The sequence below is a fragment of the Vigna unguiculata genome, chromosome 11, assembly GCF_037176805.1.
Source record: "Vigna unguiculata cultivar grain cowpea cultivar isolate G323 ecotype 2 chromosome 11, ASM3717680v1, whole genome shotgun sequence".
Classification (NCBI taxonomy): Eukaryota; Viridiplantae; Streptophyta; class Magnoliopsida; order Fabales; family Fabaceae; genus Vigna; species Vigna unguiculata.
The window spans coordinates 45510695-45758763 of record NC_140802.1 but is presented as its reverse complement, the minus strand read 5'-3'; the positions used below and the strand labels follow the sequence as shown (position 1 = coordinate 45758763).

The window sequence follows — 248069 nt, the reverse complement described above, 5'->3', positions numbered from 1 at the left end:
AACTCAACCCCCACAAAATCAACTTGTGAGGTGAAACTTGCACCATGTAGATTGATTTTATCTCTAATAGATGTGAAACTTCTAATATAATCACAATTATCTACTTATTTATCTATTTAAATATATTCATATCGTATTCCATAATGTCATTTCAATTTAATTGTGTGAAATAATATTACCAATTCAAACATTAATTTATAGTGTTAAAAAGTTTATTATTATTGTTTAAGATATACTATATTTATTTATTTTTAAAGTCTACAATTAAATTATATATTTATCTATTAATTTCAATATTTTTATTATTTCAATATCCAATTGTGAATAGAATATACTTCTAATTAAACTTTATTACATCATTAGATTTTAATTTTTTTTATAACTTTTGATGTGTTACGTAATTTTTAAGATATTTTGAAACTTTTATTTTTATAAAATGTCTTATATGATTTATATGTTAATTATTGTTTTATTTAAGTACCGATATGAATATGTAATTTTAAGAGAAAAATATTTTTATTTTTACTATTATTATTTAAAATCTTATATCTTATGTCATGTGACCATAATAATCGAAGATTCAGGTTTTAAATTCACGAGTTTACCCTCAAATGAAAATGCCCTCAAACACTAGTTCCAAAAATAGTGTCTATGACAAGTCTTTCCCTTTGAAATAAATTCATATTCTTGTCATTTATTCTCCACCACACAAATGCACATTTTCTTAACTTAATGATTTTCATGGTGTCGTGACTGAAGTGACTGAACAATAGAAGTTTCTCAACACTCAATAATTGAATAAGAGAGATTCTTCGATGCCTTCTTTTTCTTACCAATCAATCTCTTGTTCTTGTTTTCCTTTGCACTTGAAAAAAATCAACGAGATTATAATTTTAATTGATTCAAAGTTTCACAAGTTTAATACTTTTTAAATAACATTTTATATTCCTGTCTTATATATAGAGATATTTATCAGAAAAGACTCGTTAACTATGGTCTGGCTTGTCATAATTTGTATTTTAATAAATTTTAATTAATAATAAAAGATATTTTAACAATATATTAGTAACATTCTTTTCATTCTACTGTTAAACTTATTATGTTTAACATAGTAAGTATTGGATACATTTAACATGTTCAATATATTCATTTTTCGGTCTACACTTTAGTTTGTAAGATAGTACGAATGTTTGTAGAGTATGCAAGTTATTATTTATTAGTTGGTGTAAGTTTCATGTTCGTTAGAGATAAGGTCAATTCACAATATATAAATGGATGCAATCCTCACCTTACAAAATGATTTTGTGGGGTTTAGTTAGGCTTAAAACTCACTTCTAACATTGTATCATATCTAAATTAGAGCTTATCCTAGCAAACTTTATTGAACATTCTGTTCCATCCGATATCGGATCGCTGATGGACCATCCACTGATTTTTTGTTCCATGCACGAGATGAATATACCTTGACATGAGAAAGTGTGTTGGAAGTCCCACATTGACTAGAGATTATTCAAAATATTGAGAGTTCTTATATTAAAACAGATTGGAAAAATGTTGATCGAAGCAAATCGAGGAGGAGAATAAAACAATAAACACTATGGAAACTTAATGAGTGTTAATCACTCAAGGTGCATGGACTCCAAAACCACTATGAGTAGATTTTAAGATAGTTATAAATTGATTATAGATGTAACTTGTTTAAATTTCAATTTTAAAATCTTATAAATGTTCAAAAAATATAAATAAGTTTATTTTATGTTTTACAACAATAACAAATTAGAATAATAATGATATTTTGAAAAACGTGACAAACATGACAAATGACTAATGTAGTGTTGATTGTTGAAATTTAGATCAATATTCTCATTAATTTATGTTACAATTTTCTTTTAGTTGTTCTGATTATTTATTTATTTATTGCATTAATTTATGTTACAATTTTCTTTTAGTTTTTTATTATTTATTTATTTATTGCATTTTAATTTTGTGTTCTTTTCCTTTCACTATCATCTCTCTAATCATTGTATCTGCGTGTGTAGTATTTTGGATTTCACAACTTTTACATCGTACTTCATCCATTATTAATGTATTTTCTCCTTCGTTACAAAAAAAAAAAACAAAAATTCAAATCTTGTTATGCATTAAAGTCTAAGTAAAAAGAAGATTAAATTCATCGAGTGTGTGGATAAGATTAGTTGATGATATCATTAACTTTTACATCAAATTGATTTTACTCGTGGATACTTAAATATATTTGATTATATTGAAAAACAAGTGTTTGATAGTCTTGTATAAAAAAATATCACATCAAATCAATTTAGTTTCAACAAGATATCATTTGAAATTGAAAACTAAATTCTTAAGAAAACATGGTATATAACATTATTTGTACTTATTGATATTTTCGAAATATTAATGTATTTTAAAAATAAAGATATTCGCCAGTAAAGTGAAAGAGATAAAAAAATACAGTATACTATGCTTTAGAGATAACAAAAGAGTTTCGTATTTGAAAGAAATAAAAGGTTAAAAATGTTTATTATGAATATCGGAAAAAAACCTAAATAATAAATAGGTATAATTACTGATTTGGTACACAAATATTTTGGAATTGTTTAATTTAGTATCCAAACTTTAGAAATATTCAATTTGATATCCAAATATTTTAAACGGGTTCATTTTAATACCTTCCGTTAAACACTATTTAACGACGTTTGACTTATGTTGAGGTGGCACTATGCAGCAGAAACGTGACAAAAATGTGGTTCAGTTAAAATGACTTGGATTTCTCTTTATTTTTTTTTTGTGATGAAAAATAAAAAATAAAGTGCCTTGGTACTTGGATTATCTCTCCACAAAATAGGACACTATATTTTTCATCACAAAAAAAGAGAAATTCAAATTATTTTAACCGAATCACATTTCTGTCACGTTTTTACTGCACAATGTCATCTCAATAAAAACTAAACGATGTTAAGTTGTATTTAACGAAACCTATTTAAAGAAGTTGGATACCAAATTAAATACTTTTAAAATTCGAGTACTAAATTGATCGGTGTAAAAATTGAGATAGCAAATGAGTAATTATCCATGATAAATAACCTGAAGAATTTATTCGCTTGTCACGAGTGATCTACCTCAGAAAATGAAAGTTTTTCTTAGGATGGAACAACTTGAAACTTTACTCATTTAATAATTATTATCACAGTAACAGTAGAATGAAATTGAATAAAAAAAGTGAAAAGTGATTTTCGTTTTTTTTATTCTAAGAATGTTTACTTATACGTAGGGTCATGCTACTAACTTTAGGGGTTGGATACCCCAGGTAAAAAATTTAGACACTAGGTTGTAATCAGCTTCATGCTTTGTTCCTGGAAAAAAACAAAAAGAGAAGATAAACTCTAGGCTGTTTTTGTTGGAAGTTAAAAAAAACAATACAAACATCACATTGTGATACAAATAAAAATGTTAACAATCCTTTTTTAATATTTGTTAACATTTTTTATTATTCGGAGGTCAACGAAGATAAAATATAATTTAATAATGATTAATAAAAAGATTGTAAATTAAGTGACGGAAAAAATAAAGATAGAATGCAAGTAGAAGAATAAAAAAGGTGTTGTTGATGAACAGTGAATAAAAGGAGAGATTTCATTTTCGAGTGTCCTATTCGTAGGACACGAGACAATATGAGTAAATAAAATAAATAAAATAAAAAGTTTTTTTTTTGGGAGATCCAAAGCCATGACGCCATTACGAAACTAATCTTCCTTAATTAATCCCTAAGCTCCATGATTAGCGAGACGCAATAATTAATGAGCAGGATTAAGGATATAAAACGGAGGTAAAGACAGATTGAAAACAAAACGGAACACCCGAAGAGGATAACATTACATAATACCCAACCCAAACTAACTTTTGTGCCTGCAAAGTTATCACCCTTTCTGTCTCCTTTTATCACTTTCTCTCTCTAAGATCATGGGTTTCTCTCTCTAGAATTCTGGCACTCATTTTCTGACACACCCTCTACCTATCTGCTAAAACTTTCCTTGTCTTTCCCTCTCAGTTTTGTCACTTTTCCCCCAAAAGTTTCCTCCAAAGCTTTCGATTCTCTCTCGCTCTCCACCGATCATGCTTCAAAGCTTGGTCCCGCGATCCCCCCGCACTTCCAACCCTAACGACATGAAAACCAAGCGACCCGTTGACACCGCAGATTCTGCCGCCGATCAGCCTTCTTTCAAGCGGACCAACTTCTCCGCCGATACAGCCACCGAGGAAGACCAGGCGTTCGATCCGCAGTCTCACGCCGGCGAGTCCACCGGCCTCAAACTCCTTGGCCTCCTCCTCCAATGCGCCGAGTGTGTTGCCATGGATAAACTCGACTTCGCCAACGACCTCCTCCCGGAGATCGCTGAGCTCTCGTCGCCGTTCGGAACCTCGCCGGAGCGCGTCGGGGCGTACTTCGCGCAGGCGCTGCAGGCGCGTGTGGTCAGCTCCTGCCTCGGCTCGTACTCTCCGCTCACTGCGAAATCTGTAACCCTAACGCAGTCGCAGCGAATCTTCAACGCCTTCCAGTCCTACAACTCGGTCTCGCCGCTGGTGAAGTTCTCTCACTTCACCGCGAACCAGGCTATCTTCCAGGCCCTGGAAGGGGAGGATCGCGTCCATATCATCGACCTCGATATCATGCAAGGTCTTCAGTGGCCAGGATTGTTCCACATCCTCGCCTCTCGCTCGAAGAAGATCCGCTCCATGAGAATCACCGGATTCGGATCTTCGTCCGAGCTCCTCGACTCCACCGGCCGGAGACTCGCGGATTTCGCGAGCTCGCTCGGGCTACCGTTTGAGTTTCACCCGGTGGAGGGGAAAATCGGAAGCGTGACGGAACTGAGTCAACTCGGCGTTCGAGCTAGCGAGGCGATCGTGGTGCACTGGATGCATCATTGTTTGTATGACATAACCGGGAGCGATTTAGGGACGTTGAGATTGCTGACTCAGCTTAGACCTAAACTGATCACGACCGTCGAGCAGGACCTAAGCCACGCCGGAAGCTTCCTCGCGCGGTTCGTGGAAGCCTTGCATTATTACAGCGCGTTGTTCGACGCGCTCGGGGATGGTTTGGGTGCGGACAGCCTTGAGAGGCACACGGTGGAGCAGCAGCTTTTGGGCTGCGAGATCAGGAACATCGTGGCCGTGGGCGGGCCCAAGAGGACCGGAGAGGTTAAGGTGGAGCGGTGGGCGGAAGAGCTTAAACGGGCCGGGTTTCGGCCCGTTTCACTCCGGGGAAACCCTGCCGCACAAGCCAGTTTGTTGCTGGGAATGTTCCCTTGGAGAGGTTATACGCTGGTTGAAGAGAATGGTTCCTTGAAGCTTGGTTGGAAGGACCTCTCTCTGTTGATTGCCTCTGCTTGGCAACCCTCTGATTTGATTACTTACCCTGATTGATTCCAATTCAACACCTCTATTGTTCTTCTGAGGAAGCAACCACCGTTGATTGGTTCCTTCCATGATTCTTCTTTTATCTCTTCTGCTCCAACACTCCCATCCAACGACGGACATGGCTGGCCAGCAGAGAGGATAATCTCTTCCTAAGTTACTGAATTCAAAGTGATCAATCATTGCAAGCATCAAGTATGGTTTTGGAATTCGTTCCTTATATTAAATATTTATTAATTTATTTCTATCAATTGTTTAATTGATTCGGACTCCAATGAGGAGAAGCCAGGGATGCAATTGTTAGGGTTGGGTGCTTCTCCTATTAGATGGGAATGGAAGAGGGTATGTAATATTTTGTAATGTATATTATGGTATGGGGTGGGAAGTGATGGAGCGTTGTGTATAATAAGAATAATAATCATAATGGTGAGGTTGGCAATACCAATACCAAAGATGGGTCCTTTTTGTTTGTGACGTTTGAGAAGATGGAGGGTATGGTTTTAGGTTGAATTAGTAATGATAGCAGCAGTTGAATTAAGAGGGAATGACGTTTGATCCACGTCTAATGGTTCCGTGGAGAATTTGGATCCAACAATTGAATGCATAGCAGAGGGATGGGGATGTGGCTAGGGAAACAGAACAGACCCTACTCTAAGCAAAAGAATATTTCTGCTTCTCTTCATCCACCACTCAATTTCCTCGTCACTCTCCTCAACTCACTCACATTTCATCTCTCCACGTTCTTCCTGGATCCTACTTTTTTTCTTATTTCCCCTCCTACTTTAATGAATTCTTACTTCTTTTAGTAAAACTTGATTTCGAGGTTGCACACATAATATTGCAATATTGGATTTCATTTATGAAAACCTCCTTCTAACTTAAAACAGTCTTAAAAGTGACAATACATAACTTGTCTGAGATGGGTTTAACCCTTTTTAGAAATAAATGTAGCAGATAATTTAATTAGGTCTGGGTGAAATCAATCTTAATTTCACGTGACTGGATTTAATTCTAGTACTAAAGCATCACAATTATTATAAAAAGTTGCTCCAAACATATGTTATGATTATGTGTCATATCCATCACATCCTTAAATCCACCTTTACATCTTATATTTCTCCGAAAGTTGGTCCTTTTTTTCTTTACTATTCATAATTACTTTGTCAATTTTCGAAGAAAATCAACATCACACATTTTAAGCCACACCTCAGATAAAGTCCAATTGCACGTCCAGCCATAGCCATACTTCACTTACAAACTGTATCAATGACCATTTATTCAGCACTATCAGTGCGAAACAAAGTACACTCTGTGATGTGCAAGATATCCCTGTGAAGTCCTCTTTAATCTTCGATCCTCTTGATGTTAATGGCTCAATGTCGTTTTTGTGAAATCTCAAGGAAGGTTATTCTTTAGTGTGAATTTGTGTTCTTAATAGATATGAAGTGTGTATGAGTATCTTGTTTATGTGAAGTAGTTATTGATTTAAATATACAAGAATATAGTTCTTTATTAATGGTGGGACACCGACAAGTGTAGGAGTATCATTTTATAAGATCAAAGCCTGATTTGTAGTTCAAAAGAAGAAGAGTTCGATTTGAATTGTTTGAGGAAAATGACAATTAAAGTTAATATTAAACAAAAGGATTGTATCTAAATTTGTGAAAACAAAAAATAGAAAGGAATTTGATTTGACACAAATGAAAAAAAAAAACATTAAACTTAAGCTTTGTTTGTGCTCAGAGGTTTGGATATACTCTTTCAATGTGATATTTTTTTTTAGGGATTTTCTTCCTCTTGGTAATAAAAAATAGAGATATATGAGAAAACACTTTGACTTTCTATTGAGATATGGTAGAAGGTTCATGACCCTTTTATATTATTTTAAGTATTTTCTTATTTAAGGTCTGAATAATAGATTACAGATTATGTGAATAGCTAGCTTCCGTTATTGCTTTAACTCAATATTTTCTAAAAAAAATATAGATAACTACCCTTTTTGTTCCATAAAATTATCTCTCTGTGCTGTTATTCATTCTGTATATACCACTGTTTTATTTTTATTTTTTATTTTTCCTGTGAAATAAATAACCTAATTATAGATTTCGTTTTTTTTTTTCTCTTCTTATCTCACTCTTTTAACCCCAGTTAGATCCAGTCCAAAGAGTAAGACAACCCTATTCTAGGCCCAACAAATAATGCTAACTTATAAAATGGCCCATAACTAGCCCACCTGAACAAGAAAATGACTCTCTCAACTACAAGTCAAAATCAAAATAAAAAACTCCAAACATAAAAACAATGTCACAAACATAATAAACGATTGGGCTTCTTCTGCAGGAACTCTAGAGAATGACAATGCCCCAGATTTTACCTTATTACAGACCCATTTTACCTTTGTGGATGATGCACGAGTTAATTTTTTAACACATGTTTTTTAATTTATATATATAAACCTCAAGATTAAGCCTACGATGAAATATTTAAAGAACATTATTATCTTGATTAAGGGTATTTGAATTGTTCCACAGATGGGTGAGGATAATTTTATGAGTTGTGGTTCTGCATTTTCTTCTTTACTAAAACTTATGTTTGAATTCAATGAGTCAAATTGCAGTATTATTTACGTAGTCTTGGTCCCTTTTACTCTGATTCATTGATCTGTTGTTAAAGTGAATAATTATGGAGGAACATGTCCAAGCATCGCTCTCAATTCCAACACATTCACAGAACATCCTAAGGAGTCGAAAACATCAATTTCTGACAACACATTGCAGCCACACATTTTGTCTATTTCTGCTAACAATTCTCATAAAAAGGACAAACCTGCGTTTCCTATCAACTTTTTCTTAATTTGCACCTTCGTTTTGGCTTTTTTCAAATTAGCTCCATCCTATGTTCTAATGCTAAGTTGATTTTTTTAAATAACTTTGTAGTCTTGCAATTTTTTTTTGTTTTGTTTTGTTTTCATCTTCCTTTGTGTTAATATAACATATTATATATACAACATTTTGTTTTTATCCCTATATGAATGTGACTTTTTTTAGTCTCTATATGTTTTTTTTAATCTATATATGCAAATATATTATCATATTTTATTTTAATTTTCCATTAACATCTACCTTTAATGATTAATGATGACATCTAATTTTTTATAACGTCATATATAAAAACATTCTCGTAACATCACAATGATTCATGTGATCGTGAGGTTGTGACATTTTAAGATATATTAACATGGTTATATTAACCAAATAATTGAAAAAAAAAAAGAGCAAGGGGAGAGTAAAAAGTTGTTTTTTTTAGCTTTTCTATTTTCAAATTATGATGAACGGTTAACTAAAAGCAATAATAAGATGAACCATATATGTTATACGTTATGTCTATGTTGATACAAAAAATTGATGAACTTATTTATAGTTAAAAAAAATCATGGTGGATAATGTATTAGACTATATTATTAAACTAGCTATATTTAAATTGTCTAATGCATGTTTATATGTTTTTTTAATAAAGTTTGTACTGGTATTTTTTTTTAGTTTTTATTTAATTTTAAGTTTTAGTTATCTTTGTCTAAGCATAAAATGTTTATTTTAAAAATACTGCAGTGTAGCATTTATATGACTTTAATAATATTTTTGGTAGTTTTAATTTTACTTCTTTAGTCAATTTAATACTCTTTGTTATTTTTATCTAAGCACAACATATTTAATTAAAATGATTAGTGTGATGAATAATGTGAATGAATATATACGTAAGTGTCAAATGCTTCTCAAATTAAAACATTATAAGTTAGTTAGATAAACTTCTATCCCGAAATCTCTATTTTTCTAAACAAATTTATAAACTAGTTAAATAAATTACGTTAGTTGAATTAAGATGCATTCTAAGTTGCGTTTGTTTAAGTTTTGAAAACATGGTTGTGTAAATTATTACCATAATCATTAGTGAGGTCATTAAAAGTTTGGAATTCTATATTTTTTAAGGCTAATTCTTACTAAAAAAAATATATATATAACGCTGATATAAATGTCAATTAAAAAAAATCAAATGTTGCATGTGATCATATTGATTAAAAAAGGTGTTTTAAGAAAAGAAAAAGGAAAGAAGAGTTTTCCAAGTCCTAAATCATAAAGTGAGGGGGAAGAAAATAAAATGAACATGTTATTCAATTTACATGGTTTAAAGTGTATAGTCACTTTTTCTCCTCCAAAATTCTCTGTAATGGGACAAAATAGAAACAATAGAGAATAAATCATGTTAATTGTAATTTTTCTTTTGTTTTTTTGTTTTTCATTTTTATATATTTTCAATCAAATACAAACTGAAAATAGAAATTCCACGTTTGAACAATTCAATATCTTCAATCAAGAGACCAAGTCGTGCTCCCTTTTGTGCATGACGCATGTGACACCAATCTTCGAATCAACGTTCTGCGTACGGAACTTTGAAATTATTGAGTTCACAAAAAATCATACCAAATTACGATTAATCACAATATATTTTTCTTTAAGGATCACTTATAATGATATAAGTTATATAAAATTTGTAAATCCGTAAAACTTAATTAAGGATCTTTAAGAGTTATGATTCTCACTCGATAAAACATAATATAACACTAACCTTGATCCATGGGAGATCCTATGAATATGCGTTCTTCAATTTTGTAATCCTGTGTGCTCTTCAATCACCGTTTCCCAATCTATCTCTTTGCCTTTCTTTCTCTTCTCACAAGTTCTTGATGGGTTACTGTGAGAAGAACCTTATGACCAGAGACAGAACCCCAGTTCCTTTTTTATAAACCAACGTCCATCAAGTTGGTTTTTATTTTATCTTTATCTTTATTTTATTTTATTATCACTTCCCATAATAATAACCAATAAGTCTTTATATTCTTATTAAATCACAATTGGGCCCATCATAATATTTCAAATAAGTCATTAATAGAATTAATTCATCAATTAATTCTAACATTCTCCCACTTGACTCATATGATGTCATAACATAACATTATGTGATTTAATACATAAACATAATGCGCAATAAAAGACCTTGCATAAATTTTGGTTCCATCATTATTCATAATTAAAAATACATAAATATTAAGAGTCATGGCGGTCACACATCATTTGATCGACATGATCCCTTCCATGTACTACTATATCATCCCTTTCTCCTTAATATGACCTTAAAAACGAGAAGTCCATAATAGGTTCAAATATAATGTCATTTTACAAAGCAATAACATAACATAATTTGTTTTCTTCATCATAATTTGCATGCATCAACATAAAGAAGAAAACACAGATTTCAGAAATTTATACATTAGGGAGCTCAGAGTGTCACATAAACATTCAACATTCACTAGTAGACATAATGCCCATATTCTTTACATGACCAGCATACAATTTGGGTGGTAACCCTTTTGTTAAAAGGTCAACAATCATAAGGTCTGTGCTAATATGTTCTATTAACACTTTACGTTTCTGAACTTCTTCTTTAACGGCAAAGTATTTCAACTCCATATGTTTAGCACCTTTAGAGTACTTGTCGTTTTTAGAAAAGAAGACTGTTGTGGAATTATCACAATAAATTTTCAGCGGCTTGGAAATACTGTCGACTACTCCAAGTCCTGAAATAAAGTTCCGCAACCAATTAGCCTGAACTGTGGCCTCAAAGCATGCCACAAATTCAGCTTCCATGGTGGATGCAGCAATGACAGACTGCTTCACACTTTTCCATGAAATCGCTCATTCGGCTAAAAGATACACATAACCAAATGTAGACTTTCTTGTATTCACACAACCGGCAAAGTTTGAATATGTATAACCTATCACCTCAAGATGATCAAATTTTCTATAAGTAAGCATGTGATTCTTTGTTCCTTGTAGGTATCTTAAAACTTTCTTTGCAGCTTTCCAATGCTACAGACCTGGATTACTTTGGTATCTACCAAGCATACCAACTGCAAAGCTAATATCTGGCCTTGTACAGGTTTGAGCATACATCAAACTCCCAACAACAGATGCATAAGGGATATTTTCCATCTGTTTCTGTTCCAAATCATTCTTTGGGCATTGCATGAGACTAAACTTGTCTCCTTTCTGTATTGGAACAGAGATGCTGAACATTTATCCATTCTGAATCTCTCTAAAACTTTATTAATATATGCATTCTGAGACAAACCTAACAATCCTTGTGATCTGTCACGAAATATTTCTATTCCTATCACATAGTATGCCTCACCCATATCTTTCATTTCAAAGTTATTAGAGAGAAACCTCTTAGTCTCACTTAATAGACCAAGATCATTAGTCGCAAGCAAGATATCATCAACATACAGAATCAGAAATATAAACTTACTCCCACTGACCTTCAGATATATACACTGATCTTGGCCTCGTACAGGTTTGAGCATACATCAAACTCCCAACAACAGATGCATAAGGGATATTTTCCATCTGTTTCTGTTCCAAATCATTCTTTGGGCATTGCATGAGACTAAACTTGTCTCCTTTCTGTATTGGAACAGAGATGCTGAACATTTATCCATTCTGAATCTCTCTAAAACTTTATTAATATATGCATTCTGAGACAAACCTAACAATCCTTGTGATCTGTCACGGAATATTTCTATTCCTATCACATAGTATGCCTCACCCATATCTTTCATTTCAAAGTTATTAGAGAGAAACCTCTTAGTCTCACTTAATAGACCAAGATCATTAGTCGCAAGCAAGATATCATCAACATACAGAATCAGAAATATAAACTTACTCCCACTGACCTTCAGATATATACACTGATCAACGGTGTTTTCTTTAAATCCAAAGGACACAATAGTATCATTGAACTTAAGATACCATTGCCGAGAAGCTTGTTTAAGTCCATATATCGATCTCTTAAGTTTACACACCATGTGCTCCTTTCCTTCTTCAGCGAACCCCACCGGTTGGTCCATATAGACATCCTCTTCTAAATCTCCATTCAGAAAAGCAGTTTTAACATCCATTTGATGCAACTCAAGATCATAATGAGCTACTAATGCCATGATAATTCTAAAAGAATCTTTCTTAGAAATAGGCGAAAATGTTTCCTTATAGTCAATGCCATCTTTCTAAGTAAAACCTTTGGCAACAAGACGGGCCTTGTAACGTTCAATATTGCCTTGAGAGTCACGCTTAGTCTTAAAAACCCATTTACACCTAACTCTTTTGCATCCTACTGGCAATTCCACAAGGTCCCATACGTCATTATGTGCCATTGATTTAAGCTCATCTTTCATGGCATCTAACCACTTATCAGAATTATCACCATTAATGGCTTCTGAAAAAGAAATTGGATCATTATCAATACTTAAGTCATTTTCTGACTCTTGTAGATAAACCACATAGTCATTCGAAATAGCATACTTTCTATCTCTGTGAGATCTTCTTAATACTATTTCTTGTGGTTGTTCTACTATCGGTTCATTATTAATCTCGGGATCATTAATTTGTTGTTCTTCTTGATTGTTGTGAGTTTCTACAACATGTGGAACAACAACTCTTGATAAAGAAGTACTAGTTATAGGAACTTGTACTCTAACTTCCTTAATCTCCACATTTCATGAAGCTTCACTCCCACTGGTTTCACCATTTTCAATGAACCGAGCATTTCCAGTTTCAACGATTCTTGTACTATGGGTAGGACAGTAAAACATATACCCTTTTGATTTTTCTGGATAACCAATGAAAAATCCACTGATTGTTCTTTCATCCAGTTTCTTTTCTTGCGGATTGTATATTCTTACTTCTGCCTGACAACCCCAAACATGTAGGTGTCTCAAACTGGGTTTCCTATTCGCCCATAACTCAAAAGGAGTCTTTTGAACAGCTTTACTAGGAACCCTGTTCAACAAATACATGACAGTCTTTAAAGCATACATCCACAATGATACAGGTAAACATGAATTACTTAACATACTCCTAACCATATCCATTAAGGTTCGATTATGCCTTTCTGATACACCATTTTGTTGTGGTGTGCCTGACATTGTGTATTGAGCACAAATACCACGTTTCTCAAGGAACTTAGCGAACGGACCAGGGTGTTGTCCATTTTCATCATATCTTCCATAATACTCACCACCTCTATCAGACCTTACGATTTTCACCTTTCTGTCTAATTGTCTTTCCACTTCATTTATATAAACTTCCAAGGCATTTACTGACTGAGATTTCTCATGCAGTAGATAGACATGTCCATAACGCGAAAAATCATCAATAAAGGTGATGAAGTACTTCTCTTTATTGAAAGAATTTACATCAAACGGACCATATATATCAGTGTGTATGATTTCAAGAAGCTGAGTGCTTCTCGTGGCTCCTTTCTTTGTGTGTTTAGTTTGTTTGCCTTTAATACAATCCACACACACATTCAGATCAGCAAAATCTAAATCCGGAAGGATTTCATTCTTTACTAATCTTTGCATTCTTTCTTTGAAAATATGTCCCAAACGTTTATGCCACAAGTAAGCAGATCGTTCATCCACTAAACTACGTTTAGTGCCAACATTGTGATGCAAAGTCATAAGAGTTTCAGCATATAAATTATCCAAATTCAATTTATATAAACCATCATAAAGTGTACCAGATCCAATCATAAAAGTACACTTAAATAAACTGAAACAACCATTCCCAAACTTAAAAGAATATCCAGCAATATCAAGCTTAGACAAAGAAATTAAATTCCTAGTGATACTAGGTACATAAAAAGTATCCATAAGGTCTAAGTGATATCCAGTGTCGAGGATTAGACGATAAGTCCCGACCGCTTCCACTGGAACTTTCTCTTTATTGCCCATGAAGACAAACTTCTCATTTGGGTTTATGGTTCGGGTTGTAAGAAATCCTTGCATCACATTAGAAACATGAGTCGTACATCCAAAATCAATTCACCACGTATTATGGGGAACTTCAGTTAAGTTTGATTCAAAACATACGTAAGCATTATGCTCACCTTTCTTTTCGAACCAAGCCTTACGCTTTATGCAGTCCTTCTGGAAATGTCCAGACTTCCCGCAGAAATGACATTTGTCATTTTTCTTCTGGATTTTGGTTGAGGACTCATCAATCTTTAGTGGTCTTTTACCCTTTCCATGTTTTTTAGCAACTTTCTTTCCAACAGCTCCTTGATTCTTCACATACTGAATAAAGTGGCTTCCTAAGTTCTTCAGTCGGGTCTCCTCTTGAACTAGCATACTGTGCAACTCATGCACATTCCACTTGTCTTTCATGGTGTTATAGTTCATCTGGAACGGACCATACTCAGACGGTAATGAGTTCAGAATGAACTGCACGAGAAAATCTTCATCTACTGTCATTCCTAAAGACTTAAGTCTTGTTGCGATATTTGTCATCTCGATCACATGCTCATGCATAGTATGCGAACCGTCAAACTTCATAGTGGTCAACGTACTCATCAGTGTCCCAGCGAGAGACTTATCAGGAGTTTGGGAGCGCTCTTCCACAAATTTCATAAATTCTTTTGCGTCATCAGTTTTGGGAAGAGTTGACTTTATATTGCTTGCTATGCTCATTCTCGTAAACATTAAGCTAAGTCTGTTTGATCTTGCCCAAGCTTTGTAATGGGCTTTCTCTTCATTGCTACTAGCATCCGTGATAGCAGCCGACTTTTCAACTAAAAGAGCTAGATCAAGATCCAACACACCTAAGTGAAATTGGACTTGCTCACTCTAGTCAGGGAAATTCAACCCATTAAAGACTGGAACAGACGAAGCATGCGAGTGTAAAGATACCGGAACAGAGACTGCAATTAACACATGCCTAAGGTTAATGCTTTGAGTCATAAAACTAAACGTAAAAACAGATTCAGATATAAACAATCATTCTATGCATATTAATGTTCTCCTTTGGGAGATCCAATAATATACAAACCATAAACATAATGATGTTAATCATATTATAACGTTGTTGATAATTAAAATATGCATCAACTAGAATCACCTACTATCTTTGGGTATATAAATAAAACTAGTGACGCATACAAAATTATCTACAATCATGTTCATTAATTATGAGAACAATTAATCAACCTTTGGGCGATCCTTAAATGTCTTATAATTAATGAATTTCAATTAACCCATAAATTTAATTATTCATAATTTAGCATCTATACTATGGGTAATTAAAATAAAAACATTAATAATTTGAAATCATATAAACTTTAAAATTTTGGCCACTTTGGTGACTAACAAAATTTATCATAATTGATTTCAAATAAATAAATACACATTTAATTGCTATAAACTTTATATAGCATCCTCTTTAATTTTAATTTAACAATAACAAATTCATGCTCCATAATTTCGAAAACCATAATTTCAATTCACGCGATTAAAGCTCGTAAAGTGAAATATTTTTCAACTCCAAACCTTTTGATATATAATGACAAAATAAAATTGAAACATTAATTATAATTGACATAATGCACGAACTTAATCCAATAGCATTATTGTTATTGAATACAACTAAAAGACCTGTTATTGGTAGAAATATAACCGCACACGAAATCAAATACCAATCAAATCTAATAAAAAGCTTGCAACCATGCACTTGCGGTTTAAGATCCACATCAAAACCAATTCATAAGAAAACACTTTCGAATTACGCACATATTATTCAGAAGCTTTTCTATTTGCAGTTAAATTATGCGGTAACAGTTTCCACCAAAAACCAATTCATGCTCGTTTAGTCTTTGTAACACGCAACTTTCAATTCAATCATGAGGTGCATATTCACTTTTACGTACGCAGCAGCGAAAAAAGGTAAAATCCCTAAATTATATAATTAGGGTTCATCAAAATAAGGAGAATCATAAATCTTACAATCTTGCTCTGATACCACATGTAAAACTTAATTAAGGATCTTTAAGAGTTATGATTCTCACTCGATAAAACATAATAGAGCACTAACCTTGATCCATGGGAGATCCTATAAATATGCGTTCTTCAATTTTGTAATCTTGTGTGCTCTTCAATCACCGTTTCTCAATCTATCTTTTTGCCTTTCTTTCTATTCTCACACGTTCTTGATGGGTTACTGTGAAAAGAACCTTATGACCAGAGACAGAACCCCAATTCCTTTTTATAAACCAGCGTCCATCAAGTTGATTTTTATTTTATCTTTATCTTTATTTTATTTTATTATCACTTCCCATAATAATAACCAATAAGTCTTTATATTTTTATTAAATCACAATTGGACTCATCATAGTATTTCAAATGAGTCACTAATACAATTAATTCGTCAATTAATTCTAACATTCTAATATATATATATATATATATATATATATATGCATCTCTTTCACGTGTTTATAATGGTATTAAAACAAAAACCATTGTCTATAATTAATGTTTGAACATAACTGTTGATTACGTGTTTATTAAATTTTTATATTGAATAATATATGAAAAATAGAAATTGAATTGAGAGTCATCATCAAAACTCAATAGTTTTTCTGGATATATAGAAAATTTGGAAATTGTGTGTTATTGGAAGTTTACAATTCTATTTAAAAAATTATCCGACTTAGAACTTTGGTAAAAAGATTGTATGAAAAGGTTTACATTTTTTTTGTAGGAAAATTGTAGTTTATAATTTTTGCAAAGAAAAAAAAAATAAATCTCATGAGTTGTTTGCAATTTTTGCTAGAAAAGAGATATATGAAAGTTTGCAGTTTTTGCAAACAAAAATATATATGAAAGTTGGTAGTTTTTGTCGCAAAAATTGCAAGTTGAGTAATAAACTTTGTTGAATATTTTTAGATATTAAACATTCAGTATTAAATCACTTTAAATTTTTTGTATATTTTTATTTAAGCTTTTGTACTTATTTGTGGATATGTTTTCATTTGAAAAGATTAAATTTCTATTTCGTGACTCTCAATTATGATATCAAATTATTAGAAACAATGATGTGAAAGTTGTTCACAATGAGTTTGATGTGTAAGGTGGTAAGGATTGGTGATAAAAAAAAATTATCGTCGTTAATGAATCCATACAGTTCAATAGTGGCAAGAGTGGTTCGAGCATATCGATCGACAATGTGTGTGATGTTTATTTAAAAAATTTGAGGTTTTTTATGAAAAGAGATGTGTTGGTTCTCGAATGGGTGGGTGTTCACAAAAGTCTCCTATTGAGTATAAGGGAATAGAAAAAATGTATTATAAAAATGAATATTTGATTTGGAAGTAGTTACCCTAACTTTATAGGTCTTTTAAACGTATGATTTGACTTAAATAGTTATGTGTCATTGAGTGTCTACAATTTTATTGAGAAAAATTATATTAGAAGGTTTACAATTTTATCAAAAAAGTTCTATGACAATGTTTTCAATTTTTACTAGAAAAATATTAGTTTTTGCCAAAAAGAATTTATGAAGGTTTGTAGTTTTTTGTCAAGAAACTTAAATTGAAAGTAATATCAATTAAATATGCAGATTGAATTCCTATTTAATTGTATTTTATTATAAATTCCCGCAAAATATCCATCAAACTTCCAGATTAAGAAAAAAAATATCAATTTTATTAATATTAGTTTTATCTTTGAATTGATATAAATGTTTAATTCAACAACAGGTAAACAAAATAGTCGTATTCAACTCTTTTCTTTTAAAAATGTTTTTTTTTTTCTTTTGCCATTGAAACTTCGAGAATGATTGTAAAAAATGTCATAAGCATGGGATTTATGTTAAGTGATGATAAAAAAAAAAAAAACTTATTTCTATTGATATTTGTGGGTTATAAATAATTTAATAGGTACTCTGTCAATAGAGTAGTTCACATTCTTGATATACATTCATTCCAGGATCAAATTACATTTTTTTACATTTATAGTTTTTATCAAACTTTCATATATATATATATATATATATATATATATATATATATATATATATATATATATATATATTTGTATACATTTATAAAATTCTGAAAACACACCTACTTAAGAAATGTTTTAGTACTACTCTTGGACAAATTTTCAATCAATGAATGCAACGGGTGAGGAGGGTAACTACCCTAGTCCATTTTTCACATATTAAATATAATAATATATAACAAGAGAAGAAAAATAAAATAATATTATGAAAAAAATAAAATATGACCAAACTTAACTTGGCATCTAAATGAATGCATCAGGCATATCCACGTCTAATTCCAATTTTCCTTTTTTATGCCACTCTTCTCGAAAGTAATTTGAAATACTCCAACAAAATTTACACCACATCCTCAACTTGTATTTTTGAGTTTAGTTTAGTTGTAGATCAATGCTTCAATTCCAAAATTATATTGTTCCAAAATGACTTTCGGAAACAAGGTCCGAAAAACACATAATAAAAAAAAATGATCCACAATTATTATTATATCAAATGTTCTTGAGCCAAAACAGAGTAGAATGATCAAACATCAAAACAAATCTCCAAAAGGGTGAACACTGAAAATCGACTTGAACATTCAACGATGAAAGAAGGGGTTAAGGTTTGACAAACTGCAGAAGTGGAGGAAAGACGTATATGCAGGAAAAAGCTGTGGAGTTAATTGAGCTAAATACGATCTTAATTGATTAATTAATTAACTAACTGCATATACATTCCAAAATAAATAATAATAATAATAAGTAATTGACTTGAAGTTGCAGTTGCAGTTGATAGATTCTGTGTGGAGTCAGTAGAAGTTTAAGATGTTGGAAGGAGTTAAGTTTTGGAGCCATGGACTGTTCAACTGAGCCCAGAAGGTATCTTGGGTCCAATCTGTTAACATCGGAAGTTGCAGGTCCGGAAGATTGTCCTTCCCGAAGGGCATTTGTAGGGAAGATGTCCCACAACTGCTACCCTTGCTGTTGTTGTTGGTGTCCTTCAAACCCAATTGGGTGCTTGTTTTTTCTTGTTTAGGCACTACACACCCCATTATTTCTTCAGATTCAGACTCTTTCTTAAGAACATGCTGCAACAAGGGCAGAGGCAAGGACACGTTCGCCTCTTCCTGTGGACTGCCGAAGGACATGGTGTCCGTCGAAGAAGGAGGAGAAGCAGGGGAACCCACCATTTGCTTCATCTCTCTCTCTGCCCTTTCCTCCAACACTTTCAACGATGTTGCCTTTCGATATATCTTGCACAACACTATTTCCTGTACCCAATTCAAAAATATTCATATGGGTCACGTCAAAATCAAAACTTTTCCATGGTGGATCAAAGGGATGAACAAAAATGAAGTACCTTGGGTAGTTTGCAGTTGTCGGGTAAACGGTACTCATTCATCACCCAATCGGTTTTGCGTCCGCTGGGAGCTCTTCCCATGTAGAAAACCAGGGTCTTCCTTAACCCGATGATGCGTTTCGGATCAGACAGAGTCACTATTTTCCGGTCCGAACCGGTCGCTTTCCAGAACCCTTTCTCGGTGGTCCGGTTCGGCCGTCCTCCGCTTCCGTGCTTCTTGTCCCTCGGCACGAAGAAGTACCATTCTCTCTCCCCAACCTTAGCCAAATCTACACGTATGTCATGTAACAATTGAACGTTGTCAAGATTCTCTGTCACGTGTTAATGGCATGTGATTTTAATGAAGTAATTAAAAGGATGATTACCAGGTAAGTCCCAGGGATCATGGTGATAGATGTTGAGGAAACCGATAACGTCGTACCGGAGTTTCTTTCCGACAACCATGTTCTTAAGATAGAAATCGAGAAGCTCTTCCTCTGTGGGGTGGAATCGGAAGCCAGGAAGTGCAGTTTCCACACTCATGCTCATGTCTTCCATGGTGGCCATATCATCAATTTGCTTCCTTTGTGACTACGTTAGTGTTAAGCTAGTGCAGTGGAACTTCACCCACTTTTTTTGTTTAAAGCAGAGGTTATATTTTGGTTGATACACTTAAATGAATGTGATGGAGGGTATTTATAAGCAATGGTTGATTTCACAACTGTTGCTTTAACTATGCTTTTGCATTTTGTTTTCAAGTTTAGTTTATTTATTTATTATTATGTGATAAATATTACTAATAAGGTTTTGGGGTATGACTTGGTCGTGGAGGCATTTAGGGCACAAAAGTCTGTGTAAGAAATCTTGAAGGAATATGGACTTGTAATTGCGACTCTGCAGATTATTATGAGATTTATGTGGTGGGACCCACGCGGCTTGACAAAAAGTCTGCAGAGACTAAACTGTGATGTGGGGACAGATGTTACATGTTAATATGTTATGGCTTGACCTGTTTTTTTCTTTCGCTTCTGAAATTTTACCCGGAAATTCCTCATGCTAATTCACCATTTTTTTTTTAATTTTGTTTAATTGCAAGTTTATGTGTGAGAGGTTAAAAGAGTATTCAAGTTATACCAAATACGTACTAACATGCAACGACTTCGAAATAGAACATAACAAAATTTGCTAACTCAACTCCAATCTCTGGAAAGTTCCTCGTATCTACATACGTACATAATCTTATTTTGTTTATCAGTGTAATTCCAAAGCTAGATATAATGCTAATTAACTGGTTTATATTGTGAGATTCACATTTATGTAAATTTATCTGATTATTTTAATTGATGTGAGATATTTAATATATGTATTGCAGTAAAAATAGTTAGTTTTTTTTTTTTTTAATTTATGTGGTAGTTTATTACTTGACTCAATTCATTAATAGTGATTACGTATTTTGACTTGTTAAACGTCTTGGTCTCAAATACCAATAGGAGCTTGAATAGTTGTGAGTGATCTCAAAATTTTGATTCTTTGGTGTGACTTCAAAGTTGAAGGTATAATGAACCCATAGCATGTTTTTGAAAGTTGAAAGGAAATTAAAGGGTGGAATCGAAATTGTGAAAGAAGAATAATGAGTCTCTTACATAGATTTTGCCTGGGAAGTTGGAAACATAATACCAGACTAATTGCCAATGGAAATCGTCCAAACTTATCAATGACATTAACCATTCGGTCCTTTCATCTGCATACAATATACGTATATACGACATGTATTGAAGCGTTCTTATCTTTCTCCACCTTCCTTCCAAGGCGCTGTGCAGTTTAAATACTATCATGGAAACGCACAATGATTATCGGACAAATTTGAATCAGATCAAAACATTGACACTCTTAAAGGAGAAAAAAATATTTAAACGGTAGTTGATTTTAACTTTTAAGCGATATAAAATTCATTATATATTAAGTTTAGAAGGAAAAAATTAAGAATTTGGTAAGTGATAATTTTAAAAAATATATATTAATTAACCTCTAATATTATTGTAGAATACGATTTTGGATCCAATTCAACTTTATAATAACATTTTTTTGTCTCTCACTTTATACTGCATTGTGATGGTAATTTTTTAGTAATATAAAACTTGCATTTTTTTTCAATGTAGTATTCAACATTTGTACAAAAACAATAATAAGTTATATAATAAAAATAATAAAATTATTTAATATAAATGACACGTATTAATATTATTATTTTTAGTTTAATTACATATTTTACAGTCTAATTACTTGATTTTGTAACTTCATCGCTTAAAATTTTATATATATTATCATAATATTTTTTTTTTTTACTTTCTAGATGCTCTTTGTAATTGTTAAATGTGTAATCGCATATTAATACGTCAAATGTATTTTTTTTAAAGGAGATAAAACCAAATTTTGGTACCAGTAAAAGTTTATTTCACGAGGCGGTCCGCAATTGTTACATATTTAAAGAATTGGTGATAAAGTGTACAAAAATTATAATAACAAATACATAAAGAATAAGAATGATAGATCGAATAATAAAATACATTATTAAACATTTCCCTTCCATTTAAACGTGTGAACCCACGTAGGTTATAATGATAATCAATTATACTTTCACACACACATCTCTCATTTGTTGATGAAGAAAAAATTAGAGCGAAAGTCATGAAATGTGGGATCTAACAGATAAAGATTAATTTTAGTGTACGATATTAGTAATATCGTTTGGTTTGTAAATGAGTTTTTTAAGAGAAATTATGACTTCTCTAACTTTATTTTGTTTTTAGTGCAATAGTCTCAAAGAACATACTATTATGAGATAAAGGGAAATTAATTAAAGTTCATGACTATAATTAATGTTAAATTGAAAACTCTAAGTTATATACCTATACATTATATGAGGTGATATTGGATGTATTTTTATAATTTTGATCTTTGATGGATAAATACCCTTGAGAATTGTGTTGGTATTAAATTGTGAAGAATTGGATTTATTATTATTTTTACTAATGATGTTATTTTATGTTTCGGTAAGTCTTACATCGTTTAGGAGTTGAGGTCAAGCAAAGTTTAAATAATCTTACTTCTATCCACATTCTGAGTTACCTTTTAAGAACAAAATCATACGGAATTTGAATCGGAATCGGAACATTAATGGGTGAGCTTGTTCCGGTACATCTAATAAGTCCTACCTCGTTTAGGAATCGAGGTCAAGCGACCACTCCAATAATTTATGATTTATATTTGTTTTTTAAATTAAACGTAACTTTTTCAAAGTTTGTTTTATGTTATATGTGCTAGTGCTTCTCCGACTGATATATAATTGATGGAATTAACTTAATATGAATTTAACTATATATTAAATTTTTTGAATGAACAATGAGTTAATGAATTTATATATTTAATTATGGTTTAAACTAAATTGGTAATTATTTTTATTAATGTAAAATTCTGGATTAAATTATTGGTTAGATTTCTCTTAAGTCGCATGGAAAAAAAATGATTTTATATCACAATTACATATAAATTTAAACCCCATTTGACTTGGTATTCAGCACATGTGGGAGCACCTACCTAGTGTTTTTTTTTCAGCTATGAGACAAATAAGTTTTAATCGTAATATGCATGTGATCGCATTTACCGGATGCAATTTTATCTTCATGAAAGATCTACTACAAAAAACCTTGTTTCATAAACTTTTTGGACATACAATAGATTCCACAAATTTTGGGAGCATCGAGTTTATATTTCAAATCATCTTAACCTCGTATAAAATTTAATGGTTTTTAACAAATTATAATTTCCAAACAATTATATATTTATACAAAAAATTTAGCTTAAATAATGCTTTTCCATTCATATTATTTATCTAAATATATATTATTTTTAATGAAAGTACAATATTAAAATAAAATTATTGGGCGAACAAAATAAAATAAAAATATAACTATCTCATTTATGTTATCTTAATCTAAAAATTTTTATTTCCTTAATTATACTCATTAATATTTTTCACTCTGAACCATATGATTAGAAAATATATGGAATTTAAAAGTAACAAATATTATTTATTTTAGAAAATAAAAATTATTCTAACATACCAATAATTTTAGAGGTTTACGTTAAAGAAAATATAAATATACTATCTTTAAATTTATATCTCTTTGAGAAAAAAATCATGAGAGAAGTTTCATGCGACAAAGTGAATAATATTTTAAATGTGATGATTAACTATGACTATATTATCTCAATATGAATTTAAAATTAAATTATTGACACCGTATATGGGAATAAAAGTTTTTTTAACCCTTGATTTAGAACTTATTTCTGTTCATTAATCATATTCAAATGTGTTGATTAATCTTAATTATACGCAATCATTGTACATTTTCTCTCTAACCTGTATGTTGTCCATAATTATTAAAAAAAGAGAGTATGTTTTTATTACTTATATTTTTTATTAACTCTCATGATTTAGAAACGACAACAACACAAATTTATTACTTTAAAATTTTTGTTAATAAAAAATGTCTAACCAAAAGCATTCGAGAAAGTTTTGTTGACGGTTTCATTTGGTTCAGTTAAAAAGGAAATCAATTATCAAACTAAATTATTGTTTTGAGTTAACTAAAAATTAATGAATACGTCAATATGTTCGTTGAAAAAATATTTTATAGTTTCATTTCATTTGATTATGTTTATATTTATTAAAACACAATAATGAATTTGCATATTTTTTTTTTGGTTTTAAGCTATAGAGTTAAGTAATTTATGTATGAATATAATAAGCTAAACTTATGAAGATGATAATAGTTATAAAATAAATTATTATAGTTCTTTTATTTAACAATTTTAATATTTAAAGAAACAATTAATAATTTTATAGTGAAACACATAAAAATCTATTAAAGTAAATCATAAAACATTAAACTAATATAATGTAAAAATCACGACAAATTAAAACAATTTGCACTCAATCCTATATTTAATTTAGTAAACTCTGAACCAAATGGAATAACTAACACTTACATTACCCATAGGATAAACATTAAGTACATAATTTCTTTTCACCATTGGGATTATTGATGATAAAGTAGTAGGTAACTTAAAGAAGATACATTAAATAAAAAAATTAAATATATTTTTAGTTTATAAATTTTGAAGTAAAATTAACTGTTTTTTCTTATCTAGACTTTAATACAGTTTAGTTATAAAATTTTAAAAATAAATAAATATATTTTTTACGATCCAACCACATTGAAAAAATTTTATATAAAAAATATGTTTCAGAATAACGTTTTAGTTTTAAACTTATTTAACCCATTATAACTCAAATATCAACTTAAAATATTGTTTAACATTTAAAAAAATTATCATTATTAAATTAGAATAATTATATCTTTTAATTTTTAAAATTTGAAGGCAAAAATATATTAAAATTTTAAATAAAAACAAATTTTAATTTTACATAAGATAAAATCTATTTAATGTTTTAATAGTGTAATAAAGTAATGGACAAATTGCAATTTGTTTATTGCAGAGTTAATGATTAATTTGTTTTGAGGCCAATTTGTCTATATTGCAGAAGTCTTTGAGAGGGATTAGATAGAAATAATGGAAAGTAGTTGATTAATTTTATTTTCCAAGGATTTGATTGTCAATTCAAAAGCATCTCCGCGTCCTCAACATTACTTTCATTACTTCCTTTCAAGTCACACACACTTTCTCTTTACACAAACATTAAAATAATAACAATATAAACAAAAATAGAAAAATAGTTTTTAATGGATATGATTTTGGGTTTGACTTGGAAGTCTTGTGCGAAGACCCAATAGCATAAATAGGTCTCTCCACCACAAGTAAATGATGATGATCAGATGAAATACGGATTAAGAATCTAAATATGAGTTTAAATTTATATTGATTAAAAATAAGAAAATAGAATATTATATAAAATTAAAAATTAAAAATTTATTATTTTATGAATTTTGGTTAAAAATAATATTAATGTTTTATATAATTAAACTCAGATCTCTGAACTCGCTCAAAGACTGTTCATTCCTTCTTGAATCGTTTATGCTAATACCTTTACCAAATCAAAGTCTTACAAATTTGTTGTGTCATCAAAAAGCAACTTCCCATGCTCTTTCCTCGAATTTTCTCCAATATCTGTCTCTTTTTCTCGTTTTCCCAAAAAGATAAATTTTCAGTTTGTCGCATGCAGGGCCCAGAAAATGATTGAATCGTGATTAATAAATAAATAAATAAATAAACATCGACAGACAGTGCTTACGTGACTTTACTATGTTGTTATTATGTTTGAGAGAAATTACAAGTGGAAGCCAAAAACATGTGCTTTCGATCTGCTGCTGCTTCTTTTTAATATATACCACAAACATACGAATACGAGTTCCATTTCTTAATGGGAAAGGAAATTTCGTGTGCTCATCAATTCCAAAAACCTACATCAAATTCACTGCCATTAGTGTGCTTTCCCACATCAAATTATAACTTATAATTCAATTCATTATTTTCTTTTTTCTATTTTAAGTTTTTTATGGTTAATTAAATTCGTATATTTTTAACAAAACAAGTACATTTAACAGTATTCCTATCTCAAATCCAATTGAGTAATATTGTTAGAATCAATTAGTATTAAATACTATTTATTTTAGAGTATGAAATTTTGTCATAATTAGGGTTCATTCCTAATGAAGAAGAATAAGGGAGATCATTTTAATTTTTCACATACAAAATCAATGTTCCGATTCGAAATTTGTCAAATAACATTGTTATAGTTGATCATCATATTTGAGATATTAACCACTTTTTGAAGTTTGAAATTTCATCACAATTTTATTCTTAAGATGTGTTTTGAAGAATTGGAAAAGGAACGAAATAATCTTGACTCTTAAAATAAAATGAAGACACCGAATACATGAAAATAAATAGTTCAGTTTATTTTAGTTAACATTTTTTAGTATTTTTGTTTAATGAATATAGGGTACAACATAATTTTAAAATTTATAATTTTATTAAAAGATAATGATATTATAATAACTAAATTTTGACATTTTTTTTTATCTGAGTTTTTAAAATATAAAAAAAAAGTCTAAAAATATAACTCAAGTTATAAGAAAAAAATGTTAAAATTTAGTTGTTAGAGTCTAATTTTTCTTTATTAAAGCGGTTTTTTATTTCCGAAATACTGGTAGATATAAGTGAGTATTTCCATGATTTTCTTTATTATAGTGGATACCCACGAGTTGCAACAAACATAAATAAAAAGCTATACATACCAAGGGCAGATAGCTACTACCCGTTATAATCCTTGCACGGGATAATTGTTTAAAAGGGGACCTTTTTTATTTTTTATTTTTTTACATTGCGATAATGACGTAAACTTCTTTTAAACATTTTTAGGAAATAAAACACAATAAATTTTAGAATTTGATTTGTAGAAATTCCCTTTTAAAGCCTATGTAAATTCTTATTTTAACTTTTTGCATAAGTCAAGTTTAATTTATAGAACAGTCTCCTTTTTTTTTTCACTTTTCTTCTTGAAATTATTTGTGGATAAGTTCACTTTTCAATATTTAGTGGTGAGTTTCAGTGACACAACAAACGTAATTACCTTTGCAAAAGACAGAAGTTAAACTCTTTATTGAGCTTTTATTTATAAAGAAAAAGTTGTTCCACGTTAAATTGTTCCCGGGATTGTATGATATACAAACATCAAAACCAATGAAATAAAAGGTTATATACTCATAATAAACTCATCAAATAATGTAAACATGGTATCAATCAATTTTACAATAATATAAAATTTTGTACATATAATTTTTAATCTGAAAAATGAGTTTGAAAAAAAACATTCTTCAACAGGAAGATATTGAATTATATAATATTTAATGAAGATTATATAACGAAATTTGATCTTCCATATAAAACTACTAATGAATTTATAATTTGAATAAGTGAAAAATATTATCCTATAAAGACGGGAATTTTTTTTATTTGTGTATTAATTATTTTGTGAGTAGTATGTATAAAGTACTGAAAATTAGCACGATGCAGCTTCTGAGAATAGAAATTGATAAATTAGTAAATGATTGATAAAAGTTATTTGGCATTGAAATTTCCATTAATGGAATATAATCGTACCGACATGGGTCAAGATGAAGTGTAAGATCTTGTGAGGAGAAAATGAAGTTAATTAATAAAAGAAAACAAAAATAAAAATATACGATCTTGTGAGGAGAAAATCATTTTCCTAAATATAGATGATAAAATAAATAGGATAAATATCTATAACTATAAATAAATAAATATGACAAATATACAACTAAAGATAGATATAAATGAATAACATCATTGTGTAATTATAAATAAATATAAATAATTTATTTATTTATTAAAATGATGTTAGAATGTAAAATAAACGATACACACAGTTTTGTTTGATTGTGGCCATAATTGAGACAATATATCCAAAGCTATGAATCAGGCGCAAATTGAGCTAGCCAGCTATGTGCATAATAAAGATAAATTTAGTAGCAGAAGAAAATTATGATAATCTTAACAAATTAATAGAATGTCAACTACAAATTATTGTTAACTTATAAGAAGCTGTTAATTTTTTTTACTCTTATAGTATAAAACATGTAAAATCGACAAACTTGATTTGGTTGAATGTTGTGCACAAGCTAAAATTCTAATTCTTTATATGTTGTTGAATGATGCTTACATATTCATTTGGAGGTTCAAAAAAGAAAATTGTTTTATGTTGAATGTGTTTTTTTTTTTAATATAATGTTGAATTTTTCTCTTATTTGTTCTTTCATTATTCTATTTCTTTGTGATTGTGAGGATGGTTGTGTGAAATTTGTTAAGATTTGTAGTTTTTCTTTGGATTTAAAAGCTTCTGAAATCTCTTTGTAATTTTTTTCTTAAAGTGGTTAACATTATTGTGATTATTTACATGTTTTTGAGGATATGAAGTCATAGTAAATTTCAAGATCTAATTGTTTTTATTTTTGATGTTTTCCAAATTAAGGAATTGGTGTGTATGACTTAGAATAAATCTAATAAGTAAATGAATAATATTGTATTTTTTTTTTTGTGCTAAAATTTTTCATTATTAAAACTAGGAAGAATATATGGTGGTTTCTTTTAAGAATGTAACATGACAAGTTCTATAAGATAATTTATTTAAGATGAATGTTGATGGTGTAACTAAGAGTAATCCTGATTTAACTTGAGGGTGAATTTGGGGTAGCTTTTTTTATAGAAAAACTTCTATTTATGTAGAGTTATGAGGATTATTTATACTTTTGAGCATGTTTGAAGAGATAGTTTTCAAAGATTTACTTTAATTTATTATGGTTTCTTGGAACAACATTAGGTTTTTTTTAAGTTTTAAATGAAAATAACCTTAATGTTTGTGTTTTTGTAAACATGTATAATTCAAAATTTCTCGTTTTTTCTTAAGGTAAATTATTCTAATGATAAGTTAATTAATTTAACTTTTATTCATAGAAAACCATGTTTAATATTTAAATTTTATGTATTTATTTAGATTTTTTTATAATATATATGATTTGTCTATATTTTTTGTGAAATATAAGTTTTATGATGAATTTAGGGAGATGTTTCATATTTTGTATTTATTTATTTAAATTAATTTTCTTATAATAACAAAGCATAATAAAATAGCAAAATTTATTGCAACATCTAACATAACGTTAATTTAAAATATTCTAACTTTAAGATCGATGGTAAATGTAAAAGAAGTAATTACAACAAAGTTAAGCATTCATAGGTGGTCGAGACTATATATACACACAACTTTAAAATATGTCACTTCAACCCCATAATTGTTGCAACAAAACAAGAGTTGACTGACTCATTGACTCTCTTTATCTAGCACTAGAAAATAAAAATCCATATTTGTATGTATTTTCTAAGAAATAAACGAAAAAAAAAACAACAATAAAAATTAAATATTAAACGAAATTTGGTCCGCATCCATCCATATCTTCTAGATCCAATTCTCTAGACTAAAATTTGACAATTTTTCAAGTTTGGGAAAATTACGTGATATTTTCATCTCAATTATGTCGAGAATAGAACACCAACGAATTCTATATATATATATATATATATATATAGCACAATTCAAATAAAATTTTATTCTAAAGAATCACTGCAGTATCGAACATGTTTCTATGGCGGAAAGAAGGAAGAAGAGAAAATATAGGGAAAAAACATGATGATTCTAGTTTTCGTTCTGAATATGAGAAAGATAGGAAAATATTCCAACAACACCCCTAATGTACAAAGATCACCCTCTCCTTAACCTTCTTTTATAATTTTCAGCTAACCTAACAAAGCCCACCTTTAAGTTCAAATCCAGAATTACTATCTACACCCCCTACCAAACATATATTAAAATTTTCTAAACCTATCCTAATTTAAATTTTTATTAACACTTTAGAATTTTAATTCACATATACTTGATATTTTCCCACATACAAATAAACACATAAAATAATTTCTTACATAGTACAAACTTAATTTAAGGTGAAGTTTAAGTGTGAACCAAGACACATCCATTAAGATATAGCATATTGATATTTTGACCCACCACTTCAATCATCTTTAGATCATTATATTACACCACTAAAAAAAATAAAAAATAGATTATTTAGGAGTAATCAAAATGATGGATTAAAAGTAAATAAATAAAAAAAAGTCAAAATATCATTATCCTTAAACATATTATCACCAATTATATACATGTATCAATAGAAACAACATTAATAATGAAACATAAGTTGAACGGCCTTTAACAACTATTAAAAAGTTCTTGTTGGAAACAACTATAAAACATTTTGCCACTAAAACACCTTTTATCTAATAGCGAAGGGAGTGTTCCAATCACTCTTTATAGGCCTTAAAGTATTATATAGTTGTCCTTCTTTCACATAATAAGTTGGTCAAGAAACTCCTTAAATATGCTACATTAACTAAGATAGAAACACGCTCAAAATATTAAATAGCACCCAAATAACTCTTATAAACAGAAAAAAAAAATTATTAGTGTTATGATGTGATAGAAAAGAGTAAGAGAAAATTGATAGACAGTGATAGGATGTTTAAAAATGATGAATGTCTATCATAAGTAGTTATTTACTAATTTATTCTACGAAAATAATAGTTTGAGTATTAATTTTTACCACATTTTTTTTCATCACCTGATGTAGTATCGTGTGTGGCATTTGATTTTAATGAAAAACGTGTGGGGGAGGTTTTCTTATCATCTCATCTTTCGAATATCTGTTTTTTCTTATCGTTGGAACTCATAATCCAAGCTGCTTCTTCTTCATCTTTCTGGATTTTTGACGCGTCGTGTCGGGGGCTTTCAATCTTCTTTTTAGACACGAAAGTTCTCATACATTTCTTCTATCTTCATGGCGTTGTTTCTGATAGGAATTTAGGTGAGTATAAATTTCGTATCGATTAAAAGTAAAAAGTATAACACTACATGAAGACAAATACATATAAATTTATTATCTTAAAATTTTGAATTAAAAATGGTGTGTAAGTTTTATATAGTTGAACTCCATTCTTATTGATATTAAGTGTTTATTATAAGAAACCTGATCATTCACGTTTATTTTCCTTAAAACAACTCATTGTTTTTATAGTGCAAAACTAGCTCCTACATTTATATTTATTCTCTTGTTTTAGTTTAATTCAAACTCATTTCTATTTTTAATATATATACATTAAAAATTATAAAATTATAAATATTACTTATTTTAATAAATGTATTTATATAATTAATTATTTATATTAATTTGATTAAATAAAAATAAAATTATTAAGATCACAAACTCTAATATTTTACAGAAGAACAAAAATACAAAAACAAATAATTTGTTATGTGGATCACGATGATTCACAAACTCGTAGACATAATATTGTGAGGAACAGGTAAGAGAAATTAACCCGTTTTCTTATGCGAAACGGACTAATACGACCCACTTTTTGTGTATCAAATGCAAGATGGACTGATCCAGTTTCCCCTGCATTATACATTTTGTTTTTTTTTTTTTCTCGCCGCTGATTTCACAAAAGTTATTGTTTTGTACACAAAACTGAATAAATGAAACCCAGAAAACAGAAAAAAGTGTGCGATAAATCGTATTCTCTGAACAATACATCTGGATTTTATATAGAAAAGTTACCAGAACTTATTAAGAAGGAAAAGATGAAAGTGACTGAAATTGAAAGGTAACTTAGAACAATTATGTTTTTACTCAGGTGATTTTTGTTTCCAAATTTACGCATTGATAGTTTTGCGCGTTCCAAGGTCTCTCACTAATTTTCCTATACGAAGATCATTTCATATTGCTATAAGCAGAGTGGCATCGAACCATTGCAATGGAGATTTCAAGGCCTCTAAGAAGGTTAAAAGAAAACTTAGTTTTAACGCGTTTTTTCAAGAATAATAATACCTCTGATGTTCATCTAAAAAGACGCTGCCAAAATGTAAATCGCATATTCCAAAAGAACGAAAAAAGAAAAAGAAAAATCATCATTTTGGTTAACTTCAACTTACAGCAAGAACAGAAGAAAGAGTAGAATAGAAAGTGAAGAAGCAGAGAGAGTATAGAAAAAAGAATGCTGTGAAATTTGATTGAATTAAGCTACTCCATGATTTCTCAGTATAATAATTTGGTCTATGAAACTAGACTACAGTATGTGTGTATGTGTTGGTAGGTTATTAAGAGTTGCAACGAATCATCACCAGCTTGAATCATCACAGGGGAAACAACCCTCTTGTGCAATGTCTGTTATCTGAACCCCAGAATCATATGCGACACCGTTTTTCCAATCAGCAGGTAGCACCTTCTTCGCCCAAATCCACTTCCCATCATACCCTGCTGTTACCACAAAACGAAACTGCAATGCACCTCTCGGTACCCTACTCGTGTCCCACACCGCTCCGTGGTTTCTGCTCAAGAAGCTCCAATTCGCAGACCCCACCTAATAATAATCAAAATCGCAACCAACGTTAACAAAATTTCATTCAATCAGACAAACAAAACACTAACGATGTTTCGTGTCTGAAAACAAAACACACCTGAGCCACATCAACGCTCACAATCTCTGTTTGACCTCCTTGGTACAAGAATTTAACTGCTAAATAATCTGCCTTCTTGCTTGTTTCTTCTACGCGGACCGCCAAATTCTGATTCTTGTAAACACAAGGTACTCTGCACATTATTATTATACGTAAAAAACACATTAGACCGTTACTGTCATGTCATTACAGTGGCACATGATTCATAATATTAAAAGGTTGGTCCACAACGAGGTGGTGGGTGGGCCGGTAGGTGGGGAGTGGGGACAGGGAAAAACCACTGGCAAAGCAAGGGAGAAGGAAAAGGGAAAAAGGATGAAACTTTATCTGAGACTGAAATGATTTAAACCTACCTTTTGTATTCAATGTCAACAATGCCAAGTTTCGATATTTCTTTGCCCTTCCCCTTCTCGGCCATGCTTAAGAAAGCTCTGCTGCTGAGTACAAAGTCGGTTTGATTGTTTTGATTAAGATCGGTCAACACCACTCTGGTGCCCTGTTTGCTGCAAACACTTGGGTTCTTGCATCTTACCTGTAACATGCCATCCAATAATCACAGAAGAAAATTGTTAATTAATTACATGACATTGGTTATGACAGTAATAGTTGATGAATAAAATTTGGGTGTTCATGGTGTTTGTGATTTGTTTACAGACCTGAAAGCAGGCACCACAACCGGCTCCATTTTTGAAGAGAGAGGCCACACCAGCTGCGATGTTTCCACCACTTAAGTCCAGTGCCTGAGACCCATACCCACATGCCCCAGCTGATTCATAGACAAAATTCACATCATAAATCATTGTATTTGGCCTAGTTAGAGATGGAAATTGAAGGCGATTACAAAACTAATGAATAGATGAATGAATGAATGTGGTGGTTACATGAAAGAACAGAGTCTTTGGTGAAAAAGGAAGCCTTGGATTGATGCAGGCAGCGATCGCAGGCAGTGACAGAAGAAGAGAGAAGGGAGAGGAGAAAGAGAAGAAGGAAAGCCATGTGTGTTTGTGTTACAGTGTGCAATGTGTTGGATTTTTAATTGTTCTTCTGAGATGACTTAGAAAGTAGAAGTGGTTTGTTGAGAAAGGAAGGGGAAGAAGGTAGGTATATATATATAGGGAAGGTTTCTGAGGAATACGACAAATTGGTGACAGGTCAGCATTTTCCAAAAGGGCTTCGGTAACAGATAAGAATGAATATTGTTCCGCCAACTCACTCTAATGGACGATTTAAAGGATTAATGGTTCATCCTAGAATCTTATTATCGGTATTGTACATCGATATACATTCGAAATATTGTTTATTTTAAAATGTATTTCATCACATTTTTGTTTTTAAAGTTTTCTCTAAAGATAAGAGAAACAAAAATTATTTAAATCGTCTTGCACTTTAATTTCTAATATGAAATTACTGAACATATGATAATGAACAAATATCTCCGTAATTTCGGTTTAACTTTAAATGTTAAATATAATATAAATACGGAACACTTTAAATTTATTTTCTTACAATTTTGGTTAATAATTTGAATTTCATGTAAAAGTTAAGTCTTAAAATTTTAAATAAAAATAATATTAAACTTTTATATCATACTTAATTGGTATTATGTGTTCAATTATTTGAAAAACCTATAGAGATGAAAGAGGTAGAGAAGATAAATAAACTTGTCTTCATTGTTATTATTAGAATTCGTATACATTTGACAGAGAATTCTCGCATTAAATGGTATAAGTGCGAAAAATATTGAACTTTTTTATTTGGGTAAGAAGATAGGAATAATGATGTACATTTCTTACGCGTCTTCATCCCCATACCTGTTATAATACTTGTTCTCGTCATATTTCCGTGTCCATTTAAATTATTAAAATACTTATTATCTCCATGTCCGTTTAAATTATTAAAATTCTAAGACACAAATTTTGATAATTTTATTTGTTGTTTATTTTTGTAATATAAAACAATTTTATATTTTTTATATAATTATTTTTATTTTTTAATTCATTATCATATGTTTAATTTTATTATTATAATTTTATAAATAACTTTATTCACTGTAATATAATAATTTAATGTAATCACCATACATCTTTTCAATCACCATCTAATATATATCGAAGATCGAAAGGTAAAAATCTATATTAAAATTTTATTATTATTAGTTTAATTTTTGTTTTTTGTATGATTTTGTCGAGTGATGCAATATAACTTTTAGTAGTATATAAAAAAACAAATTTCATTTAAATTTAAAAAATTGAACTAAATAAACATTTAAAAATATTTTTAATTTAAACATTTAAATTGAACCGAATATTTAATAATATTATATTTTTTATTTCATAAGTTTTTATTATTATATAAAAATTAATTAATTTTAATTTGAAACAATAACAATACGAGTATAAATGCGGTACAAGTATATATCTTTTATTCGATAAGAAAGGAGATAAAATAAAATCTTGATATTTATTAAATTAAAGTACGAAAATAAAGATAAACATTTTCTTTAAAAAGAGATAATAGCGAAATTGGTCCGTCTCATTGTCATCCTGGAAAAGAGACACGCACTGATTTAACGCGGCTGCACAAAGAAACCGAATTGGGCCACTTTCGGACCGCACTCACCGACTCAACATATCTCTACGCGTCAAATTCTAACAATTTAGATTATCTGTTAGTTTTTCTGTGCTGTTTTTTCTTTTTACTGTATTCTTATAATACATTAATTATTATTAATTTTAATATTTTAAAATATATTAAAAAAATATTTAAAATATAAATACTGTGTATTTTTAATATTTAATAAAGAAAATGTCGGAAAAATCATTAAAAAATCTGTACTCCAGTACTAAACAGCTGTTGTGTTGTTGGTGACTGTTACAACTTGTTCTTTTCTTTCTTTTTAGCAGTTACTATAGATGGAGATGGACCTCGATTGATTACGAGGTATCATAATGTTTTTGGTGCCAAAATTTTCTCCCTTTGTTCAGAATTTCCGCCGGTTTTCTTTTACTGTGGTCTCATTACACTCATTTTCATACATTAGTTACTGTTTTATAATTAATTGAAGGTTACAAATCAAACGCAAATTAATAGATGATACGTTACAAGAGTGTAATTAATGGATGCTATGTTACACTTAAAGACACATTAGTGGCTCATCACAAAAGAAATACTAAATTAGTACAAAGAATCTAAAATTTTTCCTTTCCTCTTAGTGCGGGATAAGTCATCTAAGTTTGGATGATTCAAGGATATAATTAAATATTTGTTATTTTATTCTTTCGTTAATTAAGTGATATAATTAGATTTTGTTTTATTATTGTTCCATATATATCAATAAGAAAGAACCTACCGTTTTGTTTTACTATGGAGAAAACAACAAAAAGACGGAAAAAGATATCGATCACAATCTTAATTAATGGAAAAAATTAAACAAAATAGGAAAGCTTTTAATATCTAATATCCAAAAGAATTAATATAGACTTAATTAAAAGTGTATAAATTTATAAAAGATTTAGAACTTAGTTCATCATTTAACAAAAGAAGATAAATAATGAAATGGTTTAATTAGTCAACTAACAAATTAATTAGGTTTGGTAACCTAAGTGGCCATAGTCAAGGCTTATTAATCACACATTGTGAATGGAACAATCAACACCTTGGGTGGCTATAAAGTCTATTACAGCTGTCCATCATTGAGAGGTGAGAATAAAGATAGTATGTGAAGAAAAAAAAGTGACAATGATACTTTACAACTATTTTTTTTATAACTTTATATGATAATCATCCGAGATAATATTTTTTAAATAGTTTTAAAATATAAAATAATGAAAATGAAAAACTACTTAAAAATATAATATAAGTTTGTAAAGAAAAATGGTCAAAAATTAATTATTAAAACATTATTTTTTAAAAACAAAAACAAATGAGGAAAGAACAGAAAACGAGGTAATGTGTCTTGGTTGATTTTGTTTTAAAAGGTTTCCGCGTAGAGCCTTCCCGAAGACAAAAAAAAAACGAAGGTTTTAAGAAGGTGGGGATGGGAAATGATTGTTGTTGGGTTGTTCGTGAGTGGGAATTTAGGAACAAAGTTTACAACTCACACTCCATTCACCAAGTTTTAATTCACAATTTTAATTTTAAATCTAATTTAACCTGTTATATTCAAAATGTAATTAAAATATCTTAAAAGTAAGTTATTTTAGAAAATGATTAAAATTATCATTTAAAAGTGATTAAATCACTTAAATATATTCTCTCAACAGTGATTATGATTGACCACACAACTAAAAAATATCGCATTCTTGGACCTTATTAGTTATTCTGTAAAAGATAATAGTTCAAAATCAACTTTTATTTTTATATCCCAGTAATTACTTCCTAAAGGTTGAAACGTCATTTGTAGATAAAACATCTATTTAATATATTGTTTTTTTTTTCTTTTATCGACAGTGAACTAATTTCTCGTTACTGTGATATCAAATATTCATAACATGAACAAACAAAAATTATCTATTATAACTACTTCAGAAATTAGCTTTCTTACTTTCTTTGGTTTTAAAATTTTCTTCTATGTTAAAACAATTGGCATCAGTGGTGGAACTTAGACAAAAAATGTAGGAAACCAAATAGATTTGTTATATATAATTTTTTTTAATTAGAAAAAAAACTTTTCATCTTTTCTCTTCATTTCCTCGGTTTAAAATAAGTACACATAATAGTAGAATTCAAAAAAAATATTACTATCATTCACTATTATATCATGTTATTATTTCATGATACCAAACCATGAACACCATTTTAGATAAGTCCTTCGTACCTTATCAATTTGATTTTGTGGTATTGTCAAATTTGAGGCCGTTTTTCTCGCGTTGTAATGAATTTTTAAATTCAATATATTATAACTCTAAGAATTTTAGATATTTGTTTTTTATTTTCTTGAATTCTTAGTTCTCATGAAATTTCTCAAGTTTAGTTACTGTAAATGCACCTTTTTTATCTTTATCACAAACCTACCTCTTTAAAAAAAAAGAATCAATTTTTTTTACTTTTTATCATAATCTTTCTAATATAAATTTATCATCTCTCGCCTATCTGAAAAAAATAAAATTTATTTTCACAAATCACAATTATCACAATGCAAAACATAACAAAACTCATACCACTTTAATTAAATAAACAACACGTATGAGTTCAAAACTTAAAAAAAAAATTACCATAGACAACAAAAAAACACAAAATCCCTAAATTTCACAATTAAGGATTATAATAATATGGGGAAAATTATAATTAGGGTTCATACCAATTTCATAAAAGAATCCCTAAAATCATAATTATGATTTTATTAATTTGGAATAAACATTCTAAAAAGAATCATAAATTTAGCATACATAAATCATAGTAAAATAATAACCTTGATCCGAGAGATCATGCAATAATGTATACCTTCAATATAAATTTATGTATTTTCCAACCTCTATTTCCCAATCTATCTCTTTGTATTTATTTATCTTCACACACTTTCATCATAATTTACATGGTGGAAAGATCTTATAACGAGAAAAAACAAATTTAATCTCTTTTATAAATCAATGTCTCCATTAAATTTATTTATTTTATCTTTTATTATAATTTCATAATATAAACTTAAAATAAATAATATATAAATATAATTTAAAAAATATATAAATTGAATATGAAATTGAATGGAACATAAGTTTAATAATTTATCTTTACATGAACCCACTAATTTATCTTGAAATAACGTGGTTGCATATTTATTTATTTATTATATATATCTTTTAATTTTCTCAATTTTAATCTAAGTAAATTTTTAAATCGTATTTGAGTTCTTACCTAATATTTAAATTTGTGTAGAAACACAACCTGTTTTGGCTAAGTATAAAATAACTCTAAGAAAAATAAAAGAAAAAACAAGATATAAAAAGACTTAAAATTAAAATTAAATTAAACAAAAATAACAAATATGTAAATCAAATTAAATAAAAGATATTAATATGTGACACTACTATTATCACATAAATATTTTTAAATAAAAAATTAAAATAAAAAATAAAACTACAAACTCACACATGATTGTCTATTAATTATTTAAACAATATTAAAAAAACTAATTGAACAAAATTAAAACATTATTAAACAATAAAAAATATTAGGAATTAGGATTGAATTGTAAAACCGAATAAAAATGGATACTAGATTAATATTTCAATCCATATTTGTTTGAAAAATTGAACCATGACGTTTGCACTTTTATAAAAAAGAAAATTGTGTTCTATGGTAAACAAATCTAAAATAAATTTATATGACCAAATTATTTACAAAATCTATCTTAACAAATTGAATACATGTAATGTAAAAAGTACCAAAATGATGTCAAATACATGAAATTTCATATCACAATGCATCAATAAAACAATACTATAAAAATAAATATAAAAAAAAGACCAATCCAACAAGTTAACTTTGTGTAATATCTCTTAACTTGTTGAATTAACAATTACGTGGGTTGGAATATTATGATAATTAAAGAGTTTAATAAATAACTCAATCTAAACTAACTCGTATGATTAATGAAATGGGTTTGATTTTGTCAATAGAAAAATAGTTAAAATGTTTAATTTAATTTATTTGAAACATACTTAAAATACCAATGAGTTTAACTTTTAGGTAGTCAATCATATTTATATTGCATGACAATATGAAAGCTCATATAATTGAAAAAAAAAAGTGTAGAAAAAAAATAACAATAAATTAAAAAAAACACATAGAACCAAAAAAGAAAAAAAAACATGGAATAAAAAATTATATCGACTGATGACATTTTAATATTGTTTTACATAGCAAAATTTTACAATCATTTTTATTTATCAAGCTTCGCACATAATTTTAAGAAGATATATATGAAATTTTCAATCAAAATTGTATTAGGCTTTAATGTTATAATAATTCATCACAATCGTTTCATTATTGTTTGTTGCAGTGCTACATCTAATTTCATAATCACATATAAATAAGTGGTGTTTGATTTCATAATCATAGTCCAAATCGTGCATGAGTGGAATGAATGACAATTTCACAAGCACATCTTAATTTTGGTTTAATTAAACCCTAAACTGAATCTACCCATAAAAAGATATGAATGAAAAAAAAATATTTATCAATTAAAATATATATAAAAAAATATGAATAAGCGCATATGAAATGGAAAATTCGAATCTTACCAAAGTTGCATTTTTTTTTCATAAGTACGATAATTAATATGTTGTGAAAAAAATAAAGAATTTTTTAATTAAAAATATTAAGAATAAATTAAAAACTCATCATAACATAAAAACCAAAAAGCTTATTAAATCATAACTAATATGTTTCGTATTTTCTATTTATACGTTGTTAGATTAATTTATTTTTCATCATCTGTGAAATTTTTTTGGTCATGATAAAAGTCGGGTACCATAAGATAAAAAACCAAAATTACAATGATATATCTTTTTATTATAATGATTTTTTCTAATCCACTACAAATAACCCCAATCCTCTTATAAGATCGGTTAGCCCAAATGTTTTATAATGGTTACCGATTAAAGGAGATGGGAATTTCTTCTTGCACCCTATGTTTTCTTTCTGCACCCCATGTTTTCTTTCTGTACTCCTTTACTTCTAAAATTTTAATTATACCTCTCTTGAAACTAATAAAAAAAGGAAAATGTAAGATTTCGTTGTTGTGTAGTTTAATTATATTTCTGAATCATGTAACAAGTAGTTATTTGGATTACACAATTCAGAATTTCAGATTATATATCTATAAACAAATAATGATTTTCCAAATATATTAAGTATTAATAATAGAAAAATTTTAAACACATCACAAAAATAAGTGAGACTTAATTATTAGGGACAATATTTGATAATTAATCTACATTAAATCTCAACTAAAGAGAAGACAAAAATTTGTGATGATAAGAAAATAAACTAAAATGAAAATTATGAGAGACTTGAGAAAGATTCATCTTTTTCTTGTTTATTTTTTCGTACACCTAGTTCTTTATACTAATTTTCTTTTCTTTTAGAAACCTATTTACATCATTCAATTTTCAAAAATACAATTTCTGTACAAATTCTCTTTCACTTATTTTTATTGAATGAATTTTCAAAAGTGTTTTTTATTTTCATCTTTAATTTCCCTTCAAGGTTATTTTAGTTAAATTTATTGGCTTAGTGAATTTTTCTAATAGTAAAAGCTTCATTGTGGCTCAATCAACATAATTTACTCAACCAATTTCTAAAATGTTTGACTCTTCTTGTTCTCCCCTTTTTTCAAATTTTTATACAAATTTGTGTTCTATTGTTCTCATCAAAATATTTGGAATTAATGTTATAGTATTATTCACTATTATATTTTATTTCAGTTTTAAGTATTAAGATATTGACTCTAATACCCGAGATACATGAACACAAATTTGGTATATGTTGAGAATATTACTTAATATCTTTTTTATTTAAATTAGTTTTTAGAAAATATTTCAGTTTTAGAGATATGTGTCAGTTTTAGAAATTTGTTATTATTTTAGATTAGGAGTGAGATATTCTAAATATTTTATACTTGATATTTGTTATATTTTGTTCTATATATAGAGTATATCAATAAAATATAAAAATATGTTGCTCCGTATAACATATCACATATATCTCTCATATATTTCATATCTCTCATATTTTCAAAAACTCTAAAAATCTCAACAGTATACGATGTTGTTGTGAGCACCTTGTAACGAAAGAATGGAGTCAACCAAACATTTTCTTCGAACTTAAACTAAAATATGGGTATTATGTTTGAATTGGTGTAGAATTGAAGTGCCTTTGCAACCGAAAATGACAACTGTTTCGACATTTCAAGGGGTTGGTTACATGTCATCCCAAACTATATTTTTATGGAAAGTTGTTTGGTTTGCTGTAATTTGGTTATATCAGAAGAATCTCTAAAATATTTGAAATATTCTTATGCTTTTATCCAAACAACTATGATATTCGATAATATTTTTATTATGAAGTAACATAATCAGTTTATGTGTAGCTTTAATGTCTTTAGATACTGGATTTTTTTATGCAGAAATCAAGCTTCAAACTTGGACCTTGCATGGTATTTTCTATTCATGTAAACATATCGTTTATATAGGACAGTTTATATAAGACAATGATACTATGATAGCTATTATTTGACTTTTATCTTTTACTTCTTGATAATATGGTCATTAATTATTATATTATTTTAAAAAAAAAAATCAATGATTTACACTAAATTATATAAAGAGTAAAATATGAGAGTAAAAAATAGAAATAATAATATAATTTTTCTTGTTTATAATATCGGGGGACAGTATAAATGCCGTAATGATTCTGTCCGATACTCAACATGCTATTGTTTTGCCATTTATATTAATATAATTTTTATTCCTTTTTTGTTAAAAAAATAAATTAAACTCTCCTTTCAACAAGTTATTTGATGTCCACCTTAGTAGATTAGTTTGGTTAGTAAGTGTTCCGGAATGAGCTAAAGAAATTATTTTTTTATTCGGTATTAAAGTAGAAAATTTAATGCAATAAAATAAACAAAATTGTAATAAGTGAAATTGTTATTCGTTGCTAATACCAAAAATAAATATAACAGTAAAACATATTTTATTGTAATGATGACTTGTTAATTTTAATTTCAGATGTTATTTAAAGTAACAACACAATCAATTAAAATAAATAATTAAGTAAATTCCATCAAGTTTCTTAAAAAAAAGTGATAAGGATTGCGTTTTAATTATCAATAGAGAAGAGTTATTTTTTTTATCAATTATAAGAACGCACATATATAAATATCAAAATATTTATAAAGTTGCTTTATTTAATCTAATTATTTGATGATCGTTTTAGAAAACGTCTCTTCAGGTTTAGAAAGACCTCTACACCTCCCTTTTTATATATATTTGAAATGGGATTTTTGAGGAAAAAAAATATTTTATTCCACATATAATCATATCCTCATATTATCCAAGATTCTTATCCAAAACCCGATCTCATCCAGAACGTTATATACAATGATAAAATTTAGTTTAGATGTAAAATAAAGCTCTTTTAATAATGTGTATATACATATCAGAGTCTGAAACATTAAACTTTGTCTTCCATTGTGAGAATATGTTGCGTGGGAAAAAAAAGTTGTGCCACAATCATCATCCAAGTTGTGTGTATGTGCCTCCCTTTATGTAAACAATTAGCCCTCTACACTCATCAATGCTAGACAAAACATTTCATGTATTAAACACTTGATACACCTGTAACTGTTTTACTTTTTTGTTTTTTGTTCACATTCATGCATCTCACAAAACTCATGTTACCTTAGTTTTAGGGTTTTATCCAAAACTTTAATTTACGGTTCGTGTACCTTCTACTATGAAAACGATGTAGCATAGTAGCATGTAGTTTTTTGTGGGAAGTTTGTTTAGGATTAAATGATCATCAATATTATGTGTCGTAGACCAAACATATATAATCAGCAACAAGCCCAATTCATGTTATGTGGTTCCAACATTACGACACGTGGCCATGCACCATATCAGCACAACACTAGCATATGCTGCTGTCTGGTTTCGTGAATATAAATACCAGAACCTGCGAGATCAAATTCAATTCAACAACACAACACAACCTTACAGAATTTCTACATCATGATAAGTGCAAAGAGGCTCATTGAAATGGCAAGAAAGTGGCAGAAAATGGCTGCGGGAAAACGCAAGAGAATTTCATACCCAAGGCACCATAATCTTCATTCTTCAGCACCAAACAAGGGTCACTTCGTCGTTTATAGCGTCGATCATAAGCGATTCGTGGTTCCCTTGAAGTACCTCACCACCAACGTCTTCAAAGAGCTTCTGAATTGGTCTGAAGAGGAGTTCGGTTTACCATCTAATGGACCCATTACGTTGCCTTGTGATAGCATCTTCTTGGAGTACGTAATCTCGTTGATTCGGGAACACGTTCCCGAAGAGGTTGAGAAGGCTTTGATCACTTCAATGGTTACGTGTCACCACTTGGCATCATCATCATCATCTTCTTCTTCTTCTTCGCGTATGATTATTTATGGCTTCTGAAGCCGTTTTGATATATTTGTGTATACAAAATTAAAATTACAGATATAGATATTGAAGTCTTGTAGAATCTCCATTACTTTCTCTGATGCTTCAGAACCAGTTTTGTAAATTATATATGATACCGAATCCAAGATTTGAAGAACAATTTCCAGAATATGCTTCAGAGCTTCCTCTCTTCGCTTTTTTCCAGTCTTAAGGTTACAGCCATACGATATAGGTCTATAAAAAGGTCTACTTCCACACCGTTCATTTTTACTATAATTCTACATATAAGACAAATAAGAAAACCACATGGTATGTTTCAATATAATTTGGCATAACGATTTATTTTGTACAGATTAGAAATATCAATGTTTGGGTATTCCAACATAATTAATTCTTTACCGATCAAACTTCAGACAACTATTGATCAAGCCGAAAAAACCTACGTTAGTTGATCATACATTAATTTGATGATAAACTTTAACAAATTGATACATTAGTATATAAGAAAAAAAATATGTCAATATGAATTCTAGCCATGACGGTAAAATACAGACTCTTATAGTTATCTCTGTAAATACCTTCGATAATAGGAATTGTAAAAATTAAACGAATTTAGATTTATAAATCCGACGTATACGCAAAACACTTCAAATTAAACAAACTAAAACAAACTAAAAAAATCATATACCTTGATGTTATACAGAACTGAAACCAGAACTTTACGTTCCTTTGATTCTGATATTAGTTATAAGATTTAACATTACACAGAACTAAAATGAGCTAAGTTTTTTCCATAACCATATAGAAACGAAGTAAAATTGGTTAATTTGGTTGCCCCCAAAACAGGATTCACAAATACACATATCTCCGACACAGAAAACAAGTGGACACTAATGTTGTACAATTATTTGAGCAACGTGAGTGTCTCGAACTATTGTGTTAAAGTTCTGATGCAGTGAAAGTTGGAAAAAGTAGTCGAAAGTAAATGCATTTGATTTAGCCATGAAAATGTTGTGCGAGACAGTTCAGAAAAGAATTAAGATCCAACATGCCCCGTTTCCTTGCACTCTCACTTGTCCATAAGTCGGCGAATACCTACAAATTTCACAATCAAAGTCATAACCACATGCTCCACCATTTGTACACACTTCTCCCAAATAAACACAATAATGTTCATTTTTTCTCTCCTTCTTGCCCACCACTCTGTCCTTTCTCCAATCCAATAAACCATGTCGCAAGTGGCCAGTCACAGATATTGCATACATCACAAATAAATTTGGGACATGTATGTTATATAACTCCATGCATCCATGCATGCACCCTTGTAACTTACTATTCTGCTACATTTCAAGAATTTGTCTGTGAATCTGTGACTATATAAACAATCAACGAATCCTTAGATTCTCGTATCTTATATTGTAGAAGCTAAATTGCAAGAATGATTAGTTCAAAAAAGATCATCCAAATGGCTTGGAAGTTGCAGAAAGAGATCACTAATTACCAAAGGAAGAGACTTCTGTGGCCGAAGACTCATGAAAATGCAGCATCAGCAGAAGGTTGCAGCGTGTGGACGAAGGCTGAAAAGGGTCACTTTGTTGTTTACAGCATTGATAAGAAGCGCTTCGTGCTTCCCTTACTGTATCTGAAAAACAAGATTTTCAGAGAGCTTTTCAAGTTGGCAGAAGAAGAGTTTGGTCTTTGTAGCAACGTGCCTTTAACGTTGCCTTGTGAAGGGGCGTTAATAGAGTACGTGATAACGTTGATCCAGAGAAACGTGACTAAGGATGTGGAAGAAGCTGTGTTGATGTTCATAGCTACCGTTCGATGCCAATCGTCCTTTGATCTTCATCGTGAACCCACCAACCAACACTTGCTTTGCAGCTACTGAACTGAACCACTCATTTGCAAAGTTCACTTCTTTTCTTTTTCTTTTTTTTATTGTAACCTATTCTTTGAATTCATTTTGCTATTGACAGATGTATCAATAAACGAATTACACATTGATAATTCGAAAACGATTCTATTGCAATATAACTGTATTTAGTCGTAATTAATGTCGTACCAAAACGAATAACTGTATATATTACACAAAAATTATGTTAAATTTATTACTGTACAAAAATAATTTTTGTATGCTGGTGTACCAAATTTAGTCTTTATGTCAAAATCAGTTCAAGATTAGAGATTGTGTACTATCATACAACAGTTACCGGATATAAGTAAATAGTAGTTCAAAGATAAGTTTTAACATTAGATTCTGTGACTTGAAATAACATCAAGTTTGAAACACTCATTCTAAATTCTTTATTTTTCGGTTTAGCATAACCCTGTACCAAAGCACTTTTATATTCTTTTCACATTCAAATTAAATAGTGTTACATATATTTTTTTAACTGGTGTCCTTAAATAACTCGTTTATTTTTTCATTTTGTCAAAAATCATTTATTTTTGTTCAAATTATATATATATATATATATATATATATTCTTTAATAGTTCTCACTACAAAATAATAATTTATAATTGTGGTTATATTTAAATTTTTGGGTTTTAACCCCAATAATAACTTTACCCGTGGTTTGAGGTTCCTTTGGAAGAATTAGTATCACTGATAGATTATCGAAAATTTTTAGAGGGGTTTTAAATCTCCAATAGGGATTTCAAATCTCCAGTACGAGTGGAATTTCAAACCCTAGTATTACTTGTAGTTTCAAACCCCCAGTATGCAACAAATTTAAATATTTTCTATTGAGATATCCTATTTTGTCTGTTTCATATATTTTAATTATACATAAATCATGAAATTAAAGAAAAATTATATAAGATAAGGATTTTAAATTTTTTGTATTTATAATTTGCATATAATTAACATTCATGAAAGGATCAAAGAACAAAGTAATTTAAATATCAAATAATACAAATGAAAAAGTGTAAAAGTTAAAATTATAGAAAGTAATTATAATGTGATTTCTTGTAAATAAAACAAAGACATAATGAAAAATTAAACACAGTATAAAAAAATGTCTCATTAACAATTAACAATTAATTTGAGTAACCAAAAGTTGATAATGACTAATTTAAATATAAATTTACGAAATAAAAATGACTGGTTATTAGAATAATTACTATTATGAATAAAAAAATTATAATTGGTCGTTTAATTGGTTTCTAAAATTCAACTACCAATGTTTTATATAAAATATATTATAAAAAAATGTATATTATTATGCAAAACATTAATTATGTTAAATAATTTATTACTGCATAAAAAAAAATTGTATTACATTTTGTATCGTTATAACTAGAGAATAATGAAATATAGGACAATTATATATCTAAAAAAGAAGTTTAGATTTTTTACTGATTTTTTCAGTGTTGTTTTCTGTTGAGTATTAAGAATTTATTATGTTGATATTTTAAATATTTTTTTAATATATTTTAAAATATCAAAATTAATGATAATCAGTATATTATTGAATAATAGTAGAGACGCATCACAAAAAAATCAGTAAAAATTCTAAATTCCTAAAAAAGATAAAGAATTATATTTTTAGAATTTGATATCTTAATAGAAAAGTAGTTCAAAAGTATATTTGTACACTTTCTGACTTGAATTTACATGTTGAAGTAACATATTCGTAAACACTTATTCTAATTTTTTTTTTTTTTTTTGATTTAGCATAATCTTATACCAAAACACTTTTATATTCTTTTCATATTCAAATTAAATAATGTTAGATACCTTTTTCAACTAGTGTCCTTGGATCACTTTTTATTTTCTTTTTGTCAAGACTGATTTATATTTTTAAGTTATATTTTTTATTCTTTCTACACCTTTTCATAATATCTCTACATACAGACATAATGATATTATCAGAAATACTTTAGAAGTTCAATTCATTGATTAATTATTTGAGCAAGCAGACATTGATCAAACATAATATATTGGCTAAAACGAATTGAACAAGAAAAACAAAATACTTCATTTGGTTATCATTATCAATCTTAAGTATAATATTGAGTATTTAATGTCGTAATAATAACTTACAAATTTAAGCGCTTTAATTTAAGATTTATTCATATTAATAATTTAAATATTGAAAATGGTATTTTGAAAGTATATACTATGATGGTGGGTTTGGTTCGCGTGGTTTATACTAAAGCTAAATTGGAAAAATTTGTAGGCAGCCCAAAGATACTTTTTTGGTGGGTGGTTTTGTGGTGGAAATGATTACAATGGTTCTTAATAAAACAAAGCCAATTTCATTTTCCAACAAAACATTGAAGAATAAAAATCAGAATCAACAACTTAAAAGTGAACAAAAAATATTAGTGGTGTTTCACCCAAATTAGAGGAGATTGGAGTGCGTGCATACACTTTTTCTCTAGATAGTTTGTGTAATTCAAATATGAAGTTTTTATATCATTATTTTTAAGAATAATAATATTTTGATTATTTTTTAAAAATTTATTTTTTTAATTATTTTTAGATTATCACATCACATCACTAAAAACCAACAATTGAGAGGTGATATGAGTTAAAAACACTTTAAACTTTTTTTTTTATGAATAAGCATTCCATATTTTAATTCTCACTCAAAATTTATCATACTTTTAAATACATACATTAAACTTTAATTTATTTGAATATATATTTGGATTTTATATATTTTTATAAAATATATAGCATATATTTTAATTTTGTTATAGTTACTTTTATAATTTTTTATCTTTTTAAAATATTTGTTCCAACAACTTTGATTTAAATAGATCAATAGGTGTAGTGACATTCATATTAATAATGATAATAATAAAAATAATTTAGTAAAAGAATATTTAATTCAAAAGTTGTTTGAAAAAATGTTCATAAAAAATAACTTACATAGTCATAATAAAATTAGAATTTTAGATCTCCAAGTTAAGTTTTAAGGATTAATTATAGCAAAATTATAGCTCAAGAAATCTCGATATATAGAAAAAAGTTTGAATTTGAGCAAAAATAAAACAAAATTTATGGAGTGTATTTGTAAAAGGGTAAGGTTTAGAGGATTAATTTTTTTTTAACTAAATCTTATTATATAATTTATTCATTTGTCTATTGTTAAAAATTGTGATAAATGTATTGTTGTGTGCTCAAACATTTTCTATCTTTCACGTTATTTTGTTTTGTTAACAATTTTTATTTTATTTTTTTCGGGTGGGTATTATTTTGGATGGAAAGAAAAAGAAAAAAAGATGGTGGTTCTATCCCTTCTACTAACAAGTTAGAAAAATAAGATTACTTTAATAATTTTAGAAAGAAAAGTGGGAGAAATTGTGTGTTTAATTTTTTCGTTAACAAAAATTAATAACTAAAATTTATTGATAAAATAAAAATGTTGAATACTAAAAATACCTTGTAGAGAATATAAGTTCAAGTATTATATTGAAAAACTTCCGTTAATGGAAACTTGAGTTGAAAACACTGTTGGAGAAATAAACTTGATTGAGAAAGCAGTGATGTTATTAACTTTGTTCTTCTCCTTTATCATTTTGTTATTAAAAATTCAGGTTGCTTTAAGATATATTTTTTTATGTGTCTTAATTTTTTTTAAATATATTAAATAAGATACGATACTATAACATTTTCTAATGTTTAACTGAAAGGAAAAAGAGTAAAGTCAAAGGAGAATGATAATTTGACATTTCTTAAGAAAATTACTGTCAATTTATAACTCAGAGTTATCTTTCAATATTAATTACTGTTATTAACAAAATATGGGTTTTTAAATGGTAATAATTATAAAAATTATCAATTCTGAACAAAATACATAGACATAACGTATCTGAAATAATAAGGGTCAAATTCTCCACCCAAACACAATAATAGAAAATCTTTTACCGAAAGGAAATGAAGTGAACTTATACACATATTCCATTCCCAAACACCAAAAGTAAATTTAATTAATTATTATGTGTTTCCCATTATAACTTGGTTATCACTTCAAGAATCTCAACCAATTGTCTTTATATACATATTATATAAATTGATCCGTTCAGTTTAAGAGCTCCTAGTATAGTTTTTATTATTTTTAACCGATTAAAAATTATAATAGATATTGTTTTCGAATATATATATATATATATATATATATATATATATATATATATATATATTACAAGAAAATGTTTCTTTAATAATCAATTTTATTTGTCAAAAGTTTGTTAGTTACTATAATGATAAATTTAAGTACTAATTCACAATATAGAAATATTGGTTAGTAAAAGAGTCAGAATTATAAATAAAATATTATAATTGATTTTTAAAATTTACTTATTAAAATTTTAGTTACTACATAAAATTGATCACTAAACATTAACGTCAAAATTTTTCCTACCAACAAAATTGATTTTTTGTTAAAAATAATCCAAGTGTAAGTCAAAAAGTTTTATCTTTAATAAAATAGACAAAATTAAATATTATATAAATATAAAGGTTCATAACTCTATTATCTTAATCACTAGCGTACACACAAGCTAGTGATATTATAAAAGTTAAATACACATTTTTTAAATATATGTGATATTATATTTGTAGGTGATGATAATGTAATGTTATTAAGTTAATATATAAAATAAAATTATACTTATTAAAAATAAAACAAAACATATTAGAAAAGATGAGAGAATAACCATGGATAAATAGAATAAAAAAGAAGAACATATATAGACGATTTTATAAAAAAAATTATAAAAATAAAGATTAATTTTCAAAAATTTAATAAATAATTATATCTTAAAAGGTAAAATTGATATTTTGAAATTTTTTATATATTATTATAGATAATCCACGTAAAAAAAATATAAACTTATCATTTACAAATTAGATTCTAATTAATTAATTAATAACCAATTATAATATTTTATTTATTAAAACAATCTCATTTTGACCATCTTTTCTCTCGAATCTATTCATTTTTACAGTTAAATCTTTCATCTAATTCATAGGCACCCTTAAAAACGACAACCCAAATTTTAATAATCCTCTTTGTTAACAACCTTTAGGAAAAAAAAAAACTTTAATGTTACTTTTCATTTGTGTTGGCAATCCACAAAAATGTTCCATTGGCGTATGGTTAGACGTGTCCAGAAAAAAGTAATGGATGTAATTATGATATCAGGAAGATGGGTTTGTAGATGTGACACGCCCACACGATAATGCTTTTCCTTGACCATGTCATTTGTAAAATTCTCCACCATAGTTATTATTTCTCTACAAATCAAATATTAGGTTGGCATAGAAAAAAAAAATTATGTTTTACATTCAAATTATATTCTTGCCATTTTATTTACTTCGATTTGAATTATATATATATATTTTTTGGCATTTTAAGATATTTTATTACTATTTATTAAAAGAGTATTTAATTGATAAAATAATAATAATTTTATAATAGTAATAATTTTTAATTTTTAATATTAATAATTCTAATATATATAATTTAAATTTAAATTAATATAACAATATATTTTTTTTAAATATCGTATACTTCTCGATACAAATGTGATATTCAATAACGTATTGTGCTATCAGATACAATATCATATCTATTACATTTATCTCTCTTACATCATAAATAATATCTCTACAATTCATATATTGGGTTGGTACAGAAAAAAAAAAAACCTGTTTTACATTTAATTTATATTCAAAATTCTAATTTAATAGGAGACGTGACCTTATGTAATTTTTGTGTTTAGGCTTTCAATATATTTTTTTTATTTTATTTGAATATAAATTGTATTTAACTTTTTTATTTGGTTATTGATTACAAAATTATTTATTATTCGGCATGCTCTAACATGGTATCAGATTAAAATTAGAGCATATCCTAACGAACTTTCTTGAATATTTTGTTTCACTCAATATCGGGTCGCTAAACGGACCACCCACTAATCTCTTGTCCCACACACGAGATAAATATACCTTGGCGTGATGGGTGTGTTGGAAGTCCTGCATCAACTAGAGATAATGTTATTTCATAATATATTAGTGAGGTGCAAACCTCACTTTACAAACCGGTTTTGTGGGATTGAGTTAGGCTTAAAACCCACTTCTAAGATAATAATTTTTTATTATTTATACAGTAGTGTTAAATACAAAATTTATCAAGAAAATAAGATTATATTGATTTCATGTGATGGAATGCTGAAGAATATTTTATCATATCATTATAAAATCTATTATATAATATTTCAAATTTCAGGATAAATTATTTCAAAAGAGCATGATATTTCTTTTAGACTTTAGACACCACTAAACATTTTTTGTGGTATAACAGTTGAACTAAATTTCATTTGGCTAGCAACACGAGTTAGATAAGATTTAGTTGTTACGATAAATAATGGATCATATCAAAGAAAGGTCCCTTTTGTAGGAAACCTTGATATCCCAATATTGGTATGTTTTACAATATTTTTTATTTATTTTATTTTTTTCGAATTCAAAGCCCTGAGAAAACTAAAACTTATAATAGAAATGGACAAAATAAACTTATAATTAAATTAAAATTATACGACCAAATCCTAAAAATATTTAAAATAATAATATAATGTATTTTTAATCCTAAGAATAAAACACAGTACACAAATTCCAGTTGAAAATCTGGATTCTTTTTCAATTTGTAGATTAATTAAAACACATGATCATGTATTTAAGAAATTGTACATAGTAAAAGTTTGTTATTTATTGTGAAGTTAATTTCAATACTTAAATACGACATTCCTTTCACTTTTGCTTTAAAATCAATATATAAAATGAATTACCTGTACGCCATAGTTATTCCTTCCGAAACATGACTTTCACTTGGAGTTATTTTCCATTAATTTCATATTAGTTTAAAGTATATTTGTAAAGAGTAATATTTGATTTTTAACTTAATTAAATAATTACTAATTACTTTGTATTTTTTATGTTATATATTTAATACAGTAAAAAATGTAAAAAATGTAACATATATAAAATATTATCTACTTGTATTTCATATACTCTTTTTTTTATCCACTTTGCATTCTTCTTTGTGCATTGTCACTGTTTCCCACTAACCACAATTGGAACAGACTGAGTGTCCACTTTTTTTCGACAAATGTATCTTATTATCTTATGACCAATTGTATCAGCTACTAAATATTTTTTTAACTTTATTTTAAGAGAAAATTATTTTATTTTAAAACTTTAGATAAGTTTAATTTTTTATCTTTAAAAATATATAAATTTAGTTATTTTAATTAAATTTTATTGAATTTATTTAATGTTTCAAATACATTTTTTAATTAACATTAAAATAAAAAAATATAAATAATTCAAATATTATCACAAAACGTATTTAAAATATCATATAAATTTAATAAAATTTAGTTTAAAAAACTAACTTTAGATATCTTTAATAAAGTTAAGAAACTTAATTTGATTAAAGTTTTGTTTTAAATATGTTTCTCGACTAAAATTGAAACGAACATGTCAAACAATATAAACAACTTAAATACTATCACAAAATGTGTTTAAAACGTGAAATAAATTTAACAAAAATAATTAAAAATATTAAATTTACAACTGAGAAACTAAATTAGGTAAAAATAATAATTTCAAATTTCACTCAAAAGAACAGAAATTATATATAAACTTTAGTGAAATAATTACACTAATTAATTAATTAATCATTTCTAATACTAGTGAAAATCCTATTTCATTTTAAAATATAAAAGGTTTGGTTAAGCAATTGGGTGAAAAGATGAAAGCAACATGCACGAGACCAAACACCTCACCAACCGTCGTGAGAGTTTTAGTTTCCTTTCTTAGTGTAGAAAAGATAAAAAATCTAAACCAGACACGATATGAGATTCAAAAAGTGAACACGACAAAGAAAATGAGTTTGTTGGAACAATTGTATACTCACATTTCATTCATCTCTAAGATGTATATGATTGATGGATTGATTAACTTATTAATTAATTTTATACAGTCATTAAAAATATCAAAGAAACTTCTTCTCACCACCCATTTTTTATTATCTTTGGTCAAATCAAATTAGATTAATTATTGCAACTACCACATAATTAAGGATCCTTAATGATGTTAAAGCACATGATTAGATATTTAATTAATTTAAGTGTATTTGTTGCTTTTATAATAGAGAGGAGATAAGTGATCAAATTAGAATAAACATTCCTACACTCATAATTCATGTGGCACTAGCACATGACCAATAAACCAAAATAGGGTTTGATGAAATTAAACTATTAAAGAATATATTACAATAATCTGTTCAATAAATATATTAATTGGTTATCCTAATAAATACATCATTTTTTTTTGTTGTCCTAATAAATGCATCATGTTGTACTACTCTAACTTTTATTATTTATTCCAAATGAAAGCACCTTAGTTAATATTATAAGATTGTTTCTGTTGACAACCAACAAAATTCACAAATAAGTTTTTTTTTTAATAATACAATTTAAATCACAATAAGAATATTCGTGAATCTGTTTAATTTAATGTGAATCGTAAAGGAAGACAAGACGTGGAAATAAATTATGGTGGAAATAAAATTAACTTTTGACATAAAAAAGAAGAAGAATATATACTTTTATTAAGTTAGACTATTCAAACTAAATACGTACTGAGAAATTATAATATTATTAAATTATGATATTTGAGAGGTCTTTTCTAATATCATTATAGGAACCTCTTTGTTATCAAATATATTCTTAATTAAAATAATACAAATATATTTTATACAAATATATAATCTCATAATTTTAACATGTGACAAATAAGACGGTGAAATAAGAAAACAGTCACACCATCAAATTAGATTAACAGAAAAATTAAATAGTAAAAAATCAACTAAAAATATATATATATTTTTTGAATATTTAATAAGAAAATGTAAAAAGAAATCAATTTAAAACACTTAAATTATAAAAGACTTGAAAGTTATTTAAATCTTAATAACTGTTTAACATCTTATATTGCGATGATAAATGTTTCAATTATATAATACTATATCAAAATTACACATAATACAAATTCTAAAAATTCAATGTAACAATCGTTTACTTTTTCAAATAAAAATTCCATGTACTATCAGGTAATACTTATCAAATCAACTTATATATATATATAATAATAACTTTTTCAAATAAAAAAAGTACCGTACAATTTTAAAAAATGAAAAATTATAAAAAATTAATTATTTTAAGAATATTAAATTATTATATTCCTTTTTGAAAATAAAACTTTTATCTACATGATAAAATATATATGTGTACTTATATATTTTTCTATTAATTCTTATTTATCAAATAATTTATTGAGTTTGTGGTTTAGAATAATAATTCCTTTAGATCTTTTTTCTTTTATTTCCAAACCACAACTATTATTTTATTTTAATAATTTATTTAAATTTTATTAGTATTACTTTGATATAATATTTTATTTGTTAAAACTAGTTGTCAAATTAGGTTGAAGGTTCTTCGTCTTGGCGTATATGCCTACTCGTTTAAAGATCCACATTACTTTAGTCACACATAGTTTATACATAGGTCATGCAAAAGTTTTCAATCAAATCAAATCTAAGATTTTTTTTTAATAATTAAAGTTTTGTTTTTTTCAATAGTTTTTTAATAAATTTTAAAATATATTATAACTTTCATATATAATCTAACTTAGTAATATAAAATTGTCTTATAAAATAAAATTCGTAATTATTTATATATTTTAAAATTATTTTATTTCTAATCAAGATTTATATCCATAAATTATTTGATATTAAAAATGAAAACTTTTATCGATTATATTTAACAATGACAACCAACCTTCACGTGGATACTAATTTATTTATGATCTATCATAAACAAATACATAAATAAATAAAATAATCAATACTGATCTCTTCGAGAGGACAACATGATTAATTATGTTCATATAAATTATTTACAAAATCTTAGATTTGATACGGTGGTCGGAAATCGCACACTAAACTAATAATCTATAAATAAGAGAATACAATTAAAGTACAACCACACAATAAATTTAATAATAAATTAACGTAATTCAACACTTTAAAATCTACTACAATTTTACTCAACAAAAAAATAAAATTGAAGTCCAAATATACAATAAATTTAACATTATTCTACATTTCAAAATCTACATCATCAATATTTATCAAAATATTGTTATTGTCAGTAAAAAGTTAAACTGTATGATTCTTTTGAGAAAAGCTACAAATCATTTGATATAATCTGTCTAAACTTATAAACACTCTTGTACCATTTTTTTTTTTTATAAAAATTGCAAATTTTCTCATAATTTATTTGAAGTAAAAATTAGAAAAATCTGTGTAATAAATACATGAGTGTAGTTACACATGGCAACCGACAAAGAAATGCGTAGGTCACGCAAAAGTCTTCTTTCTCTTAGTTTCCGATGACTTTCTATTTGTTTACTTAATATTATATATGGCAGCCGCGATGGAATTGAAAAATCTAAACATGGAACTCGTTTGGTAGCTTCTCCTCGTCAAGGAAAATTGAACCATACATCCCAGTCATTTCATTCACACCAATGCCAACTAAAACTAACATTTTTAAGATTTCCAATTCAACTTATATTTACATTGACCAAACTTTTAATTCAAACCTGCCTAAAACTTTTGAAAAATATCTGTTTAATATTTGAAACTAATAGAACAAGCATGGACTTTTTTTTTTTATGAATTTTAGGTAACAAAAATTTATGTTGTCGTAAAAAGAGACTACCTATAGTTTAATATTGGTGTTCAGGATTCAAGTCCGTTTAATTTCCATATTTAATAGAAATGAGAACGTGAAGTACAGTGAAGTATCAATATCAATACTCATAAATATATTATTGTAAGATTTTGGATTATGGATGATATCAATTTTTTATACGTGATTGAGTTCAAATTTGATCGGTGTTGTATTTTTTCAGTTAATCTCCTCTCGATAGACCTAACAATTGGTATTTTTTTAAATGGGTTAAATATGTTTTTGGTCCCTTAACTTTTAATAGAAATTTGAATTAGTTATTTTTTCAAATTTTGGACGAATTTAGTCATTCATATTTAGAAATGTTTAAATTTAGTCATTTTAATCGAAGTTTGTTAAGTTTATGTTATGTTTTAAATGCGTTTCATATATAATAACATGAGTTTTTAATATTTTTTTGACACATTTCACTTCAATGTTACTGAAATGATATAATGAAATAAATTTGAAATGTCAAATAAACTCAATAAAATGTAGTTAAAATGATTAAATTCACGCATTTATAAAATTCAACGACTAAATTAACCCCAAATTTTAAGGAGAGATTAATTTCAATTTTCATCGAAAGTTAAGAAACCAACAAAATATTTAGCTATTGATATTTGATTAAATAACAAATTCAAATTGAGAATTAATCTTTCAAAGTTACTGCAATCTATAAAAAGAGACTTTTCTTTAATAGGAAAAAGAAATACTATCTTCCACTTTTCTTGTGATTCTCAAATTCATCTCCAAACTTAGTAGAACGATTTCCAAACCTGTGTTTAGATTACGTAGAGTGGTCTTGTGAGAAGGTCAGGTAGTGAGATCAGCACCGTGATGTCAGTGCTTAGAGTGGAATCCACGCGTATGGAAACTCTTCAATCCATATTATAAAAGAGTTCGTAGTTTCTTGTGCTTCCTCCTTCAAAGTTAAAAAGCAACTTCGTTTTCCTTTCTTCTTTTGGAACTTCAGAAACAAAAGAAGCTTCAATCTCTTCTCATAACACTGTTCTTTCTTCGTAGCTGTTAATGATATATATCATTACCAAATAACTCATTGCCATCAGAAACATGGGAGAAGTGGGTGAAGCTGAATATTTCAGATCAGAAATAGCTCTTCTGAATTTCTCAGATGCGAGTTTGAAACCCCCACTCTCTCCTCTGTTCATCCTCATTGATCCACTCACACCAACTGATTCATCATCTCCCTCAGAAGAATCTCATCCATCACAGAATCAAGAACAACACCCCAAAGACGCGTGGCTTCCGATCACCGAATCAAGAAATGGAAATGCCTTTTCTGCAGCCTTCCATGTTCTTAACTCTAATATCGGCTTCCAGGCTCTCATGCTTCCCGTTGCTTTTGCCACTCTTGGTTGGTACGTCATGCCTGCAATTTTCAACCACCGTTTCAAACTTCTTTAATCATAAATATCCAATCTTTAACCACCTTTTTCAACCCCATCACTGTTCATCTTTTAAATCTCATACCATATATAAAAACATCGAATCCATTGCAGCAGAGAAGAGTTAAAAATTTGCAGTCCATTTCAAAGTTGTAGTGTTGTACACGTTTGTGTCAAGTGTATGTATGCCAGTGATCAACGTTTCATTACGAGATTTTTCTTCTATTTGTTGAAGATTCATAATAGATTTAGGTTGGTAGGTATAAGGAAAACAACACATGCATGTACCTGCAACCAGGGTCAATACCTCTTTGAAACCTCCTCTTAATTAACCAACCTTCACCATCGAAAGACTATGAAGGTTGACTTATCAACATGCAAAACCAACCTTAGTCAACACGAAAGTCTTAGGTTAGGTCTACGATGTACATGATTCATGCGTTGTTACATATCATAGATTTTTTTTATGTACGTGCAGGGTGTGGGGCACAGTATGTTTGACAGTGGCATTCTTTTGGCAGCTCTATAGCATATTTCTTCTTATTCAGCTTCACGAATCCGTCCCTGGGATTCGTCACAGCAGATACCTCTTCCTCGCCATGGCTGCATTCGGTAACAACAACTTCTCTCTTCTCCAAATTCAACTTACACCAGATCTTCACATGAATACCTCTTTTTCCAAAACTGCTTTCTGCACTTTTTTCCATTCTTCTTCCACAACCACGATTAAAATTAGGCCTTCACGCTACAATCTTTTCATTGATACACACTTTGAGATAAAGCCTCCACTATGATTGGCACCATATCCCCATCATCAGTTTGTATTTTTCTACGCAAAGCCATCAACATCGGTTGGTGCTTACATTATTAAGGGACTCCAATAATACTTTATTACTAGTACGAAACTGTTATACATCCAATCACCTTTTGTTTCATTCCACATAAAAGATTGTTTTTTTTTGGTTTTCAAACCTAATATTCAACCCATATCATACAAAAAAAACTGTTTTTTCTATAGTATCCATCAATTTTTCCCTACATTTAAAATCTTCAATTTACAAATAAATTAAGAACATCTAGTTACCTGTCTTAAAGTTCACACGTGGCATTACTCTTAGTCTTGTAGGATTGATTATTCATTACCACGCAAGCTTTTCAACAGTTGGAAAACACAACAAATGTTTATTCAAAGACACGTGGAGTTTCATCTTAGACGTGGCTAACTTTGAATATATTTCTGTAGGTAAAAGGTTAGGGAAAGTGGCAGCGCTATTCCCAGTGATGTATCTTTCAGGAGGAACATGCGTCATGCTTATCATCACCGGCGGTGGGACACTGAAACTGTTATTCAAGACACTTTGTGACAATGATAATGGAAACACTTGCAGTGCCCACGCGCTTACGGGGGCAGAGTGGTTCTTGGTCTTTACCTGTGCCGCCATTCTCGTTGCACAGTTGCCGAACCTCAACTCCATGGCCATGGTTTCTCTCGTCGGAGCCGTTACCGCCATCTCTTACTGCACCCTCTTTTGGGTTCTCTCTGTTAAGAAGGGTAGGCCCAACAACGTGTCCTATACCTCAACCCTGTCGCAAGAATCCACTGCGGTGGCTAAGATCAGCGACGTTCTCAATGCAGTTGGAATCATCGTGCTAGCTTACAGAGGTCATAATGTTCTGCTCGAGATACAGGCAAGTTTTCCAATTTCTCAAACACTTCAATAAGCATGCATGGGACAGCATAATCTAAGAGTTGTGTTTTGGATTTTGGTTTTTGCAGGGGACACTGCCTTCAGATTTCGAACGAACATCCAAAAAACCAATGCGCAGAGGAGTGAGTATGTCATATGTTCTAATCTCCATGTGTGTCTTTCCTCTTGCAATTGCCGGATTCTGGGCCTATGGAAACCAGGCAAGACTACGAGAAACCGACCAATATTCCAGATTACGCATGTTGTTTTATTCAACTGATTAACCAATTTACGTGCATACATGTTTCAGATAAACGAGGGTGGATTATTGTATTCGTTTCCGCAATTTCACAGGAAGCAGCTAACGAAATTCTCCATGGGAGCAATATACGTTCTGGTGATAATACATTGTTTGAGCAGCTACCAAATCTATGCGATGCCGGTTTTCGACAACCTTGAGATCAGATTCACGAGCATAAGGAATGAGAAATGTTCAAGATTGGCGAGAACATGCATACGATTATTTTTCGGGGGATTGACATTTTTCATCGCTGTCACATTCCCGTTCCTTCCAAGCCTATCAGCACTAATTGGAAGCATCACCCTGGTGCCAATCACGTATTCATACCCCTGTTTCATGTTTCTATCGCTGAAGAAGCCTCGACCAAGAGGTTTTGTTTGGTGGTTCAACGCTGCGCTCGGGTTCTTAGGGTTGCTTCTCAGTGTTCTTCTGTTAGCTGCAGCCGCAAGGACTCTTGCTGACAAAGGCTTAAATGCGAACTTTTTCAGACCTTAACACTACTCTTCTCCATTGGCGACTGGCAGAAGCTAGAAGCTGTTACCAACTAATTACCACTAATTTATTTTCAACCCTAAATATAATCATAGCCTAGTTCCTCCAATAGTGGATATAATTATGTATATTATTCTCTTATTTTAAATTTTTTATTGTTATTTAAAGGAGTTGGTAAGAAGTTGTGTAAAAGAAGGAAAAAAGAGAGAGTAGGTTTTCGAAATGTGAATAGTTTATTGTCGAAAATAAAATCAATTCAAAATTCAAAATAAATGAAACTAACTAAAATAAGTCAAAAGATGCATGTTTCTAGATTCTTGGTGAACCCATTACATAATGGAAGTTACCGGAAAGTGAAACAATTAATTAATGAGTTAATCAATGTATTTAGTCACATTCATGATGCAATCACGGATCTGTTCCTAATAAAAAAAAAACAAAGAGATAGAGAGAGAAGAGAGGTATATATGACTCACTTGGCAAGTCTTTTTCAGTGAACGTATAATTATTTTTTTATTGAAAAAAAATTAAGAATGGTTTAAGAATTGCTGATATTTGGTAGTTTTATTTTTTACCAACAATAAAGAATATTAGAGAAGAAAAAATACAAACGACATTACAAAAATATTTTACACAACACTAAACGACATCACATGTAAAATAATGTTGTCTAAATATAATAAAACAACAATTTTTTAGACAATAATTTGAAAAATGAAAAAATTTGAAGTTCCTCCGTCCTTTTATTTTAGACTGAAAAAGTCAAGAACTCACATTGTTGAAAATGTAAAGTTTTGAAAAATAATACATCAAAATTGTGATCTTTTTTTAGGGTTTTAAGCAACATTTTTAAAATTGTTGTCGTACTGAAAATCGTGACATATTAACTACAACTATGTTCACCTAGACTACGTCTAAAAATTATTGTCTAAATTTTAGTTCACAATTTTTGTAGTTTAACCCACAATTTTATGTTGTTGTCTAAAGCAAGTTTTATTGTAGTAGATAAGAAAAGAAACCAAAACTAAAAATGAAGAAAATACAATTAATTAAGAGAAAGAGTTAAGTGAATTAAAAAGTAAACACCGTAATAAGACTAAAAGGAATAAATTGAGTGATAGTTGGAATTTGAGGTTTTTAATAATGGCATAAACTGTTTTTGTGTATATTATATTACACTAGAGGTCACTACCAACCTAATCAACGCGTTAACATACAAACACAAATAAAAAAACGTGTATGTAATGCAATTAATTATATCTCGAGTTACATATGCATTAATTATTCTTATCTTATATATAAAGATCCTATAAACTTATTTTTGAGGTACAATTTTAATAATCTTATATTTGATGACAAACCAACCACCTTAATATTTATGTGTTCCGTAGAAGACTTTTTTTTGGGTGTGTTTCTTTTCCGAACATGTATTACATTTTCTTCTCAACACGTTATTCGCATTTGTGTTCAATATCTTACATTTATCTTCCACTATCCCAATCCTTTCCTTTATCTTTTCAACCTTTTTCATGGGTGGCTGCGAAAATGCAGAACCTCCTTTTTTTTTGCTTTGGCCGCGAGAAAATTTTGTCACTTTGGTGCTTTTTTGCTATTCTTTACGTCGTCTTTTCTCTCTCTCTCTTTTTTTTTTTTTTTAACTTGTGGTCTCCTTTAATGGTGCATTCTGTCTTTTTCTCTCCTATCTTTCTTGGGAAGGTGGTTGGGTGTTACGGGGGCTGGCGGAACTAGGATGTGACAGGGGAGTCACGCCTTCCCATTTTTTTTTTGAATTTTTCTTATATATATTTATACATTTTTTAAAATTATATTATATATTATTTATATTAAAATTATATTATAGAAAATTATAATAAAAGATAAAATAAAAAAATTTAATTGAGACATTAATTTATAAAAGAGATTAGGATTTTTTTCTTACTATAAGATCTTTTCATAATGTAAATTATCATGAAAGTTTGTGAAGATAGATAAATACAAAGGTTGGGAAATAGAGGTTGGAAACACATAGATTTAGATTCATGTATACATTCTTGCATGATCTATCACAAATCAAGGTTAATATCTTATTATGATTTATGTATGTTAGTTTATGATTGTTTGTAGGATGTTTCTTCCAAATTAAGTTCATTCCAAATTAATATAACCCCTAATTATGATTTTAGGGATTCTTTTATGAAATTGGTATGAACCCTAATTATAATTTTTCCTAAATTATTAAAATCCTTAATTATGAAATTTAGGGATTTTGTGTTTTTCGCTACTATGGTAATTTTTTTTAAGTTTTGAATTTATACAGTATTGCTTATTTAATTAAAGTAGTATGAGTTTTGTTATGTTTTGCATTGTGATTTGTGAATATAAATTTTATTTTTTCTAAATAGGTAAGAGGTGATAAATTTATATTAGAAAGATTATGATAAAAAGTAAAAAAATTGATTCCTTTTTTTCAAAGAGGAAGGTTTGTGATGAAGATGAAAAAGAAATGCAATTACGTTAACTAAGCTTGAAAAATTTAATAAGAACCAAGAATTTAAGACAATATAAAACAAATCTCTAAAGTTATCAGAGTTACATATAATGAATTTAACAATTCAATAGAACGTGATCTGGGAAAAACGACATCAAATTTGACAATACCACCAAATCAAATTGACGAGATACGAATGCCTTATCTAAAATGGTATTCATGAATTGATATCATGATATAATAGCGAATGATAGTAATATTTTTTTGAATTCTACTATTATATGTGTTTGTTATAAGAAGAGGAAATGAAGAGAAAAAAATGAATAGTTTTTCTTCTAAAAAAAATTATATATAACAAATCTAATTTGGCCCCCTTACAATTTTAGTCCAAGTTCCGCCACTGGGCTCTAGTACCACATTACTCATTCAAGAAATGACGTAAATTATACAATAGGTTTAATTAGTCAGATAATACCTACTTTTATTTAGATGTATTAGTTTGATACCATACAACTAATTAAACTTTATACAATATAAAGAAGAAAAAAAAAAGGAAGAGAGAAAACAACATTTATTATAGAAAAATTATGTAAGAGTTTGTTTTTAATTACATTACTAATGCAAGAATAACATTACTTTTCGGTCCAAAATTGAAATAAAATGGGAAAGAATTGTTAACTCACTTTTATTATATCACTTTAGATATCGTCACAAAATATAAAAGTATAGAAGAGTATATATGTTCTTCGTAACACGGACCAAGCTATTTTGTCATGTTGGGCCTTGGGCCCATATCTTTTTCTTTTTAGCATATAAGTTTTTCCGGACAACACTATTAGAATTGTACGTGAAAATAGTTTTTAACACTTTAAATTTTACAAGTTGTGTTTTTTATGATATATGCTTTTATCCTTGAACACAAAGTATAATTTTGATAAGTTGTCTGATAAGTATCGAACCTTTTTTGGCAAATTAAGAAAAGGAGAAAAAGTTAGCAAATAATAAAAAAAAATAATAACAAGTAAAGTTAGTTTACCTTATCCTCTCTAGATAATTGAAGTGGTTTACTTCCACGCGTTATTCATCCAATTTCAAGATATTCGAATAAAGGTTAAAAGATAAAGTGAAATAAGAAAATTAAACTTTCAAATAATTGTATTGTTTCAACGAACAATTTAAATAAGAAATAGACATGGAATATGCGATTTCGATAATGTTTTTACATATTCGAAGATAAAAATCGGATTGTTCTATAATTAAATTCGATAAACACTTCAATATTCGAAGAAAGGACCAAAAATAATATAAGAATTCGTTAAGCTTTTAGGTTTATAACGATAAAAAAGGAATTATTAGAGAAAAGATGCCCTAAAATACCAAACTTTTTAAGTGTTACAAACATAGTTTTATGGTGACAAATCAAGAGTCTATTGAAATGAAAATGAAAAAGTTCGCTCTTGAGTGGTGGACTCAATGATTCAGAATCACTACCATACAACAAAGGATACGTTATTCCTGACCCAGTTTTATACTCTTATATATGGTTAAATATGTTTTTTTTTTTGCATTCTTCTAAAATTTTAAACATTTCAGACACATCTCTACAAAAATTCTGTTTCTGTCCCTCCAAAATTGAACAAAAATAATGTAAATTTTTTGACAAATGTATTTGACTCCTTTTACCTATAGTGAGTGTAGAAGAATATCTTATACTCCATTTTTGATTTTGCTTATTTTAAAAAGAAATGTACGAGATAGTAGCTGGATTAAATAGACAAGTTAGGGTTTTTGGCAGCTAGAATTGCGCAGGACCAGGAAGAGAAAAGACACGAAAAGGAACACATATTACATCAATATTAATATTGGCGTTCAGATATTTACGGAGAGAAATGGAGGGGTTCGTTCTTCTACAACATGGGTAACAAAAAGCTAAAAACAAGGAGCCAAAAATGTACGAGCAGCAACCTTTACAAGTGATGATAAATGGAGAGAGCAAGAATCCGCGATAAGGGGGGACATAGTAACACAACACATCACTTGTAGACACATGAATCGGTTAAATTCAGAGGTTTTCCGAGTTTGTTGCCATGCAATGTCACAGAACATCTCACTCTTCGATAGAATTTAGACTTCACTAACCTCCCCAAGATGAAAGCCCTCGATCTCACCGTGAACGTCAGATTCAGCGGCAACGCAACACTCTCCAAATGCTCCTTAGTGTTTCCGAGAACCGACACGCCGCCATACAGAGGAATCTGGTGTCCCAACACCACCACTCTCAGCTTTCGCTCACTCTTTCTGGACTGGTAGAACTTACGCATCTGTTATATGAACCCAATCAGATAAATGTAGAATTAACGGTTAATTTATTTATCACAGTGGTAGAAGAGATTATTAACGTTGAAGCGTGTCGGGTGCAACGGATACCCGGAATGAATGTCTGTGGGATCCGGAAATCTAATTGTAATCCAAAAATATATTGTAATGATTTCTGTGAGAGTCACGTGAGAGGTACGGTGTGACTTCTGCGGATTTGCAAAGAGCAATAAAGCCTCTGTGCGTATTGAATAATAGTCATAAAAAGAATCATCCATTTTAATAGAAAAAATTCTGTTTTGTGGGTCCCCACAAGTAGGATGATGTAGGGTTATAGCAGCTTTTGTACACTGCCCAATAAAGAGGCCCAATGAAATTGAATTTCCCACAATCACACACCCCCATGCATTTTTTTTTTCAAACCTTTATGCATCAAACTAAGTAAAAGGTGAAATCATGAACACAAAAGCAGCACTTTTTTTTTTCTTAATTTAAAATTTGAAGCACAGAAAGAGAAACCTGGCCAGAGGCTATTGCAAGCTGGTAATAGCTAAGCTGAAGAGGCGTGGAAGTGACGTGAACGCCGAAGAAAGTCGCAGGGTTTCTGTACACAATTCTGACCGTTGAGTTCAGCGACAACATATCAGTTGGTACGCCACTTCCATCGTTCCCCGACTGAACATTCAAGTTCTCGAACACCATACTCTGTTGTTGTTTCACAACATTATTACTTTAGTTTAGGTTAACTTCCCCACATAAAACAAACAAATACCATCATCACAGACATAAGAAAGAAGAAAATAGATCAAGGAATCAAATCAGAAACAGGCCCCACCGTGCGCTACATTCTTAGAAATTAATCATTGCACCGTGCTACCCAAAACAGAACAAAGCTAGAATTCTGTGTTTGAGCGAGGCACGCATACATGGTAATAAATAAAAATGATATCACTAATTAAATTTTGTAATGAAACCGAGTCGGGGAAGACCGACTCGGAGTGAACTCGCAAGATGTTATGTTATGTTACCTTGACGATGAGTCTGGGCTTGTAGCTCTTGCTGGCGCCCCAGAGGATGACGGAGAAGAGTGTGAAAAGCATGAGAAAGAGGAGGAAGAAGCAGAAGTACAAGCGGAGGTTGCGGGAGGAGCGGTCGAGGTCGTCGCCGTCATCGGCGTCGTCGTCGTGATCGGCGTCGTGCTGGGGGTGGGGGTGGAGCTTCTTCCAGTTGGAAGAAAAGTTGCGAGGGTTTTTGAGGGAGGCGGAGAAGCGGGAAGTGGAGGATTCTCGAGAGTGGTGAATGGGGGAAGAGAGGTAGTGGAAATGGTGGTGCGGTGAACCCATGGGGCTTGAACCGTAGGACATTTTCTCAACGTCGTGGTTGGAAGGGCTCTGAACGTAGTACAGTGGCCGCCGCGGAGGGGAACGCGCCGGCGACGATTGCTCCATGCTGTTGCTGGTTACCTCCGAGTCCGATTTCGTGTGCATTCTTCCACCCATCTTCTTCTCTCTTCTCTCTCTCTCTGCCACTGCAAACTAAACTACTACCACCGAAGCTTTTAGTTTTTATATAACATAACACTAACCGAATAGAATTATTTAATTATTGACTCCACATTTATTAAAATAATAAATTAATTTAATTTAAATTTCAATATTTAATAAATCAATGTATTTTAACATATTTTTATTTAAAACATCTTTTGTTACCTTGATGTGGTGAGTGTTGTTTTTTTGCCGGTAGCTTACTGTTTACGCTGAATCAGGTTGTTGATCCGCGACAATGGAAGCAGAAAACCAAACATCCTTGAAAAGTTAAGAAGGGTTGATTTGAAGGTTTGAATAGTTGAGATAAGAATGGGAGTGTGGGGCCATTGTCTTGAATGTTTTGAATTTGATGCATTAAATAACATCACCAAAGTCTAACTGCTGCCTTCTGGTTTTGGGCCGGCATTGTAGTGTGTTGGAATTGTGGCACCAATTTGGTACCACGCGCTTTCTGTCAACGACGCAATTGCCTTATATTTTATTTGAAATTCCAAGTCCTAAATTTTTTAGATCGATAAAAGAAGATCGTGCACACTTAATTAAGCCTTTTATGATAGAAAATATGGTTCCAACTGATCTTTTTGGTTTTGGTGTCTTCCCTCGCTGAGCGAGATATTCGACAAACTTGGCCCATAGTTTGTTTATTCAGTTCAGAAGATTATGAGTTGTTTGTTTTTGAAGTGAAAAGCCTACAAAAAAGAGAGACCAAGGTGCCAAGCCGTGACGGATGTTTTCAGAGGAAATTCATCTTAAAATGTGGATTTTAATTTTACAAAATCAACTTGCATAAAGTCCGTGTTATATTAATTTGTATATTATAAATTTTTGTTATATTAAATTGATGTATAATCTTCAACAAATTTATCTTTACATGGGCATTTTGATTGTATCTATCAACATACTCATACTACTAACACGTTCAAATATAAATCTCAAACTTAATACTAGACAGACATTATGATGGTCTAATAGTAGCTCAATAATAAATAACATGATCTACAGACAATAAATTTTATTACAATACAATTTAGACAATTTTCATACCATCATCATAAGAAATGAATTATAAATTTAGTCAATTTTTACAAATAGAGTTCTAAAAATAAGATTTACATTTATTTGTATATATAAATCTATTTTATCTATAATACATATACAATATTTAACAATTTATAATAAGAAAATAAAACAAATAACATTATATTTTATATTACATAAATAAATATTTTTCTTTCGATCTAAAATCTAATATTTTTTTAACTTTTAATATTTATTTGAGAGAGGTGTGTGAAGACGGACCAAAATGGATTTGCGAAGAATTGGGTTGAATTAATTTTATAATTTACTTAAATTGTATTATTAGATATAATTGTATAGGAAAGATTTGATATGCCTGAAGTCTTATTCGTTTTGAAGTTTATGTTTCATTACGATTTTATTTTTAAAAGTGATATCAAAAAATAAAGAAAAAGAAGAAATATTTAAACTTTAGATTTTGATTTCTAGTAATGTGTTTGGAAACACTTCGAAAAATTATTCTATTTGATGTAAAAAAATCAATTTTGATCGATAAAGAAGTTAAAAAAAATGATTTTTTTTATGTGTATTTTCTGTCTACAATTGATTTTAAAAATTAATTTTGGATGTTTTTAAATAATTTATTATTATGAATTGATTTTAAGTGTTTCGAAATTGAAACCACACATGTATTACATTATATAGTTAAACTCTTATTTTGTTTCCATCAACATATTTTTACAGAAATTACCACAAAACCACGTTTATTGATTGGTTTGTATGAAGCATGAAAGTAGTTGATAGGGGTATTAGCTGTGAAAACGACCAAGAAACAAGATTTCTATATGAACATTCATAGCTCTTCACTGCACCAAAATATCTGTGCATCCAAAAGGAAATTCAGCTCAAAAACATCACATCACTTTCTTTAATTGCGTAACCATTCAATATACCTTCTTAACTCCTTTCTATCTTCCTTTTACATCCATGTGTAATCATTATTTTCAACTCTTCTTTTGGAATGCTATACTGTTCCATTTAGTACCTATTGTCTTACTAAAAAAATTAATCTATTATTATTAACCATTGTTTTCAAATACTAAACAATTCTTCCTGTTTATTATTAATAGCTTTACGTTGCATAACATTCTCATTTATAATAATGGTAAGTAATCACCACATTTGGATATATATATACTTTTATTCATTCTTGTTTTAAAGTTGTTTTATCCTCAGTCTTATCAACAACCTATTGATACTAAATTATATTGGTAGAGATAAAAATAATAGTATTCATATAACATAGTACGATGATGCCGCGAGGAAAATTTGTATAGAATTTGATTTAGATTTTTCTAGCCGTTCACTTGAATTGGCACAAAATAATTATTAACGAGCTCCCGAAAATGTGTAACAGTGCTGATCCTAGTCATAACATAACACACACAAAAAATAATTACGGGTTATCTTGAGTGGAAACAACGACAGCAGGCCCATTACTGCTGGGCTGGGCCTGGTTGTTGGTTTCCTCGAACGCTTTCACAAGGTCAGGGTCCACATTCTCCTGGGGCTCCCAAGTGGGCTCATCCAAATCGGCCCATTTAACTAAAAACTCGGGCGTCCCTTCATCCGCGACCCTTTTCGCAAGCACAGCCTCGGCCACGGCGTATTCAAGCCCGGCCTCGTAGTCTCTGACAAGATCCTCCGCCACAAACTTCGCCTTCACCCAATCATTCGCACCACCGTCCTTCCACCGCACAAGGTACTCCAAATTCTCTCCCTTCCCTCTCCGTTCAAGAATCTCCTCCACCTCCGCGTACTCGAACACAGCCCCTTCCAAAACCCTAACCACTCCCTCAAGTCCAATCCTGCGCCCGAACTGCATCGGATTCCCCTTCGGCGTCGCCTTCAGAATCTCCCGCGCCAGATCCAACGCCGTTCTTCCACGGTCATCCGCCACCTCAGGATCCGCGCCGAGATCCAGCAGCACCTTCGCCACGCCGGGCCTCACGTACCCCGCCGCCATGTGCAGCGCAGCGAGACCACCGCTGCGGTCGCGGTGGTCCAGGTTTGCGCCGGCTTCCGCCAGCAGCTTCACGCACGGTTCGGAGCCAAGTCCCGCTACGAAGAGCAGCGCGGTGCGACCTTCCGCGTCCACAGCGTCGACATCACGGCCGTCGCCGGATTCGAGGATGTTCCTCAGCGCGGGCTCATCCGCCTTCTTCGCGGCGGTCCACCACGGGGTTTCGTACTCCGCGACGACGTCTTTTGCGATGAAGTCTGCCGGAACCCACGACGGCGCGTGGCCGTCTTTCCACTCGATGAGGTACTCCATTCCAGCGGCGGCGTCGAGGGCTCTGCTGCCGATGATGCCTTTGACTTCACCATAGGACTCGTCTTCGGTGTCTTTGAAAGCTGCTGCTGCTGCTTCTTGTTGGTTTTGGAGTGCGGCGGTGACGAGGCGGAAGCGCGTGGGGTTTTGGCGGACGTGGAGAAATGGTTGTTGTTTAAGGACGTGTTTGGGGTTTGGAGAAAATTTAGTTTTGAAGTGAGAATGAGAAGCTGGTTTGGGAACGAAAATAGCTTCCATTAATAATCTGGTAATGCTTTTGCTGTGTGTGTTTGAAAGGGTTGAAGTTGAACATGTGGAGTGACAGTGGTGGAGTGAAATGGGGCTTGTTTGGGGAACTTACTGGATAAGGAACCACATCCATGTTGTGGCTGCCATTGGATCTCCACAAATCATAACTGCCAAACTGGACAATCTTTTCTTTCTTTTTTTCTGCACAATTTCTTTCCCTGAATTATTTTACACCAATAAATTGAAAAAAACTCTAGCCACTAATTTTTGTGGTTCCTCATGTTTCTCCAACATGCTTCATAAAAATTTGTCACTTCTCTTGGAGCAATTTTTGTGCAATAGATCATCAAGAAAGCTGGAAAAAAAAAATCTTACCAGGTTTGTTTTAAACTCATTAATTTATGGAAGATTTTTAGATATTGAAAACTTACGAACCTTAAATTAAAAGAAAATTTTCACTTTATAGTGTCTATGAAACTTCGCAGAATATTGGACGTGGTATTTTTTTGATAATGAAAAAAGAAAATTCAGTAATTTTATAGAATCTTATTTGACATAAGTGAAAACGTGATTTGCTTGAAATTTCCTACGTAAAGTTGTTCTTACGAACAAAACCTCTATTTTAGAGTTGATATTTTGAAGATGATTTAGAAGTTTTCAAATGCAAAATTACATTTCTTTTAAATAATTTATTTTCAGAATATAATAAAAAAATATATTCCAAAAACGGAAGAAATTGGACATTGTGAGTGTCATTGTTATTCATCAATAAGAAAATAATGTATAATTCAATTCCCAAATAAGGGCCCATTGTTAAACCCACATGGTGCACTGTATTTTTTTCTCTTCTATTCGGGCTTTGCTCTAATACTTGGTTGGGCCTTTTTTTTTCTTTCTTGTTGTTCTTCTGAGTACTAAACATCGGAGAGAAAAATAAGACATGAATCCGTTTTTTTTTTTTTTTTTATAAATTCACTGCGAATGTGTAATTTAATTTTTGATTTTGGAAGTTATGAATTACAGGTTTAGTTTAAAATTTTCCTAACATTAAATAATTTTTGTTTTTTTTCTTTCCTTTAATATTAACGTGTTCCTTAGTCGTAACTATGTATGTTATAACATAACATAAGATGCTGATGTTAGACAGAAAAGTCATTAAATTTCTAAAAACCGTAAAAACAAATGAGCTGTTAAAATTCTAATCGAAACTAAAATTTCATACCGATAAAACAATGAGAACCAAATCTAAAGTAAACCAAATATAAAACTAATTGCGGAAATTTCAATATTCGAGAAGCCATCATGGTTACGTATATGCACACACACAATCACACTTGGTTTTCCTTGCACCAGCTCATACGCTTCAATCAAGGTGGAAAATAAAACTTTCTAATTGATTTATCATTCAAATGTCATGACTCCTAACAAAGAAAATAATAACAACAATAAACTACGTCAACTCACACATCAATTGTCAATGTTGGAGCATGAGAAACGGGCAATATTTGCATGTGACTCATTTGAAACTAACCATACATATTACATAAAACCATGTATGAAACCAAATAATAAAGCGTTTGAAAATAATTGAATTATTTTGTGTATATATATACGAGTAAATATAAATAATACACCTAATAGTCAAATCCACCAGGGTGTCATGAGAGAGTCAACAATAATGAAAACTTTGATTCATAGAGATAAAGGAGTGTACATTATTGTGATTTTGCAGGGTCCCATTTTGCTTATTCGGTTCCAATTCTTATTCCTTATAACTCCAGCACCCAAACAAGTTACATAGAATGTCCCAGAAACGACAAAAGGTACTATAATTGTTTCCGCGTACAAATATCATTGTTTGGGGAAATTTAATTATGATTAGAATAGCGCGTGTCACGTCAGAATTCGCGGCCGAACACACTCTTATACAGCTTCGACATCGCTCATTCCTCACTGCAAAATGCTAACTCAATAATAATAATATAACCACACGCATTCACCGCCAAACTTTCTTCTTCCCTTTTCTCACCGTTTTCACTCGTGCCAATCCAACAACCATTTCTATTCGCTACCACTTTTCATTTTCGTATTACACAAAAAATGTTAAAATACTTTACTTACCTTAACTCTTGTTGTCCTCTTATGTTATAAATACAACACCAGTTCTGTTTCTTGCTACTTCAATCATAACATACATACACTTTCTCTCTCTCTCTCTCTCTCACTCTTTCATAAGCCATTTTCCTACTCTGTCTTCGACATGAATAAACTACGTGCTTTATCAAGTTTCTGTTCCATTTTGCTGCTTTTGGAATTGGTTTTCGTTGCTGCGGAAGATCCTTATAGATTCTTCGACTGGACCGTTACCTACGGTGACATTTATCCTCTAGGAGTTAAACAGCAGGTTATTAACAATTAAATAGTTTTTTCGTTTGGTTATATTTTTGTTGTGTTTTCTCGTTCTTAATGTTTGGTTGGAATATGTGTTGTTGCACTTGCAGGGTATTTTGATCAATGGCCAATTCCCAGGCCCTGAAATCTACTCTGTTACCAATGACAATTTGATCATCAACGTACGCAATAACTTGACCGAGCCGTTTCTTCTATCTTGGTAACTTTCCTTCTCCTTTTTTGTTTTTTTTTTTTTAAATTTCAATGTGTTTTCTTAAAAAACATAGAATGTTACAAATGTAGTTCATTCAACAAAAGGTTTTGTGAAAAACAAGGCCACTTCTTATCAAAGCGTAATCCAACTGGCAGAGTGGTGCACTTTCTAACCAAAGCATTGCGTGCTTCGTAAAAAATCCTAAATGTCTTGTTCCGATTTACCTTGTTTGGAAAAACGCGTGTTTTTGAAACTCCATCCATTTGTTTGGTTAGGGAAGAAGGTATTCAGGTTTGGATGAATCTAGAATTAGAAGAGTAATAATTAAGGTGTATTTATGTTTAATTATTACTTATTTGAGTTTCTGAGCTCATTTTTATGAATTTTGTTTTTTATGACAATTTCATGAATGGAATGACTTGGGAAAAGAGTTATGCAATCATTTTCTTTTAAATAAATAAAAGTTTAAACTATTTTTTATTTCGGTTGTTCTTTAATTATTATTTTTATTTCAGCACTTTTTGAAAGCGAGCAAACTTGTGAAGTGATAGAATTTGAATTACTTTTGTATATTTTAAGAGCAAGTCCATATTTCTTTTTGTTTTCATTGATGAAAAGAGTTCACACTGACAGATCTAAACAAAACAAAACAAAACACGGACTTAATAAATGTCTCTCTCACCGATCAGTTCGGCCCTTTAAGTATTGTCACGGACCAGACCCATTCAACTACAAGCCCACATCTATAATTCACGAGTCAGGCCCTTAAGTCATAATGTTCTGCCTCCTAGTATAACTCTTCACGAGTAAGGCCCATTATTAATGGGCCTCTACCCTTCCTTAAACCCAAAGATTTTATTTTCTTTAGAAATTTTATTTGAGTGACCTATAGTTACAAAATATACTTATTCGTATGGTGAATTGAACAGGAATGGTGTTCAACAAAGGAGAAATTCTTATCAAGATGGAGTTTATGGAACCACATGCCCAATCCCTCCAGGGCAGAACTTCACATACACACTTCAAGTCAAAGATCAAATTGGGAGTTTCTTCTATTTCCCATCTCTTGCTTTTCATAAAGCAGCTGGTGGTTTTGGTGCAATCAAAATCCTCAGCAGACCAAGAATCCCTGTCCCATTTCCTGACCCAGCTGGTGATTTCAGTCTTCTTATTGGTGATTGGTACCAAATCAATCACAAGGTAATAATCATCAATCACATTGCTCTCAAAAAAATTTCCTTTTTCTTTTCTCATCCTCATCTGCTTACATGATTTTACATTTTTGATGATCTCAGACACTTCAAAGTGTTCTAGATTTTGGACACAGACTCCCATTGCCTCAGGCCGTTCTTATCAACGGTCGTCCAAACGGCACAACATTCACAGTGGAACAAGGTATGCATGCCTATTTGTTTTCCCTTACAATTGTTGTTTTGTTTGAGGTTGTTGAATTTTGTACGATGATGCTTGTTTTACCGTGGACAACAGGGAAGACATACAGGCTTAGAATATCAAATGTTGGACTTGAAAACTCTCTGAACTTTAGGATTGAAGGCCACACCATGACGTTGGTGGAAGTTGAGGGAACTCACACCATCCAAACCAAGTATTCCTCGTTAGATGTTCATGTGGGACAGTCTTATTCTGTGCTTATCACAGCTGATCAAGCTCCCAAAGACTACTACATTGCCGTGTCCACTCGTTTCACTGACAAAATCATCACAAGCACCGCCATCCTTCACTACAGTAACTCCCAGCAATCCGTTTCTGGCACAATCCCTGGTGGCCCAACCGATCAGATTGATTGGTCCATCCAACAAGCTCGTTCAATCAGGTACTTAATTTCTTCGTGTCCTAAGTTTCATATCGAATCTAATCGAAAAACTGGTATCAATCTGTTACATGTATGTTTCATTTATTACCACAATGCACATATCCAATTCTCACATTCAACTTTTGCGATTTGTAGGACAAACTTAACAGCAAGTGGACCAAGGCCAAATCCTCAAGGCTCCTACCATTATGGTTTGATTAATATCAGTAGGACAATTACATTGTCGAGTTCAGCAGCACAAGTGAACAAGAAACAGAGATATGCAGTGAACAGTGTATCATTCGTAGCAGCTGACACTCCTTTGAAGCTCGCGGATTACTTCAAGATTGGTGGGGTTTTCAAAGTAGGAAGCATTCCCGATAGCCCTTCTCGTAAACCCATGTATCTTGACACCTCAGTCATGGGTGCTGATTTTCGGGCCTTCGTTGAGATCGTGTTTCAGAACAACGAGAACATCGTCCAGAGCTGGCACATTGACGGATACTCCTTCTGGGTTGTAGGGTAAGTTCTCACATTTTCATATCCATCATCACTCTCACTTTAAAAAGTGCACTCCATATCACTGAAATTTTAACGTGGCCTTTATTCTGATTCAGAATGGATGGTGGTGTGTGGACACCTCAAAGTCGAAACGAGTACAACCTCAGAGATGCAGTGTCAAGGTGCACAACACAGGTTAGTAACTTGGTACTTAACCGAATTTGGTTGGTCTTTTTTCCATTACCATATTCAGAAACCAATAAGTAAAATTCTGAAAAAACATTGTATTACAGGTGTATCCCAAGTCATGGACTGCAATTTACATGGCACTGGATAATGTGGGTATGTGGAATGTGAGGAGTGAATTCTGGGCACGACAGTATCTTGGACAACAATTTTATCTGCGAGTGTATTCACCAGTTGGATCCATCAGGGATGAATACCCAATTCCCAAAAATGCTCTTCTTTGTGGCAAAGCAGCAGGAAGAACAAGTAGATGAGAATCTCCATGGGAATCAAATTATTCAATCTCAAACACCTATGATGTCTGTCATTAACTTAGGGACTCACTTGGTCCCATTCTTTGCAAATTTCTTCACCATTTCTTTGTATGGATACTTAAGCACCATCATGTATTGTAATAATTGAATTGTCACCATTGATTTATTTTTTAAACAAATAAATTTCTCACATGTATCGGTGAATCTCTTGTTTTAATACATGAATCAGTTTAATCTGCATGCACTCTCTCTGTGTAATTTGAAGTGTCAGTGTCTAGATTGAAACGTTTTAGGGTTTTCAACCGGGTATTACAAGTGATCGATGAAGACAAAGTTCTTCTAAAATTTCAGTATAATAAGCCCACGCTCTAATAGAGGTGCAGGAAGCAAAATGCTCTCATAAGCCCACGAAACTGAAGTCCAAATTATGATCCAAAAGAAGTAATTTAGTCAAGCAGCCTGTAATAAAAATAAGAACAGCCCATTTTATTAGGGTTTACTATTTCCTTGAAAAGTGCCTTTTGTATAGAAGACTTCGTGTGGGCGTTTATTGGAATTTGAAGTTTCTGAAACAGAGAAATACACTTTCCAATACTTAATAACTGAAAAACATGACCTCGTTCCTCTTTTTGTAAGACATTTTTAGAGAAATAATTGAGTAATACATTATTTATTTTTAAAAAAGATACTCTTAATTAATTGATGTATTTAAGTAAAAAATATTTAAAATTAATGAAGTAAATTCTCTTTTTTCTAATATGATTTCAGAAATATTCAAGAAAAAAAAAATCTCAATTTTGAAATTGGTTTTGATAATTTATGTGTGATCCTATTATTGGCTTCTATTCACGGACTTGTGTCTACCATTTAAAAATTATAACAACTAAAGCCAAGTAATGCTCAAGATTATTCAGTATGGTCCATAGAGTTATAAATTATGTAAAGAAGAAGCTTAAGTCCATTGCATTGGCTTGAAAATACGGAACAATGCGTACACGTTACTATAAATTATTTTTTCAAACTGGCCATGTTCAAATTTGATTGAACTTAATCTCTCAAATTCACTTTATAATATTGTCTAGGATGTACACACAAACAATAACACTACAATAATGTCTACGCATTATTTGGGAGTCCAAGAGTACATCAGAATTAAAATTTCAAGTTCTCTCTGGTCTTATGACATCTCTTCATATTTCATTTAATTGTTTCATCGTTCAACATTGTTCACATCAGATCGACACGTAATGTTTTAAGACAACCTTGACATTGACATTGAAATTGGTACACATGTTTCATATTATAGAACTAAAAATCGAATAAGCAGTTGATGCAGTAGGTTCTACGAGTGTGGGCGTGGACTGAAATCAACGGCTACTAACTGAGTAGGAAGAAAGTAAATGAAAAAAGGTAGGCACTCACCACCCTCTGATGATTTCCGTGACGCAAAAGATTTGTGCTGCCTCAGGTTACGACGACGCGTGATTGGGTTTCCTCTTCTGTACCAAACACATTACCGCACTGTACAACAGTAGCACCACCCACAAAAAAGGCTATGCAAATTGCAATGCATTTCTAATCTGTAATAAAACAAACAAACAAAAGTTAACGTGATCAAAACCGGAATACTTTGGCTACACACTATGTCAGAATTGTCTGCGCCATGCCATGTTTTTACCATGGACCCTTTTTACATCGGGACCCACTATCATCACATTAGAACAGGTTAAAATATTGCGATAATAATATGATAATACGGTTGTGGAATTTATTGAATTGAAGATGAGATTGCGCACAGATTAACATTGCCCACACATATCCCTATGCATAGATAACCGCCGTTTGGTAATGTTTTGCAGGTGGAGTTTCGTTTCTCATCGTGATTCAGGATCAACGGTTTTCTCGCTCCAACGGTATCCAACCAGAGGACGCCACGTCATTGAAATTTACATGGTGGAATGGAAACCGAACGTAGAGAAGTGGGCCCCAGGGAAAAGGACCTTGTCGGGTGCTTAACTTAACCGTGGTGTAACGGAAAGACACTCTCTGCAAACGGCGTCTCTTTTTCTTGCTTTTGCCTCCTATCAAATCATCACTACCACCACCTCTACTCACTTCTGCACTATCTCTCGCACAGTGAGGTTGAAAGAGAACGTTGCGAGTTAACCCACCCTGTCCCCCACTGCTTCTTCACTTTTATTTTCTCCTTTACCATTTTTTTCACTGTTGCCAACACGCTCCACTGCGCTGCTATTCTGTCAAACCAATGTGCCTGAGATCTGAGTGAGATTTCCGGAGAACCATGGGGAGCGTTTCGTCTGAAGACGGTTCCGACCAGCAGAGCGACCGCTGCGGCAGCTACAGCCTCAGCGCTGACGTCAGCGAGTCTGAGAGCTGCGGGAGTTTCTCCGCCCGCCGCTTCGACGCCGAGGGAGCTTCCAGCTCGGCCAACCTCTCGCCGCGTCCTGTCGCCTCTCACTTCAACTTCCCTCCGGCACAGGTAATGCTTCCCGTTATTGGCGGCAAGGACGTCGTCGTTTGGGATCACAAGCGCGACCTTGATCTGTCTGGTAATCCTCTTTTCCCTTCTTCGGGAATTACTTTATCTTTTGATTGAGAGTGAAAAGAAAGAGAGTGTGGATTATGAAGAGCGATTGCTTTTCTTTTTTTGCAGAAGTGGAAATGATGAAGGAGAGGTTCGCGAAGCTGCTTCTCGGAGAAGACATGTCTGGTGGTGGAAAGGGGGTGTGCACTGCGCTTGCTATCTCCAATGCTATAACTAATCTATCTGGTTAGTGACTCTGTCATGCCATGTGTTAATTGATTTGTTCAATGCCTTCGATAAATTTTACCATAAGAAGAAAGTAGTGAGATGTTTTAAATGAATTGATTTAGGCTGAAATTAATTAATGAGTTAAACTTGGTAAGTAGTTAGTCGGGCGTTTATATGAAATCCAAGTGTCCGGTGTGTGTTTATAGGATAAGGTTTGTGAAATGTGTCTTTTAATGGTAACTGCAGCAACTGTGTTTGGCGAACTGTGGAGATTGGAGCCGCTGGCACCACAAAAGAAAGCAATGTGGCGTAGGGAAATGGAATGGCTGCTGTGTGTGAGTGATTCTATTGTGGAGCTGGTGCCATCTGTGCAGCAGTTTCCTGGAGGCGGAACCTATGAGGTGATGGCGACGCGTCCTCGCTCGGATTTGTATATCAATCTTCCAGCTCTGAAAAAACTTGATGGTATGCTGCTGGGTATGCTTGACGGGTTTCATGATACGCAATTTTGGTATGTTGACCGGGGAATCATACTGGGAGAAGCCAAGGATTGTGATGCATACGGTAGACCATCGGTTAGGCAGGAGGAGAAATGGTGGCTTCCCTCTCCCAAGTTACCCCCAACTGGTTTGTCCGAGGAAAATAGAAAAAGGTTGCAGCAATGCAGGGATTGCACTAATCAGATACTAAAAGCTGCTGTCGCAATTAATACTTCTGTGATTGCTGAAATGGAAATTCCCGGCGCATATGTAGAGTCCTTGCCCAAGGTAAGTAATCATGCCCTGTGCTGCTTTCTATATTTGTTAAGTTATGACTGTGGTGAGTATCATGCTATTAGTTGGCAATGCATGTGTGAGTTTCACTAGCTTATGATTTTGTGAAATGTATAGTTTTTGAGTGCTAAAATCATGGTTCAAGTAAAGAAAAGGTTGGAATTTAGTAATGTCTTCATATGTAGTTGGGACTCCTGTTACTTTAAAGTAGGCTAGAACGTACTGAAGACTGAATTGTCTGTGTGTTCTCTTGTGCAACTATAAATGCAGAATGGAAAGGCTTGTCTGGGCGATATAATTTATCGATATATAACCGCAGACCAGTTCTCACCTGAATGTCTCCTTGATTGTTTGGATCTTTCGTCAGAGCACCACACTCTGGATATAGCTAATAGAATTGAGGCTGCCATACATGTATGGAGGCTGAAGGACCATAAGAAACATCTAAGTTCAGCAAAAGCCAGACGGTCTTGGGGTGGAAAGGTGAAGGGACTTGTCGCCGACAGTGAAAAGAACAAGAATCATTTTCTTGCACAACGGGCAGAGACACTTCTAGAAAGCTTGAAACACCGATTTCCAGGGCTCCCTCAGACTGCACTCGATATGGCCAAAATTCAATATAATAAGGTATGCTACTTTTTCCCCTTAATCATTAGTTTGAATCGAACTCATGATTGTTCTGTTCATCTACAAGGTGTGACCATGATTGGAATATATGTTAAAGCTAGCTAAGTTTCTTCTCAATGCATTGGCCACCTGGCGTATTTTTAAGTGCATCTGATTGAGAACTTCTACTGTCAGAGCCAGTTGGCATTCAGAAATCTGAACAACCATTCCATGTCCTGACAATGGTCTAGAGAACTATTAGGTTTTCTTTGCTGAAGTAATTAGTGAGGGAATAATGTTAAGGATTTATTGAGATTAAATGCATTGTATTGCCGTGCAATATACAAACTTGTGCTTTCTCAATTTCATGGTCCACATTGATGATTTATCGTAGCATTTTCTGGTGTATGAACTTGTCCATATTGAATAGAAACTATATGTACAAGTGACCTATGTTACGCACTCTGGTGTTACAGATGGTTTGTGATTAGTGCACAATTACTAAGGATTTTGTTTGTGTTTGGAGAAGGGTGGCTTGGTAAAAAAATCTAAGTTTGTGTGGATTTGTTTTTTCCATTGCAGGATGTGGGACAGTCTATTCTTGAAAGTTATTCACGAGTGATGGAGAGCTTGGCCTTTAACATTATGGCCAGGATTGATGATGTCCTTTATGTAGATGATAGTATAAAGCGATGTGCGGCTGCAGATTCTCTCTCACTGTTCAGCAGGGGAGGTTTTGGTGGCATGCCCATCCAGAAGAGGTTCTCTCCTAGTCCCTTCTCAATTCAACACACACCATATGCCTCCCCATTTGCAACACCAACGTTTTGTTCCTCCTCTCCTGTTACTGGGAGCCCGTGTAGTCCTGCAAGGATACATGATATGAAGAGAACTGCTCCTAAGGAGGGTGCAGACAAGTTGGCCAAATCTGAGTTTGAGAGAGTTTGGTCTTATGCCGGAAACCTCAGTGCAAGAAGAGCTTCGGGTGATGCTCCAGAAAGAGACTGAGTTCTACAATTAGTATGACTTTCATCAATCATCTTGTCTTAATGTGGATCTGGCTGAAGTCCTTGGTCCTGCTCCCTGTACATGAGGGTCTAATTTTTGTATATTCTTAGGCAGTATGAGAAAGGCTTATGTTAAAAAATCATGCCAATGGATTGTTAGTTCAAAATGTTTCCTCCCAAGTAAATTTCTAGAGGTAGGCTTTTATAATTTCCAAATTCTAAGTAGTGTTCAGGACTGCATAACCCATTCCAGATTCAGCATTACACATGTTTTTATGTACCCTTGCTCTCCCACTTCCTATAACATTAAATAAAATTTAGTCAGGTCGAAACAACACCAAACGAATGCCTTGTCTCGAAATATTCTCTTTAAGTAGAAAACAAATATACAAATTATTACGTTTGTATTATATACAAAGACTACTTAACATTAGTCATTTTTAAACATTTTATCCGAAAGATGTTGTGAAGATGCACATAAAACAGCATTCGGCGCTCTTTCCTTATTTTGATGTAGTTTTTCAATGGATGGTTATCGATTTTCAGACATTTCGGCTCCTTAATGCATATTTCAAAAGCTAAATTATTAGAATAGCATATTTTAATTACATCTTGAGATCACACATGCTTATCTAAACATATCAATGTTATCATGGATTTGTTGTATAAAGTCAACTATTGGGCCCGTGAGTGTGCAGAACCAGTTTTGAAGAGTTCATGCTTACAAAATACCATCTTTAGATATGAAATACTGCTTGTATAAGAAGCAATCAGAGCAAATTGTCTGACTCTCTGAGTAGCTCTCTGAATCCACAACCACTAATTCTACTCTTGTGAAAGTGAAGTAATAATGTAATATCTCCTCCTTTCAAATCTGGGCTATTTTGGACCACTTTGGGTTAGCTTTGATTAGATGTGTGGTGGAAAGCCATAAAGTGTACAAAAAGAATTAGGATCGAAAGTCAAATTTATTGTTATTTACCATGATGCTCTTAAATGATATATTAAAATAATCTAAATTAGTGCACATTATATTTTCTATTGGATTCATGGTAATGTTGTGCTTATATTTGCATATTCCAGTATGATTAATGATAATGGGTTATGTTCCACCATGTCTTAGAAAACAAAGATGGTATATTTGAACCGGTGAAAATAAATAAATAAATAAGAGTTTAATGCAATTTATTACACATTTTACCTTTAGGAAACATCTAATAAATAAACACTTGGAATAGGTGGCTAAGTTAGTCACAAATTTAGGGTGCTTATTTGACCAACCTCACCGTCCAACAATTACAATAGAAACATCTTTTTATAGTGCCTTCTATTTGATATTTCATAACACACTTCTTTCTTTCTATATTAGCTTTATTCTCATGTTCCTAACTAAGAGTGTATTTATGTTAGTGTTTCTATGAATTTATCTAAGTTGGGCTAAGTGTAACACATTCATTGACAGAGTCTTTTAATTCTTATAAAGTCTTATCATACTTTCTTTAATTTAGTAAGTTACATGCATTCAGTTCACTTTACATGTTAGAGATGACATAATAATATGAATTGTTAATATTAATATTATTAGTATATTTGCATATATATTAAATATACTAGATAATAAAAGTAGTATATATTAGTATACTTGTACACTAAATATACGGTGCATTTGAAAGAAAAAAAAATGAAGTTGCATTGGAAGAAGAAAAGAATAAGGTTGATGAGAAAAGAACAATCCATAAATACACAAAGCCACCAAACCTTACCTCCAAATGGTTAGATTATGTTTGGACATTAGTGGTTCGGTGGCACTTGAGGAGACCCCAACCGCTCCACGTGTACCCCTCCCACCCCATCATTTCTTAAATTATTATTATTATTTTAAGATTTTAAGATAAATATTATTGTTATTACGTGTTTGATAATTTAAATTTAAGTGATAGTTTATCAAGAATAATATCATTAGAATGAATTTTTAAAAATCGTAAAGAAGAACACAAAAACAGAAAATAAAAAATTAGCACTCCCCAACCAATCATGAAAACCCTTTTAAAGGGCATGTGTATATTCACTCGGAGAAACACGTGGCTATCTCCACAAACATTTCACGCTTCGTATTTCACATAGATATGCATGATTCTACATCCTTATCATTATTACATTTATTATTTTATCAATAAAATTATTTCAATGTATAATTTTAGTTCACAAGTTAATTAAATTTCTAATATTAAAAAAACATTACGGTAATTAGAGTGATAATTATAAAATAAAATAAAATAATTTAGGTGAGAAGAGTGAATAAATAAAGGAGAATTGGAAAGAAGATGACAGAGAGGTAGTAGTAGTAGGAGTAGGGAAGAGCATAGAGAGAAAGAGAGAAAGATAGAAAAGGGAAGAGAAGTTGCTTTTGGCGGTGTGGGAGTCACGAGAGGAGCGAGGGAGTCACAAGAGTCACAAGAAAAAAGGGAGAAGCGTTGAAGGGAGAAAGAATGGAGAGAGGTAGTGGGAAGCTGGGGAGGAAGAAAAGTGGTGGAAACGGACAGGTTCTAGACGGTTCCAATATTATGGAGTTGGTTGGAAACGACCAGGTTTTCACCACCTTCGTCGACAATAAGTTCCAACAATTAGACATAGACAGAGATGGCAAACTCTCTGTCAAAGAGCTCCAACCTGCTGTTGCTGACATAGGTGCTGCTCTCGGCCTCCCTCCTCACGGCACCAATCCTGATTCTGATCACATCTACTCCGAGGTTTCTCTTTTTTCCCTTTCTTAAATACGAGGTTGTTTTCTAACCAATTTTGTGTCTCTACAACACTAGCTACTGTTATATATCTTCCTTAATTCGCTTATGTTCCTGTCTGTTATAACCGCCTTGGAGTTTTGCCAATGCTGTGAGCATGTCAGCTTCTTCGACTTGAAATTTATGTTCTGCTTCATGTGGAAGAGAAAGTTTGTTATTGCTTCTATTTGAGTTTTTACCACGCGATTATTTCAATTACGAATAAACCAAAAAAGAAAAGAAAAACTCAGTTTCTGCTAGAATAAAAGGTAAGATTCAGAAAACTGTTGTTGCTGAGGAAATAATGTGGCGTATAGGGATGAAACTTTTTCCGTGGCTGTAGTTTTGGTAGTATCATCGTGAATTGCCTTTGTGATAAATTATTATTGGTGGTGTCCAAGGGGGAATATATAATTGACTCATGTATCCTCTTTGTGACATCATTGTATCTTCATCTGATTTGTTTGGGTTCCAATGTCTGTTGTTTTAGCCATATTAAAATATTGTTCGTTTGTGGTTTAGGGCTTTAAGCTTTGTTTTTATCCAATGTCTTTGGCGCATTTGCAACATTTTTAATGTGCTTTCAATGCTTCGGACGTTGATGGAGAGGCAGACCTTAATTGATTTTTACAATTAGGTTTTCTGCCATCTTTTTTTATTCTGGAAAATATAACATGTTGCTTGGGATACATATCCTTTTCGGGCAATTATGGAGCAAGTTTTTTGTCAAAATCTTGACTTCTAGTAGGTCCCAGAACCATCCTAATCTGTTTATCACAATTTGGACATATCCTTCAATATGATAAAATGGTCGGTCCTGTGGGACTACTTGTCTTTTGATTGCAAACTTGCAATTGATTTCTCTGCTCCACTTAACTTTTTGTGCTCATTTTCTTATCTCTGTGTGAGGAGGAATCTAACGAGGAATGTGGTAGAATAAGCTGCCATTTTGACATTTCAGCTTTAAATAAAATATGTATTTAAACTTAAAATACACTTGAATTTAAGACTACTAATAAATAATAGTGGTAGAAAGTTTTGAGTTGGACTTTGTAGTGCAAAAAGTCAAACTGCTATTATTCTAGTCAATGATAAATCACAATAGCTGCATCCAGAAACAGAAGGCAATGTTTTCGTGGGGACAGCCAAAGGTTTTCTTTAGGGTTAAAGCGTTCTCACCTACCTACTAAAGAAGGCCAATCAATAAATTTATAAAGTCACAAGAAGACAAAACAAAATAAAAGTAGCATTTGGTTCTAAAAGAACGTGACGTGGTGAGGATTAAATGGATTAATTTTCTCTTTATTATTTGCTTTAAAGGATTAATTATGTTTGTGTGACAGGACTTTGATTGTCCAATATGTTTGAACCAATCAAGAAACAAGAATTGACATGGAGAATTATCTGTTGTGTAGGTGTTGAATGAATTCACTCATGGGAAGCAGGAAAAAGTGAGCAAAACCGAGTTCAAAGAGGTTCTCTCTGATATTCTCTTGGGTATGGCTGCTGGACTGAAGCGTGACCCAATTGTGATACTTCGCATTGATGGGGAAGATCTTCTGGAATTTGTTAACGGTTCAGCTTATGAAGCAGAAATGGTGTCTATATTCTCTCAGATTGAATCCCCTAACAGATCACTGCATGACCATATAATTGAAGCTCTTGGCAAGCTCACGGTGGAACAAGGAATTCCTCCTATAGCAGATTCTTGGGTAACCAATTTACACAGATGTCGTTGACTTTCTTTACAAATGTAACATGTTTGCTTTTTTTCAAACACGACCAAAACAGTTTCTCATGTTTTTTGCCGGTTTAGGTTTTAAGCAACATTGTAGAACCGGCACTGCTGTCTCAAGATAGATCTGGTTTGGATAAGCCTGTTTCTCAGGAGACATTTTTAAAGGAATTTAAGGTAGTGGCATTGGCTGTGGCGAATCGTCTTAAGGAGCAACCAGTCATAGTTGCTCACAGTGAGAACACCTTTGATGGAAGTGGTGTTAAGAGACTACTATCCAACAAGTTTGAATTGGACAAGGTCTAAGCTTTTTGTAATATATCTTCTATTAGTATTTTCTCTCTTCTCTTCTTCAACCTCCTTATATTGAACACATATGTTGCAGACTTTGAACTCAGCTCTAGAGACTTTGCCTAAAGATCGAAATGGAAAGATGTCAAAAGAGTATCTACGGGTGGCACTGGACATTGTGGCTCCATCCGCTGGTTTACCTCCCCTTGGTGCAATTGAAGAGGTATATATATATATATATATGGTGTCAACACTTATCTTCAATTTCTTTTTTATTTCGGATTTACTAAGGTGGTTCCTTGGCCATTTATTGAAACATTGAGGTGTTTGGTTGTGCAGATGGATAAGGTTATTGGTGAAGTGTTTAAGATGGTGAATGCAGATGAAGCGAAGATGGTGAAAGAAGAGGAGTTCAAGAAAGTTTTAACTGAAATACTGGGGAGCATTATGTTGCAGTTGGAGGGAAGTCCCATATCGGTTTCTTCAAATTCAGTGGTGCACGAGCCTCTAGACTCATCTTCTACACTTCTTCAACCATCCTCTAGTGAAACTGCACCCTAGCTGTACGTACGTGTTTAACATATTATTCACGGCTAAATGAACAACCATCAAATATATAATAAAAATTTTATTTATGTAAATTATCATTACTCCCATAACTTGTGTTTTTTCATGTGGAGCTATTTATGAATCTCGAAAATATACAAACCATAAATGATTACTCTCAAGTAGGATTATTTTACTATAATGATATGCTGCATACATTATCAAACATTGTGAATGAAGCATTGTTCAAATTTGTATCTTTCGCTTTATTTCGTGAGAGTCATGGAAGATCGTTTAAAACGGCATTGTTAGGGATGGTTCCACAAAAACCCATAGCCAGGTTCAAGATATCATATTCTCCATCCACCCAATCCAAACCCTTCTTTGGTAGGCTAATGGAGACACTGTAATAGATTATGCAGGCCAAGAAAGGCCCGGCCCAGAAAATCCAATGCCCATTCCATAGTGGGCCTCCGTGAAGTAACGCCGAGCCCAAACATCTTGCCGGGTTCAGGCCCGCGCCTGCATAACCGGGCCTCCCTGTTACCGTTAAGGACAGAAAAACTGCGAGTGCGAGGGATGCTGCTACCACGAGACACACCATTGGAAAGCCCAATTCCTTGCACCTTTTCTTATCAAATGCGAGCGTGATACCAACAAAGAGTACCAGAAGTGTGCAAGAGAATTCCAACAACAAAGCATCATGCGGCTTTATCGAAGAACCTTGTCCTTTGTCACCAATTGCACAACCTCCCAATGAATATGTTTGTGCTAATTCTGGCTCCATCACACTCTTCAGTACAAAGAAACCAATTGTTGAGCCAATGCACTGTGCTACGACGTAAAGGACAGCACGAGAAAGGGTGACAATACCCTTTAGAGCAGCGACGAATGTGAAAATAGGGTTCATATGACCCCCGGATAGAGGAACTATCACAATTAAAAACACGAACACTATGATGAACACTGCAAAGGGAATAAGAAGCTTGGGATTGGACTCGTGTGATTCCAAACATGCAACAGTGCAACTGGTTAGAGTGAACATTAGTGCACCAGTTGCAATTAACTCTACCAAAGCTGCTTTCCACGTCTGAAAAAAGGAATTAAAAGCATGTTATTGCCGCTCGGTATATATTACTGAAAAAAGCACATAAAAATGATAATTGGAGACACGAATTCGAAAACCTCCACTGTGAAAATTTCATGGGCACCGATGAAGGTAAGAAATTTGGAGTCTGAAAACTTGTCATGAACCAGACCCCTAGGCTTTGTGTCACCACCACCACCATTAACGGGCATTGAAAATTGGTCGTTCATTTCAACTACTTGCGAATTTTATGTATCTATTATGTGATATCTGCGTTCTATTTATCACTGAGTCTGCCAAACGCAATCATTGTGGAATCGCTTTCATGGCATCTTTCACCAAAGATTAAAAATAATTTCCACTGATTTTTTTTTTTTTTTTCATTTTAGGTTATGGTGAGAGAAAGAAGACACATAGTATGGGTGGGAGAGGAAAACTGGTACAAGGATGGAAGATAAAATGATGGAGTGCTCTGAAAACGATGAGGGGAAGTATAAATGCGGTGTGTGTGGATGAAAAGATAAAGGAGTCGAATAAGTCATTCTGAGTGGAATAAGTATATTAATAAACGGGCACAAAAGTTACCAGAAGCGATGAAGAACCCAATTATCTTTAAATGAATATTTCCAAATAAAGATGTTTCATCGTTTGAGCCAGAACGAGAATTGAAATTGAATGGTCACAGTTATAAATAAGGACACGCAATAACTGTTCCACTAACATTTTCAAACTATTCTTTGATTCTGCAAACGAAACACCTCTGTCACTGGGACTCTCTGGTTTTTTACTTTTCCTCGGATCAAAAGGTTTATTCCATAACGCCATAAGCTTTTTCGTTGTATCTGTGGAGAGTTTTAATATTTTAAACCTTTTCACATTCTCTCAGATAAATAGTTGGAGCAAACATTCAGAGTAAAGGATTAAGATAAACACCAAAAACATGAACTGAAATAATCATTTTATACAGCTCCTTAATTTCTTCACTCCAAATACGACAACAAAAACTTGCCATGGTTTGAATGTTGGTTGTGTCAAACCAAATTGACCAGCCAAAATATATTTTGTTTCAGACTTGGAGTTGGAACCCTGCATTGCATTGTTCTGGCAGATTCTTTGAGAAAGAAGTATCAAAAACATCATGTTCTTCCTCAAGCCAAACCAAATCCTCCTTTGGCAGGTTCATAGACAGAAGATAATACACCATGCATGCCAAGAAAGGCCCAAGCCAGAAAACCCAATGCCCATGCCAGAGTGGCCCTCCATGAAGCAATGCCGGGCCCAAGCATCTTGCTGGGTTGAGGCCCACACCAGCATACCCGGCCCGCCCAGTTACAGTTATGGACACAAACACTGCGAGTGCCGTGGCCCCTGCCACCACCAAACACACCATTGGCAAGCCCAACGCCCTAGACCTTTTCTTGTCAAACGCCAATGTGACACCCACAAAGAGTACCACAAATGTGCATGCGAATTCCACAAGCAAAGCGTTCTGTGGCTTAATGCCAAAACTCACTTTTTGTCCATCAATGGCACAACCTCCCAAGGAATATGTGTAGGCTAATTTGGGGTCTATGACGCATTTTAGTATGAAGAAACCAATTATTGAGCCAATGATTTGTGCTAAGACGTAGATGAGAGCACGGGTGAGAGTGACAACACCCTTCAAAGCACCGATGAATGTGAAAACGGGACTCATGTGGCCCCCGGAGAGAGGAACTGTGACCAGTAGGAACAGAAACACTATCATGAAAACTGCAAAGGGAACAAGAAGCTTAGGATCCGTCCCGTGTGAGTCCAAGCATGAAACAATGGAAGTCGTCAAGGTGAACATTAGAGATGCAGTTGCTGTTAATTCTGTTAAAGCTGCTTTCCACATCTGAAACAAGGAAACTGAATTTTTATTATCGTTAATGTTGGGAATAGTCCAACATTAGAGGATTTAATAAGAAGAACATAATTACCTCTGGTCTGAAAATCTCATGTGCTCCGGTGAAAGCATAACACTTTCGCCTTACAGATTTCTTGAACAACGAAGTGAGTGGTTTGTTAGTATGAACAGATCTGGAAAGTGGTTTAACAGCTACTACATGGGAATTAGCTGAGTCCATGTTTCCAGGGTTTCAAGAACAAAGGGGTGGCTGGATTCTAGTTGTAGAAACTATTTTTACAAAGCATATTAATTAGCCACCTTAATCATAAGGGTGTTTGTGATTGAAACTGCGAACAAAGTGCTATTTATAGAGACCTATAGTGCCAAAATAAGTTATGGCGTTAATTCGTCTTAAGTGTCACCAATATATATATATATATATCACAGTGACTACTGCATAATGGTTTGGTGGAATAATAATGTGTGTCTGCGTGAATGTCTAAGACATGGATAGGTTTGAGCTCACTTCTTTCTAGTTCTCCACAACTTCTTCGCTGTGAACAAAGCCAAGTTTTGGAGCTTTATGCAAATTCCAGTAATTGAAATATTCAAAAGTTGACCAGTATTCGTGAATATGTAGAATAACATTGCCATAATATCAAGACTCTATTTAAAATGGACATTCTGAAAAAACATTGGTATTATTCTTGTAGTTATTGCTGCTTTCTGGCTTGTTTCTTTTTTACGAAGTTATGATCAAAGCTTCTGCATTGTATTTAGAGGGCATATTTTAGGTATATACTGAAAAGATAAGTCTTGACAGGATCAGTTATCCTCTGCAATCACCGAGCTATTATGCATGATTTTGGAACGAAATGCTTATCCAACTTTTTTTTTTTCTGATCTATAACAACAATACAACTGAAGCAGAACACTATCAAACAGAGAAATTCTGTTTTGATTTTATTTCTTATGTTCTGGAAAATGAGAAGACTCTTACCAAAAGGACTATGACAGATGCAATAACGAATGAATCTATATAGAAGTTCAAAAACAAAAAACTGATAGCCAAATTTGCACCCTCATTTTCTTTATATCAGACTAGAACAAGCATTTTGTCATGGTATTTCAAAATTTGAACTTTTAGTTAATTCAACGAGAACCTGTGATCTTCAACAGATAGGTAATAAATTGAAAAGTTAAATTCTGACATCAATTATCACATTAATGCATGCAATAACACAACCTGGTTGAACTAAGGACTAAGAAGAAAGAAAAGATATGAGTGGAAGCGATGATTGTACATAATTTGAGAGGAATGAAAGAGTTAAAAATTGGATTGGTGAGTGATTTTCCTGGTCTTAACGTCATGCAACATGAAATTCCTGATAATTTTATCAGCTTTGGTGATACCGGTGACACCAACAGCATCAGGGTCTTGAATAATGGGATTACGAAGAGGATTCAATCCCTCCAAACTCGACCTTAACATCTTATCCTTCCTCAAAAAATCACTTTTTTTATCGAACCAATCGCCCCAACCTTCTCTTAACGGTGAAACCCTTCTTCCCATGCCCTTCAACAAAAGCGCGTCCTCAACGCCCTTCACCTGCAACACCTTCGACCGCACCTTCTCCTCCACCGCCACGTCATCGGACCCAAACACGGTCTTGCCGCCATCCTCCGGGTCCACAAAGGGCCCCTCGTCGTCGTCTTCCATGAATGAGCTCTTGCTGATGGCCCGACGGATCACGCCCTCCGCGTGATTGAAGAAGTACCCGGACACGCCGGAGTTCCGATCCAGAGGCTCGTCGTCGTCGGCGTCGGCGTCTATGGCGTCCTCCGGCTCTTCCTCCACCACGTCGAGAGCGTCGATGGTGTCGATGGTTTCCTCGCCGGCGATGAAGTCGTCGTTGACGGAGTCGGAGAGGAGGGAGTCGAAATTGACATGGCGGGAAGGGTGGGAGAGGGTGGCGCGGCGAACGAGGAGGGAGACGGAGACGCACACCAACAGAAGGAGACCCGAAACGACGACGCACAGGAACACCCCGCGACGGGGACGACGCCGGGATCGGAGATTTCTCAGCATTTTCTTACGTTGAAAAATTCTCAACGGAAATGCAATGAACGATGTTTCAAGTGGGCCCAATTTGGTGGGCCATCAATTGGTGGTTACCAACATCGTTTCCTTATATATAAAAAAAAAAAATTCCTTATATTATTAAATCTAATATAGCAAAATTTTTCTTATGTAAATTACAATTTATTTCTCTAATACGAATATATTTTGAAATCACATCGCGTCTATTTGAATTAAAATTAGAGTAACTTGAATGCACATTCCTTGGAAATGTGTTTGTGCTATTATTAAGACATGTTTATCGAAATTTAAATACTCCAACAAAGATTATACAAGTTATACAAAGTACCATATACAATTAAGAATACTCTCATATGAATATTTAGTACATTTAATTATAAATGACATGAATGATATTTTTCTTTTGCAAGATAGGATTATGTTATTCTCCTAAAAACACAATTGTAGAAATTATTAATTATTACACGTAGTTCATTCCTTCATTTGTAAAAAAAATATATATAAATTTACGCTCTATTTTTTACCAACGATAAAATAACTATTGAGCCTTTTACGTTACAATATTTTAACATAATTGATGTTTATAGTACTTCAAATGATATATTAAAATGACTCAGTATTTCTTAATGATATATTAAAATGACTTAATAGTATTTGTTGTTCTTTATATATGTAATAATGATTTGATTTTTTTTCCCTTGATATGATTTCTTTATTTGTTTATACTTAATATGAATTACTTCCGATAAATAACATTAACACTATTTTTTCCCATCTTATCTTACCTCTTAAACTAGTAAAAAAAAATAAAAATGAATAATCTAATATATATGAATTCTAAACGACGTTAGAATATAGAAATTATATTGAATATAGAATCATATTAAGTCAAAAATAAATAGAGGAAAAATAATAAATCATTGTTATAAATAAATGAACAAAAAATACTATTAAACCTACTAAAATATAAGATTGGTAGGTGTTTCGGTACACTCAATACTTAAACTTTTTAATGAAAAAATTTTGACATAAATTTTAAAGAGAACAATATCTTATATCAGATAATTAATCATATATAAAATGATATCTCGAACATATTTGAAATCCGTGCAACCCTAAAGATACCTCGGATTTGGATATGGTGATTGACCATGACGTCGAAACACGAACAACACTTTTGAATTATGTTGGACGGTTGAATATTGTTGTTGGGGATTTTTCTTATCAGGTAATTAAGTTGACCACCTTAGTGATGATAGTTGAAGTACATTAAGATTGTTGATGGTTGCTGCAATTCGTGTGCTTAATCTAACTTCAACTCAAAAACAAATCCTCAACATCTTCCCATCAACTATAATACAATATGATCTCCATGAACGACTTGCCTCCTAACTAACCAACATTTCATGCATATAACAAAAGTTGTGTGCATCATGTCTCACCTAATACAAACTTGTCACGCCACAACGTCATAGACATGCTTGGAAGATTATATGTATATATATACGACTGATTCTGTTTTCTCTAGGTACAAGAAATTACATGCATCTGATATATATCACCACCTAAGAAGAAATATGGGAGAAGAAGGTATTTGGAAAGATGTTACAAAGCAAGGGATCAACCCTGGGAAGGCTACCATATTAGCTCTTGGCAAGGCTTTCCCTCCTCAGCTTGTCATGCAAGAATATTTAGTTGATGGATATTTCAGAAGCACAAACTGTGACAATCCTGAGCTTAAGCAGAAGCTCACTAGACTTTGTAAGTACATACAAGTTTTCGAGTCCAGATTCTCTACTTCTCTGTTGGATTTTTGTGTTGTCATCTGCTTAACATAAAAGATACCCTATATTGTACTTTAAAAATCTTTTTAATACATTTTAAGTTCAGTAAAATCTAGTAGAGAATCAAAATTTCAAGTTTTCACCAGAGTTTGTGCACTCTTTATTTCCACCACCTGTTACCCTTTCAAACTGGGACACTGACTTTGGCTTAATGTGGTATAAACAGGCAAAACAACGACAGTGAAAACAAGGTACGTGGTTATGTCGGAGGAAATACTGATGAAGTATCCAGAACTTGTTTCTGAAGGGATCCCCACAGTGAAGCAGCGGCTAGAGATATGTAACGAGGCAGTGACAGAAATGGCCATTGAGGCTTCACAAGCTTGCATGAAGAACTGGGGTGGATCATTATCAGAGATAACACACTTGGTTTATGTGTCATCAAGTGAGGCAAGACTACCAGGTGGTGACCTTTACCTGGCGAAAGGACTAGGACTCAGCCCTGATACTCAACGAATCATGCTCTATTTTGCTGGTTGTTCAGGAGGTGTGGCTGGTCTTCGTGTTGCAAAAGACATAGCTGAGAACAACCCTGGAAGTAGGGTGCTGCTTGCTACCTCGGAAACTACGATTATTGGGTTCAAGCCACCAAGTGCAGATAGACCCTATGATCTTGTGGGGGTGGCACTCTTTGGGGATGGTGCTGCTGCCATGATAATTGGCACGGACCCAATATTGGAGTATGAGAAGCCTCTCTTTGAGCTTCACACTGCGGTTCAGGAGTTTTTGCCACACACTGAGAAGAAAATTGATGGGAGGCTGACAGAAGAGGGGATAAGCTTCAAGCTTGCAAGGGAACTTCCTCAGATAATTGAAGACTCTGTTGAAGGATTCTGTGACAAATTGATGAGTGTTGTTGGATTCAAGAATAAGGAGTACAACGAGCTATTTTGGGCTGTTCATCCAGGGGGACCAGCCATATTGAATCGCATTGAGAAAAGACTTGATTTGTTACCAGAGAAGCTAAGTGCGAGTAGAAGGGCTCTCATGGACTATGGCAATGCTAGCAGTAATACCATTGTGTATGTGCTGGAGTATATGATAGAGGAGGGTCTCAAAACTAGAAAAGATGGTGGAGGAGATCATGAATGGGGTTTGATACTTGCATTTGGACCTGGAATTACATTTGAGGGAATTCTTGCTAGGAACTTGTGTGCTTTAAAAGTCACATAAGTGCGACCAATGCTTACTGTTATTATTATCACAGGTACTTGTGTGAGACATGACTCAATCAAAGTGGAAAACTTCAATAATGAATCACATATTTATCAGAACATCTTTACTTTGTATAAGTCCAGTGATTGAAAAAATATCGGAATGCTACATAATAACTTCAGAGGGGCCGTTAGAGAAATAGATTAGGTGTTTCTTTCAGAAAATGGCAAATTTCTGCTAAATTAGTTTAGTTTGCACAGATGGTTTCCCTTCTACATAGAAAAGCGTGTGGTAAAATGTTGTAGGAAGAACTTAAGTCGAAAAACTCTTTTCGTAGAGTCATGATTTCCGAAAATTGATTTTTATGGTGCATTGCGAAACCACACATAGGATAAATACCGTAGTACTTAGACTTTGTGTGAAGCACTTTCAACTATAAATGACTTTGTGTAAAGCACTTCCAACTATAAATAGACTTTGTGTAAAGCACTTCCAACTATAAATAACCGTAGTAACTTAAAATAAATATACTTGGTTTTCTTTCATCCCCAACTTTACACTCCACCAAAGAACCAAACAAGTGAGCCAACACAAAATGTACTCTAACAAGGGTAACCGACCATAATGCCTGATTATGTTAAAATAAGTGTGACAGACAGCTCACACCAAAGCATATCTTCAATCACACCACTCCAGAGGGTAGACGTAGAACAAGCTGTCCCCCGAAAACACTGCAATTAAATAAAAATAAAAATCATGAGGTCAAATATACAAGGGAAATGCTGGAGTGATCTTGAAAAACTGAGCAAAAAGCATTGTAGAATGCCTGGGAGACAAAGAATTGCATCAGAAACTAAACCAACCTTTTGACATAATAGTAACAGAAATCTGCCAAGATGAAGGTCTGGACAATTTCTGAGATAAGAACCATTGATGGCCATAAACCATACCCTAAGGCTACCAACAAATGCCCTCGGCTATCTAATACCTGTGAAAGAAACAGTAAGTTAGTAGGAGACCAACAGTTAGAAAATTCAGTAAGATATACCATTAAAGAGACAAACAAAATAACAGCAGCAAGCAATCAAGTAACTGTTAGCTATCAAATTGGTTTTAACTTAATTGAGAAACTCGGAACACGTTGATTCAAATGGAAAATTAGATACAGGTAGAACCCATGTCCTGGTTAAAATTCTGGTAGAGGAAAGATGTCTTAGTTAATACAATTTAAAATGAAAGAGGAACTAAAACTTATAAAGGAATGCTCAAATTTCAGACCTTTCAACAAGATAGACATTCGAAAAACAAATATTGTCCTAGGGACTCTGACAACCAGCATGTGTCAAAAAACAACTGAGCATCAAATTTAAAAATGAATTTTGAAGTTTTCATGATCAGACCTGAAGAACCCAATGTGCACAGCTCAAGAATCTTGCAACACCCAGTGCAAATACGTAATGGGCTGTGAATGGCTCAACAATCTGAAAGTGTAAAATGAAAATAAAAGAGAGAATCAGATTCCATACACAAAATCTTGAAGATGGAATTTTAAGTTAAGAAATAACACCTTGGTGTTCTGCATGACCCGCAGCTGGGGCAGGACTGAGACAGCTTCCAGATATACGCAGAATGCCCAGGAAATCCTGTTTAATAAATGATGAGAAGTTGATGGATGAATAAGCAATGCTAACACAGCACAAGGGACCACCTGCGTTCAATTCAGAAGTAAAGAACATCAAACTGACTCTTGGTAAACTTATAAGCTACAAGCAATGTAAGACAAAATAACAAACATATGAAAGGGAATGGGTTTTTAAATCTCTCAAAGTAGACAGAAGGAGTGAGTAAAAGGAAAGCCACACTAAATATATGGTCAGCTGCAGTTTTATTTGATGCAATGGCACTTGGCTCTGTCAAAATAAGAGCAAGTAGTAAGTCATACTTCGTGACTGCCATTATAAACTAGTGATAGGAAGTTAACTTCACATGCATCATGTCACGGTAAACAATTCTCCCATGACTTTACAGATCCAGACTTTCTGTTCTTATTCATGCAGAAGGATGTTTGCATTGGTATCATATCGTCAATACAACTATTTCAATAATTGGAAAATAATTATACTGAAAGAATAATTTTCAGTACCAGCAATGTCTACTACCACACCTAGCTAATGTCTTAATGAATTGTGATTATGAAACGGCTACCATCTTAAGACACTATATAAAACTCTAACACTAATATGGTCAAGTTTCCCATTCCGGCATAAAGAAAAAGAAAAAAATGATTCACCTATAAGAACTAATAAAATGTCACTATCTTTTAGATGGTGGTGGGCTTCTAATCTTAGGATGAAACAATAGGTAGGGGAGGCATTGGAGCTTACCACATAGTATATTGCAAAGTTATCCTTCTCCTCCATGTAACTAGCCTTCAGCTTAAAACGAATCATATATATAACCCACAGTGTGGTTATGAAAGTAGCGAAATCAAGTATGGTGTGGATATCATATTCCATGACAAAACTGCAGTAAAGCCTAACAGCTAAAAATATAGCTGTTAATTCCTGGGATTTAAGTGATAACCCTGTTCATAATTCAAAACCATTAGAAATATATACCTCTAACATGTTCAACAACACATAGAATTGAGTAAGCCAAAATACACACACAAATCAAATCAGCCAAACAATGCCGACCAGATTGTCAAAACAAATTGAAAATTGCAAAGGATAAAAGAAAACAACAATCCTTAAAAAACAATAAAAATTTGGCAAAGGAAATCTAGATGGGTTAAATTAAAATCAGAAGAAACCAGTCCCAAAAAATTGAAGCTTCAAAATTTATTTTCTGAGCATTCCCTTTGACATTTAAAATAAGTTAAAAGGAGAAACTCTTAACCTACCCTATCCAATTAACAAATAGAAATAAATAGAAGATACGTGTTGAAAGATCAAGAGAGAAAAAAATAACTATGAGTGTTACCAGCACAAGTCTTCTCCTTCATGAGCTTATAGATGAGGACGGAAATTCCCAGGGAGTGGACAGCCTCAGCAGCAACAAAGAGATTGTCGTGATCGTGGACGATAAAGCGGAGGAGGACAAGAGCCGCCATGCCGGAAACGACGGCGAGAAAAGCCTTCACCTTTGGGGGTTGTCGCCTCACCCATGACGTGACGGCGTAGATCGACGTTCTCTGAGGTCTCATGGGGTCGCTGATTCAACTTTTTGGACACCCAACACACACGCACGCACGCACGCCTAAACTACAACCAACGTTGGATTGGAACAAACAGAGTAAACAATAGCCCAATGCCACAACGGAGACTCGAGACAAAACAAATGGATCGATATTTCTTTCTCTTTGTTTTCTTTTCTCTCTCCAATCCAAAAGTTTCCACTCAAAACAATTTCATAAGAAACACCCACCAACAAGTGCCCTAAACCCTAAGGATATGATTTTAAAAAAAAAAACAATATAAAATATTGATTATATACAAAATATATATATGTATAATAAATTCGAATAATTGTCTCAAAATTATTATTTTTAAACTATTTTTGTTCTTATAGGAGATCTACCTACCTACCTGCAAACTACTTTTTGATGTTTAAGTTAATAAAACCTGTGAGTATATAAGGTTCAATTCATTCATTAAATCCGTTAATATTTATATATCATAATAATAATAATATAATAATAACATAACAGAAAAATAATAATAACTAATTGTATTAACTGAACTTGGATCGGGTCAAGGCCACCCGAACTTTATAGTAACAAGTTATATTTTCTACTGTTTTGTTGTTTTAATGGGTTATATTATATGTGATGTATTTATTGTTGAACTATTTCTTCAAGAGCACTCTATTTATATGAAAGGGTTTTAATAATGACAGAAACTAACAACTTTAAAATCCTATTTGCACTTAATATTAAATGGTTTAAGCATAAATTTATATTTAAAATTGTGTTTGTATTTAAAAATGAATTTGATAATGCTCTTTTTATATTTTCGTCCACAAAGTTGATTTAGCATAATTATAGCATGCTTTTATTATCATTAAGAGATTTATGCAAAGATAATGTTATTTTGACTTTGAAAAAACAATTCACTCCCTTGACATTCTCTATTTTACATTCTGATTCTTTTTCTACTTTCAAATAAAAGAAAATCACTTTTTTAAAGTGGGTTCTTAAGTATAACTCATGTAATCTCTAAGAACTTTTCATCTTTGCCACACTTCAAAGCAATCAATTAGCTATACTTATATTATTAAATATAATATAAAACATAACATACCTTTTTGTAATGTTATTAAACAATAAATTTATATTCTGGAAATTTATTCTGAAAAACCTATTTTAAAATGCATTTAATGTGTTTTAGAATTTTTGTTGCTAAATGTATTTTATATATATTTTTTGAAAAGATTATTCTAGGAACCCTTTTCAGAAATTCATATTTCAAAATCATTTTTAAAATAGATAATCTGAAAGTCACTCTTATGACCATTCTGAAAATTATATAGGTGCACTTTGAAATTATACGGGTACAGAAAGAAAAAGCCACGACCCACTTTCACATATGGTCGATTTCATAAATTAAAAGCTAAAGAATTTTACCATCTAAAGTCAACCAACTAACATCGTGTTTAAAATACTGTATACAACTATGGTTTGAAAAAAGTTACAGTAATGAAAACAAAAATCTTAAGAAACATATGAACATACAGAAATCAGATTTGATCTTTTTGGTTCAACTGAATCTGATATAAAGAACTACTTTTTCTTTTCAAACCAAACATGCTCACAGAATTGTTTGTTTGTGAGAAATTGAAAATCATGAATAGGTGGTAGTTGATGATAATATCGTCATTCTCACGTAATTTGATATTATAAAAACATTAAATGCGTACCAAATTGTGTGTAGAGGACAAATAATGCCAACTACAATATTTTCCTTCCTTTTGACTTTATCATTCTGAATCCCTTCTTCCATAAAAAACCTTCATTTCTCTGTTATTTTCTCAGGGCTTCAATGGGTTACTACTACACTTATAAACCAAGGAATGGTGATGCTCGTACTCCCAATGTTGTTCTGATTTTGGTTCTGGCCTTGTTTCTTCTGTCTGCACCAAAGCTCTTCTCAGGTCAACCAGAAGAAGAAGAAGAAACCAACTACACCTCGCCTTTTGTCGCACTAATACTCCTAGTATTCATTCTGCTTCTGTTGTCCTTGTTGGGAACTTCAAGAACAAAGGTTGTTTCTTTCAAACCACCGTATTGTCACTGTACGTATGCCTGCTACTGTTACAGATAGTGTTACAGATGGTGCATCAGAAAAAAAACATGTGTTCAGAAGTGTGAAACAATCTTAAACCGATGAATGGTGTTGTGTTTTATGTTATTTTTACTTTTGCTGATGTTTTATGTAATACGATGGTATGTTACGCAGTGATGCTTTACCAGAGTAATTGTAATGTTTCTATGATTGAATAATCTTCAAGCATTTCTGAAGTGGCCATTCTGTGTAAGTGAAAAAGGAAACAGTTTGCATAGTTTTTATAATCTAACTCTCGAACAAAAAAAACCAACTATTAGAACTTTGTACAGAAGAAAAATCCAACCCAAAAAGACCAGAAATTGGTGTTAAAATGTCATCTCAAGCAACACTTGAAAGAGTTGATTTTGCTAAAAAAATTGATCATAGACAGAGAAAGGGTCAAGAGGAGTGGGATGAATGGGAAAAAAAGTGTGAGTATGTTTATAGCAGGTAATGGCTTATTTCATCATCCATTACCTAATATGTCCCCACACTAGCTCCATTATTTTTTTGTGATGATAAGTATATCTGGTCCAATCTAATGTGGTATCAGTATCAGCATTGAAATGGACCATGCAAAACTGGTTAAAAGTGCAAAAAAAAGTACTGTTGCAGATTATAAAACTTTGCCGAAATATGATTTATTTACATACTCAATAGTAGTAAAGTGTTTACATTTCAAAATTTACAAAACTTCACACTAGTTTTGGTTTTAGAAAACATCATTCACATCAAGCTCTAATGTTAGTAAAATAAATAAAACTAAAACTAACCTGATTATAAGAATAATTAAAAGATGCACCTACACCATGTAAATATATTTTACACTAATTATTATGAATGACACCTTTATTAAATTTTAATATAATTATCTTGAAATCATAATAAAAATAGTTTATCAAATAACATTAGAAAAAACAACTGTTATATCTTTCACTAATCTCGCTCTTGTTAATGTAAGTGTTGTCCCATTTTATGATAGAAAGGTATTCTGGTTTTCCTTCACAAGATAGAAAGGTCACACTAATTTTTGTAAAGAATTACTATGTCTAAATATAAACCAGTCTTTTCAAAAAATTAGTTTGAATATATTTTTAGTATAACTTATTTGATTAAAATTTCCTTGGTGAGATCGTGGTTGACACTAACGGAAAGGTATCTTCCTTTATCATGCAAAATGGGATAAGGCTCATCATAATGGCCATTTACAATCCAACCAATCAGGTCAAAATCAATTAATTGAAAAACTGAAAAAATAGCATATATTTGTCATGGTATGTTGGAGCATGCCAATAGCATAAACCTTCTTCATTAAGTAAATTCTATCACTCTTTTTCTTAACTGTTCAGCATGTTGTTGTACCTGCAGCTGACACTACCTCTCTTGTCTTCACTTTGTTCATCTTATTTATCAATCAGTTCCAAAAATCAAACTATTACAACTTGGTTCCACAAGTAAAAAATAGTCCTTTAAGTTTCTCACTTCTGAATTCCAATACCCAAAAGACCATCCAATTCAATGGCTTATGACAGAAGCAGAACCTCTTCTGTTTTGGATGGATTCACTCTGAATCCCCTGCCATACCCTGTTCTGTTAATCTTAGCACTCATCTTCCTCTTCTTTGCCGTTTCATGGTACTTTTCCTATGAAGAAGTTGTTGAAACTGCTGAAGAACAATTTGGTTGGGTACTATTTGCTACCCCAGTGGTGCTAATACTCATAGTTCGTTGGTTATCTTCTATGGAGAATTCAGATTGGTTCTCTGCTTCGTGGGGGAGTAGCAGGAGAACCCACCAGGGCCCTTCAGAAGGAAGCTCTCCATGGGGTGTGGCTGCTTTGATCCTGGTGTTGCTCATAATGGCTCGATACCAATCCAACTTTCTTAATAGCTGGTTTGTGTGATTTGAAAATTTTCTCCATAGGTTGGTTTTACTTTTCTGTCTTTTTATTTTTGCTCTTAACTTAAGAGTTAGTGTAAAAATCCTTTGAGTACTGTAATTCTTAAATATGTAGATACAGATGTGATGATGCCTGTATAAATATATGAAAGTGTTCAATGTGTTTTCACATTTTTATGTGTCCCTTCTAAAAGATGGCAAAGATGAAATCTAGATTTTCAGTGTTTAAAGATAAGTCTGTTGAATAAGGTTACGTTATTTGCAGTTCAAGTTGACTATAAACAGAAGCGATGTCACGATTCATAAATTCCTTAACCTTTTTAACAAGTTTGGTTACTCGTACCAATTTCTTTTTAATCATTACTAGTTATGGAAACTCTCAAATCAATTAAAAAATTTTGCTTGGGTAAATTTGAATTTAACATTACCCTTTTATTGCGTATCAACTTCAACCGGAGATTTGAAGAGAGAAACAAATGGAATGCATAACCAGTTACTGCATAATGAAAAAAGAATGCAATTCATTTTATGTCCTGCTAAATTAACTTGTCTTGCTTTCATAAATCTTACCAACACAAAGAACAAGAAAAAGATAGCAAAAACAAACCGTTGAATTGCTGCATGGAGATCAAATTCCATTTTTTTCACAAATGAGAGGACTTCAAATTAATTTACATACAGAATATCAGCAAATAGTTCAGTGAAATTATCAGTATATGACTTGAATATGAACAAAGAACATAAAATTTCCGACAAAAGTTTCCTCATACTTGAGTTGTGCGGTAATACCATATGGAGTTTCTGTCTCCTTGTCTGAGAGATCCTAAAAACCACTTAGAATAAAATAAAGATCAGTAACAAAGTGATAACAGTGGCGATAGTAGCCGCAAGATTCCAGGGAGACACCGCAGTCGAAGGCATGAAGCAAAAGTTGAGCCTTCCACAGATGGAATATGAGAGCAAGAAGAGTATCAATAGGATGGGCGAAAGAGACAAGAGTAACTGAACGTAAAGGGCTATGTGATTCTGCTGAGACTTGTAGGTGGTGTAATGGGAGAGCCACAACAAGCTAAGGACAATGCCAAATATCACAAATAAGTGAAGATTTACAGAAAGAGAAGCAGTCTCCATAGTCTGCTCTGTCAATGTGAGTTCCTGCTTCCATTCTGCACTTTTCTTAGGGTAGAACCATCCCATTCTTCTCTCTTTTTTTCTCAATCAATGCGACTTGCAGAGAAGAACTATACCATATCATAAGCACACTAAGTGGTCTTCTAGGATTTATATAAGCTTCTTTAGCTTCTGATATCAGAATGGCTTTGGCATATATTCTTTGAGTGCAACTTCTGTTAAACCACTGTTCTTTTCTCTGTACTATAAGTGCTTACAAATTTAGTTTTTATATCAATCATGTTATTAATTGTTTTATTTCTTATCGTTGTTACATAAACAGAATGAAGTGTAATCATTTGGATAAATTTTTATAACAGATGGTATTCAGAAAATACTTACATTAGCAGCACAACACAAAAATCATACATTCTGGAAGCACAATAATGTTCTAATATTGGTAACGATAATGTACTCTCTTGTAATATAGTTTTTATATTTCTTGTCCTTTTATTTTCAAAGGAACGAAAGACCAAATTCGAATTTCGTTATATCACAAGCAACAATATATATTACAGTTGTGTCTGGTAGCAGTGGGTACACTTTTATTATTCTCAGCATTTGATCAGGCTAATCTTCTCATTTCAGCCACACTGCTAGATAAATTTTCCACTTACCTAAGAAAAGCCAATAATAGCTTTTACTTCTAGTCTAGTACAAAAAAACATAACCCATCAAATAGATTTGAATACTGTGCAAAACACTTGAATTTGACTCAATGATCAAAAAGAGAAAACGTGAAGAAAGTGTGTTTCTGCGTGCTGGCATTAGTTCTATTGTTTACAACCATTTCAAGATTCAGTCAAGAATCCAATGACAACTCTGAAAGATAGTAAGTTAGCTCATTAGCTGATCTCCCTTCACAATAAATCTACAATATATAGCTCCTTAGTTCATTTCAATGCATCATGGTGAAAGATAGCCGTTTACCTGTTCATGATAAATCTACAATAACCACGGGTCTCTTAACAGCTGTATTAAATTTATTTATTTCTCTTAAACACTTCTATACCTCCGGAGTGGGGGCCACTCTCTTACTGCCACGTGGTCTAACTAACACATAGCACCACCAACGGTGTAGTTTATGATGTTATACTATTTAAATAGTATTTCTACAAAATTGTTATGGTATTACTTTGAATATTTATCTCTCTCATCAGATCATCAATCTCACCTCACCATTTTTATAATTTTTCCACATCTCGACAAGCTTGTCATTATTAACTAGTCAGAACGATCACTTATTTATAGTTACACTGAGTTGTACATGACATGTATTTATTTTTAAAATTTATGACAAAAATTAATAATGTTTCATTAAATGTCATTTGAAAATTAAGAAGAATCAAAGGCATCTTTGGAAAGACTTTTCCATATGCTCCTTCTAAGAGAGAAAAATAAAGGAAAAACTAAGTATAAACACAATTTTAAGTGTTTTTATCAAATTTCATACAATAACAGAGTATATTAGAAAGAGTGTATAACTAGCATTTCTCATAATATAAGTACAATTTCCGGTCAAAGGTCAAGAGGTGAAGTGATTTACAAACCCTACACATTCATTAGCCACACCAATCAAGTTGGAAGGTTTTTCGGCTGCAATTTTAATTTTTTACAAGAATAGGTATATAAACCAGATTTGACAAGCTTTTACCCACAAGGAAAAGCTTATTCATATAGTATTTAATCCAAATTTTAATAAAATCCTAGTCTCGGAGAGAAGTCAGAAGTGATTTTTTTCAAGAAAACAAGGGTCTTGTACCTCCGGGCAGTAGTAGGAGCTAAACACCGGAGAAACCCCATCATGACTTCAATTCCAAAGAAATAAGCACTTGACTCAGATTGTTCCCTTTCTCACTCACTAGCCTTTGTGTTCGTGAACTACACTACTTGATGAACTCTCCTGAACACTACTAGATGAAGAGCACCTACCTAACGAACTCACTTCAGCGCAACTGCTTTGCCTCCTTGACAATTCGCTAGATTTTATTTTCCCAGATGGCAAGTCCTACAAAACCCACAACACAAACACCACTTGAATCCATACCTCTTTTATCACAGCTATAGCCTATAGGTTACAACATTTCTTTGAAAGCAAAGCAACACTAACCTGGTCTGCAGAAGACCCGTAAGTCTGGTCTGCAGTGACATCATTTGAATCCTCATGTTTTTCAACCATGCTCTCCTTGCATTTGTTTCTGGAGTCTTGTTTACCCGACATGTGGGACTGGAAACCTGGATGAAGAGGTGGGGCTATGTGCTGGATGGATTGCTGTTCAACAAGGGTATTAGGGACTAAACAAGGAACATAAGTTGAACAAGGGCTAGGGATAATAGCAGAATGTTGATTAGCATAGAAGGGGTATGGCTGCATAGCAATTGGAGAAGGAGGTATTGGCATTGGCACTGGATATGGATATGATGATGGAACTACCATCACTGAATGATCCATTGCAGTCCATGGAGACACAGTCCTGAGCTGTTGCTGATACTGACAATTCAACTTCTCAATATCCGATTTAAGAGAAGTCTTTTCTTCTCTAAGATCAATTTTCTCGCGAGCCAACTGAAAATTAATAAAATATCATTACTTCCTTGATTATTTTATGTTCCAAAAGCATCATGGTGATTCATTAAAGCAAGAAGAGAAAATATTACCTCGCAAGATTCTTCAGTTAGTGCAGCATATTCATCTTTAAGTTTACTAACTTGAGAAGTAAGGTCCTCTAGCAATTGAATGGTATCACCTATAATGGTTGCTTTGTCATTTTTGGGCCTATCAGGATCTGCACTTCAGAATCGTCACAGGCAGAGTAATTTAGTAGAAGTACCGTTTTAACAGTTCTCGTCAAGTGACAAACACATGGATAAATTTTAAGGAATATCTAAGGAACAACTCGTTAGATCCAAACTATCACAACTATCACCATATGTATAACCCAAAGTAATCTCTGAGACATGTGGTTGAAAATAATTAAAATCCAACCAGTTCTATTCCAAAACTAAAGTCATTAACAATATACAAACCGATGCTAACACTTCCATAACAAATACAATCTGGGCACTGTTGGTTACAACGGTTTAGTTATCATTAATTTGGTCATTCAACAAAATAGAATCTGGCAGTTGGATATCCTTAGTAGTAAGTCAGGAAAAGCAACGAACATAAAAAATTGACAATTTTTTCACCGATGATTGTGAAATTTGATTTACCTAAAATGTTGCCCAGCGCTACAAATTGTTCATTGAGTCGATCCCTCCTTAGCTTTTCTCGGTCAGCCTTTTGTGTCCTTCTTGCAGCTGTACAATCCATTGGTTCAACTTCAGACCTTTGGCAGAGGATACATAAGTTTCAGAAATTTAGTTTAATCAAAGTTTCTATCATTGATTTCAGCTTAGCAGAATAACAAAAACCAAAATTATCAAAAATAATACAAGTATTTTAGTTTTCAACACATTGTTTGGATATAGGCACTTAATTTTATATAAGTATGACCTGAATTCTCAGTAGCTAATACTCCTGTAGAGTCATTCCAGTTCAACAACTCTCGAGAGCTTTTACTTTTCTTCATTTATTTCAATACTAGTGTTATTCAGTTACTGCTTAAGGAAGAATAGGATCTAGGAACACAGAAAATTGTCCACATGCATTACTGCCACCAGCTAAAAAATGATTTAATGACAAGATGCATTGAAATTATTATCAGACAGTACAAGTAATTGACAAACTTAACTTAATTTTTCTTACAAGACAAAGCACAACCACTGAGTCACTTTGTTCCTTTAAACAATACCTCACAATGTACAATCAATTTACTGCATAGTGTTGCAACAGGAGTACAGGACAAAATCCTATGTAAACAACAAAGTGAGATAAAAATGCTGTACCCATAATTGGGTTGAAAAATAGAACGGAGTAGCTCGAATTCATGGAAGGAATTCAGAAAAGGATATGTGAAGAACGTTATATAATAAAAAAAAATAACATAGCTAGATAGAGAAAGTATGATCAGAGATTTTACCTCGTTATCTATGTTCGATGATCTACAATTTTGCTAAATCCACTGGTAAAATCTACTGTTCTTCACTTTCCCTTGCTGTCTCTTCCTGACGAAAAAAAAAAGGAATCGATTCCTAATCAGAAATGCAAGTCACTGACATTGTTTTTAGTGTAAATGTCGCTTGCATTCTACTATTCCTAATGGGTTGTGTTACAGTGGAGATACCCACATAAGCATATTCCCTAGGGTTGATGTATTTCGCAATTCTGGGTTTGGTTACAGAATTTTGTAGGGATTGCAATGTTCCCCGTCTTGTTTTTAACCTTTCAAATATAAGTGAGACTCGCTCATATAAAATTCACATGGCAAACCAAATTTATGATCAACAAAATACATATATATATATATATATATATATATATATAATCTGTTTATTACGTGTGTTAATAATTATTATTATACTTCTATATCTCTACATTTAATAAAAAACATACATAACAATATTTATCTGAACAATTCGAATATATTGACATTATGATCCAATGATAACGTAACAAATTTCAAACACTAAGTAACTAATAAAAGGATCTAAAAACCTAAAAATATATATTAATTCAACAGGATATACTTACTAAATTATTATTCACTTTTTATATTATATATTCAATAACTCTTTTAATTCTTATTTAAAGATTGGAAAATCTTTTTAAAGTAGTATATATATAGCCGATCTCAACAACTTGGAAATTAATTTTATACAAATTCAATTTTCTATAATAATTTTTTTTTCCATTTGGAAAAAAACCACGCTTCTTTCAAGTAAAAGTATCTTACATCCACTGTTAGGTTAGGTAAAACTCATATCAAAAGTATTATAATACTTATAAGTATAATTGTTGCATTGTTATTGTCATCATATCCTAACTTGATCCATTGATTATTGGAGCCTTCAAGACACATATGAAAACTTTTCTTCAAAAAAAATGAGGAAAATCTTCAAAATTCAATAACTAGCATGCATGACAAATTTAAAGTCATGGAACCCTTGCAAAACTAGCACAAGATTGAGTTAAGGTCAAATTGAAAGCTCTCAACAAGTAACTTGTCATGTTTAACCTATATCATAATACACACTATTTTGAGTCGAACTTGCAGACCCGAACTCAATGCACTAAATAGGTCACTTGATATCATCCAACCACAATAGCAAAACCTATTGAGAATGGGGACGATCAACACAATACTTAGTAGCAAAGGGTTGTAATTGAGACATGAACACAACAACTTTAGTCTAACAATCAATCCACATATGCTAAACAAACCAACAATGACAGTTTATTAATCACGCTCGAGGGGTCTCGCCATAAAAGGAATCACGAACATGTGATCAACAACACCTTGTTATAGTTGTTCCAATATCCATGCTGAATGAATCGATAAAAGCATATTTGTCTAATTTTCATCCTTTCAATAAAGAGGTCATGAAGGCCTAACATCTAACAAAGTGGAGGTGACATTGTATTAAAAAGTGTGATGGATCATGGGACCTAAATGAATACTTTAAGACATACTTAACCCAAGTTAACTTCTTCTTTTTTTTTCCGAAGAACTAAGAGCACACTACAAACTCTTTTTAACTATTTTCAAGGGACCAACCCTAGAATGGTACTATTCTCTGCCCAAAAATTCAAAAAATTCATTTGACACTCTCTTTGGAAGATTCACAACTCAATTTATAGCCACCTCAACATTTTTACACAATGTCATACAAGGATATATTGATTCATTTCTACAATACTTAGCTAATTTGTTAAAGTGTATGTTCACATCCGCGACCTATAGTTAATGATAATTGTGTACATGCTACTTGTAGGACTCTTTTTAGGGAAATTCCTTAACACGATGTACGTTGTCCCACATGCCAACATGAACAAGCTCTTCAAATAAGTAGCATGGTACATCATTATAGAAGGAAACTCCAATGTAAGGAAATAAGTGATGAAAGTTCCTTCATCTTTATTTACCCCAAACACAAAACAATCTTTTACGATAAGGCACATCAATAAATATGAAAATTACACCCTTATGTGTTCCAGTTGAGACGTCATCATCTAAAAGGGGTTTAATCTTAAAGTAGTATAACTCCCACAACCTAATCTCCCATTTTTGTTTATCCAACTAAATGGTACAAGTATCATATAAACTAAGGTCATACTACAAAAGAGTGTTAGTATGTACAATACCTTATGAAGAAATAGTCTAGTTAGGACCACGTGATGTTTCATAAAAAACGGTTAAGCCAAATGAGGATGAAAACATCAAAGTTAGAAAGGTGGATAAAGTTGAGGCTCAAGATTATGTGGTGGATTCCAAGATCAAAAAAGGAGGAATCGCCAAAGGATGAAGCAACGCCTCAACCTAAGCATGAACAAATGGAGCTTCGTCATAAAGTTCTGATGATGTAAGATGGACTATTATCACTGTTGTAGAAGGATTTGTTTAGGGAGACTGTTTGAGCAAGAGAAGAAAATATATCTTGAAGTATAAACTCGTTGAGTCTATTAACATCTCACATTTATGAATGAATACTTCAACATCAATGTTGAGTCGTTGTCACGATCACCATAGCCAATTGGTGAGTCAAAAGGTATTCATTAATTAAGGAAACTCGATTGACGAACTTTACTCGTTAACGTTTTAAAAGTTCAACATCTTTGCTACCCTCATCCAATCCTATATAGATCCATTGTTAAAGCTTGTCAAGGAACAAATACACACTAGATGATATGTTAGTCTATGTTAAAAACAAATAAAGAATATGAAATGTTAATACTCCAATGTATTTTATTATATATAAACAATTAAAAGAACCCTCACTCGATTTGAAGTCATTATTTAAACATCACACACAGTGATAAAATTTTTAGCTTAAGATGAATTAGTTATTATGGTAAAACCTTACCCCTAAAATAGTTAGAAAATAATAATAATATAAGTTTAAAACTCAACCAATATTCTACAAAGATACCGATGCAAAACAAATGAGATCTTAAAATCAAGATCAAATTAAAATATTTAAATTTGTATTAGAATAACTAGGGATGGCAATTAGGCCTAGGTCCGGCCCGCAGGCCCGTAGAAAAAACGCGGGGCAGGCCAGGGTTGTGAGCCCACAGGCCCGCGGCCCGCAAGCCTCATAAAAAAAAAACTTGCACTTGTGTATGTTAATTACTTTTTTTATGGACTATTGCATTAACGTTTCAAATTCTTGTATAACTGGAAAAGACACGTACTATGTAATTTTTAATGTGCTAAAATTTAAAGAATACATTGTGTATGTCAGAGTATGAGTATGATGAAAATGTTGAATTATCAATTTATCATTTAATTCCCCAAAGTCTTTACTTAATTTTGTGAACTTCTTAAAGTTTCCCAATTTTTAAACATTGAAAGTTTTATCATAAATTTTTTTTTAAAAAAAAAAAAGCGGACCGGCCCACGGGCCTGCGGACCAGAGAGTATGTAGGACATGTCAATGTTTTCAGCCCGCATAAAATATGCGGAGTGGGACGGACCGGCCCGCGTTGTGTGGGCCTTATGCAGGCCGGCCCGCATTGCCACCCCTAAAAATAACATACTAAATACCTTTCAATTTTTTTAATTAAAAAATATATATTCATTATATTTTAATGAAATAATAATAATTTCCTTTCACTGGTTTTTTAAAAAGTTCATATAGGTGACATTTATCTTCTTTCTTTTAATAGAGTGATATTTATCTCTTTTTTCCAAAAATAATTTATTAGTAAAACTTAAATTAATATTTCTTTTTGCAAAAAGTAATTTATTTAATTACTATATATTAACTATGTCTATAAATATTATATTCTCACTCAATCATGGATTCTCTTATAAAAATGATCTTTTTGAAAAAAAAAATTAATATACAAATAAATGTGTGATTAAGTTTCTTAACTTATTATTGTATTTAAATAATATTATACTACAAATATAAATATGTTGTAAGAAATACACGTATGAATATAAATAAAATAAAGAGTTTAACGATCGTTTTATTTATGATATAAGATATGTGAATATTTATTTTATATAAAAATCTTTATACGAGCAGTGAATGCAATTTTGTCACCATTAAATAATTCCTTTTCTATTAATAAAAACAACTTGATTTGTTAAATTTAAAAGCTGTAAGCTGTAATTGTATAATTTTTTAATTAAATTTCACTAATATTGTTTTATATAATATTAAAGTAAATGACCAATATTTTTAAAAATATAAAAAAAGTGTTCGTATTAAAAAAAATACTATGGATATAAATGCCGTTCATCATAATTTTAAAATATATAAGTATAATTCAAACCAACTAACAACCCCTTTATCATTATTAAAAGAGAGAATAGTACTAATCACATCTCAACCCAATGGTTATTTCAGTGTTATTAATCTACTATTTTAACAAATGGATTTGCACCATAGCAAAATAAATATTATAAGACCCAACTAAAAACTTGATAATTAGCCTAATAATATCTCTAAGAGTTATTTAGGTATTTACTAATTTTATAAGGCATCCCATTGCAAAACATTAATTAATTAATACATATTAAACCGAGACATTCATTCAGGAAATAATAGCTGATATAATGTTATCATAACATATTAACTAACATTTAAAGATATGATTTTCTCATAATATTTGAATTCAAAAATAATACACAAATATTTTAATTAAATCACAAGTAAGAAAATCCCACAAATTTCACTGTAGAGAGAAATTAAAATTAGACTATGTAATATTTTTAAGAATGAAAAAAGAAATTGTATTCGTTAATATTTTGTTAATAAAATTCCCAATAAAAATTGAACAAGTATTTGTAAAAGATGTTTGTAGGCAATAAATATGTGTATTTTAATTATCTTTAAGTGATTTTTATATGTTATCTATTGTTAATTGTTAATAGTTTTTATTTGAATATATTTATTTTTTAAAAATTAAACAAATAGCAAGAAAAAGATTGACCATAAAAGAATTATTTATATTTATAATTTATTGGATTTTACTTTTCAAAAATACTATAATTATTAGTATTTTATTATGTGGCTATATTCAAATATTATAGTTAATGATACAAATTAATTTTATTAATTAATAAACATTCCTTCTGTAGCAATTTTTTCTAAACAACAATTTAGAATATAATAGCTTTTAAAAGTTGTTTATATCTTAATTTTAAAATATTAAACAACTTACAAATCTAATTAAATGATGAAAAATTGGTTTTAGAAAATTATAATAAAATCAACTATGATTTAGAAAAAAATATAAAGATAAACGAACCTAAATTATCACTTTTTTCAAATTTGAAAAAATAGATGCTTATTTATTTATTTTTTACTTCAACGAATAACAAAATGAACAACACAATATTAGATAAAGTAATCATTAACCATATATCATAAAATAAATCATTGAAAAAAGATAAATTATCTTATGCATAGGCACAAAATACTAAGTGAGTCAGCATGTGCCACGTGAAACAACCAATGAAAAACAGTATTTAAGACATATAAGCTAATAGAGTATGACCCACATGTAAACGACATCGTTGTTGGAAGTCCCCATTACAAATTACAAATCTGGTGTTTCAGGGTTGAAATTTCACACGTTGAAATTTGGTACCAACTCCAGCCCTACACCACCATGGCCTCCATCCACAAATTTTTGGTTTTCTCTCTCGCCCTTCTCCTCTTCGCTTCCCCTTTTCTCCAAGGTCTGCACTTTTGTTTCTAGATCTAGATCTATTTCACCTTCTATCCTTGTTTCCTTGCCTTGCATGTCACAATTATCGTGATTTCTGGTTGGATTGATGTGAAAAGATCCTATTTTTACTTTTTCTGCCGACCCAATTACTCCCTTTCCAGCTCCCCTTTTCAACTCTGATCTGCTATTGGATTGTTAAATTTTGAATCTTCTGGGTTCTGATCTTTGTTGGAATCGTTTGTTTTTACTCTTAATTCTTGCTCTGATGTTAGAGATAATGAAAATATTGTTTTTTTAGTGATGGGCAATTTACAATCAGACACTTGACATTTACATTCTTTTAATGATTGAGCCAATTATCGAAAATATGTGTTTTTTTCGGTAGATTTGAAATTGAATACATAAGCTAGGTGAAGTGATGTTGTAATGCAATGTTTATGTGGAATCTGGTTCTGTTCTATGCACTTTAAGTTTTGATGCTTATGATACTTGGATGTTAAAATTGGTATCTTTTTTAGTGGCAGAACGATGTATACACTCTGCTATTCATTGTTTTATTTGTTTTATTTTCCCCACTGGATCTCTCAAATAGTTTGGTACCCATGTTTTCATGCCTTTTGTGCACGACCATGATTTGATGTTTTTTTTTTTTTTTTCTTTATTTAGTTGCTAGGTGTCAGTCAGACTCCGATGATGCTGTGGATACCATTGAAGAATCAAATGATATTGGCATTGTTGGTGATGATACCCAAGACTTTGGTGATGGGACCTTCTCTTCCGCTCCAGGAATTGATACAATAAGTGTATTTCCAAAAAATAGCGCACGATGTAAGAATCATACTGCTCAGTGCACCAAACAAAATGTGGTTCATAATTCATTCTATGTTTGATAGTGGGTTGAATTTCTTTGTTCTTGTAATATGTTGTAGTGATAACAGCTGGAGAAGAGTCAGAGCTGCTTGTTGGTGTTAAAAATGATGGTAATTCAATCAAATTTGACACTCAATGTTGTATTTTAGTTTGTAATTTGATGCTTAACATTCTTAACTCTTGTGTTTGTCACTGATACTAAGCCTTTCATGTGTGATTTTGTTACATTATTTCCTGATTGATGTATTGTGATTCTGTTACGTTATTCGTTCATTAGTAGATTATAGCTTATTTTTGTTCATTGTGTGGAATGAAACAGGGGATTCAAGCTTGAATGTTATTGCAATCAAGGCTAGTATTCACCTTCCTTTTGATCACCGTCTCCTGGTTCAAAATCTTAGTACCCAGGTAATAAGTTGCTGACTATCCAAATAAAACGTAGTTATTTATTTGTGATCAAGGATTACACTGCCTGTGTTACTGTAAAGGATTAGTTATGCTCGATAAAAATTGATGAATATTCTAGTGAATTAGAATCAACAATAGAAATATGTTATTTATTATTTGTTCTAGAAAGAGAATTTCAAATTTTCATGAAAATAGTCTGGGTAGTAAAATATAAAGTATGTATTGTTTGCCTGGACAAGAATTTGAAGATAAATCATTGACAAAGTTAGGTTTAAAAATGCTAGAATTGTTAATCTTCGCATGAGAAGGATTGCTTTATTTGTGTATGAAGATTGGATGCATAGATCTGATTCTTCCATCCTTGTATGCTGAAAGGGAGCATGGGATGTATTTGTGATATTTTCATTTCCTTTTATTTTAGTTCCTGTTCTTCCCTATATAAAACATTAGTTAATGTGTATGATTTTGTCAGTTTAGATCATAGCCAACCATCTAAAAGTGTATTTGGGAACAATGAATTATCATGAACCAATTACGTGGAACTTATGGTTAATAGTTCATTGCTCGTACATTCACAATGTGAAGGAAACAGTTATATATGATATTACATCAGTGTTACATCAGTATCACTCCAACCTATTCTGATTCAGCAAATGGTATTGCATGAATATTTTAAACTCAATCTTTTGTTTTAATTGCAGGGTTTCAATAATGGTTCTGTACCAGCCTCAGCACAGGCTACTTTCCCATATCTATTTGCAGTCAGTAAGTTCATGCAGGTATAATTATGGCTTCAAAGGTCAATGCTTTTAGTTTCTCAACGAGTAAGCATCACAGGAGACTATTATACTCATTATGCATACTTTTTCTGTTATGCAGCCTGGAAATTTTGATCTTGTGGGCACTATTATTTATGAGATAGATGATCATCCATTCCAAAGCACCTTCTTTAATGGCACCATTGAAGTTGCTGAAGCTGGTGGTTTTCTTAGCATGGAATCTGTTTTTCTTGTTACACTGGGTGCTGCACTCCTTGTCCTTCTGGGGCTATGGATTCATGGTCAAATACAACACCTTTCCAAGGTACTAAAATCATTATTTTTTCAAATAACGTGCTTTCAAGGATGCATTGTTATTTGCTACATAAAATCGTCACCCTCTATTTTGTTTTGATTTATACCGAGACTTTGTACTTGTTTTATTTGCTAACTACAATATATGACATGATATCACAATTCTGATAATCTGATTCATGTTTGCTCAGAAAACAAAGAGGGCTCCAAAAGTTGAAGTGGGAACAAGGTCTACAGATGCCTCAACTGATGAATGGCTACAGGTTTGTTCTTATGCCTTGTACTGTACTTGTTGGATTTCATGTTTGATGCTTTAACCTTTAATGTAACACTAATGGTTCTGCCCTTTGTTTTGACACCCAGGGAACTGCATTTACTCAATCTCTGTCGAGCAAGTCAAAGAAGAAGAAGTAGATAAGCAAATTCTCACGTTCAGCCACACAAGATTTGTGCCATGGAATACAGAATCATGTTACTGACTAGGTTCGAGTTTGAGAGAGCACGAGGAAGTAGCTGTGAAATTTTGGCTGAAAGATCTAGCTTTCTGTTGTAGCTTAAGACTTTTTACGTTTCTACATTCGAATGAAGTTGAGTTTTTTTTTTTTTCTAAACTAACAGGGATTTGAGTTAGGAATGATACGACTTTTGCGATGTGGCAGAGTTTTTATTAGATAATGTTCATTTTGTTTTACGTACATTTTGTGTTTACTCTTTGGAACCGTAGAACATAAGTTAGCAAGAACACTCCTTTCAAAGTTGGCATCTTTGATTTTAATCCAACATAAAATCGACATTTTGGATGACGCGAAATTTTGGAAAAACAAGAAAGGTGAAATCTTCGTTGGTTTCGAAAAAAAAAATGCAATACAATGCGGAAGAAACAAAAAATCATGGTTTTTTAATGCAGTTTGTTGGGTTTCTTCCTAAACCAGTTTTCGTGTTAAGGATAATGTTGAAGTTGAATTTTCAAAATTGATTCCTGGAAGCAAATTACTTGTCTTCAACTCAATTAAAACATAAGTCAACAAATAATAGCGATATAAATAAAGTAAAAAAAAAATCTTTCTCCAATTGTTTTTATTTCCAGCCAAAAAAGGTAAATATTTGCTAATTAAACATTTAATTTTATCCGTACTGAAAAAAAAATGGATGGTTCACCACCATGCAATTGCTTAGGTATTGATATGTTTCAATAATTAATGCAAATTTGGAATATATTTTAATACAAATTATTGATCAAACAACCACGTTATCAACATTTAATGAATTCTGTTTCATTCTGATTGATTTTTCTTTCATTCTATTTGAAAATGAATACATGTTCATTAACAACTCTATTTGATGGAGAAGAAGAAGAAGAAAGAAGCAGAGGAAGTAGGTACACAAGAAAAAAAAAACGAGAGATGTAGATAACAAAATACTGTAAAAACAAAAAGCTTCTTTTATTAGAGATAAATATAATACTAGATAACTTTTTGAAATTATTTTATTTTAAAAAAGTTATACTTCAGATTATAATATCAATAAACTTATCATTCATTCTAACACTGTCTCAATCTTAATTTTTTAAATTTAAATAAAAATTAAATATATTTTCCTATTTATATAAAAAAATATTTAAAAAATTAAAGATTTTCTAAATATTAATTTAAATAAAATATATTAATCATATATATATATATATATATATATATATATATATATATATATATATATATATATATATATATATATACACGAATTTGAAGATAATTTAAGTCTACAAAATCAACTTATTAAATTATGCTTTGCAAATTAAACATATAAAAATGTAGTATCAGTTTTGAAATTTCGGTTGTTGAGATAATTGAAACCTATTTACCTATATGTTTCATTTACTAAATAACCGAAATTTATAAATTCACAAAATTTTTAAAATTGTTATTCTTTTTTTATTATTTTACTTTAATAAAGAGGTATAGATTTCGACTTCTAGAAAATGAAATCTATACACCCTGCATGCTTTAATTTGTAAAGAATTTAGTTCTACAAGTTTGGCAAAATTTTCAAACTTAACACTATTCTTTTAAATCATGTTTAATTAGTTAGATGATATCCACTTTCGTTCAGATGTGTCAATTTGATACTTGCTTTTAAATATGTGTTAATCAAGTTTCAACTTTTGAAGGAGTGTCTTAATTAAGTCACTTTAAGACAAAAAATATTAACGCCATTACTTTTATTAATGACTTTTACCACTCAATATTAATATAAATATCAATACTTAATTTATTAAGTCATTTTAGATATCAATACCAGACGTTCATATATTTTTTTTTTCTGAAAGAGATGTAATTAATGCATATTTTCAAAAGTTGAGACTTAGTTGACACCTTTTTAAAAAATTTCAAAACAACTATCAAATTAACATATCCGAACAATAGTAGATATCATCCGACTAATTAAACCTTTAAATTATTTTCTATAAAATTTTCAACACTATATTTTATTCCTTCGGTTTGCAAATAATCAATAAATAATATAAAAATATTGGATTCGATTCTAAAGACAAATCTTCCAATATAGTAAACACAGTGCCAAAACAATTTATTTTTTGCATTATTTTTAATTAAATGTTTTTATTTTCATTTTTTCTCATATCAAATTATTATGGTAATATTATGAATCGAAGATAATATTATTTTATTAGGTGATGCTAGTTCAAGTTTTATTATTGTTGAATCTAAATAATAAACGCTCATATAACGATTAATCACACCAACATATGCACACAGCCTAACAATTCTTTTAATTATAATCGTTAAAGAAAAGTTGTGACATGCCATTGCTCCATTCACTTATTGTAATCATTAAATGCTCATATTTAAAATACTTATGATGATGTTTGGAGGATGTGATTAGGCACTAATAAGGTGATACTAAAATTAACAAGCCTATTTGTAAAAAGTGATTGCCACCAACAATACTTAATTTGGTGGCAACAAGCAAAATGTCACATTTGTTTCTAAAATTGATTGAAATCTCCATGTTTTGGACACAAATTGAATTAATTATAGGCACCTAAAACCATCAATTACGTATCCTCGTCAAACAATGAAAGAGATAGAAGTGCATGTTTTGGAGTATTGACATGAACCCTAAAAAACAGGAAAAACGGCTATTAAATATAAGATCGTGACCAAAACTTTGCCACCTTGATTAAACAAAAGTTAGATTTCAATGTTATACACTTATTATATATGTATATCTGGCATACACATGCATATATTGTTTAATAATACTAATTAACTATTCAAAATCATTTTCCTAGAATTGAAATTATGTTCTCTTTAATTTTAAAATAAACCCACTATATATAATGACACTCCTATATATTCATATATATTTTTTAAATAAATATTCACTTCCTTATATTTTTAATCAATAATTTTAATAGTTTTAAATCGTTTTTTAAAATACATATTTTCTATAATTTTTAAACAATTTTATAAGTTCGTGAAGTCTTTATCGGTGTGGAAAGTTGATAGCTGTTAAACTATCTCTTGATACCCAATTTCCTAATGAGATGAAGAAAAATCCAACTCCTCTGGTCTGGACTTAATTTTGTGTTTATTAACCACCTTTTGTTTAGTTGTAAAATATTTACTCATTGTACGATTGATATTTTAAATAAATATAAACAACTACTTTTATAAACTTATACTAAAGTCATTATAAATTTATATCAAAACCATGGAAACAATTTGAAGCGATAAATATTTTTTTAATTCTTAAATTTTTATAGTAAATTAGAATTCATTATTATCTCAAACTTTGATTTGATGTAATTTGAACTTCAAATTTTGAGAATAGACTTGATTTAGTTCTTAATCCAATTGAATTAAAATTTGTTGAATATGTCAAAGTGTTTTAACCTTATATTTAAATTATTTAAATTGACATGTTTCAATTGAAAATGTTAATTTTGAAATTGCTTAACAAATACAAAAATTTAACGTCATTAGATTAAGAAAACCATATACATCTATAATTTGAGGACAAAAATGTTTGAAAGTTTAAAATACACAAATTTTCGATATATAAAATGATGTTATGATGTAAATCTCGTCTTCTATGAATGAGTTAGCCTAAATAAATTTGTAAAAGAAAATATAAAGTGATAATTCAGAGGCTCACTGTGATGATTCCAGCAACAAAAGTGAAGAACCACGGGAGTAAGTGTTGATGATGTTATATGTTATTCTTTTTCTATCCTAGTGGCAGGAACAACACAGTTTTCACGATCAAACTTCTGCAAAATTTTCTGAATGTGCGGTACGGAGATAAAGAAACAGTTGACTTCAGTAGTTCACGTTAATCTTCTGTTGTCCGCAAAAAACTTCATCCTTTCATGAGTAGAAAACATTGGAATTCTTCTGTCAAAACACCAATCATTTAGCAATGTAACGTAAAACGCATTTATTAGTGGCATTTAAGAGTAGGTTGTGACAGATATTTCAAATAAAGATACGAGTTTGGCTGTGCGGTTGAGAAACCATGCATTGAATGAATTAGATAGTAATTTGTTTATGGAAACTGGTGTGTGCACGTTATCGTCTTTTTCTCTGCTGATCCCACTGATATTGGTCCCGTGCACCCATGTGATGTTCTTAATTTCAGTGTCGGTGAAATAACATCCAAGAGGGTTATATATTAAGCATTCCAATCAAACAGTATACTCACACTTCTCACCATAGAAGCTTAATCGCTTCTTAGTTCTAAGTGTGTACCTTATTGTTTTCTCTATCGTTATTATACTCATCAGGAACTGTGGTTGCAGTTCCTCATGCAGGTTTCTACCCGGCGCCAAGGAGCACTTTTGTGCTTCTGGTTGTCTCTGTCATTTCTGGTATTAGGCTTCTGCTATGGCGACCACAGTACAGTGGAGCTAGTTGGACTCGGAGAATGCACAGACTGCAATGCCAAAAATATTAAAACTAGCCAGGCTTTCTCAGGTACATTATCACAAATATTATATATGCATAGTATAAATTTGGTAGGGTTTTGTAGTTTTGTAGTATAACAACGTGCATTGTTTTTTTTTTCTACAGGACTACGTGTAACAGTAGAGTGCAAAGCAGAAAGTGGGGACTTTGAAAGGAGAGGGGTTGGTGAGGTTGACGAAAACGGAAACTTCAAAGTGTCTCTTCCACATGACATTGTGAAAGGTGATGAACTGAAAGAAGAATGTTATGCTCGGTTGCTTAGTGCATCAGCTGCTCCTTGCCCTTCCCATGATGGTCCTTTCAGCACCAAAATTGTGATCAAGTCAAAAGGTGTTGAGAAACACACACTTCGTCCTTCTGGAAAACTCAAGTTTTCTTCTGAGACGTGTGCTTCGGCTTTCTTCTGGAAGCACCACCCTCTCTTTCCTAAGCTTCCTCCTCATCCACCTATCACCATTCCTCCGATAGTATTTCCACCGCTTCCACCGAAGATTTTCCATAAACATCCTCCACCGGTGTACACTCCTCCGCCGGTATATACTCCTCCACCTGTGTATTCTCCTCCACCTGTTGAACCTTCTCCTCCTCCTAAGGTTGTTAAGCCTCCACCATGCCCACCAAAGGAACCTCCAAAACCACCAAAACCATCCCCTCCAAAGGAGCCTCCTCATCCAAAACCACCTAAGCCTCATCCAAAACCACCAAAACCATGCCCCCCAAAGGAGCCTCCTCATCCAAAACCACCAAAGCCTCACCCAAAACCACCAAAACCAAGTCCACCAAAGGAGCCACCTCATCCAAAACCACCAAAGCCATGCCCTCCAAAGGTTAAACCTCCTCTTCCACCAAAACCACCAAAACCACCAAAGGTCAAGCCTCCTGTTCCACCACCGGTTAAGCCTCTCCCCCCACCGGTTCCAAAGAAGCCATGCCCACCAAAGCATCCACTTCTCCCTCCACTCAAGCCACATCCACATCCACTTCTTCCTCCACTTAAGCCACACCCACTTCCTCCACTCAAGCCACTTCCACCTCTTCCCAAACTCCCTCCAAAGCACTTTTTCCATCACCCCAAATGGCCTCCGATTCCCCCATCTTCATCTCATCCTTGAACTATAACGCAGAGCTAGATTACTCTTGGGTCTACAATGCGTGCATGTTTTTCTGTCTTTTTTTTTTTACGTGCTTTCCCTGTGATCAAGGATTGAGGAAGTCTATTATTGCTAATAAAGCCTCGGAAGGATGTGATGTGAAGAAAATCATCAGCCAGAATAGAGAAAACAAAATAGAGCATTTGGTTGAGAAGTTTGGAATGTTTATTTGAATTTGAGTGTGATAAGGTGTTGTTTTGAATGAGCAAAGTTAGGGGAACCCTAGATATTCTATTTGTTCTTCAATAATTATTTCTGGTGTAGATAAGTGCAGTGTGATGGGATAGTTAAACCTTCATTTTGTCATTTTCAGAGAATAAGAATGTATATTTATATATGATTATTTAATAGTCACAACCTTTAATATGTTTTTTTATTGCCTAACTAAAGTCTTAAAATGCAAAATTGTAACAAATTTAGGAAATATGGACACACCTTGTGCTCTACTAATTGAGAAGGATAAGACAAATGTCCATATAAATATTATATATATATATAATAGGTATTAATACTATTTATATATTTTTTATTTTCTCTAGAGGTATAATTTGGATTTTCTTAATAAAAATATTACTTATTCGGACATCACTACAACAAAAATTATTTTAGTAGGATTTGAGAGATTTAGGTTCTGTTTTCTTGAGAAGAAGGATTAAAAAGGGAGGAAGAGGAAGAGATGAAAATGATTAGAGAATGAAGTTGATGTTTTTTTTAAAGGATTAGGAGATGATTCTAGAATAGATTAGAGAGTGAAAATTTGTGATTAAATTAAATGATGTGACATATTAAAAAAAATTAATAGTTAAAAAATAAGATTATCAAAATATCACTAATGTTAAAAATAATATAAAATGCTATATATAAATCATTTAGAAAAATTTATTTGGTATGAAATTAAATTTGATATTTATCAATTTAATGTTTACATGAAAAACAATTTATTAATATATATATATATATATATATATATATATTATTTTTAAGTCTTTGAAGTATTACATTTTTTGTTTATTTGATATGAACATACTTTTTAATTTTATTATGTTTGTTAATAATATAGGTAATCATTTTTAATAAATTTGTTTTATTTTCTTCAAATTTTATAGAATTATATATTGTTTATATATTTTTAACTTTTAAATTTTTAAATGTTTATTAATATTAAAATTTGTATTTATTTTTATTAATAAATTAAATCTAAATTACATATATTTATTTATTAAAAAAATAAAATTGATAAATATTAATAAATTAAGTTATCTAAAAATTTTAAAGTAAATAATATTTTCAAATGAGGCATAGAAGAAAAAAAATATCAAAATTGAGAGATTAAAATAAATTTAAAACATTTTTTTACTATTTAAATTAACAAATAAATAAAAATAAAATTCGAAAAATTTATTAACAATAAATAAACTTTCATGGGATTTATTAACTCCTGTAATTTTTTTTGGTTTTAAACCCCATTAATTTTATTAAAATGTGACATCTGTGACAAATATTCTAAAATGATATTCTTGAATATAACATATTCATTAAAGGATAGAAATATAAAGTTTACACTGAAACACGATTTATGTAAAATTATAAAACATTACAATATGTTTGTTCACGATGATAAAACAAACTAAACAAAATGAAAGTCAAATAACATGTTTTTCTACTTCAATTTCCCCATCTTTTTAAAATCCCGACATTTGTTTTAAGAATACCAAATAAAACCTATATATAAATATGATTACTTACAAAAAATTAACCTATATGTTTTAGTTTTAAAAATAGGAGTTTTTTTTTATAATTATTTTTGCATCTGAAATTTATTTATGCCGTTAGGATTATATTATGTCTTACGTTTAATATTTTTTCAAAAAAAAATGTTTAATTTCCTATAAAATAAAAACTGTAATTTTTTTTTATCGAACTAGAAAATGTAATATTTAATTACATTTTTAGTTCTCATAATTTTGTTAATTTGTACTTTTGCTCTATATTACATTTTGATAATAGATTTAGTCTTCTAAATTTACAAAGTTAATCAATTTTAGTACAATATATCATATATAATTTAATTGTTACAAAAAAATGTTAACACATATTTCTAACAAAAATGTTAATATTTATTATTATTTTAGGTAATTATCATTATCACCATTTACATTTTTTTTCAATATTTCCTATTAAAAACTAGGAAACTAGTAATAATAGACTAACATGTCTTAATCTTAAGAATCAAATGTCTAACACATGCAATTAAATTTTCGTAAGAACCAACGTTGCACAAAACTATATATATATATATATATATATATATATATATATATATATATATATATATATATATATATATTTGAAGAAAATTTGAGACAAAATATAAATGTAATTAAATTATATTTAAGGCAAATATCACTACAAAAATAATTATTTTTAGTGGGGGTTATTTTTGACATTTCTGGAGGTTTTAACCCCCACTAATGGTTTTACCAGGGGTTTGCAATTCCTCGAAAGAGCAAGCATAGCTAACGGATTACCGGAGGTTTTTAACAATCCCTGGAAATAGCGTAACTTACCGGGGGTTTCAAAAACCCTTGTTAATGCATGGGGTTCGAAAACCCTCATTAATGCTTGGGGTTCAAAATCCTCCGTTAATGCTTGAGGTTTGAAAACCCCGTTAATGCATAAGATTCGAAAACCCCGTTAATGCATGGAGCTCGAAAAACCCCGTTAATTTCTGGGGTTTCGAAACCCCCCGTTAATACTCAAAGTTGGGCTTATATTATTATGACATTGCTATAATGCTAAAGTTATACTTTCATGATAATTGATTTGTTGAGTTAATTTTTTGAGTATGAAAAGAACCTTATTCTATGGATTTTGTGAACTCTGTTCAATTGCTTATTTATAAATGAAATTACACAAGAAATTACACAAAATCATTGCACCAAAAGAAATAGAAACAACCACTAAAATCACTAAAATCACCTGATTATCAACTTAAGTATAAATGAACATATAAATGAAGAAATTGCACTTCACCGCATCTAAGGAATGAAGATATACATATATGGAAACTAAGACAATCTTGAGATCCATTATTTTCGTCATAATATCTTCAAGAGTACATACACATTTTTATTTTATTAATGCAAATTGGACGATGTTGCAATATTGGTATGTGACACACATGCATGCACAATCCTCCACTATTTCTCCCTGCTACTGCTTAAATTACTGCTGCATCTACCAAGAGTACGCTTAAATTGGATGATGTTGCCCCAGCCCATTGTCAAACCACAATTTCTGCATAACAAGAAAACACGAAAGTAAAAAAAATAAAGAAACATAATTGATCATGGTCTACATATATATCTCATGCTAATTTCTACACTACCCATGTCATCATGTGAAAGTAAGTCCAAATAAAGAGGTGATTAGTCATATAACACGTGCAGGTCAGTTTACAACTAGTTATAAAAACCTAAGAGTTGATACAATTGTTGTTTGATTGATAGTTTAATGAGTTTGGTTGCATAGGAAAAAAAAGGTCGAGAGTGTTGTAATAATTCTACCAAAATTAGAATATATATATATATATATATATATAATAAAATTACTCCATTTTACCTTCGTATAAATATTAACAAATAAAAAGATAAGATGTTGATTCATTATTCCAGAAAATGAACCGAAACAACAGAAAATTATACAGACAATTTAGTATATGTTATTGACTTTATTCCAAACTAATTTATTTATGATATACAAACTAACTTTAATCCAGATAAAATAATTTTTTATCAGTTGTTCCGTTCACAAAGTTTTTTTATCTATATTATTCTTTTCCTAACTCTTCTCATTTATATATATATATATATATATATATATATATATATATATATATATTCTATTATTACTTCATAGTTTTAACCCCTGTTAAAAAATATAATCATAGCCTAATAAAAACATTAACCTTTTTCAAAGCATTGGAGGGAAAAAATAACTGACAAGGATGGAGAGCAACAAAATGCAAAGAATATTTAAAACTTGTAAACACAGAATGAAAAAACTCTACATCCGATCAAAACTCCTGAAAATATGCCAAAATGATCTTATCTCAACAAAATTCACTTTCCTAACCAATTTGTCTTTGCTAGGTGGTTTGTCATCCTGTACATACAAGTTACAATAGTAAATATAACATATAGCTACAAACATTCAAAACAGAGCAAATGCAAAATTTCATTTATTGCATATATAGAAGCATCAGAAGAACCTTATATAATCAGGACAAAGTCTAAAGTTACAATACTTACATTAGATTTATCAAAAAATAACTTTTCAGAAGGCGGCAAGCAAAAGAAATCAACATCAGCACGCATAGGCCAACCTAATAGAAAACAATCAGTAGGTGTATATATTGTTAAAACTTAAATCATTGACAGGTATGATAGTCAATACAGAGAAAAAGTAAAACATTAACCATACCAAAAATATTCATTTAAATCATCATAGTTCCTCCATTATGAATGCTTTGACTGTCCCTTTTTGGTGCGTCCAGCTTCCTTTTGACCAACGAAATATCAATTTATTCATCAATGTGAAAAATGAATGAAAATAAGTTTATATGGATCTGACAGCCACAAACAGAAAAGGAAAGAAGGACATGCAGACTACAATCAATGCAAGAAAAACCTTAGCAATCACGTCGTAGATATGACTACTTTCCTTAAAAAAGCTTATTCTCCACCTCCATAAGCTGGCTTCACATTCTCTCCAATCATTGGATTGACATTGCCGGCAAGCATACCATATAATTCAAAAGCCATCTACAGGAACCATTTTGAAAAGAACCAATTCATGTCAACATTCACAAAAAGTAGCAAGTTACCATCAAAATGTATAAGTCCTGCCAGTTGAAGATGTTATGATGCAGTTGGGATTATTCAAAAAGCCACACAACTCTTGGAACTCTTTTTCAGAATGCACCATAATGGCTCCCCTAGTATATACCTCCATTGACAAATTTGGAAAAATGAAGACTCTGACTGATAGAGAAGTATATCTTCGTAAGAACTCTGCAACTGTAGATGATAACTTTTTATCCATATTTGTAATCATTATCATACACACATTTTTCGTTCCCCCGAGATCCCTGTCTTCCATTCATCGGTCGTGACACCTGACTAAACAAAATATAAGGAAAACTAAAAATCAAATGAAATCCAAGGAAAAATTAAAGGAAAAGGTAAGAGGATTCATATTATGGAACATCCTTGTAAAAATATAAATAACTACTACCCTAATAAAAGTCAAGGTTGATGAATATAATATTGGGTGTCTAGAACTCTGTTAAATAGAGAAAAAGCTATGAAAAGAGCCACAAATTTCTTAATCACAACGAAATGGTTTTTAAGCTGAACCTATCGAGTTTAATCTACTTATAGTGTTAACCTCTACTATTACATCGGAACAAACCTTCAGGTGAATATGCACTCACTATAGACCGCCTAGCACATTGTGTTTCCTGTAAAGGGCAATAGATTAGAGGATATAATATTAGCACCAGAACATGTCTAGTATCACTATTTTATATCTTCCTCAGCAAGCAAGTTCATAGAAAGGAATCGTAGTAACATAGAGAGGCATGTACTACTTGCCTTTATCATTCTTCCAATAATTTGACGTGTGGAGTTAGACCTGTTGCCTCGATATGGAACCATTCCAAAGCCAGAATCTTCCTTTGGCATTAAAAAAGAAGAACAATTATCCATAAATGAAGCCACTACAGGATCTAGCTCCCATCTAGTATTTGGAAAGCAGAATGAACCAGAAGTTATGCGAATCACCAAAATGTCTGGAGTGCTTGTGGCCATAGTATATTAACTAATATCACAAAATGCTTTTGTTCTTGCAACTCGGCCTAAAACTTCTATCCCTAGTCTGATTGATTGTATCAGTATCTTTGCAAAGGAAATTGACAACCACACAACAAAACAAGGAAAGTTAGGGCAAAATCAAGAGATAAATAAACAAACATGTTCGTGGTGAGAACAGTGAGAGACACGTTGAGATCAGAAGACATAATTGCATTGAGACGAAAATAAAAGCATGGAGATTGAAAGAACGACGAAACTGAAAGTAGTGGAAATGAAATCGAAACAAAGACGAAATTGAAAGCAAGGAGAAAGGTGTTTATTACCTAATTTCAGAGAGAACGATGGACTCGAAAGAGAAAACGTCTTCCTCATAAGACATGAGCCGCAACCTCCTTGGACACGAACGATAAGCAAAAAAATGAAATTGAAATTGAAATCGAAAGAGATTGAATCAGAAAAACGAAAATGGAATTGAAAGCCACGATTTACCTTAAGCGAAGAGCATGAGCCTCTTTCTTCTTCCTACCAGCAAACACCTTCTTCCTTCTCCCAAAGCAAAAATAGTTAATTGAGCCACCGAGAAAGAAAAAAAGTCTCTGCACAAAGAGAAAAATCTTACCCAAATTAAAATCTTAAAAAGTTATAAAATAAATAGAATAATTTTAATGGGGTTAATCACAAAACCCCTTATACTCAGCAAGGGTTTATAAAACACCAATTATGTATATATTTTAGTGGAGATTATTATAACCCAAATAATAAATCCTAATTAAAATTATAAATTCTTGTAGTGTATATAATAAGGAAAAATTATCTTTTTATTTACTAAGTTATACAAGTTAACAAAAAATTACATTTTCATATTATTTTAATTATTAAAAGTTTGTTGCTTTATTCTTAAACCGAATTTTATTAAAAAGTATACAATTAAGTGTAGATAATTAAATTTAAATAAAAATATGAATTAAAAATAAAAATGTTAAGTCTAGAAAGCAATTGCCGATTCAATAAACCAGGTATATAAGAAGACTTAGTTCAGGCCATGAGAACATTGAAAGCGCGAAAAATCAAATGAAAAAATTAAACTAAACCCTTCCATTGCTGTGTTCTTGCAGTGTTAGGGTTTAACTTTCTTTTTTTCTTCTTTGCTGTTCTCTCCTCCAACAATGGCCGATATCAGTTCCGTCGATGCTTCTTTGTGGTGGGACTCCTTCACGGTGCTCCTCACAGAGCTTGAGAATTCCTCTCTGTCCTCAGATCTCCCACCGAACTTGGTACACTCTCAATAATATTTGTGCCTTTGTGTGAGTCTGAATTTGTGAACTTACACGAATCATTTTCATGTTTATTTAGGCGAAGAAGTTGAAGGACAACCATGCCTGGTTCGTGGATACACTCTCGCGCTTCAAACCGCCCAATCAGAGTTCCAAGAAAGCTCTGAATTCAAAAACGTTGAAAATTGGATCTCACCAGCTCACTGTTCAGCCTCACCTGAAAGATAAAGCGTTACAGATCAGTTCCATACTGGTCAGCTAGTTCCTTGTTTGTGTTTGCTTAGTGATCATTGGTAATACTGTATCATAAGTTTCGTTGTTGAAGTTTTTGTAGTGGTGAAGAGTTTAGGATGCGGTGAAATTACTTGATTGCTAAGAGAAATGTTTTTGACATTGAAATTTGAAAGTTTATTCTATGGTCTCAGAAATGATTTTGTCCTTGATTTGTGTTTCTACTGTGTGGGGACGAGTGTTGTTTTTTCATTATCTGTATTATGGGGAATTTACTTATTAATGTCAGTTATTCACTGTCGGTGAGTTATGCTGATACCTCAAAGTGACTTTCTATTCCCATTTCTTGTTTATTTCAGCTACTAGACGAGGTCCAATCATACATTTTTGTTGAAAGGTCCATCAAACATAACGATGCAGTTGCTGATTCCATGGCTCCGGAGTTTCTTCACATGGTCAGTTGCTCTATCGCCTTACTGCATTTCTGTATTAGTCAAGTGCTTATTTCTAGAATGATCATACTTTGTACATAATAAGAAGGATTTGGCTGATTCAGTATGTTTTTACAAACAAATTTCAAATAAAGTAACTTAAGTGGATTATGTGAGCTGTGAAGTCATGGTTGGACGAATTCCAATTTTTTTTTTTTTTTAATTTTTATGTGGCAGCTGGTGCTCAGGACTTAAGATTTGTGGTTGGGGGTTTAGAAATCAGACTTAGTAAAATTTGGAATAAGATCCCATCGCATAGTACATCTATGCCTAACACCAAAAGAAGCAAGTTTGTAAGCACAACGGTTCCCCGCTCTATATATTCGAGATACATGAAATCTCATATTCCTAAGCCCCAACATATTCTGCCACCGAGATTGAAGATGCCAAGGAATAATGTGATGATTGGAGATAGCTTGACCCACTAACATAGAGTCACTTTCAATCCACAGACCATGTCATCCTTTCTCAACAGCAATTTCAACAGCTCAAATAACACCAAGAAGTTCTGGATAAATGGTAGTGAGTGAAACCACCAACAAAGGCAGTATCTCTATCTTGAAATAAACTCCCACAAGCAGTAAGACCAGGAACACCACGAGCAGCTCCATCAATGTTACACTTCATCCAAAATCAAGGTGGAGATAGCCACAAAACAGGTGTGGGGCAAGATTCAATTTTTTGGAGTTGCCATATTCTTTAAAAATGCCAAACATTTTGATGTTAGATTTCTTAGTGGACTTTAAAGTTAAGTCAGTATCACAAAATCAGCTTGTAAGGTTATATCACAAACTCCAAGTGGTAGCATCTTAAAGCACTATCTTTACAGGTTTGCTCCATGCAGTATAAATACATAGCAACACCAAATCTAGGTTTTGATGATCAATATGAACTTGAACACATGAACTAAAGCCAATACCAGAAGTTAACAACAAATGAAAAAAGAAATGTGCAACAATTTTAATGTGATTTTGACAATGATGACATCTAGGAACCATATACCAACCAACATTTAAGAAGATTATCATCAGTAGAAAATCTATTATATTGCAATCTTCATATTAGAAATGATTTTGAAGGAGGGGTGTACTGGTTCCAAAGCTTGCGACTAGAGTCATATGAAGGGATTGACTAGAAAGGTTGAGTTAGGTTTCTTAGTGTGGAGCCGCCAAGATTTTGACTTTTTAGTCTTTATAAGGCTTAGACAATCTTTAACTTGTTGAGTTAGGTCATGAACTCAAATTCTATGATGGTATTAGAGTTTATGTTGCATCCAATGTTGGGCCACCTACATTGTCAAATTTCCAGATGTTAGAAAGGTGCCTTAATTGTGGTCACTGGTATGTTGAAATGGCTTTCCTACGGAAGGGTTGACTTGTAAGGCTTAGTCAAGTGTCACAGAGTCAGCGTCCGTGATACAGCTCTTTGGTGGTTAAAATCTCACGTTGATTACAGGTATGATCTATGTAGTTCTTATAAGACTTGGGAAATCCTGGTCTTACAAGTTTGTTTTATGGGATTGTGTTAATATTGAAGTCTGAATTCTAAGATGGTATTGGAGAGCCTATCTAAGATGGCATGGGTAGTGTTGGAACACGTCTTAATTGTGGTCATCCCTAGCTACCATTAGTTGCGGCCCTTGTGGAGTTGGCTTAATGACAGTCTCAAAGGTGAATGTTTAGTTTCTCATTGACCACAAGTACGTTTAAATATAATTTATAAAGTTTGTAAGCTAATCTCACTACATGATATGCTTGTTTTCTGTCAACTGGAAACCTTTCAGGTTCTTCCCTTTTCTGTCTTCTATTATTAGTGGGTTCATGATAGGACCCAAAAGAATAAATGAGAAGAGGGTCAGATTTAGTTAGATGGTTGGATGTTTGTTTAGTTAGTTATAGTCAGAATCTATTTAGTGGATAGGTAGTCAGGCACAGAGGCTTAAGTAGCTGGATCAAGGTACAAGGGAGGCATTTCAGAGTTTAGATTTGATCACAGAGCAAAGGCTCTGTTGTGGAAAGGCCAACCCTTTGTGAAGGGTAATCCTTTGGAAGGAAACTTTTCTCCTAAGGTCCCATGCATGTAATTTAAGAAATAATACTAAAGTGATATTTTTTGCTTTCTTTGTTTTTCTGGTCTCTCTGAAAACTTGGTTGTTTCTAGGCTGCTTCTTTAGATTGGACAGTTCAAATGTACTGGTATTTTAGCTGCTTCTGAACTTTCTAAGGTCTAATTTGATATACATAGTTCATTTAGAAATATATTTGCCACAGTGTTTTTTTCTGTGATGCTTTCTTTTTAGTTCATGTTTCTTATTTATTTTCTTTCTTTTTATGAAGATGTTAATTCAATATTACAAGGAGCGACAGTGCTTGCTAAAGTGTATCAGGTGGATTCTCATGCATGCTAGTAAGTGTATCATGTTTCTTTTTATGGCCACTTATAGTATTTGTTTTGTTAATTATCTATTCTGATCACACATTCATTTTGTGCAAGTTTAGTAAACATTTATACTTTATGTTAATTCATTCTTCTTGCTGATATTTCTTGGGTTTTGACTCTACATCAGTACATAATGGTCCTGTGTCTGAAGATAATACTATGAAGGAGGAGGCAAGAAAATTGTTTCATGATGGTCTTCAAAGTAAATTAATATCATTCTTTGACAATCTTCTGTCCTGTAGCTACCCAGAACAAATGGTACGTTCAGATTCCATTTACCAGTCTTCTTTAATTTGCACCATTACATTACATAATTTAAATGGGTAGATGACTTGTATTTTGTATGTGATCCTTATATAACTTTAATGCAATAATCTATGTGCATGCTGTAACATTAATAGGTGAGTCTTGTTCTATCACATTCCCTTCTTGGACTATTCTTTCATGTTCTGGATTCATGTGCTATGTGTCTCAAAGCTCTGAGATGTTGTAATTGTATATTTTCATCTGGACCATGCGAACACTAGTTGTTGGAATAGTCCTTTTCTACTCTCTAATGAGATTTTTCTTTTTCTTTGATTTGTATCTAATATGATTGATAATTGGAAAATATATTGCTTGATGACTTAACTATTGTTAATTGTGGAATGCTTGAAGGATGTTGAGCTTTTTACACTGTGGGCTGAGGAGACTCTAATCGAAGACAACTTGGTTTTAGACATCCTTTTCCTGGCATATTATGACTCATTTTGTACCTGTAGCGGGGAAATCTGGAAGAAGTTTGGTTCTCTTTACAAGGTATAAAAATTATAACCTGATTGATTACATTAAGGGAAATATTATATGATTTAACGAGGAAATATCTTACCAAATATTTCCCATTATTTGATATTGATTTTGATCCTTATTATTGTCTCTCTTCTTCATTATAAATGAAAATACTTATGTACGTACAAATCACACAATTGCAAGCAATCATTTCAATATGCTATCAAAGTCTATCCTAGATCCATTGAAAAAAGACCACTCACCATGTTATATACCAAATCCAATTGTATTGGACGTGAGGAGATGTATTGGAAAGAAATCCAAGTCTCACGGAAATTGTGCCAAAATACAGTATATTATTAAGGGCAATATTAATCTTACAAGTTAATTTTGTAGGATTGAGTTAAATGTGTGCTCTTTGTAAGACGGTATTCGAGTAGTACCATCTTTTGTGATTTTTTCTTTTGTCACTAATCAGTTAGGCCATGACTTTTTTCTTATATGCAATTTTTCTCGGTGGCTTTGTCACTCAGATTTTCTCTCGGGTAAATAATACCTGTAGCAACACATTTTGCTCTTCGGCAGTTGCTGCCCTCTATAAGCATTTTTTTTCTCTTCGGCACTCTTAATGCCCTTTAAACTTTTTTTCCTTTGGTAGTCATCATGCACTCTAAGCATTTTTTCTCTTCAGTAGTTACTGTGCCCTCCGAACCTTTTACTCTCCAGCAGTCGCTGCATCCTTGGACCTCTAATGCTTGCAATTGTAACCACCCTTTTCTATTGATCACTGCAATACCCAACGCACAGCTAACAATCACCGTGTGTTGCTAGTTCTTTGGCACATAATCTTCAAACACTTGTGTCAAGTTGATGTATGAAGTTGTTATTATCGATTTTGTCAGGTCCAATCGCCAACTAACTGATATGCTCACTGAGTCTCTCCAGAGTTCTCAAATTGATGGCATTTGTAACAAATTTGACTCATACAATACATAATTTCGAGCTCGAGAGGAGTGTTACAGATATGATTTGATTTGATAGGGGAATATGTATCAGATATTTCCCATTATTGATTTTGTTCCTTATTATTGTATCTCTCCATTATATAAAAGAACACTCATGTTTGTATAGATCATACAATTACAAACAATCCTTTTAAAAATATATCTTCTAAGACTTGACTTGGGATATGTTTTTGAATCAAATCCTTGTTCTTTTTATATATATATATTTACTTTTTTTTTGTTTCAGGGGATCTTAGCTGGTGATTATAACTTGGGAAAGCTAGCAATTACTACAGAAACACAACAATTGTCTTATCATGCTAAAGTTCAGCTGCTGCTTATTTTAATTGAAACACTGAACCTGGAGAATATTCTTCAAATGGTTCATGATGAAATACCATATAGGTTCGCCTAGTATTTATTTATATTGTGGCCAGTTCTTCGAAGTTATAGCAAAAGCATGTTGTGAACCGTTTGGTTAAACTAGGATGTGCTGCAGATTGCAAGGCTATAATCTGAAACCTCATCTTTGATGCAATGACTGGCTGAATGTGGTCTGCCTGGCTTTTTTCTTGAATCTGAAACAAATTGTTACAGAAAATATCTTGTGATCTAAGTAATCACGAGGCAAATAATCTCTTCATTGGACCACCTTTCTTAAATATGTCATTTTATTCATTAACCAAGTATATTTGCAATCTGCAACTGCATTAGAAATTACATAGTTTGTCCTATTCTGTTCTCTAGTGAAATCCAGGTGTCTCTCACCTTTAAGACTCTTTGTAGCTTCTAATTTTTGGGATATTAAGAATATTAAAGTTATATGCTATGCATCATTATTAAAATTTGTTAATTTTACCAATTTTTATTTGTAAGCTTTGGATATGGAACATTTCCATTTATTTCGTTTTATCTAGTGATATTCTTTGTCTGGAGCTATGGCTATTCAGTCAAATTCTTCATTCCTTGTGTGGTATCCTTAGTTTGTTAACTATATAGCATGGCAAAAAGTTAATTGAGTCTGTATTTTACACTTGATTTTTTAAATTAATGTTTTGTTGAATGATGTAAAATCTGTTCTGAATTTGGATTTCCCAGGAAAGGCGTGTCTACTTTTTCCATGACCGATGTCCAAGAGATGGATGCACTAGTTTCTACTTTCAATGCTTTTGAAATGAATGAAGCTGGTCCTCTAGTTCTAGCTTGGGCAGTATTTCTCTATCTGCTCTTGACACTTCTGGAAAAAGATGAAAACAATGAGCTAATGGTATGCGGTTAAGTTTTATGTGATTTTTTTCTTTACTTTCATAGGTTTGTATTACAAAGTTGACCCTTTTTCTTTTGTCTGCATCCAGGAGATTGATCACATTAGTTATGTCCGTCAAGCCTTTGAAGCTGGATCCTTGCGTTATTGTCTTGAAATTCTGGAATGTGACATTTTGAAAGATTATGATGTGCGTCATTTGAACTTGAGCAGCATAACTTGTTGTAGTGGATTGATATTTTTTAAATCTTGAGTTATTCCTTTCTTTTCTCTCATGAATCATTAAGCTTTCTACTAACTAAATTGTGTTTATAGAAAGAAAACTAAGCATGATATTGGTGGTATGGCGTATATAGACTTAATTCTGTATGCTGTCTGTATAAATTATATCATAAATAATTTCCTCCATTCATTTCTGCCACTCATCTGCCATTCAGGGCCCAATGTCTGGATATCGCAGTGTTTTGAGGACATTCATTTCTGCATTCATTGCATCTTATGAAATCAACCTTCAGGTATGGTTGTAAAGTCTGCAGTTAATTTTTATGATATCTTTATGTGTTTCTCATGTGTTCTGCTTCAACAAATCTACAGCCTGATGATGGTAACCCGACTCTAATACTGGACATTCTATGCAAGATTTATCGTGGAGAGGTTTGGATGTATAATTGTTCTCCATTATATTCATTCATTAATTTTCATTATATCTCCCACTGATGATATATTAATTCAAGGACTGTGTTCCTTAACTTTCAGGAATCGTTATGTATTCAGTTTTGGGACAAGGAAAGTTTTATTGATGGTCCAATTCGGTCTCTTCTTTGCAACCTAGAGAGTGAATTCCCTTTCAGGACTGCTGAACTTGTTCAACTCCTGTCATCCCTTGGTGAAGGAACTTGGCCTGCGGAGTGTGTGTAAGTAAATGAACAACGCTTGTTATTTTTTTTATCTCATTGGAATGGAATTAGAGTATAATTGGTCCTTCAAAGTCAAAGATAGACTTTTGTTACTTGAGTCCCTGGTAGCCTTTCTTATGGATGCATGTTTTCTACAGGTATAACTTTCTAAATAGGTCTGTTGGTATATCATCTTTGTTTGAAGTTTATGGTGATTCACAGATAGTTGAAGCACAACAGGTAGTGCAAGTTCCCGGGGTTCAAGGTTTCTTTATTCCGGCTGGAACTCGTGGTTGTGTCTTGAGAGTTGTTGGAGAGAATACTGCCCTTGTACGATGGGAGGTGAATTATGCTAATACTGTTACTAACTTGCTATGCTGTATTTTACATTTCTCAGTGCTTCCTGTACCCAGATTTATAATCATTAATTTTCTTCACTTTTTTTGTTGGTGTTGAAATAGTTGAATTATTATTTTTAAAATTTTATTGCTTGTTGTATTATTTCTTTTCTGTCTCCTCTTTGCATTGGACTATGTATAAAAGTGAGACTCATTCCAAAAGTTCCTAATAGAAATTCTCGTTAAATTCTTTAGTAATTGGTTTGCAATCTGAAATATTATTCTTTAGTGATTGATAGAATATGTGAAAAATACTTCATCAGATCTTTTAGTTATGCTTTAATATTAGTTTCCTTATTTCTCCTCTTTATGCCTTACGATTAGTTACCATATTTCTTTATCTTATCAACGTTTTCCATAATTAGCTGGGATTATTGATTACTGTAAATAGGGTATTGGAAAAAACTCAAGTCCTACGTTGACTAAAGATAGTACTTGAAAAGAGGATACAAGTGGGGGAGAATTCTAACCTTTTAAGTTTGTTTTGTGAGGTAGAGTTAGACTTAAACCCAAATTGTTAAGGTGGTGTGTTTGAGCCATTTTATATTTATAAAAAAAGCTCACTCACCTTATTACTGTCCGTGCACCAAACCCTATAATGTTGAACATGAAGGGTTGTATTGGAAAAAAATTCAATTCTCAAGTTTACAAGAGATACGACCAACAGAGTATTTAAGTGGGGAACAACCCTTACATGTCAAATATAAAGAAGGGTTTAGTACTATAGGTTTTATTAATATATACCAAATATAACAATGCATTATCAAATCAGTGTTTCGTTTTTTTTTTCTCTTTTCCTCCCTCAATATCTAAAAATATAAAATTTCAACAGTGATAATCAAATAAATGATGACGTTCCAGTCGTTAATTGTTGTTTCCTTTTTCCTTTTATTGGCACCTTCAATTGTTGTTTAGGTGGAAATTTTAAATGTTGCTTGTGCTTTGCACTCCAAATAATTTATTTTTACTTTAATTTGGAGGTTATGTTATTACTTGCAGTGGGATACTTATCTTATCAGTATCATCTCTATTTCTGAATTCACACTGACTAAATCTTGTTTTTTGTAGTATTCATCATCTGGAATATTCGTATTACTCTTACATTTGGCCCAAGAAATGTATTTGGATAACAAGGATGAAGTTTCTTTTATACTTGATCTGCTTAGTAGATTGGTGTCCTTTAATACTGTAAGTTTATTAAGTTTAATTGACCATTTATTTTCAATTTGGTTCTTTGTAAGGACACAGCCACTGCATGATAATTGTTGCAAATCCAGTTAATAGTTATGGCAGGAACCTCTGTTGACCTGAGTGCATAAGAAATCTGGTCAATGATTCTCCTACTGCGTGCAGGGTATTTGCTTTGCTGTGATGGACATCAGCAACTCTTTGCAATTTGATGCTGTTGGCTTGGTGAATGAGCAGGTTGAAAAGAGGGTCTGGTAAATTATTCAATTTGAATGGTTGTCTTTATGTGCATGTATTTTCCTTCATTAATTTTTTGATATATTCTGTTTATCTCTTGTTTTTAAAATGATATTTTTCTTTTCTTTACAGGGTGGTTGAGATAATTTGCAATTTAATTAAAAAGCTGCCTCTGAATTCCGGTGGTGCTGCACTTATGTCAATGGGTATCAAGATTTTATCCGTTATGTTGATTTGGTAATTTAATTTATTCTTTTCTGCATGTAGATCAAACTGTGCTAATAAAATATTTGATCTGTATGTTTGTTTTTTGAATTCATAGTGTAATTGAGAAAAAGGCTAACTATCTCTTTTCCTTTCCAATCCAGTTCTCCATCTAACGTTGCAGTGGCTACTCTAAATGCAAACCTGTTTGACATGACTTTGCAGACACCTATGTTCAATGTAGGCAGTAATGGCTTATCAAGGTAAAGCCCTATTTTTAAAATAACATGCATATACTAATTAGCCCTTTTTTTGTCTTTTATTGTATGGCTTGACGTTTTCATATATTTTTCTGGTGGTGAGTAGTGTCAAAGTGTGAAGTTACATCTGCCAGTTCTCATGTCTTTTTTTACAGCGGGTCATGGTTGCTTTCTTCTAAACTGGCTAGGATGCTTTCAATTGACTGTGAGCAAAACAGTAATGACTGCCCCTTGGCAATATCAGGTATGGCTAACATTGATTTCTTATCCACTTTATTGTTGTGATGATATTTGTCTTTTTGTAATTGTTTGTCTCTAAATTTCTTGTGCATCCATTTATAATCCTCCTGTGTATGGGATAATCAATTTGACAAAATAAAATAAAATCCCTGCATATCTGCTTAATATATCTTATATTCTTATTTACGTTCAACCTAATCATATTCTCAACAGATGTAGTTATTTATTGCATATTTAGGTAAGGAAGTGAAAGTGCACATAGATTGATTAATTATGGGGTTAGTATATGGGGAGACTATTGGCGGGAGAGTCTTCCAGACTTACTTCTTTAGGGATAGGTTCCAATTGCTTAGTTATAGGTCTGGTCTTCTCACTTTTTCTTGTATTTTCTTTATTTTTAATGGTTATATGATATCATGCGCTTCAGAGGATTGTCATAGATTGGGGTGGCATCAGATGGGATTGCATTCTGTGAGGTGATTTCGTTGCATATCTAGTTTTATTAAAGAAAAACCAAGGACCTCCACTTTCCTGAGTGAACACTCTTATTTATATTACAGGTTGACCTCACTTTCTTCTTTCTTCTCCCTGTTTTTTAGTACACAGTCTGCCTCGTCAACACTAGGGGTACTTTATTTGGGTTACTTATTTGATTTTGCAAGTGTTAGTGCTACAATAGTCATTTCTGATAAGATTCGACGCCTTTTGCTTTGACTGTATTGCAAATTTACTACAGTGGTTGCTTGAAAAGGTAAAGAGACTATAATCCACTCTAGTGCAGTTGCACTTTATGAAAATATTTTGATGTATATTTATCCTAATTTAGACTTGCAATAAATGATTAATTCAACTGAGCTGATGGTTTTGCATGATTTTCTCAACTTATGTGGTATATTCCATCTTTTTTCTCTCTAGTCTTATTTGTGGTCTGAATCTTGTAGTGCTGGACTTCACCATACAGCTTGTAGAAACAGGAGTAGAGCATGATGATCTGCTGGCGTTGATCATATTCTCTTTGCAGTATGTTCTAGTCAATCACGAATATTGGAAATACAAGATGAAGCATATTAGATGGAAAATAACACTTAAGGTATGCCCTACTTCTGTTCGAAGTAACCTAACTCTCGACTTGGTTTTTATTAAATCTTTACTGGAACACTTCTAAGATTCTTTGTAGTGACTGGTAATCACTGAAACAATTGAGCATGAGCAAGAAAATAAAGATAAATGCAGGAAACATGATAGTTAGAAACTTAGAGTGTCTCCAAATGTGCAATTTATATTCCAATTTAAAATAATTTCTAAGCATGCAAACATTTCCTGTATTGGATGAATTGCTATCCCAGCTGCATCTCGAGATTCTTGCAGTTGGCTAACAATATTACTAAATATTTGTGTATATTACTGAAATTTTAATTTAAATATGATCAACTTTTTATTTAAACTTTTATATGTATTTTAAATGTTTAGAGATATATGTTTTATTTTAGTTTTTAGAATCATAAAGTTATGGTATATATTTTTTTTAAATTGTTTTGTATTTTCAATTATAAGAACAATTTTATCAATAATAATAGTTCTACTCCAGTTGAATCATTAAATCTTAACAATTTAATGGAATACTATGCAGGATTGAAAGCATAAATCTCAACCATTGTTATTAATTTCAAACTTTGGGGTACTATGCAGGTGCTTGAATTGATGAAAAAATGCATTTCATCAACGCCTAATTATGGAAAAATGGGTGAGATCATACGCAATGTGTTATTCTCTGATTCTTCCATCCATAACACATTATTCCAAGTTGTTTGCACTACTTCACATGCTTTGGAGGTGACATATGTTAAAACTTCTTGGGTTTATTATTCCATTCATTTGTTTGCTTATTTTACATATTCTTACGTCTAATCGAGAAGAGTATTTATTTTTCAACAGAAATTGCATATAAGCCGCATCTTTGATCCAATGGAAATTGAAGGATTACAGCTTGCTATAAGTTCTGTTTTAGACATTCTTTCCGTCATGTTGACCAAACTTTCTAAGGTGCACAAAATACTGTAATATGCTTGGTTTTTTTTAGTTGCATGGATTACAGACATTCGTATTGATGGAATGACATATTCTTCTTGTTATACATAGAAGTTTATAAACGTTGTTTTTGCACTATAAAATCTCTCCTAGTTACTGTGTATATATGTGATCTTTTCTTCATGGAAATACTGAAAATAAGTGTGTTGTCCAGGATACTTCATTGAACTTTCCAGTTTTTCTCCAAGCAGTGTTCTCTTGCACGACCAAACCAGTCCCCGTTGTCACTTCTGTTTTGTCCCTGATTTCATACTTTCAAGATCCGGTATGAACATTCTCCTTGCTCAAATTGGAGTGTCATAACATCTTTCTGAACATTATTATGTGATAGAGTTTTTATTGAACAATAATGAGCATCTGTCTGTATTCCCTTTTCTTCCATTAGATATCTGTGAGCTCTTCAGTATATACTTAATTAGTCACATGTTCTGTTAGTATTAGCGGATCAAAGAACTGATATTGGTCCATTTGCTTGATTGTCCTTTTTTAAAGTTACGGACTTACACTTGGGCTTCCCATTTATTGTTTCTCTTTTCTGTGTTTATTGCCTAAACTTTTTAGGCTTGCTTGCTGACAATAGGATGCACTTCATTGTGCATTTGATAGCATAATACAGCGGGTCCTACATATCTCTGGATAGATTATTTGTTACTTATTTTACAATCCTTTCAGTGGATGTTTACCTGTTTATACCTGATTTTCTATTGTTTTGCTTGACAGTTGACATCTTATTGTCTGTGTAGGCCATCCAATATGGAGCTGTTAGGTTTATTTCAATGTTATTTGCCATAGCAGATTGTATTCAACCATTTTCATATGGAATCTCATGCTTCGTTCCTGATAATGAGGTTTGGGGTGTTATGTTTGGTGTCTTCATATTTATTTTTCCTTTAGCTCTTAAGCTTAAGTAATTTTTGTAATTGGTCTTAGATCATGGATTTGAGACAATCTCTGAGCTACATACTTCTGGAGCAATCAGTGTCAAATGAAGATCTATTTGTTGCTACCGTAAATCTGTTTACTTCTGCTGCACATTACCAGGTTTGAATTTGTATAGTAGATTAAAGAATTGTTTTTCACATTTTGTGGAGAAATTACAAGGTTACTTGCTCTGAGTCTGATTCGTTTTTTTTTTTTTAATTTCTGGCAATCTTGAATCAGTCTTAAAACAGATAGAAAAGCACATGATTTGAGTGTGAAACTTTGTTAGCTGAGAGTCTCCCTGTTCTATCATATATATAACAATATTGTACAGGAAGATTCCCAAAATTAGGGAAAGAAGATCGATCTACAAGAGTTTTTCTAGCTACCCTAAATATGTGCAACTAACAAAAAACAAATAATTAAAATAAAACCAATCAAATATTCTAACACAACGTCAGCTTATATCATAGAATTCATTACAATTTATCACAATCTCAGCAGCAATATTTCTTTTTGTAAATTTCTAAATGGATTCTACGAGTTTTGCTTCTCTATTTTAATGGAGAAATGCATACACCGTTTGAGTTCTCATATTAAAAATTTATTAATTTTTTATTACTAATATTATAATTTCATTTTATTTTTGTTTCTTTATCTGCCAGTCACACTTTCGTACTAAAAACTCTTCCAAATTTTCAAAATGATTTCATGAAAGAAAATGTTGACACCAAATGTGGTGTTTTCAGATCTTCACAAGCCTTGAGTAAAGTTAATGCTAATTTAAATTATTATTTCAGAACTGTTTCAGTTTTTATTTTATTTTATGGGGGAAGGGGTCTCAAGGTAAATTTTTCACCACATTAAGTTGTGTTCAATCGCCATTGTCTTATATGAATTTTCCTTTTGCAGCCTTCTTTCATTGTTGCTATCTTTGCTCCTGAGGAGAACACCAAAGACCACTTGAGCATTGGTAATGCAAAGCTGCAAAAAGAAGAAACCTCTCCTATACATGCAGTTTCTAGAAAACCAAGTCTTATTGATGCACTTGTGCACTATATTGAAAGGGCGGATGATCTGATCAAGAGGTTCAAACTGTTTAATGTGTATTTTTTTGGGGGGAAGGAGTGGCTGTTTATCTGTTTTTGCTTAGTTTCCGTCCTTATTGCTTGTGCTTTTGCTGGTCAATTGTAATGCTCATTGAAATATGAATACGTTACTTACTGTATTTTTCTTTCTCCAGCAATCCCCGCATACTGCTTTGTGTACTTAACTTCATGATTGCCTTATGGCAAGGGGCTCCCCTATATGCCAATCTCTTGGAGTCCTTAAGAAGGCATGGAAAGTTCTGGGAACACTTAGCTAATGCAATCTCAAATATTGCTAGCTGTGAAATTTCCTTGCCCACAAGTGTGAAAGAAAAAGATGCTTTCAATCTGGCATATACTTTCCATTGTCAGTCTTCGATACTAGGAATCATGGCATATGAACTATTCTTGCAGAGAAAGTTGTTTCATGCAGAGTCAACTGTGAAGGATGCAGCAGAATCTAAGGAGAAGGAGCAAAATGTCACAAGAACTGAGAAATCTAAAGCCACGAATCTTCATGATCTTAATGGAATCTGGTCTTCATTGTTCAATGATTCCATGTTAGAGAAACTAATAAAGTCATACACTTCTTATGGATATAATAATGATATATATAATGGTGCAAAGGTTAGCTTGATGTTTTTTCCCTTGTTGAATTAATGGGTGCGATAGTATTTTCTATTATTGGGTTAATTTTGTAATATATTTTTCGATTACTTGCATTTGTCATGCTGATGTATGTTAATACTTTCAACATTCAATGGTTTTCCACTCTTTTCTGATTTTATTTTTCAGTCTGTAATATGGTCTTTTGCATAACGTAAATCAAAAGATAAAACTCATTAAGTATTCTTTTAATTGTATGCGATGCAATTATAGATATATTATGAACTTCTCTTTCCTTTTTTTTTATTTACTTGCCGCATGTAATTTTTCAGGTCGCCACCAGTTTATTCTCTGTTCATGTGATGATGAAATTAGCAGTTTGCGACTCTGGAAGTTTATCTGTGTTATTGCTTCAGAAGATTCATGAAATTCTGGCTAAGGTTCAATATCTAATCTTTTTTTTTTTTAATTTTCTAAGAAAGTCATTTCTTCTAATATACTTTGTAATGTGGTAAAGGGTATTCAAATTCATATATTTATCTTTAATGTCATGCAAATCATTGCGAATATGTTACACATAAAAAAGTAAAAAGTTTCATGTCTAAATTTCTATTTACGCATTGAACTCTCTGTTTTTAGTTTACTATTTTGTCAACATTTTCTAATGTATAGAAACGTTCCTATGTTTGCAGTTGAGCATTCATCCTGCTTTTTCTGAATTGCTGTCTCAGTATTCACAACGTGGTTACAGGTGATATAGACTTATCCATGTGTTATTTTTTACTTCACATGTCATAACTTATTGGGCTTTTATTTCAATTAGATATTATTTGTGTCCAAGATGGAACATTACAATTCATTTTGCTTTCCATATGCCATGCATGACCTTTTCATGGAAAATCAACTAATATTTAGAACACTCTGATTTCTCTATGATAGAAACCTAATATTTTATTAGAAAGGGTAAGGGATTTTCTCAATGCCTGTAAACCCCAATTCTCTCCCTCTCAGCCCCGCGTTTTATTTATAGGCAACGTGTTCTAACTTTTCTAATAATCTCAGCCCAACAAACTAATTCCCCCATCAAACGAATAAATGGTAACAGAAATCTAACACTAATAGACACCTTACGTTATTATTGTATTGTATCACAAAGAATTGGGAGACTGAGAATTAAGGTAACAACATTTTTTAGTAAATGCTCAGTACTTTCAATTTCAGTCTAAGTCATGTTTTTTCTCCCCACCATACAGTTCATGTATTGGATTTACTTTGTCTTACACAAACAAATGTTTATTTTCTTACGTAATGTCCATCAACCACAATCTGGTTGTTTTCTCAATTTTGTAGTGAAGGTAAGGAACTAAAGAAATTGATACTCAGTGACCTCTATTATCATTTGCAAGGAGAGCTTGAAGGGAGAAAAATTGGTATTGGACCGTTCAAAGAATTATCTCAGTATCTTGTCGAATCAAATTTTTTGGGATCCTATCAACACCAGTTCAATAAAGATGCTTTTACAAAGAATATGTTTACGAAGAATGTATACTTGTTTGACCTTGCCCACTTGCGAGAAGATTTGAGATTAGATGTGTGGGATTGTAACAATTGGAGAACATCCAAGGAGGTTGCAGAAGTCATGTTACGTTTCCTGCAGGATGCAAACTCAGTCATGTTGCTTTCAAGTTCAAAGCTTTCTGCATTAAAAGGACTGATAGCTGTTTTGGCTGTCAACCATGATGTGAGAATTTAAATTTCTGATTTCCTTTCATTGCATATCCCTGTCTGAATAATAAAATTAGAGTTGCAAGTTACAAATGTTGAAACATTCATGTGTTAGCCCAACTATTCTGTTATTGATGCCATATGGTTGAGTTTGAGACATGCAGTTGGTTTATGCATGGTTCTTATAGGTTGAAATGTTTTCTGTTTTAACTAAAAAAAAAATTAAGAAATCACTCTTCTTCATTTATTATGCTTAAAGTGTCGAGGGCTGATTGGAAAATATGCTATGCTTGAATTGGTTTTACCATGGTGAATAAAAGTCATTAATAGGATTCTTTGTTTTATAATTATCATTGTTTTGACCGCATGCATCAAGATTGGAAGTACATTAAAAAGGTCTGTTTATGATGGAGTTTTTGTTGATTATTTTGAGAAAGGTACCATGTCAATTTTGTCCATACTTTGTGGTTCGTTTTTGTTAACATTGGAACAAGAAAATGCATTGAAGTTTTTGCCTGGGTTTATCCCAATATTAAGTTACGTAGGGTGGGGGAAAAGAAAGTTTGACTATGAACATTGGAAACATTTTAGCGTGAAAAGTTATTTAAACATTGATGTTCCAGTTTTCATGTATGACCTTTTGGTTTTTGGCTTGTCTCTGTTCAATTTTCCTTTTTCACATGATCTTGCAGCCACAAGGGAGGGCTACTGCTGGAGGGAGGATCTCAGATGAACTCACATTCACTTTCATGGATAATATATGCCAATCTTTCCTTTCTAACATGGAGATATTATCATCTGTTCTTGATGCCTCCGAGGATATTCTCAATTTTCTTGCATGTGAAGTAGAACTAATCTTCCAGTTGACTAGAACTGTCAGTAAAAGCCTCTCGCTAGATGTATCCCTACTTGTTTTGAAATGTGCTAGTTCGGGTCTTAGAGTGTTGGGTTCACTTAAGCCGGCACCTTCTGAGGTTAATGTGATCATGAAACTTTTACTCACATTACTGCTTTCAGTATTACAGTCCAACTCCCTTAATGCACATTCAGGTGTAGTAACCAAGGACAATTCTGGTGAGGACTTATCAAAGGTTTCAAATGCAACCCTGGGACTACTGCCCATTCTTTGCAACTGCGTTATGACTTCTGATCATTGCATGCTATCCCTGTCAGTCATGGATTTAATACTGAGAAGCTTCTTGACACCCAGGACTTGGTTACCTGTCCTGCAGAATCATCTCCAATTGCCAGTAGTTATGCTTAAACTCCACGATAGAAGTTCAACTTCTATTCCAGTAATAATGAAGTTCTTTTTGACCCTTGCACGAGTTAGAGGAGGTGCTGAGATGCTTTATTGTTCTGGCTTTTTGTCATCTGTGAGAGTGTTATTTGCTGAATCTGGTGAGGATTTGTCGAGCATTAGTGAGAATCTTGGGGGCTCATGCGAGAAGTTTGTAATACCCCAGGATATCTGGGGGCTTGGATTAGCTGTGGTTACAGCTATTGTTAAATCCTTGGGAGACAGTTCTTCTGGAACTGCTATTGTGGATAGTATGATACCTTACTTTTTTTCAGAGAAAGCTCGTTTTATCTTTAATTCTCTAAATGCCCCAGACTTTCCTTCTGATGATCGTGACAAGAAAAGACCTCGAGCACAGAGGGCATTTATATCTTTAGCTACTCTTAAAGAAACAGAACATACTTTAATGCTCATGTGTGAGCTAGCAAAACATTGGAATTCGTGGATTAAGGCAATAAGAAATGTGGATAGACAGCTTAGAGAGAAGTGTATCCATCTTTTAGCCTTCATTAGCAGGGGATCTCAACGCCTTGGTGAATTGTCAAGCAGGAATGCCCCACTTTTATGTCCACCTACCCTGAAAGAAGATTTTGAAATTTCCTCAAAACCTTCCTTTGTGAGTAGCAAAAATGGATGGTTTGCTCTTTCCCCACTTGGATGTGTGCCAAAAGCAAAGATCTCTTCTTTCTCAACCGCTTCTACCAATGGCCAAGCAACTGAGAGCACTGATCTTATTCCGAAAACGTGCTTCTCTGATACTGTAGCCCTGCAGGTATATAGAATAGGATTTCTTCTTTTAAAGTTTCTCTGTTTACAAACTGAGGGTGCTGCTAAAAGGGCTGAGGAGGTTGGGTTTGTTGATCTTGCACATTTTCCTGAGCTGCCAATGCCAGAAATCTTGCATGGATTACAGGTACCGTGAACTTAACAACCCATGTATATAATGTTTACAAGTTCATAATATGCACAAATTTAGAAGTATGTGAAGTACTGTTAATGGTTTGATTTACTGATGAGCAGGCTTTGGTTTATGCCAAAGATTGTTTCTTTGTGGGGTGCCTGAATCCTAGAAGCTAATAATTAGATGTCTGTCTGAGCTTGACTTTCATTTGGGTGCAGGATCAAGCTATTGCCATTACTACGGAACTCTGTCAAGCCAACAAACAAAAGGTCTCTCCAGAAATACAGGATGTTTGCAACTTACTGATGCAAATACTTGAAATGGCCTTGCACTTGGAACTTTGTGTTCTACAAATTTGTCGCATAAGACCTGTATTGGGGCGTGTGGAGGATTTCTCAAAGGAAGCAAAATCTCTGTTTAGTGGTAAAATTATTCTTCGTTCATCTGTAGCACCTGTGCTTGATTCCACTGCCCTTGTCATTTTTTCAATATTTGTCTTCTGTTGTGCTGAATATTTCTTGATGACTTGTGCAGCACTGGAGGGTCATGCTTTTCTAAAAGCATCTCGCAACTCTCTGAAACAGATGATATCGTGTGTCTATCCTGGATTGCTGCAAGCAGAGAATTTCATATGAGATTTGATGTAGACAAAAGAGCACATTATTTATTGTACAGAATTTCATAGTGCCAATTAGTCAGTCTTCTTACTATGTAGCTAGGTATTCCTTGTGTTTGGTTCATAATTGAATTTTTTTTCTGACCGTTCTTTGTGCTCTGCATATTTATATCCTTTTCTTTTTTAGGAGAAAAGGTTGTCGCCACTCATCAACATGGTGATAATTCGTGCGTAGTGTGTGTTGTATGATTGTCGGTAGAAAATGAATTCTTTAGGGAGGGTCCCTGCACCGTGCCACGGTGAGTCGGTGATTATTTATGCCCAATGCTGTCTCGGTTCCGCTTGATCAGGACCTATAGAAAAGGAGATGTCTTTGACACAATTTTGCAAGAGAGGTCATATACTCGATTTTAACCATAGTTTGAAGTTTCTTGAAAATGGACTGTCATGTGGAATCGCACTTTACTTACCATATTGAAGATCATGGCTTATAAGATCTAATTTATATATATATATTGAAAAAATACTGTATAAAAGATTTAACTCCCCCAAATTTAGGTACTGAGCTGACATGGAAGACAGCTGTAACCTGAGAGATCTTTATTATCACTTCAGTTCATTTGGTATTACCAGGCATGAGGCGTTCCTATTCTACTGCATAATTTAATACAATATTATATATACGAACACACACAATAGATGATTTTAAATCTCAAATATAGATCAAGTTTTCTAGTTTAAAAGTTTATCATCTGATCATTTTAATTTAGTGCAAGCATTTATTGATAGGAATTCATTCCTTTAAGTAAGCATGTATATTTTGTAATTTATTGAATTGTTTAAAATGTCATCGGCGTTTATATTTTGAAAAAATAAAGCTACAAATCCGGAAACTAGTCATGTTTGATCCGAATAGAATGGACTAAACGTCCCCAATAATGCATAAAGCATTGCATTTTCTTTGCTGCATCACAATTATTCGATCGAGTAACAAAAAGTTAAGGTAAATTCGGAACATAAATAAAAGTAAAATAGAGCGTAAAAGTATTTTGATTTGATTTGTTCAGTGATTGTTTCAAACAGGCGAAACACAGGTAAGATCAGGTGGTGGTGTTTTGGCGCATCATCATCAGAATTTTTATTTAACAGTCGATATTGAATTTTCGAAAGATGTCAGATGACTAAGGATGTTTGGTCATGTTTCATAGGTAATGTATGATGGATAGAGATTTTCTTACCTTTTAGAGATATTTTTTAAAACAAAAATTATGAAAATGGACAACTTATAAAAGAAAACTGTTATATGGATAAATTGAGTTTTAAAATAATACTTCTAATGAAAAAGCCCTACATTAATACATTAATTAATATTTGTAATAAATAAAAATAATGTATTTACTGAGATGATAATTTTTTAAGTTAACTTTAATAAATATCATATTCTTAGTCTTTATAACAAATATTAAATTACACCATTTTATCACACAGAATATTCTCAATTTTCTTACATTTCAAATATTGTTTAGAAATAATGTATATATTTATCATTTAATAAAATGCTGATATTTTCATTTTTGATTTATTTTTCTTAAATTATTTGTTATTTTAAAATAAAATATATATAATTTTGTGATGCTGAGTAGATATAAAGTAAAAAATGGAACCTATTGTTTATAAGCATCTCTGAATTGAAATGATTAACTGACTATAGAACTTTTTTTCAGAAAAAGAAAACACCTCAGCTTTTTCATAATCTTCGCCTTCTCCTCCATTTATTTTTCGTGTACTTTGTTTCTTTTTTTCGTTCCTACGATCGGAAATATATCGTATTAACATATATCTGGTTATTCGTTTGATTTGACAACGACACAACTTTTACTTTATTCTTCGAGACTATTTCTATTTTCTATATTCCAAAATTTTATTTTAATATTTGATTTTATAAAAACAAAAGTATTTCAAGACTCTATAAATAAAGTATCATCTCTATCATTAAAATATATAAAATCAGAAATTAAAGCCTCAGCGCCATAAATGACTATATATAATATCATTATTATTAGTATTATTTTATTATTAAAGTTAAATGGCAATATCTAACTCTTATGTCTTGGGAATTAAGGTGGACTGCATTGACTTGACACACTAATCAATGTGTCTTGCCAGTTACTTCTAAGAGCATTCATAACACATTTTTTATATACAAAATGATTCAAGTCTCACTTTTCACTTAGAAAAGTTGTTTATATTTTAAAAAATCTTAACTAGGGCCAAAAATGTATATTAAAATAATGTAATAGAAATATAAAAAAATTGAGACGTTTTTGTGGTGCAAAAATGTAACATAGTGGAAGTGACAGAAAAATAGTGAAAGAAGAGAGCAATGTAGATGAATGGTCTGGTCCCGATGAATCCTTGTCCACATTCATTACCACTATCTTTTTTCACATCAACTAATTCTCACGCTATCTCCACCAAATAAAATAATTTAAATTCTCACGCAAAGGATATACATTTTATCACCAGTTTTTTCTTTCCTATTGAAAAAAGCACAAATTAAATATTTTTTAATTTACTACATAAATTAAAATTACTGATTCAAATAAGTATTATACCATAATTTTGGTATAATAATTATAATTTCAATTTTTTAATATATATTTGTTCAATATAAACCATCTATATTCTCACATCAAGTGTGTGAAAAGACACATAAATTGTTAAAAAGGCATTTTTGAAAAATTGAAAAGAAGAATATATATATATATATATATATATATTAAATAATGTCTATTTTAAGATGTAGAATTCTTATTTTATCTTTGCAAGACATCTCAAAAAACTGAAAGGGAATTTAATCTTAACTTTTAAATAATATGAACTTATTCGATATATGAAGTAGGAGAAAAAAATTATACTAAAAACTTAAAATTGACTGTTATATGTTACAACTATTTGTATTTAAATTTAAAATTAATTATATAGTACTGTTACATTTCAAATGTTTTTGTTGACTTGAAAATGGTTTATTGGAAATGCAAAACTAATGGATAATTAAGACAGGGAAAATGTCTCCTTGGTTTTGGTATAATGAGATGACTAAGCTTGATAAATGTATAACATCAGTTAGTTATTTGATACTAAAAATTAAAAATTTAGTTATTAGCTTAAATTAATATGGTATTTTTTTCATAATATTTTATAAATGCCAATGTTTTAACATTTTTAAAAAAGGGTTCTTTGATTTTCATAGTAAAAAAAGAGGTTAAATTTTGGTAAGAAAAAACGTGTTATGGAGGAAAATAATTGGACGTGATTTTTGTTGAGTGGAAAAAGCTTGGAAAGTGGCATAATCAAAAGAGCATATCCGTGACATCGATCCGCTTAACTAACCCTAGTCAACTCCAAACTCAACCATGGTTAATCCACTTCTCTAACACCCAGCCACGTGTCCCATCAAACGGTCACTTCCGGAGCCATTCGCCATCACGCGCCACTATAAATACATCTCTCTCTCGTCAATCACAACGTCAACCAAAACCCTAATCCCTCTTTTGTTTCCCCTCTGTGATTTTCATTTCCCGTCTCGGCAACTATGCAGAACCCTAAAGTCTTCTTCGACATGACCATCGGTGGCCAACCCGCCGGCAGGATCGTGTTTGAGCTCTTTGCCGACACCACTCCCCGCACCGCCGAGAACTTCCGCGCCCTCTGCACCGGAGAGAAGGGAGTCGGTAGGAGCGGCAAGCCGCTCCATTACAAGGGCTCTGTCTTCCACCGTGTGATCCCGAACTTCATGTGCCAGGGAGGTGACTTCACCGCCGGAAACGGCACAGGCGGTGAGTCGATCTACGGCGCCAAGTTCGCCGACGAGAACTTTGTGAAGAAGCACACCGGTCCCGGCATTCTCTCCATGGCGAACGCCGGTCCAGGAACCAACGGATCTCAGTTCTTCATCTGCACAACGAAGACGGAGTGGCTCGACGGCAAGCACGTCGTGTTCGGTCAGGTCGTTGACGGACTGACCGTGGTGAAGGAGATCGAGAGGGTCGGATCCAGCTCCGGCAAGACCTCCAGGCCCGTCGCCATCGCTGACTGCGGTCAACTCTCCTAGATGGACGGCGTTGACCCGAGGCGGTTGTCTCTATGCTGGTGGCTCTGAATCTGTGTCGTGTTTTCAGTGTTGTTTTTCCTCTTTTTTTTCTCCTGTCTTATAGAGGGATTGTGGCGTTATAGATATCATCTGGAACCCTTCCCTTTTGAATCCTTTCCTTTGTTTCTAGTATCAGTATGTGGTCATAGAGTGATTCGAGTGTGTCATCAGAAACATAAAAATGATGAGCTACCTTCAATAAAAACTTAGGACCGTTATTGTTCGCCTAATTTTATCTTCCATTTTCTCTTTTGATCTGCGTTTCGTTGTTTCAAATAATGAATTTTCTTAACTACCGTTTGATGACTATGAATGAACCGCGATCCGTGTTGCCATCATTATTGTACTTTTGTGTAGATATTTTATTTGTTTCTGAAGAAATTTTTTCGCGTTTGGATGTTTATGGAGGGTTTCTGGTACTTGCCAGAACTTTATTGAACACAGTTTTGACGTAAGGATTGAGAAAATCGATGTGAAATAACACGTGCTAGTGTCTGGCTCAGTAGTCGTGTCCAGGTTATGTGAACGTAGAGCACGGACAAGCCAAAATATCTGCTACAGAGGATAATGCAATCACATTATCATCAATCAATAATAATTAATAAATTAATAATTAATAGTTAATAATAAAAAAAATTAAATTCAAAACAGAGGATCATGGGGAATCGGTGATGTGGTGCCCCGCAACCGCAGTTCCTTGACACGAACTTTTCTGAATTCCTTTTTTTTTTTTTCGGTATCTTATTAGGGTTTAAGGTTGGATTTGAAACACATTAGTGGTTGCAGATAACGAATATATCGAAAAATTTAAGGATTATAAGATGTTTGGTTATTTGTAGGTGGTTCAGATGTTGTTACATCAGAAGGGATGGGGTAACTTACATTTACGTTTTTAACGCACACGTTTCAGTGTTCTTTGTTTCCGTTTAGTATTAGTGTCCGTTGCAGTAAAATGGTACCAATTTCCAAACATGGTCATGTTCAATTCAAAAAAGGAAAATTGCGTTACAGTAAGGGAGCTTCCTTTTTGGTGATTTTTATTTTAACTTATACAACAAAGTTGAATTAGGAATGGAAGTGAGAAAAAGGTTAGAAAGTAAAAAAGAAAAGGAAAAAAGAAATGTATATATGAAAATAGTAAGTAAGCAACTTAATTTATAAAATAAATTAAAAATATTTAATAGTTTGATAATTTAAATATAGGTTAAATATTTTTTTGTCCCTCAAGTTTTAGTAAAATTTATAATTAGTTTTTTTTGAAATTTTAGACTAATTTAGTCTTTCATTTTTTAAAATACGTAAATTTAGTTCTTTTAACCAAATTTTGTTAAGTTTATGTGACGTTTCACACGTCATTTACGATAATATTTGAATAATATTAAAAGAAAAAATGTGTCAAAAAGTGTAAATATTTCAAATACTAACATGTTTCAAACATCATTTATAATAATATTTGAGCTAATTTTAAAGAGAAAATATATTAAAAGGTATAAATATTTTAAATACTAACAATGCGTTTGAAATGTCAAGTAAACTTATCAAAATTTAATTAAAATGACTAAATTTACGTATTTCTAAATATAAAGAATTCAATTAGTCTAAAATTTTAGAGAGAAACTAATTTCAAAAACTTGAAGGACAAAAACATGTTTAACCCTTTAAATATTACTAAAGTACATATGTATTTAAAATCAAGTTTAATCAAATATAGATAAATATTGAAATGCTTGTTATCCAGTTCAGCTTCAAAAATTGGTCAAGTTCGGAGTCAATTATCGGTTTGAAAAAATATCTTAAATTATTTTTCTTTTTGAATCATTTTTAATTCAGTAAAAAAAATGACGCAAAAAATAATTTTTAAAATTTAAATTAAAGGTTGAAAGTAAAAGGAAATTTGAATATAGATAGCAGATATTTAAAAAATATAAATTCGAATAAAAAATTATTTTTAATTTTTAATAACTTGATATATAATTTTGTTATTGTAGGCATCATCCGTGATTCATAATTCTCACGAAAATATTATATTGTGTTATATAATGCATCCTTCAATAAATTATGAATTTAAATTTCAACGTATATTAATATTAAATGTCATAAGTTAATCAAGTTAAAATATTTTAGTACGTGAGCACCGAAGAACAACATTTGATAATAATAAAAAGTCACAAATATATACATATATAATATGCAAGTCATAGTAACTTTTTTTGTTAAATATTTATTTTAAATATAAAGTCCGATTAAAAAACTATGTAACACAGTCAACAGAAGGTTACATTAGTTAATAAATATAAAATTGACTAAAGCAATGGATTTTTTGGAATTACAATCACAGTAGGTTGTTGCTAACCCACATATATACACATATTTAGGCTATTTTTATTTTATGGTTGATAAGTAAGAGAAGGAAAAAAGGCCAAGTGAAAAATTAAGAATAAATTAGTAAAAAGGAAGAGTCAAAATATGGATAGGATTCAAAACAAAACGATTGTATAAAGTAATAAAGAAGTTGTTTTTTTTTTATAGAATCATGTTAGAATTAAGTTTATTGTTTCTGTGTTTTTTTCCAATTTTTTTAAGATAATAAAAATAAATAGAATAATATTAAAATTTGCTTTTCATTCTATTTCCTTTTTATTTACTTTTAACCAAACCATATCCATTATTATTTTTTATCTGTTTCTCTATTTTTATAGTTTTTCAACCAAACATGAAACACGAACTATAGAAAATCGGGTCATTTTTAGTTGCTAAATGAAAAACAAACGTTTCAGATAAATAATAGGAAAATTTGGTTAATATAATAAAGGAATAAATTACAACTTTAGTCGTTAAGATTACATAATATTGTGAGTTTGGTTTTCTAAATTAAGAAATACTAAATCAATTTCTTAAAAAAACATTTCAATTACATTTGTTAAAAAGAACTATTTAAATTATATATTAAGGCAAAGTGGTTAATTTTAGGCATGAATAAAACAATTATAAAAAGAAAAATAATCTTTTTACACCAATAATCACTTGATAAGTTATTTTTATAAGCAACAATTATTAAAAAAACAAACTTTTGCGTTTATGAAAAATTAAAAAGTAGAATAGTTTAAAAATTTGTTGAATGTGAAAATATCATATTTAAAAAAATCAGAAAACTTATTTTAAAATGTTATAACTTCAAGCAGAATATGCAAACACTTTATATTCTAAAGACTATAGGATGCTTTATTTATTTTATTCTAAAGACTATATTTATTTTTAAATATAAATATTTGGCTCATCTTCTGACTTTAGAAAGAAAAACTACAGTGTTAATCAGAAATTGGGCATTTACCAATTTGTCCAAAAAAAGTTTAAGATTGTGTGATATTGTTTCCTTCCTCTGAAACCCTAAAACTTGAATCATAGATGGAACTGACATGGTTGAGTGCCATTCTGGTGGGAGCTGGTTATCTTGCTTTGGGTTACTTCATTGGTTCTCAGTATCCTCCTCGTTTCCTCTTCTCACGTAAATTATTGACAAAACACAACGATGCTACACTTTTCAACGATACCGACAATAAGAGGAATAGTAAGTCCAAACTCAAAGACCCCCTTCAGATTGAACAACTAGCTGACATTCTCGATGATTTTAAGATGGTACACAAAAATCCCTTCTTTTTCTTCTTTTCTCAAAACCCATCTACTCAATCTTAATGGGCTGCCTCAAAAATTGTTCCTTTTTCTGCAGATTCTCGTTGTCAGGAATGATCTTAAAATGGGTAAAGGGAAGATTGCTGCTCAATGCAGGTGTGTAATTTTTCAAAGTGTTAATTTTGAATGTGCTGAGAGTTTGAGACTTCTATCAATCTGGTTGTCTTGTTTGTGGACTGATTTATAGCTCTCTCTTTTTTTTTCTTTTTTTTTTTTATTTTCTCATTTCATTTATATGGACTTTTATGTTATTAATATTCAATGTAAACTTGATAAATGGTTCGAACTCACTACTTCCTCTGTTTTTTTGGCAGTCATGCAACGTTAGGTCTCTATAAAAAGCTCCTTCATCGAGCTCCAAAGGCGTTGAATAGGTACCAGAGTAACTTTGATTGCACTTGAAGATTACTCTGCTTTGTATAATTTCATTTTTGAAGTTTTTGTCAATATCAATGTGCAGGTGGGAGATGTCTGCGCAGCCAAAGGTTGTTGTCAAAATTGAGAGTGAAGAAGATATGCTTGCTTTGCAGGTGAGTATTGTTTAGGGCAGTTTTCTGCATTAGCTATGGTTTTGTGTGATCTATTTTATAAATTGCATTCAGTACTTGGCTGCTATAATGCATCTAGAAAAATGTTAGCTGCTATCGGCTGAAATTTATGAAAATAACAATTTTTAGGTGTCTTCTTACGTTGTGAGTCTCGTTACTTTTGTAGTTTCTAATGAGTTTTAACCAATAATAAAGTGTATTGTAAAGGATGCCTTAGAAAGAGTGTGTTGTTAGCATTCCTTATACATTAATCAGTTATTTGATCACACATATAGATTCACAATGAATTTTGATTGGAAACCAATTAACTTTAATTCAATAAGAAAGATGTAAAGTTGCCTATCTTTTGCTTAATCTTGTAAAAATTAGGTTGCAAGTTTAGGTTTTAGGATTTGACCCTGTTAAAGGGGTGCACATTAGAGGATAAATGTGGAGAGATAGCTGTTAATCGAAAAGTCAATAGCTAAGATTGTAATAGTAAAATGAACTTTTAAATGATGAAGATATCAGTAAGTAGTTGATTTTCACTCAATAGTTATAAGTCCACACTTTTTCCCATGAAATGAACCACATTAAGTAGTTTGGCCATTACATGAGAAATTATGCAAAGCAAGGTCAGCAACTAGGAGTAAAATAGATAACTCATTATTTTTGACACTTCAACTAGTGAAATGAGAAAAATGAAAAGTCATTTTTTAACTTATTGGAAGTGCCTAAAGCCTTTTTTGTTGAATGGATGTTAAGGAAATAAGGAAAAAATATCGTGTTAGAGCAAAGCAAGGCATGAAAGTTTGGGCTCTACTGTGAAAATAGTCTGGAAAAATGAAACGTGGGAAATTTTTCTTTATACTTACCCTATCAGTGCAAATGTTGTGGCTACTTTTATGAGAAGCATCATATACTTGGCATTATTATCTATTAGTGTTATCTTTATCTACAGAATCAATTCCTCTTCTATCGATTGCTTGACTTTTTTCAAAAGTAGACTAAACTTAATTTCTCTGAAGTATATTAAACCAATTAATCTGGTTTCCATTGTCTTCTTCCATCATTTTCCCTAAGATGCAATTGCTACATTTTTTTCCTTCTTGATTCTTTTTATGCATGGCTCCTTCTATCTAAAGCTGATTTTGTTTTTTGCAAAATATTGCTTAATGAGTTAGGAAAGGGCTAAATCTCTGAAGTTACCCACCCATATCACAATTGATGCTGGGAGAACACAGATTGCACCAAGTGAGTATTTGGAAATTACATTAAGTAGTTGCTTATAGATATCAAGTAGCTTTTATCAAGTATGAACCAGCTGTCAAGTTATATGAAATTTTGTAAGTGAGAAATCTCAGTTCTTGTTAAGTTATTTAAAAGACAATACTTACTTTTGGATTAAGGGAATCTTCTCTTTCTCTCACACACTTTTTGCCATAGATCTTGATTAAATTGTGTATTATGTTACTGTATCTATGGAAGTATATGTATTGGATATGTATCTGATATGGAAACTCTTAGATGCTTCACTTCACCAGTATCTAAGTATCTAAGTTTCTTGTGTTTTAGAATCTAATGAAGACAGAGATGAGGTATAGATGCTTGTATAAGATAAAAGCATAGAATCATTGCCCCCTAATGAACTCAATGTTGAAGCTATCCTCTTTACCAATGATATTCAAGGACAGGATACGTTTTATTCCTATTTGTTGGCAGTAGGCAATGATATATGATAACAATTGATTATAATCTTTTGGACTGTCTATAATTTGTCTATCTCGTGCGAAAAAAGATTGTTTGATTTCTATGTTAAATAGTAAAGTTAGATAAATTACTGGCTTTGCTTTGGTTACTCTATACGTATTCTACCTGTTTTATTTTATCTGTATAATATGATTTTTCTTTTGTATATATTTAATACGTTTGGCAGTTAATTTAACTTTTTTTTTCCTTTTTGTTCTAGATTCCCGAACAGTGATGGCAATTCTTGGTAATTCTCTCCCCTACTGAATGAACTCTTTTGGTTATGCAAATTTAAGACATGTCTACTTTGATAAAAAAGAAAAAATCATTTCTTGTTCTTTTAATTACAATATACTATTTTTTTTTTGTCTGCTTTCGAATATTTGTATATGAAATAGTAAAAGGAAACAATAAAAATCTGTTTTATTATTTTCTATACAAATCTTTGAAACCGGAAAATAAAACGAAAATTTGGAAAACATTCTCTGAAATCAAAAAGGTTCTTAGCATTTAGTTTTCATTTAATACAAATAGAAGTAGTTTGATGTAAGATGATATCGATGTGCAGGACCCGTTGAAGTAGTAGATGAGGTAACAGGTGGACTTAAACTATTATAATCTTTGTCGGATCAAGATGGTGCTGTTAATCATGAACCTCGAGTGTTCGTTCACCAAGGATAGAATGTAGAACTAATTATGGATCACATGAAGATTTGCCGTGTTCTTTGCCTACAAAATGATTTACGATTTATCTTTAGTTGACAGCTCTACCAAAAGATTTGTGTTTATTCTTTAGTTGACAGTGATGATGATGATAATGATGATGAAATTTTTGGTTGGAAATCCTTGCCGATAAAAACTGTCGAACCATTTTCAGTTTGTATGAGATATTATTTATATCAGGGTGATTATAGGCTAGGTTTCCAAAATGTTATTCATGGTGGTTCCATATTTTTTTCCATGGTGGTTCTTCATTGGTTTTCGAAGGTATTTGAATTTCTCAGTCACTGGATTTCACTGCTTAGAATAATTTCTATAGAAGTCAAGTCTTAAACCAAAACCCTTGCAATCCAAACCATTCAACCGTGATTAGTCACATCTAGCATGATTAAAGTCTTTTTGGGAAGGCAAATATGTTAAAATTGATCAAGTCCAAGATGTGCCTCAATCAAGATAATTACACAAAGAATGAAAAAAATTTGCCGAGAAATGCGGCCGATTTTGATAATAGTCCAAACAAAAGATGCAAACAAAAATGGCAAACCAAGCTTTATCCGAAATATATCTATTTGCTGCACAAAGTCAACACTTGACATGATTCAAGTTAACTATTGTAAGTTCCAGAATCTATTGGTCCTAAAAAATCCTCAATAAAAGATGGTTTCCTCAGGGAATCAAGAAGCTTTTCTGCCTTCTCTTTTACTTCACCTGAGGCTTAATGCTTAATGCTTGAAAGAACCTTTGGTGTTGAGATGGTGTGACATTAATTATATTACATTTTCTGCAGTATAATTTCTGTTACTAACGTTTTTATTTCTGCAAGTACTTTTTATGTTTTCTTAATTATCTTTTTTATACCTCGATAATGATGAACCATGTAATCCAAGCCAACCATTGAACCAGGTTAGAGCAAGCTTATTTATGGAGTTTTTATTCTTGCATCTCACAGATTTCTTGGGTAACCTCCTATTCATTCATTCCAATGAGATTTTAGAAATGCAAAAAATACAAACGAATAAAAGATGATAAAAGAATTAACAGGATGCTAAAAGAAAAATATTTATTCACAGGCCTTAAACACGGTCCTACTTTTCAATGGATGCGAAAACAGATTTTCATGGGATTGAAAGTTGAACCCTGGTGGTGACTAAACAAATAGGAGCATGTTTAGTGGTGGATGAACAAGTTGTGCAGTGGTGGATAGCACAAATCATAGATTTGAATCTTCACCACGCCAATTGCTTGATGCCGGCTTCAAGATATCCAATTGATTTAATGAATGATTTGTCTAAAGCCAGACTGGAGAGGTGATCAATCATAACGTAGCTGGCCCAAACATCACTTAACTGCAATAACAAAATAAAAAATGGTTATTGACTACATAAAATAAAATGCTGTGTTAATATGTAATATTATGCGGAAAATGAGTCTGAGTTATAGGCTTCTTCTTTTGGACTTTTGTTCATCGGTAAAAAGTTGCTTTTATTTTAAGCATTTATGTACACAAAGTGACAACTTTTCCTCTTAAAGTAATAGAAAACTCCATAAAAAGTTCTGTAAAACACTAACTACTGTGCATGCAGCTGTACAAATTTTGCAGTTTTCATGTTCAACGCTAACCAAAATTTGTATCAATTGCTTCAGAAGCAGTCTATACTTTAGCAGCACTATGTGTAATCACCAATCATGACAACAAATGTAACTTCTTAGCATTAGAGTATTATAGTATCTTCAAGATGCAAGTAAATTGAAAACAGCAGTGACCTACACAAACATTTCCTACATACAAAATAGGCCTTGCAAGTAGTTTCAATCTTTTAACCAGTTCTTCTCTACACTTTTCCTTTTGGTAATGCTCTTATTCACGTCTGGAAGGTTCCACTTTGTCATCTACAGAAAAAAATAGTACATAATTTATATATGATATTTGGTGAATTATCATTAATACTAATATAAAACATTTGTTCAACTTTGCAAATATTAACCTTTGACCTGGCTCTTCTGATTTGGGTACGACACCTCACTGAGATTACTTATCAATTCAACGTTTCTAGGCTTTAGAAACCACTTGCTTCAAGCACCAAACCCGTTTCCAGATAACTCAGCCTCAGCAGATTCTACATATTTTGCCCTGCTTCACCCTTCTCTGAGCTAAACATTACTGCAACAACCATAATACGGGTTTTAAGCCTTTGTTATGTGCGTGTTATACCACAACTTAGCTGGGGCTGTTATATTCACCCTTCTGCAATTCTCGTAAATTTTGTCTTGGCTTCATCCCTCTCCTCAACATATCATCACGCAATTCAAATGCCTTGTCGAGCTCTCCATTAACACAACAGCCATATATTAGCGAGTTATATGCAACCAAATCTGGTTTGAGACCTTTCTTTAACATGGTATCCCATAATTTAACAGCTGACCCTACATTGCCATTTCTGCAATACTCATAAATTAATGTTGAATAGGTAACACAGTCAGGGAAAATACCATTTTCACTCATTTCGGAAAGAACTTCAGTGGCTTCATGAAATCTACCAAGTCTGCAGAAGCCCCGGATAATAATGTTATATGTTACAGTGTTAGCTAAAAGCCCTTTAAGCATTGCATTGTGAAGCCCTATAGCTTCCTTCATATATCCCTCCTTCGTAAGATTGTCAAGAAAACAGCCATACGTGATTGAATTGGGAGGGACATTTGCAGCCTGCATCTTTTTAAAAAGAATACCTGCTCTGTCCATTTCTCCTGCTTTGCATAAACCATTCATCAAAGCAGTATAAGTCACGACATTAGGGAAGCATTCCTCAGTAACCATCAAATCCCAGCATTCAAAAGCTTTCTTCAGAGATCCTTCTTTGCTGTATGCATCTATCATACTTGTATATATTACATTATCAGGTCTCAATCCTTGATCATGCATATTTTTTAAGAGATCAAAAAATGTTTTCCTGTCTGGCTGCTTTAGAGCACCGTCAATAAGAACAGCATGGCAAACCAGATCCATGTTGATTCCTCTTTGAATCATTTCACAAGAAGCACTCAGTGCCTCCATCAATCTTCCTTCCTGGCAATAACCATGTAGAAGTGCACTATAGCACATCTCATTTAACTTTACTTTCTGCTTGTGGAGAACATCAATAAAATCTCTAGCTTCAGAAACCCTACCAGTAGAGCAAAGGCCACTGATAAGAGGTCTATAGGTATACGTGTCAGGAACAAGGCCCTTTTGAAGCATGTCTTCAAACAATTCAAAGGCTTTATCAATGTTGTTATCCCTACAATACCCTTCAATCAACACATTATATGTCACCTCAGTTGGCTTGATTTTCCTTTCAGCCAACTCATAAAAAAGTTTGGATGCTTCAGCCATCTTATTTGTGCTGCAAAGCCCGGAAATAAGTGCTGTGAAAGTATAAATGTTTGGAGTAATTCTTTTGTCAATCATCTCATTATATAACTCAAATGCTTTTAGTAGTTGTAGGTTTTTGCAATAACCACTGATCAATGACGTAAAAGTTGTAGCAGTTGGCTCCACCCCTTTATGGTTCATCTCAGCAAACAGAGACTCGGCTGCACTCAAATCCCCAAACTTGCATTGGCCATTTATCAAAGAGTTGTAGGCATATACAGTTTCTCTTATACCATCTTCTATCATTCTATCAAAATAAGATCTTGCAACATCCAACCTCCCCCTTCTGCAGAAGGAATCAATAAGAATGGAATAAGTGATACCATTGGGATGCAAGGTCATCAAACTCATTTTATTATAAAGCAACTCTGCCTTATCCAAATCTCCACCTTTGGACAAAGAATTGATCAATGCATTATAAACAAACAAATTCGGCACAAAACCAGACCTCCCTAACTTAACTACCAACTCATAAGCATCATCAATCTTTCCCTGCTTTCTCAATCCATCTACTAAACCTGACACGGCAGCTTCGGATGGAGCAAGCCCCAATTGAACCATATCATCCATAAGCTGAACTCCAGCCTCAAATTGTTGCACCCTACAAAAACCAAGCACTAGTGTACAGTATGTAACAACATCAGCTTTCAAACCCTTCGCCCTCAGTGATCTTTTAACCTCAACAGCTTCCCAAACTCTATCACCCTTGCACAGCCCATGAAGCAAGACATTGTAAGTTACAATACTTAAATCAAACCCATTAGATTCCATCCACAGAATCTTCTCCTTAGCTCTAACAAAATCTTTCAATTCACAGAGACTCCGAACCACAGCGGAACAAGTATAAGGATCAGGTCGAACACCCGCATTCACAGACTCATCAAACAATTCGCAAACCGTTATAAATTTTCTAACTCTCAAAAGCCCGTTCAAGAGGGAGCTCAATGTTCTAACCTCAGGCAACAAAGCATTGGCAAGCATGAGTTTCACCACGACCACAGCATCAAAAACTCGTGAACTTAGCACGTAACTCTGAACCAGCAAATCGAAACCCAGAGTGGACGGAAGCTTACAGAGCTTGTAAGAGTGTAGAAAGTGTGAAAAAACGTAGTTTGGGTGGGACCCGCGAAGGAGAAGGGTGTGCAAGAGGGAATTAGCGGGCCAGAAGAGTCTGGAGTGAACAAGTGCGTGGACCAAGATGGCGAAGGAGGCTGTGGAGTGGTTCATGTTTTTGTGCAGACCCAGAAAATTGAAGAACCTCAAAGCTAACTTGGAATCGTCCAAGGTGTTGATCAAGACTTGTTCCACATGATGGGGCCTCAATGCCGATGAAATTGAAGCATCGTTCAAAGCCACCTTCCAACTCTGCTTTCCTCGAACGATGTCGCAGAGGAGTGACACAAAACGACCATCATTTCCGTCGTCTAATTTCGACGAGGAGAAGAGTCTGTGGAGACAAGGGGTGGTGGTGGCTGCGGCGGGGAGCGCCGCGCCAACAACTCGGAGCTTCATTCGCCACCGCCACCCTACCCACCAGCACCAGATTTGTTACAGCTCAGTCGAAAGAAAATTGCTTCAATTTTTCGAAGTAATTTGGGAACGAAAATAAAGATCGCATGTGTCAAAGAGCTACTAAGTGTGCACACTAGATGTTTGATAAGTAAATACGAGGCAAAAGAATCTCAGTTCAGTCATGAAAACCAACTTAAATAGTTTCAAGTTTTGAATTTTTTTTTTTATTATTGGGACCCTAAAAATTGAACCATTTTAGAAAAAATGGACTAAAATTCTGTAAACACTTCCAACTGGTATTGTTTTTTACTAATTATTATTACTATTATTATGTCTTTTATTTATGAAATCATACAATTCAAAAATAAGAAAATCAAATTTCTTTCATATGAAGTGCAGAAAGAAATATGTGGAGTTACAGAAAGAAGATGCCTTACTAGGGCCATAACCTCTTTGTTGTTTTGATGGACTGGGCTCCCGCTCGGCCCGCTTCCGTCGATACAATTATTCGGCAGCTGTAACCCCTCTACTGTTCTACATATTTACTAAACAATGAAATATATTTATTATTTTATTTAAAATCTTATTTATATTTATTGTTATTATTATTATTATTATTATATGAATATAATATTTTATTATTGAAAACATATCTCATGATTGTTTTTAAAAAATGTCAAAATCATTTTCTTTCTTTCAAAATCATAATTCATCTATAAATCTTTTCTAGAGTTAATTTTGTAACGCACCTAGTATTCGTCATATCTGGTATTGAGAAAAAATAAGTTCCTTTCTTGAAAAATGGTACATATTCTTGTATAGAAAAAACTTTTTCATGTCCACATCATGCAGTAAATGTTTAACTATATCTTTATCAACCAAATATGACACTTGTAGCTCTTTTTCATCTAAATTACCTTGAACAAACATAAAGACTATTACATGAAACTCTAAAATCATCCGTAACTTACACAAAATAAAATTCAAATCATTATCGAATCTAAATCTTTTATATTGAGACAAAATTTGTTAAATTCCTTAAAACTATAAATTTGTTAAATTTGTTGGCAAGAGTCATCAACATTTAGATATGAACCATAAAAGGATAAAAGAGTCTTACCTACACAGATCAAATAACTTCATGTTCCACTAATAAACACACACCAACACCTCGAACCAGGTTCATCAAGTGTCCCTGACCACACTACAAACCAATGCAAATGTCATCCACCACACCTTCAACTATCACTTTACAACTTCTCTAACATAGAGGAATGATTTTAAAATACATACCAATTGGTGGAGCCATTGGCCAAAGCAGCCTCAAAACTTCACCAAAGGGAATCACCAAAGGATGAATCATAAAAACACACCTTACAAACATAGATGAACCAATTTCATCCGTGAGTGTTGGTAATTGGCCTGGGCCGACTTGTGTCTTTTGTCAGCCCAAGTCGATTCGTGTTTGTCCTCAGCTCAAGTTGGCCCGTGTCTACCCTTAAGCTAGGTCGACCAGGGTTTACCCTCGTCACAAGCTGGTTCGTGTTCGCACTCTGCCTGACCCAAGCGATCGGTCTTGACCTTTGGTTTGAAAAAACCCAAAATGACTCACTTTATCTTTGACTCTAACTCAAAGTATTATTTTTAGGAAGTCAAACTCACCTTAGTTCTAACCAAAAAAATATTTACTACATCTCACAACAAAAGGAAAAAACAAGAAAAGCAACATGAAAATGAATAACACATAAAAAAGACATAATGATAAAAAAACAATGTAAACTTGTAAATTCTCTCAAACTTTGAGTATCTCACATATTTATCTTCATACTCTCTTACAAATCACCACATGCGAACATTGTCCATTCCATAATTTATCCCACCAAATTCATCCATCAAATAAATTAGCTTAATGGAATACATTCTTTGAAAAGCGGTTTATATTTAAAAAAAATTTAACTAGTGCCAAAAATGTATATTAAAATAATATGATAAAAAAAAATTGATACGCTTTTTTATGGTGCAAAAGTGTAACAGTGTGGAAGCGACAGAGAAAAATGTCCGTCCCTTGATAAATTCTTGTCCACATTCATTCGCACCATTTTTTTTATATCACCTAATTCTCACGCTATCTCAACGAAATAAAGTAATCTAAATTCTCACGCAACGTATATAGTATATTGTCAACCTTTTTTTTTCTTTCTAAAAAACATAGTTTTAAATCTCAAAACACAAATTAAATATTTTTAGTTTAAAACATAAATTAAAATTACTGATTCAAATAAGTATTATACCTCAATTTCGGTATAATAATTATAACTTCAATTATTTTAATTTAAAAGTTCAGTTAAATACACAATTAATATATATTTGTTAAATATAAACCGTGTCATCACCTCGAGTATGTTAAAAGGCGCAATTAAAGAATATATATGAAGTATTGTTAAAAAAGTACTTTTCAGACATGAATAAGGAATATGTAACTATTAGATATATAAAGTAGGAGAAAAAAAATCATAATAAAAACTTAAATTTACTGTTATAAGTTATATGTATTTAAAAGAAAGATAAGCCAACTCCAAAGTCAACCGTAGTTAATCCACTTCACTAAAACCCAGCCACGTGTCCCATCAAACGCTACACTATAAATATCTCTCTCGTCATTCTTAACGGAAACTGAAACATTAATCCATCTTCTGTTACTACACTGTGATTCTCATTTCCCGTCTCTCCAACTATGCCGAATCCTAGAGTCTTCTTCGACATAACCATCGGCGGCCAACCCGCCGGCAGGATCGTGTTTGAGCTCTTCGCCGACACCACTCCCCGCACCGCCGAGAACTTCCGCGCCCTCTGCACCGGTGAGAAGGGAGTCGGTCGGAGAGGCAAGCCGCTCCACTACAAAGGCTCGATCTTCCACCGTGTGATCCCGAACTTCATGTGCCAGGGCGGCGACTTCACCGCCCGAAACGGCACAGGCGGCGAATCGATCTATGGTGCCAGGTTCGCCGACGAGAACTTTGTGAAGAAGCACACCGGTCCCGGCATTCTCACCATGGCGAACGCCGGTCCCGGAACCAACGGATATCAGTTCTTCATCTGCACAACGAAGACGGAGTGGCTCGACGACAAGCACGTGGTGTTCGGACAGGTCGTTGAGGGACTGAACGTGCTGAAGGAGATCGAGAAGCGGGGATCCAACTCCGGCAAGACCTCGAGGACCGTCGCCATCGCTGACTGTGGTCAACTATCGACGGCGTTGACCCAAGACGGTTGTCTCTGTGCTGGTGGCTCTGAATCTGTGTCGTGCCGTGTTTCCTTTTCTTTTTCTCCTCTCTTATAGAGGGATTGTGACGTTATAGACCCTTATAATCATTTATGCTTGCTTGGAGTGATTTATTTACGAGCGCGACAAAGAGCGAGTAAGCTTCTTTGTGTTTGGTTGGTTCGAGTGCTTGAGTTATTTGAAGAGAAATGAGAGCACCAATTTGCGGGTGCGAGAGTCCTCCCACAAACCAGAAGATGTTGAAGGAAAGCCACTTCGGTCACATAAAATGTTTGGTCAAATTAAATGTTAGGAGTTATATTTTAATGGCGTCTTAGAAAAACATGCAAGAGTGCATCTACTTGAAATGATTCTGACATGTAGGGTTCTTTAATTATAGTCCAGGTAGCGATTATACTGAATGCATACCTATGAATAAACTATATAATGTTCATTGAGAAATACAATAAGTTGTAATATACAAAGTATTTATTCAATCTAGAAATTTGTTGTCAACGAGTTGACATCAAAGTTTGAGAGTGAGTATTTGAGTGTTATAGAGAGAGTGTTTGAGAGTTTGATTAAGATGACCAACTTAACTAACAATATATCTTTGCAAAAATTATTAAAAGGCGTTAATTATGATAATTAGAGTCTATAGATGAAAATCCTATTACTTAGTTCCTAAAAAGTATGAGATGTGGTCGAAAATGGACACCATGAACTAGAGAATATTAAAGAACATATGATTGTCCAACTTGCTACATTTAGAGCAACACGGGAAAAGGACAAAACAACTTTGTACGTGTTGTATCGAGTTGTTGATGAGTCTGACTTTGAGAATATACTAAATGCTAAATCTTCAAAACAAATGAGATATTTTGGATAATGCATACAAAGGGGATAATCTTGTGAAGCGAAGATGGCTTCAACATCTCATAGACAAGCTCGAAAGTATGAGGATGAAAGAAGTCGAAGAGGTTATCAAGTGTGTCTCTTGTGTTGAGACCGTGGTAATAAACTCAAAAGGAATGGAGAGACGCTGCCTACTTACCGAGTGGTCGAGAAAATCTCGAGGTTGTTAACCGATGACTTTAAGAATATTGTTTGCATAATCGATGAGTTCAAAACTTGTCGGTGCTCTGTTGATTCTGACAAATGTACCAGATCGCACAAGTAGTAACTGGTAAGTCCAGGATATCATTTTTCACAAGACTCTTGTAATACCAAATAATCACACAATTAATAAATGCTTTAAACTAAATAATGAATTTATAATTTGAGTTTTGTTGTAAGAAAGTAAATTTTGCAAAAAAGATAAAAGGTAATTTTAGATATTTGAAACTCTTGGAGAAAGCTATGGTGTCTGGTGATGACCTTTTGTCGCCCCACAATGACTGCTTCTTCCATATTTTCATGTTTTTTAACTTCTTCTTACTGCTCTAAGATCACTCATATTATTTTTATACAAGTACATAAATATATGGAGGTACACAAATAAATTACTTTCTAGAGCGGTAACCTCTTCGTTGTTTTGATGGTTGGACTCCCGTTCAATCTACCTCCACTAAGCTACTTCTTGCATCTCATTTCCCCTAAAAGTTGTGATCTTGAATTATTCCTCATTAACAATATAATAAAAACCTCTGCACCTCTCTCTTTCTAATATTTTTCGGATTAAATGTTCTGGAAGGTATTCCTAAATCCATAAATATGTTCTAAAATAGTTAGTTCAGAATATAAAAATAAAATTTTAGATTAAGTGGTCTGGAACATATTTTTGGATTCGAAAATACATTCTGAAACACTTATTCCATAATTTTTTTATAATTTGGTACACCGTAATTCGCAATATAAGAAGATTTCAAAAAATTAGTATTCTGGGAGGTATTTTTTCCTTAAATATGTTTCGCAACACTTGTTTTGAATTTCTTTTTTATATTTTGGAAGGTGTTTCCGTATTTAAAATTACCTTTTAAAATAGTCATTCATAATATTAAAAATAAAAAATTCGGAATGGGTGTCCTAAGAAATAAATTTCACGTGAGTTTCATCCTAACATTTTAATTGTTTATATTATTTGACACATCCTCAATTCAATGTTAGGTAGAAATCGGATTTGATATGTTTAAACAAAATAATGTAATTATGTTAAAATAGTTATATTTATTAATATTTAAAGTTTAGGAACCAAAATATATTAAAGTATGAGAAATGAACAAATTTCAATTTTGCGTCAAAGTTCAAAACCTAAAAACATAATTAACCTATTATTTTTTTATAAAAAATAAAAAATTATGGCAAAAAAAAACATGATATTATCAAATATTTAATACCAAAATGATGTATTATTGTTTTTTTAATATCAAATATTTAAAAATAAATTATAATTATATACATTTAAAATTAAAGTATCACATAAATTTTCTCAAAACCAAAATATTTATTATGCTTGTAAATATTAATGAAACAAAATTGATAAAATTAAAAAGTATTTTTCAAATATTATAAAAAAGGTATCCAAGTTTTACGGTGTTTCAAATGTTTTCTCACTATCTTTCTATATATTCTAATTAATTTTTCTAATGCACTAACAAAAGCTATAATACATTATTAAAAGAAATCACGCAAAGAATAAAAGTTAAACTAATAATTGAAATTTATCATATATATTTCATCTTTTAAATTTAAATATATGTTGGATGATGATAAATAAGATTAATGACAATAACATTAAATTATTATATTATAGTACAAAAAGTGTCTTTACACAATTGCGTTGATAAAATTACACTTGTGAAATTAGTTAAAAAATAAAAATAATTATATCAAAAATCATCAAAAATAATATTTTACATGATAAAAATAAATAACAAATATATGTTAAAAAAAGTAAAAATGATTAATGATGTGACGAAAGAATAAATTTTTTTATAAAAGTAAAAATTTTAAAAATGTTATATATTTATATACTTTTGAATGTGTTAGGTTAGCAAAGTATATTAAACGAGATGAATTAGTATAAGGTGGATATGAGAACGCGATGAACCGAGTATTTAAAATAAATATGAATTATAATTTTTAAATTTTTATATAAATTACAAATAACCAAATATAATGTTAATTTTTTTTTATATCATATAATTTCCAAAATCTTGTAAAATGTAATATTCTTTGACATATAATAGATTGATTATATAATCCATTATAATATTTTCTAAGTTTTATAAAATATTGTACACAATATTATAATATATGTACTTTTGAATTAATTAGCATTTGTGTAATATTTGAAATTGATAAATTATCATATTATTGTTTTATAAATGGAAAATAGTGGAAAATTATGTGTACCAATTTAAAAAATGTTTATTTTAAATAAATGAAATAATCTCATTATAAAGGACATAATGAAACATCGTAATTTCTTTAAATAGTTAGTGTGGACAGATAAAAAAGAAAATTCTATAATCATATCATTTATATATCCAAAGGCTAGGTTTTCATCAAACCTTCATTATACCAAGGTTTTGGGTGTACCATATTATAAGCTCACATAAAAGGGCCTCCAGAAAAAGCAGAACCCTAGGAAGTGTTATCAGTGTTTGGAGAGTTGGAGTTTGTTTCAGGCTGAGGCAATGACACGACCTTTCGGTGTGAAGGGGAAGAAGCGCAAGCACTCCCAATCCAAACAGAACTCAGAAGAAGAACACCCACAACCGCCACCAAAGAAAGTTGTTGCCGCCAAAGAGAGCAAAGAACCATCATCACCACCACAATCAGAATCTGCACCAACAGAAGAAGATGAAGTGAAAGTTGTTGCCGCCGAAGAGAGCAAAGAACCATCACCACAACCAGAATCTGTGCCAACAGAAGAGGATGAATTGAGTGGTATCCCAATTGCTCCCAGTGAGAAAGAAAGTACCAAACCTAATGTCATATTCATTCTGGAAAGAGCTTCTCTTGAAGTCGCCAAAGTCGGCAAGGTTCTACTCCCTACTCTTCTATTTCTCATTCTCCTTTTCTTTTTTACTTTGAACTTTCATTCAATTCTTTGTCTTTTCTTTGTTTTTATGGCACTGCAGACATATCAGTTGTTGAACTCCGATGACCATGCCAATTTCCTTCGCAAAAACAACAAGAATCCTGGAGATTATAGGCCGGACATTACTCATCAAGTAAAGTTTTCTCCAAATACATCATACTCATTACTCCTTAGTATGAATTTTGCATTTGAAATGACTTGATTGAGGTTACGCTGTTAAAATGATCCATTCTTTTTTGTAATTATACGTGTTTTTGTTTTTATTTTTTCAGTCTCTTTTATCTATTCTGGATAGCCCATTGAATAAAGCTGGAAGATTGAAAAATGTTTATATCAAAACGGAGAAAGGTGTTCTTATAGAGGTTAAGCCGTTTGTTCGAATTCCTAGAACATTCAAACGTTTTGCTGGTGTTATGTGTAAGTCTTTGCTATTTTATTTCCTAGGCCTCACTTTCTGGGAGGAAAAAGTAATGAGCTTTCATCATGTTTCTTCTAAACTTTTACTACCCTGCAGTGGAACTGCTTCAAAAGCTGAGCATATCTGCTGCTGGCAAGCGCGAGAAACTCCTCCGAACAATAAAAAATCCCGTGACACAGTATTTGCCTGTCAACTCACGAAAAATAGGTTTGTTTTGTTCTTGATTGTTGCTTGTGTTTACTTGTTTGTTTTTTGAACTGCTGGAGGATTCCAACTCTTTAATGTTAAAATCTGTGTTTTAACTTTTCTTTTCTGATAAATTCTTTTATCAATATAATTCAAAATAGTAAAAGTGATAGTCTCTGTTGAATTTCAGGTCTATCATATAGTTCAGACAAGCTTGTAGATATGGATGACTATGTATCAAAGATTCCCAGCAATATGGACCTTGTTTTTGTGGTACTTTCACCAGTTCAACTTTCAATTTCTTTGTTTATTTTTTCTGTGGATGCTTAGCAGTTAATATATTCTAATTTCAGGTAGGAGCAATGGCCCATGGGAAGGTTGAGACAGATTATACCGAAGACTACATAGCAAGTAAGATTATCCATACATATTTTTTTATCTACTATCATCTTAGTAATTATTTACATATTCCCGTGGTGACACTTGGGTTTTGGCTTCATTGGTTTTCTTTTATCGTGTCTTTGTTTGATAAGTGTTTGCTGATGGTCGGGTCCCTTTGTGTGTAAACTTTGTATTTGTTTTGGGGACCTGATAGACTTTTATTTTTAATTTTGTTGATATTTGTCAGTTCAAATTTCTAAACAATGAATGAAGAGTTTCATGAAATTTTGTTAAAATATAATTGGTCACGCCACCTGATCTCCATAATGCGTAAAAAGTGAACTATTTGATGCAAAGCACTTTAACTACTAAATGCAGGTTTGTGAACAAAATCTCACTGTTGAACCATGCTAGCTTAGCTTTGATAATACCGGCAAACACAAATATATGGCTGCTCAGCCTGTTATTGCTGTCTCCCACTTTGGTTCGTCTTTTGCATTTTATGCAGAATTCTAAGTGTGTTTGGAATCGGTGAAATTCAGTTTCCATTGTTGGAAGCTAACTTATGCTATAAATGACTAGTCTGTTTAAAATAGGGTGTTCTCTTTGAAGCCAACTTACTGTTGTTCGAATTATCAGAGCTCATGCTTAAATCGAACTGAATTTGAATGGTAGAAGTTGTTGTTAAGCTGAGTAAAAGCCTCCTGGCCGAGACACCCTACTGATTATTTTCATTTACTGTTACAATTTGTTGTCAAAACTTGTAGTATATAATAAATATGCAGAATGCTACCTCGCATGATTATTTAACATGTATCAGTCAGGATATTCTTATTTCTTACATCATAGTGTGTTTCCTGATTGCAGTTTCTGGGTACCCTCTAAGTGCTGCTTATTGTATTACAAGGATTACTGGTGCCCTTGAGAGAAAGTGGAAGATTTTGTGAAACGATTTACTAATTCGAGTTCCACAGTCAATTTATGTAATATCAGGGTAGGGTCTTGTCTTAGCAGACGTATAGGAAATACAATATAAGTTATTTTTTCCTGAGGTATTTTTAGGACCAGATCGATGTTTCACTACTGTATTTGAATTAAATGTTTAATGTATTATTTTGCTAGAGGAAGCTTTCTTAACAGAGCTTATTTGCTCTGAGATACGTGGTTTGGGAGTCACTTTTTCCTGGTTCCAAGTTATTCTCTTACGGCTGATCTTGCTCTTACTCTTTCGTATATATTTTTACCTTTTTAGTGAATATATCATCTTTATCAGACAGATATAATTTTCATATAATCATCTTAAAAGTTTCACGTTTATTGAAAATTAAAACCATTAGTTAACTAAAATTCTTTCAGAGACTGTATAGCTGCAGAAAATTTTGGATGGGAAGAGTAAATTGTTTTAGACTGTCATAATTTATTTCTTATGAAGTTTAGTCAACATGATTTACATAACTTTAAATTTTTTTAAAATGTTACCCTACTCTTGTAATTTGAGAAACAAATTATCCCATAAAAAGTTAAATTTCAGATCAAAAGTAAATCTCAACTTTAAGATGATTCATATATAAAATAATTATTTCTAAGTTCTCTTTTGAAGTGTTTTCATGTATAGAAACGTGAGACTAAACACTGAAACTTCTTTTTTATTCATCTGAACAGTAAAGGTAAAGCCTGTAGACAGAATGAAGAAACATCAATGTATCTGCATCACTTTGTTTAGCAGTGAAAATTCTTTGTTTAGCTCCATACTTGGCTTCAGGGTGATCATGTTGTAAATAGGCATTTCAATATCTGTTGATAAGTTCTCAGATTAGTTATTCCAAAAAAGGTCACCATGGTGATTCTTGGTAAACCATAAAGTAAAAAATGGAATGAAATTCAAATATGATTGGAGCAAATGCATACGTAGGGAAGTGAGGCAAAATACAAAAGCTAATATTTAGGATAAATATAAAAAAGTTTAAAAAGATCAACACATAACAATATAATGTGTTCCACTCCATTATTTTTTTTTTAGTTTCATCCATTCTGTAATTTTTGCGTTAATTTATAAATATTCTGAAAATGAGAATTTAAACCTTGGAGCAAAATTTACGCACATTAAGCACTGTTTTTTTTTATTAAAAAAATAGTATATAGGTAAGTATATACAAGACTAAGTGGATAATTAAGTTTAATGTACAAATATGTTTGACTTTTACGTTGTTATTAAATAATAAAACGTGATGTGCAGTAAAAATTGATTGAGTTTGATCATAAGGAATTAATTACATCGAAAGTGATTCCTGTTGTGATTTTTGATCGATGAAAAGAAGTTAAAAAAAAAAGAAAAAAGGAAAGGGCGTTTTCGTAGAAGCTGAAGCGGAAGAGGAAAAGAAGAAAAAGTATAAACAGTGACGCGTTTGGAGATGGGAGAGAAAATTGAAATGCGTGAAAGTTATGAAGGAATAGCCTTACGAAGGAAGAAAGCAATCTGAGAGTGATAGCTGATTGACATAAGCCTCAGCTGCTTCATCTTCCCAACCCCAATCGGAATCGGAATCGGCATGGTCCAACCGGCGATGACGCAGTTCCTCAACTCCGTTCTCTCTCAGCGTGGCCCCTCCGCCGTCCCTTACTCCGAGGACACCAAGTGGCTCATCCGCCAGCACCTGGTGGCGCTCACCGCCGCCTTCCCTTCGCTCGAGCCCAAAACGGCAGCCTTTACGCACAACGACGGTCGTTCCGTCAACCTCCTCCAGGCCGACGGCACCATCCCCATGACGTTCCAAGGCGTCACCTACAACATCCCCGTCGTCATCTGGCTCATGGAGTCCTACCCCCGCCACCCGCCCTGCGTCTACGTCAATCCCACGCGCGACATGATCATCAAACGCCCCCACCCTCACGTTAACCCTTCTGGTTTGGTTTCCGTCCCTTACTTGCAGAATTGGACCTACCCTAGTTCCAACCTTGTCGATCTCGTTCTCAATCTCAGCCTCCACTTCGGTCGCGACCCTCCCCTCTATTCCCAGCGCAGACCTAACCCTAACCCTAATCCCAACCCCAACCCCAACCCTAATCCAAATCCTCACCCTCACCCTCACCCCCATCCCAGTTTCGGAAACTCTTCCTCCAATTTATCTTCTTCCACTTCTTCTTCATCTGGCTACCCGCACGCTCAACCCCCCTCTAGGCCATACCCTCCTTCCCCTTACCCTGCTCCCGCTTCCAGGGTTCAGGCCACTGAGGATCCCTCTGAGGTTTTCAAGCGGAACGCGATTAACAAGCTTGTGGAGATGGTTCATGGGGACGTTTCCGCGTTGAGGAAGACCAGGGAGGGTGAGATGGAGGGGCTGTTTAGTTTGCAGGGCGTGTTAAAGCAGCGGGAGGAGACTCTCAACAAGGGGTTGAAGGAGATGCAGGAGGAGATGGAGGCTCTGGAGCAACAGTTGCAGATTGTGTTGATGAACACTGATGTTTTGGAGGGGTGGTTGAGGGATAACCAGGGGAAGAAACTGGGCGGTTTGGACAATCCTGAGGATGCTTTTGAGTGTGCGGATGTACTCTCCAAGCAGATGCTTGACTGCACTGCCGCTGATTTGGCTATCGAGGACACTCTTTATGCGTTGGATAAGTCTCTTCAAGTGGGAGCTCTGCCGTTTGATCAGTATTTGAGGAGTGTGAGGGGGCTATCCAGGGAACAGTTCTTTCACCGGGCCACCACGGCGAAAGTTAGAGTGGCCCAGTTGCAGGCTCAGGTTGCCAATATGGCTGCTCGGAATCACCATTATGGTAGCTGACACTTGAAGCGTTTTATAACTTTCTTTGTTGGTGATCCAGACGTTGAGATCTGCCATTGTGAGTACAGAACTATAGATTGCTATTTGTTGCTTCCCTTTGAGTCTGTGCTTGTAGGCGATAGCATGAATTGGTCATCCTTATAGTTACAGCCTTCAACAACTTGAAATTGTTAACCAGAGGCTGAACCATCGTTCTTATACAGTCTTAATAATACGATTTTCTTGAAATTTTGGTTTGAGGGATTGTCTGCTCAATCTTTTTATGTATAATTTTATTGTTTAGGAGTGTACATGCTTATGAATCATAGATTTGTTCCACCTTGTATTTTAGAACAATGGGTATATTACCATTGATATATACTTTTTTGTGCTTCGATTGCTTTCGTTCTGGCGCATGTCAATAGTTAAATATGAAGACACTTTTTATGCTTTGTTTGAGGGAAAAATTGTTTGATGCGAATTGTTTGAGAAGAACTGTACACTTCAGTTCATGTCTTATGACCGTCAATAATTCCTCGGGGCTTCTTTGAATTTGGCGAATACCCACAAGGTCTAGTTAGAATTGTCATTCCTATACCCACCGGCTTGGACCAACATAACGATGATGCTAATTTGGAATTAGATGTGGTTTAAGCTGGCAGTATAGTGTTTCAGTTTCTTTTTTAAACTAATCCTCTGTGCAAGCAATGCTGGTAGTATTGGGTTTTTACGCTGCACACTAGAACGCATGATTCTGGTGCTGTTTATAGAGTTTTCATATTTTCATTTGACTGTAGATTGCTATTATCATAAGTTTTTATAGTCATTTCATTTTTCTCTTTCAAATATGTTCTTGTGAAACAATTTTATTAGAACACGTGATTGATGTTTGTGAATCAACTGTGTGCATGTACAGTTCTGTAGTGTATTTGGTTATTTTATAGGGCAGAGGAATGTAAATATCTGAGTTCAATGAACATACACACGCTTTCCAAGTTCAGACAATTTCAAGAAGAGTGAAACTTGCTTTGTTTAGTTCTGAAATATCATCAGGATTGTTAGTTTGGTCATTTATTCCTGTTGTTAGTTGGATTTTATTGATGCTGGATCAATGGATCAATGCTTACAGAACTTGGCACAGATGTATATCATGATTCCATTTATGGGGTCTAAAATATGTGTATGAATCAGTGATCTCAGGATTATTACTTATATAAGCACAATTTCTTGCTAAAAATTCATGAAGTGAAGTTGGTCGCCTAAATTCTTTCTCCTTTTTTTTCTGAGAGGTGCTAACAATACACTTTTCACCGTTGATCATATTTTAAAAAAATTATGAGTGAAATTCTTTAAAATAGAAATACAAATTGCAAAAATTTGTAATTCAGTAAATTTGTGAAATAGACAAGTTGTGTTTCAAGTATGTAATTTGTTGAATTGCATCAAATTAGATTGAAGATCAGAGAATAGATAATGTTCATCAGTGTATATGATATAGAGAGAGTCAACTCCTTCAGGCTTGCTCTAACACTAGACCCTTGCATTGTTTTGCTGGTAGACATGGCCAAACAATGTTATTTCCCCATCTAATGGGACAGAAAAAGAGGCAAACTTTGCCGTTCTACGAGATTTCCATTTTTCGTATTGCAGTGCCACTCCTTTGTCTGCATCCAGCTGATTTGGAACTTAATTGATTCGATATTTTTGAGAGGGGCATCATTAATAGAATCACAATTGTTTTTCTTGTTTAGATTGTTTCCAGTTCTTGGAATTTTTTTTTTCTTTACTGCTAAATAAATAATGAGTTGATTGATTGATTCTTGTTCTGCTTCCTGATTTCTCTGATCCTGGGCTCGACAAAATAATCGGACATAGGATAGTATTTTTTGGTGTTTAAGAATTCAATTAATTGACATGATGGTCCTAAACTTGAGTTTTACTGTTTCTTTGCACACTCGCTTTAAAGGAGTGTTACATTAGGTTCAAATCGGTGAATCAGCTCTACGGAATTGAGTTAAGTTAGATAGGGTTAGAAAAAATCCAATTTATAAACGGATTTGAGTCACAGAGTTAAATGAGTTTAAGATGGATTAATTCATAATTTACCAACATTGATTTTCTTATATTTGTTTATTATTTGTAATTATGAAAGTTGACATTTTTTTTATTTTATTTTTAAGGACTATGATATTATTTAATAATATAATTGAATGGTTTAATACTTAAGTGAGTCGATTTATTTAATTACTAATTTATGCTTGGCTCGTTTATAAAGTTTCTGACTTCCTAAATAAAGAATGTTGGTGTATATTTTTAGCAAATTTTTTGTACCATTATACTTTTAATTGAAGTTTAATAAAAATAATAAAATGTTGCAAGTTTTAGTTTTTTTTTTTAAATTGTTATCAAGAGATGTCTTATATATTATATATTATACATGATTTTTTTCCGTCAGTTTTTCTCCTTCATTTTAAAATGTGATAAACTTTGTAAAAGAGACAAACATAAACCTTGTTATATAGATAATATTATTCTTTTACTAATAAATTTATAATTCACGATAATTAAGAATTATAATTAAATCATTTGATACTAATAGTTTTATTTTTAAAAGTATTTTTTCTAAAATATGTTTCCTTGAAATTTGATTTGATATTAACAATAAAAAGGACAAACATCAACTAAATGAATTCTTTCTATAAACAAATTTATTAACTGAGGTATAATCAGTTGTTATTTAATTTCGAATAAATGTAAGTTTAATGACTTTAATTATCAATAAAAAGGCCAATGAAAAAATAAATAAAAAGGAAAGGGGATTGCGAATTGAAATACAGTGACATAATCTAAGAAAGTGCTCGGATGACTTAAATATTTTCTTTATTTCCAATAATTTTTCAAATTAAGTGGATAAGATTTCATACTTTTTTTTTCACTATGACATGAAAAGAAAAACATTTAGTTCATAGTTGAAAATTTTATACTCATACATAGCATGACACTGACCACAGTTATTTCTCTCTTCATTTCATTTTATACGTGGTTTTTGTTTTCTCACAAAAAAATTAATAAAATGAATACGTTTTATAACTACAAATATCTATATTTTTTTCAGTTCCATTTTGTATATTTATTATGCAATTAAACAGGTGATAATTACATTTTTATTGTAAAACATCTATTTACAAATACAGAAAATACTAATAGCTGTTTTGTTTTTGTTTTTTTTTTTAATTTGTAATGTATTGATAATTTTTGAACGATATTATCTTCATGTACTTTAGTCTATGATTATTATCGGAGTAATCTAATAATAATTAGATCCAAAAAAATAAATGCCATTATGAAAAATTATAAAAAAAATTAAAGACCACGTAAAGGAGTATTATTCTTGGTTAAATATTGCTGTTAGAAAAAAAAACATGTATTTTATTTTTAATTTTGATCAATGGACTATATTCTTCTTGTATTATTTTGGGTAGAAAATCATATTAAAATACCTAAATAGCAAAAATGGAAGAGAAAATTGGTATCAGCGTAAACCAGAAAAACAACCTTAACTCGTGTTTCATGTAAAACCCCATCATTCTCAGCTTCGATTTTTAGAAGGAAAATTGAAGACGAAATGCTGAGAAGAGTGTTGCGCCAATGTTACTCACTTCATCGTCCCACAGTGCCGCGCCTCTATCGAAGGTTCTGTTCTTCTCCTTCAGAGACCACCGCCGCCACAATCTCCATTGACCGTTCTACCCTTTACAATCCACCTGGTACTCTCTTCAATTTTCCCTCATTTCCTTCTTTATTTTATTATACTCACTCAAATTCTCGTTCTCTCTTCTGCCAGAGCATACTCACCACCCAACTTCTGATTCTGAGCTCGTCAAGCACCTCAAAGGCATCATCAAGGTTTTATCTTATTCCATTCAATTTTTGTATCATAAAAATCGAGTCTTTAACATTTGGGTTTCGTCGATTTTAATTTATGTTACTCGTGATCATCAGTTTCGTGGAGGGCCTATTTCCCTTGGCGAGTACATGTCCGAAGTTTTGACGAATCCTAAAGCTGGGTATTACATCAATCGAGATGTTTTTGGAGCAGAGGGTGACTTTATCACCTCTCCTGAAGTTAGCCAGATGTTTGGTGAGGTGAGGTGAATTATCTTCATTTATTGGACTAGAAAGTTTGTGTAAATTTCTATATTTCTAAGAAAAGAAAACCAAGTGAAAAATGAAATAGTATTTTCTTAAATCTCTTAGAAAAACTACGATGGAAATTTTCTTACAAATTAGTTTATTGGTAAGTTAAATTTTACAGAGAAACTCATTTTATTTTATTTTTCTTGTCTTATTCTCCTATTGAAGTGTATGTATAGAAATTTATCTAAGCATAGTTAAGGCTGGTTGAGGTGTCATGACACAATTTGGATTCTCTGGTTTTTTCTGTACTGGTACGTGTCTTCAACAAGATACACTTATGAAAATTGATTTCGATGTTTTAAAATATATTAAAAGATTTTTAAAACACCAGCATCAGTGTGTTTATAACACTCAACAAAAGACAATACGAAAAAACACAGCAGAGAATCTCGATTCATCATGACAATGATTGTAATTCTAATACCTTGTTTTCTCAAACACAGATGGTTGGTGTCTGGGTGATGTGTCTTTGGCAACAAATGGGCCAACCTCAGAGAGTAAATCTGGTTGAGCTTGGCCCCGGACGAGGAACACTCATGGCCGATCTCCTTCGCGTATGATGATGTACTTTTTGCTTGAATTTCTGTGTAAACCTCTTGTTTACATTCTCAACTACATATGAAAGTTTTTAATTTCTTATAGGGTGCTTCAAAGTTTAAGAACTTCATTGAGTCATTGCATGTGCACTTGGTGGAATGTAGTCCAGCACTGCAGAAGCTTCAGCACCAGAACTTGAAATGTGTTGAGGAAGAGAATGCTTCTCAAGATAGTGATATAAGAACTGCCAGATCTTTGTTTGGCACTCCTGTATCGTGGCATGCAATGCTAGAGCAGATTCCATCAGGATGTATGTAATGCTTTTCCAATGAAAATAAAATTTTGGGCATAAAATATGGTGTGCAACTTCTTATATGAAATTTCAATTCTGTTCTGTGTTACATTAAAACATCTTATTGAACTGTATGTAAAAATGCCCTGACCAAGTTATTGCTTTTGTTGTGCTCCAGTGCCAACAATTATAATTGCTCATGAGTTCTTTGATGCCCTACCAGTCCACCAGTTTCAGGTAATAGAATGCTTGTGCTATTAAGCTGAATTAAAACTAAGAACATCTATCAAGCTGCAAAATTAAGATTTTAGATTCGAAATTCTCCAATTTTTTGCTTTCAAATGTTTCTTCCACAGCTATGTTTACTTTTTACCTTTCCATCCACAGATATGTTTTGCGACAGATAAGTTTGAACCTCGACTGTTGCAACTTGCACCCCCTTTTGTTTAAACAATTCCAAATTTCCACCATCTTCCTGCTTCAAATGGGATTTTAGCTTGGCAAAATTCATAGTTTTAGTTCCTTAATGTCCATTAGAATAGAAGTTATGTCATCTTATACCTTGTATACGTTTTGTAAAAGAATGAAATCCGAGTTCTCTGCCAATTCCTACCATTTCTATATTGCTCTTGGTGTTACATTCTTTGAAGCGTGATTTCTTTGTCTGGGCTCTGCAGAAAGCATCTCGAGGCTGGTGTGAGAAAATGGTTGATGTGGCAGAAGATTCACCGTAAGTATTGTAATATAATCTACTATTTTGAATTGTATTTCTTCTGGGTTTAGTGTATTGATTGATATTTCTTACATATATCGGATAGGTTTCGTTTTGTTCTTTCTCCACAGCCAACACCTGCTACTCTCTATCTATTAAAGCGGTTGAAATGGGCTGCATCTGAGGAATTTACGGAGCTCAATCAAATTGAGGTTTGTCCCCAAGCCATGGAGTTGACCCAAACCATTGTTGACAGGATAAGTTCTGATGGTGGAGGAGCTCTGATCATTGACTATGGCTTGAATGGAGTAATCTCAGACAGTCTCCAGGTCTAGCATCTTTCTCATCTTATTCTTAGAAGTGTTGTTTTTCTAGTTTTACTATCTTCTGTATTCCAAGTGTAGTATCCCTTATCTTACCTTTCCTCTTTTGTTACTACCATGGAAATATTAGCATAAGCAAACAAGTTGGTTTATGTCTCAAGTAAAAATAAAAAAGTTGAGCACCCTATAAGATAAAAGATCCATAAATTCATAGTCTTTAAGGTTTTGGGTTGAAGGTGGTATTATATGAGTTGAACTCAGGTGTCATTTGGTGTTGTGTCTCTTAAATGAATTCTGCCCTCTTGAAAAACCTATCAAGAGGGTGGGTGATGGAACTCATATGGTCAAAGATAAGGTTGTTAAACTTGAGAGTGTCCATAAATTGAAGTTTCTTTTATGCTGGTAATTGTCATGTACAATAAGACTAATATCTGAGTGGATCATTCAGATGGATATTGTAGTTGATATATTATACATAGATTGTCTTTCCTCCCTCTTGCTTTCTTTTATGGTGTTTGGATTGATGCAGGCAATTCGGAAACACAAGTTTGTGAATCTTCTAGACAATCCTGGATCAGCCGATCTCAGTGCATATGTTGATTTTGCTTCCATTAGGCATTCTGCACAGGAAGCTTCGGGTATGCTCCCAAATGTTTTTAGTTTTAACAACCCGTATAGTGATTAGAATCAGATATCAGAAGTGTCAAAAAACTAATTTGGTAACACATGCAGGCGAAGTGTGTATTCACGGGCCAATTACTCAATCTCAATTTCTTGGTTCTCTTGGAATAAATTTTCGTGTTGAGGCGCTCCTTCAGAACTGCACGGAGGAACAAGCTGAAGCCTTGAGAACAGGTTACTGGCGCCTTGTTGGTGATGGTGAAGCTCCCTTTTGGGAAGGACCCGATGAAGGTGTTCCGATTGGTATGGGTACTCGCTACCAGGCAATGGCTATAGTCAACAAGAACCATGGTGTTCCAGTTCCTTTTCAGTAACTCTAAAACCCTAATCAAACTAAAATCTCCATCGTTTTGGCTTCACCAACGTTTGAACCCAGATCAACTTTTGGCACATCTGATTCCTATAATTTTTTCTTCTATTTATTTATATAATTTTAGATTAATTTTTATAGCTGTTTGGTTTACTTTGTGTTGAAAGAGTTACTCGATGAAACGTTATCGCAGCAATTATAATAATGCGAGCATTTCTGTAAGTTAGAAAAGGATCCCTATGCATGTCAAAAGAGCTGCTGTAATTGGAAGTTAATTGTTCTTCCTCGCCATAAATCTTTGTTTTAAAAGAAGATTGAAAGAAGAAAAAGTGTTCAAATTCAATAGTTTGGATAAGTGAAATTAAAGAGAATTTAAATTTGTAGGACTATTTATTGTAAATTATAATTTTGGTGTTTTTTTTTTTCAAAAATGTAAAGGAAATGCAGACTTTTTCATTGTTTCCTGTATAAATATCTGTTCTTAAAGTTTGCCAAAAATATAGTTCAAGACTTCAATGAAAGAATTAGAAAACTTACCATATCCGATGCACTTAAGTTCACGAATCCTACCACACAATCACAATAACTTCAAAAATAGTTTTTAAATAAGATATAAATTAACTTTTAAAATATTAATAACAATAAATAAAATATTATGACATATATTATAACAGTTTAAACAATCATAAAAATTGTAAAATTAAATATAACTTTCCATCAACTAGACATTTCTATAATCTTCAACTGCATTGGGTGGAGAATTAAGACATGCTGAAAACCTAAATTTAACAATCATCTTAGCTCAAGATTTGTTCCAGAGCACACAAATAAAACAGAGATTACAAATTGTAAAGAATAAAAGGACAAAGTGCAACTAGAGATCGAGTATCTTCTAAAAATGTGAAGAATGGAGAGAATTCTACATTACTAATTAAACATCATAGTCCCAGACACAGATAAAGTAAATTTTATCCACATGTTTTGGATTATGATTTTTAAACGCCAATTTCCAATTCTCAATTCAGTTCATAATTTGAGTGATATAAAAAAAACCTGCACTGGTTTACCTCGTTTCCACAAACACCTGAGCTGCACAAAAAAAATTAGATAAACAAAAACTCATACTTTCCTCATTACAGATAAAATTGAAATCCAGACTAAATGAAATGAAATTGCAGTGTACTCAACTACATCAAAGCAAAAACATGAACTCCTAAACAATGGCAATCTTGGCACCAGCTTCTTCAAGTTGCTTCTTCGCATCTTCAGCTTCTTCCTTTGAAACCCCTTCTTTGAACTTCTTCGGCAACCCTTCGATGAGCTCCTTCGCCTCCTTCAGTGCCAGGCTCGTCAACGCTCTCACGGCCTTAATCACGGCGATTCTCGCATTGCTCGGCACATCTTCGATCACGACGTCGAACTCCGTCTTCTCTTCCACCGCCGGCGCCGCATCCGCAGCGGCACCTCCGGGAGCCGCGACGGCAGCCACGGGAGCGAAGGACGCTGCGGAGACCCCGAGCTTGTCCTGGAGGAAGTCCACGAGGACCTTCGCCTCCTCCAGGGTGAGTCCGGCGATTGCGTCGCCGAGGTTTGTGATTTTCTCCGGCGCTTCGACGGCAGAGACGACGACGCGTGCCCGGCGCGTGGCGGTGGTAGCGCGGTGGAAGATGTTGGGGAATTGGATGGAGGGTTTGGCGGAGAGGTGCGTAGGGTAAGAGGAGGGTGTAGGATAAGATAGAGAGCGAAGGGTAAGGGTTGTTAAAGTCGTTGAAGCCATTTTTGTGATGAAAAAGGTTTGTGAGGTTTGGGATTTGAGGGAGAGAAGAAGAAAAGTGATGCAAATTGAAGTGAACACTGAAGATATGAAGATAGGATAAGGGGATTTTGAAGGGGTTGGTTATGGAGGGGTTCACGTTGCTCTTACCATTTTACCCCTCACTCTTAACTGTTTCTGGTCAATATAAGGGTGAAAGTTGTAAATTTGTTTTTGAGGATAAATTGTCGGAAACCATTTTGATGAAAAAATTTTAATCTTCTTATTTTACTAAAAAAATATTATTTTTATTTTTATTTTTTTAAGTGATTATCTTTTAATTATTTTATATTCTAGTGTAAAGTTACTATTTTATAGGCGTGGGGTCACGGTTAAATGAAAATTTGGAGTGTCTTTTATTAGTTAAGTAATTAAAAATATTTAACAAATATAGAGTTCATCTTTCATATAAAATGCTCTGTATATCATAGATAGAGTTCATCTACACATCCTTTATAAGGTTTAACAATTTTTTGTATGGTGTTACTTCCTCTTGCTTTCTTTTATGGTGTATGTATTTTTACACAGGAAATTTAGAAACACAAGTTTGCGAACATTGACATTAACATTGATAGTATCAATTACAAAGCAATGTCCATTAACATTGATCACACTACAGTCAACATGGAACATAGCCATTGGTGATTGAACATCATTGTTCAAAGGTGATGAAGACAAGTTCATGGTGAGATATTAAGAAATTGCAGAGGGTGAGTTAGTGTAACTCAGTAGCGGTACTTGGTAGAGTAATCTTTAGGAGAAATGACAAGACCACGTCCCTTCCTCGCTCCACGGTACACTGTTTCGACAATATCAATGAACTCTTGCTTGTCTTTGAGAGGCCAGTTGATCTTATTGTTGTTTCCGGTTCCAAGGTCTATCATGATATGTTTGTTCCTAAAAAAGAACATAACAGTGCATGGGTCATACAACTCGTACATGGTGTTGAAATCAGGCACCTCGCTGATATCCACAACATAAATCACAGCGAAATTTTTAATCTTTTCAGCGACCGATGCCAGCACTTCATCCATCTGATTTCAACCCAAATTAATCCACGATGCCATCAGATAAAGAAAGAAATGTAGCAAGAACTGAAATTAGAAAGGAGATGGAGAAGAGTATATATATACCTGCATGCAGGTTTCATCCCAATCGTGGCCGAAGCGAATGACGACAACTCGTTCTTCTTCTGAGAGAATACACTGATCAACGGCCCAACCAGAGTGTAAATGTGGTAACAAGTAAGACATTATTTCTATCTCCTTCTTCACTCCTTCTTCATGCAATCTAATAATAATGTATTCTCTCACAGTCTAATGTATCTATTTCTATTTCAACCCACAAACGAACTGTCTAGAAACACCTTACACCTTCTACCTTCTTTCTTCCACAACAGATTCCATTCTTTATTCTACTCCTATTATTTGTCCCCAAAATAAATTTGGACACTAAGACAACAATAGACCAATATTTTGAAATATGCTCGGTGTAATAATGTCATCATCATAATTTTTAATAATGTCTTCTCAACTCTTGGTTTAATTAGTCGGAATATACACACTTTTGTTTTAATTAGTTAGACGATACATATTTTCGTTTGAATATGTCAATTTGGTACCTGTTCTCTAAAAATATATGAATTGAGTTCTAACTTTTGAAAAGTTATATCAATTAGGTCTCTTTCAAAACAAAAAATATTAACGCCGTTAATGATATTTATATTTAAAATGACTTACAAAATTAAGTACTGATTAGGTCTCTCTCAAAACAAACAATACTTACAAAATTAAATACTGATATTTATATTAAAATTTAGTGGTAAAAGTCATAAATAAAGTTAACGACATTAATAATTTTGTTCTGAAAATAACCTAATTGAGACACTCTTTCAAAAGTTGAAACTTGATTGACACCCTTTTAAAAACATATACCAAATTAACATATCTAAACGAAAATGGATACCGTCCAACTAATTAAATCTTACCTTAAATAATAATATTGTGTGTTTAACCCACATGCCTATATAGTTTCGGAGTCTGTCTTCAATAAAAACTGTAAAATTTTAAGACTTAACATATCCTTGACAAAATACTTATTTTCTTTTGCATCTCAAATTAAAAATTTACTATTTAATCTTAAAAAAATTACTCCATTTTGTCCAACTAATTTTATTTTATTCCCAAAAACATTATATAAGCAAATTAGTTAAAAAAGTTATTCCTTTGATGGCAAATAAAATCAATAATTTGTTAAAACCAAACCATATTTAAACCTTTCAAAAGTTTATTCCGGAATGGGATGATTGGATGATCTTTATAGCATCCAGATCCAACTACCCCATGTTTGTATCACAATCTCTTAAATTCACCTCACCAATCCTCTTAAATTTAAAAATCACTCCTACTGTTTGGCTAACAAATTATTCTCCAAATAAAAATATTAAGCATAGGTTTGCACAAGCTAGTCACCACTACTCACGAGTGAGTCCGAGAGCAGATGTTGCTTAAATCTACTCTTCAAGTTCATAATACTATGTGTTAGTGTTGCTTCAAACGCAAAAGGGGGAAATCTTCCAAATCTATCACTCTTTTCGTGGCTTAACAATTCTGCAAGTGATTTCTAACGTATGTGGGTACGATCTATACATAAGATCCCGGATTATTGAGCTTAGCACAACATGAAGTTCTTTGAAATAAACAAAAAACATTATAAAATGTGTTTGTCAAATGCTGGACACACAATCTAAGCCCATAAATTTCTGAGAAGAACGATAAAATGGATAATTAATCCAGCAAAACATAGCCATGACTTTCATCCCAGTTAACAGGTGAGAAGCTGAAACATATCTAACTCTCATGAAATCACGCAAAAAGAAATCTCTTATTTTACAGCCAATTTATTGAATTAATCAAGGTAAGGTTTCAACTAACAGCACACCCACAGCAACAGACACTTCAAGTTCGGTTCTTCCCATTCTTGGAGATCGTGCCTGCCAAGAAAAATAATACATGTTACTCGGCATTATATAAACTCTTCTCTGAACAAATTATTTCCCTAGTTCATTTTGGTAGAGACTTCTGGCTTCAGATGTATTTCTAAATCTCAATCTGTGCTCTCCAAAAGATGTTGTGTATGTGCTGAACAGGAACAAGTTAATAAATCACTCTTGTAAATGTAAAAATAGAGTAGAAATAAAACTTACGAGTGTTTTGTTTCATGAAATATTTCCTGCTATCATTACATTTCCTGAAAGTCATTTGTATATTCAATTTTTCATATTTTTAGAAACACAGTCTTCATTGTATCATCCATTTCCATTTCCTGTGTGTTTTCTTTCTGGCACAAATTCATAGTAAGTTACTTTCTTTAGACTTACTCTTCTTTCTCCACACTTCCTTCTACAATCATTTTCAAATTAAGAACTCCAAACTTCACAACACATCTTCCCCTGGAAAGACTGTCGATTCAAGTTTTAAACTATAGTGATTCTGCCAGCAATCACAGAAACTGAGTCACCCAAAATAGCTTACAAGCTTAACATGGAAAAACAGGAATAGCTTTACAACTTTGAAGTTGGCTTAAGCACCGAGAGCACAAGCAATCAATTGACATGCGCATAGGGCAACAGACCAAATAGTCATTATCTAGCTACAACTTTGACAAAAATACAATAATGACGACCCTTGTCGAAAAGACACCGTGATTTTAAATTTCACCCTGAAAAAGTTTAAGGGCAAGAGTACCACTCCTCATAGAGCTCAGTCGACCTAACAGTACAAATAAGAAGCGAAGGCCCAGTCTTCTTTGGTAGGCCATGACATGAGGGTTGCAATGAAGAAGAGATGTGAAATAAGAAAGTAAAACAAAATAATTCTTTACGATAACAAATATTGTACCATATTACATTATAAGAAAACCCATTAACAAGAAAAAACAATCTGTTTGCAAAAATCTAAAATTTTCAGGAATGCAAACTCCCATTTCTAGGTAAGAGAAAATAACCTTCCAAACATTTGTCTTACCATTTTATATTTCTAGAAAAAAGATGATAAAAAGTAAATGATAAAACCAAACAGCCTCTAAATGTCGATGCTTCATCAAAAGCGCGCACGTAAACCGTATGGAAACGAAAGAAAACGAATGATATTATTTTCCATCTCGAATTTGAAAACGGTTTTTTTATACTTTAAATTTCAAAAGTTCGTCGCATCAAGAGGTTTATTATGATATATCAATGATAAATACGAATACCAAACCAACTGTCGGCAACAAAATAGGTAATACATTAGCCATCGTGTAGTGTATGCATATTGCCCAGAACAAAATGTGAACCAATCCTAATTTTTCAACTAGCAACTAGGCTCAGCCAGCATTATAATTGTGTCTAGGGTATAATTTAAATAAAATGGGTGGGGTCATGTTGTAGGTTCAACAAACCCACACAATAACCCAGATTTAAAATGTCATCGTACGGTTTCTAAGATGCATCAGGTGTGAAGAACATACGTTGCATTGCAATACCAAAGAGTACGAAAGAAAGCAGGTTTTATGAAGTAATTCATAAACGGATTAATAACAGGCAAGGAAAGAGGTACCTAAGGAATGCTAATGGTCCTTGCCATGATCATCATGGTGACCCTCCCAAGGGTGCCTCCAGCCCTAGAAAAAAAAAATGAAACAACGTTATTGTAAGGGTGAGGATGAAACAAATTGAATGAATTACGAATCAGAGTGGTGTGTTACCAATACAACAGGAGCATCTTGCTTTGCCCTGTACAGTACCCAAAACCTGAAACAAAAAATCATAGAATCCATGAAATTAGGGCAAAAAAAAGGAGCATATGAACAGCGGAGAAGTGAAGCGAAAACTGACCACATGACCGCACACAAACCCTTGCCGGTGACGGTGTGCCATCGCTTCGGTTGATGAATGGTAACACCTTTGTAGGTTGTGCCTTCGCCGTGTCCTCCCATCTCTCTCCACCTCCTCAATCACGATTCTCGCGTCGTTGCAGATCGAGTGAACCCTCTCGCCCCCGATTACACAAGATCCCTGTTATTTGAGTTCCCTTCTTTACCCTTACTTCAATTTTTCTTTACTTTCCATCACTGACTTTATAAACGGTGCGCTTTATTCAGAAACTATGATTTATCAATTTTCGAAATTAAAAAGATGTTTTCTAAAAATAAAAGTTTACTAATTTAAAAGGATTTTGAATTTTGAACTACAATATTTAGGAAATTTAAGAAATTAAAATCATTTTCAAACTTTCCATCTCAAACGTAAAAAAAAAATGTTTATCATTGCTATGTTAACAACTTTGTAATTAAAAATTAGTGTACTCAAAATTATGTCTAGTGTTACTTAAACATTTTTATCATTGTTATTGTGTGTTCTTTTCTTTTTTAGGGATTTAAAGATAACACTGACTGGAGTTGGAAATAAAGTCTCTGAAAAATTGTGAAATAATTTAATTAATGAGATAGATTAAAAATTTATTTTAATAGAAGTAATAGATAGATTATCATATTATTTTTTATATAAAAAGTAGTATAAATTAATATTTGTATGAGTTATATTTATTTTGTTAATTTTTTAATGTTTAATTATTGTTTTGGTTTCTATTTTTGTTCAAAGGTTTTAAATTGGTCTTTCAGTTTTTTAAGTTTCAATTTGGTTCTGATTTTTAAAAAATTGATGCAATTTGATCCTTTTTCATTAAATTTCTTGTAGCGAATCAATGGTTTTTTTATCAAGATTGACGTTGTGATTATGTTAATTACATCAATAAATCAAATCATCATTATTAACACCTTCAATCTTGATGAAAAATTAAAAAATCTTATCCATTTCAATAAATTAACGTAAATGACCGAATTGTATTTACAAATTGGAACCAAATTAAAAATTAAAGAAACTGGATGACCAATTTTACATTTTTGAAAAAAAATGAACGAAATGAATAATTAAACTTGTTTTTAAATTTAAGATACAATTTTGGTCATTTTAAAAGATTTATTTATGATTTATTTTTATTTTTCATCATTTTAGTGATTCTATTTTAATAAATCAGTATTTGAAAATATATATATATATATATATATATATATATATATATATATATATATATATATATTCTTTTGCATGATTCTTTAGTTTTTATTTTAATTGGCTAAGTTATTTAATGACAGACGAAAATATTAAATATAAATTTAATTGGACCAAAATATAAAAACTACAAAAGTGTGATACTTAAAATTTAACCAAAACTATATTTTTTCTAAAATTTAAAGACTAAAATTGTTTAAAAAAAATACAAAACCAAATTTATGAATAAAAATTAAAAAGATTCAAATTTATAACTTAGTCTAGTTTATAAATTGGATTGTACTACGCATAAGAAAACTTGTATAGTTTTGAATCACATGTTTTTTTTTTATCTGAAATATTCCTTAATTTTTCAATTAAAATAAATAAGATTGTTTTAAAAAGTAACATTTTGGAATCCCCATAATATAACCATCTATTGGATTTTACAACAAATAACAATAACTAGTAATTATGAATTTATAAGTTAGTCTAGTTTATAATTGGATTGTACTACACATAAGAAAACTTGTATAGTTTTGAATATAGTTTTCAAATGTTTTTTTATATGAAATCTTCCTTACTTTTTTAATTAAAGTAAATAAGATTGTTTTAAAAAAGTAACATTTTGGAATCCCCATAGTAGAACTATCTATTGGATTTTACCACAAATAACATAACTAGTAATTACGAAATTATAAGTTAATCTAGTTTATAATTGGATTGTACTACACATAAGAAAACTTGTATAGTTTTGAATATAGTTTTCAAATGTTTTTTCATCTGAAATATTCCTTACTTTTTTTAATTAAAACAAATAAGATTGTTTGAAAAAGTAACATTTTGGAATCCCCATAAGAGAACTATCTATTGGATTTTACTACAAATAACAATAACTATTAATTATGAATTTATAAGTTAGTCTAGTTTATAACTGGATTGTACTACGCATAAGAAAACGTGTATAGTTTTGAAAATAGTTTTCAAATGCTTTATCTGAAATATTCCTTACTTTTTTTTAATTAAAATAAATAAGATTGTTTTAAAAAGTAACATTTTGGAATCCCCGTAATAGAACTATCTATTGGATTTTACTACAAATAACAATAACTAGTAATTATGATTATGATTTAGCTAATTTATAATTGGACTGTACAACATATAAGATTTTTCTTATACTATCAATGTATGTATTCTTTAAAAAATTGAAATATACCTTAATTTATAATTGAATTGAATTGTATTACATATAAAATTAATATGGTTTCATTGTATACATTCCTTACATATTTTTATCTTCTCTAAATAAGTATTTTTATCTAGAATATATTTACCTTTTTAATTAAATTAATAATTAATAATAAGATTACTTTCAATTTTTTTTACACAATAGTATTATCAAAACTTCTCAATAAATGAAAAAAAAAAACTAAATTGATACATTGTTTTAAAAAATATCTAAAAACAATAAATTAAACTGATCTTAATTGTTTCTTTGATGATTTCAAACTTAATTTTTCTTTTATTCATCTTTCAAAATATAGTTTAGTTATCATCATTAGTTGATATGTGGTAGTAGATCGTGTTTCTTAACCAAGTTTACATAATCTGGGTCTGTTTATAGTTTTATTTTTTTCTAGATAAAATATATTTAAAACTCCAAAGAAAAACTTAAAAATAAATTTACATTTTGTCCTTCTCCTTTCACCTATGATGCACATATAAGATACGTATATCGGATACGATACGTATCTGTCAAAATAATAGGATACGATATGTGATATATAAATATTGAAAAGTGTACAATAATTTTTACAAATAAATAAATATATGATTGTTAATATGTGAATTTCCTAATTAGAGACCAATTATTTAGGTAGCCAAAACCGGGTAACTAATGTTAGTGACCAATTTAAAAATTTCACCGTTGGTGTTCTTTCCGATCTCTACGCATTTCACCGCTCCACCGGAAATTCCCTCTGCCCCTACCGTACAGGGTTGAGCCCTGGGATTTGACGGCGAACTTAAAAAGCCACCTACAGACGCTTTACGCCCAATCATTCCGGATAACGCTTGCATCCTCTGTCTTGCGGCTGCTGGCACAGAGTTAGCCGATGCTTATTCCCCGGATACCGTCATTGCTTCTTTCATAATTGAAACTATTTTAATTATCAATTTAGAGACCAATTATAATTTTTTTGAACTATTTTAGTTCTCAATTTGGTCATTATATAATGACTAATTATTTTTTTTACTAAAATTGATCATTATTCAAAGATTGTATTGTATTACGACTTTATAAATTAGATATTTCGTTAAGAAGTATCAGTAAAATATCAGACGGTAAAATATCGATAAAATATCAGACGGTAAAGTATCGGACACGATACGTGTCAGACACAGATATCCAAAGTTGAAGTATCGGTGCATTATAGTCTTCACTTAATTTATTTAAGTAGTTTCTTATGTATATCATAACGAAAATAAAATTAAGTCGACCTATATATTTACCACACCCTGTAATAAATCATTAATCTTGTTTCTTACTTTTTTAAATAGAAATAGTGCAGCATTGGTCTTTCTTTTCTGAGTAACGAAGTTAACTTCTACGTAAGTGTTACAAAAAAGAACAATGACAAATAACACAGCCGTCACATAAAACACCCCTGTTGGAATTAAGAAACTACAAATCTTATTGCTAAGAACAGAATCCGAAAAGATAAACGAAAAAAAGAATGATTAAATCGGTTGAGAAGGTAATTTCTTATTTGCAAGGAAGTGCCGTAGCAGTTGCAGAGCTGGTTTGGGAGTGAAGGTTGGAACTTCATGGCCAGCACCTCTTATGGTCACAAAAGTAAGACCATCGTAAATCGTTCTCCATCCCCCAACCTGTGGTTCAACAATTCAACAATAACACACAAATTCATTCAGATTCATCAAAATTAATCTTATTGTAATTTACTCTCTTCAAGAGAGGAAAATGATTAGTTTGAGTTTGAAACATGAACTTTACCTGTTGACTAGTATACCAGGGAGTCCAATCTTCAACAATGGGAAGCCCCAACTTTTTCAGAGCGTATCTTGTTCCAGTCACGGGAACTCTTCCATCGGTATCTCCACTGTATAAAGAAACAAATTTTGTGGATATCATTGTACAATACTCTTAATTATCAAACATTTTACTAATCTTGTTCGTAAAATAGTGTACCTGTAAACCCAAACGCGAAGACCACCAGCAACAAGCTTCTTGATGACAGGAAGAGTGGACGCTGGTGCATCATTCCAATCCTCGATAGCGTTACTATGGACAAGAATGAAAGTAACAACATCAATATCATCATTTAATGTTATGTCTCAAACTTGTGCTAGAAAAGATGAACGAGAAAGTGGCGAAGATGGATGAAAACCTGCAGTGAGTCCATGGATAGGAAATTTTGGTGACATTGGCATGTAGTGCCCTTTGGACTTCTGGCCTGTTTAGGTAAAATCCAGTGTAATCGGATGCACACGGATCATATCCCTCTGGTTTTCTGTGCCATTTATTCTGTTCAAATAAAAAATGAAGAACATGCTATGTAAGTTGTGACAGATCTTTGATTTTCTCTTGTACACAACAAGTGATGTTTGGAAAATCGAAATACTAATAGACAAGAAACAGTAGGCGAAAGCTCACAATTTTGGAAAAGGTTTTTCGGGTTGTGCTGCTGATGTTGCTGATACACGTGGGAGTGTACAAACTATACAAGTCAATAACGTCATACGCTTCGAAGAACTTGTCCGAATAGTAATTGCATTCATCTGTTTGATTTTCAAATTGGAAATTGCAGTTGGTTGTAATGTTATGATATAATCCATCGGATATCACTGCATGATCCCAGGCATACTCCACCAAACCCTTTTGATCTGCTTCGTTGTCAATTGCTGCATTTCCAATCTGCACAACCAATATCATTTTTTCAAACTAGTTAGTATCAGTGTCAATGTAGTTATATGACAAAGTGAAATACTCGTCCTATATAGGGTTAACGAGAGAGTTTTACCATGAATCCTTTGAAGTTGATGTAGTCTTTCTTGGCACGATTGCGATTGTGATCGAAAATGAGCTCCGACAGTTGTGGAACGTAGTGCCCTGAAATGTTAAAACAAATGAAATTTAATATGAAAAGAAGATCTAAATCTCATCATAAACTTTTGGCAGATAAATACCAGCATAGCTTTCGCCAGCAATGAAGAACTCGTGTGATCTAAATTGTGGGAATCTTCTAAACCAGTTGACCATGAAGGTGTGTGAATCTTTAGCTGAGGTTGGAAAATCAGTAGCATCAATAAATCACTGTTTGTAGAAGCAAGTGAAAAATCATAGATGACAGCAACATTACCAGTAATGGCGTCACCAAGCTCCTTCAAATCTCTGCTGGTGTTGGTGTAAGAGAATCCCACTCCAACAGGGCTTTCCAAAAACAAAAGATTGGCAGCTGCAGAAATCATAATGGTTAACAAAGATCATCACTTTTTCTAGCATAGTCTTTTTAAATATTATATACTTATAATGATGCTTATGATACAAAAATACTAGTGTTAAACATCAACTTCTAAGTTAAGAATGTAAATTGACCAACCTTTGTTCCATGAGTAAGGGTTCAACTTTAGCTTTGGCTGGAAACTGTCCTGGGGAAAGAAGGGTCCTAACTCCTCTGCTTCTCCATAACCAATTGAGGAACAACCTGGGCCTGAAAATGTTCATCATTTTCATCATATCAGTTGCAGTAGTGTAAATTGTGTCACAGTCAGTTATTATGTGATATTGCTAGTTTAATTCTAATGGAACATTACTTATTAATTGATGAGTCAGTAATTAAGTACTACCTCCATTGAGCCACAATAAAACTGGTTTTTCTTCTGCTTTGTGAGTGGCTTCGAAGAACCAATAAAAGAGTGCTCTTCCATGAGTTTCATTGACAGTGATATAACCTGCATATTGCTTGAATTTCACTGGTGGTTGACCCGGTAATCCATAAACTCTATCAGCTTCTTGTTCTGCCACTACTTCCGGGGTAAGGTAATTATGATGATTAGTTAGTGAAAGCTTTGACACAGATAAAGCTTCTTTGGTGAAAGAGAGAAGAAGCAGAAGAACAATGTTGGAAACAAGTGACGACAACGCCATAACTGATACGTGTTTCTCAGATTCTGTGGACTCACTTTTTCAGATGTTGTTGAGTGTTTAAATAAGGAAATGAAAATATATAAATGAAAATATTAATTACTGATATACAAATATATTAATAATTTATTACTTATTAATTTTTGTTATCAATCATTACTTTAAATTACGTACTTTCTCTTATTATCTCATGACCTCAGTAACTTAAGAATTATTTTTGTTATTTAATATAAAGATTTGGTGATTGTTAGAGTTCTGTTAAGTTTCTTTGTGAACAGTTTTTTTTTTCTTTGTTTTTATTTCGTATATGTATGTTATTTCTAATTTCTGTTAAGATACTCGTTTCCAATATAATTTCTTCTGTAAAACGGATAAGTATATCCCTACTTTTTGGTTATTGTGTAAATTTCATGATTACTTAAATGGATACCAGTAAACACAACGGAGTAAACGCATTTTTAAATATTTTCTGTTATTTAATTTCTTAAATTTAGTTATTTTTATTTCTAAAGGGTGAAATGAGATACTAAAAATGTTTAAAAGTGATAAATAACTCATAAAAGTATTAGAAAAAAAAAATTAGAGTTACAAATGATGAGTACATAAAATAGAAAAAGTTGGTTAAAATTTTTAAATGAATAGAAGTAGTTAAATTATAAAGGTGAAAAAAAATGTGAGTTACATAAGTATTATTAAATAAAATATAAATATTTTTTAGTAGAAAATTTAATCAAATTTAAAAGTTTGGTAAAGTATTATCAAATAAAATATAAATAAATTTACTACCGATTTTAAATATTTTTGTTATTGTAATTTTTCAAATTTAGTTAACTTAATTTATATATAATAAAATTGATGTGCTATAAACATTTAAAAATAATGAATAATTAATAAATTTATTAAAATAAAATTTAAATTTTTGAAGTTACAAAACAATAATAAAGAATGTACGTTCAAAATTTTAAATTACTAAAGAAGCTAATTATAGAGTATTATGAAATAAAATATAAATAATTTGTAGTAAAATTTTTAATCCAAATTTAAAGTAGACAAGGAGAAAAATATTATCGAATAAATAAAAAATAATTTTAATTACAAATTTTAATTCAAATTTAAAAGAACAAACGACAAAATAATACTAAAAAATATAAATAATTTTTAATATAATTTTTAAACTAAATTTAAAAAATAAAAATCAGTTAAATAAATAGATAGAAAGAGAATACAATTGAAACTAGTGAAAGTTTTATACCATTGTTCTTTACAAATACTTATATTATTTAAGATAAAATACGGGAAATAAAAATGTACACCAAATATAAGTATCATCTTTTATATATATATATAATCTAATAAAAATTTACAATATAATGTAGCAAATTACAAATAATATTGCAAAAACAGTTATTTACATTATAATATAGTTTTTTATCTATATTTACAAACAAAGACATACTATACACTTTTTTTTTATATTTTATTCTTAATAATATAATTATTAACTTATTTTTTAAAGGTAATTATAAAGTTGTCCCCAAATTCAAATCTATTATTTTTTTATTCATTTATTTAACGAAATTTTATTTATTTATCTTATTTTTTAGTTTCAGTTCTCACTTATTAGTATTTTTTTACTACTCACATTATGTGTTTTTTAAGTTATTTTTCGCTTCTTTTTTCTTCTTTTAAATTTCATTATTCACTGATTTTCATACAAGTTGAAAACATAGAAAGAATATTCACATAAAGAGGGACAGAAAGCGAAAATTGAAATTGAAATTAAATTATGATATAACTTACGAATAATTTAAAAGTCGTACACCATCAGATTAAATGACATTGCAATACATGTCAAATGATATCCAAATAAAAATACAGTAAACACCTGAAATGAATGAAAGATTATAAGTTTAATGTTAAAGAATTATTATTATAAGATCCGTAGTCAGAAGTGAAAGACTGTTATGAAAAAAATAGAAAAAAAAATGTGAACAATTGCAATTTGTTTTACTTTCAAATTTAGACTAGAACTTTTACTAAAAGTTATTTATATTTTATTTAGTAATAATTTCGGTTTCTTTTTTTCAAATTTGAATTAAAATTTTTATTAATTTTTTTTATTTTTTATTTAATAATAATCCGGTAACTCACATCTTTTCACCTCTATAATTTAGTTATTTTTACTAATTTAAAATTTTAAACCCAAATCTTCTATTTTATGTGATCATAAATAACTTTGTAGTTCCAAAAATTTGTATTTTTTCTAATACTTTTATTAACTCATTATTTCTAAATACGTCTCATTTATGAATCGAATTAATTAGATTTCGAAAATTACGATAATAAATATTTTAAAATGTGTAAACCTCAATGTCTTTCTTCACGATAGTAATTTTAAAACTTACGGTGATCTTATAACATGAGATTTGTTTAAGTTTAAATATCTTAACATTATATATTTAAGTTTTATTGAAAAAAAAATGACCGGGGAGTATATTTATTAGGTGTTTTTTTTTTTTAATTAATGATTGCTCAAGATGAACAAAAATTGATTTTAAATTAAATAATATTTAATAATTCATTAAAGATATTCTATATTTAATTAGGAATTTAAATATATATTAAATAATTCATTCAAGGGACTTTATATTTAATAATGACTTATGTTTAATTGGGAAATTATGTATACAACTTTTACTATATTTAATTATAAATAATTTAGGTATGTTATGAAATAAAGTTTTAACATTACAATAATAATAATAATAATAATAATAATAATAAGTTTTAAAAACGTAATTTTATAATATTATTTTTTATATCAATTTAGAAAACAGGCTTTAAAAGCCAGTTGTAAGAAAAAGATTTCAGTTAAATTATTCAATAACAAACATAAAATGTTTTAACAATATTAAAAAAAAAAGTTTTGAATACTACTATATAGTAAATAATGTAAGCAATATGTTTTCCTGTAACTAATAAAAAATTAAAACAGAGTCATATAAACAGGTTTATTAATATTTCAGTAAAAATATAAAAAACAGTTTTAGAAAACTGGTTTAAAAAACAATTCAAATTTTTTTATCAGTTATAGAAAACAATCGTTGAAAGAAGTTTCGACAAAAAGACTTACAAAGTAGAATTGATAAATCACTGAAAAAAAACTGTTTCAGAATAAACGATAAACTCAATTAATTAAATTGATAAGAAAAACACCAATTTTGTAATTAAGAAACCTCGAATCTTATTGTGAAACATAAGAAAAAAAAAATGATTAAATTGGTTGAGATGGTAATTTCTCATTTGCAAGGAAGTGCTGTAGAAGCTGCAGAGCTGGTTCGGGAGTGAAGGTTGGAACCTGATGGCCAGCACCTCTTATGGTCACAAAAGTAAGCCCATCGTAAATCGTTCTCCATCCTCCAACCTGTACTTCAACAATTCAACAATAACACAAATTCATTCGGATTCATCAAAGTTAATCTTATTGTAATTTATTCTCTTCAAAGAGAGGAAAATGCTTTAGTTTGAGTTTGAAACATGAACTCCACCTGTTTGCTAGTATACCAGGGAGTCCAATCTTCAACAATCTTGAGCCCCAACTTTTGTAAACCGTATCTTGTTCCAGTCACAGGAACTGATCCATCAGTATCTCCACTGTACATAGAAACAAATTTTGAAGATATTGTTGTACAATACTCTTAATTACTTCATAGATAAACTATACAATTATCAAACATTTTAGTAAAATAGTGTACCTGTAAACCCAGATGCGAATACCAGCAGCAGCAAGCTTCTTGATGACAGGAAGAATGGAAGCTGGTGCGTCATTCCAACCATCGATAATGTTACTACGGATAAGAACAAAAGTAACAACAACATCAATATCTTTATTTGATGTTATGTCTCAAACTTGTGTATCTGTCATTACTAGAAAAGATGAACGAGAAAATAGAGAAGATGGCTGAAAACCTGCAATGAGTCCATGGATAAGAGAGTTTGGTGACATTGGCATGTAGTGCCTTTTGAACTTCTGGCCTGTTTAGGTAAACTCCAGTGTAATCGGATGCACACGGATCATATCCAGCTGTTTTTTTAGGCCATTTATTCTGTTCAAATCAAAAATTACCAACACGTAAGTTGTAACAGATCTTTTTTGTTCTCTTGTACACAACAAGTAATGTTTGGCAAATCAAAATACTAATAGACAAGAAACAGTAGGCGAAAGCTCACAATTTTGGAAAAAGCTTTTGTGGTTGTGCTGCTGATGTTGCTGAGACATAAGGGAGTGTACAAGCTATACATGTCAATAACGTCATACGCATCGGAGAGCTTATCCAGAACGTCATAGCATTCATCTGTTTGATTTTGAAGTTTGAAATTGCATCTGGTTGTAATGTTATGGTATAATTCATCAGATATCACTGCATGAGCCCAGGCATAATCTACATAACCCTTTTGATCTGTTTCGTCGTCCAATACCGCATTTCCAATCTGCACAACCAATATCATTTTCTCAAACAAGTTACTATTTGTTTCATGCAGGGTTTACGAGAGAGTTTTACCATGAATCCTTTGAAGTTGATATAGTCTTTCATGGCAGGATTGCGATTGTTATCGAAAATCAGCTCCGACAGTTGTGGAACGAAGTGCCCTGAAGTGTTAAAACAAATGAAATTTAATACACTTTTGGTAGAGAAATATATTTGGTATGTTAGAAGTTAGAACTTAGAAGATAGATAGATACCTCCATAGCTTTCGCCAGCAATGTAGAACTCGTGTGATCTGAATTGCGGAAATCTACTGAACCACTTGACCATGAAGGTGTGTGAATCCTTTGCTGATGTTGGAAAATTAGTAGCATCAACAAATCACTGTTTGTAGAAGGAAGTGAAAATTCATAGATGACAGCAACATTACCAGTAATGGCATCACCAAGTTCTTTCAAATCCTTGGTGGTGTTGGTGTAAGAGAATCCCACTCCAACAGGGCTGTCCAGAAACAAAAGATTGGCAGCTACAGAAATCATAATGGTTAACAAGGATCATCACGTTTTCTGGCATATTTATTATAGTGATGTTTTTGATACAGAAATAGTATTGTTGAAGTTAAGAATGTAAAAATTTAACCAACCATTGTTCCATGAATAAGGGTTCAACTTTAGTTGTGGCTGGCTACTGTTCTGGGGAAAGAAGGGTCCTAACTCCTCTGCTTCTCCATAACCAATTGAGGAACAACCGGGGCCTGAAAATATTCATCATTTTCATCATATCAGTTGCAGTAGTGTACTTTGTGTCACAATCAGTTATTAAGTCACATTGCTATTCTAAGAGATAATGTCAAATGATAGTAAAAAAGAACGGTGTCAAAATATCAATTTCCTTTACAAAATAAATATGTATCAGAGAAGTTTGTTGATGTTAAACAAAGATTAAACATTAAAATTATACTTAATTTTAATTTAGTTATATTATTTTAGTGCCCCTCCAAATGGTACTAAATATAAGAATATACCATTCTAATATTCACAAAAAAAATGAGTAAGTAACTAGGTACGTACCTCCATTTAGCCACAATAGAACTGGTTTTGCTTCTGGTTCGAAAGTGGCTTCAAAGAACCAATAAAACAGTGCTCTTCCATGAGTTTCATCGACCGTGATATAACCTGCATATTGTTTGAACTTCACTGGTGGTTGTCCTGGTAATCCATAAACTCTATCAGCTTCTTGTTCTGTCACTACTTCTCGGCTAAGAGAATTAACATGATCAGTTAGTGAAAGCTTTGACACAGCTAAAGCTTCTTTGGTGAGAGAGAGAAGAAGCAAAAGAACAATATTAGAAATAAGTGACGACAACGCCATAACTCATGTGTGTTCCTCTGTTTCTATGGACTCGCTTAATCAAAAAAATTGGCGTGTTGCTGGTTTAAATAATGAAGGGAGTTGAGAAAAACGGGTGAAGGATGAGATCACTTGTTGCATTAATGACTACAATAAATTAGAATTGTATGTGTTATTTAATATAAAGATTTGGTTATTCGTTATACTTTTAGTTTAATCATTACTATTTCATGTTGGTATTTATAATAATTGGTCAATGTTTTCTTTTAATTTTTTTAAAACTCGTTTTAATATTTATTAAAAGAAGGTTTAATGATTTATTAATTATTATTTTTGTTTAAAAGTGTTAAGTTGGTTTTTTAATTTGTTTTTTTAGTTTCAATTTGGTTCGATTTTTGCAAATTAATACAAATTGGTCTTATTTGTGAAAAATTGATGTAATTTAGTTATTTCTATTAAATTTCTTAAAGAATCAAAAACTTTTTTTAATATGTTTAATTTTTGCAAATTGATACAATTTGATCATTTATGTTAGATTTTTTGAAATGGATCAAAGATTTTTCATTAAATTTGAAGTCATTAATAAGATGGTTATTTTGTTGTGCAATTAACATAATTTCAATGTCAAATTTGATAAAATATTAATGATCCATTTTAATAAATTTAACAAAAAAGATTAAATTTTATCAATTTAAAAAATCAGGACCAAATTATTTCAACTTTTACAGATTCGAATTAAATTGAAACTAAAAAACAAAAAAGACTAACTTAATAATGACCAATTGAGTAATTTATTAAATTTAAAAAAGAAATGAAGTTTCTTCCCCTAATGAGCATTAACTTACACATCTAGTACATGTGCACTTTTTTTTTAATTGTCTTCTAGGCATTTTTTAAATTGTTTTACATGGTTCTTTAATTGTTCAAGGTTCAGCCTTTCTTGATTTGCGTTGGTTTTTTATCCTGATTTTTTGTTCTCCAGACGAAGATAAACGTGTGTTGTAGAAGAACCTTACGTGGTTGAGTGAAAAGAAGAAATTGATTTTAGGAAAAAAAAGAAAAATTAAACCCAAAATGTTTCAATTTCATAGATTTCATTGGAGAAAACAAAAATGTAAAAGAAGCGAAACACAATTTAAAAAGAAGAAGAAAAAAAAGGCCTATTTAGTCTTAAAAAATTGAGAAAAAAATATTAAATAATTACTACAAATGTCTTTGTCTTTTAACTAAACATATTATATATATATATATATATATATATATATATATATATATATATATATATACTATTTTCAATATATTTTTATTCGAGAAATGGAAGGTATACCTACCTTTGTTGGTTATTGTGTAAACTTTATCATCAGTGAAATATATATTTAGTTAATTAAAATAATATTGTCAAACCATTAATTTACAATAGTGTAGTTTCGTATAATTTTAGAACAAATAAAGGTTTATGAAGATTTTATAGTAAATATCTTAACATTCTATATTTAAGTTTTATTGATAGAAAAAAAAGAGACTGTGGAATGAATTTATTAGGTGTTTCTTCTTTTACAAAAATTAGTGAGTAGGATTGCATTAGGATTAGATGTAAAGAAATTATATTTTGTGTAACTTTTCTGTTGTAATATAACTTCTAAGTTATTCAGATGTTCTATCTAGATTATTAATTTATATAATGGAATATCATACTACTTGTTAGTATTAAGTAGTATTTAATCATTGAGAAATTAATTGGAACTTATACAAGTTTGATTTTTAAAATAGCTTAAATCTCTTGATCATTATAAACATTTTATGTTAATGCAAATTGTATGTTTTAATGACTAAGAAATTAGTGATTTAACATATAGATTTATAACTTTCTCCAAAGGAATTAAGATAATGATGCTCATTATGTGAATGTTGGAGTACAATTGAGATATATTGCATTACTTTTAAGAATTATATGATCATTAATTTGGTTGATGAAATCCAATTCTAATAAATTTTTTACGGAATCACCTTATAACTTTTGTAACTTAATAGTTTCATATGTTTAATTTTTTTAATTGAATCAAATCTTTATTTTCACTAAAATTAGTAAATAATCATAGACAAATAAACGTAATAAAAACCTTAACAAACGGTTGTTCTTGTATATTGATTGATTGTATGTGATTGATATTTACGTAATAAAAAAAAAACAATAACACATAGCTACTACATAAAACACTGTTTAAGAAACTTAAAATCTTATTATGAAACACAATCGAAAAGATAAATGAAGAAAAAAAATGATTAAATAGGATGAGATGGTAATTTCTTATTTGCAAGGAAGTGTCGTAGCAGTTGCAGAGCTGGTTTGGGAGTGTAGGTTGGAACCTGATGGCCAGCACCTCTTATGGTCACAAAAGTAAGACCATCGTAAATCGTTCTCCATCCCCCAACCTGTAGTTCAACAATTCAACAATAACACACAAATTCATTCAGATTCATCAAAATTAATCTTATTGTAATTTAATCTCTTCAAGAGAGGAAAATTATTAGTTTGAGTTTGAAACATGAACTCCACCTGTTTGCTAGTATACCAGGGAGTCCAATCTTGAGCCCCAACTTTTTCAGAGTGTATCTTGTTCCAGTCACAGGAACTGCTCCATCGGTATCTCCACTGTATATAGAAACAATTTTTGTGGATATTGTTGTACAATACTCTTAGTTACTCACAGATACAATAAACAATTATCAAACAGTTTAGTAATCTTGTTAGTAAAATAGTGTACCTGTAAACCCAAATGCGAAGACCACCAGCAACAAGCTTCTTGATGACAGGAAGGATGGACAGTGGTGAATCTTTCCAAGGTCCCATGAGGCTACTATGGACAATAACAAAAGTAACAACATCAATATCTTCGCTTGATGTTATGCTCAAACTTGTGTATCTGTCATGACTACAAAAGATGAACGAGAAAATAGAGAAGATGAATGAAAACCTGCAATGAGTCCATGGATAGGAGAGTTTGGTGACATTGGCATGTAGTGCCCTTTGGACTTCTGGCCTGTTTAGGTAAAATTCAGTGTAATCGGATGCACATGGATCATATCCCTCTGCTTTTCTATGCCACTTATTCTGTTCAAATGAAATTGTGACAGATCTTTGATTTTCTCTTGTACACAACAAGTAATCTTTGGCAAATCAAAATACTAATAGACAAGAAACAGTAGGCGAAAGCTCACAATTTTGGAAAAAGTTTCTGAGGTTGTGCCTCTGACGACAGGGGCTGTGTTGCTGCTGATGCTGTTGAGACATGTGGGAGTGTACAAGCTATACATGTCAATAACGTCATACGCTACGGAGAAATTAGACAGATCGTCGATGCATTCATCTGTTTGATTTTTAAATCTGAAATTGCATTTGGTTGTAATGTTATGGTATAATTCATCAGATATCACTGCATGATCCCAGGCATACTCCACCAAACCCTTTTGATCTGTTTCGTAGTCCAATGCTGCATTTCCAATCTGCACAACCAGTATCCTTTTTTCAAACTACTTAGTATTGGTTTCATGAAGTGTCTTTAGGACTTTTACTCTTCATTGATTTGTTTTGACCTATTATGCTTCATCAACACAGATATGATAACGATATCCAATGTAGTTAATACGTCAATTTAGAGTTATATGACAAAATCAAGTACTCGTCCTATACAGTTAACGAGAGAGTTTTACCATGAATCCTCTGAAGTTGATGTAGTCTTTCTTGGCACGATTGCGATTGTGATCGAAAATGAGCTCCGACAGTTGTGGAACGTAGTGCCCTGAAAAGTTTAAACAAATGAAATTTATTATGAAAAGAAGATCCAAATCACATCAAACACTTAATATATCTGTGTTTTAGAAGATAGATACCTCCATAACTTTCGCCAGCAATGTAGAACTCGTGTGATCTGAATTGTGGAAATCTCCGAAACCACTTGACTATGAAGGTGTGTGAATCTTTAGCTGATGTTAGAAAATCAGTAGCATCAATAAATCACTGTTTGTAGAAGCAAGTGAAAAATCATAGATGACAGCAACATTACCAGTAATGGCATCACCAAGCTCATCCAAATCACTGCTGGTGTTGGTGTAGGAGAATCCCACTCCAACAGGGCTTTCCAAAAACAAAAGATTGGCAGCTGCAGAAATCATATTGGTCAACAAGGATTATCACTTTTTCTTGCATAATCTTTTTAAATAATAGATACTTATAGTGATGCTTATGATACAAAAATACTAGTGTTAAACATCAACTTCTGAGTTAAGAATGTAAATTGACCAACCTTTGTTCCATGAGTAAGGGTTCAACTTTAGCTTTGGGTGGAAACTGTCCTGAGGAAAGAAGGGTCCTAACTCCTCTGCTTCTCCATAACCAATTGAGGAACAACCTGGGCCTGAAAATGTTCATCATTTTCATCATATTAGTTGCAGTAGTGTACTTTGTGTCACATCAGAGTCAGTTATTATGTCATATTTCTAGTTTGTTTCGAATCGAATATTACTTAACTGTCACAATCATTCATTGATGAGTCAGTAATTAAGTACTACCTCCATTGAGCCACAATAGAACAGGTTTTTCTTCTGGTTTGTGAGTGGCTTCAAAGAACCAATTAAAGAGTGCTCTTCCATGAGTTTCATTGACAGTGATATAACCTGCATATTGTTTGAATTTCACTGGTGGTTGTCCTGGTAATCCATGAACTCTATCAGCTTCTTGTTCTGCCACTACTTCCCGGCTAAGATAGTTATCATTATCAGTTACTGAAAGCTTTGACACAGATAAAGCTTCATTGGTGAAAGACAGAAGAAGAAGAATAAGAATATTGGAAATAAGTGGCAACAACACCATAACTGATATGTTTTCCTCAGAAGCTGGTGTGGGTTTAAGTAAGGAAGAGAGCTGAGAAAAGAGCAAAGAGTATGCAATAAATTAGAATTATCTTTGTCATTTAATATAAGGATTTGGTGATTGTCATATTTTTTTTTTTTTTTGAGACACACACTGGTGTCTTTGTTTTTGAACAGATTTTTTACTATACTTTTCATGTGTCTCATTTCATTGTCTAATTTGATTTTCTTTTCCAGAATAAAAAAACTTTAATATAAATTAGTAATTTGTATTCTTAAATTATCGTATTGTCAGTACATTAATTATTTGATATAACCTTTTAATCTCTAACCTTATACTATTATAATTAAACTGAACTAACTAAGTCATAATTATTATAAAGATAAATTTAATTACACTTATTTTAAAATTTAATTTATCAGTTTACATACCATGTTCATCAATATTTATTAATTAAATAGAATGCATAATAAGAAGCATTATTTTTAACATACTTATACGTGGATTTAAAATGTGCAACAAACTTTTCTCGAAATTTAAATATTTTCTGCAAGAAACATTTTTAACGAACTTATGAATTTCTTTTAGCATAAAATTTCTCAAGAACATTTCATACTAATATTTTTCTTAAAAGATTTTTTGTGAACTTTGTATCCTTAGATAGTTTATTATTCACGAATAAATTAGTTGCAGATGAAAATTCACATGAAAATCCTCTCAAAAGTCACTTGTTGTGGATTTTTGTATAAAATGTAGAAAAAAAAAATCCTATAAAACATATTATAACAACAAATTAATTTTAGGAAATATTTGGTTTAAAAAATGTTTGTTGTTTTCAGTTCTAGTACAAGTATACTATGAGTTTTTTTTTTTCATTAAAATTTCAAGCTTTAAACTTGTTTATTTGGATTATCTTTAAATACTAGAAAATAATTGAGAGGTATTGTTATGCTGAAATTGTTTAATCGGGAGGGGACATGATGAATAACTTTAATTTAACGTCGTAATCAAGGTAAGTAGTTTATTTTTAATTCAAGATATTTTATAAAGAGGAAATATTGTCACTAAAGGATTTGGTATATAGAAATCAGAATAAGTTTAAGGAAATTTATGGAAGTGGATAAAGGAAAGTTTTTTTCTTGTAGTACACTACCTTTAAGTAAGAGGAATAATTTTTAGTATCTCCTACCATATATGTAAAATTAAATGCTAAGTGTTGTATTTATTGGATTATGAATATCCATGTATATGTTTTGTTGTTAGGAATATATTTTAAAAATAAATTGATATAATTAGATTGTGTATATTAACGTGGTACATTATTAGTGTGGGCTTCTTAAACATAAACTGAAACATAAACAAATCATCACGACAAATATGTTAAGAAAAATAACTTGAAAGTGGGCTTCTTAAATATTATGTGTCCATTCTTATAATGCCAAAGAAACTTGAAAACGTTACATATATGAAAAGAAAAGTGATTAAATTGGTTGAGATGGTAATTTCTTATTATCTATGAAGTGTCGAAGTAACTGCAGAGCTTGCTTGGGAGTGAAAGTTGGAACTTGATGGCCAGCACCTCTTATGGTAACAAAAGTAAGTCCATCATACACAATGCTCCATCCTCCCACCTGTCACAAAAACTTATTCATTCATAACTAAAACATCTAAAATAAGAATATTACACACTAATTGTGTTAGTTTTTTAAAAAAAAATCATCAGATAGATACAACACCAACAAAACACGAGTTTAATAAAAGATTGACACTACTCTTAACTTAAAATTTTAAGATAATAGAGTTATGAGTATTGTGATGTTGAACTTTCTCATATTTTTACTCCGTACGAAACTTAGACTCGTAATTATATTATTAACGATTTACTTAGTAATCCTACTTCGTATTCATATTAACGTGTTCTTATTTACCTGCCGGCTAGTGTACCATGGACTCCAATCCTCCACAATCCCAAGTCCCAACTTTTTCAGTGTGTATCTTGTCGCTGTTACTGGAATTCTTCCATCAGTGTCTCCACTGTTAAAGAAACCAATCAAAATATTAAACCTAACTTATTCTTTTGTAAAATCAGTCTGCAAAATGATATTTTTGCATGAAAACATAAATATAATGTACCTGTAAACCCAGATGCGAATACCACCAGCAACAAGCTTCTTGAGGACAGGAAGAATGGACTGTGGTGAGTCATTCCAAAATGTGATGTTATCACTAAGGACAAACACAAGAAGTAGACAACATCAATACATATTTCATTTGATTATGATTTATCTACTATGTAACAGCACAAAATAAGGTGCTCTTTGATGATGTTTTTTTACTACAGAATGTCTTGATTAGAAAGGGAAAAATAAAAAGGGTGGTTGAAAACCTGCAATGAGTCCATGGATAGGGAATTTTTGTGACATTGGCATGCAGTGCCTTTTGAACTTCTGGAATGTTCAGGTAAGCTTCAGTGTAATCGGATGCACAGGGATCATAGCCAGCTCGTTTTCTTTGCCACCTATTCTGTTCAGACATGTTCTATAAGATCTACAAAATCGATCTTTTCTATTTCTTGAAGTAAATTTTATAACATTGATACGTAGTGAATTGAGGAATTTTACTTCAGAAACCAAAAAGTTGGTGGAAAGCTCACAATTTTGGAAGAAGTTTGAGAGGTGCTGCTGAGGTTGCTGAAACACCTGGGAGTGTACAAGCTATACATGTCAATAATCTTATACACATCGAAGTACTTATTCAGTTCCGTGTTGCATTCGGTTGTCTGGTTTTGAATTGGACGGTTGAAATTGCATATGGATGTGATGTTGTGGTATAGTGCATCAGATATCACTGCATGATCCCATGCATAATCTATCATACCCTTTTGATCTGTTTCGTCATCCAATAATGCATTTCCAATCTGCACAATGTCACTCTCTCAAATTAATATAAATTAAAAACATTTATCACGAATGTAATTCAAATGAGAGAATTATATACCAGGAATCCTTTGAAGTTAATGTAGTCTTTCTCAGCACGGTTGAGATTGTTATCGAAGATAAGCTCAGAAAGTTGTGGAACATAGTGCCCTGAAAAATCATATTTTAGTATGAAACGAAGAAAGGTCTGTGTTTTAGAACATATATGTATATATATACATATACCTGCATAGCTTTCACCAGCAATGTAGAACTTGTGTGATCTGAATTGTGGGAACCTCCTAAACCAGTTTATGATAAAGATGTGTGAATCTTTAGCTGGTGTTGAAAACACAGTAGCATTATTAGTAAGAAAGACACTTAGTAAAATCAAAAGAACAAAAGACTAAAAAACATCAGCAATATTACCAGTAATGCTGTCACCAAGCTGATCAATGTCACTGGTGGTGTTGGTGTAGGAGAATCCCACTCCAACAGGGCTTTCCAAAAACAGAAGATTCACAGCTGCAGAAATCATCATATTGGTTAACAATGTTCATAACTTTTTCTAGGATAGTGTTTTTTAACATTATAGATACTTATGTTGATGTTTATGGTGCAAAAATAGTATATGTAAAAAATTAACCAACCATTGTTCCATGAATAAGGGTTCAACTTTAGCTTTGGCTGGCTACTGTCTTGAGGGAAGAAGGGTCCTAATTCCTCTGCTTCTCCATAACCAATCGAGGAACAACCTGGGCCTGAAAATATTCATGTGTAATTTCATCGTATTAATTCTATCTAGTAACGTAAATTCGTGTCACAATAATCAGTATCATTTGTTTATTTTGTCGGTGAAAAAAAAATACAAGTTTGCCTCAAATAAACGAAAAAAAAAAAATCTCTTGTGTCTATAATTCTTATATGATATTTTTTTTTTTGTATTTAATCAGTATATACATCAATAAATCAGAGACGTGAGGAATATTATATATTAATAAAAGATATAAAAGATGTAACGTATAACCTACTTCGAAAGTGACGGCTATAGATGGTGATATATATGGAGGATATATGTATAAAAAGGTATAAAACGTAATAATGAGTTGAAAAATCAAAAATCAAATTTAAACTAATTGGAGAAGTTCGTAATGCTACATTCCAACTTCCTTGTAATTATCATTGTAAACAGAAAGTAAGTCATATTTATATCCAAAAGCAAAAATAGTAATGATTTGGGATTCCAAGATTGAATGAATGAATCCATTGATTCCAACATGGAGTTGTTCAAGAGTTTAATTTTCATAAAACAAAATCATTGAGAGGCTTAACAACCCTCCCCAAGATGGGGAAGTGACAACCACACTTTTTTTATTCATTTAATAATGATTATCAATATATATAACGTTTATAAGTCCAATGAAGTTACGTATTATTATAATTCTAAATTAAATTTTTGGTTTATATAAAATAATTTAAATATATGACACAAGGTTATTTATCTAGGCCAAATACTTTAATAAAATTATTGAAATTAAATTTGGATGTACATATATGATAAAAAGGAGTAAATTGAAAGGGATATGTAGCTAACAAAATAAGTCTAGGAATAAAGACAAAAAAAAAGTGATAGTTTGATATAGTTGAGAGAGAATTACGTCAAATTGCATCTTTAAAAGATATAAATGAGAAAGTATTAATAATGATATTATTAATCTTTAAATATTAAACTTGAAACCTTATTCGAAAAATAATAATGACATGTTTAAAAGATGGGATGTTAACCATATACATCTTAAGAATTTAAGGACATAATATATACTGAATTACATATATCAACTAGTAGACACTACTTATACGTAATTATTAATATTAAAAATTGAAAATAATTATTTAAAATTTAAAAAGATAAAATATACAATGTTTTTTTTTATAAAAATGAAAGAAAAATTGATTAATTTGACTGATATCATTAGCATATTCAAAACCTAGAATACACAATTACGCAACATTTAACCAACAAGTACAATATATCCAAACTTCAAAGTTAGAACTTTTTTTACTTATGCACATGCTTGTTAATGTTTTATCATATATATATATATATATATATATATATATATATATATATATATATATATATATATATTTTTTTTTTTTTTTTTTTTTGCTGGTGTTAGTAATATAAAGTTTTCTTGCCTTTACGTTCCTATCAACACAAGAAAAAGTGAGGTTCTCACTTCGGTTCAAAGCAATATTCATTACTTCAGTTCAATTTCATTATGGCAGTTTCAGCTGCAAGTTGAAGCCACTGACCGAAGACTTTATAGTCAACTTTCCAATAACCGCATGCTTCCTCCATTCAATTATACTTTTTACACAACTCAATAATTTAGCAGCTATCTTAGTTAAGCAAATGAATTTGGAAAAGGATTACATAACCTATGAATTAAATGTGTTATTCTCAGACTTTGCAAGAAACAATTCATTAATTACTGATAACAAAATATGAGTGTAACCATCAAAAGATAGCAAAGTTGGTTTTCTCTTCTAAAACCTTATGAATCAATTAGGCGCAACATGTTTCTTACGGATTTGTTCAGCGAAAAATACTAACGAGACCTGGTCATAGGAAGAATTAATATACTCTCTGAGTTTTAACCATCAATTCTAATACCATTTGTCAGGTAAGAGGATAGATATAATACCAACTAGACCTGAATCCAATCACATATTGATACCACTCTGAACCAAAAACCTTAAAACAATAAGTTTATGGATCTTTATCTTTATACCGTTATTTACTTTTTTAATTCTATTCAATGTAAAACATAGACTCACACTTAAAGGCCAGATACATAGTAAGTTACATTGACCGAAAAACCTATGATATATTCAATGTTTTGTTTCCTAAAGTTAAGCTATTTGAAGCTATGATTGTTTGCATACTTGTATGTTATTATTTTAGGATTCAAAGAATGAGTGCTGCATGACTTGCGCCAAGGAATGACCTGGAGTCGTAGTTATGAATTATGATATATATAATAGAAGAGTTTTGTTGAAGCTTCTTGAATTTAGGTCGTAGAAACTAAGGAAAGGTCCCATGTTTGCTTCAGAATTTGTTTTTAGCAGTTTTCTTTTCTTTTCTTCCTTTTGTTTCCCTAAAGAGGAATTTGTCTTTAACCAGCTTTATACACTCACAAGTAACACCGTAGTTGACACGGAATTGTTATATGACAACATACGAATAATACAAACATTTTCTTGTCACGATCATTCACATGATCAATTGGTAATAGACTCAGAACTCAGCTAGTAATTCTACCATAATATGATATTATATTTACCCTATATATACATGAGTGTGATGTTACGATAAAAACAAAATTCTCGTTAAATTATTCACGTGAGGCAAGTTATGTATTGAAGAAGCTAGCTATGGCAGTTGAATGAGATGATAACAGTGAAGATGAGTTTGTGATTGTAAGTACCTCCATTGAGCCACAATAGAACTGGTTTTTCTTCTGGTTTGTGAGTGGCTTCGAAGAACCAATAAAACAGTGCTCTGCCATGAGTTTCATTGACAGTGATATAACCTGCGTATTGTTTGAATTTCACTGGTGGTTGCCCTGGTAATCCATAAACTCTATCAGCTTCTTGTTCTGCCAGAATTTCCCGGCTAAGATAATTATGATTATGATCAGTTACTGAAAGCTTTGACACAGATAAAGCTTGTTTGGTGAAAGAGAGAAGAAGCAGAAGAAGAATATTGGAAATAAGTGAAGACAAAGCCATAACTGATACTATGTTTGGCGTTGCGGGCTTTGGTTTAAATAAGGAAGAGAGTTGAGAAAACAAGAAGAGTGAGATGTAGGAATTGCAGGCACTGTTGCTTTATCTCGGATACAAAAATTTCCTTATAATACCCAAAAACCACACGTTGGAGTGACATAATGATTTTTCTTATTAAATATTTATGGACCACCACATTTAGATGCCTCAGTCAACCTTTATTTCAATATGATAAATATTAAATAATATAGTTTTTCAAATTCTGATAAATAATAGGGGTTTTACTTTTCTCTTTGTTTTGTCCCATTAAAAATTAGAAGCAACTATTTGAAGTAAATAAGTTTTTTATACCCAAAATTATTCTGAACTAAAATTGGTACCTGCAGAAATTTTTAGTGTGACAATTAATAAATATTTTAATTTTCTGATAACAACAGTCTTATTATGAATTACGTGTTGATAAACATATGACAGTCAAAATTAGCTTTAAATTGAATCTGAAATAATTTTTAATTTAAAGGTAAGCATAAATTTTTTACTGTTTATTCATACTATTTTTCTATGTTTGGTACATTATTTGAAAATATTTCTTCTCAAAGACGATTTTTATGTATATTTCCAATATTAGTACACTTGATTTAGCAATATAAAGTTCTAAACAAGATTCATATTAAAATTGCTACATAGTTAAGTTTAAGAATTATAAAAACTAATAAAAATAAGGAAAATCATTTGTTGACAAATTTATTTTTGACAAACTTAATAAAATTTCTATAAATAGAATTAAATAAATAAATTTTTTATTTTGTAATCAAAATGATATAATAAAGTAGTACGTTTTTTACTTAAAAAAAATAGTTAGTCAAACTTTGATAAAATTTTGTTCGTCAAAATATCAATTCTCCTAAAAATAACCATAATAAATTTATCTTAACTTTCAAAAGGAAAAAAAAAATGTTTTATAACATACATTAATTTAATTTCTTTTCTTTATCAAACATTGTATTTTTATTTATTATTCACTTTACAATAAACGCATACTGACAAGAGTTAAACAATGAAACAAGTAGACATGATATATTTTTTGTCAACACTGCTTTTACTAGTTTCGATGTGTCTTCGTAAGATAATTTAAGAGTGAAAATGCTATGGACATTATTAAGAATATTTATGTTCAACTAAAAGAGATTTTAGTTAATCTAATTTTGTTTTTTGAACTGAGATTAGACATATTCTGTGCTCCTTAAAGACAAGTTTTGTTTGGAGTGGATTTTTTCAAAGGTTTGGAGATCGAGTGGAAGGGAAGTTTTGTATTGAAGGGACATTATTTGCCGAATGGTCAATTGCTTTGGATTCAAATGTTTGAAAATTTTGTCAACAAACATCTCATCCACACACTTTCTTTATAATCACGTCTAAAAAGTTTACATCAAATATGATTTCAAATTAATCATAATATATTTATTACTTTTTTTTTCATCTAATCATTATTCTTAACTCATACTTGTAAAAATGTGTTCGGCTACATAGTATTATGCAGTTGGCTGCAACCAAAAAAGTCAAAGGAACAATACAATGTGAATATTGTACTCCAATTTTCTGCCGGCACTTGAAAAAAAGAAATTTACAGATTCGGCCCAAAACGGCAAGGTCAATTTAATGAGGTGGAAATAATTACTTATCTATTTATTTATATAAGAATAAATATCTGTCTCAATTAAATTTTAAGTTAGCATAAATTTAAGTATTGTTAATTGAATATATATTAAAAATATTTATTTTATTGATAAATAATGTTTAAATATCGCGGTCAATAAAATAATGTTACTATTAATTATGCTTTTTAGTTTCTAACTCGCTCATCAACGATGAATTCGAGGGGATTGAAGATAAAATAAATAAGTTAAGGAAATAACACTCTATTATCCGTTCAAAGAAAAAAAATCAAATGGTGAAATACTTAAAATATAAAATAAAGTATTTTAATTAAAAGTATTTAACTTTATGATATAACTGAAAATTAATGAAATAATTATAATATTTTTTGTGTGATATTTCATTCCTAATTTATGATAAATTTATATTTCAAAATGTATCATGCGGTATATAATATTATAGGAGTGCAATTTGAAATTATAGAGGTGCAGAAAGAAAGCTTCTAAAAAAAGAAATTATGTAATGTTGGGGGCCCAAAAGCCCAGTTTGACCAAACAGGAATATTTTGATACTGTTTCTGTGAATTTTGCTTTTCCCGCCATTTCCCGCGAAAACAGAGCGAAATTCCACAGATAACAGATAGATGGTGGGTTGTGCAAGGAGAGTGACGAGTGAGAAGTGAGAAAAATGGAGGGAAAAGGAACCGGAACCGGAACCGGAACCGGAACCGCCACAGGCTGTTACAAGTGCGGCAGACCAGGTCACTGGTCACGAGACTGTCCTTTCTCTGCTCCCAATTCCAATCCAAAACCTAGCGCCTCCACCAATCCCACTCCGGATCCTTCTTCCTCTTCCTTTAAGCCCAGATCCGCCGCCGAAAAGCCCAAGAAACTCCCCCGTACAAGGCCCAAACTAACAACGGAGATGCTTCTCTCCGACGACGGCCTCGGTTACGTCCTTCGCTATTTCCCTCGCCAGTTCAAATACCGTGGTCGCGGCCACGAGGTCATTTTCTTATTCAATTAATCTCACTCACTTTTTTTCATTTTCTCTTGAATCAACACGCGCCGTGTGCAATTTCAGCCACCGTATGTGTTTGCGTTTTTTTTTTCTAAAAATTTTGTTCTCTCTACGTTACGCATGGTCATTGGTGCTTACTTGTCGTAACTGGCTCGGTTTGCTTTTGGTGTGTTTGTTTCACGTGTCGTTTTGGACCACTCCTTTGAATTGTGTTATGATGCGTGTGCTTTTTTTTTAATAGGTTCGTGACTTGGGTAATCTGCTTCAGTTGTACACCGAATGGCACTCTCGCTTGCTTCCTTATTACTCTTTCAATGAGTTTATTCATAAAGTGGAGAAAGTTGGCGCTACCAGGCGCGTCAAGGTACTGTTTCTGCTCATTACATCTCTTCAAACTGTGTATCATCGTGTATTTGTTTAGTTATAGATGTTGGCATGCAATATGCGTCAATATGAAGAAAGATAAAGAGTGCTAGATAGGTCATAATATAACTTTAGGTGTCTGTGTGTGACACTAGTTTAAGAATTGTACTATTGCCGTACGTCTTGTTACCAATTTGTAAAATGGATTTAATCATTGTGGCTGTTAAATTATTCCTAATGGTCGTGTTGGTATTGCATAGTTAGTTTCTGATGCACTGGGTTATTTTCGGACAATACTTTGATGTAGTTCTTTTGGTATTAACAAGAATTCTATAGTGATCCAAGAGCCTAACGTGAAAAGTATTGTTGTTATAACCTATAATGATTGAAGTGGCCAACATCCATGACCCATGGTAACCAAAATGCATATTAAATGGAACAATCATCATGGGTAGTTGCTTGGATGTAGTTCTTTGTTGCTGAATATGTACATGTTAGTTTATTTTTCTTTCAAAGAGAATGAAACTTCTTTAATCTACGAACACAACATCTATGTTTCCAGAACAGATTCCCGTATAAGATTTTCATTCAATACCTGTTTTTGAAATCAATTGATGCATACATGATATAAAATACGAATTTCTCCATTTCATCTGGTGTCTCTTTTATATGAAGTCTGTTAGTGTTTGTATTTGTTGAGAGGACGTGTCTCTTGCATGTACATGTACTTGCATTGCATGAGTGATGCATGAATACCTCCTGTTTTTTACTCTACACAAAAAGGGATTCTTAGTGAGTATCAGTTAACTTTTTCTCCTGTTTTATAAGCAGAATTGCATTATGGAATTGAGAGAAAGAGTTGCAAGTGGTGGAGATCCAACAAAACTGCGCGAACCACCGGTTGTGGGTGACATTTCAATTGATGAACAGGGTATTTATTTCAACTTATTTTTGCTATCAAGGTCTCAACATAGATTAGTCTTGTTGGTTTTAAGCTTTAACTTCTGTTCTAATGGACGTGTGAATATAAATTAATTACACAGGACAATACCTAATAGGACATACAACTTTTTTGCTTGTTATTTTCAGCTAGGATCAATTATCAATTCAAATAATTGACGATGTTTGAAGTATGGTTAAAGAGTACCGCTTACAGACTTAACCAACTATATTTAATTGTTCAGAAATAGCTTTTACTGAGAAATCCTTTCTTTTAAGCCTCGTTTCGTCAAGCGTATGTGTATCTCTTAAATGTTAAATTGCACAAATTGACAATTTGATCCTTGTTGAAAATGGACCAATTCTTGGTTCGATCTTTAATTTTGAAACAAACTTCTCCATAACTCATTGCAATCAGGGCAGCTGTCTGATTCAATATAATTCACTGGAACATTGTTATGATTTACTCAAATTAATTAGTTAGGCTGTATTTATTTACAAGCTCATGCATTTTTCTAATTTTTTCCTTTAGGATTTGCTGGATCTGCTGAAGATGGGGGTGCAACTCATCAAGAGACAGATGTGTTTGCAGATTCTTTGAATGCTACTGACATTCAGGAAGAAATGCTTAATGATATATATGATAAAGCTACCGAAGTAAGTTAATTTACTTTAAACAAAATTAGTTCTTTGTCATGTAATCTGTTTTAATGTGTCTGTGAAAACAATTTGGAATGTTTTGCTTGGTGAAAGAAACCCTATCAACGGTATTTATCTAAATCAATCAGGAATACGAAATTATCTAGGATACTGATTCTGACAAATTTGTGAGTGATCTGATTTATCGGGAAAAAAGCTAATGGAATTCAGTTATCCTTGTCCAGTGGTATGCAGGAGTAAAAACCTAAAACAAATCAGAGTTTAGTTTATATTTTTTTTTATATTTCCCTCTCCTCTGTTCGTATTTATCTTTTCAATCAAACCAAATTATCAAAGAAGCTGTAAACGACGAGCTTATGTCAAAGCCTTAACGACATAATCACCTTCCTATTTTATTACAGCAACCTTCTCAGTCGACGGACAATGTGATGGGCACCAGCATGGCTTCAGAAAGTAACGCAACCGAAAGGAAAGCAGAGAAAGTCCAAAATAATGGAACAAGCGAGTCGGGCAAAGCCGAGATAACAGAAGAGCAGAGAGCTCGTATGGAAGCAAATAGGTTGAAGGCGCTGCAAAGGCGTGCTGCTCGAGCTTCCTCATCACAGGTCCCCTAACTTTGATCTCAGTTGTAAATAAAAACATTATTTGTCCTTGTTTCGCTACCGGTTCAGTTGGCCTTAAGTCCCCCATTAAATAGTTTATTGTTTTTTGGTTTGGTGTCTGTTTATGAGCTGGTTAAGGCTTATGATCACGATTTTCCAAAACAGTGAATGGATTCCTGTCGATATAGCTTAATAATGTTTCAGTTCTAAGCAGCGAACTTGTTTAATTAGTTATCAACATGCCATAACAATATTTGAGTGAGAATGACAAATAATTATGAAACAAGAATTATTAGATAGTTCTGATATATTCATCGTCATGGAATTCAATTTTATTAGTTATCAACATGCCATAACAATATTTGATTAAGCATGAAAATAATGTTATTTAAAACTGTTGCATGATCTTATCATAGTTGTATTTAATTTTTGGCATAAAAAGTAATAAATACTATTAATATTTTGTATAAATTAACAAAAGTTGACAATATAAAGATTATTGAATATAAATGCTTGACAATATTGTTAATGATATATATATATATGTATGTATATAAAAAAAATATATTAGTGTTAAGCTGTTTTTTTTAAGTCGAATAACATAAGCAGAGCTGCTGGAGATTTCCAATGCCAAATGCTTTTCTTTATTGAACAAATAATACGCTATTGAATCACAGTTGGCATGTTTTACCAAAGCCATCTAAAAATCTTATCAAAACCGTAAAAAATTACCCATAATACATCCTTTTAGAAGAAAAAAGTATTTTCACTTTGTTCCTAAATAATAATCACTACAGTTTTTTCTCATAAAATATTATATTATATATATATATATATTCAAATATTGATTTATAAAGTTGTAGAGTAGGTGAAAAAAATGAAATGCCAAGAAATCAGTGATAAAAATATTAAATTATAATAAAATATTAATTTATAGGATTGTAAAGAGTGTAAAAATGAAAATGGAATGTCAAAGAATCAATGGTCTCTTTTAAAATTTCTTGATTCGTTAGGAGTGTATAGTTTTTACAAAGTACCTAAGAGTAATTTATCACTTAGAATGCTATGAAAATCCTAAATCCTATTACAACTTAATTGTTGGGTAACAACACGCCACTATGATTTTCGCCAAATTCTTTATAAGGTCGCTTGCTTTTTTTCCTTTGATTCTTTATTAAAAGAATCATTTAATTAACAATTTATTCGCTTTAAGAAGTTTATTTAACATTTAGATATAACAACACACTCATTTGCTTTAATCTTTGAACTTAAGGCGATAGCATTAATAACTCAAAAAACCAACGCAGGAAGTGATTTATTTCCTGAATTGAAATTTATAACTTTAATTTCAATGCTTCAATTTAAATTTCCTGAAACCACAACACAGTCCAAGCTACTGATTGGATAACAGGCCCAATATTGGAGGTGTCCATTTCCTGCTTTTGCGAGACTTCTGGTAGTTCATCTTCTTGTGGGTCTTATCATCACATTTAGAACAAAGTTGCATTCAAACCTCTCCTATAAATCGGCAAAGAAGTTGTTCGAACCACCTTGGGCTTGCCCATTATTTGCATTCTTTCTCTTGTTCCCTGCAACAAAGTTGTCCACACAAATTGAAGCACATCATATACATAGCTTTCCAAAAAACATACCATGACTTTACTCTTTAATGGTGCATATCTATAAAATTCACATCCATCGTAAATCATCTGTTACCTCTACTCAACTTCGAATGATCGTTATCTAGTTCCATCTCATCATCGTCACTATCAATCGCTCCAGTTTCATTTGTTTGTGTGTTTTTTGTATCTTGGAGTATAGTATCCAAATCCCATAGCTGCACAAAAGGACAATCGTGGACGTTCAGACGACAAAGTTCTTAGTCTAAGCTATACAATTATACTAAAATACAGACACACATATAACCAATTGTTCATATTTTTAATAGTTACCCATCCACCATTATTCTTAACAAAGATAACTCAGATTGGCAGGCCATATTTTAAGCCAAATAGTTACAAACTCATCCGAACATTTTTAATGCTCTGCTGACCCTCTGATGAATTAACTTCTGATAAAAATATCGGTATACGACCATCAGTGTAAGCCCTACAACTAGGCCAACTCTCTCAAGGCATACCATCAATTGTCCCCTTTTCAATTGCTAATGACCATCCCAATTAAATCCACACTGCTATAACTATTGCTAAAATCTACCATTCGACTAAAGCACTCTGGTGGAATGATTTTACTCAAAAATCGTAAACACTGAGACGCCACTTAATATTTTAGGCAATGTTTCTTCATAAAAATGTTATGAAGCCTGAGTAAAATGACAAAGGAAGGGTTTATGACAATCACGATAATGACTGCCTGGAGTGGAAAAAGAGGACAGAATTCCAGTAAAGTTTAAGGAATCAGAACAGAGAAGTACCTTTAACATTTGATCATGTGCGATGCTTCCAAGGAACTTCCTATCATGAGAGAATGCTACAAGACCAGAGAAACTATAGGTGAAGCTTATAAGAAGCCAGGAATAAGAAAAGGATATGTGTAAGAGACTGTATGTTACCAAGACACTCAACAGGATACTCCGAGTGTTCAGCTATTGGCTGGATGACTCTGTTGGGTAATATCCCGACCAAGCTGGAAAAAAAAAATAACATTAATATAAATGAAACAGAGAACAAAAGAAATAAAATATTGAAGTACAATTCACAGAAGAGGTACAATAATGCTCTCCAACAGAAAAAGACTCACTTGATAATCCCATTCTCTGATCCAGTAATAATTCTATCTTCATCAAGCTAAGAATATGATCAAGGAAAGATTATTACAAGACCTAAAAATGGTAGAAAAATCTACTGAAGCTGAAATAACGATGTTATGTTGTTGACTCACCTTCAACATTGCATCAATAGAGTTTGAAGAGAGATCAGTAAATCGATCACTGGAATTCAAACCAATTAGTTAGAACATCAGTTGAAGAAACAAGAAATACAAGCTAAGGAAAACATCCAATTAATGTCTCTCGGCCTCTCTCCTCCAGAAACACAACATTTTCATCATTTAATTCTGACACATTCCACATCATATACCTACAATCCTTGAAGCATCCCCATGAATACAACAGAATGATTCCAGTTTGAGATCCGCACACAACTTTCCTACCATTCTGGTCACCCCAGCCAAAAAATGTAAACATCAGTCATGTGATCATTTTAGAGGTTCAGTGTCAAACACAGTACACCTTTCAGCGGAAAGAAATACATTGAATAAGAGCATATTGGATATGCTGTAATAAAATTATAAGTGTATGTAATTTCATTAAAAAAATAATTTCTTCAGATATTTAGTCAAATTATAAAAGTGAAGATAGAAATAAAAGAAATGCCTTGAGAAGCGAGACAAAATTATTCTCCTAGTGACCAAGAATAGAAGCACAAAATGTATTCAATAAAATACTTTTTTAATAACTCTTTTCCAGAAATATTTAAAAAACTCCTATAAAAGCATAAGAATTCACTGCAAATTCATGGGCTTTGAATTTGATACCTTCATTAAAACAACAGACAGCAACTCATCTTCAGAAAATTCGGATCGAGTTTGCACCTTTCAATAAATCATGAAAGGGTGGTTAAAATTCATGAAATAAATAGAGAGAATATATACTTTAAGACAAATCAGAAAACACAGATATTCAACTTACTGTATTCCTTCGAAGATTGCAAACAGACAGAGTCCCGTCTCCACTAACAAAAGGAAATTTATGGATAATAAGAATTTAGACTATATCCATTGATATTTTGGGGCAGGTGAGCTACATGAATTTACTACCTTGTTGTCAACAGTTTCATTGCATCAGATGCAAAAGTCATGTCTGAAATATAATCTTCATGGGCATCAAAAGAATTGCAGCAAGAGCGTTCTCTGGTATCCCAAACCTAAGACAAGGAAGAGATAAATGAAAGACGTTGAGAAAGCACTAATAGCCTGACCTTCCCACAATTCTACAAGATCAACATTGCAACTATCTCTAGAACAGTAGTCGATTTCTGTGCTTCCTATGAGCATAGGGCTTTTAAATTAGTTGAGCCCAACTAATTATGGTTTATCAATTTAAGAGCTGGGTGAAGATTGTTAAATTTTAAAACAAGAGATCAATCCATTGTTGCCATCCACTATCATAGAAATGACTGAATATCTATGTAAAATATTATTAATGCATGCCACAAAATAATCTGGAATTCAAACAAAATACAAATTCTGAGAATTTGAAATAAGAACAAAAATGTACCTTTATACAACCCTCATCATCTCCTGAGGCAACAGTTGACTCGGTCAAGTTTATCAATCTATTTACTGCAGCCCTATGTCACAACAAAAGCCAAATAAAAACTCTAAAGCAATGAGGATACTAGTGATTCTCCAGTAAGCCAAATCACAACAAATCTGTAATTGCAGTAAATCTACTCACTCGTGAGCATTATCAATACGGGTAATTGTGGATCCGGTCTCCACATCCGTAGCCAGTATAGAGCAATCTGGAGAACCCGTCAACAGCACTGAAAGAGAAACATGACCATAAATATTTTGAACTCAAACGCATGCAAGTAAGATCATCAGAAATTATACACAATATCGAAAATAAAGTGCATTACCACGTCCACCATTGATGAATCGAGCAGCCCTGCAAGACTCTGTGTGTGCATGAACTTCCAATTGCCTGAAAGAATAAATAATAAAATAATATTAAGAATTGCAACAGATGACTACATATTAGCAGAAACTATCACCGAACAGCAACCACCACACAGCAAACAAATAAAGTCAGCATGTATGCGAGTTTACAAGTATCAATCAAGTATAAAAAGAATAAGGTTCAAAGTTTATACCTCACAGGGACACTATCAGGGCTATAACGGTATCTGCAGCACACATATTCAATGTAATAATTATCATAAATACAAAAAAGGTATAAATAATTAAAAAAAAAAAAGGTGTTGGCTATGAAAGCTGCAGCTCCAATCCAAAGTAACGTACAGGTGAAGGTCACCGTTAATTAGACCCGTGGCGACAAGGTTATCTGACGGATGAAAATCAACGTCAAATGCAAGTTTCCCCAAATTTATCTCCATCTTTCACCTGTTTAGTAATGCAAAGTAGAATAGGAAAAATATCAAGCAAGCTGGGAAGATAGGATCTCAGAAACTTGAGATCGTCTAAAGAAAAAACAAAACAAGAAATTGAGTTTTACCTCTTCCAAGAATATTCACACACAATAATAAAATTGAATTTCGCAATCGGTGAAATTAGTTTTAGTGATACAAGAATTTGTTAAAATGATGGAGGAGAGTAGAGGTTGGGGCAATGCATATGAAAACTGGAAAGTAAGCAACAATGGAGAAGAGTGTTTAGAGCTGTGAAGAACATACCTTAAAGTGCGCAAAGACACCGGTGAAGTGGCGGAAGAAAAGCAAAACGAAGTATGAACCTTCAAGAGGTCAAGAAGACAGGGAATTCTAGGGTTTAGGGTTAATCAGGTGGGACAGGTTTTTAGATAAATATTAGAATAATTTAATAAATAATTTGATTATATTATATTGGTTTAATTAAGTTTCAATTTTTTTAAAGTTTGATTACTTTTAATTAAAAAGTTTATTAAAGAGTTTGTTTATTGATTTGTTTACTTTTATATACTTTTTAATGAAATATTTGTTGTTTAATTTTATTGTTAAGTCGATTGAAATAACTATTATTTTGCATTATATGTTTTTAGATGAAAAATAAAAGATATGATTAAATTTTAGATTCTCTAAATTTATGTATTTATAATTAAATTGTTATTATAAAATTTTTTATTATAAAATATTAAACTTTTGGATATTCTATAAAAAAGTTAATAAATACTAAAATATAAAATTTTACAAGAGTTTAAAATTTAACATGTCATTATTTATATTTTATGTCAATAGGCTTAAGCAATGACAATAAACAAAATGGCCATAGTTGATATTGAAATTAATTTTAGGGATCCAATTTAAAAATAAAAAAAAAATTATACTCAAAGTCAAATATAAAATTTAATAAAAAAATCAAAATTTAGTTAAAGTTAAAACTTAATTAAGTATGTTTATATATATATATATATATATTTAAAATCAAAATATATTTTCTAAAATATTTCAGAAAGAAAAATTAACCTAATTTTTAAATATCTATATCGCCACTGTTTATTATATCTACATTTTCTACTTGAATTTTAGCGTTCTATTTTTAAATACATTTATTTTAATATACTAAAAAAAATTGAATATACTTTAAAATATAAAATTTATGCTTTGAAGATACAATATATAGACAACACAAAAAAACTACTAAAGAATCAAAGTTCCTATTTCTTACCTATATATATTTGGTTGCATCCATCAATAACATCATAGTATACAAAATATCTAAACTTGTCAACGTATATGTATTGAAAAATAAATTTAAAATATAGTTCTAGAAAAGGTACATGATATTCATCAAAAGGTTAAAATAATTGAACTCTATTTGAGGTATTTATAATAAGATTTTTTAAGAAAAATTAAATTTTATAATAATTAATTACTTTTCTTTGCAAAAGAAAGTTTGTTAATATTAAAAAATGAGTTAAAGATTACGTTGGAACAAACTGGTTCGTGGTACAAGTGACAAATAGTCATAGTAATTTTACATTTTCTAAAAATTCCAAGGACTTTTACATTTCCTATAGTACATTTTTTTTTCTTTTTCATCCCTTAAAACTATAAAATTAATATTTCTAATACTTATATAGTGGGGGGATTATCTAATGTTTCCAACCTTCATTAATAGTTAAATAACATGCTAACATTGTATAATAAAGATTAATTGAGATCAATAGATAGGCAGTTAACCTAAACCTCCAACATCAGAAGGTGTTCTGTCTCATCATTGGCTACTTTCATCTTTGAGATTCATGTCCTCTTCTTCATCCGCTGGAGCATACCATTGTGGCCACTGCTTAGAGTTGCTCAATCTGTAGTTCAAAAGGAGTTCTTCATCTTGAAGAGCGCTAGTTGCTACCAGAACAACAGCTTTGAGGGTAGGAACATCTGATACACTGTTTTTTGAAACTACAGATTTGAGCCAAGAGCTGCCAAATCTCTTCAGGTTTACTTCTGCATTTCCAAATAATATGTTTGGTATGTAAATCCTCATTCTGTTTTCAGTCAATGGAAAGTCATAAGGGCAGATCATGACATTAGGAAGCATCCCTTTTGGAGGGTGATTAGCAAAATGAGCCAAGGCTAATGGATTTCTACGCTCAACTACATCATCATTATTATCAAGCTTGTTTCCTAACATTTTTCTACCGTCAAATCGTTCTGGTCCATCACCGCCACAACCCCATGGTTGGGCGTCAATGACAGTCCCGTCATGTCTTGTTATCAAATACGAGTTCTGCTCATCAAGGTATCCAGGAATTTGATTATAGTAAGATGGGGAATAGATCACACCAGGATAAAAGGCTAGAACAGCACCAACATCAACTGCACCATCTAAAAATAGACCTTTGCCAGAATCCTTGTGAGGTATTTGAGAAGGTTTAACATTAAGTGTGTAACCAAGTTGATCCTTTAACTTCTGAGAGACTTCCGATTGGCTTAATGGTCTTTGTTTAGAGGAAGCTGCGCACATTAATAACAAATGATAAACACGCAATGGTTAGAGATTTCATAGCAATATAAAAATGTGAATTAAAAAACTCAAAAAGGTTTTTCTCTACGCCTTCATGGATCAAAAGGAGAAGGAAATGACTGAGCAATGAGAAAAATACTGCAAAATGACAGGTAAAATAAGGGGAAGATTAAAATTTAAAGCAAAGATCAAATCACCGGGAATGTTATTAGTTGGGTCACACACACCTTTAGCAGAACTAGGCTTACCACGGAGAGGTGAAGTGTTTGCTTGTTGAGATAATTCTAAGGGGCCATTCACCATCTTTTCTTTTGAAACAAGAATTTCATTCATGCATGTGCAAAATGCTTTGATTTGAGAGTGAACATTTTCTTGTACTTGCATTTGTTGATCGACAAAAGAGGCTTTACTAGCCATTTTAATAATCTCTTCCGCATCTGCTTCATTAGCATTCTCCCCCAACAGTTTGTAGCTGGATATTTAAGTCTTTGCATGAGCAAAATATGTCAAAATGTTAAAAAGGAAAAACATCGCATAGTATACAAACAAGATAGAAAATAATTAGAAATAAAATTATTTGAATCCATAATACCAGAAATAGAAAATACTTTGTCCATGAGATCTTACGATTGAAGATTTAACATCTTAACGTTAAAATTAACTTAATCCTTCTGCATTTTTTTCCCTATGTTTCTTTGCGTTTCATTATTGTTTTATTAACAAGCTTTGGAGGCAACATACCCTTCCTCGTCTTCCTGTAGTTTCCTTATATTTAATAACATCAATATTACAGGTCTCTTCATGAGGATCAATGACTTCAGTCTTGCTAATCTTGTTCACAGGCAGATGTAAAACGCGGTTATCACTTTTATTACACGCCAATTCCAATTTTTTTTATATAACATCATATAATGATAAGAAGTAATTGCTCAAAAGGGTCGATCATTATTATATTTATTAATCAATATCACCAATAACTGAAGGGGTGCCCAATGGTTATATGGATCTTCGTATTCAAACAAATGCATATCAATGGAATTTCTCATCAGAACAAAGACAGTTGATTGTCTATAATCTATATCAGAAGCAGCATTGATGATCCTTCTTTGAATACAATGATTGAAGCTTAGAAATTCAGAGCAAGACCTTAAGGTGTCCCAAATTGGCTAGCCTAATGATAGAGAATACAGCTGGATTTGACAGCTCCAGTTTAGAGACATTGGCTTTCAAACTCAAAGCAAGAGCATCTATATTATAACCTAGTGTTTGGAGAGATAGTCGCAAAAGACATCTCCATTCACTTCCAACTTCATCAGAACCATTTTTAACCCAAACTACTAACCGAACTGAATGTTAACAAATCTGTTTGTCTGGCTCCGGCCACCTTTGATTATTAAAAAAGGTTAGGACACAAACACAGTCTATTTTGTCAAAATACATTAGCTCATCCATGATACAAAACATAGAGAGAAAAGTGTCTATTACCATGATATAAACCAAATGAATGAATCTTCACAATTAAAATTAATCAATAAACTTAGACAATAGAAAAGACCAACCTTGTATAAAGAAACAAGGAGTTAATGTCCGCTTCAAATTGCAGTTGTTTAGGATCCCTAGAAAATATGGGATTTTTTGTGAGGGTTCTCACAGCCTGGAGACAAATTAAGAACAAAATTGTTGTTATAGGTTTCACATGATGCTCCACATATATAATAAGATATCACAGTTAACCATAACATAAAAACATATTTTGCTATGAATGAGTTTTGGTCACTCTTCATTCAAGACCGCAAGTCTTTCATGAGGGCAGTGAGATTAACACATAATTTTAAGTGTTTTTCATTTTTCAATATTTATATAACAGTAACAACAACAATAATTTAAATAATTTGGCAAGGTCAAGCAAAAGTAGTAATATTTCATAAAAAATGAAGAGATACCTCTTGAAATTTCTGAAATAAAAAGGCCATCAGTGATTTGGAGAGAAAGGTGCTAGCGTTCAAAACCTAACAAGATTTTTATGCACACCAAACTTTAGATGCTGGAAAAGAAGCGTAAGACAGAAAAAGAGATAAAATCAGTTGTAAAGTGACATACACTGAAAACTAATCAGGGTAATATAAATGAACGAAGATCTTAAGCGGAGAAAATAAACTGAAATAATGTCAAAAAAAGAAGAAGCAGACTATTATACCTTCAAAGCTTCGGTGCGGCATTTCTACAGACACCTAGACAGAAACCTATTAACACAGCATTGCTTCCTTCCTAACCATTTCTCTTTGAAGCAAAGAAACACTCCGCTCACATCACGGCAGTTTTACCCCAAATGCATTACCAGAAATTTCATCGAACAGTAATAATTCCCAGTTTGGTCACTCTTCCCCCAAATTCAACAGAACGGAGAACCACGGCATTATCCGATTCAGGTTACTAAGACTACTGAAGCTAACTAGGTGAGCATTGCATTTGGAATGATTAAGCAATTGCCAATATCCCAGGAAACAGTTCCATTCAATTTTTTCCTTATTCAAGAAGTAAAACCGAGAAAAAAAGTGGTGGTGGGTATTTACTATTCAAAGATAGAAGAATAAAAGAACAAACCTTTGAAAGCTAGGAGATCACCGAACAATCACCACCGCCACAGCCACCGCCCATAATGGCAAAGCTGGTGAACACTTTTTTTTTCCTATAACCTGTAACAATATATAAATCTATAAAGATGATGAACATTTTTTTATACGATTTTATTCTTTTTTTAATTTACAACCTCTCGGTTAAATTAAATAATTTTAACATCCTTTACTTTTAAATTTTAATAAATAACTTTTTATTTGATATAATCGCTTCGTTTTTTTTAATCTTTTTAAAGTGGGGTTGGATAACAATTTTATAATTTCTCGAAAGTTTAAATATATTAAATTTAAATTGTTTTTGAGTGTTTTATTTAAATAGAAAATTTTAAATTTGTAAAAATCCAATTTATAGGATCGAAATACTGTTAAAAAGGTTATCACATAATTATACCAAGAGTTTCATACAGTGAGTCTGATATCATGTATAGTTCTCCAAAATATTCAAGCCAGACAAGTTTTTCAAATTATAAATGGAATAGACTATTACATCATACTTTGGGAACTTGCTGCCTATAAATTCGTTTACTTCTTTGTTTTTCAAGCTTTTTTTGTTGCCTATAATTATTTTTTTATTGTGGATGTTTAGAATATGTGAATCACCTTTTTTTTTAAATTATCTCCATTTGAAGTTAATGAAAATTATCCGTTTAAGACAACTGAACCAATATTTTACAATTGTGACTCATACTTATTAAAATTTTGGTGTTGGATACATGGTTTCTTGTATATCCTCTTTCATCTAATTGTTTTTTCAATTATATGGTATATATTATTTTTAAGCTTCACATATTAAAATATTATTTTTAATTTAAAATTTTAAAAAAATATATAAATAATTTTATTTATATATTGTTGTTCTTATTTTTAAAGTTATGTTAATTTCCTTAACACAGTCGACATGCAAATCCCATCATATTATAATTTAATAATATATTATATACATTTTTTAACATTAATAAAAATTAAAACCATAACATCTCATTGCAATTACCGATCATGAGCATGCTCTAGCAAGGGATAATAGGCTCAGCGACATGACCACACGACAGGTGTTGTCTCAGCAGCCACCAGGGCCAAAATTACAGTCACCAAGGTTCCTACTGCTCGGTTAAATCCTCGATTAAACGTTGCTCCTTTCAAATTCACAACCAGCATCAAAATTCAGTCATACAATGAATTATTCAACTTCAGCAATCATAGTTAGAATCACGTTTTTCAAGATATTGTAGTTTAAAATTCATCGCTTACAAATAAATTTTATAACATTAAATTAAGTTTAAAGTTCAATTCTAAATAATTTAAAGAAAATATTATATATATGAAATGGAACATACCAACAGTGTCCTCGAAGACAATGATAACAGTGAGAATAGTCCATATGATATTGGAGCCGAAGACTTGATATGAGGCTTCAAATAATACGAACAAGACACAAGAAGAACAATTATCCCAACTTTGAGTGCAAATATTTCTCTGTCGGTGTCTTCCTTGCAAAATTCCCACACAAGAATTTGAACCCAAATTTCTTTGGTTCCAAATTTTGTGCATGTGTACTTGTTGGAATGTTGATCTCAATGCACTCCATTTGTTTGTCCATTCGTCACACGGACCACCACTTTTGAATGATTTAAAGTAACAGAACACATGAAAAATTAAAAAATGTGAAAGAATATTGCACATTTCTGAAGTGACATACATTGTTTTCATCTTGAGGGAAATGTGAGAAAGTTCTGAATTTTATTAGTTTGGTAATGTAAAAGATGGCCGATAAAGGGTATTGATGTTAATATCATTAGAATGAAATGGAGGGGAGGTGTTTTAACAATTAGAAGGAGAATGGATTCCTACTTTCCCTCGGCACCAAAATAACTCTTTTTTTTTGTTTGAAATGAACTGCCTTCTATGCACTATACGCACTTTATTCACTCCAGTGACACTCCACTTCTACGCACTTTGTCCATTATCCTTTCTTTCTTTTTCAATACTTATGGAGCAAAAGAAATTAAGGTGTTTGTGTTAGTGTTTGGTCTATACTTGTATCATTGTATGGTTTTCTACTTTGAATTGTGAAAGAAAAAATAACATAATCTATCAGTTCAATAAATTAATCAAGTTTCCATTTGTAGTTGAACAAGAGTTTTGAAGGGGTTGTACCACTTATACTCAATCTGTTGTTGAATTTCCTATTCCGCTACCGTGACTTTTGATATTGGTTGTTGGAATAAGTTGTTCTCCACAAACTTGTACCTCCATTCCATGATTCAAGACATGTGGGGTCCAATAATTGCTGATCAGAGGTAATTTTGTTAAAAAAATGTCATTAATTATAGTGTAAAGGTAATTTTTTCTATATTTATCACTAGTGATGCAAGTGGGTTTGGTCTTCGCAAAGAGCATTGCCACGAAGCTTACATAAACACTCACTGCGAGTTGTTCAACTCGATCATTCACTCGAATTGAGTAATATATGAAGAAAGATGTCCCACATAGGTGGAACATGGGCCATGGCTGGGTGGTTATAAAAGAAACCATATGCCCCCCTCATTTCACACACCAACACATCTCATCTCCTCCTCCTTTCTCTCCTTCCTTAATTTCTCATAATTTTGAGAAATTCTTAGTGTAAGAGAGAGGTGATGTAATTTCTTCCATCACTACAAAATTTATCACTCTGACTGGGAAGTGTTTTGATCATGCATTTTTCATATATATTGCGGGTATGACATGGTTATAAAAGCTTGCATTATTCAATCGATTCCATGGCATTCTCTCTTCAGATTCTTTTTTTTCACCTTTCTTCTAAGTAGAGCAGTCCAAGAACAATATTCCGATAAGAATGAACAAGAAAGTGATTGGGTGAAATAGTTACCTGAACAACAAGCAGTGAATTTTAATCACTACGCAGGTTATGTGCAGTTAGGATCTAATAAAGAGATAGCATTTTTTATTGTTTTTTTGAAGTAGAACATGGTCCATCACAGAAATCTCTTGTACTTTGGCTCCTGCTTCGAAAAACTAGTAAAATAGTGCTTTCTCTTTGTCAGGTCCTAAGCTGACATAATCAGCGTAGTGATTAAAATTCACCGCTGGTTGTTGAGGTAATTGTTTCATCCAATCACTTTCTTATTCATTCCTACTAGAATATTGTTCTCGGACCGCTATACTTAGAAGGAAGGTGAAGGAAGATGAAGGAAAGACTCCGAAGAAAGAATGTCATGGAATTGATTGAGAGTGGAAAGAGTAAGAATTGGAGTAATTGAGATGAGTTCTTATGAGAGGTGCAAATGAGTTAAATGGTTATCTATTTATAATTAGATGAGGTGTACATCGGTAATTTTGTAATATTTTACTGTTTTTATTTCGGTAATGTAAAGTTGTATATGATATAATTCAATTCTATTTCAAGTTACCTTTCAAAAGGTAATATATTCTTATAACTTATTAAAATATATGTGTTTCCTTAATTTAAATTAATTGACAAACCAAAGGTAAATGTTATCACAAACTTAATTAATAAGTGCATTGTTATAAATTAAAAGGTAAATGTTAACAACACTTGGTTGCTATCATCACAAAAATTGTTTTATAATTTTAAGTTATCATCTTTCCACGATGCTTCTCGACAAATTGAGATCTTTCGGTAGGTGAAATATGATTAACACACTCAAAAGATTATACAAATTAAAATAGTGTTGTATAATAAATTGTTGATTGACACACCTAAAAGAAAAAAATTATGAAAAAGAAGTGAAAGAACAAAATAGAGAAGCATAAGAAATCACACACAAAATTGTGATGTATAACAAAGTGAGTGATTGATGGTGTCATTCTCTATTGTGAGTGTGTATTGTATTCAACTAATTCAGCTTTTCTTTTACCAAGTCCCATGCTTTCAACTTTGAACTTCAAATGAAGATACATGAAGCTAACCAAATATATTGTGTTACTTGCATAGCATAAAATTGGTAAAATGCAGCGTTGAGTCTCTTCAACTATAATTAGGTTATACATCCAATTTTTGATTCACCAAATGTTTTTTTTTTTCTATGATTCAAGTTTATGTTTTAATTAAAAATATTTTATAAACCAATTTTGAAACTTTAGATTAAAATAGAAAAATAGAATAATGCAGCTTTATACTTGGTTTACCACAAAATAGTAATAAAAACTCCTCCACTTCACTCCATTACAATATGGGGCTGGGTCATCTTCCATTCTTATTGGTCCTGAAAAAAACTTCTTCTGTAATTACTGATCGATCTCGTATAAAAACCAAGTTCACAACTTTTATATTTCAATATTTTAATTTCAACATAAAATAGATATCAACTAATTCATATTGATTTATTTTTTAATTAATGTATATACAACAATTAAATAAGAAATATGTGTTTTTATATGTTACTTTTTGAAGTCATTAACTACGAAATTCTTCAAGTAGAATGTTGATTTTAACGTAAGTAAGAAATATATATGACTAATTTGTTTTTAAAACTTCATCATTGATTTTAACGTAAGTCAGATGTGTCTCCGCATGGAAGAGGAAATTTGGTCTGGGCCAGTTCTTACTTTGTACACCCCCACTGTTTTCCCCACCTTTTACTTTATGCACCCTTTTTAATATTCTGCACCCTAATCTTTGCTTCCCAACCAATTTTGTTTGTCTTGTGGTTGCGTATCTGTTTTGGATCTTTTATCTGGTTGCAACCACATTTTGCTCCCTGCGCCCCTACTTTGGTTGCATTAAATTCCTACTCCCTGCACCCCTACTTTGGTTGCATTTTACTAATGCATTTTACTAAGTTGCGCATCTAAATTATTGCACTCTATTTACTAAATATACCCCAATTTTATTGATATCCATTTACTGTTTGCACCTCCTCGTTTTTATTAGCTACGCTCCCTTTCTTTTTAGGTTAGGTTTATGCTTTATTTTCCATAACACATATGTTATCATAGTTCCACATTTTTTATATATTTACCATCTCATATTTTCAAATGTGAACCAATTTTCTTTATCAATAAAAAAATAATAAATATATTTTGAATCAAAAATAAAATTAATGTTTTATAATAAAATTATGAAGAAAACGTTTATGTATCTTTTTCAAGTTTTTTTTATTTTTACATTGTTTAAAATATTTTTTTATGTTTTTAATATAGTTTAATATTTTAAAATCACTTTAAATGCATTTCCAATTTGGTTATATCAAGATTTTAAAATTATATTAGATACATTTCTAATTTGGTTATTCTAATATTTTAAAACTATTTTAAATGCACTTCTAATTTAATTACTCTTAGGCTTTCAACCCACTTTAGATGCACTTCTAAATTGATTATTTCAATATTTTATACACTTCTAATTTTGTTATACAGATATTTCAAACTAATTTAGAGGCACTTTTAATTTAGTTATTCCAATAATTTAAATAATTTTAGATGCATTTCTAATTTAGTTATTTCCATATTTTAAAACACTTTAGATATACTCTCCATTTGGTTATGTGGGAAGGGTGAAGTATTTGTAGAGTCCAAAGAAGAGAAAAAAGATTCGACGTGAAATGTGCAGTTGTCATTAATGTTTTGACTATGTTATTATTATCTTATTATAACATTCTTATTATCTTATTATTCCATCGTAGATAATATTTAACTTTATTTAGACAATGATCTTCGTAGCACTAAAATTTTATTTAATGATCTTTTATTCTATTGTGCATAACATGTAATATGCATGCACGAACATTTGGACACATGAATGAACGCACACACACACGCACATGGCATATGCTGATCACACGAATGGTCGTATCCAATAATAATAATTATTATTATTATTATTATTATTATATTTCTCTTGATCTGAGAAAAGATAAAAGGATGAAAAGTTACATGAGTGTACTTGGAATCATGAGTGTTATATCATAATGTCCAAACACGATGCAGAATGAAAAAAGAGGTTAGATAAAAGGCATATTGTCCCTGGTTTAGGAATAACCTTCATCACCGACTACTGCTCCACAAATGCAGTAGGGACAACAAACAAAGTGATATTCCTCCACTAATGATGTTGCGGAATATTCCTTCAAGTAAAGCATCCCATGTCTATGTACATAACCCATAAAATTATTTTTTTTTCTCCATCAAAACTGTAACAAATCTTTTCACATGGAAGCTTAAAGCATAGGTAAGGTATGATTTTTGAAACCCACTATTATTGTGGGCATTATTCTTTGGTTGAAACTTTAGATAGAAATGGGAAAATGGAATAATACAACTTTATATTTGATCTACTGCAAAATTGGTAACAAAAAACTTTGGTTATATAACCACATGCAAAGCTATCGACAATATTTTTTGCACCAACTTCAATAGACATATATAAATTACTAATAGATATCTTATAGTCAAACTATGCATACAAAGAGCCATGACAGAAAAAAAGCAATTTAAATTCAAGGAAAATTTTATTATTGATGAAACTTTCTAAAATAAAGAAAAATTACACTCATAAGTAATATCTATTGTAAAAAAAATATTAAATAAACAAGAAAAATAAATAAATCAGTAACTTTAGTATGAGATATAAGAAAAAAATTAAATTTCTTGCGTAAAAAATACTCGAAGTTAAATGGTTATTTTTATTAGAAATTTTCAAAATAATAAATTAAGTTAATTAATCATTCAATTTTATTTTATTTTTATCTGTGTCAAAACTTTTTCTTTATCCATTGCCTTTTTGTAGCATTACAAGAAAATTTGTTCATTCGATTTTTTTTTTTCACAGCATTCTTATTATCTTATTATTCCATCGTAGACAATATTTAACTTTATTTAGACAATGATCTTCGTAGCACTAAGATTTTATTTAATGATCTTTTATTCTATTGTGTATAACATGTAATACGCATGCACGAACATCTGGACACATGAATGAACGCACACACACATACACACGCACATGGACATGGCAGATGCTGATCACGAATGGTCGTATCCAATAATAATAATAATAATAATTATTATTATTATAATATTTCCCTTTCTAACTCCATCTAATATATAACTTCTTTTGTTGTTTTTATCTTATTTTGTTAGATTGTTAGAGAATAAATGGATGCTTTTGTCGTCATCAAAGTATACATTAAATGATTACATCTCTACCATTGTTCCCAATATTGGCGTAAGACTATTATAGTTTAGAAAAGTCTAATGATAGTATTTGAAATCTAAAGTATATAAAAAAGAATATGAGATGAATATACTAATGAGTTAAAACTTAGAATTATACGAATATGATTATTAAAAGATTTATAATGAGGATTTTGATATATAGATTCAAAACATAAAAAAATAATTTTGTAATACAAATGCAAGAACACTTGCCCGAACACGGACACACATACGTACGAATGCACGCATGCGCACACACATGTTGATCACAAAAGATATGGTTTAAAGTGTGCACTTCTTTAATTAGTTGGAGTCACAAAAGACATAAGAAGTGTGTGAGATAACACACACGCCATCTTTATATCTCTGGCCATTGCAACAAATTATACAAAATTCAACACCTAAACTACATTTTAACCCATTACAATCGGGTGTCCGACGGTGACATTGATAAAGAAGCAGGAAACGAGTAGAACAAAAATAACTCCAAACATCATGTTTGCAGACCTTTGTGACATAGAAACAGACATATTCATAAGTGATAGAGAAGAGAAGAAAATTGTGTAAGTTACAAAGAAGAGAGAATGAGCCCTTGGTTGAGATGGTGCTCTTCCAAGGCTAATTACTTCATCTTATATAAAGGTGAAGCTTACACGAAAGGATTGAGGGCTGTAATATGCAGTAAAATGTCATGAAAGAATTTTTTTTTCTTTCAAAAACCTAAAAGTAATAATGTTTGGTGACTCACTAATGAATGGGAACATTAGTGGAACGGTGATAAGGGAAAGTTTCTACTTCTATCTAAAGTTCCCAAATGGATTTATGAAACATTGTGTATATTTTTGCATGTGATAAATCACACTGTACAATCAAAGTTTTTGTTATCATTTTGGGCTAAACCAACCATAAAACTGCATTAAAACTCTTAGATAAAAACTTTCTATATTTAGTAGAACATGAGTAAATGTAGGAAGGAGAAAGAACGTTTATGTAATCGGTAAAGAATATATTGTGGTGCAATAATTGAGAGAAAAATGGAGAAAGAAGATCAAAGTGGAGACATCATTATGTAAAAGCAAGAGGTATACGATGGGTTAAAGGAAATTTAGGGTTAAAGTAACCTTATGTATCAAATTAAATGGAATAGAAATACGAAGGGAAGAGGATAAACTCTTTTATGAAAGAAAAAAAAAATCAATTTTTTTTAAAATGTTACCGATTATTTTTGATGTGTGTACTTTCTCCACAAGACATTAATAATTTAAAAATTATAACTTACAAATAAAAATAAAATGTTGATAATATGTAATTTTTTAAATATGCGTGATATTATATTAGTAGGTGATAATATTGTAATGTTATTAAGTTAATATATAAACTAAATTTATATTTATTAAAAATAAAGTGAAATATATATAAACAGATGAAAGAATAACCATTCATAACTAAAAAAAGGGAAGAAGCAGATATAGCCTATTTTATAAAAAACTTGTACAAGTAACGATCAATTTTTAAAAATTTAATAAATTATTATATTTAAAAAGTAAAATTGGTATTTTGAAATATGGACACAAAAAGAGGAATCCCTTTTATATATTATTATAGATTAAAACTTAATTTTTTTTAATATTAAAAAAAATAATTAATTTTTATTATATTCGAAAAATAAATTGTATTTTTTATTTATTATTTTAACTTGTATTAAAAATTAAAATAATTATTCTTCTCTTTATTTTTATGATATAATTAAGTTTTATATTTATATATAGTTATTAATATAAATTTTTTATAAAAATTTAATGATATGAGAAAAAAAATAATTAATTATGATAATTTTTAATATAAAAAATAAAATAAAATAAAATAATTTTAATATTGATTTTATTATATTAAAATAATATATTATGAAAAGAGTGTAACTAATAACATCAATAATAGTACAAATAATTAAAATTATATTAAAAATAATATTTGTATATGAATTTAATTATTTTAAATTATAAAATTAATATAATAATTAGTCTCTCATGAGTAGAGTGACATGAATACACGAATTTGAGATTAAAATGTTTAAATTAAAATAGATAGAATTATTATCATTAATGTTGACATTGAAACTATGATAATTAATTATTGTTGTATATGTATGATTTCTTTTAGAAAATTATGCATTTGGATTTTTGTGTGTGTGTTAAATTATAAAATTGACATAATAATCAACAAGTGAGTATAATAAAATTAATATTATTGTATGAATAAAATTTATAATTAAACATTTAAGTTTTATATTAAAATAAAAAGTGTATACCATTAAACTAAAATGTAAACATATTTTGTTTTATGAATTTTGTACGAAATAAATACAACGAAGTTGATATTAAAATTTATCAATGATATGTAGATATGAGCAGTTTAAAAAATATAAAATTAAAGAATTAAAGAATATGTTGACCATATAAAATTAAAGAATAAATGAAGTTAAACTTAAAATATTGTAAACAAAATACACATGTAAAAATATATGAACAAAATACAATATATTATAACAACCGTCACACTAATAATAAAAGTAAGAAAAATTAAATAATAATAAAACGGTTTCTACTCTATATAAGACGAAGTGATTAGTCTTGGAAGAGCACCAATCTAAATCAAGGACTCCTTCTCTCTTCTCTATAACTTACATTTCATAATTTTATTGAATGCATTAATTCGATGAAACTTAAAAACACATTATATCATAACTAAAATTCAATTTATTTCATAATTATTTATTTTTCAAACTTCTATATGTTATTTATAATTATAATAGAATTAATATTTAAAGCATGCATTTTATTTAGTTTTCTCATGAAAATTGATACAATATTGTAACTCTATTGACATTGACAAACATAAAATGTTCCTTTTGGAACACATTTGCCATGTTTAGATCCTTGTCCATTGCAGCAAATTGTACAAAATTGAGTTCCTAAACTGCATTTCAATCCATTGCAATCTGGTGGTGGATCACTATCTACTCTTATTGATTTTGTAAAAAGTGGTTTTGCAGCAACTAGTCCTACAAAAAAGAAAATCATATTGTTATAATAATTTTCTTTCATTTGTTCTTTTGTTTTTCAACATTAAACCAAATTCAAAACTATGAGTGTTATTGGTTAAATACATAAAAGAAAGAAGATTACAAAACACAATAATCTTTACTTTCATGGGACATAAACATAAAAATAAATAAATTAATCTATGAATTACCTTAAGGTAGAACCAAAACTATATTTAGAATTCCCATTAAAAGATGTTGATTGAATTGAGAAGCCACAGGAAAGGAAAGTTGGTAGATGGTATGAAAAGTTTAGTTTACCACAATAATCAAATAGAAGAAAATATTCATGGTTGTCTTGGGTTAGGAAATCATATTTATACTTGTTTTTAAGATGGAATATCCTTAAGATAATAATGAAATTTTAATTTTTTTATTAAGTCCTGAATTATATCCTTTGTAACGGTGATATGAGATCTAAAATATTTTAATTATACGATATTTGTATGATATGATTTTAATAATAATTAATATTAAGTTTTAACGGTAGACTTAAAAAAAAGAAACAGTTAATTATTTAATTATTATTATTATTATTATTATATTGATTATCAATACAACAAACAAACTAAAAAGATAAAAAATTATATTACTTACTACACCAATAGATTATATGTTCACACGCTTCTTCTTAATGGATCAACAGCCCAACAAATTTTCTCTCGACTGCTCCATTTTTCTATTTTCACCTACCTCTTGAAATGGGCTAACAAATCAATGTTGTACAATCACATTTCTACAACGATATTTTAACAATTTTTTCTTACAAGGTAATATCTTTAAAATAATTTTAGAATACAGGAAAATAAAAAAATAAAAAGTCACTTAAAAAATATTATATTATATAGTAAAAAAAAATTATCAAAATTTAATCGTTAAAAAAAATTTCTATTTTTAATGACAATTTAACATGAGAGATACCGAAAAGTATAATATTAGTAATGACTTAAAGATTAATATTATGAAAAAAAAATACTTTTTAGTTGATAAGAAAAGTATTAATACATAAAAAGTATGAAGATGTGTTATAATGTTTTTGAAACTCTTGCTTTATTAGAAGATGTATCGGAAAGCGGAAGTTTTATTCAAATTAATTATTTATGAACCGTTATTATCTATTTGAATATAACATGCACTCATACCTTTTTAATTGCTATGCATACATAAATTATAATATAAATTATGATAAAAAATTTCTCATCAATTATATTTATTTGTACTCGTACAATACGATATCTGTTTTAGGGAGAGGTCAATTCAATTTAACCACACAGACATTATATAGAACCTTCAAACAAAATTTCAGAAATCTATTTACACGCTCTTGCTATCATCAATGGAAAATTTGGTACCATTCATCTAGAAAATCAAGAAACTTAACTAAAGAAAATTAAGTTAAGTTTTAACAAGGGTGATAAGTTTTAAAATCTAATGATAGTATTTGAAATCTAAAGTATATAAAAAAGAATATGAGATGAATATACTAATGAGTTAAAACTTAGAATTATACGAATATGAATATTAAAAGATTTATAATGAGGATTTTGATATCTAGATTCAAAACATACAAAAATAATTTTGTAATACAAATGCAAGAACACCTGTCCGAACACGGACACACATACTAACGTACGAATGCACGCATGCGCACACACATGTTGATCACAAAAGATATGGTTTAAAGTGTGCACTTGTTTAATTAGTTGGAGTCACAAAAGACATAAGAAGTGTGTGAGATAACACACACGCCATCTTTATATCCCTGGCCATTGCAACAAATTATACAAAATTCAACACCTAAACTACATTTTAACCCATTACAATCGGGTGTCCGGCGATGACATTGATAAAGAAGCAGGAAACGAGTAGAACAAAAATAACTCCAAACATCATGTTTGCAGACCTTTGTGACATAGAAACAGACATATTCATAAGTGACAGTGAAGAGAAGAAAATTGTGTAAGTTACAAAGAAGAGAGAATGAGCCCTTGGTTGAGATGGTGCTCTTCCAAGGCTAATTACTCCATCTTATATAGAGGTGAAGCTTACACGAAAGGATTGAGGGCTGTAATATGCAGTAAAATGTCATGAAAGATTTTTTTTTTCTTTCAAAAACCTAAAAGTAATAATGTTTGGTGACTCACTCATGAGTGGGAACATTAGTGGAACGGTGATAAGGGAAAGTTTCTACTTCTATAAAGTTCCCAAATGGATTTATGAAACATTGTGTATATTTTTGCATGTGATAAATCACACTATACAATCAAAGTTTTTGTTATCATTTTGGGCTAAACCAACCATAAAACTGCATTAAAACTCTTAGATAAAATTTTTCTATATTTAGTAGAACATGAGTAAATGTAGGAAGGAGAAAGAACGTTTATGTAATAGGTAAAGAATATATTGTGGTGCAATAATTGAGAGAAAAATGGAGAAAGAAGATCAAAGTGGAGACATCATTATGTAAAAGCAAGAGGTATACGAAGGGTAAAGGAAATTTAGGGTTAAAGGAGCCTTATGTATCAAATTAAATGGAATAGGAATACGAAGGGAAGAGGATAAACTCTTTTATGAAAGAAAAAAAAATCAATTTTTTTAAAATGGTTAGTTTATTAAATTTGAAGTTTTAATGATTTAAAAATGTTGGTTTAAAATGTGTGGTTTGAGATTTTAATAATTTAAAAATTATAACTTACAAAAAAAAAAATGTTGATAATATTAAATTTTTTATATATGCGTGATATGATATTAGTAGGTAATAATATTGTAATGTTATTAAGTTAATATATAAACTAAAATTATATTTATTAAAAATAAAGTGAAATATATCTAAACAGATGAAAGAATAACCATTCATAACTAAAAAAGAAGGGAAGAAGCAGATATAGCCTATTTTATAAAAAGCTTGTACAAGTAACGATCATTTTTTAAAAATTTAATAAATTATTATATTTAAAAAGTAAAATTGGTATTTTGAAATGTGGACACAAAAGGAGGAATCTCTTTTATATATTGTTATAGATTAAAACTTAATTTGTTTTTGTTTTTTATATAAAAATAATAATTAATTTTTATTATATTCGAAAAATAAATTGTATTTATTATTTATTATTTTAACTTGTATTAAAAATTAAAATAATTATTCTTCTCTTTATTTATATGATATAATTAAGTTTTATATTTATATATAGTTATTAATATAAAATTTTTATAAAAATTTAATGATATGAGAAAAAATAAATAATTAATTATGATAATTTTTAATATAAAAAATAAAATAAAATAAAATAATTTTAATATTGATTTTATTATATTAAAATAATATATTATTAAAATAGTGTAACTAATAACATCAATAATAGTACAAATAATTAAAATTATATTAAAAAATAATATTTGGATATGAATTTATTTATTTTAATCTATAAAATTAATATAATAATTAGTCTCTCATGAGTAGAGTGACATGAATACATGAATTTGAGATTAAAATGTTTAAATTAAAATAGATGAAATTATTATCATTAATGTTGACATTGACACTATGATAATTAATTATTGTTGTATATGTATGATTTCTTCTAGAAAATTATGCATTTGGATTTTGTGTGTGTGTGTTAAATTATAAAATTAACATAATAATCAATGAGTGATGTATAGTAAAATTAATATTATTGTATGAATAAAATTTATAATTAAACATTTAAGTTTTATATTAAAATAAAAAGTGTATGCCATTAAACTAAAATGTAAACATATTTTGTATTATAAATTTTGTACGAAATAAATACAACGAAGTTGATATTAAAATTTATCAATCATATGTAGATATGAGCAGTTTAAAAAATATAAAATTAAAGAATTAAAGAATATATTGACCATATGAAATTAAAGAATAAATGAAGTTAAACTTAAAATATTGTAAACAAAATACACATGCAAAAATATATGAACAAAATACAATATATTATAATAACAGTCACACAAATAATAAAGGTAAGAAACATTAAATAATAATAAAACGGTTTCTACTCTATATAAGGTGGAATGATTAGTATTGGAAGAAAATCAATCTAAACCAAGAGCTCCTTCTCTCTTCTCTGTAACTTACATTTCATAATTTTATTGAATGCATTAATTCGTTGAAACTTAAAAACACAGTATATCATAATTAAAATTCAATTTATTTCATAATTATTTACTTTTCAAACTTCTATATGTTATTTATAATTATAATATAATTAATATTTAAAGCATGCATTTTATTTAGTTTTTTCATGAAAATTGATACAATATTGTAACTCTATTGAAAATGTTCATGGTTGTCTTGGGTTAGGAAATCATATTTATACTTGTTTTCAAGATGGAATATCCTTAAGATAATAATGAAATTTTATTTTTTTTATTATGTCCTGAATTATATCCTTTGTAATGGTGATATAAGATCTAAAATATTTTAATTATACGATATTTGTATGATATGATTTTAATGACAATTAATATTAAGTTTTAACGGTAGACTTAAAAAAAACAGTTAATTATTTAATTATTATTATTATATTGATTATCAATACAACAAACAAACTAAAAGAAGATAAAAAATCATTTTACTTACTACACCAATAGATTATATGTTCACACGCTTCTTCTTAATGGATCAACAGCCCAACAGATTTTCTCTTTGACTCCCCCATTTTCCTATTTTCACCCACCTTTGAAATGGACTAACAAATCAATGTTGTACGATCACATTTCCACAACAATATTTTAACAAAATTTTCTTTATATCTTTAAAATGATTTTAGAATATAGAAAAATAAAAAATAAAAAGTCACTTAGAAAATATTATATTATATTGTAAAAAAATATTATCAAAATTTAATCGTTAAAAAAATATTTTTCTATTTTTAATGACAAATTAACATGAGAGATACCGAAAAGTATAATATTAGTAATGACTTAACGATTAATATTATGAAAAAAAAAATACTTTTGAGTTGATAAGAAAAGTATTAATACATAAAAAGTATGAAGATGTGTTATACTGTTTTTGAAACTCTTGCTTTATTAGAAGATGTAATGGAAAGCGAAAGTTTTATTCTAATTAATTATTTATGAGCCGTTATTATCTATTTGAATATAGCATGCGCTCATACCTTTTTAATTGTTATGCATACATAAATTATAATATAAATTGTGATAAAAAATTTATCATCAATTATATTTATTTGTACTCATACGATATCTGTTTTAGGGAGAGGTCAAATCAATTTAACCACACAGACATTATATAGAACCTTCAAACAAAATTTCAGAAATCTATTTACACGCTCTTGCTATCATTAATGGAGAATTTGGTACCATTCATCTAGAAAATCAAGAAACTTAACTAAAGAAAATTAAGTTAAGTTTTAACAAGGGTGATAAGTTTTAAAGTAATTTTGTTGATAAAATGCTAAATTGTTCATGTGAAGTATTAGTTTAAAAATATATTTTTATGTTTATCTAAAGTCGTATTTTAAAATCATATTTAATATAATATTTGAAATTGTGAATATATGTTTCTCCAAATGAGCCTCTCATTTCATCTTAGATTCCATCAAATATAACATCTTATCTCTATTTTGGTTTGGTAGAAACAAAACGGAAAATTTTTAAAGAGGTGACTATCCTACTAAGTTGCTTTAAACAAAAACATTATTTTCATTTGGTTTAGATAAAATATGAAAATGGAATGTGTAGCTTTATATTTGGTTTACCTCGCAAAACTGGTAACATCATAATAGAGTTTAAAGTTATGAACTCTCTCTTTTTGAGTTGAAACCATCATAATAGAATATAATGTTACGTGCAATGCAATTGAGTTTGAGTATTTCATAATGGACTATAACTTCATGGCATAAAAGTAAAATAGACATTCATATGCCATTTAACATTACTATTTTTTTTTACTAATTTATATACTGATTCCTTTGGTAATTAAAACTTTGGTAGTTAATATCAGTAATCAATTTAAAGTCTAATTTACAAAGTAATTATAATTTTTTATTTATAATAACTAGTATTTTAGATATAAAATTTTTTTATACATTCACTTAAGTCTATATTTTGATCATTTTAATATCAAGGGGGTTTGTTGTGAACTTAACTAGAATGCGAGCATATGAAATTTTATGGGTCATGTTATTATGAAATAATAGGGATAATATAATTATGGAATATGAAGGTTCATTGTAATTATGAAATATTATAAGTCATATAATTATGGCATGAAATATGGGTCATAATAAACCTTGTATTCACTAGAAAAACAATTCACCACAGTGTGAAAGATTATCCGTCAGGGAGGTAGGGAGGCACGAAACGCAAAAGCTAAGGTCTACATCTAAATGTTAGTCACCTAAATGATAGTCAACGCGGAGAGATTATGGCTTTGTTGGAGTAATCTAAACCCCAATCTATGCGATGTATTACTCGAGAATATCTAGTTGATGAGAAAGTCATTCGAAACTTGATCTGAGAATTTTTTTTTTCCTTTCCAAATGCGGATTTAGACAGAATCCAAACTTAAGTAAGTGCAAACTTAAATAGTAATCAATTATTTTTTGCCTCTAAAACTGGTTACTATCTAAAGACTTTCTTGTAGTGTTGTATTTTAAGCCTAATTGTTGGATTAATTCTAATTTTGGTTTCTAATTTCTCTTAAAAAATTTATCACAAAATTGCTAAAGAACTATTTCCAATTTCTAAACGTTAAATAATACAATTTAAATTATTTATACTTTAAATTTATAATGTTAATAATGTTAACATGTAATGTCTTAAATAACAACTAAATTCTAAATTGTATATTATGCTTGCTATATAAGTATCATTATATATAAATGGTTATATTTTTCATGAATTATGGTCGAGGTCGTAGCTTATCTTTTATATAAATTAGTAAACATGTTCAAAAATCAACGTGCATGATTGAAGAAAAAAAAATGTAATGTATGGTAAATAAAATTTGGAGTGATGAAAACTTTGTTATAGAAATTAGTGAACATGTTGGATTTATTGTCCTCAATGCCTATGCAACACCGTTAGTGCGTCACTCTCTTTTTTATGTTTCCTTTGTGAATTCCATCTTTTTCTGTGTCTCTTCTATTTTATGTTTTAAAGGTAATTTCTTTTAGTGTGTAAGGTGCATGTACAATTTCTTTTTCAAATTTTTAGTGGTAACAAAGCAACACTTTAGGTAGGTATACGACTTTAGACAGAAACAATGTTTTGATGAATTTGATTGAAGAAGGACATCAAAATCCATTTCAAGTTCATTGGGATAATATAATTTTTTTATTTAGCCACACAAAATATAGTATTGATGTATGATTTGATGGTAGTATGTTTTGCTACAATTAATCACTAACTACATCAAAGTTATACTAAACTATATATATATATATATATATATATATATATATATATATTCTTATTAATTAGTTGTGATATGATTTGAAGATGTGTTAATTTTCAAAAACTTTAATTTTATGAAACTAAATAATATTATGAAAAGATACTTTTGAGTTGATCAGAATAGTATTACCACATAAAAAATATTAATATTATAATAGTTATGTAGTATTTGGATAAAATGTCAATTAAAACATTATTCCAATATGATATTTGTAAGTTTAAAAGTTCACCACATGTATTAAAACAGTTTCATGTCTTAAATTTTTTTAATAATAATAATATATTATAATTTCAGTATTAATTAAAAAATTTACCTTTTAAATTTATATATATGATTACTTTATTTTTAACATTTCATCATTTAACCAAAATCTTTGAAAGATTAAAATTAAAAAAAATAAAAATTTATCTGTTTCTTCTTTTGAGTATACCATTATAGTTTGATATTAAGGGATCTTGTTAGAAACATTTGTGGATTGAAAAATTTTAATGTCATTTTTAATTTTAATATAATATTTTATAGCACCAAAATTATGAGTATATATAAAATAATTCCAAATAATTTTAAAATGATTAAATTAGAAGTGTGTCTAAAATGATTTAAAATAATAAAAATAACATAACTAGAAGTGCATTCAAAATTGTTTTAGATTTCAACATAATCACTATGGAAGTGTATCAGGAGTGATTTTAAAATATTGACATAACCAAATTAGACATGCAGACAAAGTGATTTTAAAATATTGAGATAATAAAATTATTAGTATATGTACGATGATTTTGAAATATTGAGATAATGAAATTAGAAGTCCATCCAAAATAATTTTAAAATTTGAAAATAACCAAATTTAAAATGCATTTAGTGATTTTTTAAAATAATCAAATTAGAAATGTATCAAAACTGATTTTAAAATTTTAAAATATTAAAATAAAGATAACAGTATTAAAGTATTAATGGTAAAATAAGTGTTGTAAATATTGAAATAGAATAGAAACATATTAAAAAAGAAGAGGGCGAGTGGGTGCGAACAGTAGAACGTGGTGCGGCAAACGACAAAAGATGGCCTACCAACAAGAATATGGGTTTAAAGAACTGAGAAAGGGGTGCGTAGAGCTAAACAGTCCAAAAAGAAATAAAGGCAATCAAGGGGTGCATGATGACAATAGGGGTGTAGAAAATTAAAGCCCAACAACAAATTAGGGGTGTGGGAAAGTAAACGTAGGGGTGCTATAAAACCAACAGCAAATAAAAAAAATGATGGTGAAATCAAACATTCGGGGTACAAAAAGCATTAAATGGCCTAGACCAATAAACCTTCATCTCTTTTTGGAACGCCATTTCCTTCTCTCCATTTTCGAACGCCACCGCGAGCAGCTCCCAGGGTATGGTGTGTGTAAATGTAGGGAATTAAAAGGGAGAGAGAAAAAAGTGATCCACGTGGCAACGTAAGAGTGGAAGGATTGAGAGGGTGTGTAAAGAAATGTAGAAGGGTGAAAAATATTAAAAAGGGAAGTGTGAATATACAACATTGGACTCTTAGCCCATTTCAAAAGATAGGTGAAAATAGGAAAATAGGGGGTTGAGAGAAAATGTGTTGGACTCTTGATCTAAAGGAAAACGAGTGTGAACATATAATCTATAGGATATAATTGTGTAGCAAGTAAAATATTTTTTGATATTTTTTATTTTGTTTGTTATTTCATCTATTTTTTTTTTCTTAAATAAATTGCACTAATTTTTATGAGAATAATTTGGGGGAAATTATAATAAAGTAAATGTTTTCTTTATTGCAATATATAAGAATAAGTAATCAAATTTGGGGTATATGATGATAATAAAAGAAGTTAAGTAACATCAAACTACCACATCTTCCTACTTCTGCTCATAATAATATCTTAAATAACAACTAAATTCTAAATTGTATATTATGCTTGCTATATAAATATCATTATATATAAATGGTTATATTTTTCATGAATTATGGTCGAGGTGGTAGCTTATCTTTTATATAAATTAGTGAACATGTTCAAAAATCAACGTGCATGATCGAAGAAAAAAAAGGTAATGTATGGTAAATAA

General features: G+C 31.4%; 37 protein-coding genes and 3 pseudogenes across 82 annotated transcripts; 20 read left to right on the top strand and 20 right to left on the bottom strand.

Annotated features, from left to right (window-relative positions):
• The first annotated feature begins 3854 nt into the window (after positions 1–3854).
• Positions 3855–6247, top strand: LOC114170539 (GRAS family transcription factor). Its single transcript, XM_028056037.2, has one exon. The coding sequence runs from the start codon at positions 4132–4134 to the stop codon at positions 5443–5445; it is 1314 nt and encodes a 437-aa protein (XP_027911838.1). The 5' UTR covers positions 3855–4131; the 3' UTR covers positions 5446–6247.
• Positions 6248–18931: 12684 nt separating this feature from the next.
• On the bottom strand, positions 18932–20380 carry NAC036 (NAC domain containing protein 36). The gene is made up of 3 exons (XM_028053262.2): positions 20084–20380; positions 19719–19987; positions 18932–19629 (listed from the first exon to the last, which is right to left on the bottom strand). The coding sequence occupies exons 1-3, from the start codon at positions 20262–20264 to the stop codon at positions 19168–19170; spliced, it is 912 nt and encodes a 303-aa protein (XP_027909063.2). The 5' UTR covers positions 20265–20380; the 3' UTR covers positions 18932–19167.
• An 11924-nt stretch (positions 20381–32304) lies between these two features.
• On the bottom strand, positions 32305–34042 carry LOC114170733 (expansin-like A2). Its single transcript, XM_028056282.2, has 5 exons — positions 33753–34042; positions 33528–33637; positions 33225–33403; positions 32872–33004; positions 32305–32774 (listed from the first exon to the last, which is right to left on the bottom strand). The coding sequence occupies exons 1-5, from the start codon at positions 33865–33867 to the stop codon at positions 32532–32534; spliced, it is 780 nt and encodes a 259-aa protein (XP_027912083.1). The 5' UTR covers positions 33868–34042; the 3' UTR covers positions 32305–32531.
• A 9519-nt stretch (positions 34043–43561) lies between these two features.
• On the top strand, positions 43562–44181 carry LOC114168143 (auxin-responsive protein SAUR68-like). Its single transcript, XM_028052877.2, has one exon. It carries the CDS (start codon positions 43605–43607, stop codon positions 44025–44027), a length of 423 nt encoding a protein of 140 aa, XP_027908678.1. The 5' UTR covers positions 43562–43604; the 3' UTR covers positions 44028–44181.
• A 1296-nt stretch (positions 44182–45477) lies between these two features.
• LOC114170427 (auxin-responsive protein SAUR64 pseudogene) lies at positions 45478–45900 on the top strand (annotated as a pseudogene).
• Positions 45901–57594: 11694 nt separating this feature from the next.
• On the top strand, positions 57595–60937 carry LOC114170607 (lysine histidine transporter-like 8). The gene is made up of 5 exons (XM_028056121.2): positions 57595–58206; positions 58712–58845; positions 59477–59922; positions 60011–60142; positions 60232–60937. The coding sequence occupies exons 1-5, from the start codon at positions 57899–57901 to the stop codon at positions 60715–60717; spliced, it is 1506 nt and encodes a 501-aa protein (XP_027911922.1). The 5' UTR covers positions 57595–57898; the 3' UTR covers positions 60718–60937.
• A 4090-nt stretch (positions 60938–65027) lies between these two features.
• On the bottom strand, positions 65028–67466 carry LOC114168714 (late embryogenesis abundant protein). 2 transcript variants are annotated; one of them, XM_028053622.2, is made up of 4 exons: positions 67228–67466; positions 66547–67058; positions 66038–66223; positions 65028–65523 (listed from the first exon to the last, which is right to left on the bottom strand). In XM_028053622.2, exons 2-4 carry the CDS (start codon positions 67015–67017, stop codon positions 65236–65238), a joined length of 945 nt encoding a protein of 314 aa, XP_027909423.1. In that variant the 5' UTR covers positions 67018–67058; positions 67228–67466; the 3' UTR covers positions 65028–65235. The 2 variants fall into 2 exon arrangements, with proteins under 2 accessions (XP_027909423.1, XP_027909424.1); XM_028053623.2 differs by having other exon boundaries at positions 66547–67053.
• Positions 67467–69393: 1927 nt separating this feature from the next.
• On the bottom strand, positions 69394–70946 carry CAO (chloroplast signal recognition particle component (CAO)). Its single transcript, XM_028056213.2, has one exon. It carries the CDS (start codon positions 70670–70672, stop codon positions 69539–69541), a length of 1134 nt encoding a protein of 377 aa, XP_027912014.1. The 5' UTR covers positions 70673–70946; the 3' UTR covers positions 69394–69538.
• A 1809-nt stretch (positions 70947–72755) lies between these two features.
• Positions 72756–76322, top strand: LOC114169983 (L-ascorbate oxidase homolog). Its single transcript, XM_028055409.2, has 8 exons — positions 72756–73067; positions 73165–73274; positions 74198–74468; positions 74564–74663; positions 74757–75102; positions 75238–75603; positions 75699–75777; positions 75876–76322. The coding sequence occupies exons 1-8, from the start codon at positions 72924–72926 to the stop codon at positions 76080–76082; spliced, it is 1623 nt and encodes a 540-aa protein (XP_027911210.1). The 5' UTR covers positions 72756–72923; the 3' UTR covers positions 76083–76322.
• A 1854-nt stretch (positions 76323–78176) lies between these two features.
• ROPGEF1 (rho guanyl-nucleotide exchange factor 1) lies at positions 78177–81583 on the top strand. Its single transcript, XM_028055065.2, has 5 exons — positions 78177–78652; positions 78757–78873; positions 79102–79622; positions 79899–80255; positions 80817–81583. The coding sequence occupies exons 1-5, from the start codon at positions 78385–78387 to the stop codon at positions 81240–81242; spliced, it is 1689 nt and encodes a 562-aa protein (XP_027910866.1). The 5' UTR covers positions 78177–78384; the 3' UTR covers positions 81243–81583.
• A 1978-nt stretch (positions 81584–83561) lies between these two features.
• LOC114169285 (uncharacterized) lies at positions 83562–88388 on the top strand. Of its 5 annotated transcripts, none has more exons than XM_028054365.2 (6): positions 83562–83991; positions 85437–85733; positions 85838–86056; positions 86142–86270; positions 86387–86610; positions 88070–88388. In XM_028054365.2, exons 1-5 carry the CDS (start codon positions 83731–83733, stop codon positions 86606–86608), a joined length of 1128 nt encoding a protein of 375 aa, XP_027910166.1. In that variant the 5' UTR covers positions 83562–83730; the 3' UTR covers positions 86609–86610; positions 88070–88388. The 5 variants fall into 5 exon arrangements, with proteins under 5 accessions (XP_027910166.1, XP_027910167.1, XP_085524950.1 ...); XM_028054366.2 differs by having other exon boundaries at positions 86387–86614; XM_085668824.1 differs by lacking the exon at positions 88070–88388 and adding an exon at positions 87007–87876.
• LOC114169287 (putative aquaporin TIP1-1) lies at positions 86661–87914 on the bottom strand. The gene is made up of 2 exons (XM_028054368.2): positions 87779–87914; positions 86661–87683 (listed from the first exon to the last, which is right to left on the bottom strand). The coding sequence occupies exons 1-2, from the start codon at positions 87908–87910 to the stop codon at positions 86874–86876; spliced, it is 942 nt and encodes a 313-aa protein (XP_027910169.1). The 5' UTR covers positions 87911–87914; the 3' UTR covers positions 86661–86873.
• A 231-nt stretch (positions 88389–88619) lies between the features above and the next one.
• Positions 88620–89983, bottom strand: LOC114169286 (putative aquaporin TIP1-2). The gene is made up of 2 exons (XM_028054367.2): positions 89642–89983; positions 88620–89556 (listed from the first exon to the last, which is right to left on the bottom strand). Exons 1-2 carry the CDS (start codon positions 89786–89788, stop codon positions 88747–88749), a joined length of 957 nt encoding a protein of 318 aa, XP_027910168.1. The 5' UTR covers positions 89789–89983; the 3' UTR covers positions 88620–88746.
• A 758-nt stretch (positions 89984–90741) lies between these two features.
• On the bottom strand, positions 90742–91727 carry LOC114169288 (uncharacterized protein At4g19900 pseudogene; annotated as a pseudogene).
• A 1455-nt stretch (positions 91728–93182) lies between these two features.
• Positions 93183–94716, top strand: LAP5 (Chalcone and stilbene synthase family protein). Of its 2 annotated transcripts, none has more exons than XM_028053613.2 (2): positions 93183–93412; positions 93662–94716. In XM_028053613.2, the coding sequence occupies exons 1-2, from the start codon at positions 93229–93231 to the stop codon at positions 94666–94668; spliced, it is 1191 nt and encodes a 396-aa protein (XP_027909414.2). In that variant the 5' UTR covers positions 93183–93228; the 3' UTR covers positions 94669–94716. The 2 variants fall into 2 exon arrangements, with proteins under 2 accessions (XP_027909414.2, XP_085524654.1); XM_085668528.1 differs by having other exon boundaries at positions 93183–93466.
• A 410-nt stretch (positions 94717–95126) lies between these two features.
• On the bottom strand, positions 95127–98086 carry LOC114168707 (uncharacterized). The gene is made up of 6 exons (XM_028053616.2): positions 97633–98086; positions 97035–97234; positions 96218–96358; positions 96051–96131; positions 95514–95638; positions 95127–95381 (listed from the first exon to the last, which is right to left on the bottom strand). The coding sequence occupies exons 1-6, from the start codon at positions 97853–97855 to the stop codon at positions 95333–95335; spliced, it is 819 nt and encodes a 272-aa protein (XP_027909417.1). The 5' UTR covers positions 97856–98086; the 3' UTR covers positions 95127–95332.
• A 1465-nt stretch (positions 98087–99551) lies between these two features.
• LOC146881951 (uncharacterized) lies at positions 99552–100168 on the top strand. Its single transcript, XM_085668527.1, has one exon. It carries the CDS (start codon positions 99690–99692, stop codon positions 99969–99971), a length of 282 nt encoding a protein of 93 aa, XP_085524653.1. The 5' UTR covers positions 99552–99689; the 3' UTR covers positions 99972–100168.
• A 1088-nt stretch (positions 100169–101256) lies between these two features.
• LOC114168709 (uncharacterized) lies at positions 101257–102043 on the top strand. Its single transcript, XM_028053618.2, has one exon. It carries the CDS (start codon positions 101493–101495, stop codon positions 101874–101876), a length of 384 nt encoding a protein of 127 aa, XP_027909419.1. The 5' UTR covers positions 101257–101492; the 3' UTR covers positions 101877–102043.
• Positions 102044–104507: 2464 nt separating this feature from the next.
• Positions 104508–107410, bottom strand: LOC114168706 (transcription factor bHLH121-like). Of its 3 annotated transcripts, XM_028053614.2 has the most exons (6): positions 107273–107410; positions 107065–107149; positions 106256–106371; positions 105701–105828; positions 105153–105608; positions 104508–105050 (listed from the first exon to the last, which is right to left on the bottom strand). In XM_028053614.2, the coding sequence occupies exons 3-6, from the start codon at positions 106353–106355 to the stop codon at positions 104904–104906; spliced, it is 831 nt and encodes a 276-aa protein (XP_027909415.1). In that variant the 5' UTR covers positions 106356–106371; positions 107065–107149; positions 107273–107410; the 3' UTR covers positions 104508–104903. The 3 variants fall into 3 exon arrangements, with proteins under 3 accessions (XP_027909415.1, XP_085524652.1, XP_027909416.1); XM_085668526.1 differs by having other exon boundaries at positions 107065–107380; XM_028053615.2 differs by lacking the exons at positions 107065–107149; positions 107273–107410 and adding an exon at positions 106539–106985.
• A 5239-nt stretch (positions 107411–112649) lies between these two features.
• LOC114168464 (translocon-associated protein subunit alpha) lies at positions 112650–115872 on the top strand. Its single transcript, XM_028053288.2, has 8 exons — positions 112650–112836; positions 113493–113654; positions 113756–113806; positions 114016–114104; positions 114806–114883; positions 114984–115187; positions 115369–115440; positions 115541–115872. Exons 1-8 carry the CDS (start codon positions 112767–112769, stop codon positions 115589–115591), a joined length of 777 nt encoding a protein of 258 aa, XP_027909089.1. The 5' UTR covers positions 112650–112766; the 3' UTR covers positions 115592–115872.
• A 4010-nt stretch (positions 115873–119882) lies between these two features.
• On the top strand, positions 119883–121679 carry PRP4 (proline-rich protein 4). The gene is made up of 2 exons (XM_028053661.2): positions 119883–120171; positions 120268–121679. Exons 1-2 carry the CDS (start codon positions 120003–120005, stop codon positions 121272–121274), a joined length of 1176 nt encoding a protein of 391 aa, XP_027909462.2. The 5' UTR covers positions 119883–120002; the 3' UTR covers positions 121275–121679.
• Positions 121680–124350: 2671 nt separating this feature from the next.
• On the bottom strand, positions 124351–127865 carry LOC114182494 (uncharacterized). 24 transcript variants are annotated; one of them, XR_014986439.1, is made up of 9 exons: positions 127676–127843; positions 127510–127578; positions 126968–127048; positions 126786–126834; positions 126321–126493; positions 126003–126136; positions 125796–125872; positions 125624–125697; positions 124351–124610 (listed from the first exon to the last, which is right to left on the bottom strand). XR_014986439.1 is itself a non-coding variant. In XM_085668805.1 (9 exons), exons 2-5 carry the CDS (start codon positions 127563–127565, stop codon positions 126431–126433), a joined length of 309 nt encoding a protein of 102 aa, XP_085524931.1. In that variant the 5' UTR covers positions 127566–127575; positions 127676–127865; the 3' UTR covers positions 124351–124610; positions 125624–125697; positions 125796–125872; positions 126003–126136; positions 126321–126430. The 24 variants fall into 24 exon arrangements, 11 of the variants coding, with proteins under 11 accessions (XP_085524931.1, XP_085524929.1, XP_085524922.1 ...); XR_014986441.1 differs by having other exon boundaries at positions 127510–127575; XR_014986438.1 differs by having other exon boundaries at positions 126968–127044; positions 127676–127842.
• A 357-nt stretch (positions 127866–128222) lies between these two features.
• On the top strand, positions 128223–147961 carry LOC114168941 (nucleoporin (DUF3414)). Of its 4 annotated transcripts, XR_003600793.2 has the most exons (33): positions 128223–128460; positions 128540–128713; positions 129051–129146; positions 131519–131588; positions 131749–131879; positions 132279–132419; positions 133641–133798; positions 134492–134660; positions 134749–134847; positions 135095–135172; positions 135252–135311; positions 135414–135571; positions 135712–135895; positions 137020–137139; positions 137305–137393; positions 137509–137613; positions 137745–137843; positions 137996–138084; positions 139022–139170; positions 139770–139913; positions 140016–140123; positions 140323–140433; positions 140912–141016; positions 141099–141209; positions 142002–142177; positions 142333–142804; positions 143116–143223; positions 143476–143534; positions 144134–144524; positions 145201–146721; positions 146928–147132; positions 147244–147428; positions 147513–147961. XR_003600793.2 is itself a non-coding variant. In XM_028053926.2 (32 exons), the coding sequence occupies exons 1-32, from the start codon at positions 128353–128355 to the stop codon at positions 147342–147344; spliced, it is 5889 nt and encodes a 1962-aa protein (XP_027909727.2). In that variant the 5' UTR covers positions 128223–128352; the 3' UTR covers positions 147345–147763. The 4 variants fall into 4 exon arrangements, 3 of the variants coding, with proteins under 3 accessions (XP_027909727.2, XP_027909728.2, XP_085524921.1); XM_028053926.2 differs by having other exon boundaries at positions 147244–147763; XM_028053927.2 differs by lacking the exons at positions 128223–128460; positions 128540–128713 and adding an exon at positions 129360–129841 and having other exon boundaries at positions 129062–129146; positions 147244–147763.
• Positions 147962–150845: 2884 nt separating this feature from the next.
• On the top strand, positions 150846–151708 carry LOC114169524 (peptidyl-prolyl cis-trans isomerase 2). Its single transcript, XM_028054707.2, has one exon. The coding sequence runs from the start codon at positions 150921–150923 to the stop codon at positions 151437–151439; it is 519 nt and encodes a 172-aa protein (XP_027910508.2). The 5' UTR covers positions 150846–150920; the 3' UTR covers positions 151440–151708.
• Positions 151709–154790: 3082 nt separating this feature from the next.
• LOC114168523 (uncharacterized) lies at positions 154791–158405 on the top strand. Its single transcript, XM_028053375.2, has 7 exons — positions 154791–155114; positions 155206–155264; positions 155483–155542; positions 155629–155698; positions 156880–156949; positions 157665–157691; positions 158013–158405. The coding sequence occupies exons 1-7, from the start codon at positions 154884–154886 to the stop codon at positions 158060–158062; spliced, it is 567 nt and encodes a 188-aa protein (XP_027909176.2). The 5' UTR covers positions 154791–154883; the 3' UTR covers positions 158063–158405.
• Positions 158406–159210: 805 nt separating this feature from the next.
• Positions 159211–163233, bottom strand: LOC114169823 (Pentatricopeptide repeat (PPR) superfamily protein). 3 transcript variants are annotated; one of them, XM_028055142.2, is made up of 3 exons: positions 160150–163233; positions 159933–160054; positions 159211–159510 (listed from the first exon to the last, which is right to left on the bottom strand). In XM_028055142.2, the coding sequence occupies exon 1, from the start codon at positions 163083–163085 to the stop codon at positions 160383–160385; it is 2703 nt and encodes a 900-aa protein (XP_027910943.2). In that variant the 5' UTR covers positions 163086–163233; the 3' UTR covers positions 159211–159510; positions 159933–160054; positions 160150–160382. The 3 variants fall into 3 exon arrangements, with proteins under 3 accessions (XP_027910943.2, XP_027910944.2, XP_085524773.1); XM_028055143.2 differs by having other exon boundaries at positions 159952–160054; XM_085668647.1 differs by having other exon boundaries at positions 159952–160054; positions 160157–163233.
• A 2530-nt stretch (positions 163234–165763) lies between these two features.
• On the top strand, positions 165764–166561 carry LOC114169824 (peptidyl-prolyl cis-trans isomerase 2-like). The gene has a single exon (XM_028055146.2). The coding sequence runs from the start codon at positions 165820–165822 to the stop codon at positions 166423–166425; it is 606 nt and encodes a 201-aa protein (XP_027910947.2). The 5' UTR covers positions 165764–165819; the 3' UTR covers positions 166426–166561.
• A 3324-nt stretch (positions 166562–169885) lies between these two features.
• LOC114168533 (nucleolar essential protein-like protein) lies at positions 169886–172537 on the top strand. Its single transcript, XM_028053395.2, has 7 exons — positions 169886–170333; positions 170433–170525; positions 170665–170809; positions 170907–171017; positions 171187–171269; positions 171350–171407; positions 172245–172537. The coding sequence occupies exons 1-7, from the start codon at positions 169986–169988 to the stop codon at positions 172322–172324; spliced, it is 918 nt and encodes a 305-aa protein (XP_027909196.2). The 5' UTR covers positions 169886–169985; the 3' UTR covers positions 172325–172537.
• A 1186-nt stretch (positions 172538–173723) lies between these two features.
• Positions 173724–175536, top strand: LOC114169805 (protein ELC-like). The gene has a single exon (XM_028055119.2). The coding sequence runs from the start codon at positions 173927–173929 to the stop codon at positions 175160–175162; it is 1236 nt and encodes a 411-aa protein (XP_027910920.2). The 5' UTR covers positions 173724–173926; the 3' UTR covers positions 175163–175536.
• A 3120-nt stretch (positions 175537–178656) lies between these two features.
• On the top strand, positions 178657–182424 carry LOC114168398 (NADH dehydrogenase ubiquinone complex I, assembly factor-like protein (DUF185)). Its single transcript, XM_028053192.2, has 10 exons — positions 178657–178908; positions 178986–179047; positions 179144–179287; positions 179782–179892; positions 179981–180185; positions 180346–180404; positions 180845–180897; positions 180986–181208; positions 181732–181840; positions 181935–182424. Exons 1-10 carry the CDS (start codon positions 178767–178769, stop codon positions 182195–182197), a joined length of 1371 nt encoding a protein of 456 aa, XP_027908993.2. The 5' UTR covers positions 178657–178766; the 3' UTR covers positions 182198–182424.
• A 497-nt stretch (positions 182425–182921) lies between these two features.
• Positions 182922–184061, bottom strand: LOC114168219 (large ribosomal subunit protein bL12c-like). 2 transcript variants are annotated; one of them, XM_028052960.2, is made up of 2 exons: positions 183382–184061; positions 182922–183282 (listed from the first exon to the last, which is right to left on the bottom strand). In XM_028052960.2, exon 1 carries the CDS (start codon positions 183968–183970, stop codon positions 183407–183409), a length of 564 nt encoding a protein of 187 aa, XP_027908761.2. In that variant the 5' UTR covers positions 183971–184061; the 3' UTR covers positions 182922–183282; positions 183382–183406. The 2 variants fall into 2 exon arrangements, with proteins under 2 accessions (XP_027908761.2, XP_027908760.2); XM_028052959.2 differs by having other exon boundaries at positions 182922–183277.
• A 491-nt stretch (positions 184062–184552) lies between these two features.
• LOC114168141 (thioredoxin-like protein YLS8) lies at positions 184553–185709 on the bottom strand. The gene is made up of 2 exons (XM_028052875.2): positions 185140–185709; positions 184553–185040 (listed from the first exon to the last, which is right to left on the bottom strand). Exons 1-2 carry the CDS (start codon positions 185257–185259, stop codon positions 184732–184734), a joined length of 429 nt encoding a protein of 142 aa, XP_027908676.2. The 5' UTR covers positions 185260–185709; the 3' UTR covers positions 184553–184731.
• Positions 185710–186676: 967 nt separating this feature from the next.
• LOC114170634 (NADH dehydrogenase ubiquinone 1 beta subcomplex subunit) lies at positions 186677–189122 on the bottom strand. The gene is made up of 4 exons (XM_028056155.2): positions 188883–189122; positions 188753–188798; positions 188605–188668; positions 186677–186998 (listed from the first exon to the last, which is right to left on the bottom strand). The coding sequence occupies exons 1-3, from the start codon at positions 188981–188983 to the stop codon at positions 188615–188617; spliced, it is 201 nt and encodes a 66-aa protein (XP_027911956.1). The 5' UTR covers positions 188984–189122; the 3' UTR covers positions 186677–186998; positions 188605–188614.
• A 3644-nt stretch (positions 189123–192766) lies between these two features.
• Positions 192767–195307, bottom strand: LOC114169010 (serine carboxypeptidase-like 34). The gene is made up of 10 exons (XM_028054020.2): positions 194964–195307; positions 194717–194827; positions 194477–194572; positions 194304–194396; positions 194138–194226; positions 193771–194031; positions 193505–193641; positions 193306–193398; positions 193111–193216; positions 192767–192986 (listed from the first exon to the last, which is right to left on the bottom strand). Exons 1-10 carry the CDS (start codon positions 195262–195264, stop codon positions 192837–192839), a joined length of 1437 nt encoding a protein of 478 aa, XP_027909821.2. The 5' UTR covers positions 195265–195307; the 3' UTR covers positions 192767–192836.
• Positions 195308–198463: 3156 nt separating this feature from the next.
• On the bottom strand, positions 198464–201167 carry LOC146881950 (serine carboxypeptidase-like 34). Its single transcript, XM_028054018.2, has 10 exons — positions 200819–201167; positions 200392–200502; positions 200179–200274; positions 200006–200098; positions 199824–199912; positions 199492–199752; positions 199231–199367; positions 199017–199109; positions 198810–198915; positions 198464–198685 (listed from the first exon to the last, which is right to left on the bottom strand). The coding sequence occupies exons 1-10, from the start codon at positions 201117–201119 to the stop codon at positions 198536–198538; spliced, it is 1437 nt and encodes a 478-aa protein (XP_027909819.2). The 5' UTR covers positions 201120–201167; the 3' UTR covers positions 198464–198535.
• Positions 201168–203208: 2041 nt separating this feature from the next.
• LOC114169122 (serine carboxypeptidase-like 34) lies at positions 203209–205997 on the bottom strand (annotated as a pseudogene). Its single transcript, XR_014986311.1, has 10 exons — positions 205668–205997; positions 205403–205513; positions 205163–205258; positions 204990–205082; positions 204810–204898; positions 204318–204602; positions 204074–204210; positions 203864–203956; positions 203656–203751; positions 203209–203531 (listed from the first exon to the last, which is right to left on the bottom strand). The product of XR_014986311.1 is annotated as a serine carboxypeptidase-like 34 (transcript).
• Positions 205998–207346: 1349 nt separating this feature from the next.
• On the bottom strand, positions 207347–212770 carry LOC114168917 (serine carboxypeptidase-like 34). The gene is made up of 10 exons (XM_028053890.2): positions 212375–212770; positions 209534–209644; positions 209313–209408; positions 209130–209222; positions 208966–209054; positions 208622–208885; positions 208355–208491; positions 208102–208194; positions 207897–208002; positions 207347–207599 (listed from the first exon to the last, which is right to left on the bottom strand). Exons 1-10 carry the CDS (start codon positions 212676–212678, stop codon positions 207450–207452), a joined length of 1443 nt encoding a protein of 480 aa, XP_027909691.2. The 5' UTR covers positions 212679–212770; the 3' UTR covers positions 207347–207449.
• Positions 212771–214945: 2175 nt separating this feature from the next.
• Positions 214946–218128, top strand: LOC114168901 (zinc knuckle (CCHC-type) family protein). The gene is made up of 5 exons (XM_028053871.2): positions 214946–215336; positions 215593–215715; positions 216546–216645; positions 217186–217310; positions 217715–218128. The coding sequence occupies exons 1-5, from the start codon at positions 215019–215021 to the stop codon at positions 217925–217927; spliced, it is 879 nt and encodes a 292-aa protein (XP_027909672.2). The 5' UTR covers positions 214946–215018; the 3' UTR covers positions 217928–218128.
• Positions 218129–219197: 1069 nt separating this feature from the next.
• WDR55 (transducin family protein / WD-40 repeat family protein) lies at positions 219198–223492 on the bottom strand. Of its 2 annotated transcripts, none has more exons than XM_028055244.2 (16): positions 223351–223492; positions 222959–223060; positions 222811–222843; positions 222577–222641; positions 222393–222480; positions 222213–222285; positions 221753–221859; positions 221625–221667; positions 221471–221527; positions 221014–221090; positions 220817–220865; positions 220676–220722; positions 220488–220561; positions 220350–220405; positions 219632–219752; positions 219198–219504 (listed from the first exon to the last, which is right to left on the bottom strand). In XM_028055244.2, the coding sequence occupies exons 2-16, from the start codon at positions 223051–223053 to the stop codon at positions 219434–219436; spliced, it is 1056 nt and encodes a 351-aa protein (XP_027911045.2). In that variant the 5' UTR covers positions 223054–223060; positions 223351–223492; the 3' UTR covers positions 219198–219433. The 2 variants fall into 2 exon arrangements, with proteins under 2 accessions (XP_027911045.2, XP_085524670.1); XM_085668544.1 differs by lacking the exon at positions 223351–223492 and adding an exon at positions 223173–223300.
• Positions 223493–224743: 1251 nt separating this feature from the next.
• Positions 224744–228357, bottom strand: LOC114169876 (uncharacterized). Of its 7 annotated transcripts, none has more exons than XM_028055246.2 (5): positions 228224–228357; positions 227563–227663; positions 227179–227273; positions 225847–226091; positions 224744–225609 (listed from the first exon to the last, which is right to left on the bottom strand). In XM_028055246.2, the coding sequence occupies exons 2-5, from the start codon at positions 227590–227592 to the stop codon at positions 224870–224872; spliced, it is 1110 nt and encodes a 369-aa protein (XP_027911047.2). In that variant the 5' UTR covers positions 227593–227663; positions 228224–228357; the 3' UTR covers positions 224744–224869. The 7 variants fall into 7 exon arrangements, with proteins under 7 accessions (XP_027911047.2, XP_027911046.2, XP_027911049.2 ...); XM_028055245.2 differs by having other exon boundaries at positions 227563–227628; XM_028055248.2 differs by having other exon boundaries at positions 225868–226091; positions 227563–227628.
• Between the last annotated feature and the right edge of the window lie 19712 nt (positions 228358–248069).

Coding starts and splice junctions, on each gene's coding strand:
- LOC114170539 (XM_028056037.2), top strand. CDS start 4,132: ATGCTTCAAAGCTTGGTCCCGCGATCCCCCCGCACTTCCAACCCTAAC.
- NAC036 (XM_028053262.2), bottom strand. CDS start 20,264: ATGGCCACCATGGAAGACATGAGCATGAGTGTGGAAACTGCACTTCCT. Junction 19,988..20,083: donor TGATCCCTGGGACTTACCTG/GTAATCATCCTT, acceptor ACATACGTGTAG/ATTTGGCTAAGGTTGGGGAG. Junction 19,630..19,718: donor ACAACTGCAAACTACCCAAG/GTACTTCATTTT, acceptor AATTGGGTACAG/GAAATAGTGTTGTGCAAGAT.
- LOC114170733 (XM_028056282.2), bottom strand. CDS start 33,867: ATGGCTTTCCTTCTTCTCTTTCTCCTCTCCCTTCTCTCTTCTTCTGTC. Junction 33,638..33,752: donor CAAAGACTCTGTTCTTTCAT/GTAACCACCACA, acceptor TCTATGAATCAG/CTGGGGCATGTGGGTATGGG. Junction 33,404..33,527: donor GTTGTGGTGCCTGCTTTCAG/GTCTGTAAACAA, acceptor GGCATGTTACAG/GTAAGATGCAAGAACCCAAG.
- LOC114168143 (XM_028052877.2), top strand. CDS start 43,605: ATGATAAGTGCAAAGAGGCTCATTGAAATGGCAAGAAAGTGGCAGAAA.
- LOC114170607 (XM_028056121.2), top strand. CDS start 57,899: ATGGGAGAAGTGGGTGAAGCTGAATATTTCAGATCAGAAATAGCTCTT. Junction 58,207..58,711: donor GCTTTTGCCACTCTTGGTTG/GTACGTCATGCC, acceptor ATGTACGTGCAG/GGTGTGGGGCACAGTATGTT. Junction 60,143..60,231: donor TCTGGGCCTATGGAAACCAG/GCAAGACTACGA, acceptor TACATGTTTCAG/ATAAACGAGGGTGGATTATT.
- LOC114168714 (XM_028053622.2), bottom strand. CDS start 67,017: ATGGGTGGAAGAATGCACACGAAATCGGACTCGGAGGTAACCAGCAAC. Junction 66,224..66,546: donor AGCCCAGACTCATCGTCAAG/GTAACATAACAT, acceptor AAACAACAACAG/AGTATGGTGTTCGAGAACTT. Junction 65,524..66,037: donor TTGCAATAGCCTCTGGCCAG/GTTTCTCTTTCT, acceptor TTCATATAACAG/ATGCGTAAGTTCTACCAGTC.
- CAO (XM_028056213.2), bottom strand. CDS start 70,672: ATGGAAGCTATTTTCGTTCCCAAACCAGCTTCTCATTCTCACTTCAAA.
- LOC114169983 (XM_028055409.2), top strand. CDS start 72,924: ATGAATAAACTACGTGCTTTATCAAGTTTCTGTTCCATTTTGCTGCTT. Junction 73,068..73,164: donor CTCTAGGAGTTAAACAGCAG/GTTATTAACAAT, acceptor TTGCACTTGCAG/GGTATTTTGATCAATGGCCA. Junction 75,778..75,875: donor TGTCAAGGTGCACAACACAG/GTTAGTAACTTG, acceptor ATTGTATTACAG/GTGTATCCCAAGTCATGGAC.
- ROPGEF1 (XM_028055065.2), top strand. CDS start 78,385: ATGGGGAGCGTTTCGTCTGAAGACGGTTCCGACCAGCAGAGCGACCGC. Junction 78,874..79,101: donor TGCTATAACTAATCTATCTG/GTTAGTGACTCT, acceptor TGGTAACTGCAG/CAACTGTGTTTGGCGAACTG. Junction 79,623..79,898: donor ATGTAGAGTCCTTGCCCAAG/GTAAGTAATCAT, acceptor CTATAAATGCAG/AATGGAAAGGCTTGTCTGGG.
- LOC114169285 (XM_028054365.2), top strand. CDS start 83,731: ATGGAGAGAGGTAGTGGGAAGCTGGGGAGGAAGAAAAGTGGTGGAAAC. Junction 86,057..86,141: donor ACAAGTTTGAATTGGACAAG/GTCTAAGCTTTT, acceptor CATATGTTGCAG/ACTTTGAACTCAGCTCTAGA. Junction 86,271..86,386: donor CCCTTGGTGCAATTGAAGAG/GTATATATATAT, acceptor TTGGTTGTGCAG/ATGGATAAGGTTATTGGTGA.
- LOC114169287 (XM_028054368.2), bottom strand. CDS start 87,910: ATGAACGACCAATTTTCAATGCCCGTTAATGGTGGTGGTGGTGACACA. Junction 87,684..87,778: donor ATGAAATTTTCACAGTGGAG/GTTTTCGAATTC, acceptor TCCTTTTTTCAG/ACGTGGAAAGCAGCTTTGGT.
- LOC114169286 (XM_028054367.2), bottom strand. CDS start 89,788: ATGGACTCAGCTAATTCCCATGTAGTAGCTGTTAAACCACTTTCCAGA. Junction 89,557..89,641: donor ATGAGATTTTCAGACCAGAG/GTAATTATGTTC, acceptor TCCTTGTTTCAG/ATGTGGAAAGCAGCTTTAAC.
- LAP5 (XM_085668528.1), top strand. CDS start 93,229: ATGGGAGAAGAAGGTATTTGGAAAGATGTTACAAAGCAAGGGATCAAC. Junction 93,467..93,661: donor TACTTCTCTGTTGGATTTTT/GTGTTGTCATCT, acceptor TGGTATAAACAG/GCAAAACAACGACAGTGAAA.
- LOC114168707 (XM_028053616.2), bottom strand. CDS start 97,855: ATGAGACCTCAGAGAACGTCGATCTACGCCGTCACGTCATGGGTGAGG. Junction 95,639..96,050: donor GTGCACATTGGGTTCTTCAG/GTCTGATCATGA, acceptor TTTCTTTCACAG/GTATTAGATAGCCGAGGGCA. Junction 95,382..95,513: donor TGTTACTATTATGTCAAAAG/GTTGGTTTAGTT, acceptor ATTTAATTGCAG/TGTTTTCGGGGGACAGCTTG.
- LOC146881951 (XM_085668527.1), top strand. CDS start 99,690: ATGGGTTACTACTACACTTATAAACCAAGGAATGGTGATGCTCGTACT.
- LOC114168709 (XM_028053618.2), top strand. CDS start 101,493: ATGGCTTATGACAGAAGCAGAACCTCTTCTGTTTTGGATGGATTCACT.
- LOC114168706 (XM_028053614.2), bottom strand. CDS start 106,355: ATGGATTGTACAGCTGCAAGAAGGACACAAAAGGCTGACCGAGAAAAG. Junction 105,829..106,255: donor AGCGCTGGGCAACATTTTAG/GTAAATCAAATT, acceptor TCTGAAGTGCAG/ATCCTGATAGGCCCAAAAAT. Junction 105,609..105,700: donor TAACTGAAGAATCTTGCGAG/GTAATATTTTCT, acceptor ATTAATTTTCAG/TTGGCTCGCGAGAAAATTGA.
- LOC114168464 (XM_028053288.2), top strand. CDS start 112,767: ATGGCCTCCATCCACAAATTTTTGGTTTTCTCTCTCGCCCTTCTCCTC. Junction 113,655..113,755: donor TCCAAAAAATAGCGCACGAT/GTAAGAATCATA, acceptor AATATGTTGTAG/TGATAACAGCTGGAGAAGAG. Junction 114,884..114,983: donor CAGTCAGTAAGTTCATGCAG/GTATAATTATGG, acceptor TCTGTTATGCAG/CCTGGAAATTTTGATCTTGT.
- PRP4 (XM_028053661.2), top strand. CDS start 120,003: ATGCAGGTTTCTACCCGGCGCCAAGGAGCACTTTTGTGCTTCTGGTTG. Junction 120,172..120,267: donor AACTAGCCAGGCTTTCTCAG/GTACATTATCAC, acceptor TTTTTTCTACAG/GACTACGTGTAACAGTAGAG.
- LOC114182494 (XM_085668796.1), bottom strand. CDS start 127,183: ATGGCCACAAGCACTCCAGACATTTTGGTGATTCGCATAACTTCTGGT. Junction 126,835..126,967: donor TTATTGGAAGAATGATAAAG/GCAAGTAGTACA, acceptor TGCCCTTTACAG/GAAACACAATGTGCTAGGCG. Junction 126,490..126,785: donor GAGTGCATATTCACCTGAAG/GTTTGTTCCGAT, acceptor TTGTTTAGTCAG/GTGTCACGACCGATGAATGG.
- LOC114168941 (XM_028053926.2), top strand. CDS start 128,353: ATGGCCGATATCAGTTCCGTCGATGCTTCTTTGTGGTGGGACTCCTTC. Junction 137,844..137,995: donor GGCAGTAATGGCTTATCAAG/GTAAAGCCCTAT, acceptor CTTTTTTTACAG/CGGGTCATGGTTGCTTTCTT. Junction 140,124..140,322: donor TGTTGACCAAACTTTCTAAG/GTGCACAAAATA, acceptor TGTGTTGTCCAG/GATACTTCATTGAACTTTCC.
- LOC114169524 (XM_028054707.2), top strand. CDS start 150,921: ATGCAGAACCCTAAAGTCTTCTTCGACATGACCATCGGTGGCCAACCC.
- LOC114168523 (XM_028053375.2), top strand. CDS start 154,884: ATGGAACTGACATGGTTGAGTGCCATTCTGGTGGGAGCTGGTTATCTT. Junction 155,699..156,879: donor AAGATATGCTTGCTTTGCAG/GTGAGTATTGTT, acceptor TTAATGAGTTAG/GAAAGGGCTAAATCTCTGAA. Junction 157,692..158,012: donor AACAGTGATGGCAATTCTTG/GTAATTCTCTCC, acceptor ATCGATGTGCAG/GACCCGTTGAAGTAGTAGAT.
- LOC114169823 (XM_028055142.2), bottom strand. CDS start 163,085: ATGAAGCTCCGAGTTGTTGGCGCGGCGCTCCCCGCCGCAGCCACCACC.
- LOC114169824 (XM_028055146.2), top strand. CDS start 165,820: ATGCCGAATCCTAGAGTCTTCTTCGACATAACCATCGGCGGCCAACCC.
- LOC114168533 (XM_028053395.2), top strand. CDS start 169,986: ATGACACGACCTTTCGGTGTGAAGGGGAAGAAGCGCAAGCACTCCCAA. Junction 170,334..170,432: donor AAGTCGCCAAAGTCGGCAAG/GTTCTACTCCCT, acceptor ATGGCACTGCAG/ACATATCAGTTGTTGAACTC. Junction 171,270..171,349: donor ATATGGACCTTGTTTTTGTG/GTACTTTCACCA, acceptor TTCTAATTTCAG/GTAGGAGCAATGGCCCATGG.
- LOC114169805 (XM_028055119.2), top strand. CDS start 173,927: ATGGTCCAACCGGCGATGACGCAGTTCCTCAACTCCGTTCTCTCTCAG.
- LOC114168398 (XM_028053192.2), top strand. CDS start 178,767: ATGCTGAGAAGAGTGTTGCGCCAATGTTACTCACTTCATCGTCCCACA. Junction 178,909..178,985: donor TACCCTTTACAATCCACCTG/GTACTCTCTTCA, acceptor CTCTTCTGCCAG/AGCATACTCACCACCCAACT. Junction 179,048..179,143: donor ACCTCAAAGGCATCATCAAG/GTTTTATCTTAT, acceptor CGTGATCATCAG/TTTCGTGGAGGGCCTATTTC.
- LOC114168219 (XM_028052960.2), bottom strand. CDS start 183,970: ATGGCTTCAACGACTTTAACAACCCTTACCCTTCGCTCTCTATCTTAT.
- LOC114168141 (XM_028052875.2), bottom strand. CDS start 185,259: ATGTCTTACTTGTTACCACATTTACACTCTGGTTGGGCCGTTGATCAG. Junction 185,041..185,139: donor GGGATGAAACCTGCATGCAG/GTATATATATAC, acceptor GGTTGAAATCAG/ATGGATGAAGTGCTGGCATC.
- LOC114170634 (XM_028056155.2), bottom strand. CDS start 188,983: ATGGGAGGACACGGCGAAGGCACAACCTACAAAGGTGTTACCATTCAT. Junction 188,799..188,882: donor GGTTTGTGTGCGGTCATGTG/GTCAGTTTTCGC, acceptor TTTTTGTTTCAG/GTTTTGGGTACTGTACAGGG. Junction 188,669..188,752: donor AAGATGCTCCTGTTGTATTG/GTAACACACCAC, acceptor TTTTTTTTCTAG/GGCTGGAGGCACCCTTGGGA.
- LOC114169010 (XM_028054020.2), bottom strand. CDS start 195,264: ATGGCGTTGTCGTCACTTGTTTCCAACATTGTTCTTCTGCTTCTTCTC. Junction 194,397..194,476: donor GCTTGGTGACGCCATTACTG/GTAATGTTGCTG, acceptor TTCCAACCTCAG/CTAAAGATTCACACACCTTC. Junction 193,642..193,770: donor GAAAAACCTTTTCCAAAATT/GTGAGCTTTCGC, acceptor TTATTTGAACAG/AATAAATGGCACAGAAAACC.
- LOC146881950 (XM_028054018.2), bottom strand. CDS start 201,119: ATGGCGTTGTCGTCACTTATTTCTAATATTGTTCTTTTGCTTCTTCTC. Junction 199,110..199,230: donor TATCCATGGACTCATTGCAG/GTTTTCAGCCAT, acceptor TCTTATCCGTAG/TAACATTATCGATGGTTGGA. Junction 198,686..198,809: donor CCTGGTATACTAGCAAACAG/GTGGAGTTCATG, acceptor GTTGAAGTACAG/GTTGGAGGATGGAGAACGAT.
- LOC114168917 (XM_028053890.2), bottom strand. CDS start 212,678: ATGGCTTTGTCTTCACTTATTTCCAATATTCTTCTTCTGCTTCTTCTC. Junction 209,645..212,374: donor TCTATTGTGGCTCAATGGAG/GTACTTACAATC, acceptor GAATATTTTCAG/GCCCAGGTTGTTCCTCGATT. Junction 209,055..209,129: donor TGCTGGTGAAAGCTATGCAG/GTATATGTATAT, acceptor ATGATTTTTCAG/GGCACTATGTTCCACAACTT.
- LOC114168901 (XM_028053871.2), top strand. CDS start 215,019: ATGGAGGGAAAAGGAACCGGAACCGGAACCGGAACCGGAACCGCCACA. Junction 215,716..216,545: donor GCGCTACCAGGCGCGTCAAG/GTACTGTTTCTG, acceptor TTTTATAAGCAG/AATTGCATTATGGAATTGAG. Junction 217,311..217,714: donor TATATGATAAAGCTACCGAA/GTAAGTTAATTT, acceptor ATTTTATTACAG/CAACCTTCTCAGTCGACGGA.
- WDR55 (XM_028055244.2), bottom strand. CDS start 223,053: ATGGAGATAAATTTGGGGAAACTTGCATTTGACGTTGATTTTCATCCG. Junction 222,642..222,810: donor CCTGATAGTGTCCCTGTGAG/GTATAAACTTTG, acceptor TTATTCTTTCAG/GCAATTGGAAGTTCATGCAC. Junction 222,481..222,576: donor ATTCATCAATGGTGGACGTG/GTAATGCACTTT, acceptor TTTCTCTTTCAG/TGCTGTTGACGGGTTCTCCA.
- LOC114169876 (XM_028055246.2), bottom strand. CDS start 227,592: ATGGCCTTTTTATTTCAGAAATTTCAAGAG. Junction 227,274..227,562: donor TATTTCAGAAATTTCAAGAG/GTATCTCTTCAT, acceptor ATTTGTCTCCAG/GCTGTGAGAACCCTCACAAA. Junction 225,610..225,846: donor TAAGCCTAGTTCTGCTAAAG/GTGTGTGTGACC, acceptor TAATGTGCGCAG/CTTCCTCTAAACAAAGACCA.